The 260938-nt window shown below is 39.0% G+C and overlaps 2 protein-coding genes and 1 pseudogene across 3 annotated transcripts in view; 2 read left to right on the top strand and 1 right to left on the bottom strand.

Moving 5' to 3' along the window:
* The window catches only part of LOC127659559 (endonuclease 8-like 3), a 14229-nt gene extending 11139 nt beyond the window's left edge, over window positions 1–3090 (top strand). Inside the window, exons 8-10 of the mRNA XM_052149427.1 lie at window positions 1867–2254; window positions 2511–2670; window positions 2884–3090. Coding sequence (XP_052005387.1) covers window positions 1867–2254; window positions 2511–2670; window positions 2884–3066 — 731 coding nt within the window. The 3' untranslated portion in view covers window positions 3067–3090. The remainder of the gene's footprint in view (window positions 1–1866; window positions 2255–2510; window positions 2671–2883) is intronic.
* A 1807-nt stretch (window positions 3091–4897) lies between these two features.
* On the bottom strand, window positions 4898–9016 carry LOC127659566 (N(4)-(beta-N-acetylglucosaminyl)-L-asparaginase-like; annotated as a pseudogene).
* A 71045-nt stretch (window positions 9017–80061) lies between these two features.
* LOC127659702 (teneurin-3-like) lies at window positions 80062–251945 on the top strand. 2 transcript variants are annotated; one of them, XM_052149640.1, is made up of 29 exons: window positions 80062–80341; window positions 83972–84232; window positions 164485–164671; window positions 170180–170418; window positions 171648–171767; window positions 182603–182817; window positions 184250–184457; window positions 185120–185221; window positions 186145–186339; window positions 187411–187611; window positions 198032–198217; window positions 201964–201990; window positions 202390–202410; window positions 203299–203445; window positions 203602–203806; window positions 206807–206926; window positions 210812–211073; window positions 213498–213765; window positions 215088–215231; window positions 234503–234752; window positions 237189–237421; window positions 238576–238730; window positions 238991–239868; window positions 244335–244510; window positions 244659–244894; window positions 245485–245781; window positions 247892–249503; window positions 249630–249760; window positions 250307–251945. In XM_052149640.1, the coding sequence occupies exons 1-29, from the start codon at window positions 80062–80064 to the stop codon at window positions 251057–251059; spliced, it is 8109 nt and encodes a 2702-aa protein (XP_052005600.1). In that variant the 3' UTR covers window positions 251060–251945. The 2 variants fall into 2 exon arrangements, with proteins under 2 accessions (XP_052005600.1, XP_052005601.1); XM_052149641.1 differs by lacking the exons at window positions 201964–201990; window positions 202390–202410 and having other exon boundaries at window positions 80062–80161; window positions 80210–80341.
* The last annotated feature ends 8993 nt before the right edge of the window (window positions 251946–260938 follow it).

Genomic DNA, 260938 nt, shown 5'->3' with positions numbered 1-260938 from the left:
CAATTGGTCATGATCATCGTATATGAAACCCCGGCTAAAGTCGCATAATCTAATTATGAGATTAAGAGCGTCAAAGTAGTCACAGCCATAAAAATGACAAAAAAAGTAAATGTGTGTTAATTGCTGTAAATGATATATTATATCAAGGGATTTGAGATACAATACTAACATTTTCATTTATAACATGATAAATACAGAAATTAATGATTTTATTGACACTACGTTTTATAATTTTGCGCAAATAAAATACCGGACGTAGGCTTCCTAAACATTGATTCTGGGTCCGTCTCTGGGTTTATTTTGGCACAAAAACACCTGCTGATTCTTGTATCATTCAGTTCAGGAACCTCTTCTCTACTATTAAAAAGTGTAAATAGACCTTAATATCAATCTGCACGAACGGCAATCAGTTCAACACCTGTTAAGGCAAAAGAAACGCGACTTAAGCATAAAAAATAAAGCAAAAAAAATCTGATGCCTGTGGAGATTTTGTTCGTGTCATCGCCGATATTTGTTTTGTAGCTCAAAATTCTGATAATAATAATCAGCTTATTTTAAGGACATTTTAGGCCTGCTATGTGTCAAAATAATTCATTTTCTGGATGCTGATGCGTCGTGTTGATGAATGAACTATCTGATATGGCACCTATGAAGCGCGAGCAGGAACAGAAAATATCTGATTGCTTAAACGGCTTGTATGATATTAATCTCAGTGGAATTCCCCCAAATGATGATATAACCTGGCTTTTTTTGTATTTGAATACTAATTTTAGACTTTTTAATACCAAAATTGACACTTTTGTGAATAGAATTCCTGAGATTATCAAATATTTTCCATCTAGACTATTTTAGAGTATGTAGTTCTGTGTATACAAAGTCTGAGACTGATCTGTTAAAGGGATAGTTCACCCAAAAATGAAACACTGTTTCTTTCTACTGTTGAACACAAAAAAATATATTTTAAAGAATGTTTGTAACCAGACAGTTGACCGTAGCATTGATTTCCACAGTATTTTTGTTTCTTACTATGGCAGTCAATGGCTACCTTTAACTGTTTGATTATCAACATTCTTTAAAATATCTTTTATGTTCAATAGAAGCAAGAAACTCATACAAATTATGACAAAATTAAATTTTTGGGTCCCTTGAAGGTTTTTTTTTATTTTATTTTTTTATGTATTACACAGTAGCCCATTAAGAGAATTCGATTTTCTACCAAAATTGTATATATTAATGATATTTTCTACTGATATTTCATTTCAGTAAAGTTATACAAATCATTCCACTAAATTGACTTGGTAATTTTTGCTACAATCAAGCGCTTGTGGTACCCCCATTCGTTTAAATGTTTTTATGCTTTTTGGACATGTGCATCATAATAAATAGGCCTGTTTTTACGAAACTTTAAGAGTTTTCTCATTAACGTGTCATATATAACTGAAAATGGGGGAATCTCAGCTTTAATGTGGTATATGGCACACAGTCAGGATAATTATGCTTCAAATGTGTTGCCGTTTTAAATACAAGTTGGTTTTTGCATTGGAATTTCTCAAAAACATTATTTTGATGCACCCTAAATATGCATTTTGAACCGTCTTGATGAAGACAGAAACTCTGAAACATCTTGGATGGCCTGAGGGTGAGTAAATTATCAGCAAATTTTTATTTTTAGGCAAACTATTCCTATAACTCACCAAAGATTAGTGCCCCTACAAATTTGATCCATAAAAATCCATCGAGAATCGTTTTGGAATTGGATTGTTAGGTGCCTAAAGATTACCACCCATAGTGTGAAAATGGTCATTTTAACTGAACAGATGCCATCCATGCCTTACAATCTTTCCGCTTAATATTGCCTCTTCTCAGTACCTAAAGAGTCCACAAAGCTGGATTATTCACCTCGAGACCTGATCCGCTACCCCTGCAACACTTTTAGCAAACCCCTGCAGGAAATAAAGATGAATCGTAGGAGTGCATTTGGGACCACCACTCTAATCCTAACCAACCTCAGTGCAAAACCTGACTCTACTTTAAGTCCTGCCATTATCCAGACGAACACTCCAGAGACAGTGAGGGGTCTGAGCACGCACAGCAACTGGCAGCAGAAGAGTCCCAGTAATGGTTTGAGTGGGATGCAATTCAAAGGAAATGAGCCCTATAAGAGAAAATCTCCGGCAAACCACAGTCAGCCTAACAAGAGAATGAAAACCACGAATGGAGTGCTTTTTGGGGAAAGCATGCAGAACTCCCTAAGGTGAGTGAGTTTATTGGAGTTTAGGTTGCAATAATTCATATTTTTACGTAAATGCATATTGTGAATCTTGGACAATAACCAAATAATATCAGCTATTTTGATTTATCGTTAATGATCATAATGTCAGTGTTTAGGCATTAACAAGTTGAAGATGTGTAGTGAGGTTTGATTAGATGGCTAAATATCAATTAAATATGTTTTTTATTTATTTATTATTATATTTTTTTAAACATGCCTTATTTTGCAACTCTTGCAGGGACTCACAGAATAATGATGCATCCCTACCAGCAACCCCGTGCTGCAAAAGTCATTGCCGGCCATGCACCCTTAGGGTGGTCACTAAGGAAGGAGAAAACAAAGGCAGACAGTTCTATGCCTGCTCCTTGCCAAGAGAGACTCAGTGCAACTTCTTTAAGGTAAAGAATAAAAACTACTTGCTTTGATTACCAGTCAGTCTGCTGTATATAACATATTTTTTTGACTTTCCTATCTCCAAATAACCATTCTTCAAGTTGATGTCCTTTATGCAAATAATTCTGTATCAATTTGGATTCAGAAACAAATTCAAGTAAAACAATGAAACTAAAATTGCCACATTGTGGTCATTTCAACCTTGTTTCTTGCAACAGTGGGCAGACCTGAATTTTCCCATGTGTCATCATGGCAAACGGACTCTTATGAAGACCGTTCTAAAACTGGGACCGAATAACGGGCGCAACTTCTACACATGTCCAGTGAAAATGGGAAAGCAATGTAACTTTTTCCAATGGGTTGAGAATGGCCCTGGCATTTCAATTCTGCCTGGTTGCTGAATCTACAAGTTGTAAATATATTAAAGTACTTCTTGCTTTTTGTTTTTAAATGATAAAAATCATTTTAATTAAATAAATGTTTATATCTATATATAACAATATCCATCTTATCCTCTTGGTTCAACATTTAATGTACAGTGGTTGTGCAAACATTGTAAACATCTCAGCTAAATTTATAACAACATACTTATAAAAAAAAAAGATTATATAAAAACAATTTTACATAGTGAACCTTGATCAAAAGGCACATACCAATCAATAAGTATAATTTAGCAGAACATGAGGATGTAATTAAAAGTAGTCCACTTTCTGCTACTGAGATTGTGTTGTCTGTTGGTTAGACACCATGAAGGTGAACTGAGTGAACCCAGGGGCCTTGTTACAAGCAGCACCTTAGGATAAATCGAGGTTTTGAAACTAAAATTAAATGATTGCCCTATTTATATTCCGATCAAGCATATTACATTTTGAAAGAAACAAACACAGTCATTAGCATTCACTCACCATATCCACCAGTAATATTAGCACAAATAACTGCTCTAAAAACATTGGGGTAATACTTCTTGATTCTGGAGATGGCTGTTTTGTAGGTGACCGTGGGTTCAGTTCCAGATCTCATTAAATCAACAGCTACAAAACGTAAAAATAAAAAAATAAATAGACATGCAGGAGGAGCATTATTAATGTAAATCATGTAATCCATAGAGACTTCATTTGATTGATTACTACAGTGCTTTATCAAAGCAGTTTGTATCAGTTTTTGTTGATGCTAATAAAATAATCTTCACACCAGAAGGGTGATTACATACCTGCATCATGATATCTCCACCTGTTGCAGCAGCAATGAACTCATAAGTTCAAATACCCCATTATGGAAACCCATGGCAAATAACACTTCCGATTTCACCTACAAATGAATGTCAAGGCTATTGTTATTTTCATAACTTTAAAGGACTATTTTGGCAGAACACACCAGGAAGACTTGAGTGTTTGTAGGATAGTTCACAGTAGTTTAATCTCATTCACAATCTGGTCAAGTTCTCCTCTGGTGTCATTCTCAATGGATGTTATAGGCGAACAGAGTTATCAGGCATATATATCTAAGATGTAGTTTGTGCAGAACACTCACATATTGCACACCGCCCTGAGAGTGCTGAAAACAGCAGCACATCATGAGGCCCCGTGTGAGGATTGTGTGCGTCAACAGAGAAGTGAAGTGTCTTGTTTGCGTGCAGACTGTATATTTATTTATTTATTAAACAGCCTTTTGTGATTCACAAATCTATTGTATGTCTTTAAGAGACTTTGTATAAAATGCACAAGTCATATGAACTACTTTAATAGTGCTTTTGGGGAGGGGGGGTTTGATCTGATTAGGATCGGTGTTGTTGAACAGATATTTGATTAATTAAAAAAAATGGCAGTACAGTAGCAGTGTGTCCATACTCAAAACCTATTTCTGTCAGTATTAAACAACATTGAATGATATAATTTAATTTGGTTCTTCTGACACAACACCATTCTGACATGACTTTTTCGGCGGGAGGCCAGAGACCTATACTGAAGAGTTTTCAAACTCACCCAGGTATCTTATGTTTTGCTTCATTAGTTGATGTTGCGGCAGCCACCTGTACTTTCTCATCAATTACAACCATTTCTAATAAAAAATGAATAGTAACAATGGTAATGTAAGCTCATATGGCTTAATGAATCAAATCACATAGTGGTTTTCACATCCTGTATATTTATAATTTACAATACACAAGCACTCATAATAGGAATGTTACCAATTGTATCATGAACATGGGTACATTTTTCCTTTTTCTTGCTTTCACCTCCATAGTTTGTGTTTGCGCTTGTATGGTCCACAAGATTTGCAAGGGTCCGGAACAACATTCTGTAAAAAAACAAAAAAAAACATAATTGATCAAATTAGAAATGATGAACAGGAAAGGAAAACAAAGTTGTTATATTTATTACATGGCAAGGCTATTTCATAAAATTTTTTTATGTTGTTCCCTGATATGCTTTATTCACCTTAAAGGTTTGCAAAGCTGTTAAAAGCTTCTGATTGGGTATGAAAACACACACACACAAAAAAATCAGAGTATTGTTTCCTGTATTTCCACAGGGCTTTGATTGCCCCACTAGCAGAATGCTGGAATCAACCGTTGTATATTTCATAAAGCTCACAATGCATTATTCATTATTGCTTTGTTTCACTGTGTATTTTTTCATGACAGTGATTACATATCCAGAACTTCTCAGCAAAGTCTATATGAACTGAAATAAACATAACTCGGTTAGAATCCTGGACACATAGAATTCATAAGCACAAGAAATGTTTGTCCAAACCATTACACTGACTAAAGTAACTTTTCTCCCCCTATAAAAACATATTTCAAAGCTGTTTGGTACATTTGAAGTACATCAAAACCATTTATCTGCCACAGTTCCACTATTAAACCTATTTTTGAAGTTGCAAAAGTGTTTAAGAACTTTAAAGGTTACCCCTGTAGAGATTACATGGAAGTTGTTTTTTTTCCCCCGGAAACTAACTCGTTCCCTTTTTATAGTTGGGTTGACATAATGCATAGTCCTGCAACCATTGGGAAAATTGAATTTGTTAGTTGATAAGTCCTTTGATTCAAAACCTATGTTTTCTGCAAAGATTGTGGCTGTATGAAGACAAAAAAAAAGTAAATTTTTTAGTTGTGCTACACTTGATATCGCAAGTGAGGATTAGAACTGAATCACATATTAGAGATGATTTGAAATAAACATTGGATACAGTAAAAAGCACAAATGGAGTGTAGTGTGAGGCTTTGTCTTTTTGTCTTTTGTGCAGTGTCTTTTTTCATTGTAATGTAGCTATTTAAATAGCAAGGCAGCCTCGCACAAAGAAAAACAGACATTCTAGTCCTCTATAATTCCTTTTGCTTAAGAGAACAGAAGGAATTAATAGAACTGAACGGCACTGTAGATGGAATTACAATATGTGAAGTGATGTGCTCTAGATTTTAAACTAATATGAAATCTGTCTGAACAAGCCCATAGTGTCTACAGATATGTTGGAATGGATGGTTGAAGAGGAAAATACACACTGTGGTTTTATTAGGTATACATTTTAAAAACAGCCTGTATTCTTCATGTTGACTTTAATCATGGTGGAAGCAAACATTAAAAGGGATGCACTTGGTCAGCAACAATACCTATGTGGACTATGGCATTTAAATGTTGAAAAACAGTGCTGTTATTGGGGGGACCTAATCTGTGCCCAGAACATATTTCCCACACCATTACAAAGCAGAATGCATTATTTTAATGTGTTATGTAGTTTATGAAAAAGTCTGCATGTCGCAAGAGAAATCGAGGTCATTCAATATTTTTCCCAAACTCCTGCTGTAGCCTACAGTTGTGGTGAGTCTATTTCCATTGTAGCCGTATTTAGAGATGCTTTAAAAAAAAAAAAGCTTGAAGATGTATTCTCCTCTAACCTCCTTAAAAACTCTAGATTGTCATGCATGCCCCCTCCCCCTCTTTTACCTCTCCATAGTAAATGTACTGTATGCTTTCAACTACAATTGAACATTGACCATGGCGTTGCTGTGAGGTGCTGCTGCACGATTGGCTGATTAGGTATTTACATTAACAAGCAGGAATATAGAGGACACTGAATGCACAATTAAAAGTGACTCACCCAATATGAAGGTGTCCTCTGTATATTCCATAACTACACAGGCGACGCCCACAGCATTTCTAACCCTGCAAAGGTCTCCCACTTCCATTGTGTCTCTGAACATGGGATAAAAATAGGATTGTTATATTATATTGTTGGTCTTATAGAGAGTTCAGACCAAATTTTTTTACAATACAAAATAAGATTTAGATATATAAACATTTCCAAACATAAATTAATTATAATTGAAATCAGGTGAAACAGGTATTTACTGTTGCAAAAATGTCTATTTTGTTTCAGTCTCACCACAGAGAGTGTCCCAGTTCGGGCTGCAACTAGCGATTGTTTTGATAATCGGTTAATCTAACAATTATTAGAAAGATTATTCTGCAATTATTGCACCAATTAATCATTAGCTCTTAACTATTATTCTCTGCCTGTGTCTTGTTTTCCATTTAAAATTGTCTAAAAATCCTTAAAACAAAATACATTTACTTATAAGATATTTAGACTTGCTTTAAGAGAATTTAACTTAAATATAAGTGTATTTTGTATGTAAGTGTATTTTTTCACTTGGTTATATGTCTGCGAGTGCAGTAAAGACAAACCATACTTCTATTCAAGATCTATTCTCTAAAAGCAAGTCTAAATATCTTATATGCTCCTCCTCATGTGAATGGATTTTTAGATATTTAAAAAAAAATGTATATTAAATATTCTCAGATAACCATTTTTCTGCAGTATAGCTGTTTTAAATGAGTTTTAGATATTTATATTAGAAAACAAGCCAAATCAAAAAACATTTTGCTGCAGTGTGTAATGGGGCGAACACTACCCTCTGTCACCTTTCTGATCACTTCAGTCCATCTTTAACTCACAAAAATACGAACTCACTAATTAATAAATTTGCGTATTGCCAATTCTCTTCACGATAAGAAATGCACAGTGACATATATATTATGATTCAATAAAGCGCGAGCCATCACGTTATAAACTAGCTGCAGCAAACGCACCTGAGGGATGAGCGTCCCCGTCCCAGAGTGTGCATAAACCGGGTGCTGTTTCAATCTCCCCCTTAGAATGGGACATTCACGCAACTCATAGAAGAGGCGCTGACCGCACAGAGAAATGACAGTTTCCTTTAAAGAGCTCCGGCTCTGCTTATTCCACAACGAGAATGCTTCTGTATTAACTTATTTGGTATTTTTGCGTAAAAATTCCCTCATATGTTGCCATGTACAACACCTGAAGCTGTTTGGAAAGTTTAGAGTGCTTCTGGACTGTGAGCTGTGCGATTATTCCCTTCCTCAGTCAGTCATGTTCTGCAGTGCTGCTCTTCTGCTTCATCATTACAGTTTAATGTGATCTCATGTTATGTTAAAGTTATTGTATTGTTGCTGCATGATGCAAATTAAATGGAATGCAAATAAAAGTTTTGGTCATTAACATTTTTGCACATTGTGAATATTAACTAAGAGTGATACATATGTGTTGGGACTAGGGCTGAAACGATTAGTCAATGTTATCAACAACATCGACAAAAAAATGTCAAGAAACATTTTCGTTGTCGAATAGTCGTTTGATCTAATTTAATGATTTAATTAATAAATCATAAAAAAATATATATAATACTTATCAAAACAGTTCATAAAGATATGAGCATATGTGAAAATATGAATCAAAGTTTAATCTAATTTCTAACTACCCTGCTGTAACCTTAGGTAACACCAGCTAACCATCTTAGACTGGTTTTAGCTGTTTGTTTGTGTTCCAGCAGGAGTTATGTACATTAAATACCATAATATAATGCAGATATGTTTGTTATTGTTATTAATGAATATTCTGAATGTTAATAAGTCATGGATGTGGCTTGGAAGGAAGGCGGTACCCATTCATGATCACAGCGTCCAAGATGGTCTCTCTCCGTTCATCTGGACTGCCCCCAAACCCCACGCTAACATCACACTGCCCGCAGCCCCTCTCCACTGCATCCAGAACCAAACCTCCCTTCTGCAGCGCGCTCCAATCTACAGATAAACAATACCATCGTAGATTAAACTCTGCCTTTGAGGATCAACCAAGAAAACAATATAAAACACAGACGGGCAGGATCAGGTACGTTATGGGTGGTGCAGTGTCTGAAATAATGATAAGTGCTATTGCGATATCTGCTCTAGTTGCATCATTAATATTCAAATTATTTATCAATTAAGTAAAAGCAGCTTGATTTAGAGGTAGCAAACAAATGACTACAAATGCGACTTGAATCATAGCGAAATACTTACTATATTTCCTTCAGTGTGCAAAAATGTACGGTCATGTTCCTTAAGTCCCGTGCCTTTGATCGTCATAACCATGCACTTCTGTTTGTTTCTTGACTTCAGTTTATGTGGAGATATTTAAAGGGACCGCGTCGCCAGAATTTACAAGCATATGGTCTTGTGTTTTTGAGCGTACAGATACGAAAAAATTATTTAAAAAAATCCTTTTCTGAAAGCATGTATTGTTTTTGAAGCATTATTTAATACTTTATGAATATGTTTTACAGAAATATATTTCATATTATTTATTAAAACTTTATTTATTTTAAAGTATTTTCTTGAAAAAATAAGACTAACTAGAAAGACAAGTTAGATATCACCTTAGTATTGCTATATCAGTACTGCCTGAAAGGTAGTATGTAAGCTATCCTTCTAGCCTACTCTTATGAAATATTTCCTAGCACACTTATATATTTAAGGTTGCACTCGATATTTATTTATTTATTTTTATGAATAACTGAATCCATGAGTGAAAGTGTCTATTAACAGTTCGGTTTTGCGAATAATCGTATAGGTCTAGACCATTTTCATAGACTTATGATGCGTTTCTCACAAAAATTTTAGTTGTAGCAATTTTTTTTTTACATACTTTTTTCAAATATTGAGTGTAAATTTATAACATTATGCTTTGTGTTATATTACAATGGAATTAGTTTTAAAAAGTGAAAAGGTCTGTTTAGCTGGTCATGTAATTCTAACATGGCCGCCCTCTTGAGTGGACCCTCTCCATGTAGAATCAAACACTTCCTGTGAATAATCATGATTATACATTTCAAAATTAGTATAAATAAAAAAATGTAATGAGGAAAAAAATATGGTGTGCACCTTTAAACAAATGGTTTAAAATAGATTTTATTTTTAAATATGCTTTAGTTTGCTAAGTTAAAGAAAATCTTTAATTAATTCTGAAGAAAGTAGTTTTCTTTTACCACATATTAGCCATTTTGTTTAAAACCTATGAATTTTGTTATTACTATGAAGTTATTATGTTTTAAAAGTTCATATCCTGAATACTTAATATTTTTATGAATTTATAACATGTTAATGGAAATTTGTGATATGATTGAAATAAATATTAAAAACAAACGTTTTGCAATCAATAGTATTAATTTCTGAATCCTCAACTATAACAAAGCCAGAAACATTACACTCCAATTCAAGTGATGTATAATACTATATATATATATATATATATATATATATATATATATATATATATATTAAATAATAAATCCCAGTTTGATTGTCAAATAGCATTTAGTTACCTGGATAAATAAAACATAGTATTGTCTTTTGAATATCTTATACTACATCCTACAGTTTTACTTCAAAAGTACAAAAAAGGCATAATTTTTTGCCCTTCCCTCTTATATGCTAAACAAGAAAGAGCAGCAGTATGTACAGGCTGTGGCTAAGCGTTACTCTTACTATAAAATAGAAGAATAGCAAAGATATTGAATTTGCTGTTACATTATTTATAAAATGAATATACTGTTTATCCTATCTTATTCATGAATTTGCCCTCTTACAATAATTCCTGATAAAAGAGTCAATGAGCACCAGATGAGCGCACTGTAGCTTAGAGTACAGCTCTGCAAGTGCAATAGAAAGAGTTATTAAAACACCTAAGGTAGAGACAGATCTAACACTACTAACTAAAAGTGACATAACCAAAATCTCTAGAAATATTACATAACCAAACATCAAATTCTTTATGAAAATATTGCAGTCTCTGGTAAGCCTAAAGACAAGATCTGTGTAATAACAAACAGGCAATGCCCTAGACATGGTTATTTGAATATTTGGACTCTCAATTGAAACTTGAAACCTTTGTTTGGGATGTGTTTCTATACAGACTTGTGACTTTCATATTCTGAAAGGAGAGTACTTGCCAAACTTCAGCATGGAAATTGCTTGCATCCCATCTCTTTTATGACCAAAGAGTACATTCAGCAGGACACTGTTTGCACAACTACCTAAAATTAAGAATGGCATAGCCATTGCTTTGTACAGACTACATGGTATATGTGTATAAATGTAGTTATCACACCTTGAATGTAATATAAATGACCTGCACAAAGCTAAAAGGTGATTAAACATGGTGAAAAGCTAAATGAAATGTGACCAGTTAAAGCACCTAGAATACACATCATACATGTATATCCCTGACCCTTATACATGTATATAGTGTATTTTAAACTACAATCTTGATAATTAAAAAGTTCCTGTTATTAAGTGAAGGTAGAGAGATACCGTTGTTATCGCAATGCCAGAGAGGAGAGAGAGTACTTTGGATAACTAACATTGGATATAACGACTCGTTACCATATGTAACCAAACTTCAAGTCAAACAGATGCCAGAATGTATTGCTGTGCCAGACTTTGCAGCATAAATGAAGAATAATTTCATGGTGTTTTTTTTAGAGCACTTTAAAAGATGGGAATCGCTCAAAGAAAACAGATTGCATAAAGCTCCAGCTGAGGTGGAGTTAACTAACACAGTAATCATCTGATGCATGGTGGAAAACTGCAATGAAATTTCATGCAGTATGACTAATCTGCATTCAGAAATCTTAAATATTTATGAACGAAGGTTTGGAAGCTGAACTGCATTTACAAAAGAAGGCATATCTAAATAAGTCATTATTTTGGCCTAAAAAGGGAAGTTATCACTTCAAATATAACACCAATTGTGTATGCCTACAACAGTGCTAATTAAAAAAAAAATCATAGTCAGCATGAGGCATATACTGTACTTGTCTATTTTAAGGCCAGTAACCAATTAAATATATGCTTAAAAGTGGAATTTTGAAGATTAAGTTCACCAAATGTTACCTTATAGGAATACATTAGTATACTTCAGTTAAGAAATGCCAAATGATCTAACAAATTGTGACCTTTTTTTCAAGGAATTTTATTTTCTGTAAAATTGTGATCTTATATATATATATATATATATATATATATATATATATATATATATATATATATATATATATGTAAATAAATTTGCTTTGTTGTTGTCTTAAATAATGACAATAATAAATAAACTAATATAATCAATAATCAAATTTAGACCTCTGCATTTGCAGAAACTTGTTGGTTGCAATTTATTTTACAGTATGTGTACTTTCAGTATACTTGCAGTGTACTTATCCTAGAAAGTACTGAGTAATATTAGGTTACTACATGTTCTTAATATGGTTAAAGTTAGGGTTGGGTTTAGGGTTAGTACCTAATATTACTATGGTTGTTGTAATTATATACAATAGAACGTATATGTTGAACAGTACCGTAAAATGAAGTGCTACTGATTTGTCTTATGGGTTCCATATAAATGTTATATACTTTGTTTTAATTACTCAGAGAAAGATTTAGGGCTTTTAGAAATATTTATATTTGAAAGAGTCAGAATTATTTAGTAGGCAAAAGAATATTAACATTAGAATGTTTTTCAATCTGAAGTGACAAAACGTAAATGTAAACACAAACAAATTTATGACACAAAATCTAGCATAATGTGAGATTAAACATGATTTAAAGTAAAAAAAGCATGTATGTAAAGCCATTCTGACATCAATGTATACAGTGTCTTTATGCAATTTTCATCATGGCTGTCAGCACTGTATGCACTAAATTATGCAAATCCCATACATTTCACAGGAGACTCCTAAATTAGATTGTTATGTTACTCAGTATTATGTCAGTATTACATGGAGATCACAATAGTCTTGGGCCAGACATAACATAGCTTCCCCTTCTGTCACTCACTCGAAGTTGTGTCGATGTGGTGACACTAGGGCTCGCTCTTGGTAGCCCCAAACTCTTTGAGAAAAGGCCAATGAGAATTGCCGAGTGGAAATTGCATGCCACTCCCCCAGACATACATGTACAAAAGGAGCAAGGTCCTGGACATTTCAGCGGGTAGTACAGCGTTGTGGCAAGAGGGACACAACGTCTCGTTCCCTCCATCAGGGAACGGAGGTTACGAAAGTAACCGAGACGTTCCCCTTCTGTCGCTCACTTGACGTTGTGTCAATGTAGTGACACTAAGGGACCCTATACAAAACGGCACAACAGCTGAACTGTGTTACATGAACTGCCAGTGCAGGTGCAAGCAGGCTACTGGGTGAGTAAAAGCAGATGCACTCGGACTGTACGTAGCCTGCCCTCTCACCCCTCGTTCCCTCCATCAGGGAACGGATGTTATGACAGTAACCAAGACGATTTTTTCAGTGAATAATCCCTAAGCTAAAAAAGAAAGAGAGAAGACAAGACAAGACAATATGAGTTTTGCTTTTACTTAAGTATCAGCAAATAGTTGCAGTCTGCCTGCATCAGCTTTACAGTCATCCAGTGAAGAGCTGCTTCAGACCTACTTGGGCAGTCTTCCAGAGGCAATTTATATTTCATTGATGACTCTTAAGACAAGGAGTATCTTGCAACATATGTAGCCATCTCATCTGTGCCAGCTGTTCAGCCAGGGATTGTGATTTCAGATTTTAACAAGAATCCAACCCTGGAGCAGCTCCATATTTCAGCTGCATATCTGGGTTAATTCCTGCCCAGCCACCATCAATGTGGAATGATGGCATCTGGCAAAACTCAAGGTAACAGAATCATGGGTCTGAGTTTGCCAGCATGCATCCATTTCAGCTGCATAAGCAACAAAATAGGGGAAAAATAGGAGCGCTTGAATGATGCAGTTTATGGATTGATTGAATTTGAATGTCCACAACAGAAAAAGACTCTATCTTCTCTGAGAATATACCAGAGCAAAGAAAACAACTCAGAAGATGTCTACAAAGACATTTTTCTCTCTCTGAAAACCTTTTTACCTCGTATTCCTAAAATATTATACACATAAAATTGTATTTAATTGCAATACTCTATATCAAGACATTCAATTCCCAGAAGATCAAAAAACATTCTGTCGTGAAGATTTATTTTTTTATATATTCCAGTCACACAGCGTGTCAAGAAAGATAATTGTGTATTATTTTCTTCATTATTGTCACAATCTTTTCAATTCAGAAAGTTTAGAAGTCAACAGAACAGCTGTGTCAAATTATTCACGTGTTTTTTCATAAAGCACTTGACTACCAATAGTGTTGCAAAGAAATTCAAACATTTAATAATATGTAAAGATTTGGTTCATTAAAGTGGATGAACAGGGTCATTTTAGGCAATGGGTAACATTTTTAAAAATGCACACTGGATGTGACAATCCAAACATTTAAGTAGATCTGAAAAAAATAACTAAATCTGATAAGATAAGATTCAACTTTATTGTCATTGTGCAGAGTACAGGTAAAGAGCCAATGAAATGCAATTTTTCACATATCCCAACTAAGCTGGGGTCAGAGCGCAGGGTCATCCATGAAACAGCGCCCCTGGAGAAGATAGGGTCAAGGGCCTTGCTCAAGGGCCCAACAGTGGTATCTTGGCAGTGCTGGGGCTTGAACCCCCGACCTTTTGGTCAGTAAAACAGAGCCTTAACCGCTGAGCCACCACTGGCCCTCAAGAGCAATTATGATCATTCTGATTGCAAAATCAAGTAAAATAAATAAATAGAAAACATTAAAATCAATTCATTCTATTTCTCACGTCTAAATATGTCAAGAATGAATCAGTAAATAATCCAATAAAAATAATTAGATGCCTGTTATTTTCAGCTTAAAAGTATGTTAAAAATGAAGGTCATTAAAGTATTTAGTTTATTAGATTAAGATATCTGAAAAAAGTTACTGTACTTGGATCAAATGAAGCCTACGTTTACTTCACTAAGTTTACTTACCAACAATTTAGTGTGCTTTATATAGAAACACATCAGTTCATCATGCTTAGAGAGACAGAAAGAGACAAAACAGAATTTTGTTTGCTAGTTGTGACATGATGTTTAACTGTATTGCCAAACCATTTGAAATAATAATATTTGAAAATAATAATAATTGTACCAGTTGATGGTACTGTAGAGTCACAGTGGGACTCGAATATAATACATTTAATTGGTCTAATAAGTGCTTCAGTTATTGCACGAGGATTACATTACTTTTTAAGCAAGTTGTTAAAAATGTTTGAAATTGCAGTCCCTGGGAGTGTTATAGACGGTTTTGTTCATTGCTTCTCAGTATGGCTGGCAAACAGGATCAATTGTATTTGTAACCAATCCAATTCACTTGTGTTTATATATTTTGTAAAGTGTAATCTGTCTCAAACAGAAGAAAAAACAATAGCCTGTGGTGTTTGTGATCACACTTGAATGGTTGACTTATTCCCTGCTGCTTCACTCTCTTCCACCTTCTGTCTGCTCAGTGCAGATAAGGCTGGTGTTTTAAGGCCAGTAATATGCTATATCTGAGGTTAAGGTTAGATGTCACACAAAATATCCTCCAGGGGCTTTAAAATGCTATGGTATTCTTGTACTTCTCTTGTTCTCTTACTTAGAGCAGCAACTCACCATTAAAATGAGTTATGAGTGATAACAACTTTGATATGATCCATGGTATATTTGTGGTTTGTAATTAGATTTTCTCTTTTTATCCCCAAATGTAGACCAGTAATTGCCCACTTATTTGTTTATTTTGTTTTTAAAAAGCCTGTGGAAAAACTGTGTACAAGGTTTTCAAGGATTTGGAAAGCAATCAAAGCAAAAAAGATATGTTGGAGAATGAAATATGTTCGTCAAAATCACATAACAAAGATGTAGGGATATGTTGTCACTTTTTTCTCCAATGAATATTTCTTAGGGTAGGTTTATTTTTAAAAGTCAATTGCTGAATAGCCACATATCTTAATAAAAAAAAAAAAGAACAAACATTGACCTTTCCTGACAACTTGCCCCAAAAGCATAGCCCCAATTGCATAATTGCAATACCCCAACTCTGTTGGGGTATTACCCCAATACCTGTACTGTATATCTGTCATGCATTAATTAATTCCACTAATTAAGTAATCCAGGGAAGAAACTGAGATCTTTGGTCGAGTCTAACATCTAACATAATGGCCCCTCCATTACAAAGAAAGGCTAACCAGTTTATCCCATCACTTTAAAGTATTATGAGCATGTGAAATCATTAAACATCTATTATGTTATCCTTTTTTCTATCCTTTTTTTTTTTTCAATCTTTACTCTTTGTTTTTCCTCAGCCTTCATTGGCTAAATGAAGCATTACTGTCACCAGACCAAATCTTATCGTGAGTCACTCAAAATGCTGCACAGAATTAAAATGCACTGAGTGAAGTGCTGCCTTAAAACCAACAGGATTATATGCATCTGTGGCTGACTGGTAAGACTCCCATCCTCTCAGTCCTCTTGTGAATATTGCCAAGCTGGCATCTCTCAAGGCATTGATGCTGCAGTGTAATTTAATGCTTCTCCATCTCTACGAACAAGCCTCCTTTACTCACTCAAAATAGCAGTGTATTTCTGCACCCCACTGTGATATGAACACTGTTCAGCCATTATAGCTTAGAGGCAGAAATAAATGGCAAAATCACATGGGAAAGACACATGAGATGGTTAAGAGACATCTGGTGAGTGTTAATTTCTCATGAAAAGCTTTTCTTCATACCTTTAATTAGTAAAAGAAGACTCAGTTAATAATAGCTGATGGAGAAACCCAAAGGGTGACTGATATTAAAATGGTTCTTCTCAATGAGGATTCCTTTTTTCTTATTCTTTTTTCATTCAAGATTTCCCCTTTGGGCTTGTAGTCCAATATCACATCTTACAGTGAACCTTTCAAACTGTGGGAGGCTCAGTGAAGGTAGTCTTTGTGTAGCTGACAAGAATTTCAATCACAGAACAGCAGATTGCTGCATTGATCAATATTTCTTTTTTTTAAAGAAAAATCACCACTGAAGAATCTCTTAAATGGACATTCACAGTTGCATCAGAACTTTCCTATTTTCATTCTATTTGTCTTTTCTTTTCCCCCCAGATCCTTAAGGTCTAAACTCTTTGGACTGACATTTGTTGTCATTTGTGCACTAGTAAATTGGGTTAGTAGTTTTACCCCTAAATATAGAAGTATGGTTAAAATCATACACACAGAAAATGAAGAATCCATTTATATTAGTAGCCTACTGGACCTTTTCAAAGACTGTGTTGACATGTTTCCATGTTTTATAGAAGGGTGAATCTAGAAAACCTTTTTACTATTATTATTATTATTAAGTGTAAATATATAACATTATACTTATTATATTACCATGATATTAATAATAAAAAAGCCACTACTGGTGTGACAGAGTTTCTAATGCACCTGCTGACAGAGTGACAATATATTTGAAATCTTTCTATATTCTAATATCATAATCCACCGTTCTCTATTTTTTTCCTCTTTTGGAATGTTGTGGGAAAGTTATCTTGCAGTTGGAGCAAATGGGAATGCAAAAATAATTGTTGCTTTGGTCTCCTATTCACAGCTATTGAAGTTCTCTGCTGTAGGGGTTTACTGAAGTTTGCTTTCACATTCCACTGAAATGTGAAAAGATCAATTGAAACTGTTCTATTTTGCATGGAACTGGGCTGACTCATGCGGGCCAACTTGTTGAAATCACATGACCATGATCATGGATGAATACTAGTATGGAAGTCCATTTCAAGGCAAATCATCTTAGAAACGCTTCCGGGCAACTATCTAAAGCGGCATATAAGTACAGATCCTATATACTTGGGGAAAGACCAACATCTCCAAAATGGTTTGTCAAGTTTACGAGTAAATAACACATTTAAATCAGCAGTAAAATCTGACAACAATAGTATTATAACTAATGCTTTTTTAGCGCAGATCACACACAAAAAAAAAAAAAAACATTTTCAGGCTGGTACAGCTAATGCGCATGCACGTTCACAAATTAATTGACAGACGATGTCTGTATATAAAAGGTGATTGACTCTTACCTGTAAGGTGGAATATTCTTTTCTACACTGTCATATTGGGCGTTCCAATTTCTCCCATTAACTTTAATACTAGTGGTTAGTCTCAGGCTAAACAGTCTTTGATACTACTCATTTTACCTCTGTAATCTCCTTATTATCAGACATTTTTGCTCACAGAATAAATTACTAATGGTTGGCAGCTAATAGCACATTTCTACAATGGCATCTGTAACTCAACACTATTGCTTTTGCGTGATGCTGCATCTATGCTATCAGTATCCACCCTTTTCCTAAATGTGGAAGTATTTCATGAACAGAAGCCTGTTTTCGTTTTCTGTTCTTGTGTGTTACTCAAATTGGTGATGTTTAGTGCATTAAATTGCCCAATTAAATAACATGTGGCTCTATAGTGCCGATACTTTACTGAGTTGCGATGTCCATCTTTTGACAGTGCCTCACCTGATGACATGAAGCGAAGGCCCAAAGTTAGGTATGTTGATATCATTAACTGCTTTGAGTTGTTGTGACAGCCAACAACTGCTAACACTTAAAATGGTTGTTGTTCTCTATTTGGATCGCTTCTTTCTATTGTTTTTATATTGCTTCTTTTGAACCAGAAGACAGTCCAGCTGCAATCAGAATCATCATGGTGCCACCCAGTTGTCTTTCAGGAAAACTGTGAATGAGTCCAAGATGACTGCCATATTGGCCAGAAAACTTTTACAAGTGAAGTGTATAATTTTTATGTGAATAGTGTCACCAAACTAAATTGCAAAAATAATTACCACGAGCAGATAGTCCTGCCACAAATTCACACCATTGATTGAGCCAGAAGTTGACATCAAGCATTGTCTCAAGCACTATGATGGCGCCAAAGAGCCTCAGGGTTTACACTTACACAAAAAAAATCAATCAACTTACTTTGTATGGTTTACTTAAATTTGGCTCTGCATACTTTGTAGGAATTGAAGATTTAATTTTAAACTGGTGAGACACACACACACACACACACACACACACACACACACACACACACACACACACACAAATAAATAAATAGTCACAAACAATTTTCATCTTGCCTCACCCCCTTGCTCTCCTTAATTCTTTAATATTGGTAGCACGTTACTCAGGAGCGAATGACAGAATGAGTTTACACATCAGACTTCTTTTGTCTTTGACATGGTACCGATTCTCTGCGGATAAGGTTTCCATATAGTTGGAACAGCAGCGATTAGACTTGTAGCACGAACGCAGGTGAGATTTCTCAATTGTGCATGAGCAGCAGGGGGCCTGTGAAATCCACGCTGTTTTTGAGCACCACTGACTTTGACCATTTCTTGTCTGAAGCTATAATGTTAATCAAACTGTAACCCCAGCAAGGTGAATGGTAAAATGCAAAAACCCTTGTTCAAGTAGTCAGCACTGTTCAGAATACATAGTTCAACTCATGTTAGCTTTAAATTGTGGTGAAATCAAGCTAGAAACTGGATTAAGTGGGGAATAGCAGTAAAATGTTATCATTATGTTTGTGAAATTATATATGGAATCTTATTTGGTGTTATCTATTAACAGCACAGATATTCCCATTAGATGTGTGAAGATATCAGACACCCTGAAAAACAATGTCCTGCTGTGCAATAAATATGTTCCCTTTTCCCATCATATTCTGAAGGTGATTAATTAGCATTAGGCTGAGGCATGCATAATTTATGATGGACATGTTTAAACAAGGAAAAGCAATGTAGTTAGATTAGGGACAGGTCTTGTCCATCAATGAGCATTTGCGGTGTTAATATATTGTGTTATGTTATTTAAAAAATAAAAGATTAAATATGGCCAAATGCATAATTTTCTGTAGCAAATTTTTCATGATTCCCCAAAACCAAATCAAGTTAATCTGTTAAGAATGTTACAAAAACTTCAGACACCATCGGAATCCTGCTTGCTATAAAAATATTTTCATCTAGTTTCATTGTTACTACAGTAGCGCTATATTTTTAGCCTAGCCATGTGCATTCATGATCTTAATACCTCTGTAACAAGTTGCCTTATGCTTATGTAAATGGGTTGGCTTATGTTTCATTGCTATGTTCATAAAAAGCATTTGTTGTTTGATTCAGCATGCTGTTATTTTGTTCAGAGTAGCTAACATCTGTTCCATACTTCAGTAATGCCTAAAGGCTGTTTTGTGGTCTTCACTGTCAGATTATAACAGCCAGTCCTGAATTGTTCACAGATTTCCCTGCACTGTCTGTGGCTTTAAATATTCCAACTTTTGCATAGATTTTGGAACAGCTCTTTTTATCCAACCCTGCTACACAGATAGAACTCATACCAAAACATACAATGTTGCTTACTGGCAAAGCCATTCAGCATTGAATGATTGGGCTTATATGGCACTAATGTGTTTGGTTATTTGTCATTTAGCAGACACTTTTTATCCAAAGTGATTTGAGGTACACTTACCGCATGCAGTCTCTCTGGAGTAGCCTGTTGTTAAAGGATATACACAAGGCTATTCTCCATTTCAAGAATCATCCTGACCGCAGTTTGTGTCTGTAATCTTTCAGTTGCCTGCCCAGATCAGGTCCACTTCACAAAAGCCTCCCAGACCTCTACTCCTTTTAGTGCATATGATTTAGTAATGTTTAAAAACTACAACATCAGATCATTCTTTAGACACCATATTGGGATCCTTATGATTAGAGTGTTGTGTCTGAAGTCTTGCTAAATAGCTTTTACTTACGAGTCTATACAATTATGTGGGTTTATATAATTTTTGTCAGAGTAGGCAATTTAAGGTTATTTTCTCTATTTTTCACTTCCTGATAAATACAGGATTTTTTTTTTTTTTTTTTTTTTGCGATAGTACAATAAATTGAAGACTGAGGATGTGCATTAGATGTGTTATTTATGGGTTACTTATTTATTTGATCATTTCTGTGCTGCTAAAGATGATGGTGGGAAATGTAGTTTTGTCATACAAGCCTGTCACCTCATACATGTGATAAATGTGTAGTATTTTCAGTAGCTTTATCATTATTATTCATCAACAGTAAACAAACTTCAACAGTCACAGCGAAAAAATTTTTTTCAAAGTTCTCCATTGGTAATTACAGCATTGTGGTGGCATTAATGTATGAACACATTTATCATAAATACAGTCATTCCATGTTAACTTGAAGGCAGCATTAATTATATTAAATGTAGGCAACTAAAATTAAGACATTCATTGGTACATTTTATTTCCAAAACAGTAAACAATGTGTCTCTGTGACACTATGAAAATTCCTTTGTTTTGAAAGGCCCGCTTAGACCCTACTATATGACTATCTGATTGTTTGAACTATTGCAGATGAGGGGAGTATTCAGAAAGCTTTTTTGAAAACATTGTAATTTCTGTGACACTAGAGCCACAGAATGGAATTGCAAAAATGTACATTCTTTCGCTTTAAGTGATACGCAAATAGATAATGGATTCGATAAACAGACCCATATGTTAGTTGTCAAAACAAGGTTACAAAACACAAAAGAAAGCATCTGACATACAGTATCTATGCAGCTGTAGGGTAGAGATGTGACATTGTCCAGCATGCTAAAGCTAACAGCTCTTGAATGGCAGACCGCCATCATGTCCTTGTCACTGCATTTGTTAATAAGCCACAGATCTATTAGTTTTACCTCAGTCAGGTAATCATTACTAAACCAATTTATTTCCACGCTGGGGAAATTATTGGCAAGGAGAGAACATGGAAGGCAGAGATGACTCTGAATTCCACTTATGTAATGAAATGTGTGTGGAGTATTGATCCCTAAGGTTTATTTTCCAGGTGCCTAGCAGCAGTGACCTGCATTAAAGTAATAGGTATACAATTTGGCATTTATCTCCCTTCTTTTCCCTAGATGGATGCATTCATTGTCAAATAATATAAAATGATACCAATATAAATGCATTGAAAAACATAATTGAAAATCACGCCTTAAAATGTATTGTCTTTAGTACAAGGCAAAAGTGTTTTTGGCAAGGAACTCAAAACTCTATAAGATGATGAAGAAGAAAAACCTTGGAAGAAACTAGGCTCAGCTGGGGGAGCCAGTTCCTCCTGGCTATACAGCAAGACTAAAATGCCAAAATCAGTTACTGTAGCTATCTGTAATACAAGTCATGTGTTATTTGAGTAAACTGAGTAGATTTTTGGTGGGAAATGTTTGAAACTAAAAGATATTGTTTGAACTATAAGATTAAAGCTCAGTAATTCTCAGTAATTTTTTCCTCATTAAAAACGTTTAACTTCTTAAGACATGAACTGTAATTTTGCATTATTTGTAGGAAATCATGACCACTCACATTAAAATGAAGACTCAAGTCATATAACCTTCTGAAAGTTGTTTTATTCTACATGAAGAGGGTCCGCACATGGGGGCTGCCCTTTTAGAATCACATGACCAGCCGATTACTGCTGGCTTAATCTCAGTAACCATCCTGTTATTTGACACTTTCACTCATTGATTAAAGTAATCATGGCTGACTGTGAATACTAAATTTCTTCAATGGCATCTGAAACTAAAAACTATGGACTTTAAATAATACTGCATCCAAGCCTATGTGTCTGTGTAGTCCAAGATGACACAAAGACAAAAGTTACTGAGTGCACCTTTAATGAATGACAGAATGTGAAGGACAGTGAGTGAGAGTGAGCCCAACACCAAGTTAGGTCTTTTTTGGATCCCGAGTTAGCTGCCTTGTTTAAATTCTGTGTTCTAGAATACTACTCTTTCTGCAGTATGTAGTATGTATACTGCACACAGAAAACAATTCTGTATGTATATAATATAGGGATGTCATAAAATATTGAATAATGATTGGCATTTTATTTTATCAATATATTTTGAGGCATCAATATATTAAAATTAGCCAGTAATTACACACACAGAATGAGCTAATGTGGTGCAGCAGATGGCTTTTTACTTATTCAAGATTGAACAATGTGATGTTGATGAGTTTGCAGGTTAGTGTATGAAACTGGTGTGATGTTTATTATTCAATTTCTCTGTATGTAGCCTTGAATAGGTCTTTAATTCAAGATGTCAAACCACAATTTGACATTGATTAGGTGTCATGTATTCCCTGTTTTTGTCTTGCCTTATAATTCTTGTTTAGTTCCCAGTTCCTGTTGTTTTTTAGTTAGTTATTTTATAGTTTATTTTTATGATTGGTTTTCCCCTGATTGTTTCCCCAGGTGTTCGTCATTCCCTTGTTTGCCCTTGTACATTTAAGCCCTCTTTTCCCCTGGTTTCTTTGGCAGTCTTTGCATGTGTTTTTATGTTCTGTACTTGGGTCCCTGTGTTTTGTTCCTCGGTTTTGTTTCTTTATATTCTGAGTAGTTTATCTTTTGTTTCATTAAAGCTGCATTTATATCCTCATTACTCGCTTGCCTCATTACATTAGGCTATAAGAAATATATATATATATAACAACATATCATAGAATGATGGCTAGAGAAAATAATCTTTGTCATTTGATAATGATTTGGGTCGTATTTAATGGAAAACCATGCAAATTGCACTCTGTGGTACTGCAGAATTTTGATGCTGAGCTTTGGCTGAAAAATCCCAATATGTATCGATAATCATCTGGAAAATCTTCTGATTATCAATGTGTGGAAAAGGTATTGATCCCAAGCCTAATACAATACCTAGATGACCTACTGAGTACAACAGGGAAATCTCCACAATATATTTACCACATAGAATAATAATTTCCAAGTGACAAATGAACTAGAAGTAATTTCAGCTGTGATTTAAACATCTCTTTCTTGACTAATTTATTTTATTGGAATGCCAATAGGCCTTGTATATTTTACACAAAATTAAAAATGCAGAATAACCATTTTCATTTTGGAGATTACTTGCTGAATCAAATATGCAACATATTGAGGTCATGTGACATCACTTATAACGTTTGTTACTACTGCATACTGTTTCACATATTATGTAAAAAAAAAATTATATATATATGCAGAATAGAGTGTATACTGAACAGTATTTAGTAAGTAGTTAACTACTATTCCAATCCAAAAATAGCCTCTGAAAAGTGTTACTCAGTTATGCTGATTCTCATCTTTCTGAAATGTAAACAAAAGCTGCAGTACATTTTTCCCACCAACCAGTTCAGTTGTAACCCATGCAATTTCAATAATTGACTAAAGGCCTTAAGAAACAGAAATAAATTAAAGCAGCAGATACACTTTTTTGTTTTTTGATGTTGCCTCGCTCGAAGAGCAGAATCTTGACAATGCATCCAAGTGAGATAAAAGCCTAATTATTCACAAGAGAAGGAAAAGAACTGGTTTAATTGGGCTGAGAATGAATCTCTGCAGAGAGAATGTGTGTATTGTGATAGATGGAGTGTGTATCTCCTTAGACACTGCAGATGGAATTATAATGTTGGTGGGTGCCAACTATCATGACTCACCGTTGCTTGGTCACAAAAAAAAATGATGAAGGGAGAACTAAAAACAGAGAAAGATACAATCGTCCAGTTAATCATTATGGTTGTACTCTGCAGGGGGTCTTAACCGAGCCATGTCTAATGTTTCTCAACTTTCACCACACTGTAGACATCTCAATAATTTTAAATACACATTAAAATCATTGTTAGTACCTGTAGTCACTACAGAATCTATACCACATTCTTTACCCCTTTTATCGCTACCAATTTGTTTAATCATCACAGCTTACATAGCTGAAGATGTACAAGAAAAAATGAACTTTATTTGCAGGCAGATTCATATGTTGTTCAGCTTTAGGTGTTTCATAACTGCTTTTATTTCAGCTATCAACATGCATACATTTTTTTTTTTAATGGCAAATTGATGAACAAAATGTATCAAACAATCAGCAATACATGCATCACTTATCAGTTTACAATAGGCAATACAAAATTTAAAAAAGGGGTTGAAAAGCTATAGTGCCAAACTGATACAAACCAAAATGGTTCTTGCATTATTTAGAAGGGAAGAGATCTATTCTACCTTAAGTCTGCAGATATTACCTCCAGCACTTAAAAGCTGCAACGTACCATGCAGCCCTGACAACCGCACAGTGAGCCATTACAGCTCAGAGGAAAGTGCCATTGCCATGAGAGTATAATTTGGAGTCAATTAAATCAACTCCCCACTGTAAAGGTCCTCAGTATCGCTCTATCACAAGGCTCCAGAATGCCCCTGTCCTCACATCGCAAAGCAGATTTGGACATAATTATTTCCTTAATTGCAAACTTCTCTTTTGCCTCAGACTGAACGGCCATCTTGAGACTTTTTGAGCGACAGGGCTGTTAGTTTTCCATCGCTGGAAGATGATGGGGGATAATGGGTTTGTGTAGTAATAGAAGAGAAAGACTTCCCTCAGACTGACACGTACAAGTACACACATGTACACAAAGGCATCAGTCATCCACATGTAGCTGTTGTATTGGCAGCTTGTCTTGTATTTTCAAGATAGGAATCTATACTGTACGTTTTACGCTGTTACTGGACATGAGAGGCATATCCATTGCTCAATGTGTGTGCACTTTTAGGTGGTGGTGGTCTTTGGTTCAATATGCCATTTGTTTTCATTCCCTACTCAATTAAATGATAGTGCTTGTGGATTCCTCATACTTCATTTATCAAAATATTAGACATGGTGTAGAAGTCTAATTTATATATAATCAGAAAACAAATACCTAGGTTATGCTAGCTCCCTCTGTGCTTTGTTTCCCAAGTCTGATATACTATCCCAAGGCTTTATTAAGTATTGATCAAGCTCTGTTTAAAGAAGGATTACATGATCAGAGGAAAGGCAATGGATGGAGTCTGACATGTTATTTAATTAAACACATCAGGATTAATGATGTACCGTAGACAGGCGAATGTACTTGAAATTCTTTTGCTATTGATGATTATACTGTCTCTTTACTCTTGATGGTTCTCTTACTTAATTGAATGTTTAAGGAGTGCTGTAGTAATCAGCATAGATTTCCAGATGTTAACAGGTGTTTGTTTCTGTTTTTATGCAGTGGTGATTTACCGACTAAGCAAGGTATTTGGATAAAAATGTAGAGTTTTGGGTGAAACAGAATATTTGTCTCCAACCATCTCCATAAATATTTTTTTTTCGTGTTTTGTATCTCTTCCTCTTGCTTTTTCATGTGTTTGATCTTTTATTCATTCACTCGCTCACCCATTCATTCGTCCAGTTACTCATCTATGTATATATACACACATACGGCTGGATATAATCAATCATTTTGGAGATAATCACAGCACGCAATCCCCCTCTGCTTAAACATGAATAAATGTGGTATTAGGGACACAAGTGTCATTGGCTTGATGAATCACCAGAGGACTAACGATTATGGAGAACACTATTGACTGGTCATTCTTCTGCATGGCTTTCAGATTCATGCTTGGAGATCGTATCATAGACACAAGCATTCTCTACCTTTATTCCCGCAAGACAGTTTTTAAAGCTATTCTAATAAGCACCCTGGTTTGACATTACTTAACTACAAAATGTAACTAATAATAATAATAATAATTATTATTATTATTATTATTGTTTAGTTGGATTCTAGAGTGGTGGTTACACATCAAGTTTAGAACATTTAGATATACAGTAGATGTCTTTATACACACACTTAGCACTTTATAAGGAACACTATGGTCCTAATAAAGTACCTGATGTGGTCTTCTGCTGTTTTAGCCCATCTGCCTCAAGGTTCAATGTGTTGAGCATTCTGAGATGCTATTCTGCTGACTGCAATTGTACAGAGTGGTTATCTAAGTTACCATTGCCTTTCTGTCTCCATTGACCACTTTCATCAGCACAATTTTAGCACAATTATAAGTCAACTCTAGAGACTGTTGTGTGTGAAAATCCCAGGAGATCAGTATTTACAGAAATACTCAAACCAGCCCATCTGGCACAAACAGTCAAACCACGGTCGAAATCACCGAGATCACATTTTCCCACATTCTGATGGTTGATGTGAACATCAACTGAAGCTCCTTACCGTATCTGTATGATTTTATGCATTGCACTGCTGCCACATTATTGGCTGATTTGATAATCGCATGAATAATTAGGTGTACAGGTGTTCCTAATAAAGTGTGAAGTGAGTGTAGTTGATAGTATAGTGGCCTTAGATCTGCAAGTTAAGGGATAATTACCCATATTTGGACATTTTATAAACTTGATGTTTCATCTAATTAGAACGCACAGTTTCACAGTTAGCAAATTGAGCCTCAACAGTAAGTTGTTCATCAATTGCCAAGTTTTTGCAAACACTGTCACCTCAGAGGAAGCGATCTCTCTTGTTAACTACACTATATTTGGAATGTTTCTCCATGCCCTGGTGAGTTTTTGAAAGTCATCAAAAGACATCAGAGTTAATTAGGAAATACTGATTCTGTGAAAATCCACCTCAAGGTCAATCTAGAGTGTGTCATCATTTTAAAATTTTAATTGTTCACAGCTCTGGTGTATGGATTTTTTATATTGGCTATATACTGTAAAGTCTGTAGGAAAAGGGTGGAAGTTTCTCTGTCAGCTCCTCTTAAAAAGACAGTCCTTTAATCAAATAAATGAAGGTGAATTGTAGGCAATTTAAGAATTATTTTGGGAAGCTTTTGGCTTTTTGAACTCATGGTCATTCAGTAAAACCCTTTAAGTATCTTGTAAAACCATATAAATCACACATTATTACACAACTCTCTGGAATACTTTCTGATTCAGATTGGTCACAGCATTCAGTGGTCAAATACATCTGTATATATCTGGGCACACAGTGATTATTGTGAATAATGTTTCCTACTTACTGTATGTTATATGCAATAATTTAAACTCAAATCAGTATTTTATGTCTATTTATTTATTTATTTATGTGTTACGTAGTCATGTAATAAGCAGGATAATGAACAGTCAAGTGGTCATTATAGCGAAATATGCACCCACAGGTTCATCAAATCATTGAAGCAAGAGGTTGAATTCAGTATTTTTAGAGACTCCACAGCCTCTTTCTGATTGTAAATTTGCTTAAGGTAAAGTATCCCTTACTTTATTGGCAAAAACATTCAATATATTCAAAGAGTCAATATTTACAGTGTTGACCCTTGTTCTTCATAACCTCTGCAATTCACTCTGGCATGCTGGATATCAACTTCTGGGCCAAATCCTGACTGATGGCGATCCATTCTTGCCTTATTAGTGCTCGGAGTTGATCCCAATTTGTGGGCTTCTGCTTGTCCACTCGCCTTTTGAGGATTGACCACAGGTTCTCTATGGGATTAAGATCTGGGGAGTTGCCTGGACACGGATCCCAAATTTCAACGTAATGATCTCCGAGCCTCTTCATTATCTCTCTTGCCTGGTGACATGGTGCTCCATCATGCTGGAAAATGCACGGAACATCACCATATTGCTCCTGGATTCTTGGGAGAAGCCCAAAGGAGCTTTAGTTAATGATTAATGACTTAGTTAACCACATCTCAGTGATTTCAACCCTGTAATGATTGTTGGTGCCAGATGGGCTGGCTTGAGTATTTCTGTAACTGCTGATCTCCTGGGATTATCATAACAGTCTCTAGAGTTTAATCGTAATGGTGCCAAAAAAAACAAACATATGAGTTAATTAACAGAGGTTTGGGAGGAGCATGTTAATTTTAATCTGAAACATCACATCCTGTGAGCAGGAGTATATACGCTGCTGCTTACCTGCTTCCTGTGACAACTCTCCTGACATGAGAGTCTTTCCTGCATTCGGCCCTGCCCATTTCCCACGAACAGACCCAGGCAGATGGATCGTAGGATGCAACATTCGGCTCCACCAAAACAGCTCTTCCATAAAAACAGTCTCGATATTCAAAAGAAGCTACCACAGCAGCTCTTTTGGTTTTAGCAGTATTGATGGCTACCATATTAAGTGATGAAGCAGTTTATATCGTGAAGTTGCTGCCACAAACTGGCTGCTCCTGCACTTTAAAAATGTGAAACAGCTCTCTATGACTGTTCATATGTTCTCTTATCTAAATTTTCCACCCGGAAAGCAGCGCCAGCTGCCTCCGCGAACGGGCGCCGTTCCGGCTACATGGCATTAAAGTTTGTTTCTTTGCATTTTTCAATAGAATTTTAAAGCGAGAGAAACAAAGATGAACTGTTCATTCCAACCACCATTTCAACCCCCAGCATTTTTAATTCAGTATACAGGTGATGCCTGTCAGCCTCATTACCTCGCTGCAGCTTGTTTAGGGTGTGCTCTTACCAGCGATTGTTCGTCATCTTCTAAAATGAATGTTAAGATTGTTTTTCTCTCTCCAAAGTGCCCTTAGGAGCGTGATATATTTATTTCTGAACACAGGGGCATCATGCAACACAGAACTCTTTTCAATCGACCGATAATCTAATGACAACTTTTTTCAAACCAATGCAGACATTTTAACGCAAGCTGGCTGCCGCACAGCACACTGCATTTATACACGGCCTCTGTCCGAACAGACATGAGCTAAATTCCATGTCCCAAATCATTCATGAACATCCTGCAATGCGTCTCGCTTGTTCTCACCATGATTGACTATATTGTACAGCAGGGGGTAGACATATTCCTGAGGAGCGAATGGCCTCAAGTGTATCCTTCAGTAATAATTGCAAGTCAATTTCTTCTGCATATCGGCATGCAGTACAGAGCCAAAGCTCTTATTTCTCAGATAATTTTATGCTGTTTTTCACATTGTTTATTATGATGTACTGTATTTCCCAGCACATTTCTCCTGCATTTCTGTATGCAGTGCAGAGCTGCAACTCAATGCATTCCTAGATCATTTACACCTATTGCTATGCGATTCATTTCCTATGCAAGATGTATATTGTACTATAGGTGACAGTTATACTCCTAAGGAGCGAATGGCCTCAATTCAATTCTACATTGATGATTGCAAGTCCATGCATATCTGTATGCATTACAGAGCCAAAGCTCTTTTTTTTCTCAGATAATTTTATGCTGTTTTTCACATTGTTTATTAAGATGTACTGTATTCCCCAGCACATTCTTTCTAAATATGACTAAATTTCTCTTCTCTGGGAAAACAAAGTGCAGCCCACTATCCAGTGGCCATGAAGCTAACTTTTCACAGTTTGTTTCTTATTCCGCAGGAGTTTCACCAATATTACTTCCAGCAGGTCTCTGTGAGAGCCCATTTAAATTCCTGTCACTGGATTGTACAAAGGTTTACCTCTCGCTTTCTCGATCTAGGTGTCTTTCCAAGACTTCACCATTACCTACCGAGGAGCCAAAGACGGCAACCATTTTAGTTAAAGCATAACTGCAGTGCTTCTGCCTTTGGCTCAAAACATCCCTAAGCAACACAAATATGCCGTCCAGGTGCCGCAACTGCAGAACCTTTCAGGCTGTGCCACTAAATCTCCCACAACACAGCAATCATGTTTCCTGTTTCCTCTTATTAAAAGTCTAGGGGCATAGCTCAAAAATATACTATGCGCCACCCGCCATTCGAATGCAGTGTGTGCTCTCGTGTTTGGACGCAGTGTGAGCCTATGCAATTTGGCTACCGTTCTCCTGTTTGAATCGCAGGGTGGACCCTCCCATTGGAACACTATGCAGGCTTTCCCTTCTAATTGCAGTGTGGGCTCTCCCATCCGAAACGCAGTATGAGCTATTCTGATCGAGTGCAGTGGTGGTGCAGTAATCTTAAAAGCCTTTTAGCTTTTCCTGTTAACCTTGGCATTGGCATTTCCTTTGCTCATGGTCGAAATGAGCCCGACACACAATAAGGTGCGCCTAAATGTGATAAACCATGTGTGCCCTATTTGATACTGCAGCCCCAGTGCTCCACCGTATAATGGGCTGCAGCTTCCACTCAAGCTCGATACTGTTGCAGCATTGCCCACATACTCTCGATTATGCCACAGCGTCACCCCTAAAGCATGATACTGCCGCAACAGTGCCCTGCCATGACAAATGTAATATAGTTGTATTCTTAAAAAAATGTTTGCTTCCCTCAAAGCTGCATATAAACGTAATTGACACGTTATCCATAACTAACCTTTTGCTTCCCTTACAGACGTATATAAAGGTAAAATAATTATGTATTCCTAACTAACAATTTGATTCCATACAGGTAAGTACAAACAAACCTTTGCTTTCCTTACAGATGTTAATAAATTAAGTATTTTGTGCCCTACTCGATACCACAGCAACATTGCCCCACCCATACCAAATGTGTGCACATGGTTGTTAATAATTTCTCCACAGCCGCTTTCAATGTCTAAGTTCCATACATTCATAGAAATGCATCTACAGCAATGGAAAAGCAGCAGCACTCCCACAGGAGCTCCTTCACTATGCCCCCAATTCATTAATCCTCTGCCGTAGCATAAGTTTAAACTCCACTCCCACAGGAGCACCCCACCCCCTTTTTACTATTCCAACTCCTCTACTCCACTGCCACAGCACTGCCTTAACTCTGCTCCCGCGGGATGCCCACTTTACTCTACTGCCGCAGCAGTGGTTAAACTCCACACCCACAGGAGCACCCCCTCCTCATTTTTACTATTCCATCTCCTCTACTCCACTGCCACAGCAGTTCTCAAACTCTGCTCCTGCAGGAGATCCACTTACTCTACAGCCACAGCAGCATTTTAACATGCTTCCGCCGAGACCTTTTGTCTTCACTTCTCAGCTGCTGCAGCTAGCTTTACAGGAGATAGCGGTCATCACCTCCTCTTCTCAAAGCACCATATTTCCCTATTTATGGGTAGTCTATTGAGTGAGGCTACCTCTGCATACAAGCCCCCTTCGATTACTTGCTGAGCTTACCCGTTCGAATGCCGTGAGCTCTCTCTCTTTATAGAGCATTCTCCCATTTTAATTGCAGTGTGAGCCATCCCTTTCGAATGCAGAATGAGCCAACTCTCATTCTCACCTTCCCCATTCGTTGGCTTGCTGGGCTTACCTGTTCGACTGCCGTGAGCTCTCTCTCTCTCAATAAAATAGTCTCCCATTCGAATCGCAGTGTGAGCCTTCCCTTTCTAACACAGCGCTAGTCGACTCTCGTTCTCATTCTCCACGTTCGACTGCTTGCTGGGCTTACCCGTTCGAATGCTGTGAGCTCTCTCTCTCTCTCAATAGAATAGTCTCCCATTCGAATCACAGTGTGAGCCCTCCCTTTCGAACACAGCGTGAGCCAACTCTAGTTCTCATTTTCCCTGTTCGACTGCTTGCTGGGCTTACCCATTCGAATGCCGTGAGCTCCCTCTCACTCAATAGATTAGTCTCCTGTTCAGTTTGTAGTGTGAGACCTCCCTTTTCAAACACAGCATGAGCCAACTCTTGTTCTCACTTTCCCTATTCGATTGCTTTCTCGGATTACCCGTTTGAGTGCCGTGAGCTCTCTCCCTCTCTCTCTATAGAGCAGTCTCCCATTCGAATCGCAGTGTGAGCCCTCCCTAACGAATGCATCATGATCAGCTAGTGCTCACTTTCCCTGTTCGATTGCTTGCTGGGCTTACCCGTTTGAATGCCATGAGCTCTCTCTCTATGGAGCAGTCTCCTGTACAAGAACAATTCAGAAGCATCTGCCAAGTCAATTTACCAAATAGAATTATTGCTGGCTTGCTGTTCTAAATACTTCCTGCCATAGTCATAGTACCGTTCTTTCATCTTAACGCCTTTTTGGGGGTAATCAGGACTCAAGTCGAGTAACGAGCTCAGAGCCCTCCAGTATACAGACATCAAGCCAAATACCTTTACTGCTTCAACACAAAATTACATAAACAAACGAACTACTGAACCATTGAGCAACAGTTATGTAAATGCCTAGAAAATGAACAAAGTCAACTGAGAATGGCCAGAATGTTTTGAGTGGACAGAAAGGCTACGGTAACTCAGATAACCACTCTGTACAATTGTAGTGACCAGAATAGCATCTCAGAATGCACAACATGTCAAACCTTGAGGCAGATTGGCTACAACAGCAGAAGACCATGTCAGGCACTTTACTAGGACCATAGTGTTGAATGTACGTTTTCTAAAAGTCATTGAGCATCAGTTCTATCAAAAGAGAGCTATGTAATCAATTGAAAGTTTGTGTTGACATACCTCCAAATAAAAACATTTGCTGTACCATGTACTACCATCAGATTCCATATGTCCAAATCATTTGTTTTCAGCCAGACAGTAGTGCCCTCAACTAATCTAATAAATGACACTGTTACTCTTCCCCACTAGAGGGTACAGATGAGTCCATCAGTCATAAGGTGATGAATTAGCTGGAAAGAGAGACATTTACTTCCATACTAGAAATTGTTTGAGTATTCAGGCAGAACATGTCCAGAACCAGTTTGCTGCAGGTCTTTTGAAGAATTGGAATTTGATTGGAGTGACTTATCACTGTTTACATGGTTAATGTTATGCAGAGTGATAGTTTGTCCTGTGAAATTGACTTTCTTGTCTGGATCAGTAACTTTCCAGAGACAATTATGTCACTATGATGATGATGGAGATTATGATAATAATAATAATAATAATACAGGAAAAAACGAGGCTAAGGCCCCTTGGGATAAAAGGCAGTTTTGATTTTATTTTCTCCCAAAAACACTAAACAGTAACAAAAAAATGCATAGTACTTTCCAAAACACCTTTTTGTCACTGTACACTGAAAAATATTCCTGATCCATGAGATCATTGCATGCCATGTCTAAAATACAAATTTTAGGTAATTTTATCTAATATTCAATACTTTTTAAAAAGTTGAAAATGTATGTAGTTAATGAGAACGTCTCTGGTTACATGTGTAACCCTTGTTCCCTGAAAAAGGCGGAACGAGATGTTGCGCTGCTAAGCGCTACGGGGAACAGCTTTAGCTGTGAGCCGAGCTGAATAATGTGTGGAACACGTCAATGAACATTGACCGGAATTTATAGCCTCGGCTGATGTAATCATTAGATGCACCTGAGGCCAGGCTATAAATGGATACGTCACCAGGTGTCGTCAGATACTTCTTTTTGAAGAGCAGTCCTGGGACGTCCCAGTGCGGCAAAGCAGTGCAACATCTCGTTCCGCCTTTTTCAGGGAACAAGGTTTACACATGTAACCCGAGACGTTCCCTTCACAAAAGGCTTCACTACGATGTTGCGCTGCTAAGCGCTACGGGGAACGCAATACCCACGCCGCCGCACTTGGGGCTGTCCGGACCCCTACGGTTGTGCAGTGTACTCACAAAAACGTGAGAGGTCTCAGACATGAGCTTCAGATGTCGACTCAAGGGCATAAGAGCCTGGAGTAGCATAAACATCTAAACCATTCAATTTTGATGAATGTGTGCGGAGAGGACCAGCCTGCCGCATCACAAACTTGTTCAAGCATGAGCTGAGATGTCGACTCAAGGGCATAAGAGCCCGGAGTAGCAAAGCATCTAACCCATAAAGTTCGATGAATGTGTGCGAAGAGAACCCTGTCGCAACACAAACTTGTCATAAAAACTGATGAATGTGAGCGGAGAGGACCAGCCTGCCGCATCACAAACTTGTTCAGGTATGAGCTGAGATGTCGACTCAAGGGCATAAGAGCCCGGAGTGCAGAACATCCAAACTAAAAAAGTCCAATGAATGTGTGCGGAGAGGACAACCTGCCGCATCACACACTTGTTTAGGCATGGGCTGAGATGCCAACTCAAGGGCATAAGAGCCCGGAGTAGCAAAGCATCTAGCCCATAAAGTTCGATGAATGTGTGCGAAGAGAACCCTATCGCAACACAAACTTGTCATAAAAACTGATGAATGTGAGCGGAGAGGACAAGCCTGCCGCATCACAAACTTGTTCAGGCATGAGCTGAGATGTCAACTCAAGGGCATAAGAGCCCGGAGTAGCAAAGCATCTAGCCCATAAAGTTCGATGAATGTGTGCAGAGAGGACAACCTGCCGCATCACAAACTTGCTGCAGAGGGAGACCTCTAGCCAAGGTTTTAGAGGAGGAGAGCCCTCTGGTAGAGTGTGCCCTGAAACCTACTGGCGAAGCTTGACCGCGCGCCTCCTAGGCCCGGGCAATAATGAGGATGCCTCTTTGAGGGCACCCCGCCCACCAAGCCGTGGCAAACCGCAGTGGCCACATAGAACCTGGCAGTGGCGAGGCAAGTGCCCGCTGACAGTTCTTTCTACAGAAAATCCAGAGCTGAAACAAACTGGCAGTTAGCTGGTTCTGTAATAAGAACTTTAGTAGAAGGAAACGCATGCAGGCGCATTTGCGGTACTACGTTCAGCCCCTCCCAATGGGGGGGGGGGGGCTGGGCGACTCGGGGAGAAGTAGAGGAGACATTGCGCTATCAACAGAGGTGAAGAGGTCCTCTTCTGCCCTGTAAAATCTACCCAGATCAGTTCCAAGTGGAGGGAGCCCTAGCACTTGAAATGGTCTCGATAATCTCAAGAGAAAACCCTGTGAACCTCATTTGGTACCCTTAGGGGCCAGACATGAAAGGTTTCACAATTCGGGCCAAGGACGAGAAGGCCCTCCCTGTCCGGAATCGCCGTCGAGGAGAGGAATTAGCTCCGAGAAACATATCCTGTCCGGCCAGCGCGGTGCCATTAATAGGAGGCAAGACCCTTGCTGGTGAACATCGCCAAGACTCCCGGGAGCAGAGAAACCGGGGAAAGAAATACATACAGACGCATTCCGGGTCATGTATGTGCCTTAATGTCCAGACCCAAGGGGGCTGGGTGATTTTAGGGAGAAGTAGAGGAGACATTGCGCTATCCATAGAGGCGAAGAGGTCCTCTTCTGCTCTAAGATCTCACCCAAACTTGTTCCAAGTGGAAAAAGCCTGGCATTTAAAAAGGTCTCGATAACCTCAGGAGAAAGCCCTGTGTCCCTCAGTTGGTACCCTTAGGGGCCAAACATGAAAGATTCCACAATTCGGGGCAGGGATGAAATATTGCCCTGTGCCTGAGATAGAAGATCCTTCCTCTTCGGAATCACCCAAGGCGAGTCGTCGAGAGAAGAGATTAGCTCCGAGAACCAAGCCCTGTTCGGCCAGCGCGGCGCTATCAGTAAGAGGCAAAAACCCTTGCTGGCGAACTCTGGGCAGCTACTACCTTAGGGTGGAGTTCTTAACTCCCCCCGTTGGTATTTTCTGTCTGGACCGTAAATCTGCTCCCGTATACGGGCATCCAGGGATATAACTGACCTGAGTGACAGGAGCTTACCCTGGGCCCTAAGGAGAATCCGACGTGTCAGAAATACAGCTGACAAGAACGTGGGTCTCCTTGAAGATTTATGTAAGAGGCTACCGCTGCATTGTCCACCTGCACCAAGACATGGCAGCCTCAGGAGGAGGTATTTCAGGGCCAGAAATACAGCCATCAACCCGAGACAGTGACTGTGACAACCGAGCTGACGACCCTCCTATCCCCTTAAACTGGACGACCACTTAAGGCCGCTACCCCGCCCGTCAGGGAGGCGTCTGTCGTTAGCAGTCTGCGACAACAAGACACACCTAGAGTGGGACCCAAGGCAGAAAACCGGGGTCTGAACCACATAGAAAGGGAACGAAGCCTGAGGCGCGTAACCCTATTTAGCCCAGGGGTTTTGGCCCTTGGAAGAAATCCCCTGGCTTTTGGCCACAACAAAAACGGTCTCATGAGCAGAAGGTCCAGAGGGATCACCGTGGACGCGTTCGCCCTGAGACCTGGAAATCGTTGATACTGATAACAGTGCAACCTTGACCTAGCCTGACTTTGCTCAGGGTGATCTGAATGGACTCAATCCTAGCAGGAGACAGTTTTGCCCGCATTGTGATTGAACTCCATACGATGCCCCGATAGACAGTGTTCTGAGTGGGAGAGAGGACGCTTTTCTTGGCGTTGAGCCTCAACCCCAGAGAGCTAAGACGATGTCCCTGTACTGAACTGCCAGTTCCTGGAACTGCGCTAGGATCAGCCAGTCGTCTACGTAATTCAGAATGCAGATGCCCCGGAGTCGCAAGGAGCCAGCGCTACATCATGCATTGTGAATGTGCGGGTAAAAAGTGCTAGGCTGAGTGAAAGAACCTGACCCTGGAAGACTTCAGCCCCAGAAGTGAACCTCAGGAACTTTCCATGTTGTGGCAGAACTTCTAAATGAAGTATAGAAGTGCGTCATAAGATCGATGGTGACCAGCTAAACGAGTTGTAGGGCTTGAGACACGACCGCCTTGACAGGCATCATCTTGGACTTGAACACCCACGGGTAGTTCAAGCTTTAAGATCTAAGCCAGACGCCACCCCTCACCCTCCATGGGAAACGGGAAGTATTTAGTGTAATAACCTAACTCTCTCTCTGGAAGGGGAACACATACCATGGCCCCTTTAACCAGGAGATTGAGTTTTGTTTTTGTTTTTTTACAAAAAAAAGAATTCCGGTTTACGGTAGTGAGAACACGCCGTTGAAACACGGAAAAGCGGCGAGAGAATTAAATCCTGACGCCCTTATAAGACCCACAGAACAGAATATATCCGGCAGAAGTTTCCACGCTGCCAGGATCTCTGAGATGGGTATTATATTTTAACACTTCCTGTTGAGGGGTTGTCGGGTGTTTCGCGTCCTGAATAAAATGCAGGAACAGCGAAAACACCCAATTTTGACGGAAGCCTCTGCAACCCGAAACACCAAGAGGTGGCGGGAATGGAGGGGCTTTGAGGGGGTGGGGTGAAGTGAAGCACGCGCCCCGTCCTGAGGGGAGCTACCCCCTAATGTAGGCACAAGACCGTCAGGGTTTTCTCTTACTAGAATTTATAGTCCTGAGGTCTTGCTTCGGGGGCTGGCGAGGGCGGTGAGACTGTCCCCAATCCCTGGGAGGAGGAGCACGACTCGCCACGCTTTGCTTTTGAGCCTCCCTTCAGTCAGGACCGAGGTGGGTCTGAGGCTTGCTCGTCAAGCGCAGAACCCACACTCAGGTCGTCCAGGAGGTCAGCCTGGTACGCCTGAAAAACAGCATAGTGTGCAGAGCAGCACCAGCCTGACCTGCTGCTTGATAAGCCCTTCCCACTAAAGTGGAGGTTGTCCTACAAGGCTTTGAGGGAGAGAGGGCTTTAAGTGACGATGCCGAGCCCGGCGAGAGATAGCCCGCAAGCGTCTCTTCGACCGGGCGGCATCACTGAATACCCCCGTGCCTCAGCACCCATGATAGTCGAATAAAATGACGTCAAGGGTATGTGAACACGGGAAGAAAATATATATATATTTATATATATATTTATATATATATATATATATTTTTTTTTTTTTTTATTTATTATTTTTTTTTTAGGGGTTCTCCATGAGCTGAAAAATCTCTTCATGGATGTTATCAAAGAAAGGGAAGGGACCCATGAGGCGTTCCCTTTCTTAGACTGGAAGATAAAATCTATCCCCTAATTGGTGCGTTTGGGGGTCTGTTTTTCGCATGGCCAGTCCAATCTGGCAACCGCACGAGTAACAACATCGAGCAATTCCTCCGTAGATTTTTTATCGCGGACGGAAAGCTCGGAGGCGGAAGAGAATAGCGATCCACCTCATGATCCGAAGAAGCGCCGAACGCGCCGAGATCATGTGAAGGACCAGCTGGGTTTGGGGAGAGAGTGAGAGAAGGGATCAACCCGTCTCTTGCTCCTCAGCCAAATCCATGCACGAGCCCCACGAACGATCTTTTCGTGAGTGCTGACTCCCGAAGCAAGCGAGGCGCAGCACGACGCACTCTGCCTGTTAAAGCAAATCGCAGTGCTCGCGACCGCCCTGCTGCAACGCCAGAGCAGCGTGCTCTACCCCCAAACAAACAGCAAAAACTGATGTGTGCCGCCTTCAGCTATAGAGCGAGAAGAGGGGAACATGCACCGTTTGCTTTCAGTCATTCTCTCTCTTTTTTTTTTTTTTTTTTTAGAAATATATATATATATATATAATATTTTCTAAACAGAAGAGAAAAATAGAACAACATTTACTGCACACTGCCTAACAGAATCTATCTCCTAACAGAGGAAAGAAAGTTTTGACAGGGTGTGTGAAACACACAGAAACAGAATCGCTCTGAAAAAAGAGTTTCTGACGACACCTGGTGACGTATCCATTTATAGCCTGGCCTCAGGTGCATCTAATGATTACATCAGCCGAGGCTATAAATTCCGGTCAATGTTCATTGACGTGTTCCACACATTATTCAGCTGGGCTCACAGCTAAAGCTGTTCCCCGTAGCGCTTAGCAGCGCAACATCATAGTGAAGCTTTTTGTAAAGGGAACCCCTGAATTTATCATATTTATTTTTAGACTAAATACTTATTTGTAATTTTCGTTTATTTTATTCAAGGTTATGAAATCAAAAGATTTTAAATAACTGTCCAATAATTGAAAGGATTTTCAGAGAGAAAAAAAAAGCCCCACTGTTGCTGGGGCTAAAGGCCCGATCAAAACACATGTTTTTTCTTAAGTGGGGTGAATAGATTTGTTATGAAAGTTTTTCAAAGTGGGCTCACATTGACCTATCCAATTACAATGGAGATTCTTTTAGTTATATATTTTTCATATAAAATACTTGAAATGTTATGAAATGTCAAATGTGACTGAAATTATCTGTTAACCCTTTTCTGAAGTGGCTATATATATATATATATATATATATATATATATATATATATATATATATATATATATATATATATACACAGTATATATTTTTTGTACACCACATATATATATATATATACACAGTATATATTTTTTGTACACCACATATATATATATATATATATATATATATATATATATATATATATATATATATATATATACAGTTTATATTTTTGTACACCACATTCAGCTTTGTACACCAATGGTGGAAAGTTGTGTATATTGTATACACAGTCATTTTGCGCCAGCCCTACTCTGTAGATAACATATCACTTTTCTATTGTTGTCCTTCAGTCGCAGTATAAGGCAGGCTACAGATCAAACTGGCTTTCATTCAGATAATAGCACTTCCTGATGGGAATGGGTTGGATGTGCTGGTGTTTGGCATGAAGACTTGGATGCAAAGCTCTGGTGACTGAGAGATAACTCCATCTCAGCATGTGGTCTGAGGGTTGGGAAGCAGAAGGAAGGTAAGGACAGGAGAGGAGAGCCACTGCACTACCGCTCCCCTGCTGAGTCCAAACCTCTGGACTCAATCTCTTGATTCTGTTCTCGCTGGACTCCACGAGACACAGAGAAACAGTCAGATAGACATAAAAAGAGTGAAAGAAGATAAAGGGTAATTCGGAGAAAGAATGAGAAGATAAAAGTGAAGTTTGTAATGTAAAAGAAAAAAGCGGAAAATAATACGAGGGCAAAGGAGATGGAAGAATGAGTCAAAGAAAAAGACAGCCAGATGGGTGTGGGGGCGACTGAGGGGAAAACAAGAGACATAGAAGGAGAGTGAAAAACAGAGGAGGGCAAGAGAATGACAGACGCCTCAAGCTATCTTTCGATTGGGATTACGTAGCTTGGGCTTTTGTAATTAATGATCTTCATTCTGCAAACACAGCACTGTGAGAGCTGTCATTTCACAGCCGTCATATTGCGATTCATATGCAATGTGCTTTTTTCACTTCAGCTCGTTGATGAAAGCCAAAAGGCCCTCTAATGTCCTCTAAGCAGGGGCAACTACATGAAAAATGCCATGGCGGGCAAGAGTTTTGGGGAAAAGAAGTCATATAGCTACCGCACCATCTGCACTGCTAATTAATTAACGATAGCAAAATGTACTTTTCTTTCTTCAAAGGGATCCACTGTCAATCAACACAATTGCCATCAGGCAAGAGCAAATTAATGACAATGTTTTTTTTTTTTTTATGTGTGTACTTCAAAAAGTACCTTTTTACCAATCAGATCTTCACAAGGTGAAATTTTGCTTTGACATTCCTAACATACGCCTACCCAAAACATGACCACCTTGTTTTATACAGTATAGGCTTACTGAACTACATTGATATAACATTTGTTATGACTATTCAAAATACCACAATAAAATGCCATACCTCCGTCCAGAACAATGGGATTCTAATAGCTTGTTGAATGTTTTAGATCTTACTGGGGAATTCTTAAATAAAATATTGCACAATATCTTAAACATTTCCAAAACGCAATAAAAAGGCAATAATATGTTTATGTAACTTCATATTTTTCTTAATATTTATTTACGGCTATTTATGATATGTTTATTAGACTCTTGTTATTCTTGAAAAATGCACACTTATATTAACGCATGCTTGAAAAATTAAAGAGTTTTGTTTTTCATTTCTTGTCGCATTCAGCAATGCATCTGGCTAACCGGAGAGTCTTCGTGCATTTAATGACACTGCCTCACTAATATCGAGCGCATCCCGAGCAATTACCCCTCTCATCAGCACCGCAGCTCGCTCACACACACACACACACACACACACACACACACACACACACACACACACACACACACACACACACACACACACACACACACAGAGAGGAGTGGTCCAGTCCTTGGCTCCAACTATAGAATCGTTTTATACGGTGCTGGACTTGTACCTCTGTGTTCGACGGGTCCAGGTCGTTCCGTTATTTACGCAGAGTGAGGTCGTTGGCTGAGAACCCCCCAACCCCTTGCGCGGGAGCACTCGGTGTGTGTTTCTCCTGAGATGCGCGGGAAGGCGTGACTGCTGGAAATTGATCGTCCTAGCCGATATTTTACCTCACCTCACAGCTGCTCCCTTTTAATAAGTTTGGATACCTACACAGTAAAGTTGTGTGTTTCCTTCTACGACAATGGGGATCTAAACCGAATTTTACGAGGTAAGAAATCATGTCTGAAGGAATCGGGTCATGTTATTTGGATTAATGTTGCTGTACTTGTTAGTAAATGTAGTTGGTTGACGTTTAGATGTCATTTGCAGCGTGGGGGCATCATATTTAGTGGTAAGTCTATAAAAAAAGCTTGTGATAAATACTTACATCCTTCATGTAGCTAGTAATTTATTGAAGCGTTTGCAGCTGTAAATTGGCAATTTTGAATAACCAGTGCCTTCATTTACTTCAGTGACATTGACAACACTGTAACCAAACACAAATTCATGAAGCAACCTCCAGATAACCAATGTGAGGATAATAGTTTGTGCGTGGATTGAGGGCTTTTCTGTAGGCTACTTGTCATGCTCCAGATTGCCAACAAAAGTCACAGAATACAAACAGGTAGTTGAACATTTATATTCAGTGACAAAACGGAGCACACCGAATTCATTCAAATTCAGGTGACTAGAAATGATAGAACATGACAATTTGAATACGTTCCTGATGATTGTTTCCACACTATGTCGCCGTATACATTAACGTCAGTAGTTATACTCGTGTATAGAGCACCTCGCTGGGTCTCTCGAGTGAACCGACGCTGGACTTGCACGCGCTCAGGCTGTCAAAGAGTTTGCAGCTGTTGATCATGATGACGAGATCAACATTTCAATTACAGGCCTAGTCAGGAGACCAATTTAACAAGGCATCGTTTAAGTGCTCTCTTTAGCATGAGACGCACGGAGAACTGAAACATTGTTATCCTCAAGTCCAGATTTTACCGGTTTAGCCAATAATTTGCTCCCGCAGGCTCATTAAAAGACCAGTTGATAGGTGACTGGACCATTTATTTAAAAGTCCAATTAAACGTGGTAACAGTTACATTATTGTCTTAAGGCCTACTTCGTGTTGATGAGCATATCATTAATAAGACTCGTTTGTCATCAAGGCGCTCCTTGTACAAGACATTACTTGAGAAATCAATTCAACAATGCTTATAGTAATAGGTACTCATAGATACTGGTACACAATGCAGATTTAATTAAATGCAGGTACTTTAAATGTAAGTATAATGCAACAACTTGTATGCACACAATAAGTACATTGTATCAAATGCTTAAGTACATACAGTTATAAAGATATCTAATATAAAGTGGGTCCTTTTGTTTTGGAGGTGTATTCATAGCTTTTTGCATTCGTATTGATTCATTCTGCTGGACAATGTTATGACCAACTCAATGAAATATTGCTCTTAATCCTGTATTAGTTGTGTCACAGAAACTACATCTTTATCCTAAAATATCAGTACGTCTGCCATATGCTAAGGAGAAAAGCAGACTTAAAATAGATAAAAATGGCTACATTGTGATCAAACATAGCAGAATGAAAAAGCACAAGTTCTGGGTTTATTGTGACCGAAATAGGAACCAACAACACAGGCCTGCCATTTAGTTTTTTGTTTTGACAATCATGACCATTACACAGAAAACAGCATTGACTAGTTGATTCGTAGATTCATGTTACATAGATCTGTAGATAAATGTGAAAAAGACAATGCCAAATTGAAGCCCAACAAATTCTCAGCCAGTTTTTCATGTTGTTTTCAGATTTGTGGTACTTGTTGAAAATAGAGGTCATTGTGATCATACGACTCCTGATTGCATCATCCACTGATTAGGAAAAAAAAATGCACATTGCCGGATTGGAGGGTGAACACAGGAAAAAACAAAACAACAAAGATCATCAATGTCAGTTGCTTATTTAGAAGTTTTTGTCTGTCTCATGTATCACATATTCAGGCAGGAGGAGGTATTGTAGCCTTTAACCATAGCAATGGTTCAAAAAATTAAAAAACTAAAATAAAGCAAGGTCAAAGTTAAACCTCAGTGAATTAAAAAAGAAAAATTGCATTCATCAATGCATCATTCAATCACACAAACAGAAATCCGGTGTCCCTTTTATTCAGCATGCATCATTGAAAAGTGCAACCATCAAGTTAAAAAAACTTAGTGGTTTAATATGCTTCACCATTTTTTTGCCAGGGGTTGCAAAGGGGTGGCAAAAGTTGAGTAAGTGTGTGGGTTGTCTACTGAGGTGGAACTATGTGTCCTGCCAGACATGAGCGTAATGTTGTTATGGACTATGGAATGGTTAAAGGGTTAGTTCAACCAAAAATTTTAATTATCCCATAATTTACTTTCCTCAAGCCACCCTAGGTGTATATGACTTTCTTCTTTCAGCCAAATACAATCGGAGTTATATTAAAAAATATCCTAGCTCTATGATTCCTTAGATTTTGAAGCCCAAAGCAGCACATCCGTCCATCAAAAAAGTAATCCATATGGCTCCAGGTGGTTAATAAAGGCCTTCTGAAGCGAAGCTATGCGGAAGAAAAATATCCATATTTATAACTTTATAAACTATAATCACTGGTTTCTGGTAACGGCCGTCTACATGTTCACGAGAGAGTTGAGTTTCAGCATATGGCATAAGCTACATGACCTAAGTAGCGTAAACTCTGGTGATAAGTTACGAACGCGAAAGCACACGTTGTTTACAGCAAAGGAAAATGGCGAAAAGAAGTGAGTTGTTTTAGCTATACAGTAGATTTGTATTAGTCTTAAAATGGTGCATCCAGTCATTCCAATCGTCCATTCATGGCAGCAAACACTCTCAGCCTCTGTTGGCATTACCTTGCATTTCCTGCATGAGCACCACCACGTCTCCTGTACTCTCCGTCTGTTAGATTATTTTGTTTGTGCCGCTGCTGCAGCCTCCTCCATCTCTCAGAGTTCCTGGTTAGTGTACTCCGGTTCTAGCAAATAGGGCTGGGCAAAAAACTCAATTTCCTCTTCTCTTATATCGAAATCCTCCGACATTTTTCTTTAAAAATCCTCGTTGTTGTCTTCTAATTTGTGACCGGCGTTTTGTTTTGCTCTATCCTCTGCGCTTCCATGTTTGGTACTTCTCACCGTAGCTTACGTCATACACATAAAGTTATAAATATGGACATTTTTCTTACAAAAACGCATTGGTTTGCTTCAGAAGGCCTTTAATAACCCCCTGGGGCTGTATTGATTACTTTTATGATGGATAAAATGGATGTGCTTTTTTGGGCTTCAAAATCTAAGGTACCATATACTCTGATTATAAAGCTTGGAAGAGCCAGGATATTTTTTAATATAACTCCGATTGTGTTTTGCTGAAAGAAGAAAGTCATATACACCTAAGGTGGCTTGAGGGTGAGTAAATTATGGGATAATTTAATAAAAATTTCTGGGTGAACTATCCCTTTAAGCCGTAGCGCACTGTCTCTAGGAGGTGAGCCGGGTCCCAGTTGGGGTGGCAATTGGTTTGGCACTTCTAACCTTGACTACGTAATGCCAACAAACCCTAAAACCTTAAAATGATGATTTACAGCACAAATAATACGTGAGTTTTAACAGCAGAATTAATGTGTTCTTTTATAAAATTATAAGCTTCACATTTCTGCCTTTAAATCCTCCAGATATTGGCTCCATTCACTTCCATTGTACGTACCTCACTCTATAATCTCGATTTTTGCTCATTTTAAAGAAAAGGAGGGACAAGTCGAAATAATTTTTTGTGGTCATCAACAATATGCCACAAATGCTGTCGATTGAGTTTAACTTGTATTGAACCCGGAATATTTCTTTTTTTCATGTTACGGTCTTGCACCCTGAGGGACACATTCAGTTTTTTTCATTGCCATTTAACTGCGCAGTCTGTAGCGGTACATCTATAAATGAATGTTTTTTTTATGTCTGGTAGTTTGTAAAAATATTTTTCTTTGATTTTCTTGAACACTCCCGGTGAGGTCACTTTTTTAGTCCAGCACAGCGAGAGACAGAGTGAATAAGACACCACGTGTATGTGTGTGTGAAAGTAGTTTAGCCATCAGTGCCTATTTCAACAGTGCTAAGCAAACAGGCGTAGGTTAATGTACCCTGACAAACACACACTTCAAGCACGGCAGGCTCTGCATATCACATTTACACTCTATTTATTCTGCATAATCACAGTGGACAGACCTGATCTCTGTCAGCTTAACATTGTCCAGGTTATTGCAGCCTATAAAGGATTTATCTGATTTATTGTCTCTCCAAAAATGTTGTTCAATTAATTGTCAGTAAAGTGTATTTGATTTTTCTTTTTTAAATAGTGGTAGACTTGGAAACTGTCCTTGTTTGATATCCATCCATGCTGTTTACACGTGGTTGATCTCTTTACATACTTCGACCTACAAGCACACATAGTAAAGCTTTAACAAGTAAGCATAGGGTACATGCCAAGAGACAGGCACAAGTACATCTTGCTCAACATTTGCTAAATGCAAAACCGTTTTAACACTTAAGTGAATTAATGGCTAATCAGTGTAAAGGTACTGTAAAACAACTGGAGATGCCATACAAAGCACTGTTTGTTGGCAGTTACAGTTAGAGGATCCTACAGCTAAATTGACATCTGATTTCCCTCGTGGACTTCAGCATGTCAACAAGGATTTACACATATTGATTACTCTTTAAACTAGTGTCATTTAAAATTGGCTTGTCACTATGACAAATAAGTATTTCAAGATGTATATATATATACACACACACACACACACATACATGCAAATTCTCTAAGAAATTTACAGCAAGAGCAGAAGCTTTAATAATGTAATTAATGCTTTTGATGGATGTATAGATATTGTCCTTTTATAAACAAAGGTACTATACTATAGTCAAAATGATAATGCAGCAGACATGCTGTGCAGTTCGAGCTGAAAAGTAGTGTCTAATCTTTGTGTATTTTTGAGCACTTTCTTGAAATTTAGTCAATGAATCAAAATTTACCCTTGTTAATTAATTTGGTATATCAAATAAAATATATCATCTAAAAAGAATCAAGGGTATTTTCAATGTCAAACAATATTTTAATGTAATTTCAGTTCTCATATGAAAATGTGCTTATAGTACAGAATTGTGATGTATTCCTACAAAGCACCTCCATTTTTAAATGACGCTTTACATGATTTAGTGATATATTGCCATTAGAGTTTTATCTTTTACCTGTATGTCTTTTTATAGCATCTAAAAATGGCTTTTGTGTGCTTCTGGTCATGCATGTTGCAGTGTAAAGGTTAAGAACGTTATGAATTTGGTGTGGTTTGTGTGAAAGCAAATTTAACAAAGTGATTTTTTGTCTTGAGCTTTAGCAACCCGATCTCATAAAAAGTCATACTTAATTTACGAGGTGGCTATTTCATGTGATGTGGCATGGTTTTGTTTGCTTAAACTTGTACAATTTAATCACATGCAAATTCCCGGATGTCTAATGGAGAAGCGCAAGTTTTGTGCTCGAGGGGTTAAGGACATGCAAATTAATATTAAGCCCTTACCCAAACCCCTTATCTAAACTTAACCAATCAATAGAGTGTGTAAACATGATAGGAAGCTGTGGTGTGTGACAGAAGCAAGTAATTGTCATGTATTAGGTGTAAACGATGTCCAGCGACGTCTTTGGCTGTAGTGAAAGTCATGAAATTAAAACAAGTGCAGTCACACAATATCATACAAATTAGGTACATTTTTAAAAGTTATTGGAATCCTGACAATTATGCTGTTATAGTGTTTTGGCTTTATATGTCCAAAAGTCCATGACAGACTTTGCTGCCTACAAGTACACTTTTTTCCAACCCCCATAACATTAGTCCTAAATTAGCTCTCCTTCTCTTTCTCTCGCTCTCCATTCAACACCCCCCTTTCCAACCCAACCTTACACAGCTATCCATTTAGCTGTGGTGCTCTCTTGCCTGCCTTCTGCTTTGTTGGAGGCAGCCTATGATTTGCCACAGGCAGGAAGTGCGCTGACCAGGCAATGAAACTCGCCAGTATCTCTCTTCCAAACTGCCTCAGCTCTGGAACCAAGAGATTTACATTAATGTCCTACAGAGATGACAGTCAAAGAATAATGCCATATATGAGAACAGGAACAGATAGTGAGAGAGAAAAAAAATATAATGGGGGAGAGGGTATAATATGAGAAATGGGTTGAGAAATGTGTGACGATATGGCACTCATCAGGCAAGCAAGTAATATTCTATAATGGAAATGAATAGATTATTTTTAATTCAGTTGATTCAGATTTGTGGTGTTGTAATGTGTATGAGGTTTGTTTGCTGCTGAATACAAAAAAAAAACAACAACAACTGATTGGCAAGACCATTGGCTAACCCATTGTCATTTTTCGCACCTTCAACATTATTCAGGTGATACCACTTCAGAGGATTACTTTAAACAAACACTTGGATGGTAGTGATGCACCGATAAGGAATTTCTGGGCAATACAGATAAAGAATAATTCACAGCTCAGTTTTGCCAATAACGATAACCAATATTTATTTTAATTTAATTTAATTTGAATCTTTTTACTTGGAACTGCTAGTTCATTCACGAAAAGCCTCTCATTTGAAAAATAGATGTAATTTAAAACTTGGAATATCAGAGATTCTTAGCCACATGCAAATAAAATAACACATTTTTCCATAATTACATAATTGGTGCGATTTTATAATATTTAGATTTTCCTGGATATATATTTCCTGGATATATCGTGCATCCCTACTTATTTTAGCCTAGTTTAGGAAGTATCTAGAGGATACTGAATATATATGTGGTCTTCTCCTGTAGTAGCCCATCTGACTCAAGGTTCGACATGTTGTTCATTCTGAGGCGCTGTGACACCCGGTCCCTTATCAGGCTAATTAAGCCTCAGAGAGGGATAAAGGCCGATTGCAGACGGAGGTGCGAGGAGAGCAAGATCGTCACTGCATGACACACTTACGATTAAACGTGGAACATGCAAACCATAGGCACTCCTCAAATTGATGTGAAAGATCCACATTCCCATAAAAACAGCCACAGAAATCAAATTAAGATTCCTCTTCATTCACCTCTTTTATTGCCGTGTGTGTGTGTGTGTGTGTGTGTGTGTGCGCGCGTGCGTGCGTTTATCAGTGTACCATGAGAAATGTCTTGATAAAATAATCAAATTCATTGCAAAGGTGAATTTTATGTGTGAATTCCTTTCTTTTCTATGAGCAAGCAAATACAAACAAACACTAAGGAGCTGAAATCAATTTAAAAATATTTATTCAACACTGCTTTACCATCCACCTAAAACAATAAAATATTTGTCAGGTTTTCTGGATGACTCTTCCCCTAGAAACCATCATTAAGTACATAATATATCAAACAATTATTCAACACTTTTCTCTGTCTTAAACAATATAGTAAGTTTCTTGTAGTTTTTAACCAACAACAAGCCTTGTATAAATGCGCAATTTGCTAACCACATAGCTAAATCTCGAAAATAGAACAGAGAATGCCAAACATAAGCAAAGTAAAAGTGGGGGCACATTACTCAGTCTCCACTGAGTGACTTTCCGTAAATAAAGTTGCACCTGACTAGAAGTCACACCAGGTCAAATTCACGTTGTTGATAGAGAGAAACCCCCCCCACATAAGTCACGGTTTGAGCCGGCAGGCACTAGGATCCGGGAGTACCCGTCCGGCCTCCATTCACCGTTTCAGATGTCAAATGCACTGTGAAGATTACAGAACCTCAGTATCTACACATCGTATCACTGTGTTTCTGGACTTGTTTAAAAGTTTTTGCTTTTAGTAATCGTATGTAACTCATATTCTCGTATTTTTTTTATGTTTCATGAGAGAAATGTGACAAGTTAGCCACATCTCTTCATAAAGTAATGATGCTAACAAATTAATCAGACAATGCACTGGCAATTTAATGATATCCCTGCAGTTGTGGTCTTGACCTGTCTTGAAATAAAATCCTGAATCTACTTTGTCTGCAACCGAGACAAGACCGAATAAAAATGTGGTTGATTCCGAGACGAGACAGAGACCTTCAAAAAGTGGCCTCAAGACCGGTCTGTAGGCCAAGACCGATCCTGAGTACTACAACACTGCCTCTAAATTACATTCACTAAATTAGAGGATTTTTTAAAAAGTTTAATTCAGTAACAAATCCTATTTTTTTGAAGTGTTTTTGTCTTGTTTCCATTTAAACAAAACAAAAATCCTTAAAACAAGATACATTAAAACAAGATACATTTACTTGAGAAGCAACATATAAGATATTTAGACTTGCTTTAAGAGAATTTAACTTAAATATAAGTGTATTTTGTGTATTAGCGTGTTTTTTCATTTCTGCAAGTGCAGTGAAGACAAAATTGACTTATATTCAGGATCTATTCTCTAAAATCAATTCTAAATATCTTATATGCTGCTTCTCAGGTGAATGTATCTATTTTAAAGGATTTTTAGATATTTTTAAATAGAAATATTTTTTATATTATTATATCTCAGATTAAAATGTTCTTCTTCTGCAGTATAGCTGTTAAAGTAATTGTATGTTGTTTTAAACATTTTGGAATGTTTTTCCAAAACAAGCCAAAACGAATGAAAAATGTATGTTGTTGAAGTGTATTATGGGTTCGAAGTCTACCCCTCTCTCTGTAACGAGCAATAGCGAGACAGAGAGACCCAATAGTAGAGGAACAGTTCATTTTATTGACAATAAAGATTTATTGACTAATAATAAGTTCAGACTCGTTAGCTTAGTGAGGTGCAGCCACTGGACCGGGTTCAGGAGGGAGCGGCTCAGGGGCAGAGCCGTGGGCACTGGTCTCGGTTTGGGAAATGGCCTCCGTGGACGGTGGCCATGACAGGGGTACAGACTCCGCAGGTGTGAGCACTGGCAGCTGCAACTGGGGAATGCCTCTGTGGCCGTAAGCACATGTAGTGACAGGGAAACAGCTTCCATGGCTGTGAGCACTGGCAGTGACAGGGGAGCAGCCTCCAAGGCTGTGAGCACAGACAGTGACTGGGGAACAGCTTCCGTGTCTGTGAAGACCAACATGGACTGGGGAACAGCCCCTGTGGCTATGAGGACCAATATGAACTTGGGAATGTCTCCGTGGCCGTGAGCACAGGTAGTGACAGGGAAACAGCTTCTGTGGCTATGAGCACAGACAGGGACAGATCAACAGCCTCCATGGCTGTGGGCACAGACAGTGACTGGGGAACAACCTCCGTGATCAGGGGGACTGGCATTGACAGGGAAACGACCTCCGTGGTTGTGAGCACAGGCAGGGAAGGGCAAAAAACCTCCATGGTCGGGGGCACTAGCAGCGACAGGGAATAACCTCCGTGGTCGTGGGTATGGAAACGCAGATTCCACGTGCCAGCGGCACCTGAAACACATGAGTAAGAAAACCTCAACATGCTTGGAACAAAAACAAACAGGGAACAATGATGTCATGCACGGTGGTAACAACAACCGGACCTGAGCGCTCACACAAAGAACGTACACAGAACACGAGACAGATAGGCGCGACGATGCCGCAGTCCTCGTCAGACCAAACTGAACCTGACAAGGTGACAAGCCCGTGACACTCTAACCTTTTTGTTCACTTCAATCCAACTTTAACTTACAAAAAAAAACTCTCTCTTATTATTAATAAAGCTGCATATTGCCAATTGTCTTCACGATAAGAAATGCACAGTGATTCATATATAAAGACTTAAAAAGTCGCGAGCCATCACGTTATAATCTAGCTACAGCAAGCGTGCACGCTCGTGTGATGAGTGTCCCCACAACAGTGTGTGCATAAGCCGGGTACAGTTTCAGATACACTGGAACAAAAAGACACAATGCAGCAGCCAAAGACGCTTATCAGACATGTTATTATATATATATATATATAGTAATGTCATTGCCCCTCGAGTAATTATTCTGAGGACTTGAGCAGACAAAATGACCAAAATGCCTATCCCCAATACATATTCATATATATATTTTCACTATATATATATATATATATATATATATATATATATATATATATATATATATATATATATATTATTAGGGATGGGCACAAGTACTCGGGTACTCTAATGTGGCAGCAATGATTGATCATGAAAAGGATGATAGATGGTGATCATGCATGAAGTGACTTTTCACTTAATTCGAAATTCAGTGACAATTTCCTGACATCTTAACATACACGTGTCAAAGAGGGAGCTTATTTTAATTTATGAGATTGATTACATTGTGATTTTGAGGGGTACATTGATTGCCAGAGACGTCTCATAGCAACCAAACTGATACAACGCTGCACTGCTATCATTACGATAATCAAAAGAGAGTGTAATTAACTGTGTTGTGAACACCTGCCTCTGCAAAACATTTGCTAAACACGTTTTATTATCATTAAATGTAAGAACTTCGACTCGTTAATGGATATTATTTAATAAAACTGATTGTTTGTCACTGACTGTACACCTCCCTGCCCTGGGAGCTGACAAGTTTGCGTGATGTAACACATCTGCATCTCGATGAAATGGGAGTTGAAGGTATTCAGTTGAACTCTCTGACTTGAATCATCACAGGAACAACAATATGGAGCATTGCAGCTTTCCCACTGGAGTAGGGTTGCAGCGGTATATCGGTTTCACAGTATACCACAGTTTGAAAATTGACGGTTATCATACCATGTACATTTGCTTATCTACGGTATTGAGAAAAAAATGCAACAGGATGGAGAATCTCACATGCGTGTGCACATCTCCTTTCCTCCTTGTCTGCCTGTCAGACTCGTCAACTTGCGTCACACACACAAACATGCAGCAGAGAAAATGTCATAGAGAAGCAAGGCGAGGGGGTCTGACATGAGTGTGTGTGTGAGTTAACCAGTGTTTATCAACTGGTCTGTTCGGACTGGGTCGCGGAAAGCAGGGAAAGAACAATGCCATGGTTCTCCCATTGAAGATATTTTGGCGGCCGCAAAAGTGATCGACTACGTAGGACTGCCGAGGCAGATTTAATGATAATCTCGCAAACAGATAAAACTTCTCATCTGCACTTTCGTGAGTGTAACGAGCTCGCACTAATGATCTGCTCTTCTCACTGGCACGTGCGTTCATCAACTGGGCTTCCCTCAATATTACGGAGCGCCGACATCAAAACTGATGCGACCAATTTCAATTCTAGTGAGACTTTTCTAGTTTAAAGTGTTAAGGAGATTGACAATTCGAACCTCCCAACAGTAGCAAACCTGAAATGCCAAACAGCACTGAGGAGGAAAAGAGCAACACTGTGCTATGCGCCAAAAAAAGATTTTACGTGGGTAAACTCTTATAGTAAACTCAAAGCAACTGTTATATTTTGACAAAATGTTATAGTTTTATTTGAGATAATCTAAAGGTAGAATCTATTAGACCTCATTTTATATCAACAGTGGCAGTTGTAGTTAAAGTTTCAAGATGTGTTTCAGCTAATATTTATTTTTCATAAATACTGTAATTTATTATTATTATTACTATTATTTAAGTCTAGCTACACTGACTTAACCATGGTAATGAGGAGCCTTTCCTTCTGTGTAATATGTGCATAAATATTTAATATTAGGCAACAAACGGGATAAGATCGGGCTCATATAAGTAAATATGCTCTTAAATTTTTAAAAGGGGGAGCGAAACTTCCTGTAGGTTTTGACATCAACAACAAAAATAATGTCACTTGATGCATGTCCTTGTACTGAAAAACCATGAACAAAACTATACAACATAAAAGTAATTGCAACCCAGGATACATTAAATACAGGTTATGTTTAATCTATGGCAGGTCAACACTTGATTTCCAATGTAAAATCTGTCCTGAAGCAAAACCAGTTGAGAACCTCTGAGTTAAAGGTACAGACAGGAGCAGTCTGGCCTCACTGTCGCACACCTACAGTATATGTTAACTATTAATAATCATAGGACATTACTTTAAAAGCTCACACAGCTGATGTTATTTTTCATTTAGTAGTTCATTTAACATGCTATGCTAACATGTAAACTAACATGTTTAGTTATATAACATGTTATAGTATCATGCAATTTTTTATCATGTTTATAATTCTGTTTATTATAATTCTGTTAGCTTTCTTATTTTTTTCTGTTTATTTTATATTATGAGACTTTTTTACACATACTTCAATAAAATAAATGGTTTCAAGTTTCAATTATAATAAAGTGTTTGCTCAAAAATAAATAAGTAACCCTTTTCATAATAGTAATTGTGTAATACCGTGATACCATGATATTTTCTGAGACTGTTATCATACCGTGAAAATCTCATACCGTTGCAACCCTACACTGGAGCGAACACTTGGGGATACACACACAGACCAGGCGAGTGTTTTAAACAGCTAGACAGAGCACAGCTAAATGGAACAGAATGCAGAGACTTCAAAACTGAACTTCAACTTAATATGCATATTAAAAACACAATGGTTATATCCTCCTGTTAATCCAACCACAATTTGAAAATAAACGGCTCAGACAGTCACTAAAAAAACTTGTTTGTGCTTACAACGGTAACTACGGTAACCTGAAGGAAGAACAGGGAGACACACGTTTGCACATTCTTTCAATGAGTTGGGCAGTGAATCTTCACATAATGACAAAATATGATGCATTATATTTTGATTATGCAATATTTTATACATTTTATAACAGTTTATTTTAATAAAAGCCTATATTAATGAATAGACGATACACTGGAACAAAAAGACACAATGCAGCAGCCAAAGACGCTTATCAGACATGTTATTATATATACAGTAATGTCATTGCCCCTCGAGTACTCTACGAGTAATTAGTCTGAGAACTCAAGTAGAAAAAATGACCAAAACGCCCATACCCAATACATATTCGTACATATATTTTCACTTACAGAGATACTGGAACACACACACATACAAACAGTACTGTCATCTTGCTAGCAGGCAATGTCAGAGCCCTACGAGTCCTAGAGCTGCAGAACCATATCTGTAGATTTTTAGATCTTCAGAACTAAGAAAGTGAGGAAAAAAGCCCACGGCACTGCCATGTGAGACGTTTCAGCATAATGTTTTTTTTTAATAAGAGCTGTGATCTCTGTATTCTGATGAGTGTGCTATCATGACCTCTTCAAATGCTGACATGAGAAGAATTGTTAAACATTTGTTTGATCAATTCATGGTCCATGATGAAACACATTTTAATGACGGACCCCCCCCCCCCTTCATTTCGATTAAAGGGCAATAATTAAAACAGGAAATTAGAGATCTTCAAGATAGTTATTAATTTAAATCATCATTCAGGACATCATCTTGCAGTTCAGAACTGGCCTCACTCAACATTAAGGATTTTTTGTCTGCTGGCCCAGTTGGGCCAGTAATTCACATTTCTTTTACCCTGCCAATATTCTGCCAATCTAATATTTTATGTGTCAGAAGGAAGTACATTTATATTGTTCATTACATTTTTGAAAAAAAGTTACAAATAAATAATTAATAGTTTTAAATTTGCTACAATAGTGGAAAATTATGCTGTTATAATGTATTTTTTTTTTTATTTATTTTTAGCTTCAAAACAATGGAATATGGAGATTAGTTTATAATTTTCAATCCATTCTAACTGATTCTTAACTGAATAAAAAAATATATTTAATTACAATATTACAAATGATTCTCAGTTTCACCAGCTGCTCCAAAACCCTTACACTGGCCCCGGGCCAAGGAGCCATCCTTATGTTTGAGCCCTGACAGGGCAGATTGAGTCTAGCATGTTTAGTGAATTAGGATAGTGTTCAGTTTATTAAAATATTGGGTTTTTGCTCCAACAGTAATGATTTAAGATCACTCTTTGCACATCTTAGATGTTTTTTTTGTGAATTACATCTGACAAAACCGTAATTGCTCTGTCAAATCTAACCGGTATGCCTCTAACTCTGAATGATTCAAGTCCAAGAAGAGCACAGCCTTGAGGTCATGAATACTGAAAAAGAGGAACACAAGTTGATGTGTCTTCCTCCAGTCCTGTGCACATCTGTGTCTGCTGTGTCGCATCTCCACCGTGATGTGGGCTGGTGAAAACGTTGAACCTCAGACAATAGTGGCACTATCCCAGGGTGCAGCAGTGTAGCAGACACTGGCTAATGGAAGCATGCACTTGTTTCCCATCTGTATTTTTTTCTGTTGTCTCACAGCAAGCGTGCATCTGGAAGCTGGGCTGGGCTCAGGGAGAGCAATGCATGAATTATGCAAAGCTGTCAAAGCAAGCTATTGTTAGTGGTGGCGGCCACACTAAAGCTCAGAACAGGTTGGCTGGGGGGCAGCGATGAAGGCATGGGGTTCTGTATTTCTTCTGGTTTTTTGCACTTAGTATACTGGAGCGAACTTAAACAGCTGGTTGTGTATTATGGAGACAGATTAAAAAATTTGGACAGAAGTGTTAAAGAAAAAAATCCAGACAGAGGAGAGAGAGGAGAGGAGAGGAGAGGAGAGGAGAGGAGAGGAGAGGAGTGAAATGATGGAAGAGGAGGACACTGCTGCCATACATACAAATGATTTTGATTAGACTTGATTTGATTCAATTAAAGTCATATCATAATGAGATGCTAACATAGGAGAAATCAACTTTACTAAGACACCTAAGCACAACATGAGACGGTTAATCTGTTCTCTTCTTTAATATGAAGAATGGTGGGTGTTCAATTCATTCATTCTTTATCTAAATGTAGGGAATTCTAAAAATGTATGCTTGTTAAGTTTTATAAAATAATCAAGGGCATACATTAACAGTGCAGCTGCCGTAGATGTAAACAAGAGCTCTGTGCCTTCTGGAGTACAGAGATTTTACAGACTACCACAGGGGATTTATTATGCACACTGTATACAATAATGAGCAGGATAATTAACTTTCTATATGGTGAAACCATGCCATTATTGGCCACCAAGGTGCTTTCAAGAAATTGTACATTCAAGTTATTTTATTGGATGCCATTTGTCTGCAGCAACTCACTCCTAATAGTCAATTTATTTGGAAAGATATATGATTTGACCCAATCTTAGTTGCATCTGGTAAAAATATACAAATATAGTGCAAATATGTACAATATCAGCAGGGGATCAAATTCTTTTTCCCCTCACTGTAAATAAATAAAGTACAGATATAACTCTGTTGTTTGTTCCAATCTCTACATTTCTACCTAAATCAGATGTTAAGCCTGCGTGGACCTATGAGACACTATTTTATGTTAATGTCAATGCTACAAATTAAAATAAAATAAAAAATGTAGCAAAGATTATTTATGAGTTTATAAGTGTGGTTATAAATGTATATTGAGTACATCAGCTTTTGTACATCTCTCCTAAGTAATTTAGTGGAATTTTAATTTTTTCCACATGTAAGTATCTGCAGTAAATCAAACCCCAAAACACTAAAGCGACTGAAAAATTACAATTTAAAAACCTTTACGGCTAAAATAGTACACTCGTTTTAACAGAAGAATTAATACAAGTGCTTTTATAAAATTGTAAGCTTCACATTTTGTGTTTAAACTCTCCAAAAATGGCCCCATTCACTTCCATTGTAAGTGCCTCACTGTAACTTCTATTACATTTTTATTTTTTTCCCAATTCGGAATGTCCAATTCCCACTACTTAGTACAGGGGTGCCCACACTTTTTTGCATGATGATCTACTTTTAAATGGCCAACATATATATGTAATAATGTTCAATGTTGATATCATTCAGTTTTAACACTAAACCCAAAACAATAGATTACAATAGCCAGGGCATTTACCTTGTAGCGCAGCCACATAAGTATGGAATATATATATATATATATATATATATATAGCTGTTAAAAATCTACATTGTTCTTAGAAAACAGCCTTAATTAATATATGTTATTTTCCTGTGTTTATTGCCTAGTTAAGTGTTTTGAGTTCCCGTTTTACTCACGCGAGAGTTCTGTCGCGTAGCTCCAGGGAATTCCCCGTGACGTCACCCCAAATCAGCTGTATGATTTTCTTCCGTTTAAAAGGAGCCGGGAAAGCGGCGTTCAGGGGCAACACGTTGATGCTCAAGGGGATAAGCGATCGATCGCGCGAAAAACCTCCACCATAGGCTGTTACAGACTGTGAACGAGAAGACATTGTGGGATTATCTTTTTTGTTGATTTTTCACCCTTGGATTTCTTCACAGAACAGCGCTGCTTCACAACGAGCTCCCGGTTTCATAACATAACAACCGGTGAGGCCGATTCATCACACACATAAACAGGACATTGTACAGGACTCCTATAGTCAATTCATCCATTTTCATTCACCTTTAATAGTTATCTTTTTTCTTGCTTTCTTGTTTGTCTTTTGTACAGTTGTGTGTATATATATATTTCTGGATTCACTTTGATGTTTTTTTTTTTTCTACTTATTGTTAATACACCTTGGGTTTAAATCAAATTGTTGTCTTCCTAGCCTTCTTTTTTTTTATATATAAACTTCCCATCACCATACAAACTTAGGGTCAAGACCGTATTTTTTTTTGTGTATCATCTCCTATAATCTAGGCTGAGCGTTACATATTGGTGGCCCGTACGGGGACCCTTTATTGTTATTATTGTGTTTGTTTGGGGTGGGGTTTTTTCTTTCTTTCTCTCTCTCTCTCTTTTTTTTTTTACAATTTGCAAAATGGATGTGACAAATGTTGATTTGGTGGAAGTTCCTCAAGAGAATATTGATAACCCTGTGAAATCTGTAAATGTCCAAAAAGATACTGAACAGACAGAGGTGGATTTTACCAAAGGTCCATTTGTAACCAGGTGTAATCCGCCTGAGGAAATAACTTCAATGATTAGTTCATTATACATGTCTGACACTGAACAATCTGATGATGATGATGATGAAAGTAGCATACTGAATATAGGCATGGTACAATTGATGCATGCTGACTTGACTCAATGTAAAGGTAATTTATTGGCTCTAAATCAAAAATTACATACTTTGGAACAAGATTTCAAACAGTCAATGGACAGTACATTGAATAGGGAAGCAAGTTTTAGGCAAGCCGTGGACTCTTGCTTGGCAGGGTTGGAGGATTATTTCTTTAAGGCACTGGAAAAATTAGAAAAGGCTGTAACAGATTGTTTTCTGAGGAGAGATGCAAAATGGGAAAGTCAAATGAGAAAAATGAGGCTCACTAGCACTCCCACACTCTCCAGATTACAGGCCTACTCACCAGATTCCTCCCATTTTTCCACTGTCCGTCAACCACTGACCCCTGCTCTAGTATCTAGAAAGAAAATTCCCTCTCATAAATCGCTCAATGATACTTATGACATTCAACATCCTAAGTATGCTCACCACCCTAATGTGCTTACCTCCTCTGTAGTGGCAGGTGCATTCTCATTCTGTGCCCGACCTCCTATCCGCATCGAGTTCCCCTCTTTCGGAGACTCCTGTGAGACGCCGGAGGTGCTCAACTTCATCGAGCCATGTGAGAACTTCCTGGAGATCCGGCCCCTTCCCTGTGCTGAACTACTAGGAACCTTGAGTACGGTACTGAAGGGACCCACTCTGAGCTGGTGGAAGGCAGAGGAGGTCAAGGTAACGGATTGGAGATCCTTCAAAAGGGCATTCATGGCTGCTTTTCTTCCAGATGATTACCTCTCAGAAGTGGAGGAAAAGCTGAGGACGATGGTTCAGCAGCCACGACAACGCCTGAGGGACTTTGCATATGACTACCGGGCCTTATGTCTGAAATGGAAGCCTGAGATCTCTGAAGAGGAGCTAGTAAATCGTATACTGAACAACATCAACCCCAGAGTCGCCGGGTGTATGAGGGGAACAGTCAACTCTGTTGAATACCTGGTGAAAATCGGATCCATGGTGGAAAAAGGCTACATGGGAGCTAAAGACTACTGGCAGAAAGTGGGAACTCAGAGCAGCAAAGAAAAGACCAACAAGAAATCTGCTGAACGTACCTTCAACAAAAACCTGGCCGGAGTAACACTAGCTCAACCCCATCCAGTGTCATCTCTCCTTGTGGTGCCTGTAAGGGTAAATGGCAAAGAAGTGAAGGCAGTGTTAGACACGGGTAGCACTTACACTTTAATGCAAGAAAACCTGTGGAAACAGTTGAGAGGTGAGATTCCATCAGTTGTTACCTTCAGCCCACAGAGGTTCATTATGGCAGACGGAACAATTCACCAGTCCAGAGACCTGCAAAGGATTAGGTTTCAATGGCATGACCACGAATGCAGTATGGATACTTATATCCTAAAAGACACTCACCTCGCATTTCCTCTTATTGCTGGTCTGAATTTCCTGAGGGCCACGGGAGCAGTCCTGGAAGTGGGACGAGGCAGGTATGGGTTAAGATCTGACAAAGGATACACCTATTATCATTTCTTGCCATCACAGATTCCAACAGGTCCAGCCAACCCGTCTGGTCCAGTTCTTTCTCATATGGCTGCAAAGCTGAATTTATTATGCCTTACCCTCAACTGGTAGACTTCCCGAACTCATGTCCGTTTCCACCGAGATCACTGCGTGGGACTCTGACAATCAGGAGGAGTTAATGAAGTTGATCTCTGCCTGGCCACGCACCACTTCAAACACCTTGGGTAAGACATCAATAGTACAACACAAAATCACATTATCGGATGACATACTTCTCAAATCCTGAGCATACAGAGTTTCTCCTCTTAAGAAGCAGATCATTGAGGAGCAAGTAGATCAGATGCTGCGAGATGATATCATTGAACCATCCTTCTCGCCTTGGTCTTCACCTGTGGTCCTGGTCCCCAAACCTGATGGCTCTTATAGGTTCTGTGTGGATTATAGGAAGCTTAACAGCAAGACGGTACCAGACGCTTACCCAATGCCATTAATTCATGACATCCTTGAATCCCTGCAAGGAGCCTCCTGGTTTAGTTCCTTGGATCTGCAGTCTGGGTACTGGCAGGTGGAGATGGACGAACAGAGTAAAGAGAAGACTGCTTTTATCTCAACCAAGGGGCTATTTCAATTCAAGTCGATGCCGTATGGGCTCAGAAATGCCGCTGTTACCTTCCAACGGTTGATGGAGAGAGTACTGTCTGATCTGAGGGGGACAATTTGTTTTGTGTATATTGACGACATAATCTATTCCAAGTCACTAGAACATCACATTCAACATTTCAGCATGGTTCTACATAGACTTACCCAAGCCAACCTGACGCTGAACATGAAGAAATGCCACTTCTTCAAGCGTCAGCTCAAATTCCTCGGCCATATAGTCTCTGAGAGGGGAGTGGAGATTGACCGAGAGAAGACCAGGGCCGTTGCAGAGTTCCCCCCACCGCAAGATCTGAAAGCCTTGCAACAATTTCTGGGACTGGCAGGGTGGTATCATAAGTTTATTGCCCACTTCGCTGACATTGCTGCTCCATTGGACCACCTCAAAAAGAAAGGAGTTAAGTGGGAGTGGACGCCAGAGTGTCAATCTAGTATGGCTGCACTTAAACAAGCTTTACAAAACTCACCAGTGTTGATACAACCTGACATTAACCAACCCTTCCAGGTTCAGATGGACGCAAGTGAGGTAGGAATTGGGGCCATCCTCACTCAGCATTCAGAGGAGGGAGAAAAGGTGGTAGCATATGCATCACGGACCCTAACTGGAGCAGAGAAAAATTACAGCACTTCTGAAAAGGAATGTCTAGCAGTGGTTTGGGCTGTTGAAAAGTGGAGACATTACCTGGAGGGAAGAACCTTCGACGTCTTCACTGATCATGCGGCCCTTGCATGGGCGTTCAACTGCCCTAAAACCTCCTCACACCTTACCCGCTGGACACTCCGCCTGCAACAGTTCAACTTTCAGGTCCATCACAGGAAAGGTTGCCTCAATCAGGGACCTGACGCTTTGTCCCGTGTCCTGGAGGAACCTGTTGCTGATGATGCTCCTTGCCTGTCCATATCTTCACACAATGCGTCTACATTACCTCACTCTCTGGAAGAAATAATAAAAGCTCAAAGTTTGGATGATACCATCTCTCACCTGCAGTCTAACATGAACCCTCGAGCAGTCAAAGACCAACCCATCACCTTTGAAGACCTCCAAGGGGTGTGGTACCGCAAAGTTCCCATAAAAAACCAAGGAGTGAAATATCAACTGGTAGTACCACAATCCTTAACATCTGACTTCATGCATTACTATCATGATAATCCACTTGGAGGTCATCTCGGACGGTTGAAAACTCTGCTGAAGATCCTAGACGTGGCATGGTGGCCGTCCGTCCGGAAGGACGTCTGCCAATACATTAAAACCTGTGAGATATGCCAGAAATACAAGCCCAGCAATACCAAATCAACGGGATTGATGCAGAGCACATTGATCACAGAACCTGGACAGACATTAGGGGTGGACCTTATGGGACCTTTCCCCAACAGTAAAAAACAGAACACGTACCTCCTTGTCATTGTGGATTATTTCACTAAGTGGGTGGAAATGTTCCCTCTTCGAGACAGCAAGACCCAGAAAATAGTGAAAATACTTTGGGAGGAGATATTCACACGATGGGGGGTACCCAAATACCTGGTGTCCGATAGGGGCCCCCAATTCACTTCCAGCCTTCTGGGCGATCTGTGCAAAACATGGAGATGTGTTCAGAAACTCACCACGAGTTATCACCCACAGGGAAACCTAACAGAGAGGATCAACCGAACCATAAAAACCATGATTGCTGCCTATGTGGGTCAACAACATCAGACCTGGGACCAGTGGCTACCTGAATTCCGCTATGCCATTAACACCGCCCAGCAAGAAACCACAGGGAAGACCCCTACCGAAATCATGCTGGGTAGGCAAATTCTAGGACCACTGGAACGTCTTATCCACCGACCACCTTCACCTGATCAATCTGCATATTCCCTGGTGGAACGACAAGACAGTATGATGGCAGAAGTGAGAAACAGAATGAGGATGTGCCAAGCCAAACAAGCTAGGTATTATAATTACCGTAGAAAAAATGCGCAGTTTCAAACGGGTGACCTGGTATGGATTAAAACTCATCCTCTCTCTAGTTCCTCAAACAAGTTCTCTGCCAAGCTAGCGCCCAAGTGGGAGGGTCCAGCTGAAATAAAAGTAATACAGGGCCAACAAATTACACTGTGTGCTGGGGCAACCCTCCAAGAACCGATGTAGTAAATGTGGTTAACTTGAAGCGCTATTATGGATGCTCTCCTCCTATGCCGCTGGCTGGGGGGATTATGTAGCGCAGCCACATAAGTATGGAATATATATATATATATATTGCTGTTAAAAATCTACATTGTTCTTAGAAAACAGCCTTAATTAATATATGTTATTTTCCTGTGTTTATTGTCTAGTTAAGTGTTTTGAGTTCCCGTTTTACTCACGCGAGAGTTCTGTCGCATAGCTCCAGGGAATTCCCCGTGACGTCACTCCAAATCAGCTGTATGACTTTTTCTTCCGTTTAAAAGGAGCCGGGAAAGCGGCGTTCAGGGCCGACACGTTGATGCTCAAGGGGATAAGCGATCGATCGCACGAAAAACCTCCACCATAGGCTGTTACAGACTGTGAACGAGAAGACATTGTGGGATTATCTTTTTTGTTGATTTTTCACCCTTGAATTTCTTCACAGAACAGCGCTGCTTCACAACGAGCTCCCGGTTTCATAACATAACAACCGGTGAGGCCGATTCAACACACACATAAACAGGACATTGTACGGGACTCCTATAGTCAATTCATCCATTTTCATTCACCTTTAGTACTTATCTTTTTTCTTGCTTTCTTGTTTGTCTTTTGTACAGTTGTGTATATATATATTTCTGGATTCACTTTGATGTTTTTTTTCTTCTACTTATTGTTAATACACTTTGGGTTTAAATCGAATTGTTGTCTTCCTAGCCTTCTTTTTTTTTTATATAAACTTCCCATCACCATACAAACTTAGGGTCAAGACCGTATTTTTTTTGTGTATCATCTCCTATAATCTAGGCTGAGCGTTACAACCTTATTCTGATGACTTGCACTGAATGGAATCAGACAGTTTTGCATAATCCGTGCAGTAGCTGCTTGTGGCTAGTCTCAAACACTGCTAGCTTCGCAATTTCGCGCTATGTTCTCAGAAGGCCCGAATCTAGTTGTCATGGCAACTGAATAAACAAAAATCTCGTCTGGTCAAAATGTACTTGTCAAGTGCATGTCAGACAGAAACTAAAATAAGGAAAGACATTTATATATATATATATTTTTTTTTATAAAAATTTAACGAAAGCACATTTAAATTTTGTGCGATCTACCAGCATTGCCTTTGCGATCGACTGGTAGATCGCGATCGACGTATTGGGCACCCCTGACTTAGTAGGTCGTCGTGGAGATGCGATACACTGCCCTCAATCCGGGTGGCGGTGGACAAGTCTCAGTTGCCTCCGCTTCTGAGACATCAGTCCATGCATCTTATCACGTTGGTCGCTGTGCATGACACCACAGAGACTCGCAGCACAGGAGGCTCATGCTACTCTCCGCGATCCACGCACAACTTACCACGTTCCCCATTGAGAGTGAGAACCAATAATTGTGACCACTAGGAGGTTACTCTAAAGTCACTCAGCAGGCTCTGGACACTGATTTATTTCTACACTCATACTTCACTGCAGCATACACCTGAAGATGCACTGTAAAATCGAATTAGTTGACTTCGATTTTTCAAGGCAATCAATCCATTTACAAGGAAACATATTTACACACACTGAGCACTTTTTTAGGAACACCTGTTCATCTACTTATTCATGTGATTATCTAACCAGACAATCCTGTGGCATCAGTGCAATAAATAAAATCATGCAGATACAGTTCAGGAGCTTCAGTTAATTTTCACATCAACCATCAGACTGTTTGACATTTTTTTTATCTCAGTGATTTTTTGCAATGGCATGATTGTTGGTGCCAGACAGGCTGGTTTGAGTATTTCTGTAACTGCTGATCTCCTGGGATTTTTACGCACAACAGTCTCTTGAGTTTACTCCGAAAAAACAGAAAACATCCAGTAAGTGGCAGTTCTGTGGACAGAAACACCTTGTTGATGAGAGAAGTCAACAGAGAATGACCAGACTGATTGGAGCTGACAGAAAGGCTATGGTCATTTTGGTAACCACTATGCACAATTGTAGTGAGCAGAATAGCATCTCAGAATGCACAACACGTCAAAACTTGAGGCGGATGGGCTAAAACAGCAGAAGACCATGTCGGGCACATTATTATGACCATAGTGTTCCTAATAATGAGTGTGCATTAGCTGTATAGAAATCCACTCAAAGTTACTTTTACTAAGGATGAATGTGCACAATCTTCAGGTTGAAAGGCATGTTAAGTTATCCTATCTGCAAGCACTGAGCATGTGTTTTTACAACCAAACCATCTCCCTCTTGGCCTTCACTAACCAAGATACCAATCTATGTCTTACTGGATGAGCAACTTTGAAGCAAATTTATGTCCTCCAGAGAAGTAACTGGATACAGGAGGCATCTCAAAAACATGTTTTTCAGCATCATATTTCCATACCAATATAGTCTATTAAGCAAAAGAGTGTTGTAGAGCTGGAAGAATTAACTAATTGTCTGGCAATTTGCTTATTAATTAGGACACATTATTATATTATTTATTATGCAGTATTTCCTAATCAATTCTGATATTTCTTACATTGATCACTGATAAGCCCGAGATTACTACAATTTTAATAATAAATATTTTATGTTTTCTAAAATAACACTCTGATGTTTAGATTATAGATGTTGACATGATGTTATAGAAGTTCAGAGGAATAAATTAGATGAAGTAAAGAGTTTCATGGTAAAGAAGGAAAAACATTTTAATGAGATGTTTTCTTATGAAAGTGATTTTCAAGGTAATGAATACCTGAACATTTCCTATACAATAAAAATCATATAATAAGGCTAAACCACAGAGTGCCAATAAAATGTTGTACCACTTTAACACTCCAATTATCTGATAGCACAGCTGTTATAGTCGAAGAGTTAAAATAACAAACTAGTATGGATGTAGAATGGTTAATAAGTTGGAAGTGGGGATGAAGAAATGAGATGTGCTCTGAAGATATGAAGTTGAGCGCACAGCATCTGAAACATCTGGATGGTACTGAGCACTGGGCTTGTCAGCTGACACTGTTATGATGATCATTATTTATGGAGTATGAAGTCAAAGGTGGAATCTGATATCCACAGCTAGTCCCAATGAAATGTAATTACCGAACAAAGAGACTTGCTGTAGATGTGCACTTTCAACCGTCATACCCACTCTCTCACACCATCCACAGAATACCCAATGTGCTTTGGTAAGAAAAATGGGTCATGAAGGTTGCCACCAATTTATTTAACCATGGGTGACTACATTGGTTCAAAGTCATGATGCCTTATCCACCTGTACTCTCTGTTATTGTGAATCCATTAGGTGTGCACAAAATAACATTCAGCTTTCCAGAACAGGATAAACCCAGACACATCATTCAGAATAATTTGGACAGACATGTCCACGGTCGGTGCTACGTGGGGGCCTAGAGGGCCAGATCACTGTGCACCCCTATCCAAACTGTTATATTTTAACAAACTGTTATATATTTACATGAGTTTTATTCTGCTTAACAGACACAATATGTGAATCTATTACTGTGTAAAATGAATAAATCACAAAACTGTGAATCTATTACTGCACTGTAAAAAAGCCAACTTACAAAAAGTCCTCCCAATAAACATAAAACAGTAAATTGAACTTAGATATTTTGATTGGAAGTGTTCATGCATGATACTAAGTTCATTCAACAAATTAGTTCCTTGAATGTTAAAAACGTGCAATGTTTTGTTGATCTTACTATAAAATGAATAAATCACAAAACTAACTTAAAAACGTAAAAATGTAAACAAAATTAAATTATTTGCTTAGAGCAGTAGTGTATCCTGGCATAGGCAACATAGGCGGTTGCACATGGCGGCAGCACTGTAGCATATTCAGGACTGTATAGGTGTCCATTCTTTTATCCCCTCTCATTTAAAATGAATTGTGATCTTGTAAATAACTTTTCTGAGCTGCTCCATGTGCTTTATTTCACGTCTCACTTTAGCTGTTATCGTTTTGCATCACAGAACTAGTTAAAGCGGTTGGCCCACGGAAAAAGAGTCTTTACCTGCTGAAAGCCTAACATGGTGAAAGGGAAGTCATGTGATAAGTAGTAATGTTTCTGATTACTGTATACATTGTCAGTCCATCAGAGGAAGCAAGGGCGGCTGAGCCTCCACAAAATATTATTCAAAATGAATGTAACAACTAAAGTGATAAAACTAATAGCTGTTTTGGCTAATTTATGTACTAATGTGAATACCTCGGACACCTATATGGGTTGCAGATTTTCAGAAATTTAAGATATTTGGCATTCGATTATCTTCATGAATGAAAACAGATGAATCATTAATGTTATTGTAATTTAATAATAAACTAAGTGAAATAATACAAGACAGTTGTCAATGGTAACACTTTACAATAAGGTCTCATTTGTTAACATTAGTTAATGCATCAGATATCGTGAACTAACACATATTAATAAAAACTGTTAATTGTTTATGTTTGTTAATAAAAATGCAATTGTTCATTGTTAGTTCATAGTACATTATTTAATATATAATACAACTTTGATTTTAAAAATGTATTTGTATATGTTGATGAAAATAACTAAGATTGATAAATGCTGGAAAAGTATTTTTCATTGTTATGTCATGTTAACGAATGTTGTTAACAAGTAGTACATTTGTTAACAACTATGGTAAAGTGTTACCAAAGCAAACTTGTCAATGTCAATGTTGCCCTGGAGAACAGTTCCTTACTGTAGAAAGAAACGTGAAACAGCCACCGAAGTAATTATGTGCAAATAGCCTACTGTTTATGTTTGCATACTGAGTGACTCCAGCCAGGTCTCCTAAGTAACCAAATTGACCCGGTTGCTAGGGAGGGTAGAGTCATATGGGGTAACCTCCTCGGTCATGATTAGTGATTCTCGCTATCAATGGGGCACACGGTAAATTGTGCATGGATCTCTGAGAGTAGCATGAGCCTCCACGTGCTGTGAGTCTCCGCTGTGTCATGTAGGGTTGGGCGATGTCCCCTAAATTGGAAGTTGACGATGTTGACAGTAAAACATCGCGATGGACGATGATATCGTCATGTAATTTTCAAAAATTATATGAAAAATTATAATTTCGTTATTTTACTAACCCAACCCATCGTCGCCGCTTTATCAGTAGGTTGCACGACACATGAAGCATTTTTTTTTTTTAGCTTTCACTTAAGAAGAGTTGTGCACTTTTTATTTTAATATATCTCTTTACATAAATACTATTTTCCATTTAAAAACTATAATTTCGTTATTTTACTATCCCAACTGACTCATCCGCGCTTTCCAATAGGTTGCACGTAAGGGGGAAAAATATTTCTTCCACTTAAGAAGAGTTATTATTATATTATTATTATATTATTTTAATATATCTCTTTACATAGATATTTTTTTTCTACTGAAAAACTATAATTTCGTTATTTTACTAGCCCAACTAATTAGTACTCATCCGGGCTTTTTAATATATTGTGCCTAAGAAAAAAAAGTCGTCTTTGGGCAGCCTTCTTGCAAAGAGAGCAGCCACAGCCACGCTCACTGATGAGCAAAAGGTCGAGGCAGAAATGTCCATGTACCTGCAGGAAATGGCCATTGATGGGGAAGAGGACCCGCTGACTTGGTGGAAAACGAACGACAAAAGGTTTCCGTTCATGGCAAGATTAGCACGGAAATATCTGTGCATATGTGCTACCAGTACTCCATCAGAGCGGGTCTTCAGCACAGCGGGTAGTGTAGTTACTCCAATCCGCAGCTTATTAAAACCAGATAAAGTGAACATGTTGGTATTTCTGGCCAGAAACATTGAAATTTAAACATGGTCTATGGTGAAAGATATTAGACTTCTTTACGCATTTTTCGCCATCCGTTGCGGAGCTATTCGATTTTGAATATTATTTTTTAAACGTTCATTTGTGTAGTTCATATGACCACTTTACAATATTTCCATAACATAATTTATTTTGTAGCCTGTGCTGAAGTTAATTGTGCTGCTAATTATAAGTGAAATGTTAATGCCGAGTTTCGGTCTGAGTGTTGTTCCCGTTTTCTTGTTCTTTATTTGTTATTCTTCTATGTTTTAATAAATGTGTGTTATTCATATTCACCTTGTTTCTTTCATTTGATTTGACATTATGGATTTATGGCCAAGGAAATTTTTCTTTAAAAGTATTAACCAGACAAAAGTTATTTGACGTTCGCTGGTCTGGATTTATCTTAAACTGCCGCTTCAGTGTATACAAGAGCTATGTGACAATGAGCAAGATTTTCTGAGACACTACAACTACTAATAATTAATTAATAAAGGCTATTTTCTTGTAGCCTACAACATAAAATATTTTAATCTAAATGTACAGTGTAAGACATGTAAAAAAAAGACAAGAAGCTAACAATGTCCAGATCAATATTTGTGTAGCCTGCCTGACACGGTATTTTCACAGACTAACACGTCACATCTCTGGCATACTACAGTATTTATAATAGCATATATGCATTAGTTATATTCTCAATTTAATTTACAGAGCAATCCCTGCAAAGTTTTTAGGTTAACTATAGAAGAGACTAGGATTAGTGAGTCACACTAGCAAGACTCGCAAAAGGGGGCGTGGCATCACGATGGTGGCTCGACATCGTGATGTTGGTCAGCCATCACGATGGACGATGATATCGATCCATCGGCACAAACCTAGTGTCATGCACAGTGAACCACATGATAAGATGTGTGGATTGACTGTCTCAGAAGCGGAGGCAACTGAGATTTGTCCTCCACCACCTGGATTGAGGTGAGTAACTGCGCCACCATGAGGACCTACTAAGTAGTGGGAATTGAGCATTCCAAATTGGGAGAAAAGGGGATAAAAAAAAAAGAAATGCAAGTGTTGATATTTTCCTCTGAGGTATTTTCAGTTCAGTGTATTTAATACAATTAGTCTACTGTTCGCTCCGTGTGATCAAATTGCTTGGTTGTTTAACCAATAAAGTGTTGCACTTGATGTAATGGGAGTCCTGAAGAGCACACGAGTCGACACGTGAGTCAGAAGCATCATAGAAGAACTGCAAAATTATATGGTTGCTTCAACAAATGCATTTTTCATGTCACATTTGCTTTTTCTTACACTATTGGTTAATTTTAGGTTAAGGTTTAGGGTAGGGAGGTAAGTTTTTATTTATTTTTTATTTAAAACTTCATAGAGCGTAAACCAAAAAAAAATTGTCCCATTTTCCCAAAAGCATCGTAAGCCTAAATGGGTTGTAGACACAATCTTATGAATCATCTTAGAGTTACGGGCTGTTTCCCAAAAGCATCATAACTTTAGTACTTGAAAATCGTAGTAGATCTATAAGTGTCTGGAGTAAGCCTTGAGCTCTTAAGAGCGTCCTCAGGACATAGACTTGCAGACGACAGCAGGACAATCGCAAAATTACACGAAATATTTAATATTTAATTACATAATTTTAGGAAAAGGCATAAAATAGATTACATAAAATAGCACAAGAAAAATAATTATGATAAATTATTTACATGGATTTGTGTGCACTACAGAAGATTACGTTTTTATTAAAATAATTGTTGACATTTTCCATGATTTTATTAAAAGTGTCTAAACCATACTTGATCAATGCCTTGCCTCCACAGAATTAGTAATTCCTTTTCCAAGTTCTCAGGATACAAAGTCAGTTGGTCTAAATCCGAAGCTTTGCCTTTGACAGCGTACTGTCCAGTAATGGCCTTACAGCTGGGTGCCTTCCAGTGGCCCAAGCAGGTCATTAAGTATTTGGGAATTTTATTCCCAGCAAACTTGTCTGATTTAGTCAAGAGTTAATTTTGATCCCTAAATTAAAAGGTTTTCGAATGATGTGGACAGGTGGGCTTCATTACATTCGATGATTGGGAAGGTTAATGTTATTAAAATGAATTGTATTTCAAAATTCAACCTGTTTTAGTCTCTCCCTGTAGATGTCCCCCTCTCTTATTTCAAGCAATTTGATAGCATAGTGAAGCTCTTCATTTGGAATGGTAAGCATCCTAGGTTAAATTTCAATAAGTTATATAGGCCGATTGACAAAGGTGGGTTAGGCCTACCCAAGATTTTGTTTTATTATTATGCATTCAGTCTAAAACATTTGGCTCATTGGTCGCTACCACCTGAGAGAGCCCCACCCTGGTTTTGTATTGAAAAGGAAGTTCTTGCCCCTATTTTGCCACTGCAAATCCTTTGAATAAAACTAACTATAGAGGTTAATACACCCCGTTATTTCTCATTTACACTAAGTATGGACAAAGGTGTCCAGAGTATTTAATTCAGATATTTATTTAAATGTTGCAAAACTATGTTAATAATTCCCCTTTTTGTTGGTCAGATTTGATTGGGAGGGGGGTTAATACACTTGGTGACTTATATGAGAGAGGTGTTCTGAGATCCTTTGAAAATATGTTTAAATATATTGGGATCCCCAGATCTCAGTTTTTTAGGTATTTAGGTACCATTTTGTACCATTTTTGGGAATAGCATACACCCACCTAAAGCAGCAGAAACTCTGGGAGAGGTGATCACTGCTTTTGGATAATTCAGAGTCTTTGGGACGGAGTCTCGACCAGGGGTGTTTCTAGACATAAAGCTCAACTGGGGCACAGGCCCCCCATTACTCATATCACTTTTTTCTTTCTTTCTCGAAAAACCTGCTGCGTGCAAGAAGTGCAGGGCTCTACAGTGCGAGTATTTCACTCGCATTTGCCCCTAAAAATAGATATGTGCGAACTGGAAAAATTATTTACGAGCACAGTGTGCGATTTAAAGATTACAAATGTAAACCCCCCTTTAAAGATAATTGTTTAAAACTTACAAAACCCACATTCCACAAGCGGAGTTTTCTGTGATGATGCGGTCCAGTCAGAGAGAGAAAGGTGAACAATGGAAAAAAGTAGCGGTATAGGCGGCATCACATTTTATTTTAAGCGGAAAGAGATGAGGAGAAAGAGGAATTTGGCGAGGGGGATTTGCAAGGTTTAACTAACAAGTTTAACGGAGACAGCTAATGTTAGGGATGCTGAGAACAAAGCTACCCTGACCACAGCTGTCACTACAACGTCCACTGTAGCTGGTGGAGGGAGAACATATAGATTCAATGCAAATTGTCTCAAAATGTTCCCATGGCTAGAGTTCGAAAACTACGTCATGTTCTGCAAATATTGTAGAGGGCAGAAACAGGTGGGCAACTCGTCCTTCGTGTCAGGAAACCCTCATCTGAAATAGTGATGGGTCGTTTGCGAACGAGTCGGCTCTTATAGGTGAACGTTGGGAGCCGGCTCGCATATCAGAATCTATTTATAAAAATATTTAAAAAAATGAAGATATGAATTATCAAAAGATTTAAAAATAATGATTTAATAACTAATTAAATAATATAGGCTTCAATGCTCAAGCGCACACATTAGTTCTGACTGTCTGCTCAGACTAAAAGCCTCACCTGTTGTTCCTGTCAATCAGACACGCAGTGTCAACCAATGAACCAAAGATGCGTGAGGGAGGGCGGAGCCAACTTATGTCGTTCAGATTGTATTTGAATTGTTACATTTTATATGCACTTTGTTTATATACATTGAAAAGTTATACTTTAAATGCACACGTGAAATAACATCCTTCTTTTTTACATTTATTTCAATTTGTGGGATGCTGCAGTTTTGCAAATTATTTATTTTTCTTTGATATGGTGCATTATTCTATTATCAGTAGGCTACTGCCGCTACCTACATGCATACTACGCAGTTTGCGTAGGGCATCAACTCCCTAGGGGGGCAGCATCTTACCCTAGGATGGCACTAGAAAGTCCACTGGCTGCCTTTACTCGTTCGCTATACGTTATTCAAGGACCCGAAAGCAGTTGCGGAACACAGACAATCGCTTCACGCTCCTATCACGTGTAGGGCAACAATTTGGCCAGTGGTGGCCCTGTCTATTGTGCTGTTCAGACTGTATTAGTTTTGATTGGTTAGATTTATATGCACTTTGTTTATATACAATAAGTTATACTTTAAATGCAAATGTTTAATAGTATTATTTTTCACAACAAATCAATGCATTTTTAAATAAATTGTGGTTAAGATAGTGTAATTTCATTTAATAATTTAATTTGAATTGTTTTAACACCAATTATGAAAAGAGCCGGAATGCCAATTGCTAATCTGAAAAGAGATAGTGTAGCGAAACATCTCATGGCGGCATATCCAGTGCTATGGATGAGACTGGAGAAACCACCAAGCTCGGTGTCAGCAGCCTTGAGGAGGCAAGTGCTGCAGTCCGAGGAGGAGAAGAGGAAGCAGCTGAAAATAAAGATAAACATCGCACACTTCATTGTGAAAGAAGAAGAACCTTTCGTCAAATTTGGGCCGCTTATCAGACTCCACCACAAAAACTTGAGTTTACATTAATCCCACATACAACAATATGCGGAAATGATCAGTCAAATTGCTGACATAATGAGAGATCGCTGGCTGATCTCTAAGTATGCCAGACGGTCAACATACTAAAGCAGCTGGACAACTGATATACTTTGATTCTAGTAGGGATGGGTTCAATGTGTGATTTGGGAGGTATGTGCTGTTCCACAGATTTGTGTCCCTTAATACTCGCACACACACACTCATACACGCAGTATAATAATTTTATACTGAAGTATGTAATAAATTGTTTGTTAATACTGTATTTAATTTTCACTGTGCTCCTAAATTTCTTTGTGTGCTCCTACATTTTTTCATTTAGGAGCGCATGTACTCCTTGGGGAAAAAGGTTAGCGTAGAGCCCTGAAGTGTGCAATACAATGCATTATACAAACTTCCCTTGCTTAACCCACTATTCCTACACTGCAACAAGTACTGTAAACATGTAGTGATATTAATGATGTAATGTTTAATGTTTAATAATGTAGAGATATGTTTTATATCATAAAATATATACACTGTATTTGCAAATAACAAAACCAGAGAAAACTTTCTTGCACTTTTGCATTCTTCTATATTACAGCCGTGGCCAAAAGTATTGGCAGTGACATAAATTTTGTGTTTTGCAGTTTGCTGCTTCAGTATTTGTAAATAATTTTCTCACATGTTTCTATGGTATACTGGAAAACAATGATAAGCATTTCATATGTTTGAAAGGCTTTTATTTGCAAAAACATTCAATATGCAAATAGTCAATGTTTACAGTGTTGACCCTTGTTCTTCATAACCTCTGCAATTCGCTCTGGCATGATGGATATCAACTTCTGGGCCAAATCCAGACTGATGGCGATCCATTCTTGCCTTATTAGTGCTCTTGAGTTGATTCCAATTTGTGGGTTTCTGCTTGTCCACTCACCTTTTGAGGATTGACCACAGGTTCTCTATGGGATTAAGATCTGGGGAGTTGCCTGGCCACGGATCCCAAATTTCAATGTAATGATCTCCGAGCCTCTTCATTATCACTCTTGCCTTGTGACATGGTGCTACATCATGCTAGAAAATGCATGCATCATCACCAAATTGCTCCTGGATCGTTGGGAGAAGTTGCTCTTGCAGGATGTTTTGATGCCATTCTTTATTTATGGCAGTGTTTTTGGGCAGAATTGTGAGAGAGCCCACTCCCTCGGATGAAAAGCAACCCCACACATGGATGATCTCAGGATGCTTCACTGTTGGCACTGTTGGCACGGCACAGGACTCATGATATTGTTCACTTTTTCTTCTCCAGACTATCGATTTTTATAGATGTCCCAAACAGTCGGAAGGGGGCTTCATCAGAGAAAATAACTTTGCACCAGTCTTCTGCTGTCCAGTTCTTGTACTTCCTGCAGAATTTCAGTCTGTACTTGATGTTTTTCTTGGAGAGAAGTGGCTTCTTTGCTGCCCTTTTTGACACCAGGCCATGGTCCAAAAGTCTTTGCCTAAATGTGCGTGCAGATGCACTCACACAAACCTGATGCCAATATTGAGCAAGCTCTGCTCTGGTGGTGACACAATTCCGTAGCTGACTCCTCAGAAGAAGACTGTTCTGGCACTCTGTGACGTCTTGAAGCCTTCTTCACTGCAGTTGAACCTCTCTCCTTGAAGTTCTTGATGATCCGGTAAATGGTTCTTTCAGGTGCAATATTTCAGGCCAAAAAACTGTGAAATTGAAGTAAATTTTTTGTCCAATTAAGCTTTTTGCAATTATTTAAAATACATCTGATCACTCTGCACAGTAATCTAGAAACAATGTGAATCAACACCACAACAACTGAAGCAGAAACTTTGCGACACACAAAATGTTTAACACTGCCAATACTTTTGGCCACGGCTGTACACATTACACATCAGGAAAACCTCTGTCATGTAAGTCTATGGAATTGCACTATCCAACGTCAGGCAAAACAGCTTTAGACAAAGGTCTCAGAATGAGCAGAGTTGGTCGCTAGGCAGAGTTGGTAGTTAAACGGGGTTTGGTTGCTAGCTTGCATAACTAGCTGAGCTATCTCTAACTTTATAAATACAGAAGTGTCGTTTCTATAAATGAATAACTAGCAAGCTAACATAATTGTTGTAAGTTTAAACTGATGAAACTCATTAAGTTTACTTTCAACAACAACTCAAAACAAGCCAAAATATAGTCCTTTTAGTCGCTAGGTCATTAGCACACAGCAGCCATAGTTACAGCCAACTGTTGATGTATTGTCCTAAGCTAGTGCTGGCGAATTACATTATTAATTTCATATCCAAAAGATTGATTCATTGTTATCATACACAATCAAAGACAGTACTACATACCACAAAAATTTATTTATTTTCTCTGCAATTCCATAGACATGACAGAGGTTTTCCTGAGACTTGATGCTTTTTCATCTGATGTCTGAAACTTGACTCTGACGGCTGAGGATGTAGATTGTTTATCAAGTCTTACCTCCCTCAAACTCATGTCTCCTTTCTGCTTTCCTGTCCCTGCTTTGTCCAAAGAATTTTCAGAGGTTCATCTATAGGAGCCAATAATGTTTGAGTCAAAATAAGATCATCTGTATTATTTCGAAACTTACACTTTAATTTCATCATGTTTTCATAGCCTACCTCAATTCTGATTTGCGTGCCGACACCTGGGAAGGGTTGCACCAGTTCTCACGTAAGTTAGAACGTAAAGTTCACACTATGGGCTTACTAGTTAGTTTGGGCTTACAAGTCTGTGCTTAATTTGTTTGCACCACCTGTTCTTAAGGCAAGACTTAACTAGTAGGTCGTAAACTCTCCATAAAGTAATGCTTAGTCGCATAATGTGACATTTACCTGTATTAATCCAATAATCAGCCTTCAAATTTATACACAGAAGTTTTAAAAAGCCGTAAATTTCAGTTTTATCTTGCTACGGTTGATGTTCAAACCTTGTCTGCTCATGTAACTGTCAGCTATAATAAATTATATCCCCATTAAAATACAATACATAATAAAATTAGATTTAATAAATAGTATATTTGCCCTATGTAAATAACAATATATAGGAACTGTATTAAAAATAAATAAGGAGTGATAAATAAATGCTAATACAACAGGCTGGTAAAATAAACATTTATTAATTTTAATATCTTAAATATTTTGTATTTGTTGACACTTGACACCAGACAACGCACCCAGAAATCTGCACCGTTTGAATGGTTTCATGCTGAAGAGTACGATTTTTTTTTTTCTCTCTTGTAAATGTAAATGAGTGTAAATGCCAACATCATCATATATGTTGAAATAACCATCACGCAAAACATGAGCACATAGATGCCATTAAATGAGTCTGCTTTTTTATTCCAACCATTACTCCTGGTCGGATGCTTTCGTAAATATTTAGTTCATACGTTAAGTTTAATGGTGCAACGCTCAAATTGGTCAAAAACAACGTAAGTTGTGACTTAATGCCCAATTACACCACAACTAGGCTAAGTTGTAATGCGTATAGCTGGTGCAACTTTTCGGTTAAACTGTGTTGCTTTTACAAGCATTGATTGGGTGGGTTACTGCGTTGCATTTAGATAGATCCATTTCTTTTTTCCAGGATTATCAATATTAAATGAGTGCACTGACAAATAAAGTAGATTGTTAAAACTCAAACTTGAGATTTTACTGGGGCACAGCAGATTTATACTGGGGCACCTGTCCCAGTAAAAGGGGTCTAGTGATGCCCCAGGTCTCAACCACTCACAAGAGATTATGGAAGAAAGATTTAAATTTGGAATTGGAGGAGGGAGATTGGGATAATGTTTTGAAAAAACATAAAAACTGCATCTAGAGACGCAAGGGTACTCCTTATACAATTTAAGATTTTACATTGGTTCCATTGGACCGCCTCTAAATTGTATAGGCTTGGTCTTAAAGACACACCCACCCACATGCTGGCAATGCCAATCAGAGGATGAAGACATATCCCATGTCTTTTGTGGGTGTGTTAGGATCCAGGAGATTTGGTCAAAAGTTCAGAGTCTTATATGTGATGTGTATATATATATGTGTGTGTGTGTGTGTGTGTGTGTGTTTTTAAAAAAATCTTTTTATTGTTATGTGTGTCTATAATCATCTGTATATATTTTATGTGACCACAGGGGTGTTTGTTGGGGGTTGGGTATTGGGATGGGGTGATTGTGGGGTTTAAATGTTTGAATGATTCCATTTATTTATGTATTTTTTTCATGTTTTGCTCTTGTATATATGTTTTGTGGAATTAATAAAAAAATGTTAATTACAACAACAACAAAAAAAAGTGTGATGAATTTTTGCCCTGGGTTTTACAATTTGGCAGATCAATTTGATTAATATTGCAATAAGCATATTTTGTTGAGTATTTGATGGTCTACAGCAGAGCCCAGGGTCACTAACCACACTTTTGTGTGGTTGAACTTTCATTCTCACCTTTCTTCAGGTACAACAGATGGTCAGGGATCTGATTTAGTGAGGCTATGGGCATTAGATCATTGTAAGTGAGGTATAGTTATCTGCTGTCTCCTTGCCTGGTTGCCTCTTGCTATGGTTCCCACTGGTCCTTCTGCTTACTGCTGAGTCTTTGCTTTACAATATCCCATGGGTCAGTGCCCACCTAAGCATGATATAACCTGCCAGAGTGCTTCTGTGATCTATATTCCTGCTTCTCATTCCTTCACATTCTCATGTAAACACTTACAAGTGGATAACTGCTATATTTGCTAAAATCATGCTAACACAATTTTTTGATATTTTTGGTGTTCTTGATTCAAAAGATTAAATATTAAAAAAAAAAAAAAAAAAAAAAAAGGACAACACAAATGGAGAAATTTTGGAGCATTATCAAAAATAATAATATGATTGAAAAATAATTGAATTAATAAGCAATCTATGTAGATTTTGTCTATTTTGTTTTGGTAATTAAGCAGATTTTAATCTTGTATGTAGACTGGTTTAAAACCAGACCAGTATGTCTGAGCCTCCGTTGCCCCTAGCTAATCTAAATTCATCTGAGTGCAGGACTGTGTTACCTGAGGATAACTCAGTGGGTTCTGTTCAATACAGTGAAGGATAAATTTGTGTGTGTGCAGTTTGCCCACTCTGCCTTTACACAACATCACACTCATATGAAAGAATAAAATGACCAATGCTGTAAATAAAACTACATTTACTTTACCGACACATTGTCTGATAACATATAGCACCCTCTCTGTTTAAGACAGGAACATTTTGGTTCAAGCTCACCATTTTTTTTTTACCCCAATCATATCTCATTACTGTGGCCATATGAAGAAGTGCTAAGTTAGTCTTATTTCATTCTACATTGTTTTATCAGAATCAGAATCAGCTTTATTGCCAAGTATGCTTACACATACAAGGATTTTGTCTTGGTGACAGGAGCTTCCAGTGCAAACAATACTCAAAACAATACAAAAACAGCAGCAAGACATAGATAATAAAAAAAAAATATATAGGCTATATATAATTATACATACGCACATACACACAGACACACACCTTCATACATACACATACTTTAGTGCAAATCTAAAACAAATCCGTTATATAAAGTTCAAAAATACAGTATGTTATGTACAGTGCAAAAAAATGTTTTCCCCTTTGTATGTAATGGCAGAAGAGGATATGTTAGATAATATAAATAGACATTTATATAAATATCATCCTTATGGTTTCTCTTATCCCCTTTTATACTGTTTTAACTGACTGTGGGGGCTCTAGGCTGATGTGTTTTCTACTTGTTTCTGTGTGTTGACTGCTTCATGAGATAAAATGGAAGACACTTCAGAAGAAATCCAGGAATATCCTTAAAATCACACGCCACCAGTGAAACGCCAAACCAATCCCCCAGAGCTTCACTGAATGGTTTTTGGAAGAAACCTTCTAGGAAGCCTCCTGAACAAGGCTTACACATGTGTGTTGATCTTTTGACAAAGAAAATAATTATTGATTTTGAATTTCCATTTGTTGGAAAATGCAGATGTTTTATTCTATGCAGGATTGGGGTGAATCCCTTTTCAACATTGCCAATTAAGAAACGTATCGAGAGTTTACTCAAATTTGCTAAACTTAAAGTAATTTTAGTACGTTTAGAATCCTGAATGTGTTCTTCACATTCGCTTCTTAAATGTGAAATTATGCTGCTCTGATGTTGATCAAAACAAGAATCTGTAACTGTATGCTAAAAAGGTTAGAATTTGATTTAATTTTTATCAGTAATTGATTGAGGTTCATAGCCAAACAAGGTCCTGTGTTGAAGGAACAAGGTGTTTACAAACCTTCTGTGATTAATGATACGGATTAACAGTGTTGTTAGGAAAGATTAAAACTATTTGCTGTCTTATATACACTGCTATTGCCTAATTGTTCTTTTAACGCTAGACAGGGGCCTTGATGAACTAAGCAGGAGTGACATTTCTATAGAGCCTATTTTTCTATTCCTATTTTTTTCTTTGCCTCCCTCTCTCTCTCTCTCTCTCTCTCTCTCTCTCTCTCGCTCTCTCTCTTTCTCTTTCTCTCACTCTGTCTCTAAGCAGGTGGAGTGGAACTAAAAGTACCAAAAGAGGTGCAGAGAAAGACTGACAACTGGGAAAAAAAGAAAACGAGCATAGACAGAAGAGAGAGGAAGAACCAGAAGAGAGAAGCATAGAAGAGGAGGTACAAGCGAAACACATCATGAATGTAGCATGGAAGTGAAGGAGCGCCGGCCTTACTGCTCCCTCTCTCGAAGCAGGAGAGAACGAAGGAGATACGGAGAGAGGGAAGGAGACAGAGAGGAGGGGGAGGGCTACAGGGAGGGTCCCAGCAACAGTCGCAACACAGCCTCATCTTCAGTCCTTACCCAGAAGTCCTATAGCTCCAGTGAGACGCTGAAGGCCTTTGATCAGCACCCAGCCACCCAGGGGCTTTATGGGCATCGCATGCCAGACATGGTGCCAAGGGACTCAGAGGAATACAGAGCTCCAGGTAAGTGCTCTTTAAAATATGGAAAGCATATGGAAAGTGCACTCTAAAGTCCTTCTGGCTTTATTTTGTACTAAATGTAACTTTCAACTGTGATTTTACATACGATTGTGATTTTACATAGAACAAGAATGAAGTCTGATGAATAAATTATCAAACAAATAAATAAATATAAGTAACTACTATGGTAACTAAATTGACTTGCTGCTCTGAACTCAATAAACAAGTCCATGTAAAACATATATGCTCAAATAATGGATTTTATTGCCATTTGTATGAGCAAGCACAATTTAAGCCTATTGAGTTCTGTCAAGTAAGAGTAACTAAATTTCCTCATGAAAATCAATTAAGTTGTTCTTTCTACATTGTAAGCACTAACATACTTGTCTAGCATGGCATACTGTGGTTTATCATTATGCACTAATGTGAACGATGAAATGTAAAATTATTTGCGTGAAATATATGTTCAAATAAATAGTAGTATTGGCAATTGTATCAATATGCACAATTTAGAGTTCTGGACTAAGATTGATAACCAGAAATACTTTTTGTCTTCATTTTGAAAACCTAACAAACATATATATTTTTTGTAGATGTATGTATATGCTTAAACAAGGGATGTATCAGCACATTTTAAGACTCTGGAGTTTTACAGTTTTAAAGTAAGAGTAACTACATTTCCCCATGAAAATCAATCAAATAAATATATAATGTATCATTATAAATTGTAAATAAGTACTAACATACTAGGCTAATATGGCATACTGTGGTTTATCACCAAGCACGATCGTGACCTAACTTGACCTTGAGTTCTAACCCGAACATGAGCTAAATCTTCAGATTTACCTCAAACTCATTCTTAACCAGAAAATAAATCCAAATTCAGTGTCCTTGGAAAATAATGTCATTGTGTGTTTTTATGGTCAAGTAAATTTCAGAACAAAGAACATTAACAATGCAGTATATATTTGGATCGAATTCCACTCAATAAAATAAATAAAAACTGAAATGCTGTGTGTGTGTGTATACACACTTACAGTATATTTTAATTGCATTTAATCACAAAATGTCAAATAAACCTGGCACCTTCAAACAAATACTGCTAGACCTTTCTTCAGAACCAACTGCACGTTCCTTAGCCAATTTTGCAATTACTTTTAACTATGTGGTCTCAATATGAATTTTTGAGGGTGTTTGAAGTTCCCAAGCTCACATAGGTGTCCTAGTAGAATAACTACAGGTGTAGTTCATCACATTAACTATAGACATTTTCATCTATGTTTGAGAACCAGAAATCTTTTTGTCTTTAATTTTGAGCAAAACAATCTATTATTTTATCAAGTTTTTTTGCACAATTCTTTGCTTTAAAGATGTGTTTGTGCTATATTTATTCAAAATAAATGGCACTTGGTTTGATATTGCAAAGACATTCAAACATTTAAGTGTTCACATTCTTTTTGGGGCCACTACACCATATGTGGTGGCAATACTTTCTCTATGAAAAGTAATTATTAAAATAATAATAAAAAAAAAAAAAAATATATATATATATATATATATATATATATATATATATATATATATATATATATATATATATATATATATATATATATTTGAGCCATCATAGAGGTTTCATGCTAAATACATAAACAAGATAGACCGAATCTGTTAAAATTAAAATATTAAAATAGTGTTTTACTAATGAAATTATAATTAGTTTAAAATGTCTAGTAATTAGAACCTGTTATTTTAAAGGCATACTAAATCAAAGCATTTAAAATCAGAATACAACAGTTCTCATGCTCTTATTAGACAGCTGGATTCAGGTTGGGCATGTAGGTTACCTTTATTTTTAATTCATGTTTTATTTTCTTCACCAGTAGAAGCAATACTCAATTGCTGATTAATCATGAAGTTCTCAAACTATTTTATAAATATTTGATAGTTTACCATGATGATACTTTTTAAGTGGAAGGGTAGAATACTGCTCATTCAAATTTAATTTAATTAGAAATACACTTAGTTGGTTAATTGTGCTTTATAGTGCACTCCATAACCTCAGGCCTTTACACTTAGGGGGACGTCCTTAATGAGCAACCGTGTTTGTGCCTGATCGGCACAAAAGCAGACCGGAGGGAGGTTTGAGAGATCTTGCCTATTTTCCTGATACCAATGTTCCATCATATGAATTTAATAATAGCCTGCCTAAATCATGGCATTTTGCCATGCATTGGTCACAGATTGCAGTTTTACAAAATGTTTATTTTAGATAATGCCCTCATGTGGTTATTAATGTCAGAAATTGTTCTGAGTTATTTTTCTTCATGTATATCTTTTAGCACACTCATTAATTAAATTCCAGTTTATTCATTTTCATGTGGCACCTACAGTACTCTGTTGGCTTCTAGTCATAAAGCACTCAGCATAAGTTAGCATTTACAAGTATATGCTTTCAAAAGAAAGAAATAGAGGGGTTTGGAGTCTCAAGGTAAATTTCAATCTAAAGTGGAACAGTTTCTATTTTCTAAATCCTGATTTTTCTGTTGAAAGAGGTATAGCTAAAATATTCAGATTGAGCTGAACAGCAATGTGTGTGTGTGTGTGAGTGTATAAATTGAAAGGCCAAATAAGCCAAGGGAATTTAGTTAGGCAGATAAATTACAAATAATCCAAATGGTTAAATTAAATGCATGTATGAATTTAACATTTTAATAATTGGTCAGACTAGAGGTCTTTTTCTTTTAGAGTCATTTATTTAATTGTATTCATGGTGGCATAATTATGTTTCTGCAAAGCTTTTATATTTGTAAATAAAATTATATTATTTAAAAGTAAAATCTTGATTCAGTATTTGATTACAAGCTGAAAATGGACTCGCCACTTTTTTAAATTTTGAGATCTATCCATAATTATGTAATCAATATCTTGTATTATTATTTTGCCAAAATTGTCTGTAAGGTACTTTTTTGTTATTATTTTGTCATTGTATGACGCCTTGTTTCCTGAGAAAAGATGAACTGGTAAGGTACATTTTGTCCAAATGACATTATTATTTTAAAAGAAAGCCACTTTGAATTGAGTATTCACTATTGCCTTAACTAAATTTTATTTAATGAAAAGATACAAATTTTACAATACAACAGAAATGATTTTTGCCAAATGAGTTTTTAATAGTGCCTTCAGTTCATTTCTGTTTTTGAGTTTTCTTCTTTTATTTATTGTTGATTTATTTGTAATTGTTGTAAATTTTATTTGTATAGCGCTTTTCACAAAATAAATAAATACATGAAAGCAGCTTTACAGAAGGCTGGATTGTTCATTCAATCGTTGTATTATTAAGCTGACCAAAAAGCAAATCTAAAACTTAAAACATAAAAAATAGAAAAACATAGATATGCCCTGGTGTAAAACAAAACCTTTGCATTGGATAATGGAACTGCACTGGAACTTGTGTTTTTGATGGCAAACATTTTAATACAATATTATGCGATTCAAGAGCTTGAATACAAGACGGAGTTGAGAAAAAAAAAAAAAACTTGAGAGAAGTTAGAGATGTTGAAGAATATATTTTCTGCAAGTTTGCAGTTTTTTTTATTTATGTAGTCTCTGTATTCCCTTTGAATATTGCAGGCCAGAGTCTCTCACTAAGGCAGCTTGGAATATGTGGCCCTGCTCCTCGTTGTGGTCTGAGTTTCTGTGCTGAGACTGGACTGAGTCATCACACACAACTCAGCGGAGCAGACCATATCCAGAATGCAGGGGGCATTTCTCCAGACTGCGCTATGCTATGGGTTAAGTCACATGGACGGGACTCCCGGCTGTCCAGTCGGTCCAATTCTGCTTTAAAACTCACAGACACAGAGCAGGACAACAAATCAGACCAGGAGAATGGTGAGTCCACCAGATTTTTTTCTCTAAAATGTAATCTTACATTAATTGAAACTCAATAAAGATAAATGCTGGTGACGTAAGAGTTGGAAACCACAAAAATGGCAAAATACCCCTGAGTAAGTCACAGCAAAGTCACCACCAGTCATTCAAGGGCAAGGACATACAGAAATTAGATGGAGGTAACAATTGGTAGCCAATGACTAGTTGTGGTGACAATATTAATGGATCGGCTGTTTATGTTTGCAGCCTAAGGGGCACGGTGGGAGTTGTAGGCATTTCAGAAAAAATAACATAATTACCAGAAGCATATGAGCAAATGGTGTTGTGAGCTGCTAGACACTTCCTCTGGGCTGGTGTTGAATCGTAGATGGCTTTGTTAAAGTCACTCATATTCATGTGTGGTTCCACAGGGTATAGCCTGGCCCGTGAATAAACGCTACACTGTATGAAGAGGGGCCCACTGGTTTGAAGTTCAAATTGGGCTGTGTTGAAAACCCAAATTCTGTATGGACTAGGGAGTGCTTGGAAAAAGTAAATTGTCTATATATAAATATACATGCTTGTCGGAGCTCATACATCTGTATTTTAATTCGTTTTTTCTTTTCGAGGGGTGCATTATGATAGCTTTTTCCCCACGGTGGGCTGTGGTGAGGTTTATTTACTGTTGTTGTTGTTGTCTATATGTTTGGCTTTCAAAATATATATTTTTTTTTTACATTTTTAAGATACACTTTTTTATTCTTATTCACTTGTTATTTTAGAGTTATGCAGGATTAGTGAAAAAAATAAGGTTTTAAAATTAGTTTGCCATGCAGTGGTTATTTATTTCTGAAAGAATGGATATGTTTTACAGAAAATGTTACTTTTAAACTGAGAAAAGGAAAACAAAAATGTATGACTCCAATGTTACTGATTGTAGGCTTAATATTTTTAATGGAGGATCTATAGTGTCTCATATCAGCATTCGCTGCCTTGATCAAAGATATTCTGCATCTGAAAAGCACACTCTTGAAAAGCACATGCGCTGCACCATTGCTGAATTATGAGCACCTCAGTTGGGATTTCACATGTTAATTTAATATTCTTGTTGCAACATAACGCTTGCCAGCCACAGCCAGCTGTGTACTTTATAAACTGCAAAAGAGTCCCCACTAAATATACACACCAATACACACACTTACAGTGACGTTACCGCATAACAACACGTGTCAAACTCGCTAAATTTCACTTCAAAATCAGAATGAAACAGTGCTACAAGGATCAATTATCAACACGGCTTAATCACAGCAGCACGAGGGCAGAGAAGGTGCAGTAACTCTTGGACAGGTCTCAACCACACAGACTATTTTAAATGAGCTTGTGTAGCAGTGAGATGTGCGGCGAGCATCACAAAACCCATTTGAATGCGGTACAGAATTGTCTGTTGCAAAACTCTTAATATGACTCTGTGATGAAACTAGTTTATAACAAACAGCCCCCACATTCTAAACGTCACTGACAAAGAAAACATAAATTAGAAGGCTTGTCATTACACAGATAACAACACTTACAAAAATGTACCATGGATTTACTGTAGTTACACTAACTGTACTGTATTACCTATGGTGGTTGTGGCAGAAAAACTTTTAAAATGTATATAGACTGCTGTTTTTCATTACAGAAATGCCATAGTTCTTTATATAGAAAACATAGTTACTAACCATGGTAGTGAGGAGCTATGCATGATTTTCCAAGGTTACCATGAACTATTACAAATAGAGATCAACCGATATAGATTTTTATCCGATACGATAATGATTATTTGTATGTTTACATATCCGATAACTAATATGTAGAACCGATTAAAAAAATAAAAAATTATATTTAAAATTATTTTTTTATTTCATCTTTATTTTACAGTTCAACAGAGAAAACGTGCAAAAGTATACTTTCCTATTATCCACAAAGAACCGGATGGAAGCATTGCTCTTAGGTACCAGAACCACCAGGCTAGCCCAAACACTTTGGGATTCTTCTATTAACCCCATATCGAGCATAGCCTTTAATTCTTCACATACCACCTGTTTCTTGTGTTTGGGTAAGCGGTAGAGACAATTACATACCACTACCCTGGGGGTTGTCTCGACGTGGTGTTTTATGAGATCATTGTGGCCAGGGAGAGGCGAGAACACATCAGAGAAATTATTTTGCAACCTGGCAACCTCCATACGTTCCATTTCGCATTTACTCTGTGAAGGTCCCTCCTCTCAATTTTCTTTCATGATATCTAACATGGGAGAAAATCCCAGGAAGGCTTGCAGAACCTCTCGTACTGCAAATAACAGGGGTTCGAGCCACTTATCCCAATTCCGAGCATCTTCGTGCAATACTTAGGACTCGAATATTACCAATATTTTTTAAGATCTGATTGAATCGTTCAACCAAGCCATCCATTTGTAGGTGGTACACACTTGCCTAAATCAGTTTAATACCTAAGAAGTCGTACAGCTTGCATCGTGTATGCAACATAAAATTAGTGCCCTGATCAGTGAGGATTTCTTTCAGAATCCCCTCTTGGGAGATCGTTTTGTAGAGTGCCTCTGCAACATTACGTCGTGAGATGTTGCACAGCAGCTCTGCTTCTGGATATCGCATTGCATAATCCACCAGGACTAATGCAAAATGATGCCTGTATGCTGTCCACTCTAATGGCCCGGTGAGGTCCATGCCAATTAGTTTGAAAGGAACCTCCATTAACGGAAGGGGGCAAAATAGTGCTTTTGGAACGGCCGGCAGATTCACCAGCTGACATTTACTGCATGCCTAACCACCTCTGGTTCCCATGAATGCCCGGCCAATAGAAATGTGCCATGAGACAGCTTAGTGTTTTCCCCTGTCCCAAGTGACCTGCCTTCAGATTATGATGAGCTGCCTGGAATAAGTTTTCCCGTTGGCTCTTTGGTATTAGCAGTCTGAGATTTTAATTTGTCCAACTGTCCTGTGTCACTCTACACAACCAATCTTTTATAATTGAAAAATATGGATTTGTGAGCGTGATGCCCGGCTGAAGACGTTGACCATCAATCACTATCACTTAGTCAAATGTGTGCCTCGGGGTATCCCCTACTGGGAATTCCCTAAGGATGGGGGAGGATGACACCTCCCCTTCCTCAGCATCAGCATGAGGTGGAGCAGCTTCAGTTAGCCCAGGCCAGGCCTCCCCAGCCAGCACTTCACACACCCTAGACCTATTCACTTTCTTACAGGACTCATCTACACACAATCCCTTCAATAATGACCGAAAAGCTGCCCAATTAGTTCCAAAAATTAGTGGATGGCTGAGGCAAGGACTTCCCACCACCTCAATATTATTGTTTGTCCCCGGAACATTACTGTGACGTCAATACAGAATAATCATGAATATCCCATGCACACACCTCACCCTCAACTGATTATTTGCCTCCAATGCCCGGTTTGAACCAAGCATTGATGAATGGATGTTTGATTACAACCTAAATCCACCAAGGCTTGGTATTTACCCCCCATAATTCTCATGGGTATTTGGTACGTCCCTGCTTGTCGGAGGCAGTCTGTGGGATGTCGGGCATAAGGATCAAGGCCCCCACCTCCATTACCGGGCACTGATCTCAGACATGACCCAGCTCCCCGCAACTCCTGCAGACCGGCCCAAACTTCCCGCCCACATTTGTGGCAGCAGACACCTTTACCTGGGGTGAAGAGAGTGGTGAGACAGGGTTTGTTGGAGCAGGGAATGTTCCCTTGTTTCCGGGGAAATGGAACAGGATGGAAGGAAGGAGGGCGGAAGAGAGAACAGGGGAGGAGACATTAGTGGGAGAAGGGCATGGGGCGTGACAGATGGTCTTACGCCAGTTGAACCGCATCGTCCAGTGACACCAGTCTGTGTCCGTCCCATTGCAAGACTTTTCAAGCACTGTTCCAGCGGGCGCTTCAGAGCAACGGTTGTGTGCTTGAAGACCTCAAGGTATGCCTCCGGATCATATTCAGGTCACAAATTTATTGAGCAACATGTGGGTATGCGCTGCTGCCGGGGACATGGCAGCCGCCCCCTCCTCGGGTATTAACCAAATTGAGTACCTCGTAATGCTGTTGTTGCTCTCTCTGAAGATCCATGAGGGCCTGGTGTTGTCTCTGGTGGATGCTGGCGAGGGACAGGAACACTTCCAAGGTTCAATAAATGAGTAAGCGGGAGACGGCGATTCCAACTCGGGTATGTCACTCTTTATTCTCATTAAAAAAATGCATTTGCATAAGGCACAATGGTGAAGCTTCAAAATGGCAATAGCAAATACACAAATAGCTTCAGGTGTCTCCCCCAGTTACACACGCACACACAGTCTTTGTAGCTTCTGTTTCTCTCTCGGCCACAATGGACTGGGCACCTTTTATCTCTCCCGTCTCTCACTGCGAACATAGAAACAGCAATTACCAGCAATTCATCTCAGGTGAAAACTCTCACCACTTGCCCCATGAACATCTGTGTTCACGCAAAACATTTACTTGAACGAGATCTCATGGAGATAATTAATTTCCACTGATCTGTAATCACGTAGATAATGATTCATATCAAAATAAAGTTTAATTGTAAATATTAATAGAATTTAGAGAATTTTTAAGAAGTGGATCATGTTAAAAGCTGTGCTGGCATATGGTGGCCATTCTGGCATACGGCCAGTCATTCCATTGGAACATGAGCATCAACCTGGCAACTTTACAACATAGTGAGCAGATAAATTAAATTAAATATTAAATTAAACCTTCATATTTCCAACATGCTCTCATCCAAGGCCCATCGAGCTGATTAATGTGAATTAATGTTACGTCTTTGGGACTTGTCTTCACATGAGTTTGTCTCCCTTAGCATTTAAAACTACACACTAGGGCTGAACGATTATAGCAAAAATCATAGTTGTTGATTATTGCCCTTGATATTGTAATCGCGATTATTAATGTTGATTAAAAAACTAAATTACCGTGACGTCACAAAGTAAGCAACTGTGCGTTTCTTTAGAGTAGTAGATTTCAATGCTGGATAGCAGTTGCACTCCAGTTTCTTTTAAGCATCTTTTAAGCATTTTATTGTATTGTATTTTAGATTGCTTGCGCATTAGTATCAGCTGACTTTACTGATAGAATGGAGGATTAATCTAAGCGGCTCTGATTGGCCATTGCCATTTCATTGCTCAACGGACACGTTAGTGATTGGTTAGAATACACAACCACTGTAAAAACACATTGTAAATAGAAACCATTGTTGCAACAGTAGCAGACTTAAATTGAACGCTGTAATCGTCAGTTTTCACGATTACATAATCGTGGCAGCAGTAATCACATTTAGTTTTTCGATTAATTGTGCAGTCCTACTACGCACCAAGAATTTATGTAATCACACTAAGCATTTATGTAATCTCATTAGAGCATGAATGGCTATTACGTTTAGTAAAATGTATTCATTAAAGTATTACATTGCAAAAGCAAGTTACATTATCTATAGACAACCCCCAGCACCCCCCAGTTTCCTCTCACACGCACTGCTGCAATGGCCATCTTACGTGCAATTTTCATCGGTTGATCCCATATTACAAATACAACATCCAACTAAAGAAAAATGCTTCAATACCAGAAAAAAATATTGGAAAATCATATTATTGGTCGATGTATAATTACAAATATCATTGTTTAAACTATGGATACTATGGTGCATTTTCACAATTATGGACCAAGCTATCAGTTTTCCATCTATGTAAAAAATTTTCTCTTTTAATGATCTCTGATTTTAGGCAAATTTAAGTTGTTTTGTATGCCTTCGGAAATTCCAAGACATGGCTGTAGTTTAGTTAGTAGGAGCCTGGTGAAATAAATCTGTGAAGAAGACCCAACTTGGTCACACTGTAAGAATATTTCAATTTAGCCATATTAAAATTAGGTGTTCATTTTTTCCTCAGATTATATTGTTGTTAATATCATAATTTTCATCTGCGTCCCAATTTATAAATCAATGCTGCTCTGTCAAATGTGCATTTAAATGCACATTTCATGTAATATTATTTTCATGATTGGTACTGAAGCAGGTGCTGGTGCCACATTTTCATCAGGCCATTTGAGGGCACAAATAAACTGTGATGTGGCACAGGCTTTGAGTTTTACACCTCTGTTTTAATCTATTCTTCGCGTTGCTGGCTTGCAGACGTGCGCACAACAGCGCTGCTGAAAAAATCATAGGGGAAACACTGCTATGATATTCTTCCTTGTGGAGCTTTCTATTTGCACTGGGATTGGGGCTGGGACTGTGGTCCGTACGAGTCAAAATATAATGATGTAGCTGAGAGAGGGCTGTCTGCTTCACAGCACTCCATTAAGAGAATGAGGTCAAGTTCCTAGCACAGTCGTTCTCAAACTGTCTCTCCCCATCTTTCCCCGACTCTCTTCAGACTTCTATGCAAAAGCAAAAAATATGTTGAAGCTAGGCTATATATTAAAGCACTGACTCTGTACTCTATGTACTGTATAAAGTTTCCTCCTTGTACTGTATCCAGTTTCCTCCTAAGAGTAATTATTATATATAGTCACCATGGACGACTCTGGAGAGCAATGATTATTTATTAGCAGTGCTGGGTAGTAACAGATTACATGTAATCTGGATTACCTTTTTTATCAGATTTCCAAAATCTAGTACTTGTAATTATATTAAATTACATTTTAAAATACTCATAATCAAATTACAGTTCCCCTTCTGTCACTCACTTGACCCAAACACCTCAATCTTTGAGAAAAGGCCAATGAGAATTGCAGAGTGGAATTTTATACCCACACTACACGATTCAGGAACCTTGGACGCATAGCCCGGTCGGGGTCTCTGGATCACTTGAGAATCTACCGGACCGAACTCCAGGCAAGTGTCACTGAGAGAAAACGTTTGCAGGTCCCCAACCCTCTTGATGGATATTTGGATCGCACTCAGAGCTCTAGATGCTCTGAGCAGCTCTTTGTCTGTTTTGGTGGACAGGGGAAAGGTAACGCTGTCTCCAAACTGAGGCTTGCCCAGTTGATCATGAATGCCATCGCACTGACATACGAGACCAGGCCGTGCCTGCCCCTTTGGGAATACGAGCACACTGTACGAGAAGTCTGGCATCCTCATGGGCATTGGCCAGTGACACCTCTCTAGCAGCCATCTGCAGGGCGGCAGGCTGGGCAACACCCAATACATTCGAGACTTTTTATTGTCTAGGTTAAGCCGGTTTCGTCCCGTACTTTTTCAGGTACGAAGCGGTAAGTTTACGGTACAGCTAGCCGGGTATACTGCTCGCATACAGCGCCTTTCCCCTCCATGAGGTGAAGACGTTTACCTATTTCCCATGCAAGTTCACAAACCCCTTGGACCCTGGATATCTTCCTCCCTAGCCCTGTGGATCATTTGCAGCCAGACACACTACAGGTACTAATATGCCCTGTACTTGGATAGGTGCTCCTCAGGTGCCGACTACTCCGGTAACCCCCTGGGATGGATTTTCCATGTCTGCAGACCCGCACCTCCCTTTGGCAGAGCTCTCTATGCTCCAAGTCTCTGTGTTTGTAGAAACCCACAAGTCGTATTGCCACATGTTACCTCCCCTTCGGGCAGAATGTGGTCTCTGTGGGGTCTTTTCCCCCTGAAAGAATAGGAATGGAAAAGAACAAAATTTTTGTTAGATGGCCCCAGCGAATCTAATAGTCTATGGAGAGAAAACAGAGAGAAAAGGCCACTACATTGACACAACGTCTCCTTCCCTCCATCAGGGATTGGAGGTTACAACAGTAACAGAGACATTACTTATTTTCATGATTGCATGTTAATCCGGCAACGGCAGTAAAAATCTTTAACATTTTCACTCTAAATATCAGCAAATTGGGGACCTGCAAACGTATTCTCTCAGCGACACTTGCCTGGAGTTCGGTCCGTTAGATTCTCAAGTGATCCAGAGACCCCGACCGGGCTATGCGTCCAAGGTTCCCACGACCCCTTTGGGGGTCTGATGTTGCTGTCCAATTTGCTGATGTTCTGCAAATTCAGTAAGTCTTCGAGTGTTATCAAAAGAGATGGGGAGGGTTGTGGAATTGCACACATAGAACTGATACTAGACACTACTTGGGCTGAACGATTAGGTGACATTATCGACAATGTCAACAATAAAAAAAACAGTCAACAAAAGTTTGCGTTGACAAATAATCGTTTGATCTCATTTATTGTAATGAGATAAGGAACTCTGCAGCACTGCAGCTCGCGCCTGATTGATGAGAGAAAGAAAACCAAACTCACAGTCTATACGCTCTCCAAACATTCCGAACAGCCAAAAAGGTGATGTAGATTGCAAAGTATGAGGGAATTATAATGCAAAAATACAGAAGTATATACAGAAGCCGTGTCATCGTGAAATAAAGCAGAGCCAGATCTGGCATTCCGCTTAAGCAAAACTTGCATGTCAGAGTGTTTAAAAAGGTAACACCCCAGTGTTACAGTGCATCCTGAAAGTGTCCACAGCGCTTCTTTTTCCACATTTTGTTATGTTACAGCCTTATTCCAAAATGTATTAAATTAATTATTTTCCTCAAAAATTCTACAAACAATACCCCATAATGACAATGTGAAAGAAGTTTGTTTGAAATCTTTGCAAATTTATACAAAAAAAAAAAAAAAAAAAAAAAAAAGTATTCACAGCCTTTGACACTCAAAATGGAGCTCAGGTGCATCCTGTTTCCACTGATCATCCTTGAGATGTTTCTACAACTTGAATGGAGTCCACCTGTGGTAAATTCAGTTGATTGGACATGATTTGGAAAGGCACACACCTGTCTATATAATGTCCCATAGTTAACCGTGCATGTCAGAGCACAAACCAAGCCATGAAGTCCAAGGAATTGTCTGTAGACAACGCAGCGTGAGCTTAGATACTGCTGTGTCTTTGTTTTCATGGAGTTGTGGTTCAGCGACAGAGTTCCGGACGCCACCATTCAGCTAGACGGGTTCGCCTCGTTTCGAAAAATGCAGCTCTGAGCGGTAAGACTTGCAGTGGTGGCTTGTGTGTTTACATCAACACGGAATTGTGCAATAACTCTATGTTAGTCTCTAGTTACTGCTCATCGCTGGTGGAGCTTGTGACTGTTAGATGCAGACCTTTTTATTTACCACAGGAATTCACCACTGTTATTATAACCGGAGTTTACATTCCCCCCAGCGCTAACGCTAAGGAAGCGCTCTGCTCACAGCATCAGTGACCATCTACATCAGCAAGTGCATTGATGTCACCTTCTCAAAGACAATCACCACACGCTCCAACCGGAAGCTGTGGATGACTGCGGAGGTGCGTGCGCTGCTGAGGACCCGAGACTCCGCCTTCAGAGCAGGCGACAAGGCTGCCCTAAGAACAGCTAGGACCAAACTGTCCCAGGCCATCAGAGAGGCAAAGCGTGCACACGCCCAGAGAATCAACAGTCACTTCCAGGACAGCAGCGACATGCGCTGCATGTGGCAGGGCATCCAGGCCATCACCAACTACAGGACAACATCAGTTGCCTGTGACAAAGATGCCTCCCTTCCAGATGCACTGAACGACTTCTACGCTAGGTTTGAAGCACAGAACGACGTGGTGGCAAGGAAGACCACTCCACCTCCCAACAACCAGGTGCTCTGTCTTACCATGGCTGATGTGAGGAAAACTCTACGTAGAGTCAACCCATGGAAGGCTGCTGGACCAGACAACATTCCTGGCAGAGTGTTCAGAGGATGTGCTGACCAGCTGGCAGATGTTCTTACCGACATCTTCAACATCTCTCTGAGCAGCGCTGTCGTTCCAAAGTGCTTCAAGGCCACCACAATCGTCCCCATGCCAAAGATGTCTTCAGTGTCCTGGCTCAACAACTACTGTCCCGTCGCACACACACCCATCATCATGAAGTGCTTCGAGAGGCTCATCGTGAGGCACATTAAGACCCAGCTGCCCCCCTCACTAGACCCACTACAGTTTGTGTATCGTCCAAACCGTTCAACAGACGACGCCATCACCACCACCCTCCATCTGGCCCTCCCCCACCTAGATAAAAAGGACTCATAAGTTTGAATACTGTTCATAGACTTCAGCTCAGCATTCAACACAATAATTCCTCAGCATCTGATTGGAAAGCTGAACCTGCTGGGCCTGGACACCTCCCTCTGCAACTGGATCCTGGACTTCCTGACTGGGAGACCTCAGTCAGTCCACAGTGAAGCATAGTGGTGGCCCTCCATCTGGCCCTCACCCACCTAGATAAAAAGGACTCATACGTTTGAATGCTGTTCATAGACTTAAGCTCAGCAATCAACACAATAATTCCTCAGCACCTGATTGGAAAGCTGAACCTGCTGGGCCTGGACACCTTGCTCTGCAACTGGATCATGGACTTCCTAACTGGGAGATCAGTCAGTCCAGATCTGGAACAGAATCTCCACCACCACCACACTGAGAACTGGGGACCCCCAGGGCTGTGTGCTCAGTCCACTGCTGTTCACTCTGCTGACTCACGACTGTGCAGCAATGCACAGCACAAACCACATCATTAAGTTCACTGATGACACGACCGTGGTGGATCTCATCAGCAAGAATGACGAGTCAGCATACAGAGTGGAGGTGCAGTGGCTAACGGACTGGTGTAGAGCCAACAACCTGTCTCTGAATGTGGACAAAACTAAAGAGATGGTTGTTGACTTTAGGAGAGCACAGAGCGACCACTCTCCGCTGATCTCGATGAACTCCTCTGTGGAGATAGTCAAGAGCACCAAATTCCTTCACCTGGTGGAGAAACTGACCTGGTCCCTCAACACTAGCTCTATTACCAAGAAAGCCCAGCAGCATCTCTACTTTCTTCGTAGGCTGAGGAAAGCATCGCTGCCTGGTTTGGGACTTGCATCATTTTGGACCTCAAAGGCTTGCAGAGGATAGCGAGGACAGCTGAGAACATCATTGGGGTCTCTCTTCCCTCCATCAAAGACATTTACAAAAACACTGCATCCACATAACAATCAGGATTGTGGATGACCCCACACACTGTGTTTGTCCTATTTTGTCTTATGTAGCACCATGGTCCTGGAGGAATGTGGTATCATTTCACTGCGTACTGTACTAACTATATATGGTTGAATGACAATAAAAACCACTGAAATGGAAGAAGTTTGGAACCACCAGGACTCTTCCTAGAGCTGGCCGCCCGGCCAAACGGAGCGATCGGGGGAGAAGGGCCTTAGTCAGGGAGGTGACCAAGATCCTGATGGTCACTCTGACATAGCTCCTTTTTTTCTCTGTGTAGAGAGGAGAACCTTCCAGAAGAACAACCATCTCTGCAGCACTCCACCAATCAGGCCTGTATAGTAGATTGGCCAGACGGAAGCCACTCCTTAGTAAAAGGCACATGACAGCCCACTTGGAGTTTGCCAAAAGGCACCTGAAGGACTCTCAGATCATGAGAAACAATATTCTCTGGTCTGATGAAACAAAGATTGAACTCTTTGGCTTGAAAGGCAAGAGTCATGTCTGGAGGAAACCAGGTACGGCTCATCACCTGGCCAATCCCATCCCTACAGTGAAGCATAGTGGTGGCAGCATCATGCTGTTGGGATGTTTTTCAGCAGCAGGAACTTGGAGACTAGTCAGGATCGAGGAAAAGATGAATGCAGCAATGTCCAGAGACATACTTGATGAAAACCTGCTCCAGAGCGCTCTGGAACTCAGACTGGGGTGAAGGTTCATCTTCCAACAGGACAACGACCCTAAGCACACAGCCAAGATAACAAAGGAGTGGCTACGGGACAACTCTGAATGTCCTTGAGTGGCCCAGCCAAAGCCCAGACTTGAACCCGATTGAACATCTCTGGAGAGATCTGAAAATGGCTGTGCACTGACACTCCCTATCCAACCTGATGGAGCTTGAGAGGTTCTGCAAAGAAGAATGGGAGGAACTGCCTAAAAATAGGTGTGCCAAGCTTGTAGCATCATACACAAAAAGACTTGAGGTTGTAATTGGTGCCAAAGGTGCTTCAAAAAAGTATTGAGCAAAGGCTGTGAATACATGAACATGGTGTACATGTGTTTTCTTTTTAATTTTAATTTTTTATTTTTAATACAGGTGCAAAGATTTCAAACAAACTTCTTTCATGTTGTCATTATGGGGTATTGTTTGTAGAATTTTTATGAAAATAATGAATTTAATCAATTTTGGAATAAGGCTGTAACAACAAAATGTGCAAAACGTGAAGTGCTGTGAATACTTTCCGGATGCACTGTAAAATTTCTTTGCTGTAGATTTGTATTTGTACAAGTGTATTGTTCAAAATGATCATTTGTTGTGTGTATCATGCAGTGGCGGGCCTTGCATTAAAAGTCTAGGCCTTCAGTATGATTCATGCCATTAAGGAAACAGTTTCACAATGAATAAGACAGCCTGTGCCTTTGGCCATCATACATTGTTGCAGCTAACTAATAATACCTATTGACATTTTAAAAACTCGTAATACCTGGAAAAAAATCTATCTAATAATATTTGTGATTTAAATGTTGCTTGTAATAAATTTCATTTCATCAGGGTACACGGTTATGATGCGTTCCATTCAAGTTGGATTTAGGATATTCCTACTTGATATCTGCGACTATAAATGCATTCCATTCCCCGAAATTCTGAACTGCAATGCTTCTGTTAGCTTAGCAGGGGTTTGACTCTCATTTGAGATGTCTCCTAGCAACCCAACTGATAAACAATGCTGCAGCGCTAGCATTTGTGTTTCAGGTGTACGATTATCAAAAGAGATTATGTTTTATACACCGGTTTCTGCAGGTGTTTGTTAAACAAGCATTAATATCATGTAATGTGGAAACAAACTAATTTATTATGTAATATCGATAAAGTGAATGTGTATCACTTACTTTGTATGTCTCCCTGAGTGTCGACATGTTTGTGTGACATCATGTCCCCTGCATCTCGGCGAAATCGTTTAGTTGCAATTCTGACTTCAAGATGCATTCCATTGTACTTTACTTTGAAAATCCAACTTTCTGAGTTGAATGGAACGCAGCACTAATTTTCAAAACTTGATCTGACACTGAATTCCCTAGCAGCCTAATTTACACTTAGAAAACTCCTGATTTTGCTATAACAATGCAAAATGCACTTCTCAAGTCATCCTTTCCTGATTAATAAATTAAGCAATCTCCAGTTTTCCAGCAAACTCAGGTATGTGTGAAAACTTTGTCATTGCCAGGCCTACCTCGGGGTCTGCACCTTCCTCAGCGCTCCCCTCCTCATCACCCGATTTCTAATTCACCACACATGTACACAATTCACTCGCTTATCACTGCCTGCATAAATAACTCACCTTCACGCCACTTCACTGTCAAGTCTCGCTGTCAAGCCTCACACAAAGGACACTTGGTTTCACTAACTACAACTTGTGTGGCTTGAATTCCTGACAGTCATATAGCCTATATATTTCTGCTAAAGAAAATCACATGTAGATAACGCTACAGCATTGCTCCTAAATAAAGTTATTTACTGCAGTAAGGTTTTTTTTTTAAATTTGTGGCGCTTGAGCAGAGAGGCAGACGAGGAGATGCGGATCCAAATGCGGTTAAGACTCTATTAAATAAACAAGTAAACACAAAGGAACAACCCTCAATGGGGAAATAAAACATAAAACTGAAAACTAAACACGATGAACACAAACAGAGAACTCAGGCAGGGAACACAGACCAGGCTAACAACATACCTCCATTAACAAACAACGACTGACAGAGACTGAACAAACAGACAGGGTTTAAATACATAAATGTGGGAAAAAGGGGCCAATGAACAAACAGGACTCAAACAAGATAACAAGGAGTTTAACAGAAACCAAAGGCAAATTAACAAGGGCAGGTGAAAACAATGAACAGTGAACACGAGGGAAAACAAGACTGTGGAGCTACAAAAGGGACAAAAGTGAAAACTAAGGAGTACAAAAGTGACAAAAATGGTAAACAAAAAGGGCAACAGTGGAACAAGACTGTATACATAACAAAATTATTATTTGGAAATTATTTTGTATTTTATATTGTTTTTAAATAGTTTTGGACTGTTTTGGTTTGTGAACCGCACTTGGTCGGTGCAAGTTTATCCTGTAAACAATGATGTGATTCCTGCCTCCTCCTCCATGTGATGCGTGACCTTGCCAATGAGCTTACATCATCCCTCTCATGAGAGCGCGTCACAGAGATGTATGGAAGTGAACATTTGTAGTTAAAAAGTATATTAGTATTGCTTTGTTTCTAAAAATAATCAATCATTTGGGTTCAGAAGAACTTTATTTGTCGATTGGAGTCGTGTTGATTATTTTGATGCACCCTAAATATGCATTTTGGACTGTCAAAAAATGTTGTACGTTCACTTGAATTGTTTAAAAAAGGCCTTCAATTCTGTTTTGATAAAGATAGAAACTCTGGCCTGGTTGGAGAGTAAAATGGCCTGAGGGTGAGTAAATTATCAGAACATTTTCATTTTTGGGCGACCTATTCCTTTAAGTGTACGTTCAAGCAAGACCTTCCACAAACAAAAAAGATCTTCATCAAAACAATAGCAAGTATCTGCAAGGTTTTATTTCAGAGTTGGAAGAACTTTTTTCCCTTAAAGGTTCTTAAGCTAATTTGTATTCCTGTTGGGATGTTAGAACCCTCTATGGTCTGGCCAAGTAAGATATTGTGACAAAAGTCATCACTGTGAACAAAAGTTAAGAGAAGCTCTTCATTTGGCCAGGAAATAGCCTGGAAACCCAGCTGCCCTCTGCTTTTGTCTGGCTTGGTCGCTATTACTGGAGGATAAATGACCCCTATCAGGATCTACAGTGCCTCTGAAGCTTGCTTTCTTTCTTTCCTTCTTGTGTGGGTGTTTGCGTCTGTGTGTTCACATGAGAGGTTTGTATATAGGCAATATGTGTGTGTGTAGACAGTGCATAGTGAATAAGACATTTACTTATCAAACACATTTCTTTACCTTGCATTTGCACCAGAGGTTATTTAGTAGAGACAGGCCACTTCTATTCAAATTAATGGGAGAAATTAGAACGCCCAACTGCAGTCAATGGTCAGCGGATGTAGATGGGAAGTCCCGCCTTACAGGTAAAAGAGCCATTCACCTTTTAGATACAGACATTGCCTGCCAATCAACTTGAGAGAGAAAGCACATGTGCATTAGCTGTAAAAGCTTGGAAAATGGTCTTTTTAGCATAATCTGATGTAAAGAAGCTCCATTTATGATATCAGAGTTGTCAGATTTTACTGCTTATTTGAAATATGTTCTTTGATTGTAATCTTGACCAACTTTTTTGTCATGACCAGAAATAGCCTCCTGAGAAAATTCCAAACATGGCCTACAGTGGACTGACTTGCTAGAATGACTTTGGTTGATCCAGTGCAAGCCTCATTCTCTAGACATTTTAAATGGCCTGGATCGCCTGCTTGGGTTTTCATAATGATTTGTGATTCAGATGAACTTTTCATCCTGATCTTGAAGTTTTCATTCTGGCTAATAGAATTCGCACTTCCGAGGAAGATATTAGATGATTGCTCAACTGGAAGAAAATGCTGGATTTTCGTGAGGTTTGTGAATTACATCAGTTTAAACGAGATATCTGCATATTTGTAAGTGGTATATAATAGAAGTTTTATTGATATTTGCCTTTTATCATTAGAAAAGTTACAGGGAACTGTTGAGGAGATATTGTTCTAATACATGCTTCAGAGGAAGATTTTTATGCTCAAGTTGTGTGAGGTTGGTTTATTACATCTGTTTAAACAAGATGGGTGCATATTTGCAGAGGGTGTATGATATTAATTGTATTGATATTTGCCTTTTTATAATTAGACAAGACAGTTAAAAGTTACAGGGAACTGTTGAGCGAGCGAGAGAGAGAGAATGAAACAGGTGAGCACTTTAACATGAGCTCAAACACGTCGGCTCTGATATGTGGACCATTTAAATGAGACCGTGTTACACTATTATTGTAGTAACACGATGGCATGTAACAACAAAATTAACCATGACTGGTTGTTTACATGTCTTCACATGCAAGCAGGTGATTTTCGGCACTCTCAAGAAAACAAATCGACCAAACAAATTTTAAAAGTGTATTGGCACTAGTGTGTACATTCTTCCCTAAGGCCAAGGGAGATGCAGTCTCGGTTCTGAAAAATCATTACGAGGTCAGAGAGGAACCCTTTTCCCTGATGTGTTGTGTAGTCTGTGCTCCTCGTTTCCATTAAGTACAATATTGCAAAATGAGTTGCTCATGCACGTTATCTATATTAGCAATAGCAATTTAGACTGGTGAGAAATCCCTCTATGGAAATGCATAATTTTATCATAACAGACAACAATAAAATAAAAAAATAATAATAAAAAAACACTCCCAGAGTGGCAGACAGTGGCAGGTCTGGGAGCGTGTGCCCATTTAAGCCCTCCCTCACCCTTCAGGAGGACGCTTAACCAACCATCTGTCACGGCTGTGAACATTGCCCTGCCTCTCTTTATGACATCGAAGTGTTTTCTCCATTGATCATTGCAGACATCCAGGCCAGCTTGCTTTCCATATGCATTTCCACTTTTTCACAACAATGCCCAGAATGTGTAAGTGTACAGCCATCTGCGACAGCTTAGATCTTCAGTGAGTCTCTCTTGCAATGTAAAATAACGGGGTATGTTCTCGAAATGGCTAGCAAACCATTCAAGTGTAGTTTTCACAGTGTTTACAATTTTTCTGTGGGCATGCAGTTAGAACTTCAAACAGCAAGGCCGATGTGGCCTGTGTTTGATGCCTTCTCATTATTGCTTGTGGCGGGGAATGTGTAGGATTGTCTGCACTCAAAAAAATTATTCTTTAAACTTACTTAATTTAATTATGGACAGTGGTTCCACACAAGCAAATTGCTTTTTATTAACATTAATGGAATTTTTTGAATCTATGTAAACTCCTTGTGTTGGGACAACACAACTGAATGGGGAAGAATCTATGTGAAATATTAATGTTGAACTAACTCAATGGAATTGCTTCCCTGTAACTTAAATCGGTTAAGTTAAGTGAACATGCAGTAGTTTATTTAAAACTGTCCAAATAGGTTACATTCAACAAACACAAGGAGATTTGTTTCAAATAACTCATTTAAATTATGGACAGTGGTTCCATCCAATTAGTTCTTGTTACTTTAACTCAGTAGTATCTATTTAAAGTTACTCCTTTCAAAGCAGCATTTGTTTGTCTGTGATTGTTTTGTAGAGTCATAAAAAGACAAGATATGTAACAAATTATCAAACTGTATTTGTTCAACAGTTGCAATAAACAGTTTTTAACAGCCTGCTCAACCATACATTCAACTCTTTAAACTTGTGCAAATGTATTAACATCATCAAAAATTACTTTTACACATTGTTCAAAAAAATTCAAAAGACTTCTGCAAATTCAGTGTAAATTAAAATTCTATAAAACTTGGTAAAAAAATACAACTTTTTTCTTTTTTTTAACAAATTCACACAATACAATAATATAAAAAAATCCTCCATGCAACCAAAACGTCCAGATGGCAATGTGTCTAACGATACGTTTAACAATTATCAAATGACATATCACTGCTAAAATGTACTAGACATCTTTCACAGAAAATAACAGATGCACCAAGCACCAAATAGGCAGCTTGCAACTAAGTTCAACAATTTTGAACATTGAAAATACAACAAGTGTAACCTGCAATAGAAAATCAATATATTGCCCTTTTTTAACATTAAGGACTGTTCCTGGAATGCCAGAATGTTAGAGTCCTTACTCAAACACATCAGAGAAGAGCTTTGTCTTCAGTGTTTGGACTTTATTGGACAACTTGTTGCCATCTAGCTCCAGAATTATTTTTGGAAGGACTTCGAATGTGTACCTTAGTTCAGGAGGGTAGCTCAGGTTCAGTCCATAAATCAGTCCCAGCAACATGGCTGCTGCATATGGGACACTGGTAAGGTCCTGAAGAACCTTTTGACCCTCTAATACCACTCCAAGATGTGCTGGGCTGTCTTCCATGTCTGCACCTTCATGTCTTATGACATAAATTCCCATAACAGTCTTCTGGATCGCCTCCTCAGTGCTGGCAACGTCTGTATCCTAGAAGGGATATTAAAAAAAAAAAAAAGTACTCTTAAATTCCTGTGTATTAACTTTAACAAAACATTAAAGGGTTAGTTCACCCAAAAATGAAAATAATGTCATTAATGACTCACCCGAGAATACTTTTGTTCAAGAAGTAAACAAAAATAACGACTTTATTCCACTATTCATTTCCTTCTCTCTGGGCCTCGAGTGAGTTCACGTAGTGTAATAGCGTAGCGTGTCTGTGTTGTACGTCGCACGTAGGCTCACTATTGGCTGACGCTGGTCATGTGTGTGATGCGTGTGTACAACACAGACGCGCTACGCTATTACACTACGTGAACTCACTCGAGGCCCAGAGAGAAGGAAATGAATAGTGGAATAAAGTCGTTATTTTTGTTTACTTTTTGCGAACAAAAAGTATTCTCGTCGCTTGATAAACTTAAGATTGAGCCACTGTAGTCACATGGACTACTTTGATGATGTCTTTATTGCCTTTCTGGACATGGATAGTCTACCGTACATACATTTTCAATGGATGGACAGAAAGCTCTCGGACTAAATCTAAAATATCTTAAACTGTGTTCCGAAGATGAACGAGGTCTTACGGGCTTGGAACGACATGAGGGTGAGTCATTAATGACATAATTTCCATTTTTGGGTGAACTAACCCTTTAAAGGGGTGGTTCAGGATTTGACATCGGACCTCATTTTCAAGTGAGCCTGGTTGTTATTTATCAGTGGAGACAGTTTTAAAAAAAATTCATCCAGTCCTTACTTTTGGATAGTTCGCCGGTGCTAGGCTAGCATGAGTCAACGGTGCACGTTAGCCTGCCATTAAAAACAGTTTTACCCACTCCACAGTACACCAAAAGCAAATAAATTATAACGCCAGACTATCGATGTAAATGTCTGTTGAGAGAATAATGTTAGAAATCAAAGTACTCTTGCATCTCAATTATCGCATTACATTTACAATACACTTGCGTGATTGTTATGTGGACCGGCTCTCTCAGTTTCCTAGGTAACCAAATATAACTCCGCCGCTGCTGTAGACTGATAAATACAGGGAACAAATTATAACTAATGCAATGTGATGAAAGGGTAGTTTGATTTCTAACATTATTCTCTCAACAGACATTTACATCGATAGTCTGGCGTTATAATTTATTTGCTTTTGGTGTACTGTGGAGTGGGTAAAACTGTTTTTAATGGCAGGCTAACGTGCACCGCTGACTCGCGCTAGCCTAGCACCAGCGAACTATCCAAAAGTAAGGGCTGGATGAATTTTTTTGAAAACTGTCTCCACTGATGAATAACAACCAGGCTCACATGAAAATGAGGTCCGATGTCGAAAATCCTGAACCACCCCTTTAATCATCCTTGAAAATACAGCAACATTTTAAAAAGCACATACTCACCATATACTCCCAAACCAGACTGCTAGGGTCTTCGTTCAGGTATGCACAGAGAGATTTGATTATGCATGCTCTCCTCACTTCAATGTCATCAGTCTAAAGATGCAAATAACATTCATCTATTATTACTTTGCCTGATTATTTACTTATATTACTTTACCAGACAGTCATCTGGTCCCATTGACTTCCATAGTATAAAACATTTTTTATATGGAAGTCAATGGGACCAGATAACTGTTTGGTTACCGATATTCTTCTAAATATTTTCCTTTCTGTTCAGCAGAAGAAAGAAATTCATACAGGTTTGAAACAACATGAGGGTGATTATATGATGTCAGAACTTTCATTTTAAAGTGAACTATCCCTTTAAGGGTAATACAGGCAAGCAGTCAAGATGTACTTCTAACAAACATTAGCCACTTTTCCAACGTTGCCAAGCGTTATTAAACCGTATATGGTTATATAAACCATATCCATACCAGCTGGGCAGGATCGGCACAGAATGGAACAGTTAAACAAAGAGAATGGTTTGGTCCAATGGTGGAAAAGAAGCTGTTGAAAATGTCTTTCAATACGATGAACAAAATGTTATATGTAACATCTGTCAGTTTACAGTAATACTTTGTATTTATTGTATTTATCATGGTAATAAACCTTATCTTATTAAGTCTGTGGGTTGTTTTTATGCATGCTCATGAGCATAACCCCAAAAGTCAGTGGCCAGTGAGAGAATAATGTTTTAATAAAAGGTTTTGTTGAGTGCAGTTTTTCATACCCGTGTAGTGGGCACCAAGAGGTTTATAATTCTTTGTCCAAGGACTCCTCCTCGATTTGCAAACATTTTCATTAGTTTTCCGGAGTATCCATCCAGCTTGGCAAAGAATGTTGACACCAATGGGATTGTCGTAATTCTCTCAAATTCTGCACAAACCTACAAACACATGAAAATGAATTTGTTATACCCAATATAGTGGCCGAGGCATAAGCCATTGATCATCTGGAATCTGATATGGAACTGATAATTGTTTTCCTTAATTTAATTTAATAATTGATTTAATTTAAATAACATTCCAACTTTGTTTTTTCTCATTTATAGTCACTCTTTTCTACAGTGCATTGATTTACACTGTCTGCTCACAGCTCAATCAGTGCTTTAGCGTCATTCGTAAAACTTTAAATACTATCATTGTGCAAAGCCGTGGGTTGTAACAAAGTTTGCAAAATTATTACTACTTTTTATAAATCCTAAAAAGGAGCTTCACTTACCTTAGCCAAAACGTTGTTTTTTCAATCAGCAAAGTTGTGGCATTCCTTCATTTCACCAAATTTAGGCAGTGATGAACTGGAAAACCATAATGAAAAACATACTGTCATAAAAAAGAACATCAGAAAACATGTCAAAATATATCCGTCTACAGGCGAATGAGCTTCAGCCAATTTTACTGGGACTGTAGCTTAGATTAAAGCACTGGGATGTTTTGTTATTAGACATTCTAAAACGCTTAATGTGTTTAATGTACTAATACTAACCATACTACACTAATAAAGCATACTATGTACAGAAAAGCAAATTTACTCACAGGTTATAAATGCTTAAGCTGGCTAAATACTTAATACTGAGAATTTAATATTAAAAGATCAAATTCTGTAACGTTAAGTTACATACCTTATTAATAAACTACAGGCTGACGTTATAAACAGATTAACCCAGAATATGAACTAAACGCGTTGCATTCATATGCTGGGTTCATCTGTTTATCTGCACATTGTAAGGTTTATCATATATATATATATATTATTAGATTTGTATAATATCACTGTTAGCCACATTAAACATCTTAGAATGTCCCTCGTTAGTCATTTCATTACTTCGACTGAGACTGAAACCATTTTAAATTATTGTAAAATAATTTGTTCCACGAGCACACATACATATTAAGTATTACACGACAGAGAATCATGCGTTTTCCACAACCACAATTAAACTCGCATCTTTTTAATCGAATGCAATCATCAATAAATACCGTAATCAACACATTCAACACAATATTTGATAGTTAAACAATATTAAAAGCATCCCAGAACAGACTTAACGAAACACTAAAAGAAATTAAACACTTTGCATTCGGAATGACTTTATAATTAACTTTTCTTACCTGGATGATACTGACACCATGCACCTCGTTGTCACCTCGTTCGCGCGCGCCGTCTTCATCCAATATGTTGGAAATCGTCACATCCGTTTTTTTTTGAATCGCGAAATCAAACCACTTACGTTAGTTTAACGCTTGATAATTAAGTATAGTGGACCATTACACAACTTAAGTTACTTAAACGCAATACAAGAGTGTTTTGATGGGAAAATAAATATATGTGGGTTATTTTAACAAAAAACATTTGGGTAGAACGAACAGTGCCCCAAAACCATTTTTTTGAGTGTGGTCTATTCTGATGGTCTAAGTTAACACCCGTGAGAGGCCAGTGCAGAGTGACTGATTTACAGCATACAGACGAACCAGGTCATACAGAGTGCCAGTGCAGCTTTAGTTTCATTAGCAGCACAAGACTGATAGAGATAATTACTATGTGTCATATTGCCTCTTTATCTGCTCCGCTTTTTCTATTACAGTTTAGCAAGAGGACTTTGCCTTAAAGGTTGCAGTCTACAGCTATATATAATACAATTGATCGGCTTATAGTAGGATAAGCTTTTGATGGCCTAAAAAATGTCATGCTTGTGCAATTCTTCAAAAGGTCTTAAGTATATCCCACAGCACAGATGGAGGTTGTCTTTATCAGGGGTATAGGGTTTTTGGAAAGTGGTGCTCTCAATTAAAAATACAGTTGGACCTTTTTTTCATAATACAGAGTGCTGTATTTTATGATTAGGGGAAAAATATTCAAATAGCGTCATGAAAATGCCTTTTGCCTTTTTGTAATATTGAATAGTGATGTAATATAAAAGGAAAATAAATAAATACAATTAAATACAAATATATTATAAATCACAGGCAACAGAAAAATTAAGAAGTGCTTTGGTATTTACATCTGTATTGGTGCATTCAGGGTGCATCTTAAATGTACCGTTTGCTCAAGGACTTATCAGTGAGTTATAATGGAATATGATTTTCTGTACACTATAAAGGCTACAGTTTTATGGCCATGGCTTTAAAAAAAAAGGTCTTACCCATTCTGAGTGTACACAGTTAGTGGCAGGAATGTCATAAAATATCAATATATCGATTTTTGATTTGCATTTTATTTAAATATGTTTGAGGCATCGATATATTAAAATTAGCCAACATATAAATTAGAAGGCAAATTTTCTTGCTTTTCAATTTACTTAGTTGGCCTCTATTTAGCAGTCTGGCATAATAGCATTGATAGACCAAAAGAGGTGATACAACATTTACTGAAGCTGGTCGTGGTCACAATCTCTCTCACACACACACACACACACACACACACACACACACACACACACACACACACACACACACACACACACACACACACACACACACACACACAATGAGCTGATGTGGCGTAGCGGATGGCAGTCCAAAGTTACAGAGGTTTTTGTACTTCCTCAAAAATGAACAACGTGACATTGAGTTTGCAGGTTAGTGCATGATACTGCGATGTTTATTATAAAATTTCTCTGTATTTAGCCTTGAATAGGTCTTTCATTCAAGTTGCCAAACCACAAAATGACATATTTGTAACTGAAAATATATTTTGTAGGCTATACGAAAGATACATATACACAATATTTAATCCAACAATGTTTTTTATAAAAATGTAATTTAATGGAAAACTATGGCAGTTGTGCTCCATGGCACTTCAGAATTTGGCTGAATGATGATGACCTTCGTAGAAAATAATTATTTCGAATTTTCGAATGCGCTATGTCATACTACATACATGTCCGATGCCCCTTTAATTTACCCTGCTGCTCATGCTTTACCAAAGTTGTGTTGAGAATTTTTTTTGAAAAAATAAATACTATTGTGCAATGATCAGCCCAATTTATTTAAAAGAAAAAAAATCCAGATTTACTGTATATCGATAATCATCTGGAAGATTTTGCTGTTTTTATTTTAAACGACTTATTCGTACACGTGCTCCCGCCTTATCGTAAACAAAGACGATGTGCTGTGTGCTTTTGTGGGCTGGTTATGTAGTAATGATGACAGTTGATCATTTGCTTCACAAAACTTTAGAAAAGCTGGCCGGTATTGAGATTGGCTTCAAGTTTCCCCATTAAAAGACTCTGATATGAGCAGCATGGTGGAAAGGACACTTGACTTGTGACCTGTCTTAGGCCTTAGCCAATGGATCCTCATCCCGGATTTTAAAAATCAAGACAATTTTAAAACACACAATGAATTGACCTTAGAACGGTCCCTTAAATCTTCAAGGTTCACATCATTCAGAATGTAATTTGAGTTATTTGCAGCTAGCCACTTTTTATCCATCATTGTGAAACCATTACTGTTCATTATCTCGGTATGACATTGTTGGATAACAAACTAATGATACTGGTTTGATCTTCCTGCTCGAACCACAAACTATTCTGGATTCTTGCAAGCATATGTTTCTCAATGCCATTGGGGTGTTATTTGATTATGTGACTTTTAATGCCATCTGACTGGATATGGTTTCACACTTCACAAATTAGCCTTCAATTTAGGTTTCGCTGTATCAAAAGCGGTTTCATTTACCCAAACCTGATAAATGAAAATTCTGTAATTATTTACTCACCATAATGTCGCTCTAAACCTATCTGATATTTTTTCTTCTGTGGAACACAAAGGGACATTTTTCAAGTCTTCACAAGGTTTATTTGGTATATAATGAAAGTATATGTAAATAATTACTTTGGACTCTCAAGCTCCAGTATGTAACATTTTATATCAGCGAAAAACATATGCACATACAGTATATATGCGTTTTACATATATTGTGATATCACCTGAAAAAATATGTATAATTCAAATGGAACTAAATATGAATTTACGCTTGACTAAAAAAATTAAACAAAAAATAATGCTGAGATGGCACTTTGCCTCCTCATTTCAAAAGCTCACCACACACCCTGATTTGAAGCAGCATTAAGGTGAGTTAATATTTACATAATTTTCTTCTTTGGGTGAACTGTTCCTTTTAATTATTTCCAAATTACTTGACTATTTGAATCAAATAGCCTAAAGTTATACCTGGGTTAAATAGATATTAGATTAGATGCCTTTGGTTTCTTATCAAATTATGACAGTTTCATTCAGTGAAGCAACTTTGTTTAGAGACATAAAATGAATTATTTCCTCTCTTAAACTGTCTGGCAGCTGTACAGTTGTCTGGAAATTGTGAACCATATCTGCCAGGTCTTTGGCAATAATGATGGGCTCAGGCCCAACTTGGCAGTGCACACACAAGAAAACAACAAATCTCATTTTTTGTTATTGCTGTATTGAACAACATTCAGATTGACATGCTTTTGTTTTGCTGGGTAGCACACTATTCTGAAACACAAATCTTTTCAATACTCTACCATCATAATATAACAGATGATTCTGAACAAGTGCAACAAAATACTAACAGTCTGATAACAAGGCCACATATAAAAATCCACATTCATGCACATTTGCATCTGCTTTCATATTTGCTACTAAAGTGTCTTTAAATAATGTGCATATGTTGAAGCAAAATCCTTGATGAAACTTTAAGCGATTTAATGCCCATTGCAAAGAATATTCAAATAAATGCAACCTATATGGAGACTAGTTCTTTCAATTAGTCAAACTCCCTCTTAGACTTCGGGAAACGTTTGATGTGACTTGAATTGGTGATATTTCAGTGCATTTCTATGTTTTTATTGTGGAAGGCCTTGTTTGGAAAATATTAATAAAGCATTATATTGCTACATACTGTATTGTCAAATTTCAGCACTTTAAAAATCTGTGATTTATGGTGATTAACTACAAAACAAATTATGTGATTAATCGTGATTTAAAAATTTTAATCGACTAACAGCATTATTATTTATAATGGCCAATTATCTCCACTCATCTGAAATCTTGGATGATTTTTATCTTAGACAGCCGCATAATGTTACTGTCTACCTTTTGGAACTGCAATTGCATTGGGAGTGTGCATACACAATGCCTTTAAATGCTGTCTTGGTGGGCAGATAACTAGGTTTTAGAACAGTACATTTTTATTACAACCATTACACTGGTGAATGGACTTTCAGTTCTCCAGCATGCAGTTGCAGTTGTTGGCTCCACGTTTTTCCACAGTGTGCAATTTTACTCCGGCCTCACTGTTTGCACTCAGACATTTGATCACTTTTTGCATCATTTTAGAAACACAGTGAAGGAAAGTGTTTGTTGTTGTGAGATAGTTTCTTGTCTTTAAAACAAGAGAAAATAACTCTGTGGTGTTGCCATTTGGGACTTCATTAAATTTGCTTTATGGTAGATTTGAATTCCTCTCTCTGCTGTGTGACTCACTCAGTATGAAATGGCTGAATGATACTCACAAATGTAGCAGCAAACTACATTAATCTATCCCAGGAATCTATTACATAGAGAATGCAAAGGTAGCACAACAAAAATAAACAAACCAATGAAGCTCTGAAACTAACAGAAAAGCATGTATAAATACTCACAAATCATTATGTGGTGGTATGGAAAACCGACACACTGCCCAGTTGTTTACACCTGCCATTAATTAAGAGATGCAGTGGGGAGAGAGTTTAAAAAATGGTGGATTGGAATGAAATGGGCAAGATCATTCACACGAGAATGAGTGGAATGAAATGCAGGTGTAGGGGTAATTGCATAAAATGAAGGAGGTGGTGGAAACTTTACAGGAGTGTCTGGTCAAAATGCGCATGCACGGTCCAATTCAACTAAGGTCCGACGTCGTTGTTGTGAATGAGATCTCCAAGGATCACGTTGCAACATGGAGATGAAAGCAACGGATTGGAAGCTGCACTTCATTGCCAATAGCACTGGCATAGAAGTTGAGGAGAAGTGTGCAGTGTTAACCAGTTATTTTGCTCTACAGTTTCTCCTCCTAACCTCTGGAGTTTCCCCAAAGAACTCTCTACCCCCCTGCGATTTGCCTGCGGAGAACAATCTTCCGATCTTGTACACACACACACACTTTCATTAAGGGTCCAAGCACCGAAGGTGCAGGACTATTGTATTTTTTCCGATTTTCTTATTATTTTTAGGGGTTCAAGCCCGAAGGGCTGAAACCCTATTGTAATTGTAAGGATTTGTATTATTATTATTCTGCCCTAAAACTGACTGTGCAGACCAAACCGTAAGTCGTAGAGAGCTGAAATTGTGAGGGAAGGTAGTCCCCCAATGTACTACAGCGTATCAAGGTGGTGTTATTGTGATAATTTGTATGTTTTGGCCTATAACTCCTAAACTGTTTGTCGCACAAACAATTGGATTTCTTGGATCAAGACGAACAAAACTTTCGGTCATAATATTTTTTTTTGCTAATTTGCATAATTCGAAAAAACTACTTTTTCGAACTCCTAGGCCATATGTCCAATTCGCTCAAAAATCAATGTTTGTCTACTATGGACTCTCCTGACAAAAAGTTGTCAAAAGATTTTTGATTCATCATAGCGTTACAAAGATATAAGCCTACAAATTGGTCAGGCATTGTCCATTTTGTACATATTGACCAATATCTACCAAACAAAAAGGCTAAATTTTACAAAACTTGATACACATAGACAACTGGACATTCTGAGGATGTACACAAAGTCGAGAAATTTTGCCTATGGGGGCGCTGCAGCAAAAAATGCCAATATCTCCGCAACCGTGTAATCAATGAAGTTGAAAATTAGCATGCGTCTTGTAGGGGCCAAAGGCTAACATATCCTACGATATCAGTTGGATAAATAAAAAACATGGCCGCCTGCAGCCAATCAAGTTTCAGCAGCTTATAACATCAATTTTTTTTTTTAAAAAACACCTTTCCACGCAATATTTTTCTTAAAAATTTCATTTTACATGGGAAGAGACATATCATAGAGCACTGGAAAATTTCTAACAGCAAGAATTAGCCTTTCATCCATCTTTCTGTTACTGCAGGAGCTGAGAGAGAGAGAGAGAGAGAAGGATCACGTGAGCTCTCCCGTCTTCTCTCCTATTGGCTGTCGCTTCCGTTAGTCGCTCTTCATTTGAATAAAGTTGAACTTGTCTCAACTTTGTCGCGTCGCTGGACACGCCCACATCTAGCCGCCAATGGTCGCGACAGCTCGTGTCGGCGGAAGACGCTGTGCTCTCATTGAAAATGAATGGTATGGAGTCGCTGTCGTGCGCGATGTCGCTAGCAGTGTGTACGCACCTTAAGGCTTTCATAGGTGTATGAATGCATATAAACTTATTTGAAGAAACGTGGTACACTGACAATGTCTACTGACTTTTATAATATTAGTTTGCAAATAAATCTGTCAAAATGATTATAGATAATCAATTGTCACCTTAATTTTTGCATATCCTAAAAATATTGAAAACATATTTGTCAAGTTGCCAAACATAATTGACTGTCACATTGTTTTAGGTATATGTTTTCATATGTCTGGAATTATATTTGTGTGTTTATTTTGTGTTTATTTTTCCATTATCCCAGTTTCTGCCTCACGTCATTTCTAAATGGCTGCGTCTGAAAACTGTAAAATGTTGCTTTAAATCCAGCCCAAAATTGCCCTATAGGCATACTATGGCAACACTCTTGCCCATGAAAACAATTGTTTCCTATCATATCTCCCAATCAGAATGTCGTAGAGACAGGCAGGCTCATTTCACTCGGAATACCAATCAGTCTTTAAGTATCATCTTGGAAATGGCGTAGCCACACCCTAGCAACCATTTATGACACCCTAGCAAACACCCCTTAGACTTCCATTCAAAATGGTTCAGAAGGCCATCTTCAGAACAGAATTTTTTAGACACTTGGTGATTGGATATTTTGAGTCAGGTTAGTAATCAGCCAATAAGAATCTCTCTGATCACTGGCTAGCCATGCCCTACTAACCATTTCGAGAACCCTAGCAACCAGCCCTATTGACTACTTAGCAATGCCCTAGCAGCCATTTAGAGTACCCTATCAAGCAAACCTCATTGACTTCCATTAAAAAAGGCTGAGATTGGTAACTTTGGATCAGAATGTCCTAGAGAAATGACTGTTGGGTTGTTTAACTTGGGTGAGCAATCAGACTTCAGGTATCATCCTATAAACTACTTAGTCAAACCCTACCAACCATTTACAGCACTCTAGCAACAAAATCCCATTGACTTACATTTAAAATTACCGAGAGTGATATCTTTGGATCAGAATCTCCCAAAGAAATGACAGTTGGCTTGTTTTATTGGGTGAGCAATCAGACTTCATGTATCATCATAGAAACTACTTATGCCCTAGCAACCATTTAGAGCAACCTAGCTAGAGACTTTTGGTTTCATTAATTTGACTCGGGATCACATGTAACCTTTTGAGTATCACCTTGGTAACTGCCTAGCAAGCAGTTGGGGTTACCCTATCAACCAAGTAACAAATCGCATATCTCTGCACCAGAACATCGTAGACACTTTCGGTTACATTAATTTGTCTCAGGGTAGCAAGGAGCCTTTTGATTATCACCTTGGTAACTGGCTAGCAACCAGATGTGGTTACCCTAGCAACCAGGTACCATATCACACATTTCTTCACCAGAACATTGTAGAGATTTACGGTTTTGTTCATTTGTCTCAGGGTCTCAAGGAGCCTTTTGAGTATCCCCCATGGGAACTGCCTAGAAACCAGATGGGGTTACCTTAGCAACCAAGTAGCAAATCACATTATCTCTGCATTAGAACATAGTAGAGACTTCTGGCTTCGTTCATTTGACTCAGGGTAGTAAGGAGCCTTTTGATTATCACCTTGGTAACTGCCTAGCAACTCGATGGAATTACTCAAGCAACAAAGTAAAAATTCACATATCTCTGCACCAGAAAAACGTAGAGACGTTTGGTTTCGTTCATTTGACTCAGGGTAGTAAGGAGCCTTTTGAGTATTACCTTGTTAACTGCCTAGCATCCAGATTGGGTTATCCAAGCAACGAAGTAAAAATTCACATATCTCTGCACCAGAAAAACGTAGAGACTTTCGGTTTTGTTCATTTGACTCAGGGTAGCAAGGAGCCTTTTAAATATTACTTTGCTAACTGCCTAGTAACCAGATGGGTTTACACTAGCAACCAAGTAACAAATTTAGTTTAATCAGGATCTATTCTGTCATTTTGTATTATTTGTCATTCACTGGATCATTTCTGACAATTCAGAATATTTTGGTTATTTCGTCACATCTGCTTGGACCTCGATGATTTACGCTTGCGGCTATATTTAGTAATTTTATTTGTGATGTTTATGAATATGTATGGAGTTAATGTTGGAATTCCATTATTAATTTAAATGTAGTCTATGTTTTTGTGATGATAAGCCATTTTTATGTAAATTATTTTTCTATTAAACATTTAATATGAATAGAGAACCGAATGCAGACAGTATATACTTTTTTATTTGTAACCGGTGTTTTTTTTTTTGTTTTGTTTTTTTGTTAGAGCTATTCTTGGCAAATTAATTATTTTTGAAGGGTTAAACCTGTCTTGTGCCCGAATATCTTTAATTCAATTATTATTATTTAATTTAAGAATTAATTTAAATTGTGGGTGTGCCACCATTACAATTGATTGTCTAACATGTCAAACATCTTAAAAGCTTTCAAAGCCTCTGTGTTTTGGCCATAATGGAGCAGGTAAAAATAGGTCTTGAACAAGTTGTGAAGACATGAAACAACTGTAATTACAGAATATGGTGTAGTCCACCAGACACTTAGAGTAAAAGGAGCTCTTTGATTCTTGTGCACCACTTTTTAATTTAATCCACTTAATATGACAAAAGGATGTTGGCGCATAAACATTTAATCATGAAACATAAAAGCTGCTTTTTCAAAACAAACCAAATACCAATAGCCATATGTTAATCTTGGCCTCTGTGAGCATGTGAAAACTACTACATCAATACTACATTTACTTTTTGGAACTACAGCTCTTGTGGACATCATTTTACTTTGCCGTGGCTTCTATATCTTTTATTCCATATACTGTATAGCTTACATTTTGCCAAGACTTTGATCAAGTTTACATGCAGTTAAGAAAACTGCTTATTCCAAGTTTTTGCAGAAAGTGCCGTTCTGAAATGTCATGTAAAAATGCAGCCGTTTAAGGGTTTAAAGGCTGTTAAGAGAAAGGACTTCAACACACGGTTTCTGTCAGAGAACACAACATACATGTCTATGTTATCGCATAAGTGATCATATGTTTTTTAAGAGTATTTATTACAGTACTATTGCAGCACAATGCATCTGTCCCATTACTCAATGCACAACACTTCTGTGTCTTCATCAGCTTTCTCACATTAAACAGCATTATGGTGTACATGTAAATAAGATATTTTAATTTTATATCCATTTGATCTCTGCAGAAGTTATTAGTCCACCCCATGCGTAACATTAATGACAGCTATACTGTTAAACCAATGTGGTTTTAACTAGGGGTTCACCGATTGATGGCCTGCAGATTTAAGTTGGACAATCTTACTCTTAAATATGTGATCAGTAATCGGCCAATTGTGCCTAGATTCAGGGCCAATCTTTGTTTTAATTGTTGCACTCACAAAATCACACACTTCCACTCTAATGAATGAGCACTTGTTCAGCCCTCGAAGCATAACATAAAGCGGCCACTGGAAAGTCAATTATTGACAAATAACTACGCATTCACAAATGTATTATTTCAGACATGCTGTAGTTTAAATACATTTGCTGGTTTGTTTTAAAAATTGTTTTAATTACATTTTCAAGAGTCATTATGATAGTAATTCTGATTTGCTGTATAGTTAGACATGGAAAGTAGAAAGACGCAGCACACATATGTAAAAATGAATGCAAACAACACATAAAGATGCTAATTAAAATCTGAAAATACTTGATGTAACTTGATTCACGACAGGTTGTGTGATTATGCACACTTTTGGTTTCTTTTTCCAACATGCACTCTCTCCACTCCAGGTACTCTCAATCTCTCATCACTTATCCAAGTGCTATTATGTGAGAACCCCACTTTAAATCAGAGATATACTGTGTGTTTGTAACAATACAACTACTAGAATAATATAATAAGAGTTTATACTTCAATAACAGCACCGCAGATTTGATTTAAAACTAGAGATTTGTGTTTAAAAAAAAAAAAAGCTGTAGACATCATAAGAAATACTAATTATTTTTCACTGAAGTGGTTTTGGAGCTTGCAATGGATATTTCACCCTTATTTTTTAATGTATGTCTGCTGTGTGTGATTTTTGATGGTGAAAAGGTCTGGGTAACTGGTGTAACCCCTGTTTTCTGATGGAGGGAACGAGACATTGTGTCAATGACTGGGGCTCGATCTTTAGAGCCCCAGTCACCTTTGCTTAAAATAGAAAAGGCCAATGAGAATTGGAGAGTGGAATTTGCATGCCACTCTCCGCCCCGGACATACAGGTATAAATGAAGATGGCGTGCATCACTCATTCAGATTTATGTTGAGGAGCTGATGGAGAGTCCCGGCTATGTCAGCGGCTGTTTCAGCGCTGCGGCAGGGGGGACACAACGTCTCGTTCCCTCCATCAGGGAACAGGGGTTCTATCAGGAAGACTCGCAGACTTGAGTGAAATTAAAGATGACATTTATTTGATAAATATAAAACAGAAAAGTAATGTCTCTCTTTGGCTTTGTCTTGTGTCTGGTGGTCCGAAGTTGTAGTACTTGGAACCGTCATATCCTGCCGGAGATAGGAGGCAGGGGTGAGGAGCCTACCCCCAAAAGAGAGAGAATGTAGAATACTACCCCCTTTTTTTCTTTCTCCCTTCTCCTTGAGTTTGATTTTGTCCTTGTGCGTCGAGGGCCCCTGGTTGTGTAGAATATTTGCCAAAGACAAACAATGTTGAATGCGGCCCTAAGATAGGCCGGCGTTGCTGTGCAGTGTCTTTGTTGAAAGATAAACAACATTTGATTATGAAAACCCTCCGACGAGGGAAAAGTTGTTTGATGGTTATCTTTGCCGAAAGGTGAACAACACGCATAAAGCCATACGATTATGGTGACGTTGCGTGCAATCCCTTCGTTGAAGGAAAACATTATTTGATTTAGTTGTTTGATGGTTATCTTTGCATAGCTTGAGATTATGGAAGCCCTGGCGAGGGGGGTAGACATAGTTATGCGCCATCCTTGCGAACAGTGGGCGTGCTTGAATTGAATCGGATGTGCTGGGAGAGAACCACCTACCACCACCAGATATGAATGAGAACTTATGGCTGATTGAGAGTTGAGCTAGTTTGATGATTTGGGTTAGGTTGACATTTCAGGTACGATTGGGGAGACCACCGGTTGAGCATTGTGTATTCCAGTATACCGCTAAGGGTGCCATTAGAAGCTGGTCTGTGGAACTCTTACGAAAAGAGGGAGGGAGTCAGAGATTACATTGAAAAACCCAGGAATGTGTCTGGCTGGGATAATGAAGTTGCAGGAAGTAGTGTTGTCAAAAATACCGGTACCCCGGTACCAAGTCAGTACTCAAACAAAAAATAATTAACGATACTAGAATTTATGAAGGTAGCGGGGTACAGAGTACCGGGTCTACCAACGTAGAGGCGGGAACATTCGAACGCTCACAACAAGCAAAAGATTGTGACAAGCAAAGCTGCTGCTTCTGCGGAGCCTCAACTGAATCTTGTCGAAATGAAAAGTGGGGAAAAGCCAGGTAATTTGAGGCTGATGAAAAGGGAAACATCATAGATCAGCAAAAACCTAATTGTAAACGCTGCTTTCGCAATTTTCTGACTAAAGGAGGAAACATCATCAAACTTAATAAAGCACATGAAAGACAGACACCCGGATTTATTCAAGCAAATAAAGCAGGTGAGTTTAAATTTTCAGTTTATATTATGTAGATCCCAAAGTATTAATGAATAATAAAAAAAAAAAAAAAAAGTTAATTCAGAAGCACGTACCATTGTGGAATAAGCAGAGGCAGAGCTCTTTAAAGGAAACATCCCGGCGTTACATCTTAAATGCAGTCAAATTTAATGCGTTATAGCTTTATTAAAGTTCAAATAATTCAGAAGCAGATCATGTTAATAACTATAAACTCAGAAACTGGCATTTCTCTGTGTGGTCGGCGCCTCTTCAATGAGTTGCGCGAATGTCCCGATCTAAGGGGGAGAGATTGAAACTGCACCCGGCTGAGAGAGACTCTGCCTCGGGGACATCTTCCCTCAAGCACGGACGCTAAATGCAGCTAGATTAGAATTTATTTAATCATAATATCTATATATATGTCCATATGCATTTCTTATCATGTAGAAAATTGGCAATATGCAGCTTTATTAATAAGAGAGCACTTTGCACATTAGTTTTGAATTTTTTTTTTTCATTCTATTTTATGCTTGTTTATTTAGGTTTTGTTTTTTAGTACTTGGTAAAAAATTTTAATGAAAAGTTGCAAAAGTTGAAGCAAATCTTATATAAGTGTTCAAAAATACTTTAAGCATACAATGTTTAGTTTTGTTATAATTAAAAAATGATATATTTAAATTAAAGTGTTGCTCAATGGTATATTTTTATTCTTAGTTCTGCTGCTAATGTTTTGTAGACTTTGTTATTAAAAGAGTGTTGTTCAGAAACCTGTTTTTGTGTTTTGCTTTGGTACTGAAAATGGTATAGAGTACCGTGAAATTTCACTGGTATTGGTACCGACTACTGAAATTTTGGTACCGTGACAACACTAGCAGGAAGTGCTCTGCCATGTCAGACGTCTCATAAGGGACATGATGGTTCGAGGAGGACCAGCCTTTATTGATTATAGTGACGACTGCGGATTTGTCGCATAACTACGATGCGTTTGCATGTCTGAAGGGAACCCATATGACGCTGGCTGTGACGATGGGTGTGGAATAATAAAGGTAAAATAATAAAACTTCTCTTGTTGATGTAGCTTGCTGTGTCATCACAAAATGTAGCTGCAGCTGTTCTGGGAATGTATTTCCTATTTCTGTACTAAAAAATATATGTTACCCCATATAGTGTAAAGAACTATTTCATTGGAGGGTATAGTGGAATGTTGTTTTGCTGGACCATATAATGAAGTGCTAAGGATTTGATAGCTTGAGTCTCTGTGTCATTTTTTTTTCCCTCAGCTGAGCCACATCGAGATGGGGATTGCAGATTGAGAAAAATTTATTAAATACATTAAATGACGAAATTATCTAACAATGGGATTCATTTCAGAGAGAGTGGATGGAGCGTAGCAAGCTATATTGAAAAGTATATTTCTCGCCATTTCCCTGTGAACCATGATCCTAGAAAGTAACCCCTGTACCCTGAAGAGCTAGTGTGAGGAGGCGGGAAATGAAGGAGTGGCCTTGAGGAATGGTAAGCATGGCAAAATTTAGGTGGCCTGATAGGGACTGGAGATTGCGTTATGAGACCCAAACTGACCAGAGATCGACGTGCAAATAGACCTGATCCTTTCGTGTTTCTTTAGGCTTCTTTAGGCTTGTGTGTTTAGAGAATGGAGCGTGATGCCTAGAATTCGAGAGGAGTGGCCCGTTGTTTTTTTGTTTTATTTTATTTATTTATTTTTTCTTCCTCGAGCTGGAACAAATACGGTGAGAAGAATAATGTCTCGGCTTCATAAGAGTTTTGTTGTTGGCTGTAAAAGTGAACATAAGAGTCTTCATGTACTCCCGGCATCAGAGCCGCTCAAGATGCAGTGGACAGTTTTGTTTTTTAAGGAAATTTGCCCAAAACATACAAAAATGTGTGTATGTTTGTGCAAATCATTTTACACCAGACTGCTTTGTGAATGTGTGTCAATATAAATCGGGATCTTCAAAAATGTGATTCTCAAGCATGGATCAGTACCAACTGTTCGTGTCCCAACTTTACGTCCTGAAGATGCATGTATCACACTTTATAGTTTGTGAATATTTGCAAATCTCCTTTCCGAATGTGGTTGATAGCTGATTCCACGGCTAATGCGCTAAAGTTACCATTGTCTCTGACTGCATTCACGGAGAATGGATATACATGTATATTCATACATATGTGGTTTAAACTCCGGTATTTACGCTGTCAATCATATTGGTTCTGATTTGTTGTTGCTGTAGTGTCTGAAGCGGGAGCTGAAAAGGCACAGCCCTCTTCCGGAAAGGCGGCGGGGAGTGGCAGCTCATTTGCATTTAACGAGACATGCACAAAATCTGCGTGTTTTTGATTCCACCATAAAGAGACATTTATAACATGGTATAGTAAATGATCCGTGGGGTATTTTGAGCTGAAACTTCACAGACGCGTTCTGGAGACACCTGGGACTTGTAAAAATGGGCATAATAGGTGTCCTTTAACAGTAACAAGATTATATTAATGAGCTTGACTTGGCACAGGTTTTATCCAGTGATTGACAGACCTACTTACCTACTTCTAAAATGTAACGTCCCTGACCATGCGCATTAAATAGGAACGGCTCATATCGAAATGCTTTGATACTTAAAAGTAATGTAGTTGGGTTGATATGACTGTTAGACTCTGAGTGTTGAAATTTGGAACATAGATAAAGCCCCAAGTGCTTGAAGAACCCCATAGATTGAAACGTGGTCTGAACAACGATGAGTGAATGATTTTGAAGACATGCCATACAAATTTCTGCACTTTAATGATGCCTGAATGATAATAAAAATGTAAAAATGCCATGAGATAGGAATTACTCGCTTTATGACCTGATCATTATGCGATATGCCTTACGCTGGCAATTAAATAATCTGATGAATAAGTGGATGCGGTGCGGAGCCTACCGCTAGATGTCAGAGGCGCACCACAACAGTCGTGTTTGCGATGAGAATGTGGAATTACGTATAGAGTAAGAAAAACGCTGCGTTTTATGGATCTGCATTAATGCGCACTTGGAGGCGCTTGGGGAACATCACTCGAAACGTTGTACCGAACAAAATAAGGTATTTATTTCACCAAGGACCCTTTCACAAGGCTTTGGTGAAGGCTATATTAACCTGTTGATACGCATTTGTTCGCACTCTGGAGTGACGTCACTCTGCTTACATTTAATATATAATTTACCATCTTTATATCAAGTCAAGCCAAGACAATATTATTTGTATAACGCCTTTCACAACACACATTGTTTCAAAGCAGCTTTACAGAAGATCAGGCATTAACAGATGATAAAACTGTAATGTGTATAATGTCGATGAATCATCATTGTGTAATTATATAAAATACGATTGGAATATGTAATTAATGTTAACAAATGATACATCTTTTCAAAGGTCTAAGGGTTCAACATTGATATCCCATCTCTGTTGCATGATAGCAATCCTCCAGAAACAGCAATTTGTTTATTTGTGCCAGGAGTACAATTGAAAACATGCAATATCAAAACGTTATGAAAACAAGATCGCCAGATTAATCCAATTCGCCACGCTTGGGTCAATTGTCCATGACAAAGGTTCATTCTATAACATCCAATAGCACTATTGTCCATAAAAATTATAAATCTGAGAAATATTGATATGTTCTCCATTGTTTACATGAGATCTCACCTGAAAGAATTACCCTTCGTCATCGTTCTTCGACAAACTATGCTATCTGAGCAGCATTCATTTTGTCAAACTGTATAATATCTTATATATTAGAGTCTTATAAACAAAATGAGCCCATCTCCAAAGTCTATTTTAAAAAATGGGGCATAGTTTTAGTTTTATTCATAATAGCCAAGCAGTGCGGTCAGATTTTGTGTCGTCTTGAAATGCGGAGCCTTACTTTTACTCTGTACTCTTCCAGCGATTTTACACAGAAAAAAGCTCACAGGAGCCTTATTTTTTGTTAGATCATCTTCAACTTTGAAACATGACTTGTGGCTTTGAGAACATTGTATTTCTGGGCTGTCTTGGCACTTTTATTATTGTTTTATTTTTTATATATATATATATATATATATATATATAAAAACATGTTCTGCACAAAATATTTCCATTACTATAAACTTCATAGTTCTCTATCTTTAACAACATATATTAATTCTGAAACTTGGGAAATAAAGCCCAAAGTGTCTTCTTTCAAAAGATACTACTACTGCGTCCATACTCCAAAGGGTCCAGTAAATAAAACCATTTAAGTTCAGGTATGTCATTTTCATGGTTTGTGCTCAAAAAGGGGGCACACATCAACGGGTTAAACTGTGATGCCATGCTCCCTCGGAATGCCCACATAATGGGCTCGGTCTTTCCTAGTGAGTAGGGCATAGGGATGATAAATTGTATTGGAAAGCACCCATTACGTGATTTGGGTGAAGGCGACCAGCAAAATGGGGATATCTTACTGAATGGAGTAATGGGACTGTACGTGATGATATGCCTGAATAATTCCCTGATAGGGAACGCTCGGGCATGCAGCACAGTGAATGACATGTGAATGAACCTTAACCGAGTTGCCCTCATGAGATCGCGCAATTGCCTGCCATTACTATGAGAGTGAATGCGCTGTTGACATGAAATGCTGGCTTTTGATATTGATGTGGATGCGTTATGATGAACAGACAGCATTGCAACTTTATGATGAACAGGCAGCATGGCAACGGAAGGCCTAGACCCATGACTAAATCTGAATGCATTTGATGGATATGATATTAACTTTTTCTGATGAAAGCCAGCTGCTGCCTGAGCCGATGATTTTGACGGACTTGGCGTGGAGCGCGCTCCTTCCGCGCCAGGTCGTGCAATCCGATTGAGGATGCCGTGGCTCGATTGAGAGAGATCTCCTAAATGAATGAGATATGGATGAATATCCGGGTTTGCTGGTTGTTTACTCCGCATGGGCTTGATGTGGGCAGAATTTGAGATGAAGTGATGACGTCATTGGAAAGGGAAGGCAGGCTTCCAGAAATGTTCTCTGCACTGGTTCTCCTGTGGCCTGGAGAGGTTAAAACATGTCTATTTGCTGTGTTGGCACACTGAAACAGCAATGTGATAGATCGTGAGCAGACTTCTAAAGCAATGGCTTAAATGTGATTGGCTGGGAATTACCCAGCTAATGGTGCGATGATGTACAGCTGCTAGTCTTCCCGCTAGAACTACACTACGCTTATATTTACACCAGTAACCCGGATATTCTCTTTCTGTCACTCACTGGACGATGTGTCGATGTAGTGACACTAGGGGTTACTATAGCAAATGTCGGAGGTGCTGAACAGTGTCATGAGGTACGGAAGAGTGGACACGGGCAAGCTGCTGCATGCAACGCAGCAAGCGCTCGACCATGGCATGACCTTCCAGCGAGTTTAGGGAAGGCATATCCCCTGTCCCATTAAGGGGGGGGGGCTTACCCAATGAGGCTACAGTTGTGACCTTTCCTTATATCTGCTGTTAAGCAATTTCACACCGAGCACCTTTTAGAATATCGCTGGGAAGTTCTCTTCCCTCTCCAGGAGGGAGGGTACTACGGAGACCACATGCTACTGCAGCGGATGATATATGGAATGATACCACCGGGAGGACGCGATCTACAGAGAGGGTACACAGCAACAGAGCTCCAAAGCAGAGCTAGGCTCTGATGAGGGGAAACACAGGGTTCACCAGATGGGAAACCTGAACAGTGGAAATGTGTCACACGGGATTACCCAGAGGGGAATCACCACGTATGGAGCACTTAGCCCAAGTACACGGGCTCACCTGAAAATGGGCATACCACGAGTACTGGCCCTGGTGGCGTCACTCCTCCGCCGAGTTCATCAATGAATAGTGCTTAAGATTTAAAGAGGCGTTTGCTTAATAAGATTTGCACCAGTTCAGCTAGAGTGAGGAGACTGTTGTACTTGCGTTTGGTTGCTACTGTGAGTTTGCTGGAGTGAATCTCTGCGGCTCTGATTGGCTGGCGGTCAGTCGATGTTGAGTCCTCAGGGAAACCACTATGTAGTGAATGGATGGTTGGCTTTGCAGGGTGGAGCCTCGTATGCCGGTTGCCGGGTTACGCGTTGCTGCGCAAGAAGGTTTTCTCCATGTATCGATGAACTGCTGGAAGCAGGGACTTTGAGGAGTTATTCTTTGGCAAGGTTTAATGAAGGCTCAGACGGAAGAGTTGATGAATCTTGGAGTGAGCTCTTGGTGGTCGAATAGCGTGCAAGCAGGACAAGCAAACAAAAGTAAACAAGAGCAAGTGCAAAAGCAAAAGCAAAAGCAGCTTGGAATGATTGTCATTGGGTTTTAACCATGTCGATCTGGTCCATCCCCACGAGTGTTTTTCCCAATCAGATGTGTCTACGCCCTGTTCTCCTGTTCTTACATGTAATTTGCATAGTATCCACATGATCGCGTGCACCCAAACTTTTAAGTGTTTTAGTACGCACTTTAAGAAACCACTTTCATAGTGTACCAATGGTGCATCCTGCACAAGTCTACATTGCATCAAACTACTAGAAATCATTCATCCATACCATATCTGTTATTTTGGTATCAAAGAACATATACTTCCTATAATTGAGGTAGAAGTTTGTAAGAATAAAGCTGCTATAAAGATTTAAAACACAGAAAGAACACCACAGGTTATATAAAACATACATGATACATAAAATATATCTAAGGCAGATATTGGTGATTAATACAGCTTATTGGTAGCAATTTTGAGACCGATGTCTATTAAACAATTGAGAGGGGAATCCATGTGGTCTCTGCTGAGCTGTTTCTGGAATGTGCAGCTGGGAGAGGAGGTATCCCGGGGGAGCAAGGAGAATGTCACTTGTCTCCTGTCTATGTTGATTTCGGCCGTGAGACTGACTTTATGATCTCCATTCCTGATATGCCCACGTGGATTTATGCATTAAGGTCAAGAGGTGTTAACTGGCCATTTGGTCTTACAGAGTGTTGCGTTTGTGGAACAAAGAAGGGTCTTCGTTATTAGTCAGCGCTGACATTACAAACTGAAGTTTGTACTGGTATGGGAGAGACGGTCTCCTTCAGCAATTTGGGTGTGATGGATTCATTTTTATGAATCCATCACACCCAAGGCTCTCTAAAGGCTCTGTGGCGGATCTCTCTAAAGGCTCTGTGGCGGATCTCTCTCATTTTTGGAATGTGGTGTTCTGTTTATTTGATGTGCTTTGCTTACAAATAATCCTACAGTTGTAAAACCTTGCAAAGGTTTTGGGTGTAGCCCAACCCGCAGCTCTGCATATGTCTGCTAGAGAGGCCCCCCTTGCCAGTGCCCGGGAGGACGCAACACCTCTAATGGAGTGCACCCGAACTCCCAAAGGGCACAGCAGGTCTTGTGACTTGTAAAGCCAAGGAAATGGCATCCACAATCCAATAGGCCAGCCTCTGTTTGGAGACAGCTTCCCCCTCTGCTGAACTTAAAAGCAGACAAAGAGGTGCTCTGAGCAGTTCTGCATGTGGTCCAGATAGATGCGCAGGGCTTGAACTGGACATATCAACAACAAGGCCGGGTCTTCCTCCTCTGAAGGAAGCGCCTGCAGGTTCACCACCTGATCCCGAAAGGGAGTGCTGAGAACGTAACTGGGCCGGGGTCTCAAGATCACATGAGAGTGTGCCGGCACGAACTCCAGGCATTCATTGGTGACAGAGAGCGGGTGTAGACGCCTTCCTACGGGAATATTCTGGATAGATTTCAGTCTGGCTTTAGACAAGCTCATAGCACTCAATCTACATCACTGAAAAATACAAATGACACATATTTTTATCAGCCTTGACTCAGGGTCTTGTGCTCTTTTAGTTTTTCTTGATCTTAGCACAGCATTCGATACTATTGACCAAGACATTCTCATAGACCTGCTTGAGACTGTAGTTGGTATCCAGTGTTAGCCTTGAAGTGGTTTGCCTCTTATCTTAAAAACAGAACATTTTCTGTCAATCTAGGGCATTTTCCCTCAGCATCTGCATCTATAACTTGCCACGTCCCCCAAAGATATAGTTTGGGTCCTTTATTGTTCACTCTTTAAATGCTTCCTCTGGGTTCCTTGTTTCACAAATACTATATTGCATATCATTGTAATGCTGATGATTCCTAAAATTACCTCCCCGTCAGACTTGACAGCTCTTGGCAATCTCCTTAACTACATGCAAGACATTAAGCGTTGGATGGCAAATAACTCCTTTCAGTTGAATGAAGATTCAACATAAGTTATTATCCTAAGTTCTTGAGTTCCCTCTGCTGATCTCAGAATTCAGTTAGGTTACCTATCTAATAATATACACAATAGCATCAGAAATCTTGGAGTTGTTTTTGATTCCAATATGAGTTTGGAGAAGCAAATAAATGCTGTCTGGGGTCGACGGACGTGCCTGTGCATCCTGCTGGATTTTGTCATCATTAAAGTGGAAACAACTTAAAATACTCCGTCATTTTGGGGCAGACAGATAAATGTAAGACATCATTAGAGACTATAAAGGGTCTACTTTTATTTGTGTACACTCACAATAACAAAACCTTGTGCTTTTGTAAAATAAAGAAAATAAAAATGGTGAGCTTTCAGCAGTCTCTGTGTGCGTGAGCATATATCTGAAACACGTCACAAAAATTAACTGAAACTCTGCAAATACTTATCACACAAACATGAAACCTATGTCTAAAGAAAGCTTAAAATGTCTACGTTTAAATACAATTATTCCAATTTAAAACTAATATTCTTCTGCAATGTAATCTGTATGAAACAAAGTGATGTACAGTTTCACCTGGCTCAGCTAATTATCCCTAATGTGATCACACCCACGGGCAGAGGGCGCTATTCATACGGTAATGTAAACGCCCCTGACTGAGCCATAAAAAAGCATCAAGTTCATTAGCTTTTCTGCACATTTGGAAGATGGCATGATACACAGGTGAGGAAACCCCTGGATAGTAATGAAGAGTTAACATTTTCCTCTGAAGAAGAGCGGGACTCCGATGAACATTTGTATTTTGAAGAGAGACTTGATCCAGCCGAGGATACAATTTCAGACGAGTAAGTCATTGAGATTTCATTGGTTGACATGCTATTTTATATAAACATGTACACATTTTACTAGTGGGACTGTTTCCAGACTTGCCAGCCAGGATTCAGATTATTGACATTTGCAATATGTCTCCTAATAAGTAAGTTTTAGTTACATGTAAATGCTGTTTTGGCTAAAGCAGGTATTTAAATTGTATACTGTATAATATAAATATGATATGTAATATTATATGAATGTTTAGATTATATTTTAAATAGCATTTATGCTGCCTCCTTATCATCAACAAAGCATATTATAATGATTTCTGGAGGATCATGTGACACTGAAGACTGCAGTAATGATGCTGAAAATTCAACTTTGATTGCAAATTGCATTTTACAATATATTTAAATGGAAAACTGTTCTTTTAAATTGTAAAAAGAGTTCAGAATATCAATGTTGTTTCTGTATTTTGGATCAAATAAATCCAGTCTTGGTGAGCTGCACCCAAGCTCTGGAATAGTCTTCCAATCCACTTCCAATTCCAATCCGAACCCTCTAGAGCTTATTTTAAATCTAGCCTAAAGGCACATTTTTATTCCCTAGCCTTTAAACCTCCTGAGGGAGTTTATAGAGTTTCTAAGTAAATGGTTTGAGTCTTACTATTTTTATTTCTAATGTTTTGTCTATATGTGTGTGTAACGTAGTTCAATGGAAAGGAGGAGGCGAGAACCGGCTTGGCAATTTAAATTATATTTTAATTATAAACTTAAACAAAAGACAACAACACACACACGACGGACATGTCCGTAAATGATCTCTCCCGCACCATCCTCCGCAGTCGGCCTTTATCCCTCTCGGAGGCTTGATTAGCCTGATAATGTGTAGAATCACGACCTGGCCCTGCCCTCCGCCTTGCCACAGTGTGCTTTGTATATTTTTATTATAATATTTAGTTGTTTTCCTTCATCTTTCCTTTATATTGCTAGGATTTTTTTTCTAGTCTGAATCTTAATTCAGTGTGGGGACAGTTTATTTACATTTTATTGTCAAGTTGTTTTGTTCCACATGCCTGAAGTAATACAAGTTAAACAATATGAATATGAGTATGAGTGCAACAGTACCCTCTACTTCACAGTGGTGGGGGATAAAAATATAACTGCAGCACAGCAAAAAGGGCACTTAAAAAAAAAAACATTGATTGGATCGGTATCGGCCAATCTTGTGTAAAAAAAATCTCTGATCATATCTGCATAAAATTTTCTGATCCATGCACCATGAGTTTGATTTATTAATGTGCAACATAGTTACTATGGTTTTGGAAAACAGTCATGACTTAGTTAATTTCTCCAATGATGCATCGTACTATGATGGATAAGCAGTGAGTCATGTCATTGTATGCAAACACTCCCCTATTAGCAGATGCTGTAGGTTTTGAGACATTAGGAAACATCAGTTTTAGACAGTGTGCAGCCACAGCATCCAGATATTGTGAACAGATTGTGCGTATTTTGTCAGAATTTGCCTATGCTATGTTGCTCAACAGCCCAACAATCCTTTCTCTGAATTTTTTTTTAAGAAAACTAGCAGTTAGAATCAATAAAAATAAGAAAGAAACGCACGAATAATAATAAAAAAAAATATCTGGTAACTAAGCATCTGTGAAGCCATCATGACAGAACCATCATTCTCAATAAAAGTCTTGCTTTTCCACGAAGAGTCTATTTTCTACCCTTCAGTGCATCTGTAGATGTAGGTGCTGCTGTATTTTGGCCAGGTTCTTGCTGACAGCCCAGTGAATAATGTAGAAGGAAGAGGGAGCGCTGGGATGGAAAGTCAAGTCCTTGGACCCACCATAAAATATCACAGTCCAGTCTTCCTAGAGATGTGAATACAATTTTATCTCAGCTGGTAATACAGATCCAAGCTTTAAGAGCTGAGTGGGACAAACCATTATTCACTATCTTTTGCTCTATACTCTTAATGTCCTCTCCTTACACTTTCTACTTCTGCTGCACAATGTTATTATGACAATGTGGGAATATACTCATTTCATGCCCCCTTACTTAAATAAAATGTTCTGGAATTCAATATGACATAACACAGGTAAAACATGATCTGGCTTTGAGGCCATGCAAACAACCACTATACTTGTAAGTGTTTTTAGAAGTGATTATGGAGGCAAGTGTCTCTTAATTAAAAAAAAAAATATATATAGGAAAAATTTTATATTTTCTGGTAATCAACCTGGTTCCCTGAAAGGATGGAACGAGATGCTGTGTCAGTAGCTGACACTATGTGAAACTCCTCCCAGTAGTGACGATCTCCTAAGCCCTTTAGAATCATGCTAATATTTAGGCAGATGTGACTTGACGTTCCGCCCCTGATGCGTTCATCACTGCTGGCATATAAACCATCCAAAAAAGACTCTGCGGAGACCACATTCTGCCCAGGCTGAACGTCACATGGGTAGTCAAGCCACACATGGAAGTGGCGCGGTGGTAGGTCCTACCTAGTAAAGGAGGAGCTCTACAAACACAGCGACCGGGGGCAGAGAGACTGCCCAAGGGAGAAGCAGGTCCGCCAACAGGGGGACCGTACCATGGAAAATACATCACAGGGAGTTGCCTGAAAAGGAAAGTAGGCCTGTGGAGCCCTACCCCAGTACAGAGCACTTGAAGCTCGTAGTGGGTCTTGTCTCAAATTCCTCTGAATTTGCAGGACAGATGGCTAGGTAGGAGTCATCCAGGGAGCCTCGTTAGTGGGATGTCCTGGGATAAGATTACACGTGTTTGCCTCACTAGAAGGGAAAGGCGCTGAGTGCAAGTTGTTCTGCATTACCGAATTCTACCGGCTCGGACCTGATAAAACACGGGACGAGACCAAATCAACCCTGAGATTATAGAATCTCGCAAAGGTATTGGGTGTTGCCCAGCCCGCTGCTCTGCAGATGTCTGCTAGGGAGATGCCGTTGGCCAGTGCCCACGAGGAAGCCACACTTCTCGTCAAGTGTGATCGAACCCACAAGGGGGCGGGCACGGCCTGGGTCTGGTAGGCCAGGGAGATGGCGTCGACGACCGAGTGGGCTAACCTCTGTTTGGAGACAGCGTTCCTTTTCCACCTCCGTCAAAGCAGACAAAGAGCTGAACATCTAAAGCTCTGCGTGCGGTCCAAATAGATATGCAAAGCACGTACCGTACACAGCAACAAAAAGGCTGGATCAAAATAGTGACTACATTCACCTTCAAGTTGGAGGGGGACAGCCTCCCCTCCAACTTCTCTTGCAGGAATGAAAGAACTTACTGAACTGCGGATCTCTGTGGGTCTTTAGACCGGGAAGACCAGTTTGCGAACAAGCGCCACTTTAGGGCATAAAGCTGCCTGGTGGAGGGAGCTCTGACTTGGTTGATTGTGTCTACAACCGCCGGTGATAGGTCACTCATATCTTCTGTATCCCATCCAAGGGCCAGATGTGGAGGTTCCAGCGGTCTTGGCGGATGAAAGAAGGTCCTTCCTCAGTCGAATTTGCCAGGGAGGTGCTGTCGCGAGGAGTGTGAGACCAGTAAGGAGCCACTAAAGTGACTTGTTCCCCGTCCTCCCTGACCTTGCACAGCACAGAAGGCTCACTGGGGGAAATGCGTACTTGCGCAGTCCCCGAGGCCAGCTGTGTGCCAGCGCATCTGTCCCCAGAGGGGCCTCCATTAGGGAGTACCAGTGTGTGCAGTGGGAATTAACTTGGGAGTCAAAGAGATCTACCTGTGCCATGCCGATTCGGTCCCAAATCAGCTGGACTGCCTGGTGGTGGAGCCTCCATTCTCCGCTGAGCGAGACCTGTCGCGACAGCACGTCCGCTGCTGTGTTGAGATTGCCCAGTATATGGATGGCGTGCAGCTTCCTGAGTCCCTGCTGACTCCAAAGGAGGAGATGGTGGGTGAGTTTTGACATATGACGAGAGCGCACGCCGCCTTTGCAATTTATATACGGTACTGTCGTGGTGCTGTCTGAACAGATCAAGACGTGCTTGCCCCGAATCAGCGGGAGAAACCTCCGCAGGGCAAGGAATACAGCCAGCAACTCTTGACAGTTGATGTGCCAACGCAGCGGGTGCCCTCTCCAGGAGCCAGCGGCTGCATGCCCGTAGCACACGGCGCCCCAACCCAGTTGAAAGGCGTCTGTGGTGACCACGACACGTCTGGACACCTGCTGTAGGGGGACAGAGGTCCTGCAGAAAACAGAGGTCTGTCAAAGGGTTGAAAGTCTGATGGCAGGATGGGGTGATTTAACACAAAGTACGTGCCATGGCGCCATGCCAATCCCGGGACTCGAGTCTGAAGTCAGAGCTGAAGTGGTCTCATATGCATCAACCCGAGCGGCGCGATTGCGGCCGAGGATACCATATGCCCCAGGAGCCTCTGGAACTGTTTTAGAGGAACCGCTGTGCTGGGCTCAAAGAGAGTTAGGCACTTTAGCACCGACTGCGTGCGCTTGTTCGTGAGGCGCGTTGTCATTGAGACTGAGTCTAACTCCATGCCGAGAAAAAAGATGCTCTGAACCGGGGCAAGTTTGCTCTTTTCCCAGTTGACCTGAAGCCCTAGACGGCTGAGGTGCCTGAGCACCTGGTCCCTGTGAGAGCAGAGTAACTCTCGAGAATGTCATCTTCCAGAAGCGGGGAATGGGCTGCCTCTGCGACCTTGGTGAAAAAGCGAGGGGACAGGGACAGGCCAAAGGGGAGGACCTTGTACTGATATGCCTGGCCGTCGAACGAGAACCATAGGAAGGGTCGATGTCAAGACAAAATGGAGACGTGGAAGTACGCGTCCTTCAGGTCTACCGCTGTGAACCATTCTTGATGCCGAACGCAGGTTAGAATCTCTTAGGGTGCTGGCATTTTCGCCACGCATCGAAGTGGAGCAAATACAGCTGAAACGAGGCGGGAGCCTGGCAAATTAAATCACATAGCCTAGTCGGATGGTCCTGGCCAACCTGCACAACGGGTTGACAGCGAAAGTCATGTATCCAAGCTCTGTGTGAGGGGCACTAGGGGGAAGACCGTTTTTGACGTACCGAGTAGGGCTTTGCAGCAGGGGGGAGCAGGTAATAATGCATTGGGAGGCAAAAACGCATCCCGAGGCTGGGGTGCTGAGAAAAGACTCTTTCCTTGGTCTGCGCACCCGGAAAAGGGCAGGTTAGAGACTGAGGAGGAGGTCCTGTAAGGACGTCTTCGGAACTTATCAGCACTGGTCCGCCGAGAATGGACAGGCGCGGGTCCAGAGGCAAGGTAACTCCACCGGGGGACGGAGTGGTCTTGGTACCAACTCCGTAGCGAACATCTGACTGCCCGGGTTTTCGGTCCTAGAGGGGGTCCTGGAGATGGGGGGGCGTACACCGCCTGCGGGGCGCTTGACCCTGAGGCTCAGAGCTGGGCAAGGGTTGAGGTGGAGCTACCTGTTTTTTGGATGAAGCTGAAGGGAACGCCCTCGGTGGGCAGACGGGTGCGGGTTGCGCTGGGGCGGTGCCATGGCATGATGTGAGAGATTGCATCCGTCTGCCTCTTTACCGGCAAAAACTGCTGGGTGAAGTCGTCATGCTGGGAGATTGGGGCGTTGAGAAAGCGGCTGAGAGTGGTACCAATCGTCAAGCCGTGAATGCTGTTGGGAGGACGGAGGTTCCAGTCCAACCAAACACTAACAAACAACAGTTATACAAACAAACCTTTAGTAAAGTGTGGATGGAGTGAGTCCTGCATCAGACAGCTCTACCAGCTCCGGGTACCAAGGGAGGTAGGACCTAGGGCTGGGCGATAAAACGGTATCGATATTAATCACGATAAAGAAAATCCACGATAAGCTTTTGAGGAATTTTCTATATTTACTGCGGTCGCTAAAACACAAGCAGTTCGGCTTTCGCAGGCTGCGTTTCCACTGGGGCGGAAGAAATCCGCTCAAAGGCGCTCACAGCGCTAGGAGAGAGCTTGCTCGTCACTGCTGCCAATCCTACGATACACTTTGCGAGCATGACGCTCGGCTTTTCATTTGAAAATGCTCTCAGCTTCACTCACAATGCGCCAGTGGTAATGTAGGGTCAGACTGGATGAACTTGTTAATGCTAGCTGCCTTGCTAACAATTAGGCTACGTCAGACTCTATCTTGATTCTGCGGTGCGGATAGATTGATTCTATCCGCACCGCAAGAATTCATGACAACGTTGCACATTCTCATCGTCTCTAGTGAAGAGCGCGACAGAACAACAGTGATGTGGACAACAGCTCTGAAAACAAACCGAGTGCAAAGTGTGTTGAGTTTCATGTGTTCACAGTGAATCAAGGGCATGTGTTAAGCACTATCTGCAAATAGATTGGCGTGAATCTAAAGGGCTTTAGAGATCATCACTGACGCTGTGTGGACGTGACTGACTTGAAAGTGAACAGTGGTTCCACTGACAGTTTGCATGTAAAAAATATTCTAAGCATTCAAATTCTTTGATTATAAATATCTCTTGAGGTGCCGATTGTAATGTGTAGGATTTTAGTGAAATCAATTTAGGCATTAAGCCATGAGGTTGTGTGCCACAGGAAAAAATCTTCAGATATCCAGAGACCTCGGCAAAGCCTGCTGTCTGAAGAAAAGATATTGTCTCAGCAAGCTAGTGTAATGATTAGCCTCAATCAGGATATTGAACATAGGTCGATCAGGACAATGACAACTTGACAAGGGCTTAGAAGGCAACATGCAACTGCTGCATATCTCTGCACACTGTGATCGATCATACTGCGTAAAAGAGGAAAGAAATTCTTGAAAAGAAAACAACAATAGTTTTCACTTCTGTTGGCTAAATTAGCAATAAAAAAACGTAAGCTATGGTTTAAAAGTACGCTGTCTTGCTTGCTGCCTACACAGGTAGCTGATTTCTGGCACCATGCGTCATACAAATAGCACTACTTATGTAAAGTGCATGCAAGACTTGATTTCAATACAATATAGATGATGTGAGAGGAATGACACAATGATTCTTACAAGCATAAATTTACATGGCACACACAATTTTCGTAAAATAGATTTTAATAGTTTGTAAACATATTTTATCAACACTATCGATACTCATTGTTTTTTCAGTGTCTTGCACAGGAGTGGACATGTTTTAGATGACCCATAAAATGTAAAGTTAAACTTTAACTTCTAAAAATGCTCCTCTAGACACCTGCGTTCTGTTCCATTCCATTCTGCTACTACTAGCAACACAAGAACTCAAAACAGCTCCTTAGAATTTGGCTAAAACAAGAGCATAACTATGTTACCTACTTTTTGGAACATCCTTATGCACTATATTCCAAGTCTTTTGAAGCTATACAATAACATTGTGTGATGAGAATAATAAAATTTAAGTCATTATTTACTCATTTAAAAATGTCTTTAGAATACTAGTTAGAGACTTTTGCAAATGGGAATATAGAAATATAGTGCATGAGTCATATTGTTTGCTTTACTGATATGGTGCTTTTTGTTTTTTCAGATGGCCCATCAAATTACTATGTATGTAAAATTACTATGCACGTAAAAACACACCTCAAGATACCTGTATTCAGTTCCATTACATTGTGCTGCATCTAGACAGTGCAAGAACATATTCGTTCTGGACAGCCTCTTAGAATTTGGCTAAAACAAGAGCATAACTATGGTACTACTGTACCTTTTGGAACAGCCTTCGCATCAGGACTCAGGATTGTACCTATGATGTGGTAAAATGCTGCTTCTGGAGGCAGCCCATTAGGTTTTGGATTACAGCATTAGTCTTAGCAAGCCTGCAATTTTACCCCTGGGCAGATAACCCTGAGATTCATTATTTGTGGTAGAATAATGGTCTCAAAGTTCTGGATTAATCTTTGATTGAAGAAATGGAGTGTGCTTAGAATGCTCTCAGTGCCATTTTACCTATGAAATCGTTTATTGTAGCTGTGGACTACTCTCTAGCTTTGTTATCCCCTTCCACGTCTCAAGGAGAGATATTTGTAGTGTTGTCTTTTTTTCCTTGCCATGACCTGTTTATTAGAGTATGTAACATTCAATTTGAATGATAGAATTACTCCATGACCGTTGTTTTGCTTGTATTCACTTGCTAGGTTGAATTGGTTACCCTGAGAGAGCAAAAAATAAATAAATCACAGTATGTGTAATTAATTGCAATACCATTCTCATTTATTTTTGAACGTATCCATTTTTGCCACCAATGAAACTCTGTCCCAAAGCTACACTTTGTCTGTGAGTCTAACAGGTTGTGAATAATGAAATGTCTGATATCACTAAAACTCTCCAATGATGTCACCAGGACTCCAGTCACCGTTATTTGGTGAACTGTGTTGTAAAACAGGAAGTCACCTGGCAAATTCAGTTGCTCCACATTGGCATTAGGGCTGGGCGATATAAAAATATATATCTCAATATTTATGTATTTGAAATTTGAAATGCCTTATGAGTAGTTATTTAAATTGTAATTTCAACCAAACAGCCATTGTAGCTGCAGTAATATGCAAAAATGTTTTTCACTAAATTAACACAAGAAAGAATAATATTTAATCATTTTAATTTATGCACCAATACATTATTACTAATTAAGCAATATATACCTACATATGTTTTTAGTGAAGTGATATTTGTAAATGAACAGGGTGTACAAAAAGTGCAACATCACTCATTTTTTTTAAAACCCAATCAAGTTTGATTTATTAGTATTATGAGTATTTTAATTGTTTTATACACTAGTAATATATTTCTTTCATGTTCTCTGCACTTTCACATGGAGCCTATATTTTGGCAGAAAACTAATAAAAGACTTGCACCTTGACAATGTTATTTTTTGCAAATTTAGGGAAAAGCTGAAATCTAATTTTCTTTGATAATGTGTTGTGTTATTAGATTTGAATAAGTTGTAGCGGTTACAAATGTTTGGAATTGCGCAAATGTGAAAAAGTGTACCTGGAGCACTTTGTATCCACAGAACAACGTGTCACTGCTTCACACCAAAGCACACACAGACTATGTATTTTTAATGTATTTTTTTTTAAACATAATTTTTTAGATTAACTAGTCAAGGCACAAGGCCATATTATTATTTTTTTTAATATATAATATTACTATTATTATTATTATTATTAATTGTGCAGCCGGAAGTATCATAAAATTAGTCTAACACTCTGACATACGGTGCAGTAGCATCACGGGAGACACAAATTCGAGTATCTGTTCGAGGTCCTTTCCACATCCTGTTCTTTCATGTTGTTTCCTGTCACCCTCTTCACTATACTACTATATGTACTATCTAATAAATGTGAAAACAACATGAAACCCTGATTAATCTTCTCAGCAGTGTAGCAGTGGCCATCTTGTGTTATGTCAAGATGGACAGTTGGTGCTTTGGACTTAAATGGTAGCACCCATTCCCGAACCCCCCTTTTACCATTATGTCCAAATCCACTTATTTTGGTAAGTGTGGGAACCAGGTGCAATGTAAAAGGCCCCCTGGGTCGATTTTGACATGGCACACCGTAGGGGGTTTCGTCTCCTCCGCTTCCATTCTTGTCAACTGCTTACTATAATCCAGATTATTTTCGCACAGGAGCCCCTGCTGCTATCCATAATGTAGATCAGATTTCAACATGGCAGACTCAGTCACTGAAAGACTGATACAGCCGCACAGGTGCATAAGGCACTTGAAAAGGATCCCAAATCGACTCTTCTGTACTTCCCCTGCATTTAATGTAGATGTGCATTGCATTCCAGTACCGTGCTGTGTTGTTGTTTCTGAAGTTAATGCATGCATTACTTGGTTGTGCTTCTGACTGAGGCTCTATTCCTCACTGCCAAAACTAAACGCAAACCCTTCATCCTGACATCCATCCTGAAAGTTTTTGCATCTCAAAGCGCATGGCTCATATCTTGAGCTCTCTTCATTATGTGTGCATCTCTCAAAACAACTGCCTTCTTTAATAGCAGGCAGACATCTTGCAGATTTGATTATATGTGCCCTCAGAAAAGAGGCAAGGACAAACACGCTTAAAATATCAACACTGTTGGAGGGGATGGGGAGATGAAGAGATGCCTTTTTAAAGATTTAGTCCATTACAATTTGATTAAATGTTGTTCCAAACCCATATGGTGTTATTTTTTTCAGTGGAATACTAAATACAGCGTTTATTGTACTTTCTTTTTTTTTCTTTTTTTATGTATTATTTTAATTGTAATTGTTATATAATGTATTATTCTATTTCTGCCTTACCTGAAAATAGCCCTGATTTATAAAGCATTTTTAAGATGTTCCAAAAGTTTCAGAGCTATTTCCTTAAACCTTTTGTTTATGGAAACCTGAGCGTAAAAAAACAACATAGTAAAGTTGTCTGAAATTGTTAATGTTGCAAGTAAAATAGTAAGTAAGTAGGGCTGGGCAATAAAACGATATCGATATATATCACGATAAAGAAAATACACGATACGCTTTTGAGGAATTTTCTATATTTATTGCGTGTCGCTAAAACACAGGCTGCGTTTCCACTGGGGCGGACGAAATCCGCTCAAAGACGCACACAACGCTAGGAGAAAGCTTGCTCCACACCTCTGCCAATCCTATGATCCACCTTACGAGCGTGACGCTCGGCTTTCATAGGAATTAATTGAAAACGCTCCCAGCTTCGCTCACAACGCACCAGTGGTAATGTAGGGTCAGACTAGATGAACTTGCTAATTAATGCAAGCTGCCTTGCTTAAAATTAGGTTACATCGGACTTGGGATTGAGTCCATCTGCACCGCAAGACTTCATAACAACGGTTGCGCTTTCTCATCGTCTCTAGTGAAGAGCGCGACAGAACAACAGTGATGTGGACAACTGCTCTGATCTTTCTGCGCTGTAATCTTGAATATTGTTCTCTAGCACCAAACACGCATGATGTCTGTCCTGTCCTGCTCCGCACGCGTTACCTCTTTTCCCTGCATGTGTGTAGCCATGAAGCGCTGCATGAGTTAACGTGGTTTTAAAATGTATCTTTATTAATCAGCATGTTACGAGCCTTTAATAATAAACAAATCGATTTCTGTTCTAATTTTGTGAATGTCTAAAATTGCTAGTTGGTAGACTAGTCTCTCACTGTAATTAAAAATTTTTTTAAAATTTTTTAAAAAAGTTTTCTACATTTTCTCTCGGGACACCCCTGAACCCACATTCAGCATCATTCCACTGTCACAAGGGCTTCTATGCCCCATACTTGGGTATCTGAATCTAAAGAAATAAATATTTAATTTTAATGTAAAAATATTCCAACAAATACTGGACTGCTGTCACTATGCTTCATAACAAACAGATGATCTTTTAACATTCATTTTCAATTGATAAACTATTAAATTAATATTTAATATTTTAGTAAAAGATCCTGCAGATCCCACTGTTTTGGCTGTCTTTGGACCCCCTGTGCAGTTTTGTAGGGCCTATTTTGACTGTTTTGAATTTATTTTTTCTTCTTTTCTTCCGTCAACTTTGAAAAAAAAAAGAAAAGTGCAATGTGTAAATGTATATCGTGATAGATATCGAAAATATGAAAAAGATTATGGTGATAACAATATTGGCCATATCGCCCAGCCCTATAGGTAAGATACAGAGGCATCTAAATTATGTGTGTGTGTGTGTGTGTGTGTGTGTGTGTGTGTGTGTGTGTGTGTGTGTATATATATATATATATATATATATATATATATATATATATATATATATATATATATATATATATCCAGGGTTGGGAGGGTTACTTTTGAAATTTATTCCACTACAGATTACAATATACATGCTCTAAAATGTCATTTGTAACATTCTGTTAGATTACTCGAGGTCAGTAATGTATTCTAAATACTTTGGATTACTTCTTCAGCACTGGTATATTTTTCACTTGTTCTGACTATAAAAACTCTGCCAGTACAGTAAGACAAAATACATGTTAAAAATACATTATCTTAAAAACCTAAATATATTATGCAATGTTGTTTCTAGGTTTTTTAGATATTTGAACAGGAAAACAATACAAAAATGATAATCAAAAATAAAATGTTTGCCCTAATATCAAAGGCCTTACTAGAAAAAAATTATTCTGCTCCAAACCTACTTCTCTGTCTGCTCGTATGAATGTAGCACATCATAAAAAAAGTTTCACCGCTGTTCAAATGCACTTTGAATCGCATCGTTTATATGTATAAATGTTTTCAATCTGAAAGGACTAAATATTAAATGAAACAAATGAAAAGAAAATGCAATCTCTTCAGTAATCAAAATGCATTTAGAATGTAACTGTATTCTAATTACCAATGATTTAAATTGTAACTGTAGTGGAATACAGTTATTTATATATTGTATTTTAAATATGTAATCCTGTTACATGTATTCCGTTACTCCCCAACCCTGTATATATATCCAAAGTAATACAAAAAGCTTTGGTGATTATAGAGGATCTTACCCATCCTCTATACAGTCACTTTCAGGGGTTTTATTATCCTCAGTGAGGCATTTTAGGCAACTGCGATCAAGAATGTGTATCAGATGTCATTTGTGCCAAATGCTGTCAGACTATTAAATGTGTAAATATGTGTGTGGGTATTTGAATATGCCTGCAGAGGGTATACTGTTATTTGATCATATTTATGGGTTCAAGCCCGAAGGGCTAGAAACCCTATTGTTTTTGTCAGGATTTGTATTATTATTTTTCTGCCATAAAACTGATTGTACAGACCAAACCATAAGGAGACTTCAAACTTTCAGGGATGGTAGTACTCCGGCTGGCTAGCCATATGGAATCATAACTCTTGAACCTTAAGAGCTAGAAACAAAATTATTTTTCTTTTTATTCCTTTCATCATGACGCATCTTTTAAGCACCAGCCATTTTTGGCTCCACCCCCTCGTTTTCCTGCTATTGAAAACAATTTAAAAACTAACTCGTCCTAGGTCGTTCACCAGATCAGAACCAGTGCAGAAAGTCCCAATAAGAAAAGTTGTCAAAGGAATTTTGAAATTTTAAAATATCATCAAACGGTATGCAAAAACGTTCGTAATGGGTGTTGCCACTTCTACTAAAATGGTTCTAACTTTTGAATGGATTGAGATATTATCACCAAATTTGGTACACTTATATATGGGGGGCATTCTGTGGACACTCAAAAAATTGCATGCCTCTGCCTCTTGGTGTCACTATAATAATAAAAAAAATCTAAAAAGGGCTCTAACTATGGAACCGTTGGTCTGATCGACTTGAAATTTTGCATGCAGAGTCTTTGTTTAAGATGCCATCACACATCTGCTGTGGCGTTTAGGTTGCCCGGGATATGAGTGGCATGCAGTGACCTCAGTCGCTGCTGACTCCAAAGGAGGAGGTGGCGGGTGAGTTGTGACATGTGTGAACGCCGACCTGGCGATTTATTTACTGGCCAAATTATAGTCACCCGAGCTGTGTGACTGTCGCTAAGAATGCCATATGCCCCAGGAGCCTCTAAAATTATGTATGAACAAACTCAGACAGTTCAGCACCGACTGCGCATGCTCGCTCGTGAGGCACGCTGTCATTGAGACTGAGGCTAACTCCATGCCGAGAAAAGAGATGCTCTGAACCGGGGAGAGCTTGCTCTTCTCCCAGTTTTCGTGAAGCCCTAAACGGCTGAGGTGCCTGAGCACCAGGTCCCTGTGCGCACAGAGCAACTGTCGAGAGTGTGCTAAGATTATCCATTCATCGAGGCAGTTGAGTATGCGAATGCCCACTTCCCTTAACGGGGCAAGAACTGCCTCTGCGACTTTCGTGAAGATGTGAGGGGACATGGACAGAGTGAAGGGGAGGACCTTGTACTAATATGCCTGTCCGTCAAAAGTGAACCGTAGAAAGGGTCTGTGACGGGGTAATACTGATGTCTTGAAATACAGATCCTTTAGGTCTACCACCGCGAAGCAATCTTGATGTTTCTGCATCAGCATCTTGAACGGGAGTCTGTGCAAGGACCGGTTCAGAACTCACAGGTCCAAGATTGGCCACAACCCAACGCCTTTCTTGGGTACAATGGAGTAAGGGGCGTAGAAACCCTTCTCCATCTCGGCTGGAGGGACAGGCTCTATCACGTCCTTGCGCAGAAGGGTTGCGATCTCTGCACGCAGGGTGAAGGCTTTTTCGGCCTGCAGCGAGGTAAGGCGGTTGCTGCTGAAACTGGGTGGGCGCCTGGTGAACTGAATCGCGTAGCCGAGTCAGATAGACCTGGCCAACCACCGTGCTAGGTTGGAAAGTGTAAGCCTCTATACGCGTCCAAGCTCCGGCTAGGTCATGTCGGGGATCGCTTTTTTGTCCCGAGGTGGTTGTGGTGAGGAGAGGCTCAAAGCACTTACCTTGCTCTGCGTACCCGACTAAGTGACCAAGGGAGTGAGGAGCGTTGTCGATTCAGCAACAGATGGCTTTCCTGGACCACGAGGGTGTCCATCGCCTGTCCAAGTGCCCGGAGGGCGAGGTTGGTTGCCGAGCACAGTTCCTGCAGCACATCAGGACCAGGACTACCCAAGTGCAGATCTCTTAGCACTTTGGCTGGGTGGACTTGCAGGAGGGCGTGCTGGGCGGAGGCGGCCTGTCCAGCGGTGCTGTAGGCTTTGGTCGCCAGAGATGACGTCAACCTAGTGAAAGGTGCCCTCCACGACTTTGTCAGCTCATCAAGCACCTCCAGGAAGAAAGGAACCGGGGTGGGGGGAGCTGTGAGCGGGCCCCAAACCCAGGAACCAATTGTCTAGCCATGTGGGCTGGACAGAGGGTTCCATTCCAGCCTGACATTCGCAGTGACCCGGGCAAGCATAGTGGACAGCTCGGCATCTGCATCAGACTGGGCTTGCACAACCGTAGACGCTAGCTCAGTCGAGTCCTAAGCATTGTAGTCTGCCAAGACGCTCTCCGATGCTGCAGCAAAACTCATCCAGCTTGGGGGCTCAGAGACATCAGATGGGCCGTAAGGCAAGCCGGTCTCATCTCGGAACCGGACTGGGGCAAACAAGCGTGCTGGGGAACGGGTGGTCCGCGGGGATTTACCCTGCGAAACCGTGCCCGTTAAATTCCCAAAATCGCCTCCAGCATCAGCTGCACCAGCCCTATACTCGGGGGTAGAAGGTGTGACGTGGGGGTGGCTAGAGTGGCTTTCCCTCGGAAGGAGAGCCGCGACTGCAACGTTGCCATGGTCATATTCTCGCAGTGAGAACATGTGATCTCTGCCCAGACACGAGAGGCGGCGCCTGTAGCAGTAAGAAGTGGAGAGGTAACGATTGCATCCAGGAATGACACAAAGACGGAAGGGCATCTTGAAAAAGATGCATCTTTAAAAAGGTGTTCAACGTCCGTGTGTTTACTCTTTTAGAGAAATATATACTCTTTTAGAGGGCTGTCGAAGCGCTCAGGGGCGTAGTCTGCAGTGCACTGGCGTGCAGAAGAAGAGAAAAGCTGCTGAAATGCACCGTATTTCCACAGCTTATGCTCTTTAGAGGTGAGTGGAACAGCAATAGGTGTTACTCAGCTCACTGAAACACAACTGCTTGGCTCCGAAGAAAGAAATCTGTCTGAACAGATGCACAATTCCCTCCTTTTATACCCATATGTCTGGGGGAGGAGCATGACAATTCTGTTCGCCAATCCTCATTGGCCTTTTCTCAAAGATAAGAGATAACCGAGGCACTCGAGAGAGACCCCTAGTGTTACTACATTGACACAACATCGAGTGAGTGACAGAAGGGGAACACAGTATTCATACCATGTTGTAGATCTCCTCATTCTTAACAACTTTGCCTCAAGTACCATTGCTGTGAAACAGAACATTCATTAAATAATTGAGACTATTTTAAAAAACAAATTTTTTGAACTAATCCTGGGCTGTTCGCCCAATTGGAACCACATCAGTGCAGAAAGATTCAGCCGAGTCAGTATGAAAAGTTATCAAAGGAATTTTGAAATTTTTATTCATCATCAAACGGTACATTAAAACGTAGGTAGTGGGCTTTTTTTTTACTAAAATGGTTATAACTATTGAATGGAATAAGATATAGTAAAAAAACATAAAAATGACTCTATCTATGGAACCATTGGTCCGATCAACTTGTGCATGCAGTTTCTGTGTCCAAGGTGCCATCAAGGTCTATGATGACAGTTATATATCGTGAAAAACATGGCCAGCATCAACAAAATTAGTTCAGAAAGATTATCTTGAGTCCCATTATTAACAATTATCAAAAAAGTTTTAACTTTCAAATTCATCGTCGCAAAGCTACACCAAAACGTACGCAGCGTGCGTGGCCACTTTTACTTAAACGGTTATGGAATTAGGTATGTTCACAAATTTTGAGACACTTTTGTGTGGGATCATTCTGAGGACACAAGAAAAAATTTACCTGAAAGGCTTGAACACCATTTATCGCTGCTTGCAGCTATATTTGTTTATGTTGTTATGCTTTTTTGTGTGATGTGTCTGTTTATATTGTCTATGGTAAAGCCGAAGACAAATTTCCACATTGTGGATAATACAGTCACTGAACTGAACCTGACCCTTAAAATTAAATGAAAATTAAAACTAAAATTTTGTTGGCATAACCTAATGTAATCAGGTTGATTAAGTGATGTAATTTTTTTTTTTTTACTTGAATTAAACCTGTTGTTTTAGATGTTACCACCTTTTTGAGATTGACAGATGTGGTCACTATGAATTATTGTTGTATGAAAAAGATCTGCTTGAAGATTCTTAAAAAAATAAAATTATTTAGTTTTAATGTGGATCACATTAATTTAATAAAAAAAATTAATGTGATCCACATTAAAATAAAAGCATATTGATTTGGAACTACATTTGATTAAATAACTACAGAATTTTCAATTTTGGGAGAACTATCCCTTCAAGGTTTGTTCTATTGGAGATAGATTTATTGCATACAAAAAAAGATTCAAACGAGTATGTCTACAAAAGCCTGATGAAGATGTAAGATGCAGCATAGTCAACATCTGCCTTTTGTTGTTTGTCTATCTGAACACAATTCCGTTTCCTTAAATCGATGATGGTCGTAATGAGGTGTGTGTAGAAATGTGTGTGGTTGGCTGTCACAGTGGGCTTTCAAGAAAAGCCTGGCCTGGCTGAGAGAGTATCAGCACAGGCAAAGAGATCATGCCACCGGACCGTACCTCTGATCTGATGCTTATCCGCCTGACAGTTCGACCCCAATTCTTCTCCAGTACCACAACTCCAATTACAGACCTCCTTTAGGAGCACCGCATAGTCCCCTCGGCTTCACATATCGAGCAAAACAAAAAAAACTGCAGCAGTTTTATAACAACAACTATATTGTGTTTTTTGATTGATGCAGTAACTTTTTGGAACATCTTAAAAAATGCTTTATAAGTCTTGGCTATTTGTAATGTTGTGCTATGAGGGTTTTTCAGTGGTCTTCAGTGCAGTGATTAATGCTGTGTAGGTTTTCTCTTGGGGTTTGTGTGCTATGAAACATACAGTATGTCCGCTTTGTTTATTGTATTCCCAATTCATCTCTGGATTGTTACTATGGGGGAGTCATTAGTGAGGCATTTATCATATTAAAATGGCATCTATGTCTTAGATACATTGCACATGAGAGTGATAATGTCAGATCTTCTCTCTGGTGCTCAGTTCTTAATGTCAAAGAAAATAGCAACCTGTTCATCTTTGTGTTTGTCACAAGTGAATGTTGTTGCAAGACACACTCTTTGAAGCACTGGGCTTATCATCATTAAGTTATTTTTACTTTTGTTTTTCTTTCAATGCTCTGAGGGCACACCATTGCTCTGCAATCTCCTTTTGATATGTGAATGGTTGATTTTCTGTAATTATGCATTGTTAGTGAATTTTGTTTGGGGCCCGATGTAAACAGTAATTTTATTTGTCTTGCCTCTACTATTGATTATATTAAATAGTTTGAGATTTTTAGAGCACAAAATGAAAATGAAACACAAATAGTAAAGATGTTTAAATTTTGACTTAACATTTTTGCAGAACACAAATTTATATGATCTTTTTTTGTCACATATAACAAATTATTTTCCAAAAAAACGCTTCTTATTATTCAGCAAAAGATAATTATTAATTAAATAATAATGCAGATTGATTTCCAGTATATCTGCGCAACTAAATCGAAAGGAATATACACGTATTACTACAGTGATGTTTTAAAACAACTGAACAATATGTCCTCAGGAGCTTTAAAACTAGTTCAATTGAGCAGAATATTTTCTGTTAATATTTCTTTGTTGTTGTTTCACACAAGCAACTTTCCGTGTATAGATTATGCATAGCCAAGGACACACAAACTAGGATTTTTAATGCACAGATGCCATTAAAAATGAAATTCAATAGAGAACTAAACACACAGCCCAGTTTATTTTGGGAGAATTCCACACTAATTTTAAAAGGATGCTACATTATTTAAAGAAAATATTCCGGGTTCAATTCAAGTTAACCTCAATCGACAGCATTTGTGGCATAATGTTGATTACCAAAAATAAATACATTAAAAAAATGTCTTACAGAGTCTTTTCTTTAAAAAACAAAAGCAAAAAATTAGGTTAAAGTGAGGCACTTTAAAGTGAATGGGACCAATTATTGGAGGGTTTAAATGCAGAAATGTGAAGCTTATAAATGTATTAAAGCACTTGCGTTAATTCTTCACAGGGTCTGAATTTACTTTTTAGCCCACCAGAGGAAAATATTTACCAGCCAGTCACATTTCTTACTGGCCAATTAATTATTAATTTATTTATTTAATTAATTACACTTTATTACAGTGGATTTGACAGTTTGCATAAAGGGAACTGATTTTTTTTTCATTATTATTTATTAAGTATTTATTACCAGATAGTCCATTTAGAAGTCTGTTTCAGATTATTCACTTATTACAACAAAACTAAATTAGTATTTTAAACTACGTGCTGTCATATGAGTAACCAGTTTTAACTCTCTAGAATGAAGTACACATAACACAGTAGTTCTTTGGTTTATTTGGAGTGTGTCAATTAATTCATTCAACCCCAACTGATTCATAAGTCTTTTTGATTCTCTAAAAAGAGAATAGATTTACTGCTATCTAGGAAAACAAGTACCAATACTTCCTTTTTCAGTGCTCGCCGATACTGATACCGGTTTATTTATTTATTTTCATTTTTCTGAAATCCATGTCAACATTTTATTTCAATTTTATCATCAAAATGGTGTCTAAATAAATGAATGAATTACCATTTTAATAAAATAAAAATAGAATAATTAATTCTCAACATAATATTGTATTATTTTTTTCAAATGATTTTTTTATTCAGAACCTCAGAACACAATCCAAAATACAACATTGGAGTTATTTTTTGTCAAATAAATTGCTACATAATAGAGCATCATAAGTGAGAGATACTGCTGAAATATTATACAATTACTATTGAATTATTATTGTTATTAGAAGTAGTAGCAGTATTACAGTGAAAGCCATTTCCATTTCTGTTTGTGTTAACAGAATTTTTCACCTACAGAAAAGCCGGTCATTATGTTGTGACAAATTGATTATTACAGTATACTGAAAAAAAACTATTTAATTAAATATAAAGTCTGTATTAAGTTGTTTAGTGCTCTGCTCGCAGTAATCTGCTACAAACAGAACACATGAGTGTGAGCCAAGAAGCTCGTAAGAGCAGCCTGCATCAACACAACTCCGGCTCCACACATACAAGTACATGAGCGTGGCATACCTACAGCTAACTGAGACCTTCGATTAGCAGCGGGACTAGCTAATAAAAGCCATTCTATGTAAACAGCTGCAACCTTACTGACTGCAGGCATACAGAACCCCCTTGAGAACAAAACTGTAACATTATTTTACAACCTGAAACAAACTGATATAGAAAGACAAAAGTGCCTGCTAGAGTGGTGCATGACACCACGAAATTCACCAGCCAAATAGAAAATGTTCCCGCACTTGGTGGATGTTAATTTCTGACCCTGATTATTCAGTTAAAACTTGTGTATTATTTGTGCTGTAAAGTTGTTTAAATCGCGATTTTTAGGGTTTGTTGAGATTGTTGTCATGGCAACGAAGTTGTTAAATTGGCTATACATTTACACAGCAAAGGGTTGTAAGCATCAAACTGAAATCATGTTAACATGCATATTGTATTGTATTGATGTCGTGTGGCTTTACATTTGAAAAAGTGAGTATTTTAACCTTACAGTTTGGCCCCAATCATTTCTATTGTAAGTGCCTCATGGAACCCACATATTTGCTTTTTATAAAGAATAGGAGGGCCACAAATATCTAAGAGTAGACTGTGAAAGGGAAATGTGTACTGTAAAAATCCTGCTGTTAAATATTCATATTGTTTGCGGTCTGATACTTTGAGTTTATGGCCACATGTGTGCTTAACTGTCTCAATGAAAATTGTAGGCAATGAAATTATGATGGGGGTCAGTCAGTTTCAGCAGTTTGATGTATGATATTTACAGATATATTTCTGTGCATAAACAAACTCTGATCTCATAGGAACCTGATTACTCTGTGTCTTTGAAGTGTCTGTCACACCTTGTTATAGGGACATACCAAACAAACAGGCTGGTATATTTTTATGTATAAAAACCTCATACTCTGGGAACTGATAAGCAACGGAAATGCAGCATTGCAGGGCTATAGTGCCCTGCCTTGCCCCATAGGTCCAGGTATGGAAGACTATGATTTAACAAGGGGTCTGCATGAGGGCAGGTGTGGCAATGATGGATTTAAGTGCTTAGCAGAGCACAAGCAGCCGGGACAGAGAGTAATCGGTGTGTACAGAGCGCTGGTCAGAGTAAGCAGAACAGATATATCAAGCTGGAATGAGCAACAAAGTCGAGCAGGGTCACATGCATGCAAATCCACACATATTTACAGATGACAGAGGTCCCCATATTCAAGCACTAACACAAAGGTAACATGATCTTCCTGCCCCTAGTGTTATATAATGTTCTGCTGCCTGTGCAGGCTATTATTTGATTTATGACTTAGACCACAAGGTGAGGTGTGCAGCATTGTTTTTTTATGTTCCTTAGATATGATGACTACATATATGCACAGTGTGCACCTGTTTGCCCAATTATATTAATGAATTATTGCATGTTAGCATGATTTTTTTAAATAGGCATTTTTTTATTGTGGGGGTGTTCAAACATGCGATGTCTGCCTGAGCACTCAATGTGCCGTTAACGACTACACCATGACTCCCACGTTGTCTCTGACATTCTTTAGATTATATGTAACTGTGAATTATTTTGTGTTTTACTGACATAATGCTTGAGTAACATCAGAATCGATTGCACATTAACGCAGAGAAAGATAGAAGTCATCTCCTCTTAAAAGCCCATCATATTGCTTATGGTGTTTTCACTATGAAAGCACCAATGAGAAATAAGCATCCTTCAAAGCCAAAAAAAGAAATATCCCATAGTATAAATGAGGCTGCCAAGTCATAAAAAAAGCATCCTAGTTTAGCTTGAGAAATGTTATCTTGGGTTTTTTAAAGCATATACTTTATTCAATGTTTAAATACTTATTCCTGCCTAATGTTTATGTGAAGAGTCAACTAAAAGTAATCCATTCATAGGTTGAATTTCTAAAGAGTGTAAACACTGTGGCTCTAAGGTGCTTTCAGAACACTGCTCTTTTTGTTTTTGTGGTCTGATATACAGTAGCAACTATTGGCTCAGACAATGGTGTGAGTTTGTCCAAATATTGGAAGACAGTGAGTGGGGCAGAAGAGACAAAAAGGATGCTTGGTAAATCTGTTTGTAAACACTTCACCTTTAGCATGCATTCGTGGATCAATATTTATAACAAATGTATTTAGCTAGCTTTATGAACAGTAAATGAAAATGATGTAAGAAATATTTGACAACGTGGTATAAGCAGAATAATTGACTTCAGCCTGTTGAATTATTGAAAAATACGCTACACGTCGTGGCTGCATTACCACCTCAGGGTGTGCATTATTTTTTCAATAATTCAACAGGCTGAAGTCAATTATTCTGTCAAAACCACGGTTACCATACCTTAAGGCATACAAATCTCTAAAATGCTCTTTTGAGTGGAACGTCTTTCTTCTACCACATATTTAGCATCTTGCTTTGATACAGACTAAGCCTTCGTTGCTAGTTCGAAAACATCACTTTAGAACTTGCAAAAGATATATGCTACTTTACAGCATTGAAGTAACAAAGTAGTGCGTATATTTGTGTGTGTATGTGTGTGTGAGTGAGAGAAAGAGAAACTGAGAGAGATTGTGAGTGGAATTACCTGTATTTATTGCCTCTTTCTTCATCAATAATATTGCTTCAAATTGACAAGATGTAAATTGAAGGATACTTCTCAGCAGCAGCAGCATCGGGTGTCACCATTCTTGAATATAGCTTTTATGTTGCTAAACAACTGTTTACAACCCCATGTTGACATATATATGAGTATACCCATGTGTGAGAGTTTGTTTGATAGGAAATGTGTTCCACTATGGAGGCTGATTTGGGCAAAATAGATCGTACTTGCACCTGCACAAATTAAAAGTTATTTTGGATAATATAGAAACTGTTGTATTAATCAAGTCACTGGGGTGCTTTGGAACCAAGCAAGGCTCTGTTTGTTAGTTGCAAATTGAGTGTGTGTGTGTGTGTGTGTGTGTGTGTGTGTGCGTGTTTTTGTGATTCACGAGGACAATTTTGTAAGTTACAAATTAGTAATTACAAGGGTATTATGCTATAAATGTGATTTATGAGGACATTTCTAGTGTCCCCATAATTCAAATCGCTTAAAAATCATACTAAACAATGTTTTATTGAAAATGTAAAAATGCAGAAGGTTTTCTGTGAGGGTTAGGTTTAGGGGTTGTGTTAGGTTTAGAGGATAGAATCTATAGTTTGTACAGTATAAAAGTCATTATGTCTATGGAAAGTCCTCATAATGATAGGTAGACCAACATGTCTGTGTGTGTGTGTGTGTGTGTGAGAGCATGTGTGAGTGTGGATGAGACGAGCGCGAGAGAGAGAGAGAGAGAGAGAGAGAGAGCAAGCGATAGGGTGATTTTCAACTGAAATGTAAATACATTTAGGATATTAGAAACATTGTTTGTCATTCTTATTCAATGTACTTCAATAATGTCTTTGTTTTATTATGCTCTTTGAAATAACTGATAATATTAGCAAAGTGATATGGAACGTTATGCGGTCAAGAGCTGGAACTACTTTTGTTTACAGGAAAATAATTGCACACCTTAGAATATCTGTCATCCTTTCAAAATCAAGCATTCAGCAGACCCATGGTATAAGTTTCAATAGTTAAAACTCTCTCTCATTTTCTATCAGTGGGTCTTTTTGTAACAAACACCTCTTTACATAAAGAAAAAAATAAAGAAAAAAAAAATGTCTTGCTCTAGTTACTTAATCTGTTTAAAATAACATGGATAATTTAAGTGTTTTTGAGGTTGATACTTTTCTCGCTAAATGATTAGCCACTCAACATGATCAGGCTAATCTTGGACATGTCAGCCACTGCAGCAATTGAATGCTTGCTCACCCTGACCCATTTCCATTGAATTAATCCCACCCATATTTAAGGGGGGAAAAACACTCTTTGATCTTCTAATGAATGGGAAAATCATTCCGATATTTCTGTTCTGATATTGTCTGCTCACTGTAGTGAGTCTGTGAGCTCTCACCAAGGAATTCCTGGAATAGGCTCAAGTAGTTTTAATAATTAGACCTTGCTTTCAAAACCTCCGTCTCCTCCTCCGTCCTGCTCCCTCCTTTTACAGTCATCCATTACTCAGCCCTCAGAGCTGGCATTGGCCATTACTATGCTTGTTCACTTTGAACAGCAGCGTTTCGAAAAATGTCGGCTAGTCTGCTTTGATCCTGTTTTTTTTTTCCTTCCAAAATGATAGGAGCACCCTTCTACATATCTGCGCACATCTGCATGCTTGTGTGGTGCAGTGCTTGTGTGTTTTTTGTAGGGATTAGAGAGGGGGTTAAAAGCCAGCTCAGCAATAGAGAATTTTAGATTGGGCTGCTGTGGAGCTATTTCCAGCTTGCTCTGCTGGAGGATGACTAGAAGAAGCACTGGATTCATTATTCAGAAGGCAGCAGAGTAGTACACAGCAGAGCAGTCTGTCAGACCTTGATTATCTTTATGCGTTCCTCTGGCATCCGAGGAGAGCTCAATGTTTGAGTCTCTACCCTGAGGCATGAAACCAGCCTGGCTTAAAGCACGGTTATAGAGACTGTCTGAAGAGTTTTCAGGTAGTCCAAGGTTTGTAAAGAGCAAGAACATGGAATTCAGGCTTAGGTTATCAATGATGAAAGTGGTGTGTATTTTATATTTAAAAAAGAATCAAAGGCTGTGGCCACATTTAGCCATTGTTTAATAGCAGTGCAGCTTTTTTTATTTTTGGATGATGTGGTGTGAAAAACATGCATTTTTTTGCTTTTCTTACTGGTTAATGCAGATGTAATTTAGTAAATTTGATTATAAGCTCAATAATTAACACATTTTACTCTATTGATTCTATTTGTGACATTTACATTTCTGTGTAAGCAGGAATGTTAGGTGACTGAATGCATACCTAATGAAGCAGAGAGGATAATGAATTAGGTGCACATTGGAGTGCAAAAAGCTCCATCAATACTAACTCAATTTAAAGAGTCAGAGTCGGTGGAACTAAAAGGGCTAATGATGTTTAAGAAAGGACGAAACTGTTTCTTAAGGCCAGGTGGACTGCAGAATCTCCATTACTCCAAACCAGACACAAAAATTCACCTTAACATTCGGGTCATTCAATTTCCTATACTCCGCTCTTCAAAGTGGCCCAAGTGATTTGTTTTCAGTGTGTATTTAAGAAGACGCCTTAATCTTCCCCTGAGAGGTTTAGCATTTAAATTGGTTGATCCAAGCACATTTTACCACAGCTGTTTTTGAAGTATTATGCTGATGAAAAATCAAAGGTAACGTGTGCAAATGCGTGACCTTTCCCCAGTTGAATAGCACACACTGTCTGAGGAGCTTGTTTTTTGCTGACATCCATCTTTCTTTTTTACAGTTTTGTAACACTTGATCTGGTGTGATGAAACATTACAAATTATCTTGAATCAAAATTTACTTAACAGAACAGTTTCCGTGAGCTATTATCAACGGCTGATTTACACACATTCGTAATGATATTCATTTTTACGTGTTTTTGTGAGTGTTTTATGTGTGTTTTATGTTGTTAGATGTAGTTATTTCTAGTAACAATTTGCACTATAATGTTTTTTATTTGAATGCTACAGGCTTCATTGGAATGTTTATCATGTGGACCCTAAATCATCTTTGCTCTCTGTTCCCTACAGCAGTGTTTCCCAACCTTTTTTCTGCCACAGCACACATTTTACAACTAAAAAATTCTGCTATTTTGAAATACTGCTTTGCAAAAAAAATTAAATGAAACAAACAAGTCACATAGGTAGGCTACGCTGTGTGAGGTCACAGGTGGCAAGAGTGCTAAATGGGTAATGAAAAAACTACATATTTGCTTCTTTGTTCTTGCATTGATTTGTTCTTGCAATGCCACAATAAATTACCAGGATACAAACTCATGAGGGTCGAAAAAGTTGAGACATTTACTGGTCTACAAACATTTTTTCTGGGGATATTTTTTTTTAAAGAATAAGCTAAAAGCACCAATTTCAAAAATAGTTTCACACATTTGTTCAATTTTATTAACTGATTATTTCAGTGATTACTTCTGGAAATGTCACTATGTGGTGACAAATGAGCGTCTTATGTGCTATGAGTGATTCAGTGAATCATTTTGAGTCGTTCATGACCGAAATCTACCAAGAGACTTTATAGTGTTTAAGCATTAAAAGAACAAAGCAAGATCTATAGTCTTCTTTCAGTCTGAGCATTATATTTCCTCCAAAAAGACAACAATAATAGTCTAATAATAGTGAGTATTCAATAACGTCCTTACCTTCTCCTTTATTAAAACTTGCATGGCTACAAATCTACTGACTTCAGTATAAGAATTATAAACACAAAGCAGATCTACGGTATCATTTTCATACAGTAGCTTATTTAAACTGCTGAGCATGGCTTTTATCAGAAAAGACCACAATAATAGACAAATAATAATCATTTTGAGTTTCAATAATGTTCTTTCACCATTGTAAAGCACATTTCACATGAGTTGAGTCGAGGCGTCATCACTCCGTTCAACGCCAGAGTCAAGCGCCGCATTGCCCTCCACATGGCATGAGTTGCAGAAAGTGTCACAGAGGGGCAATTTTACGAGTTTGCAAAGTAAAAAAGTGGGAAGTGTGCACATTAAACATCGAAAACATGTATTTGGTAGAGAGAGAAAAGCGTGCAGGTTGCTTTGATAGCAGAAAGTAATAAAAATACTTGTTTAGGTCTAAGCCTTTTCTAGGTCAATAGCTGGAGTCTCTGATATTCGTAAACGATAAGGTAAAATTTCATTAAAATAAATTATGAAACAATCAATGTCTCCACAAATTTGGACAAATTTTAATATTTCTTGTTGCTTAGTACTCTCAAATACATTATTGGTGAAGCAAAAATGTGTGTGTGAAAGTCACTTCATAGACTTCAATGTATTCTGCAGCGCTGACATGAGTCATGTTAAAGACTAAATATCAGTCACTTTTACACATAAATCATTGCTCTTAACAATCAGAAAAGTGACAGATTATAGTTTAAAAACTGCAAATTTCTCCAAAAGGTGAGTTTGGATCTCTGAAATATTATTTTTTTCATGCATTTATTTATTTCGTGGAATTTGATCATTTTCTACGGCACATCTTTCAATCTTTCACGGCACATTAGTGTGCCACAACAAAGTGGTTGGGAAACACTGCCCTACAGTGTGTGTGTTTATATGCATAATCATACACTGATTATAGGGGTATGGTCATAAATGGTTTAAGCGTTAACCAATTGCCATACATAGATATTTGCATATTACACCAATTTCGTTCTGTATGTAAATACCATAGTTTTGTGCACATTCGTGTTTACATTTTGACATCAAATGCAGAAAATCACCCGATGATTTCAAATTTCATGTAAACATAGTTTTCTTGCATTTGAATTCTTAAATCCTAAGATCAGTTCAAGTAAAGCACCTGCACATGTGAGCTGTCGGGCCAGCTGTTGTCCAGTGCTTGATATACTTTAAACACATTTGCGTGGTGCAGTTGAAGCCTGTTTTTCATGTAAGTGTGGAGAAAACAGGGCCCAGATTCTAGGGGAGTTGGGGGAGGTACCACAGTCTATCCCATGCTATTTGCTTTCCAGACTTGGAATAGTACAGAGCTGATCATTTGATATCACTGCGCTTTCCCTTGATGATCACAAGGCTTTCCTTGATATCGTGGTGCAGACTTCTAAGCTTAAGACCTATTTAAATTGGAATAATTTCTAGTTTAAAGTGCTAACGAGGAAGTCAAACCTCTCAAACAGCTGGAAAGCCCAGACATTCATTCAGCACTGACGAGGGAAAAAGATAACACTCTGCATGTGCCAAAATAACGTTTTCTTTTTTTTAAATTACACATCATCATTCTTGGTTACATTTATCACAATTGTACAGTATTGACAGTAACTATGTAATTTTGACAGAAATGTTATAGTTCTAAATAATTTGTTATACATTTTTGCTACAAATGTGGCAGGATTTAGAAAAAGACTATTGACCTTGACCTAACCACAGTAATAATCAATCAGCCTAAATTGTTAATAGCCTGATGAAAGAAAAATTATGTGTGTTATGAGTGGGAAACAAACTATGCCCCAACTCAGTAAAGTCCTTTAGAAAAAAGTTGTTAATTAAATTAAATTTGAATTCACATAGTATCTTAAATAAAAAATTGTTGAATTAAAAAGGTAAGATTATGCAAATAGTACAATTATGCATGTAAACAATTAACATGTAACAAAAAAAAAAAAAAAATATATATATATATATATATATATATATATATATATATATATATATATATATATATATATATATATATATATATTCAATAAAATATCTGCAATGTATCATATATTATATTAAGACATTATATATATATATTGATGGAGTACATGGAATTTGTGCATTTTGTAAAAGCTAAAATGTGACCAAAATGATGAAATACTAATGATGTAATAAAAATAAAAGAAATAACATTTGTAAAATTAATAATTTAATAACGTACCAAGTTAAAAGGTCCCCTGTATAATGCACAGCATTAGCTGAGAGATAATTTCTTTAATTGGACAGCAAAATTGACTTTGCAACTGAAATATACCCATTTGAATCTAATCAAAATCGTAATCAAATCGCATCGAGAGCTTGTGAATCGGAATCGAATCAGATCATGAAATGTTTATCAATATCCAGCCCTAATTTAGATTTTGTGATTTAAGCCATGTCAGCTTCCATGGCTATTTTCTTGGTTAAAAACTAGTTAAAATACAATAAAATATAATTGTGTGTGTGTGTGTGTATATATATATGTATATATATATATATATATATATATATATATATATATATATATATATATATATATATTAGTTATCAATGTATTTTTTTTAGTACTCAGTACACACTCAGTAATGGATTAGTCAATTCATGATCATTTTCAATGATCATGAAAAACTAAAAAGAATGACTGATGCTCTTTTCAAATTCTAATGAATTATCATGGGAAGCAGTGTTGAAATGTGGTTATACAGTACAGTTTTGACAACAGTTTGCTGGAGGCCAGCTTTCAACCATGTTAAATTAGCTCATTAAATGTCTTCAGTGACTGTTCAATCAGATAAAGAAATAAATATATTTATAGATAATAGATAATAATACAACAATAATAATAATAATATAATAATTATTATAAATAATAATAACAGAAATAATAACTTTTTATAATAAAAATAAAAATAAAAATGTATTAGGATTTCAAGACACTTGCTTTTGAGGAAGATGATAAAAATTGATGATTGACAAGAGCTGAATGAAACCTTGGCTCTCAGCAGCAACACGGCAGATGTGGTGTGGATGTGATATGTCTTTACTGGAGTCTCGGTGAAGTTTTACACTGGTAACAGATTGCTGCAATTGCAACACAGGAGAAATTTCTCCTTTTAGCCCACATTTTTTCCTGGGAGATTATTTTGTGCAGTTTATTTAAAATGTTTTGGACAAAATAGTGACATTAATGTAGGCCAAGCTCTATCTCTTGTGCATATTCAGATCATCAAATTGAAGAAAAACACCAAGAGTTAATGAAATATTTCTCTGTTAGGTTTTAGTCCCAGGGAACACTTTCAACTCTGCGCCTGTGTGACATTGATTAAATGCTTGTGCTCTGCTTTAACGCTGGACTGTGAATGCCTCCTGAATAGCCTGTCATGGCAGGTAGACAAGTTTCACCATTATGGTAGATTTATAGTCTTAAACTGCCAACTCCTCCACAACTCTTATTCACATAGTGGGTGGGCCTGCCCCACTGCTACGTCTTGAATATAAGTTGAATTGAGAGCAAAGGAGTAAAAGGCATGAATGTCCATTTGCAATATTCTCTTTTAATGATTCCTTTTATCATAAGATTAATTCTCTTCTGATGTTTTTTATTTTTTAAATCACAACCTATTTGTTATATGGCAATTCAATTTACCAATGCCTCTCACCATAATGATGACATACTGAATCTAATTCAGCAAACCAGAGACATTTGAAACTGAAATCAATGTGAGTGTATCTTTCTTGTTTTAATTAAATATGGCTGTTATAAACTCACTGGCATATAATGTAGTATGTATAACCTTTTTCAGTTTGACTGAATAAATAAAAGAGGCTATAGAATCAAATTCATTCATTGTTTTTACACATTTCACCTTCATTGTTTTGATGTTTGTGAAGGATTTCGTATTGGCTCATAAAGAGATTGAGCTGGAAAAGAATTGTAAAATACAATTAAAGTCCACTGGTAACTGCTGTTTTATTCTATGCTCCAGATAATAATCCCAGTTGTGACATTTTCTCTCAAGTGATTGGACATGAGACAGACTGGCAAAGTCAATGGATGGAGGGCTAAACAAAGATGTCTAAATAAAGGGTGTAATGCAGAACAGTCAAGAATGGTACAAAAGTGTTATCTGTCTTTGAAAAAATGTGAATAAGGGCAACTGTTTATCAAGGCATTTTTTACTAAATTATACTGTGACCTGAGGAGACATTAACAAATATTTTGTAAACCATAATTTTTTATTGTCTTCAAATATGCCTTTATATGAACTTTTTTTATATGTATTTTTACTGAGATATATATTTTTTTTTATTTTTTTATTTTTTATTATTATTATTTATTTATTTATGATAAATGATGGATGTTCCTGTGAGAACAGCTAATTAAAGTACTCAAAGAGTTTTTACTGTAATGGGGATTATTGCTTCATTGTGATCTTCATTTAAGTCATTGTATAATATATATATATATATATATATATATATATATATATATATATATATATATATATATATATATATATATATTATTATATATATATTATTATTTGAGCTAAAATATACTTTTTCCTTTGTTCCACCCAACGAAAAGCATTTGATCAAAACTAATCAATTAACAAGTGTTGGATCACATATCAATAAATAGGCATAGAGTAGTTATGGTTCCAAAAGATCACACGGGATGTAAACTATATTTATGCCTGTCTGCCATTGATGCAATCATTAGTTTGTGTCTCAGTGTAGGTTAATCCAATATGTTCTTGTTTGTGTCCTCTCTAGCTCACAACCATGAGTAAGGAAAATGTAGATGACCCCTTAAGGAGTGTTTCACAGACAAACATTAGCAGTAGCATTAAGAGTGAAATGGGGATGTCGTTTCAGCCGCTGCATCTAATATTAATCAAAATGGCCCAGTGAAGCATCTTGTTAAATCTGAGAAGAACAACTTGACATTGATAAATTTCATGTTGGCACTATTCGACTTGCCCAGATTGCAAATCAAAACTTTATGAAAAACACATTTCTATCCTTAGCCGGTCCATCTTTGTGAAGGATTTGCAAGGGCCAGGGAATGTTATTTTAAAGTTATGCACAAACCTTCACAGAATAGAAATGTTACGTGAGGGAAATCTGTGTACAGCATGTGTTCGTCCAATCAAGAGGGACAGAATTATATTTTATTGCTTAGGGAGTTTGATTAAAAGAAGCTGATTGCCTCTGATCTCGATGGAAAGAAAGCCTGTTGAACGTTTTAACATTCTGCTCATGCTGTGTGTAATCATATGTTAGTATGTGGAGTCTAGCGGTGCTCAAATTGAATCAGAGCGGTGCCTCTTTATCTAGATTGAAGGAAATAATTTGTTACAATTTTCCATTAAATAGCATTCAAAAAGGTATGAGTTACTTTAAGGGCACATTTAATGCAAATTGTGGTGCCTCAAAAACTTCACTGTCTCTGAAGATTTCTGACTTTTTTACTTCCTACTCCTGTCTTGGGCTTTTGATGTAGTTGTGTATGCAAACAACATAAAATTGTAATGGGGTTATTTCGCTATATATGTGCTTGACACGACATCACCATCTTTACACCGTGTGACCTCTTTGTGTCAGGAGCACAGAGTAGTGTTTGTACCATGTTTCCTTTCTAGCACTTTATCTAATGCAGTGTTTCCCAACCACTGTGTTGTGGCACACTAATGTGCCGTGGAAAATGATAAAATTCCGCGAAATAAATAAATGCATGAAAAAAAAAATATTTCAGGGATCCAAACTCCTCACCTTTTGGAGAAATTTGTCGTTTTGAAACCATAATCCATCACTATTGTGATTGTCAAGAGCAATGATTTACGTGTAAAAGTGACTGATATTTAGCCTTTAACATGACTCGTTGCTTCACCAATGTTTTTGCCTCACCAATAATGTCTTTGAGAGTACTAAACAACAAGAAATATTTAAAAACGGTCCAAATTTGTGAACAGACATTGAATGTCTCATAATTTATTTTCATTTAATATTACCTTATCGTTTCCGAATATCAGAGACTCCATTTATTGACTCCAGTAAATTCACCTAGAAAAGGCTTGGACCTAAACATAAACGAGTCATTTTATTACTTTCTGCTATCAAAGCAACTTCAAGCTTTTTTTCTCTCTTCCAAATACATGTTTTCAGTGTTTAATGTGCACACCTCACACTTTTTTACTTGGCAAACTCGTAAAATCGCCCCTCTGTGACACTTTCTGCAACTCATGCCATGTGGAGGGCAATGTGGCACATGACTCTGGCGTTGAACGGAGTGATGACGCCTCGACTCAACTCATGTGAAATGTGCTTTACAATGGTGAAAGAACATTGTTGAAACTCAAAATGATTATTATTTGTCTATTATTGTGGTCTTTTCCGATAAAAGCCATGCTCAGCAGTTTAAATAAGCTACTGTATGAAAATGATACCGTAGATCTGCTTTGTGTTTATAATTCTTATACTGAAGTCAGTAGATTTGTAGCCATGCAAGTTTTAATAAAGGAGAAGGTAAGGACGTTATTGAATACTCACTATTATTAGACTATTATTGTTGTCTTTTTGGAGGAAATATAATGCTCAGACTGAAAGAAGACTATAGATCTTGCTTTGTTCTTTTAATGCTTAAACACTATAAAGTCTCTTGGTAGATTTCGGTCATGAACGACTCAAAATGATTCACTGAATCACTCATAGCACATAAGACGCTCATTTGTCACTAGGGTTGCAGCGGTATATCGGTTTCACAGTATACCACGGTTTGAAAATTTACGGTTATCATACCATGTACATTTGCTTATCTACGGTATTGAGAAAAAAATGCAACAGGATGGAGAATCTCACATGCGTGTGCACATCTCCTTTCCTCCTTGTCTGCCTGTCAGACTCGTCAACTTGCGTCACACACACAAACATGCAGCAGAGAAAATGTCATAGAGAAGCAAGGCGAGGGGGTCTGACATGAGTGTGTGTGTGAGTTAACCAGTGTTTATCAACTGGTCTATTCGGACTGGGTCGCGGACAGCAGGGAAAGAACAATGCCATGGTTCTCCCATTGAAGATATTTTGGCGACCGCACAAGTGATCGACTACGTAGGACTGCCGAGGCAGATTTAATGATAATCTCGCAAACAGATAAAACTTCTCATCTGCACTTTCGTGAGTGTAACGAGCTCGCACTAATGATCTGCTCTTCTCACTGGCACGTGCGTTCATCAACTGGGCTTCCCTCAATATTGCGGAGCGCCGACATCAAAACTGATGCGACCAATTTCAATTCTAGTGAGACTTTTCTAGTTTAAAGTGTTACGGAGATTGACAATTCGAACCTCCCAACAGTAGCAAACCTGAAATGCCAAACAGCACTGAGGAGGAAAAGAGCAACACTGTGCTATGCGCCAAAAAAAGATTTTACGTGGGTAAACTCTTATAGTAAACTCAAAGCAACTGTTATATTTTGACAAAATGTTATAGTTTTATTTGAGATAATCTAAAGGTAGAATCTATTAGACCTCATTTTATATCAACAGTGGCAGTTGTAGTTAAAGTTTCAAGATGTGTTTCAGCTAATATTTATTTTTCATAAATACTGTCATTTATTATTATTATTACTATTATTTAAGTCTAGCTACACTGACTTAACCATGGTAATGAGGAGCCTTTCCTTCTGTGTAATATGTGCATAAATATTTAATATTAGGCAACAAACGGGATAATAACGGGCTCATATAAGTAAATATAAGTCCATTTTTAAAAGGGGGAGAGAAACTTCCTGTAGATTTTGACATCAACAACAAAAATAATGTCACTTGATGCATGTCCTTGTACTGGAAAACCATGCAACATAAAAGTAATTGCAACCCAGGATACATTAAATGCAGGTTATGTTTAATCTATGGCAGGTCAACACTTGATTTCCAATGTAAAATCTGTCCTGAAGCAAAACCAGTTGAGAACCTCTGAGTTAAAGGTACAGACAGGAGCAGTCTGGCCTCACTGTCGCACACCTACAGTATATGTTAACTATTAATAATCATAGGACATTACTTTAAAAGCTCACACAGCTGATGTTATTTTTCATTTAGTAGTTCATTTAACATGCTATGCTAACATGTAAACTAACATGTTTAGTTATATAACATGTTATAGTATCATGCAATTTTTTATCATGTTTATAATTCTGTTTATTATAATTCTGTTTTTTTACACATACTTCAATAAATTAAATGGTTTCAAGTTTCAATTATAATAAAGTGTTTGCTCAAAAATAAATAGCCCTTCTGTTTTTACTGTTTTTCATAATAGTATTTGTGTAATACCGTGAAACAGTGATATTTTCTGAGACGGTTTTCCTACCGTGAAAATCTCATACATTTGCAACCCTAATTGGCACCACCTAGTGACATTTCAAATGTGTGAAACAGAAGCAAGCCTCACCAAAATACTCTTTATTTTGAAGCTAATTCTGCACAAATGTAAACTTGAATAAACTTAAATCACTAAAATAGCTGGAATTGGTGCTTTTAGCTTATTCTTTAAAAAATATATATCCCCTGAATAAATGTTCGTGGACCAGTGATGTCTTATCTTTTTCGACCCTCATGAGTTTGTATCCCAGTAATTTATTGTAGCATTGCAAGGACAAATCTAAAAATTAGAATTTAGCTTGCCACCTGTGACCTCACACAGCATAGCCTACCTATGTGACTTGTTTTTTATTAAAAAAAAATTGCATATCCATATTTCAAACATTACAAGTAAACAGGCTACTAGTATGGACAGAAAACATGGACAAGTTCTTGAAAAGGAAAAATATTGACGATGGTTAGCCTATGTGGGATAGTGGTGTGCCGTAGAATTTTTTTTTATTTGTGAAAAGTGTGCCGTGGCAGAGAAAAGGTTGGGAAACACTGATCGAAGGCACCTGTCACAGAGACCTATTTTAATCCTGCCATGAATGTTGTTTCTTTCCTCACTTCATCCTCTTCAATGTAACATAAAATCAGTTGGTCTTTCATAGTTCTTGAAAAGGATGTTGATGGTTCTGTGAGGTACATGACCACGCATGTGTGTGAACATTTGTTTTTACTTTTTTAAGGCTAAAGGGTAGAGATGCATCAATTGATTGGCCATTTGAAATATTGTCTTACACCTGTGAATGGAGATCAGCCAGTCATGCTTTATTTTAAGGATATTCAGGGACAAGAATTCTGAAGACGTTCCAGTGCCAGTTCTTTTAAAAAAAAAAAAAATCAAATGATCATGATAACTGTAATAACAGCACTGAAATATCTTCTGGCAAAAGCTGTGTTATTAGTGCAAGTATTAGTAATTTGCATTATTTAACCAAAACAATACACTAAAGAGAATAAACAAATTCATAATTTCTATAAATAAATAAATATATGTGTGGGGCATTTTGCAGCAGCATATTGCTTAATACTTATAAAAATAAAAATAAATTATGTGGTAAAAGGATCTTTTTGAAAAATATCAACCACAGTGTTCAAATTGTGGCTATTAGTACCAGCTTCACAAATAAATTGTGAAGTATATTAAAATAATATGATATATGACATTTTATGTGGGGGGGAAAAAACTGGCTTGTCGTTTTGTGATTGATGCATTTTAAGTTGTAATAATAGCTATTTAAGTGTGTTTTGATCACTGAAACATCCATTTTGACATTTAAATTATAGAATGTAAAAGAAAGAAAAAAAGAAATGCTCAACAAATAATTGAATAATTCTCTACATACATATAATTCCTGTTGGTATTTTTGCATGAGAATTAGACATTTATGCATGAGAATAAGGCAAATATTGATTTTTTTTGGTGTGGGCTGCCTCAGCAGAATGTTACTGTGACAGTCTGGTGTGTGACAGTATATGTTTGGACACCCGTAGTTAGACGGAAACAGACCTGTCAGCACGGCGGCAAGATGGGACAGTAAGATAATCACACAGTGTCATTTTGGGGGGCAATTACCCAGCTTGGAGTGAAATGAGAAAACCAGTTTTTTTTCCTGCTGTTCTAATGGAGGTTCCGGTCATTAGTTAAACGAGAGTCACTCTCTGGCTGTAATCAAACGTGAAGCGTTCAGTTTAAGAGCCCATTATAAAACATCTGCTCCCCGGCGATGGCCTGCGGAGACTTACGTTTGCTCAGTCGTAAAGTCTGCAACAACTATTGCTACTCGATTTCAAGTCTTTGTAAGTGGGAGTTTTAATGTTACCCTGTTACGATTCAGGTCATGTTCCCATTTCCTGGTCGTATATATGCCCTGTTTTTGACTGTAGGAGAAGGAATGGAGGAGCGGTTAGTGCATCAGTGAATTGGAACACCTGGTTTTGGCATATCCTACTCTCTATAAATAGCAGGTGTACGTCCATTTATTTGCACACAGACAAGCTATCGCTCCTCTTTTGTTTTATTTTGTTCCAATATATATAGAGGAACAATATTTACATTCGAAATGTATCTAAACGCATGTACGTACATAAATATTGTAGATATTTTGCCACCAACATTTCTTTTTAAATCAATTCTACGTATAGAAATAAACAAGTTTGTTCAATAAATTCCAATGCATAAAGGGATATTCAATTATAATAAAAGCTAAGATCAATCGACAACATTTGTGGAATATTGTGGAGTACCACAGAACATTATTTGGTCTTGCCCACCTTTTCTCTAGAATAAAAGCTACATTTTGGGTTCCAGTGAGGCACTTGCAAAGGAAGTGCAATGGGGCTAATTCGTAAATGTTCATATGCTCACTGTTTCAAACGTATAGCCACAAGACATAATCAGTATACATATTAACCTAATATTAGTGTAATAAAATTGCTTACCATGTCTGTGTAAAGTTATAGGCAATTTTACAACTTCTTTGCCATGATGATGTAAATGTCAACAAACCCTAAAACACTTAATTGACTATAAAATGACGAATTACAAATGTACACCTCAAATAATACATGAGTTTTAACAGAATACTTAATATAAGTGCTTTTATAAAATTATAAGCTTCACATTTTTGCCTTTAAACTGCAGAAATGGCCCCATTCACTTCCATTGTACGTAAGTGCCTCACAGTAACCTCAACTTTTATTTTTTATTTTTTTTTAAGAAAAGGACGGACGAGACTAAATTATTTTTTGTGGTAATCAACATTATGCCACAAATGCTGTTGATTGTCACTTAAACAAAATGGTTGTGTTTTTCACTGGAAAGTTTTGGAATGTGAGGATTGAAAAAGGGAGGCTTTGACAGCATTTATAGGAACAAATCCTCCAGTATAGAATCCCATTTTACCCAAACCAATCTGAAACAGGCACACAATCCGCCTGCCTTTTGTGTGAAGCAGAATGTTATAACAAGCTTCGCTAATACCTTTGCCTTTCCTCTTCTAATAGACCAACTTCCTAGACAACCAGGCCCGCCCCCTCTTTCACCTGCTCCACATCAGCACAAGCAGCATCCTTCAGTCACCTCTCTGAACCAATCACTGGCCAATCAGACGGCTGAGCTTCAAAGCACATCCGAATGTGTGCAGCTGCAAGAAAACTGGGTTCTGGGTGGCAACATAGGCTTGGAGAACAGGTACGTTTTTTTACACAGTCATTATATTTAGTGTTAATTGTTCCTTTTTTACATTTCACCAATGTTTACACATTTAGTTATCTTATAAGTTTTGAATAAAATATTCTGTATCATTATGCTGATCTGCATGATATGGTAAAAAAGTATCAAACTAAGACCTCTTTAAATTAACCAAACTGAGATCTCTATCATTGAGCTAAAAGTGAACTGCATGAAAAATAACCCAATTCTCACTGCATTCACATTAATTTAGCCCACTTTTCACACAAAGTTGTTTATTGGATTCCACGCTTATTATTTTATTATTATATCATATTTTGCCTTTATTATTATTATTATTATTATTATGTAAACATCATTATTAATATATTTCTGATGAAATTATTTCATGCACCAATTATTTTGGTAGAAAACTGAAGAAAGGCATTTGATTTTCAGTGTGTTTTTTCGACATTAGTTTCTGCTCCTCTGCAAATATGGTTAAATGCTGTTATTTCCTCCCTTTTTTTAACATAGTGCCATGTTACATCATATCAGTATGCATAATTATGTTATGTATAAATATTAAATATATACTTAATATTGTGATGTAGTTAGTTACAATTGAGTCAGTACTTTTCATGTTACAACATTTTCTGTTGAGTGGACATCAAGTATTTATGTTTTACTATTTATTATTTTACTAATTTATTATTTAAGTAAATTTTTAGCAAATATTGTGATAAAATCTACAGAGAGAAGGCTTTATGTAATGCACCTTGCTGTCACTATTGATATCTTGAAGTGCACTTCTCAAACTGAGGGCTGCTTACTCAGCACCTGCCCGACAGGGTGAATTTACTTATGTGTGACATGAGTATCATATCAGGCATAAATAAATACACAAGTTAGTCTTACCCTCTTCAGCTATACATTCTTCTCCATCAGATCTTAAAAGCATTTGTCTGTATAGACGTTCGTTTTTATTTTTTTTTATAATGTCACAATGCAAATGTTATTGTGATTTGTGCACACAGTCTGTTATTAATACCCTTTACAGTCTGTTATTATACTCATTTATTTTTAAATTATAATAGTGTTCTTGAATAAAAGGTTTGAAAGCCCATGCAAAACAGGTCTTCATGAAAGGATGACTTACTTTACAAAATTCTGCTTTTGTTCATAACAGACTCAGAATAAATAGTATTATAATGCACTGCATCATATATTTTTTAGACCCTTATGCAGATTCCTAAACACTAAAATCAGCACTTTCACTTCAAAAGGCTGAAAGGAAGAATCCCTATAGACTGGATCTTGCAGCGGCTGAATGTAAATGCAAAAGCATCAGAAATAGACTTAATTAACAGAAGTCACTGTGCACAAGACTTCATTTCTATTCTCTCTCTCTCAATCTATCTCTCTCTCTATTATTGTTTGCCAATAAAATAAGGTTTGTTAAATTAAATCTAAATCAATAATTCCATTAATATTACATTTTGGCCTACATTTAGTCTAAAGTGATGAAACATTAAAAATAATATGCTTAGTTTTTGCATAAAGGGGCCATATAAAGAAAAATATAATATTCCTTGATCTTTTGAAATAAAGAGCCCATTGTACTCTGAAAACATAATGTAAAGTTTCAGTGAATACATTAATACATAACTGCCCATATTTACATGTCAACGATGCATGTTTGGTTCAACTTTGGCCCGACCACTCTTGGTGAATTAAAATGGAGAATTATTCCTAAAAACAGGGGGAAAAAAGTGGGGAAGACTTAGTTCAGAAGGTGTCAGACTTTTACTGTAGGAGCCATTTATTATTATTTTTTGTATTGACTTGTATTTCTTTAGTTGTGTGCCCTCTGCAGGTGAGGTGAGGCCTTAAAAGCCCAGGTGTTGCTTGTTGAGAGGTGGCCTGCTGGGAGCACACGGTCTTTAGACATTCACCTTTGTTTGTTTAATTTGTTGTTTGGCAAACATTGCATTTTTCTTTCAATTCAATTTGTTGCTTCAAGAAATGAATAAACAGCATGGAATTCAACTTAAACCTGGTGGACAATGGATTATAAACAAAGGAAGAGTCTAAATCACTCAGCAGACCCAAGGAGTGACCAAATGGACAATTTTGTTTAAGGATGGTCACTACATGTACTATTACTATTTTTACTATTTCTGTCATATATTGACATAGCAGGATTACCATTACTAATCATGTCCATGAAACACATGTCTTCATTGTTATTGGTGAGTCTGGCCGATCTCGAATAAGCTGTGTCACAACTGCGCCAGCTGAGCCTGGCGGCTGGTCTCGCATCGCTCTTGTTGTACTTTGATGGTCTATGTATAGCACAAAGTGGGTTTTAAGTATAGAAATCTGTTGTAATCACTTCAAAGTCAGTTAAAAAACAAACTTATATATAGACATTTTTTAACTGTTTCTTTTTTTGACTTAATATAAAGTAGATTCCTCCCTGCAGTTACACTGTACACATTCATTACAAACAGAAGTGTTGCCAATGTAGTGTGTCAGGTTTTTTATCTTTTGTGGGGCACAGCTGTTGTGCTTCATTATGGAGAGGAATACAACAACAAAAGTAACAAAACAAAAGAATAATGAGGATGTGCTGCTTATGGATAAGAGAAAGAAGACATTTTGTAATCACATCAAGGGAAAATTTTTATTGCTTAGCTAGTTCTAAGCAGAACACACAGCCTTCTCCTGCTATTAATCAACCTAGTAGAATCCTTTTTATTAACTTCTCCCCCACCACCACCACCTCCATATTTCTCTCATTCCTTCATCTACCTTCCCCACACTATGCCAATCTCCTCTTCTCACTACTCTACCTTTCTCACACTTTTATCTCGAAAACTTTCCACTCCGCTGTCTGTCACAAAGACTCTGATCTTTACATGTCAACAGAAAGGGACTGTCCTAAAATGGCAGTGGCGCAGAAACCTCCAGGGAGCATCTTAAAATACAGCCACTCTGCCGAGTGCTGGAGAGGCACCTGCTGCTCCCAGACCCCTACTGAGGTGGCAGATGCTTCTGCTTCAAAGACGATGCTTGAGTCTTAGGAAGAGTTGAGAGTTTTTCGCTTATTTCTTTTCCTTCTACCCTGCAGGTCTTCATTAAACTTGCATATCATGTTTGTCCATGTATGCTCATGTGTTAGGAAGAGGCCTTCTCTTTTCGGTATCACCTGTCAAATAGTGTTGCTTTACACTTTTCATTTATAGACTCAATTGTAGTAACTCTTAAAGTCAAAAAGTAGTCCTTTGAAACCCCACTCTTTTAAGCCTAGCTAATGCGGTATTCATTATAAATCAGATTATGCCAGGAAAGGACTTTGATTCTTTTGTTTGCAATTTCTCTTTCTACCACCAAATCCTTGCCCATTCTTTTGCACCATAGCATTCCAGGCGTCAACCAGATGACAAGGAGAGGTGGGATGCTAACAGAGATTCTGATTGAACAAGAGCAGAAAGCTCTTTGGGGTGAAGTTACTTAGTTGTCCTAATGCAAACAACATTCTCACACACTATAAAAAGAGGCGATGAGGATTAGCTTAGTCATTTTCTCTGCCTGGCTTCACACTACTGCTAATCAATTATGGATTGTTTGGCCTCAAAACGGTACACTGTCAGTGTATTTGTTAATCGTTTGTGAAGGCTTTTAAATGTGCCTCATTCAGTGTGCAGTGTCCAGGAACCGATCTGAGCCCTTGTGAAAAGTGTGTGTGTGTGTGCTTAAAGTTGTGGCAGCAGCTCATAACCATGCAGTTATAAAGCAGAAGTTTTACAATAGAGCTTGTCTGAATGAAAAGTAGGCATCTTTAAACCAAGCTTGTATTGAAACTTTAGCAAAAGAACAAGAGTCTACGTCCTGCTAGACCATTGAAGTTCTATATAATGAGTAATGCTGTACGGAGCCTGGCAAGATTTAAAAGTTTCCTCATCTTACATTCACACAGGTAATAAATTGCTGCCACCTAAAGCTGTTGCCAGCCTAACAGCAAGGGCTGTTGAACCTGCATACACCCCCATAATCAAATCAGAATGAACTTCAAATTAATAACTATTAATGAATTATTAATTCCACTTAATAATTGATCTTAAAGTTAAATCATTATCCTTTAGATTTAAACATTGCCTATTAAAAAGAACTTCTCAGTTTACTTAATACATTACTTGTATACAACAGGATTTTCTGTAAAGCTGCTTTGAAACTGTGTGTTGTGAAAAGTGCTATACAAATTAAAATGACAACTTGACAGAGCAAATAACATTTTATGGCGAAGCTGCACTAAAATCTTCCAACATTGAAAAGTTTTACACATGCAGAAATTAAACTTTTACATGAGATGAATTCTGCAATCATATTAGTTGCCTAGAAAAAGCTGTTTAGACTGTTTTCATACTTGTTTCAGATACAGTTTATTATTTTGACTTAGTTTGTTTTTTCTTTGTATAATTTCACTGGAACATACAGTATAGTGAGCTGGGCAAAAATCAAATAAATTAATAAAAAACTTTAGAGAATTGGAGCGACTTTTGAGATCTACAGTTTGTGCATGAGAGAACATTGCCTCTGATGACAACTGTAGCGAATATGCAGTAAAAAATAAAAAACCACAAATTCCAGTGTCGAAACGCAATTCAGGGCACACAGTCCTTAGCCCCTCACTAGCAACTCTCCTGATCTGTGATGCATTATACAGTGTTCGTGAAGCTACTTTAAACTACTTTGAACAGCTTAAAGAAACTAAACTACAGTCAATCTACCCTTTTAAAAAAGTAGCAAGTTTCACTACAAGCTTATCCTATTTTAACAACTGTCAGATGATATTACAGAACAGTATATCTCTGGCATAAAATCAATGAAGATCTCAATTAGAGTGACAACATAAAATTATACATACATACAACAGGAATTAAAAAAAAAACCTTAAACATAAATACACTTGTACTAAATAATCCTTATTACACAGGTCTCTAGAATACTCTATTCTGATTGGTCAATGGCACATCTAGCGGTCTGATATATTTAAGTAAGAACGCACATCCGGGGATTAATACAATTCAGACCAGTTTTACAGGTATTGCGAATCATCTTTCCTACTTCTCTTATCACCCTGTGATCTCTACAAGTAAGCTAATAAAATTATTTCAATTATTTCGACCTTAATCCCATAGACTGATCATTTTTTTGTCAGTGGGCAACTGTACAAAATCAGCAAGGGATCAAATACTTTTTTCCTTCACTGTTACTGAGTCTAAAAGCAAAGCTGGAGCTGCAAAGTTTTCGTAGTGATTACAAATAGTTATATAGCAAACTCAAAAGCCTGACTTGAGTGTAATCAATGGGTCTGAGATTTTAATGACTTTCAGAAAAGTTTAAATGCAATGTAAAGTATTTTTTCACAGTTCTGTTCTGAAAAGTTTGCACATCAGTCTCGGTTATTGTTTTTTTTTTGTATTTAATTTCCCTTTTTACCATATCTCACTGCTCTTTCCCCAGGCACTTCCTGCTGAAGACTGGAACAGGCACCACTTCGCTCTTCACAACGCCTAATCCAGGTTACACCATGGCAACTGGGGCTGTCTACTCCCCACCTGCTCGCCCCTTAACCCGCAACACCCTTTCAAGAGGTGCATTCAAATTTAACAAGTCACCTAAACGGTGTTCGTGGAAATGCACAGCTCTCAGTGCTCTGGGAGTGGCCGCCCTGCTGTCAGTTCTTCTCTGCTACTGTATAGGTAACTGTGGCAAGTCAAATGTTTGTTTGTTTGTGTGTGCGTGTTTGTATGCTCTGGCTTATATGACCATGAGGTACACAGGTGCGGCCTGTTTTAGCCAGCTTGCCCCCATAAGAGGTTGTGAAATAGCTCATCAAATGAAGTTTTCCTACCTTGGCCTTCATCTGTGGCCAAAACACCTGGTGCTCTGCTCTAAATAGCCTCCCCATCCCACATAGCAAGTCACACATCCTCCGTACACACACACATACACTGGAGAAAGACATAATTTTAGTGATTAATAACTGCAGCCAAGCAAAAAACACCATGAACTTGTCTTATTGTCCGATGCACTCTATATGCAGTCTGTTTGTCCCACAAACTCTTTAAACTTCCATTTTTTTAAATGATCTTTGATTGCTTTAAATTTTTTCCACACTGTGAGTTATTTGCAGCAGTTGGAGGGTTCTCCTCCCCTGCTGAAGGCCTGTTAGAAACACTCATCCCCCCAAAGATCAAACTGAGAGGAAGAGAGTTGTGTGAAGCACTGCCTCCTCAGCAAGCTCCCTCACTGTGAACTTTGAAGGAGACTTTTCCCAAGCTGTTTTTACACACATTGAGTGGTAAAAAAAAATGATCTAGAAAATGTCTGCCTAGGATATAACAACAGTACATGATGAAGAGTGTGTCTTAAAGAGTGAAAGAAGGACAAAGGAAGAAAAATGGGAGACAACAAGAGAGTAGAGGGAATGAGAGAGAAATTCTGACATTATATAACGCAAAGAGCTTTTGATCTTCAAGCGTACTTTTGATTTTCACATTTTGCCCAGCTCTTTTTATTTTTTTTTTCATCACCCAGAATTCACCTCCGTAGCACTGCATCAGTTGAATCAATGCCAAATTCACAGTGAAATGTTTTTCAATGACAAGCTAAAGACTAGTCAGTAGTAAATGCAAAACAGTTTGCATCAAGGCCACATGCAGTGATAATTCAAAGGAGATGTCTTTAAACGGCAAAACAAGATATTTTGCACTGTTCAGTGTAGAATTCATTTAATTGGGGAGGGACCTTCAATTTTTAAACTTATTGTACTTATGTCCAACACATGTCAAAAATAGAGTGCAAATGATCTTCCAGTGCAATGGGGTTCAACAGCTTTTAAACTATATCATTTAGCAAATTTGAATGTCTTATTATGTGATATGTGCTTGGTGTTCCATTTCATGAACTTAATTGCCTTCTATTCCAGCCATGCATGTACTTGGCCTGAACTGGAAACTTAAGGATGCTGATAATCATGCCTTTGAAAATGGACGAGCCAAACCAGTGACGTTTCCGACCAACACTGTGACTGCCATTTCTCCAGATGGTAAAATTTCAAGGCAAAAATCTATGATGTTTAAGCCATACAAATGAGAGGACAGAAGTTTCACATTCCTATGAAATATTTTATATATGCTGCTGCAATCATTTCTTTTAAGCAAGAGTTCCATGTGTCTCTTTACCCTCACCACACATATCCATGGGCAGACCAATGTTTTTTCTCCTTTTTCTTTCTTTGTTTCTTTCTTTGCTTTTTCCTGCTTGCTTGCTTGCTAATAAACTCAGCATAAAAGATACGTCGCTTTTTCAGGTCACTGTATTTTGTAAAAATCCAAATAACTTTACAGATCTTTATTGTAAAGGGTTTAAAAAATGTTTTACATGCTTGTTCATTGAACCATAAACGATTAATGAACATGCACCTGTGGAATGGTCGTAAAGACACTAACAGCTTACAGACAGTAGGCAATTAATGTCACAGTTATAAAAACTTAGTACACTAAAGAGACCTTTCTACTGACTCTGAAAAACACCAAAAGAAACTCATCTGCGTGAATGTGCCTTAGGCATGCTGCATGGAGGCATGAGGACTGCAGATGTGGCCTGGACAATAAATTGCAATGTCCGTACTGTGAGACGCTTAAGACAGCACTACAGGGAGACAGGAAAAACAGCGGAAGGCCAGCTGATCGTCCTGGCAGTGGCAGACCATTTGTATCAACTCCTGCACAGGATCGGTACATCCAAATATCACACCTGCGGGACAGGTACAGACTGCCCGAGTTACACCAGGAATGCACAATCCCTCCATCAGTGCTCAGACTGTCCGCAATCGTCTGAGAGAGGCTGGACTGAGGGATTGTAGACCTGTTGTAAGGCAGGTCCTTACCGGACATCACCGGCAACAATGTGGCCTATGGGCACAAACCCACCTTCACTGGACCAGACAGGACTGGAAAAAGTGCTCTTTACTGGCGAGTCATGGTTTTGTATCACGGGGGGATGGTTGGACATTTATCATCGAAGGAATGAGCATTACATCGAGGCCTGTACTCTGGAGCGGGATCGACATGGAGGGTCTGTCATGGTCTAGGGCAGTGTCACAGCATCATCAAACTGAACTTGTTGTCATTGCAGGCAATCTCAATGCTGAAAATAAAAGCAGCTGAAAGTGTGAGGACGTTTCTTTTTTTGCTGAGTTTAGTAATAATAGTAATGCTAATAATAATAATAATTCTGATTGCATTTCATTATTTAATTGATAATATAATAAGTAGGAATCTTGAGAAGAATAGGGAAAAGCTCAAAAGTACATTTAGGGTGAAAATCTGCTAAATTGTCATGAAAATAATGTCTCAGTGGTACTAACCACAGACTTCATTTTCTCTATCCAAAATATCTTGTGATTTTGTGGTGAAATATGACCTGGAAATATTTCATTATATTCACCCTGATAGTATAGCAAAGGGGGGCATAACTTTGTTGACTACATACAGTAAATACTTTGGAATCACAACACAATGACACTGACCAGAAGACCAGTCTTAAAAAGTAAGTAAAATAGCATGTCAACAAATGTAAGTAAAACTAAATGACTTACTCATCCAAAATTGTATCCTCTGCTGGATCAAGTCACTCTACAAAATGCAAACTTCATCAGAGTTCCGCTCTTATTCTGAGGAAAAAGTCCCCCCCCACCTCACGGACCCCCTCGAGGACCCGTAAGGCTCCCAGGCGCTCCTGAGGCGATCGACCCAGGGACCAAGACGTTAGCTCCGGAGCAGGTAATCAGACTGCTCCGTCCCCCGGTGGAGAGCCGGGAGGAGAATCCTTTGTTGAATTTATTTAATTTGCCTCACCCCCTTCACGGGTCTGCGGTACCCACATTCTCAATAAAAGAGCTATTTCCTTTATCTCTGGGTCACCTGGCCCGCAAATTCCGTTCTCACGGCACTCTGCCGCCACACCTCAACAGCCCCACGACTGTTCCCCGGCCGGCCGGTGCGGACGAGTCCAGAGGACACCACTACAGGATGTCCTCCTCAATCAGGAACCCGCCACCTGCCGGGAGTGCGGAGCAAGGTAAGTGCTTTGAGTCTTTTCTCAGCACTGGAGCCTCGGGACGCATCCGCGCCTCCCGACGCCATACTACCTGCTCCGCCCCGCTGTGAAGCCCCGCCGGGTACATCAAAAATAATCACCCCCTTGGTGCCCCTAGCACAAAGCTTGGATGCGTGGCTCTCACTTCCCAACCCGTCACGCTGGCTGGCCCGGACCATCCGACTCTGTTACGCAATTCAGTTTGCCAGGCCCCCACTCCCTTCACGGGCGACGGCTTCTCTGCAGTACACGGCAAACATGCCAAATCCCTGCGTGCAGAAATCGCTACTCTTCTACTCAAAGACGCGATGGAGCCTGTCTGAGATGAAGGGTTTCTACAGCCCTTAATTCATCGTGCCCAAGAAAGGCAGCGGCTTACGACCGATCTTGGATTTGCGAGTTTTCAACCGGGCCTTGTACAAACTCCCGTTCAAAATGCTCACGCAAAAACGTATCCTAACTTGCGTCCTGCATTTAGATTGGTTTGCAGCGGTAGACCTGAAGGACGCGTACTTTCATGTCTCAATTCTGCCTTGACACCGACCCTTCCTACGGTTCGCGTTCAACGGCCAGGCGTAACAGTACAAAGTCCTACCCATCGGCATGTCTCTGTCCCCTCGTGTCTTCACGAAAGTCGCAGAGGCAGCTCTTGCCCCGCTCAGAGAACCCGGCATCCGCATACTCATTTACCTCGACGACTGGCTCATACTGGCCCACTCCCGAGAGTTACTATGCACTCACAGAGACCAGGTACTCAGGCACCTCATCCGCTTGGGGCTTCAGGTCAACCGAGAGAAGAGCAAACTCACCCCAGTTCAGAGTATCTCTTTTCTCGGCATGGAATTAGACTCAGTCTCGATGTTAGCACGACTCACCAACGAGCGTGCGCAGTCAGGCTCCTGGGGCATATGGCATCCTCTGCAGAGGTTGCGCTGCTGGGGATGATGCATATGAGACCGCTTCAGCACTGGCTTCAGACTCGAGTCCCGAGACGAGCATGGCGCCACGGCACACACCGGGTAAAAATCACCCCTGCCTACCACTAAACGTTCAAACCCTGGACAGACCTCTGCTTTTTACGGGCAGGAGTTCCCCTGTAGCAGGTGTCCCGGTCCTGGTCACGACCGACACCTCCAGATCGGGTTGGGGCACCATGTGCAATGGGCACGCAGCCGTTGGAAAGGGGCCCCGCTGCGCTGGCACATCAACCGCCTAGAGTTCCTGACTATATTTTTTTGCTTTTCTCTAACTAACGGGAAGTTTCTCCCGTTAGTTAGAGACAAACATGTCCTAGTCAGGTTAAGACAGCACCACCGCGGTAGCATACATAAATCACAAAGGCGGCGTATATTCCCGCCACATGTCGCAACTCGCCCATCGTCTCCTCTTTGGAGCCAGCCACGACTCAGGTCGCTGCATGCCACTCACATCCCCCACATGTCGCTACTCGCCCGTCATCTCCTCCTCTGGAGCCAGCCTCGACTCAGGTCGCTGCGTCCCACTCACATCCCCGCAACCTCATTGCGATGGCAGACGCGCTGTCACAACAACGTTGGCCCGGTGGAGAGCGGAGGCTTCACCCCCAGTTAGTTTGTAACACTCTCCAATATATTAAAGAGGAGTATCACACTAATATGGGATCTTACGTACCGTTTCTATTGATAGGTAATAGAGTGGAGAAAATAAATATAACCACACCGATGAAAAACCAATAAACCCAAGTGTATTTACAACACCAATAATATTTACAATAATAATCAAACAAGGTGTATATACATGTAAAGTGAAGTCCAAAGTGCACAGAGTTATATACAGTGTTCGGATCAGTCTCACCGGGTGTTTGTATCGTCTGTGAGCGTGATCAAGTGATGAGTGATGAATGACCAAATGTCCTCTGATAAAAGTAATCCTGGCATGCGAGCCAAATGAAATACTTCCAGGAGGAACGGCGTTTCAGCGCTCTCAGGTCAGTCACCAACGTATTCCAATTTATGAATGACCGGGTTTGAAGTGCATGAGCGTACTCGCAAATGAGCACCGAACACCGGCATAGCGGTTCTTTAAATAGACAATTACAGTTAGTTCCTGTTTACGTGGCAGGAAAACACGTAACCTGAATTCACGCGAAGATCTCGCGTGAACAGAGATCGGGGAATAACACACAACAGCTGAGGGGAATCACAGATAACAGGAGAAAGCAATATAACAATTAAGAATAAATGACGTATTTAAAGTCATAGACCTTAATATAAAACCTCCCCTTATGTGGCCACGCTACATAGATCCCCCCCCCCAGCCTTCGGCATAGGAGGAGATCGTCCGTACCAGCGTTTCAAGTTAACCACATTTATAATGTCTGTTTTACATGGGTCTCCCCAGCGAACGGTGTAATTTATTGGCCCCATTTTTTTTATTATTTCAGCTGGTCCCTCCCATTTGGGCGCTAGCTTAGCAGAGTATTTATTGGAGGCAGACGAGAGAGGGTGAGTTTTAACCCAGACTAGATCACCCGGCTGAAACTGCGCATCTTTCCGTCGGGCATTGTAGTATCTAGCTTGTCTAGATTGTTGCACTCCTACTCGAAGCTTTACCTCCTCTGCCATGATGTTCTGTCTTTCAATTAGGTTATATGAGGTTTGGTCAGGTGTGGGGTTTTTGAAGATTAACCTCTCCAGTGGACCGTGTAGCTGTCTGCCCATCATTAATTCAGCAGGTGCTTTACCTGTAGTTTCCTGATGTGCGGTGTTGATGGCAAACCTTAATTCAGGCAACCACTGGTCCCATCTATCATGATGTTGTCCCACATATGACGCAATCATTGTTTTTAACGTCCTGTTAATTCTCTCCGTCAGGTTTGTCTGAGGGTGATAACTGGTTGTGAGTTTCTGAATACTTCCCCAGGATTTGCAGAGCTCAGCAAGCACATTGGAGGTGAATTGGGCCCCCCTGTCCGATATGAGATATTTTGGGACCCCCCAACGGGTGAAGATTTCTTCCCTTAGAATTTTTACGATCTTAGGGGTCTTACTGTCTCGAAGGGGGAACATCTCTACCCATTTGGTGTAATAATCCACAAACACCAGTAAGTAAGCGTTTCGTTTCTTACTGGTCGGGAAAGGTCCCATGAAATCCATCCCCCAAGTGTGACCTGGTTCCGCCACTTGTGTGTGCTGTAAGAAACCGCTGGGTTTTGTATTGTCATGTTTGTATTTTTGACAAGTTTCACATCCTTTTACATACTCCCAGACATCCTTACGGACAGTTGGCCACCACGCCACCTCCAAGAGCCTCAGTAAGGTTTTCAGCCGTCCCAGATGTCCTCCCAGCGGGTTATCGTGTACATAGTGCAAGAAACCAGGAATTAATGCCTGAGGAACAACCAGTTGGAATTTATTTCCATTGTTCTTTACAGGAACCCGGCGATATAGCACCCCCTGGTGGACCTCAAAGGTAATTTGGTTTTCCTGAACCTTTCTGGTTTTTTGGGCCAGTTGGAGGAGAGACACCGTATTGTCATGACTTTGTGCTTGTGAGATTTCCTGTAACGTGTGGGGTATGTCAGAGGCACATTTTGGTTTTATTATGGCTAGACAGGGCACACCTTCACTTTCAGGAGCTTCACAGACTCGTGACAAGGCATCTGGTCCCAGGTTCAGACATCCTCTTCGGTGATGTACTTGGAAGATGAATTGCTGTAACCTAAGAGTCCACCGGGTCAGCCGAGAGGAGGTTTTAGGGCTATTGAAGGCCCACGTTAAGGCAGCATGGTCACTGTAAACGTCGAACTGTCTTCCTTCCAGGTAATGTCTCCATTTTTCCACCGCCCAGACTACAGCTAGACACTCTTTTTCTGCCGTTGAATAATTCAGTTCAGGTCCACGCAATGTTCGTGATGCGTATGCTATTACCCTTTCCCCCTCAGGAGTTTGCTGGGTAAGGATGGCTCCTAAGGCCACATCACTGGCGTCTGTATGAACCTGGAAAGGTTGATTGAGGTCAGGCTGCATCAATACAGGGGGGTTTTGTAATAGCTGTTTAATCGTCTCCAGGCTGGTCTGGCACTCAGGCGTCCAATCCCACTTAACTCCTTTCTTTTTAGGTTGTTTAATGGAGCTGTGATGTCGGCGAAATGGGGAATGAACTTGTGATACCACCCGGCTAATCCCAAGAAGCGTTGGAGGGCTTTAATGTCTTTGGGAGGAGGATATTCAGCTACCGCACGGGTCTTTTCAGGGTCGACCTCCACCCCTTTCTCTGAGACTATATGTCCAAGAAACTTCAGCTGCTTCTTAAAGAAGTGACACTTCTTCATGTTCAGTGTAAGTGAAGCTTGGTGTAGTCGTTGCAGGATGGTGTTCAGGTGTTGGACATGTTCTGATAAAGACCTTGAATAGATTATGATGTCATCAATATAGACAAAGCAAAACTTCCCTCTCAACTCTGCTAGGACCTTCTCCATAAGCCTCTGGAAGGTGGCAGCGGCATTCCGTAATCCATATGGCATGGAGCAGAATTGGAATAGTCCTTGGGAGGTGATGAAGGCTGTTTTGGCTTTGCTACTTTCCTCCATTTCAACCTGCCAGTACCCTGACTGCAAATCCAATGTGCTGAACCAGGAGGCGCCTTCCATGGATTCCAAGATGTCGTGGATAATTGGCATTGGATAAGCGTCAGGGATGGTTTTACTATTCAGCCTCCTATAGTCCACACAGAACCTGTAGGAACCATCGGGTTTAGGGACCAGGACTACAGGTGATGACCAAGGAGAGAAAGAAGGCTCGATGATATGGTCTCGTAGCATTTGTTCTACTTGTGCATCAATAATCTTCCTCTTGAATGGAGAGACCCTATAAGCTCTGGATCTCATGGGCATTTCATCGGAGAGTGTAATTTTGTGCTGTTCCACAGATGTTTTTCCCAGGACTTGAGAGGTGGTATGAGGCCAATTCTCCATCAGCTTTCTCAATTCGTCCTGATTGTCAGAGTCCCAGCTGGGAACAACTTGTGTAGGTAAGACATGTGTGGCTGAATTCCAGGTTGGAGGTAAGGCATAATAGAGACTCACCGCTATGTTTTCACCCATTAGTCGTGAAGACAGTAGAGGATTTAGAAGTGCAGTTAGAAATGGATGATAAACATATCCTTTGCCCATTTTTAGACCATATCTCCAGTGTCCCACGTCCACTATGGCTTCAGCGGTCCTCAGGAAATCCAGACCAGCTATAAGGGGAAAGGCCAGGTGAGCATCCTTCATTATATAAGTGTCCAACCTGCATACCTTGTCATGCCACTCATAACAGACTGATCTCTTGTTAATCGCCTGGTGCATCTTTCCATCAGCCATAATGAACCGTTGAAGAGGGGCTGAAGGGTCAGATTTAGCTTCCCCTCCTAACTGTCTCCAGAGGCTCTCCTGCATAAGGGTGTATGTGCTCCCTGTATCCAGTACCGCCTTCACCTCTTGTCCTTTTATCGTCACAGGCACTATTAGAAGAGATGTCATAGGGTGGGGTTGAGCAATGGATACTCCTGCTAGATTTTTAGCAGTATGGCGTTCAGGTGGTCTTTTATTTGTGGTTTCTTTGCTGTTCAATTTACCCACTTTCTGCCAGTAATCTTTTGCTCCCATCCAGTCCTTCTCCACCATGGATCCCACCTTCACCAGCTGTTCCACTGTTTTCACCGTGCCTCTCAGACAGCCCGCAACCCTTGGGTTGATGTTATTGAGAATACGGCTCACCATCTCCTCTTCAGTGATAGCTGGCTTCCATTTGAGGCAGAGGGCTCGGTAATCATAGGCGAAATCTCTCAAACGCTGATTGGGTTGCTGCACCAGTGATCTTAACCTGTCCTCCACTTCAGTGAGGTAATCATCTGGAAGAAAGGCAGACATGAAAGCATCTTTGAAGGATTGCCAATCTGTTACCTTGTTTTTTTCTGCCTTCCACCAGCTTAAAGCGGGTCCTTTGAGCACTGTACTCAGGGTGCCAACGAGCTCCACACTAGGTAGTGGTCTAATGGCCAGATAATTTTCGACCTGTTCGACGAAATGGAGTATGTTTCGCTAGACTCACCGAAGGAAGGAAATTCCAGGCGGATAGGGGTTTCCCACAGAAAGATGACATGCTGGGCATACATGAAGGGTGAGCCAGGTTCGATCTTTGTGCTCCAGCAGTGACGTCATAGGTAGCGTTGCCTCTATTTACAGGAGGGACTTTACGTCTGGTAGCTGGTACGGGAGTATTCAAGACATTAGCTGTAGATGGGGAAGGAGCAGGGTAAAAAGGCTGTACTTGAGATCGAGATGGGGTACTGGTAAATCTTATTTTTTTCATTTGATTTTCCCATCTTGCATCTCTCCGCAGGAAACAATCCACCACCGCTCTCTCCAACTTCTCTATAGACCTCTGGAAGTGATCTCCTAAGTCTGCTAAGCCAGCGTCCACTGACTCCCGGAAACTAGTTTCCCTATTAAGGGAACTCTCTACAGACTGTTGTAATTCCTGTTCATTATGTTGTATTTTTGCATTTAGAGCCAATAAATCCACCTTAAGTTTATCGATCTCCATCTGCATTGTCTGTACAACATTTATATTAATCATTTCTTTTTCATCATCATCATCATCATCATCATCATCAGAATTATATAAAGAACTCAACACAGATGCTATTTCATCTGTAGGGTTCCGTCTGGTAACAAACGGGCCCGCAGTGAAATCAGCATCCTTAGTTTCATCAGAGCTACCCCTGAACTCATGCACGTCAGTCTCAATTTCATCATTATTTACATTCATTACTCCACCATTTGCTTGTGTCATTTCAGCCATATTTATGAACACAATTAACACTATCAATAAATAGAAACAGCACGTCCCCGTATGGGCCACCACTATGTAACACTCTCCAATATATTAAAGAGGAGTATCACACTAATATGGGATCTTACGTACCGTTTCTATTGATAGGTAATAGAGTGGAGAAAATAAATATAACCACACCGATGAAAAACCAATAAACCCAAGTGTATTTACAATACCAATAATATTTACAATAATAATCAAACAAGGTGTATATACATGTAAAGTGAAGTCCAAAGTGCACAGAGTTATATACAGTGTTCGGATCAGTCTCACCGGGTGTTTGTATCGTCTGTGAGCGTGATCAAGTGATGAGTGATGAATGACCAAATGTCCTCTGATAAAAGTAATCCTGGCATGCGAGCCAAATGAAATACTTCCAGGAGGAACGGCGTTTCAGCGCTCTCAGGTCAGTCACCAACGTATTCCAATTTATGAATGACCGGGTTTGAAGTGCATGAGCGTACTCGCAAATGAGCACCGAACACCGGCATAGCGGTTCTTTAAATAGACAATTACAGTTAGTTCCTGTTTACGTGGCAGGAAAACACGTAACCTGAATTCACGCGAAGATCTCGCGTGAACAGAGATCGGGGAATAACACACAACAGCTGAGGGGAATCACAGATAACAGGAGAAAGCAATATAACAATTAAGAATAAATGACGTATTTAAAGTCATAGACCTTAATATAAAACCTCCCCTTATGTGGCCACGCTACAAGTTCAGCTGATATGGGAACGGTTCGGCAAGGCCCAGGTAGACCTGTTTGCTTCCCAAGAGACCTCCCCTCAGGGCAGACGCTCTGGCACACAGCTGGCCCTCGGGGCTGTGCAAGTACGCATTTCCCCCAGTGAGCCTTCATGCACAGGTGCTGTGCAAGTTCAGGGAGGACGAGGAGCAAGTCACCCTAGTGGCTCCTTACTGGCCCACCCAGGCCTGGTTCTCGGACCTCGTACTCCTCGCAACAGCCCCTTCCTGAAAAATTCCCCTGAGGAAGGACCTTCTTTCTCTGGCACCCGCATCCAGACCTCTGGAAACTCCACGTCTGGCCCCTGGATGGAACGCAGGTAGCTCACCCAGCACTATAGTGTTGTATGAGACAGGCTCTACAGTACGGCCATCATTGTAAAAGGCCAGGTGCCACACACCAGTGTTCAGGTACTGAATAAAGCCTGCCTGTTGAACGCTGAATGTGCCGCAGTGTCCACCTGCCGTCGTAGACACTGCGACGCCTGCCTGGAGTTCGGTCCGGCAGACACCCATGTGATCCTAAGACCGCGACCGGGCTATGTGCCCAAGATTCTTTCCACGCCGTTTCAGAGACCAGGTGGTGAACCTGCAAGCGCTGCCCCAGAAGGAGGCAGACCCAGCCCCTTCGTTGCTGTGTCCGGTACGTGCTTTGCATACCTACTTGGACCGCACGCAGAGCTTTAGATGTTCTAAGCAGCTCTTTGTCTGCTTTGGCGGACAGCGGAAAGGGAGCGCTGTCTCCAAACAGACGCTCGCCCACTGGGTGGTGGATGCCATTTCATTGGCCTACCACACCCGCACCCATATTCGGCGCTCAAGAGAAACCCCTAGTGTCGCTTCTTCGACACAATGTCTCGTTCCCTCCATCAGGGAATGGAGGTTACATCCGTAACCTAGACGTTTCCTCACCTGTGTATCGTGGCATCTTCCAAATACGCAGAAAAGTGAATGAACGTGATGTTTTTAAGGCACAGTCAGGGACAATACATAGCAGTAATTATGCCACCCATCAATGAGTACCTTAAATTACCATAAATCTAGCTACATTTTTCAAAAAGTTGTATTATTAATCGTATTATAAATGGCATCGTTTTCTAGGTATGTGGGCCTATTGAAATATTAATTTTATATTTTGTTGATGATATGTGTATTGATTTGTGTCTTCTTACAGGAAGGGTTGGTGTGGTGCTGCAGTATAACTCCACACTGGACACAGGACAAGTGGAGTTGGGTCAGCAGGTTGCACAGACCATTCCACCAGCAGTATTCTGGAGGTCCAGACTTCTCATTGAAAAACCCTACTTCCTCAAGTTTAACATTTCCATTCAGAAAAATGCTCTGATTGGAGTCTATGGTAGGAGGGGACTCCCACCCTTGCACACACAGGTAATAACTAGTTTTTGAACATTGTTTTGAAGAGACATGTAGGACTCCTGAATAAGATATAAGAGTGGTGGTACTGGTCCCACCATCTGTAAATACTGGTGACATCAGAACCTAATTTGGTTGCACCAATTGTGTCCTTTTATATTTAAATTTAAAGAGCAGAATCTAATAAAAATAGTCTATATTGTATTGCACAATTACCAATCATATTACAGATTTTGGCCCACAGAAATGCACATTTAATAGGAAAGCATTACTTTTGAGTAGGGGTGATATTGAGTAAGAGTTAGGATTTTTTTAAATAACTGATTACATCTACATAATAAAAAATGAACACCTTATTTGTAAATGGCTAAATAAGAATATTCTTACACCGAGACTGAGTTGGGACTTATTAAAAGATTTCCTTTTATCAGGCACTCCATAATTGAAGGACAGTCATCTCTTGGATTTTTTTGAAGGCTAACATGGCTATAGAGCATTAGTAAGGAACATATTTAATTCAGGAGTAGTGAATAATCAAAATGAGTTGTGCAATTGTACAACCTCTAACCAAAAATAGACACACAGGCAGAAATATCCTATCATTTAGTCGTATTCTGTAGCCCTGGACACATGCACTGATCTATTAGACTGTTCAGTCTTCTTTGCCTATTCAAATTTAAACAAAGACTAAAATTCGTAATTTAATGGTATTAATAACAAAGTCAAAGGATTCATTTTTAATCTTCCAACAGGATTAAATGGCTTTATTCTTTGGCTTTTATTAAACAACAGGCAAAGCTGTTGTCTGGCAAGTATTGACAGAAGCTTTTCAATATAAAATGAGAGATGCATCAGCCCTTAAAGGTTGTACATGAGAAAGAACAAATCCTACTTTAATCATAGAAAACAAACTGTGCTTGAACAGAAATACATCTTCTCTCTGTCTCTAGTGATTGGCTTGGTGTTAAACAGTCACAGCTGTCAATAAAAGCTGCTTCTTTTGTAAGTGCTGAGAAAACTGCCCGACTTATTTTCGATGTTCAATCAATGTGTCCCCAAAGCCATCACAATAAACTAAAGCAAGCTTATTGAGTGCTAGCTCCAATTTGCTATGTGTCTCTTTATTGCTTTTTGTACCTGCCCAGTTGAAAATCAATTGCAGAAACTTTCATTTAGATACTTGAGTTTATGTAGTAGGCATATCTACTGTAAGTAGTATGGAGAGTTCCCTGTAATGTCAAATACAGCAAAAATATTTTTCCAATCTCTTAAAACAGATATCTTCTGATGATATTTTGGGACCAGACAGGGTAATGTCAATTTAAATGTCAAAATGTCTGGATATTAAATTTGCACTATTTTCATAATATCCATACTTGTCTTGTTGTTATGTTTGCTTTTTGGCAACAGCTGAAAAAACAGTTAAATGTAATTGTTTTTGTTTCAGTATGACTTTGTGGAGCTTTTGGACGGCAGTAGACTCATCTCAAGAGAGCGCGTTCAGTTGGATCCTGAGCTCAGGGATAGACTGGAGATTCCATTCAGCGTTCAACAGGCAGGCTTTATTCAGTACCTGAACACTGGTGTGTGGCACCTGGCCTTTTACAATGATGGCCGTACTGTAGAGCCTGTCTCATACAACACTATAGTGCTGGGTGAGCTAACACATAGAATACAACCATATGAATGAATATTTGTCTTTGCTCATGCACTGCAGAGAGTAGCTGGTTAGTTTGGTTTTACGTTTATTACTGCACAAAAATGGAAAATGCAATTTTAACTCAACATGTGATGCCTGACAGAAAAACTGGACCACTTTAACAAGCCTGCATAGGTGTCTTCTGATGTCCTTTTTATATTTCTGTCTTGCACCCAAGTGCCTTAGTGCATCGGTGATAATGAGGCATGCAGAAGCATGCCCTGAGTTGTTGGCTAATCAATACGTTTGATGCTGCTGCTATCTCTTTCTGTCAGGCCAGGGAATATAGAGGTCAAAAGACTAAATCTCTGAGCTTTGAGCTGCTCTGCTCATCTGTTTTCATCTTCACATATGAATTTATTTTGGTGTGGTATATGGGGGATTCATTTTATTTACAGCAAAGGAAAGCACTAGCTCTTTTAATTATTTATTAATTAATTTGTTAAGTGAGAATTCAGGAAAGACAGCAAACAAAGAGACCCCAATCAATTCTGGATATAAAGGCACTCTGGTAGTGATTATTTCCATACTTATGTATTGCCCAAAATATCAACACAAAATGCAGTTAAAATGTTATAAATAGAATGCAATTTTTGTTGTTTGATCTTTTTTGTGCAGAGTCTATGATGGAATGCCCACACAATTGCTATGGCAATGGAGAATGCATCTCAGGCATTTGTAATTGCTTCCCAGGATTTCTCGGGCCGTATTGTTCAAGAGGTGTGTGGTTTCTTTTTATTTACTTATTTATTTGGTGTTTTTGCTACCAAGGTGAATCTCACTAAACGTATTCATATTGCATATTTCACCCCAAAAAGAAATACATTGGAAATTCTGTTTTTGGAAATTGTCCAATGACAATTAAGCAAATAACCCTCACTCTTAAAGGTGGAGTAAGCAACTGTTGATTTTATTAACTCATCAGCCAAGCAAACACATCCCTCCCTTCAGTGCTCCTTCAGAAGCTCCCCCTCCAATTCATTCACGTGCATTGCAAAGGCAACGACACTAACAACTGGGCTAGCTAACCAAAAGACAATTAACCGCAAACGCCACCTGTTGCTGGTTGGCTGTAATAGTGTTGTGTGGATCAGTCTGATCCACTTTGTTTATTTTCCCATTTACAGAGCTAGGGCTGTGTACAAACACCATTTTTTTTTCAGCGCACACACAGAATGGACAGCTAGCGGACCGTGAAGAGATATTCGTGGAATTTGACAACAGGTGTATTGGGTTAAAATGGATTATGCCACATTTATTTCTCATTACCATAATGCAAAAAAGCTATTAAATTACTTTAATGGGGGAAACAATGATTCAATAAAAATATTATGTTGGAACAGGTTGATTTTAATTACTGTATTACAGTAATGAGAATCTAATGAGAATAACCATTGAGAACAATGAGAATTAACAATAAAAAAAATTAAAACCATGAAAAAATCTGGACGCATAACGGTAATGAGAACTGGAGGGTACTTTATTGTCACAATGTAAAAAAATAAAAAAAGTCATGGTCTTACAGTAGGCTTTATTAACTTTATACATTTGATTTTGGGGTGAAATGTAACCTGGACATGTTTTCGTGAGATTCCTTATGTTTGCCTTCATTTATCTATCTAGCTTTACTTTCTTTCTGTTAGCTTCGTGCCCAGTTCTATGCAGTGGCAATGGTCAGTACAATGGGGGGATCTGCCAGTGCTATAGCGGATGGAAGGGCATTGAATGTGACTTGCCAAGTGGTCAGTGTGTGGACGTCCAGTGCGGGGGTCACGGCCTGTGTGTTTCGGGCTTCTGCATGTGTAACCCAGGCTACAAAGGCGACAACTGTGACCAAGGTAACTGGACAGGTTTCAGTAGTTATGTAGAGAGAGACCATTGCACATCTTCCTCATTGTAGTAGAGGAGAGCACTTTTTCAACACCACAAGCAGCTAATTACATGGATGAGTGTACTGACTTAAAGGCTGGTTTTTGTTTTGATAAATTACTCACACCATTTAGCAGCTTCCATTGACTGAAATGGACTCTACATATGGAATCATGACAAGGCAGCACACAAAATATGTCAAGTCTTTTCATTCTATTTGTCCTGTTCTTTCTGGGTCAATACAATTGAGTGTATTGATCCACATTCAATAGACTTGGAAATTAACTCTTTAGATGTCTATGTTTGGGTCATTTGACCAATGTTATATATGTCATTGAATTGCATGAGTAACTCACCTTGAGGTTGACAAGAGAGAGACACTTGGTGAGAGACACAAACAAAAAGATATCTTAAAGGAAAAGTGGTGTTGTTTAAAAACATTTTAGTGGCAAATGCATAAACGTTTTTATTTAACTTTTTCAAATGTTATAGTTATTATAAAGGTGCTTTAAATAATAGAGATAATTTGAAAAAACAAGTGCCTAGGTTACAGAATTATTTAATGTGTGCATGGGAACTGTCTAAAAATGACTGTATATTCCAAATATGAACAGACTCTATGAGAAATTGGAAATGTGGTTGTGGTTGAACACCTACTGACTAGATCAAGTGCCAAATACTACAAAATTACAATAATAATAAAAAAAAAGAAATGCACATCGTGAGTTTAATTTGGCTGTATTGCATGTCTGGGGTACAATTTAGAAAACACTCACATATATAAAGGGTCAATGTGCAGGGATGCATTACTTAAACCTGAACATTAGAAGAAAAAAGAAACGGACATTACACCAAAAGTAAGGGGGAAGCCAAAGGATACCTTCAACCTACAATGCCTTTTGCCAACTGTTTAACATTTGTATACACCATCATATAGGAATATACCATATGACATTTAGCTAAATTAAAAAAATAATTTGCAAAGCTTTGCAAGACTTCATGGCAGACTGGCTATTGTAAATGCAAAGTATTCTCCACAGTGGACTGTGTGATCCCTTCATGTTCGGGACATGGCTCCTGTCTTCATGGTCAGTGCCACTGTACCTCAGGCTGGACCGGAGCTAACTGTGAGACGCAGCTCTCCATGTGTCCAGAACACTGCTCTGGTCACGGTACATTCCAGAGTGAGACCAGAACCTGCATCTGTGACGTGAACTGGACCGGTCCTGACTGCTCAACAGGTAAAAGTGACTCCTGCTAATACCGCTGATTTAATGAGATTAGTCATGTTGTGATTGAGATTAGAAGATGTTATTCGTTTTTAAGTGTATTTTTTTTTTTACAACTTGTATTTAATACTACACAAATGTATTTATTATTATATGAAAACTGTACTGGAGATTACTCTTAAACTTAGAGACTCATAATATAATGTTTAATTATTTGACCACAAACTTAAATTCCTGTAAAATGAAAACGTCACAGGAAATGGTTGTACAGCTTCACTCAAAAAGCTGTCCAAAGTTAGTGCTAATAGGGGCACACATTACTTGGTTCACTCTGCATATAAATCCGTTTTTTTTTTTTTTATCAGATTTTTAGAACTGACTGCCTGAACTGTAATATTGCAAGTGATTAAACAATTTGTTCAGAAAGTGAACTAAATGTCTGGTATTTTTAATAAGGTTTTTTTATGCATCAGCATAAATTTTGCCCCTCTAGTGTCAATTCATTATATCTCACCACATTGCTATAAGGGATAGTTCACCCAAACGTAATATTCTCTCATCATTTAATCACCTTCATGACATTCCAGATTTGAGTGACTTTCTTTCTTCTGGAAAAAAAAAAAAAGATTTATAGAAGAATATTTCAGCTAGGTGGTCCAGGTGAATGGACCAGATCTTTAAGCAAAAAAAAAAAAAAAGAAATTACATAAAGGCTACATAAATGTAAGCTGTGAGACTTCAGTGGTTGTAGTCATACCTTCAGACGTGATTTGAGAAGTTTGGGTGAGAAACAGATCAATATTTAAATCCTTTTTATTGTAAATCTCCATTATTACTTTCACATTTTGAAAGTGATAGTGAAATTGAAGATTTATGGTAAAACAGGAATTAAATATTTTTACAGAGCTGAAATATTCTTCTAAAAATATTTTTTTTTTTGTTCTGCAGAAGAAATGCATACACCTCTGGGATGGCATGAGGGTGAGTAAATCATGAGAGAATTCTCATTTTTTTAGTGAACTATTCGTTTAAGATGAACCACATGAAGCGCGATGGCAAATTCATGCATTTGCTGTTTCCGAAACTTCTCAATTGTTCACTGATTTAACATGCATTACATAGTTAATGCCACATGCCAACTTTAGACACTATTGCACTTATGTCTTTATATAGCCAAACTAAGAAAACTACTTAAAATCTGATCTGATCTTTCAGACTGAAATGCATTTCCAAAATTTAGAATCAGATTTTAAACCACATAAGGATGTGGTTTGGGTCATGCTTATAAAAATCAGTTCCCCTTCTGTTACTCACTCGATGTTGTGTCGAATGAAGTGACACAAGGGGTCTCCCTTGGGAGCCTCACGTACCTCTGAACTTGAGAAAAGGCCAATGAGAAATTGGCAGACAGAATTTGCATGCCCCGCCCCTGACATACGGTATAAAGGGAAGCGGGATTGTGTCTGTTAGTCAGATTTTTTTCATCGGAGCCAAGCGGTTGTGCAGCAGCAAGCTGAGTCTCACTACTGTTCCACTCACCTTTGTTGGCAATAAGCACTGCTGTTGGATCCTACGGCGCATTTCCAGAGACGTTCTCTCTCTCCGCACGCTGTGCAGTCCCACTCCCTAGCGCTTCGACAGCATTTCTGTCTAAAAGAGTGTTTCCTCCTAAAAGAGTTTTATTTCTCTAAAAGAGTTTATTTTCACTCACGAAAGAGCAATACACAGGAGGCATTGAACGTCCTTTTCAGGATGCGTCTTTTTAAAGATCTCTTTGTCATCTAGCTTTCACTGGCAAGAAACCTGGTGTTACTGTGGATTTAAGCCAAGATCCAGCTGTGGGACCGAGGTATCCTCAGAATTTAAGGTGCAATCTAAAAGTGGGTCGAAGATTTTAACACAACTTGACGTTGGACATTCCAAGATTGTACAAGAAAACAGGCAGTACATACGAGCAGTAGTTGAGTCACTACGGTTTACAGCTTGTTAAACGATTGGTCAGCGAGGGCACAGAGAAAACAAGCAATTCACCAGCAGAGGTAATTTCCTTGAACTGTTAAACCTGCTTGGAAAGTTTCACAGTACTGTGTCAAAACAAGTTAGCTAGTGGGCCTGGCAATGCTAAATAGGTGCACCATGACATTCAGAAAGAATTCATTGACATTATGGCTAGCATGATAAGGGGGCAAGTAAGCGACGAGGTTAAGCTGGGAGAGCACTTTGCTTTAATGGTTAACGAAACCAAAGACATAAGCAAGAAAGAGCAGATATCTGTTGTATTGCATTACCTAAAAATGTACAACATTCATGAAGAATTCCTGGACTTTATTCCGGCAGATGGTTTAGATGCACAATCTTTACTCGAGTCAGTTAAACAGACGTTGGCTGAGTGTAACATAGACAAAAATGTATGCCATGCCCAGTGCTACAACGGGGCATCAGTTATGTCTAGGTGCAACAATGGTGTCCAGGAAAGATTTCACCAAGTGCCACACGGGGCTTTACATCCATTGCTTTGCACACAGACAAAACTTGGTTTTAGTTGACTGTGTGCATAATGTGAAACCAGTCGCAGAATGTTTTTCAGTAGTGCAGATACTCTACAACTGTTTTCCCAGGTCTGTTATTCACAAACTGTTTGTCGAGAAGCAGCAAGAACTTGAGCCTACCAAACTGATAGTGGAACTGAAAAGATCATCAGACACATGATGGGCCTGACAATATTCTACACTGTGGGCAATAAAAAGAGCTCTCCCTGATATTTCAGCAACAGCAGATGTGAGCGACCAGTCAAATGCTCATAGGCTCATAGGGTGACTGAAGAAAAATCACTGAGTGGATTGATCGATGGACAGTTTGTTCTGCACGTCACTATGCTGGAAAGCATATTCAGCCTCACAAAAACTATATCCGATCATCTACAGGCCACAGATTTGGAGCTGGCATCTGCCACCAATCTGGTCTGTTCAGCTGTCGATACCCTCAATGAGAAATGCAACGTTGAAATGTGGAATGCAATCTGGGAGTGTGTCCGTGACCAGTGTGCTTCGGTGGGCATTGAAATGCAGCGACCACAGGTGAGGAGAAAAGCACAGCCTCGCCACCTCCAGGAGTTTGTGGTGAACAGCCAAACAGTGTCAATAGAGCGATTGGAAACTTCAGACGACTATCGTAGCCACTGTTTTTCCCAGTAATCGACCGATTGGTTAGTGAATTGAACAGACATTTTTTGTCTGAAAGCTGTCACATTCTGAGAGGAGCAACAGCCCTCAACCTCAAGCACAAAACATTCATGGACAAAGATCGCCTTTTGCCAATGGCTAAACACTATGGGGTAATGGAGGAAAACCTCTCTGCAGAACTTCACCAGGCAAAGCAACTTATTGAAAGGAAAAACAAAATGGGGATCTCGTGAACCGCACCCATGACATGCTGGTGCTATTAAGACCACACAAGGATGCGTTTGTTGATTTATGTAAACTTGTGTGCATCTCCATGACACTGCCTATCACAGGATTTACTTTCCAGCCCTCCACCGGAGGATGGAGTAGTCTGAGTACCAGCTCCGTAGCGGATATCTCTCTCCCTGGGTCGTCCATCTCAGGGGCGTTTATGAGCCATCTGGATCCTCATGCCAGGCCGTGAGGCGGGGGGCACATTCTTCCTGAGGGGGGGCTCTACGCTGGGCCGAGAACTGGGCTCAGGCTGTGGCGGAGAAATCTGGGCTTTCTCTGCCGCAGGAGATGCCCTTGACGAGCAGACATGGTACGGGATTTTGAGCCGCGGCTGGGGCAAGATGTGTTGTATGTCCTCCATCTGTTTCTTCTCCATGAGAACTGGTGGGCAGAGTCCTCAACGGTGTCGCTGAATTGGCTGATCTGGGAGATGGGCGCGTTGAGAAAGCAAACATTGTCGGCATCCCTCATCTTGACCAGATATAGCCACGGTTGGATCTCCTGGACCACCAAGTTGGACATCGACTGGTTTACTTGCAGGAGGGCCATGGCATGCAGGGCGGAGGCGGCCTGTCCAGCAGCACTCTAGGTTTTGATCGCCAGAGACAACGTAGTCCTACAGGTCTTGGAGTGGAGCGCCAGACGATCCTGCCAGGTGTTGGCGTTTTGTGGGCACAGGTGCACCGCAACCGCCTTATCCACCTGAGGGACCTCCGTGTACCCGTGGCCTGCCCCACTGTTGAGGGTAGTGAGAGCGGATGAACTGGGAAGTCAGTTTTGGGCAGCAAAAGGTGCCCTCCATGACCTCGTCAATTTGTAGTGCACTTTTGGGAAGAAAGGGACCAGGATGGGCAAGACCGTGAGCGGCGCCCCGAACCCAGCAACCGATATTCTAGCCGCGAGGGCTCCAACCGGACACCTGCGTCGGCCTCAGACTGGGTGGGCAGAGCCCAAGGTGGCAGCCCAGTCAAGTCATTGCGTCCGACATCAACAGTGCACTCTCCAATGCAGCAATCGAGAACTTATCCTGCTCACGAGCCCGAAAGAGACGTTAAGCTGGCCATGAGGCGAGCTGGTCTCATCTCGGAACTCAACGGGGGCAAACGAGTGTGCTGGGGAGTGGGAGGTCTGCTGGGAATTACCCTACTATACCGCACCCATTGAACTCCCAAAATCGCCTCCAGCGCCAGCCAGGCCGTCCCCGTACCAAATAGGTTGAAGGCGCAGCATGGAGGGCGGCCGGAGTGGCTTTCACCCGGAAGAAAGAAAACTGTGACCACAACGTTGCCATGGTCACGTTCTTGCAATGAGAACACAAACCATTCACAAACGTTGCCACAGTATGATCACAGCCCAGACACCTGAGGCAGCACCTGTGGCCATCGGAGGCGGAGAGATAACAACCGCATCCAGGAATCACACAAAGACGGAAAGTCATCTTTAAAGAGAAGCGTCTTTAAGAAGACGTTCATGTCAATGTGCTGCTCTAATAGAGGAAAATATACTCTGCAGAAATATATACTCTTTTAGTAGCACCGTCGAAGCGCCCAGGGGTGTAATCTGCACTAATTCTGCAGAAGGAGAGAAAGCCGCTGGAATGCGCCATATATCCAACAGCATACGCATCTTTCAGAGGTGAGTGGAACAGCTCACTGATACACAACCACTAGGCTCAAAGAAAAAAATCTGAATGAGAGTGGATATTCCAGCTCCTTTTATACCATATATCCAGGGGAGTGGCATGCAAATTCTACTCGCCAATTCTCTTTGACCTTTTCTCAAAGATCTGAGGTGTTTTGTGGCTCTCAAGAGTGACCCCTAGTGTCACTACATCGACACAATGTCGAGTGAGTCTTGAAGGGGAACTTATATCCAGGGGAGTGGCATGCAAATTCTACTCGCCAATTCTCTTTGGCCTTTTCTCAAAGATCTGAGGTGTTTTGTGGCTCTCAAGAGTGACCCCTAGTGTCACTACATCGACACAATGTCGAGTGAGTCTTGAAGGGGAACTTCAGTTTTTGGCAATTTCAAGCATTGCATAGCCTTTGTTCCTTAAAGCAATTATTGACTGACAATTTCTAGAGAAAGTAGTTTCTTTTTCTGCCATTTTTGACCTAATATTGATCTTAAGACATTCCAGTCTATTGCATACTGTGGCAACTCCAAAACAAACACAAAGACAATGTTAAGCTTCATTTAACGAACAAAATAGCTTTCAGCTACTTTTAAAATAATGGCAAGTGATTTTCTAGTACCATATTTGCAATTTAGCACAATTACTCAAGGATAAGGTGTTGGAGTGATGGCTGCTGGAAATTGGGCTTGTCTAGATTTGATAAAAAATTACATTTTTCAAATAGTGATGGTGCTGTTTTTTACATCAGTAATGTCCTGACTATTCTTTGTGATCAGTTGAATGCCACTTTGGTGAATAAACGTACCAATTTCCTTCTGAAACATCTAAATCTGTACATTATTCCAAACTTTTGGCAGCTAGTGTATATGATGTCAGCATTTTCTGTGGCAACGATGCTCCTGTATGTAACACACTAATCTACATTCACTTACTTTCCCTTGGTGATGCCTGTAAGTAATTAGTGTCCTGAAAAAGAATGTTGTGGGAATTATTCCATGAAATAATGGGAATTTGTGAATTTTAAATTTGAAGAGAACAATAAATGTGCCACTGCAGTTATCAAGAAGTGTTATGCTAAAACAAATAGCACCACAAATCCAATTTTTATGTGCTTGATATCCCAGACTGTCTGATCTGCAATAAAATATATTATTTTCAAATGTGAACTAAGTTGAAATGAATACTTATATAGGTTTAACTAGTCTCAGCCTCAGACAGCACGATCGTGGACCGCCTACAGTCCGTGCTCTAACCTAATTAATCTAACCAAAAATTTTTATTCAATTTTTATTCAATTTTTTTTTTTTTGTTTTTTTTTTTTTTTTACTTTTCATTAGCAATCAATCTTGTATATAATATATCAATATGCCATTTTACAAAAATATTCAATTTAAACATGATATTTAAACTTTACGCTTTTACTAAATGCAAATAAAAATAATAATAATAATTCTAAAGCCACTAAGCCATTACATTTTACTTCCTCTTCCATAGTGTTTGTGACCTTAGAGTAGGGCCACTTTTGCAATAGCTGCAGCTCTGGCCATGAGAGCAATGGGAGTCCACTTGCTTGCACATTTGGGGTTTTGTCTCTTCATTACCTCCACTGTTCCACTTCAATTAAATACACTTTAATTAACGGGTATTTGGCGTAGATCGACCCGCCTCCCGTTGGAACCTGGAAGTGCTAAAAACAGATAAACACCTTGCTGCTAATGAAAAATTGATTACATCGATTGGTGTGGAAAAAGAAGGCTGTTTAACAAAAACAAAATTGACTGATTCAGCCACCCCTTCAACCTTTTAGAGAAATTTAATATTCTAGAGAGTCAACACAAACTCAGGCCTTCAAATTCTTGAAATTGAAGGGGGAAAAAAACCCTCATCTTGAGAGGGATGGCAAATGGTCTCCTGTGTACAAACATCAGAGGGACTTACTTATGTTTCTCTCAATTTTAGTTGTTATCTGTTATTTATTTGTTAGGAGGACTCTTTTTTTTCCTCTAAAAGTTGCCTGAAACTAAATGGCTTAATGGAAGACCATTATGAACTTGCCTGAAAGGTTGCCTTAGGCAGCAGAGAAGTTTGAAAAAGTCAATGGAGTAATTTCTCTGCAGTGATAAATTGACTCCAGCATGGACTTTTACATTTAAAATTGCCCTAGGCTGTGTTATTTCCTAGGGTTTTAAGGAGTCGTTGAGGTGATAGTTGTAAGGACATAATGATTAGTTGAAATGAAGGTGGATGGTGGCAAGCCAGTTCTAAGATTCCCTTATTATCAGGCATTAGGCATGCTTAGATCGTCCTACTGTATGCTTTGATGTCTATTTGCAGCATGCAACGTGAAACCAGAAGTGCTATATAGCTAGATCTCTAACACAGAGCACACAGTACCTGATTTATAATGTATGCAAAGAATACATACTGAAAGTGAAAATTCCTTTGAAACACAGAAGCAATGGGTGTTTGACGCATGCTGATAATAACAGTAATATGTGAAATACGAACACTTTGTATCTTTACATGCAGATTAGTGTCTGACTGGAAACAGACATGCTGATGTACAGTAACTTACATGTTAATTCATTTAGATTAATGGTTTGCAGACCACTGGGATATTTTAAGTTGAAGGTAAATTAAATGTATAATATAAACTGAGTAATGAATTTGTTTAGCACCATCTATGGAATCAAGTCTTCCTATTTTAAGATGTCTCTCTAGAATAACAGAGTGCCCAGTTTTTGCTGACCTGCAGAATATGGTCAAACCTTATGATGTAATTATTTATTAAATACCCCCCATAACAAGATTTGGCAAGCAGCCATATTTATATAGCTATTAAAATGTAAACCTCCCATGCTGAAACTGAATGGTTTCCTGTGAATTTTGTTGGCAGCACATTCTGGAAGAGGAAATAGCTTACTACATTATATAAAGCTATTTATACGTGACACCTTGCAGATCGTTTTTTATTTATAGACACTAATTTTTATAGACACTAAATTTAATAATACACAGAAATAAAATTTTGTTAAAAATGGCTCTTGCCCTTGAAAATCTTGTGTGAATCTGTATGCCTGACTTGTGAATATTAGCAGAAAATGTTAGCAATTACAGATTGCAGGATGACAAGTTCAGAGCCATTGTGCATTGGCTTTAGCACAAAACTATCAAAGGATTATTGACATTTTTATACCCCCAACATTCAAACACAATCTATCAGTGAGAATTAGAGTGCCAAAGCTGCAGTCATTCATAGTGATTATAATTCAGCACTGTGCTGTTGTGTCTATTTCTATTGCCAAAATAAGCAAAAACTTTCAGGTAAAACAAAACGTCTAGGTTACTTTTGTAACCCCCATTCCCTGATGGAGGGAACAAGATGTTGTGTCGATTGTAGTGACACTAGGGGTCTCTCTTGAGAGCCTCGGTTGCCTCTGAACTTGAGAAAAGGCCAATGAAAAATTGGTGAACAGAATTTGCATGCCCCTCCCCCGGACATAGGGTATAAAGGAGGGCACAATTCGGCTGTCCATTCAGGTTTTGCACTGAGGAGCCAAGAATAAGGTTCAGCCATTACAGCGGTTGGTACAGTGTTGTGGCAAGAGGGACACAACGTCTCCTTCCCTCCATCAGGGAACGGGGGTTACAACAGTAACCTAGACAAGGGTCCCTATCCAATAACGCCACGACACTGAACCGTGTTACGTGAACTGCTGATGCAGGTGCAAGCAAGCTGTTGAGTGCCAAAGGAGCAGACCGCATCAGGCTGCATGTAAACTTCCCCAACGCCCCATAAGACATCATATACATTTTAGGTTCCCATCATCCCTGAGGGGGGAACAAGCAACGTGACAAGCATGGGAGTGGGCCGCGCCTTTTATACAACACTCGTTTTAGTATTGCGCTGTCGAAGCACCCATGGGCAAACTGCACTGCCGTTCAGAGAATGAGAAAGCTGCTGAAGTGCGCCATAGATCCAACAGCAGTAACCACTCAGAGGTAGAGGAACAGGTGTGTGACTCACTGCATACACATCCATTGGCCCTGAAGAAAATTTCTGAATGAAACAGATGCATTTCCCTGCCTTTTATACCTGTATGTCTGGGGGCGGGGCATGCACATTATGTCTGCCAACTTCTCATTGACCTTTTTTCATAGATCAGAGGTATATTCGGCGCTCAAGAATGATCCCTAGTGTCGCTTCTTTGACACAACGTTGAAGTGAGCGACAGACAGGGAACTAAATATACTTACATTAAAAATCTATTCTCTAAAAGCAAGTCTGAATATCTTATATACTGCTTCTCAGATGAATGCATCTTTTTTTAAAGGTCAAGATCAATAAACAACCTTTTTTAAAGGATTTTTAGATATAAAAAAAAAAACATATATTTTTAATGTTATATTCAACATTCTCAGATAACAATTGTATCTTCTGCAATATAGTTCCTAAAGTAAATGTACATTGTTTTAAATGAGTTTTAGATATTTATTATTGGAAAACAAGCCAGATGCAGTTTCAATCTCTCCTATTAGACCGGGACATTCTCGCAACTCATAGAAGAGGCGCTGACCTCACAGAGAAATGCCAGTTTCGGAGTTTGTAGTTAATTACATGACCTGCTTCCGTATTATTTAAACTTTAATAAAGCTATAACTCATTAAATTTGCATTTAAGATGTAACACCGGGATGTTTCCTTTTTTAAATAGCTCCGACTCCACTTATTCCGCAACGAGAGTGCTTCTGTATTTACTTGTTTGGTATTTTTGTATAATTCCCTTATACTTTGTGATCTACATCAGCTGAAGCTGTTTGGAAAATTTAGAGTGCACCTGGACTGTGATCTGTGTAATCTTCCTCTCATCAGTCTTGTGCGAACTGCAGTGCTGCTCTTGCATGACAGAGTTTAATGTGATGTAATATTACGTTAAATGAGATCAAACGACTATTCGACAATTACAATTTTTGTCGACAATTTTTTATTGCCAATGTTGTCGATAACGTTGACTAAATGTTTCAGCCCTAATCATAAACAGACAGGCGAGGATGAACAATATCGCCTCGTTATAATTCTGTGATAAGTTGTCTGTCATTTTTAATACTGCATTAGTACGTAACATAACAATTGTTCACGCTTAACCAAAAGTTCAGCCCACATCACCCGCAAAGCGTCATGGGACTCAGGAATATTGTGGATAGCTCTGTGGCTTTATACTTGAGAGTCCATCAATGAAGGCTGCATTTTTATAGTTGTTTTATAAGATGTATTTTTATGACTAGCACTGCTACACAGTTGTCTGTCATGACTCATGAAAATCAGTGCCTTTTTGTCCCAGAAATGTGTGCAAAAGATTGCAGTCCTCATGGCATTTGTGTTGGAGGTGTGTGTCGGTGTCCAGACGGCTGGTCGGGGGCAGGATGCGAACAGGAGAACTGTCAGCCTCACTGTGGGGAGCACAGCGTGTGTCACAAGGGGAAGTGTGAGTGTCATCAAGGTTGGACAGGAGAAAACTGCAATATCGGTGAGTTTGCCATGTTATGAACTTTGTATTTTATTAAAGGGATAGTTCACCCAAAAATAAAAATTCTCTCATAATTTACTCACCTTAATGCCATCCCAGATGTGTATGACTTATTTCTTCTGCTGAACACAAATGAAAAGTTTTAGAAGAACATTTCAGCTCTGTAGGTCCTCACAATGCAAGTGAATAGTGACCAAAAGTTTTAAGCTCCAAAAATACATAAAGGCAGCCATAACCCATAATACTCCAGTGGTTTAATCTATATCTTTAGAAGCGATATGATAGGTGTGGGGGAGAAACAGATCAATATTTAAATAATTTTTTACTATCAATCTTCACTTTCACATTCTTGTTTTGTTTTTGGCATTTCATATTCTTCATGCATATTGCTACCTACTTGGCAGGGAGGAGAATTTATAGTGAAAGAGGACTTAAATATTGATCTGTTTCTCACCCACCCCTATACTATCATGTCTGTAACAATTGGAGCTGTATAAATTACTTTTATGCTGCCTTAACATACTTTTTGGACCTTTGAATTTCTGGCAAAAATTTACTTGCATTGTAAGAAATATTATCTGAAATATTCTTCTAAAAATCCTCATTTGTGTTTAGCAGAAGAAATAAAATAATACGTGGTAATATGTGGGATGGCATGAGGGTGAGAAAACTGAATTAAAATATTTGGGTTAACTATCTCTTTTAGTCTATAAAAAAGTGTAATATTGAAAAGTGTCCCACAGAGTTCCCACTGTTATGGAAAACACTTTTATTTCATACTTGTTTTTATTTAAAATTTAAAAAATCCTTATTCAGTTATCATCAACAACTGGAAAATGTCATGGTTACTGTAGTAACCTCCATTACCCGATGGAAAGAATGAGACGTTGTGTTGATTGTAGTGAAACAAGGGGTCTCTTCTTAGAGCCTCGCGTACCTCTGAACTTGAGAAAAGGCCAATGTCAAATTGGCAGACAAAATTTGCATGGTCCGTCCCCAGACATACAGGTATAAAGGGGAGCGGCGAGCATCTGTCAGACAGGTTTTTGCACTGAGGAGTCGAGAATAAGGTTACAGCGCATTACAGTGGTAGGGATAGTGACGTGGCAAGGGGAACACAACCTCTCGTTCCTTCCATCGGGGAACGAAGGTTACAACAGTAACCATGACGTTCCCCTCCTGTCACTCACTCAACGTTGTGTCGATTGTAGTGACACAAGGGGTCCAGGGTTTCTGCGGGGCATTAAAAAGCATTAAAAGTTATTTTTATGACAGTTTGGTGATTGCCTCCGGCTAATGCAAAATTGACGTAACGCCGGATGTTTGGACAGCGGCAGGCTGGGACCTGGAGGAGTTCGAACAGAGAACGTATATTTAGTAAAGTCGCAAATAAATGGGTGAGTGCAAATTCCAGCAAAAGTGGCTAGAAGACAAAGAATTTAGGACATGGTTGCTTTCATGGTTGGTTGTCAACATGGAGTATTTAAATCTCATATGCAGTCCAATAGCCACAAATCGGCTGTAAAAGGCAGACAGCAATTAACTATCTCAAGTTACTTCGCCATGACTGACAAAGTAACATCTTCAGCAACTACTACTTCTACTACTACTACCACCACAACTGCTGCTGTAGTGACCACCGCTTCCTGCGGAGCCACTACCGAAGGAAAATCGATCGTCCTTTGAGCAGAAAGCGATGCTGCAGGCAGAGGTGCAGTACCACTCATACGCATCAAATGAAGGTGATTCTGAGTTGTTACAGGGAATGTTTAAGAGTTTTTCCTTCACTATCCAGACTGATAGAATTTGTGGTTATAGCTGAAGGAGGTTACGTGTATTCGATGGCGGTACAATTTACACAAACAGAAAGATAATGGCTTTTTTTCCAGTCATGGCCTGATATTTCAGTATGCCTATAGCATTCAATATCTAGTTGATTGGTACTAAGTTAAATTAAATTTGACATATCTGCAAATACATTTTTATATTTTAAGCTGTCTCCTGAGAATTCAGTTCAGAGTGATAGTTTATTTAAATTATGTAGATTGTCCCAAATGTCTAAGATTATCATCATTGCATCATTGTCAAATTGAATGGTTACAATTGGGACGTGGGCTTTTTAAAATGTATCGTTTGTGTGTGTGTGTGTATGCATATATATATATATATACACACACACACACACACATATATATATATATATATATATATATATATATATATATATATATATATATATATATATGTATATATATACGTGGTTAGTCGTGGGTCATGTATGGCATTAAAAATCTTAAAAATGGCATTAAAAAAGGCATTAAAAAGCATTAAAATTGATTTGATGATACCTGCAGAAACCCTGGGGTCCCACTTCAAAAGCCATGCACTAACCCGTGTTACGTGACTGCTGAGCCAGGTGCAAGCAAGCTGTTGCATGCTAGAAGCAGCTGGGTCGGCTGCACGTAACCCTCCCAAACGCCCCTAATAAAAGGTGTCATATACCGCTCACTGGCTAACCTGGCAAAGAAGGTGCACTGGATCAACTTGGTGAAGGACGCAAGGTGCAAGCTTTTCCGTAATACCGAGTTCTGCTGGCTCGGACCTGACAAAACACAGGATGAGACCGACTCAACCCTGAGGTTGTAGAACCTAGCAAAGGTGTTGGTTGTTGCCCATCCCACTGCACTGCAGTTGTCTGCTAAGGAGGTGCCATGGGCCAGTGCCCACGAGGATGCCACACTTCTCGTAGAGTGTGCTTGAACACGCAAGTTGGGGGTCATGGCCTGGGTGTGATAGGCTAGGGAAATAGCATCAACAACCCAATGAGCTAACCTCTGCTTGGAGACGGCGTTCCCTTTCCGCCATCCACCAAAGCAGACAAAGAGCTGCTTAAAGCATCTAAAGCTGCGTGCGGTCCACATAGATACGCAAAGCACGTACCGGACACAGCAACGAAGAGGGTGGTTCTGCCTCCTTCTGGAGCAGTGCTTGCAGGTTCACGACCTGGTCCCTGAAAGGGGTCGTAGAAACCTTGGGCATGTAGCCCGGTCGCAGTCTTAGGATGACGTGAGCATCTGCCGGACCGAACTCCAGGCAAGTGTCGCTGACAGAGAACGCTTGCAGGTCCCCAACCCTCTTGATGGAAGCAAGCGCGATCAGGAGGGCCGTCTTCAAGGAGAGGGCTTTGAGCTTGACTGAATCAAGAAGCTCAAAGGGAGGTCTCTGAAGGCCTGAGAGGACCACTGAGAGATCCCAGGAGGGGAACAGGTTTGGCCGGGAAGTTTTCAACCTCCAGGTGCCTCTAAGGAACCCACTGCCTTTTTGGGTACGATGAAGTAAGTGCTGTAGAAATCCTTCTTCATATGACATTGGCCTTTTCTCAAGTTCAGAGGTACGCAAGGCTCTCAGAAGAGACCCCTTGTGTCACTACAATCGACACAATTTCGAGTGAGTGACGGAATGGGAACGGGAAAGGGAAAATTCCTCAGTCAAAACGTGTGATCTTTGGCCATATTGTTCATAAGGATCTTGAGACAGAATCAAATAATACATTAATATAGTATATTTTCAAATGTCATAAACTCTGCCAATCTTCTAACAATTTGCAAACTTTGAATATGTACATTTATTACATACAGAGTTAGAATTATACAAATCTTAATTAATAGAGATGTTATGACATGGAATTTGAATGGCTTCTCTCTTTTTTTTTCCTGTTCTCTCTTTCATTCTTTTCATTACTCTAGCTCACTTCATGGACAGTAAAATCAAAGGTACAGTGCTTTCATTCATCAGTCAAGTTATGCTTATTTGATGTGTGGAATAAACATTTTATTTTTCGTTTAATTTATAGTTCTCATGAATTTCCTTTTAGTTATGTTTTCCTTAAATTTTTTTCCTTGATTTTGAAATGACAAAAAAAAGAAGAAAAAAAAAGAAGATGAAAATCTAAAGCATTCCTGCCTTTCTCTAATCGAGCTCTTGAACAATACAATGCAAATATCATAAAATGCCATATTTACTTAGGAGAGAGTAAGCCGCCACATATTAGAATGTGTAACAAGCAAAGGCTGCCTGGGCTGTCTATAGAATTGACTGACACTAAATCACTGCATTCTGCAGTATAACACCACCATGTTTAATTCTTTCCCCTGAATGTCTCTTCATGATAGCAGACTGGATAGGATATAGAGGTAAAGGTCATGCTGCCCTGACGAGAGCATGTGGCTCTGACCCCTCTGTCTCTCAAGCATGACTTTCATTATGTCTATGTACCATGTATTAATGTGTCCCTCTGTGTGTTTAGTTTCTGGTTTCCTGATTTCTTTTTTCAACTGTAGGCAGGCAGACACGCACGCACGCACGCACGCACACACACACACACACACACACACACACACACACACACACACACACACACACACACTCATCAGTCAGTTCATGCACATATACATATTCATATTACTGTCCCAAATCCCCATTGTTGTACATCTCACTGTCTCTTAATGTAATATTTAGCAGCTGCTAAGCTTCTTTAGCTTAGCATTTCCCCCTGTAATTTCCTTTGACTTCACACATTCTGTGACAAAGGATATGACTTCAGTACTGAGCACTTCAGTATACTGTCTGATGAACTTACTCTGCACTTGTGCTGTTAAACTCAGCATACTGTTAATTCGCATGGACAAATACATGTAATGTGATATTATTTTTCAAAATATCTTTAAGGATTGCAATAAAGACTAACTTTTAAACTGCTCATATACATAATAAATATTTGTAACTTTATGAAAATCATGTTGCCTAGCTATGCCATTAATATTGATCAGAATTTATATATCAAGTCCCTCAAAATGAAAATAACAAAACACAAAGATTATTGTTTCATGTGAAATTACAGTTGTCCCTGAGTCCTGTCCAATGTCTTTAAAATGTCAAGTTCCAAAAAAAAATTCTGACTGGGAAAGAAACATTCACCATGTTCTCCCCTTTATGTTTAAAAAGTTAGCGTTCTCAACCCCTTGACACATCCAAGGCTGCTGATTGTTCTCTATGTGTAACTGATTAATTTGTCCTGGTAGATAGTTGTCCAGGGCTGTGCAACAACAATGGCAGGTGCATTCTGGACCAGAACGGATGGTATTGCCTCTGCCAGTCGGGATGGAGAGGGGTGGGGTGTGATGTCGCTATGGAAACTCTTTGCTCAGACGGCAAGGACAATGAGGGAGGTGAGAAAATGCTGGGAACTTTAGAGCTGAATGTTTTTGTTAACAATTGGACACTGTTTCCACGCTCTTTCTAAAATCATCTGCATAACATAAAAACATCCAAATAAAATGTAGTCTATCTTGAAGTTTCACTGAAGTGTCCTGCTGCTCTTGTAGATGGCTTGGTAGACTGTATGGATCCAGACTGTTGCATTCACAGCACCTGTCAGGGTCAGACATACTGCCGCGGGGCTCCAGATCCCAGCACAATGCAACACCAGAGCTCACCTACTGCAGACGCTCTGGGCTTCTATCAGCGTGTCAGCTTCCTGGTGACTCCAGGGGGTACACATACCCTACCAGGGGAAAACACTTTTAAAAGGTAAGAAGCTTTAAAACTGCAAAAATGGTCAGCTGGGCTTGGATTTTGACAAATTGTGAGGAAGGATCCAAATGCAGAAAGAAAAGTTTAAGGGCATTTATTGCAAATAAACAAAAACTCACAAGAGACAGAAAAGACTAATCAGAACAAAGATCAACAAAAGATAAACAAGGACAGGACTAACTGAGGTTCAGGAGCCAAGTGGGGAACAGACTTGACTTCACAAACTCTTAAACATCACAAACAATCTGGCAGAGATATGAGGAAAGAGTGCACAATATATAGAAGGAACACACATGAGGTACAGGTGAAACTAATAAATATAACAAGGACTAAACAAGAGAGAGTGATGAGGGACCAGGAGATGAAGTCAGGAACGCATATGTTAAGATAAACACAAAGCCATGTGCAAACATACAAGACCAAACAGACATGAGTGCACAAGGCGATGAAGAATCAAACACAGCCATGTGCTCTCACATCACACAAGACATGCGTACAAACATAACCAATGGGCAGAGGAGACAGTTATGATCCCACCACAAAAAGAATAATCTAAGTCTAAAGTTGCAGGATCCCCCCTCCAAGGAACGGCTACCAGGTATTCGACCAACAAGACAAATCAAAACAAAAAAGACCAAACATTAGGATGGGAGGGTGGGGGTAACAGGTGGATGGCACAAAACAAAGAAGAAAAACATAAGTCCAAGCAAGGAGGCAGGACCGGAAGAACAGAACTAGGCGGAGCCGGTGGGATAGACCAGGGCGGAGCCGGCAGAACAGCCCAAGGCGGAGCCAGCAGGACAGACCAGGGAGGAGCCAGCATGACTGGCCGGCAGATGCCCAGGAGACCACAGACAATTTTGGCAGACTGCCTAGAGAAAGAGACATGGGCAGTGATGGCGTCAAGATAATAGGGATTGAATCGGCAGTCAGCGGGGAAGGGACTGACACAGGAGAGAGCTTAAGAGAAGGAGTGAGATCAGGAAACCAGAGACTCCATTAGAAGAGCAAGGTCAGGTGGCACCAGGACAGAAGCGAGGTCAGGTGGGTGCTGGTTACTGGGCTGAGCAACAGACTGCTGGCTGGTGTTTGATGGGTGCTGGCCACTGGACTGAGCAAAAGGCTGGTTGACAACCGATGGGGACTGGACAGGACAGTCGATGATCACAGGGAACAGAATAGGCTCGTCAACAGCCACAGGGAACCGGACAGGCTCTTCGACAGTCACGGGGAACCGGACTGGCTCGCCGAAAGCCTTGGGGAACCAGACAGACTCGTCTACAGCCTCAGGGAACTGGACAGACTCTATGACCATGGGGAACTGGGCAGGCTGTGCGATGGCCTCTCTAGTTGGGAGCACTACAAGTGACAGGGAAACTGCCTCTGTGGCCAGGAGCGCTGGGACTGGGAATCAGCCGGCTCCTCTGCCTCCTGGCGGTCAGCAGCAGGCCCCACCACCTCCTGGCGGTCAGCAGCCCGCTTCCTCCTTTCTCTGTGGCGTGAAGCCCAGGAAAAGCCAGAGAGATGACAGCGCACTGACTGAGAGGGGTCTTGGGATTTGGCATTCCTCTTCTGCAGCATAAGCTCAACCTCTGCAAGCCAGCAGAGGTGGTCCACCAAGTCCCAATAGGACCATTTAAATATCTCCACCATGTCCAAGCCCAACAAAAAGAGGTGTTTGAGGACAGCATGTGCAAAAAAGCCATGTGCAAACATACAAGACCAAACAGACACGAGTGCACATGGCGATGAAGAATCAAACACAGCTGTGTGCACCCACAACACACAAGACGTGTACTAACATAACAATGGGCAGAGGAGACTGTCCTGCCACAACAAAATTAAACTAAGACTAAAGTAGCAGGATCATGACAGTTACAAGATATTTTATAATGTTTTATAATGCCATAAAAAGGGCTAATTTAGCTGCATTAGGAAACTCAAGTTACTTAGACATTATTTCACCAATAAATTATATAAGTCATTTCATGCCAAGCTTCTCAATGAGTTCAAGACACATGGCTTGTTTTCCTCATAATGTCTCTATTTCATGTTTTATTTATAATCAATGATACAATGTATTAAAATGTATAGCTTATGCGTAGAAGTCCTTCAGGCTATGCAAGACATTGTGATTCCATTTGATGTGTTTCCAACACTTCCAACAATCTTTTTGCGGGTTTTTGTAACGTTTTGGGGTCTGAGATCTAACAGCATGGGAAAATAGAGCAAGCCTCTCACATTCATACAGAATAAACATTAGGGTTCTTCCATTTATGATTAGAATTCAGCACTTCTGGTTACCCTTTTGAAGACTTCATGTTGTCCTCTATGATTTCTTCTGCCTTTATATTGCAGATAAAAAAAGAAAAAAAAGAAAAACGTATGAGCTGTACATAAAGCTAAGAAAGCAGGCACTTTTGGAAATTATGTTTCAATTTGGACTCTTGAGTGAATATGGTCTATACCCTTCAATGTTTTTTAGGCAAAGGTAACAATATGAGCACTGCTGCTTGTCCACACTTTCTTAGAGTAAGACAAGTTAAAAAAGATTTGCTGGAATTTCCTGGTATTGGGTTGATGAAGTTTTGATTACACCTTGATGATAAAACATCTCATCCCGCCCATCTGCCCTGGGGCTCGTTTTGTTCACACGTTTCGAAATTATCGAGCAATTAGTCCAAAGACGTGAGATTGCTGGTCAGCCACTAAGCGGTGCTTGGGGAAATAATTTGCGCAGTAATTATGCCTGTTAAGACTATCAAAACAGCAGAGCAAGGAACGGTCTGGTATGTCTGGGGTCACATTGATCAGACTATGAAGAATGATAAAACCTGGACGTTTTATATATGTAATCTTCATGCAAGGCTGCTGATTTTATTTAAAAAAATTTAACAAGCAGCCTGCTGACCTTGAAAATCATTGAATCAATCAATGAACAGCTGTTTAAGTTACATGTTTTTAATGAGTTTTTTTCTGTTTGTGTTCATTTAACAGATTTGTGTCAGTAGTGCGAGGACAGGTGGTGACCAGTGATGGCACTCCACTGATTGGGGTGAATGTCTCTCTTCTGCACTATCCCCAACAGGGTTATACCATTACCAGACAGGACGGCATGTACGTAAAAATATGTTTTACACAGTAAAGCACAAGCTTATCCTACACTATAATATGTATGCACACATAAATATGCTAATATATATCCCTAAGATAGTCAGTGATAACCATTTTGCATAGTTTTATGCAAATGTACTCCATATACACGTAACAGACATCATGTATATTTAACTGCTTGCCACCCACACACACACACAACGTCTCGCCCCATCCCCTTGTCAATGATACTGTCTCTCGCAGGCAGCAAATAACAACTTGACCTAAGAATGTCCTTTTCAGGTCTAAAATAGGTTAAATTTTGGATGTGACATCTTAATATCACAGGGGGTGACACACATAAAAAGATGACAATCGCATGCAAATGTCACTTTGATCCCCCAAGTCTAGTTACACAACATTAAAGCATTCAGCATCACTAAGAGTTTATCTTTCATATCTGAGCCTATTCTGTGGCCGATAGAACTTATTATACCTTCATAATAATCAATTTGGTTATTATCTAACATTATCAGCTATCACAAAGATTGGCAGCTAATAGAAGTCAACTACTCTAGGGCCATACATTTGTGAGAGTTTGTATTCATGTGTGGCGACCACATGCCTTTTACAAATATCTACCCCTCCACTAACATTCTGCCTAACATCTTTTGTGTAAGAAAAAATTCATATGGGTTTAAAACAACATCAGACAGAATTAAAATGTGTAGATTCTACAGTATCTAGGGGCGGCTGTGGCTCAGTTGGTAGAGCGGGTCGGCTGCCAATCGCAGGGTTTGATTCCCCGCCCACATGGCTCCACATGCCGAAGTGTCCTTGGGCAAGACACTGAACCCCAAGTTGCTCCCAATGGCAGGCTAGCGCCTTGCATGGCAGCTCTGCCGCCATTTGGTGTATGAGTGTGAATGTGTGTGTGAATGGGTGAATGGGACACAGTGTAAAGCTCTTTGGTAACCTCTAAGGTTAACAAAAAGCGCTATATAAGTGCAGACTATTTACCATTTATATTCTCTTCACTAGAAGAGAAAAAATTAAATAATACCCAAGAGATGGTAATATGTCCCTAAAGAAGGAAGGCCTATGTTAAGGATTATATGATATTTCCAGATCCCTCCTAAAAACCTGTATACAGTGCACACAGGGGAGTGGGCTTCATATAATCATGCTTGTTCAGTGCTGGTGTCTGCGCTTGGTTAGTGAGCGTGTCCAAGGGGAGACAAAGCAAAGAAGAAACAGCTTCAAAGGCTGATGGTCTGGAACGGTGGCACAGCCATGCCCAGATTGAAAAAGGGACAAGAGCAGTTTGAAAATTTCAAGGAAGCAGTGCTGCAAAGATGTGTATGCATGTAGATGCTTGAGTGTGATTCAGTATCAGTGTGAAGGTTAGGTTGGGCTCTGTGGAAATGTGTGTGCAAGTACCCATGCGGGTAGGGGAATCAGCAGCTCATATAGAGCACGACTTCAAAGAGATGCCCCTTCATTTCCAAATCTGCACCTACCTCAACACTATGCCATGCTAATTAAAACAGGTCCTGCACTAACTGCTGCTTCCGAATCTCTCCTCCAAATCCCACTAATGTAAAAATATCTACCCCTCCACTCATCAACTAATAGAACATCTAAGTGTGCTAGCAAACTACTGATAAAAGTGATTGAAGTGCATTCCCGCCCTATTATTCAGCTCTGTTATTTTAATGTGCTGTGTTTATTTCAGCACATGAATCGCCTACATCTTTGCGGAGAATATGGAACATGGAAGACATTACTAACTAAGTGCTGTGATGAAGCAAACAAAGCATGTAATTTGGAGAGGACCCGTGCTGTTGTCAGTATGATAACAGGAAATTATGAATCACAACTAGCCTTCATATGCCCTCTGCTCTCTAACATACAATGCTGAGTTTTTGGCACAGACTATATTTAATGCTTATACAACTTGTGAATTAGGCTGAAAGCAAATAGAAATTTAGTTTTTTGCAAGAGTGTTTGGAATGTTAAGGCTGACTGACGAAGGGCATTCACAAAGAACCTGTTTTTGTGTCCATCTCTGCTGTTTTTAATGTTATTTTTATGTAGACATCTTTACTACGTCTATTTTTTTCAGCATGAGCACCGTGTTTTTTAGACACTATATCAAGTTTAAAAACACGTCGCAAGACACCTGCATTCTGTTCTATTTGTTGCACTACATCTAGATGTTTTAACGCAAGAACGCATTCGGCCTGAACAACCACTTACATTGATATGACAAAAACTTGGCAAAAATCATATTGTTCAAATATAGTTTTGCATTACTTGGCTTTGATAAATGTCTTATTTCTTTATTTGTTTGGCCGAATGCTAGACGACAGCAGCGTGAGCACAGACACTCAAGTGCGCGCTCAGGAAATCTGCTTCTCACAGGTGCTGCACGTTTATCAGCGTCTAATTTCCGAAACGCTTCCAAACACAAAGATAAGGTGCCGTTTATCCTGGCTGTGTACAAAGCTGATGGTTTAAATTCATATAAGCAGCAGAATTCATGCAACAGTATGGATGACTTTAAATGTATAAGTCCTGCATGCATTTAATGATAAAGAGAAAGGTTCCTTAATACCCTAAATATGTGCATGGGTGACCTTTTGTTTTTTATAGTTTACAAATGGTTATTGTGTTATTTGTCTGGAGTTGCGACTCGGGAATAAAGAAAATGTATTGCCATGGATGCGTCAAACACAATTTCAGAAAGAAGGGATTAAAGTGCACAGTGAGCTATTAGCCTAAATAGCACAATACATAGATTTTCAAATGATAAAATCACATTAAAGTTGAACAAAAATAATCTCTGTCACTGCCTGCAACATATTCTTAATAAACGGAAAATGCGTAATTCTGCCTGGGCAGGTTCACTTTCCATGAGGGAGTGAACGCTATGGATTATAGGACTTCTTCGGGATGCTTTGATTTTTAAATAATTCAGCATTTAACTTGTGTAATTAATGTATGCACACCAGAGCAAAAGAGGGGAAAACGTTGGCTCACCTTTTATCAAGCGCTGAAACTTTGCCAGGTGAAAAACAATCTGGAATCATATTAAGTCCTCTTTGCAACCTGAACTTCATCAGAATGTCGATTTGTGACACCAGCGCTGAATAAGCTTGATGCAGAGCAACAAATAGTGAAACAGAACACAGGTGTTTCGAGATGCGTTAATAAATATTGACATTATTTTTAAGTTAACAGTGTCTAAAAAAAATGAGATTGTCCTGCACAACAAATTGTTAAACAGAACGTAGGTGTCTTGAAATGCGTTTATACATATTAAAGTTCTTTTAAATGTTACAGTGAGTTGTGGCACAACGATCAAAGATGTCCATCCAGTGCATGTTTACATGGCCTCGATGCACGTGTGAACTTGCCCTATAGCTTAATTGAAAAACTGACCTGAACCTGGCCCAAAACCTGTAGGTTTGTCGGGTACCGTCTGAGTCAGATCGAGTTGAAGACTTCTAAACACGTGCAGAATAACCAAATAGTGATTTTGGTATTTGAATATGAAGCAAATCTCTATTAATGCAGGATTTTGGATCAGTTCATAATTAAAAGTACATATAATTGGCCATGTAAGACATTGCTCCAAATGTTCCTTCCGTCATTTTGAAAAATCCAACCAAATCCATGGTGTACCGGCACATGGGCCTCTCAGTTCTTAATCTCTCCTTGATTATAGTATTCTTTAAATGGCATAGAAATACCACTCATTATCATTGTACATACATCATTACATCTGTTACCATCACTTTACCATGGTACCGACAAATTAATTTTTTCTTAGGCAAAGTTCAATGAATCTGTCAGATACAAACAAGCTCTGTGATAATTTAATATGATGTTTTTACTCACCTGTAGGTTTGATTTATTGGTCAATGGTGGCGCTGCATTGACGTTAAGTTTCGTGCGTGCTCCTTACCCTGCTGTATATCGCACAGTATGGTTGTCATGCAGAGTGTTCTATGTGATGGACACATTGGTGATGAGGAAAGAAGAAAGAGACACACCAGCCTGTGAAGTCAGTAGCCTTGACAGACCCTCACCCCGAATCACAGCATCACCACATTCCAGCTTTTACCGTTCCAGTCCTGAGGCCAGCCCCATCATCCCTGAAACACAGGTGAGTCATACTGCATCACATCTAAGAGTAAAATAAGTCTCGGCACATTATTCCTGAAAATTGAAATAAATTTGAAAAAGTGCTCTACTCCCATCTGAGCTGTATGAGTGGATGACACTGCAACATATAAGAGAGCTCTGTGATTTTATTCACATACTGTACAGTCAGGAATTCCAGACATTGTTAATACCATGCAGCTTTTGCTTCTGAATTCATTATTTCAATGGCATACTATATCTTGTTGCTGTGGCAGAACAAGAACCATACTTAACCATTCATGCTTGTAACAAAAGTCAATTAAGTCTATAAGTGGAAATCAGCAGGGATCATCTGGAATTTAAATAGAGAATTTTTGTGTAAATGCATTAAATTATTTCGTAAGACGTTGATATGGTGTTGCTTGCAAATTGAGGATGTTAGTAAGCTTTTTACCTAAAAGTAAATAAATAGAAAACTTTAAACTCTGGCCCATTTCCACCTGGTTTTACAATGCATCTCGAGTGATCCAATCACATGTGGTCAGGTGAAACACGTTGCTGTTTACACCTAGAAACTTAAATGCATCTCCTGTGACCATTTGTGTTCGGATTTAGAGGGGAAGGTCTCTGATTCATGAGGACATACATCAATCACTTTGTCAGCGTGTTACTACATGATAATAAAGTGCTACAAAATAACTAAAGACAAAGAAAGTGTGAAACAAAATGGCGCACTGTTTCTCCCAGATCTGGTTGAAAGCACAAATGCAAAATTTTGAGCAGAATTATCCATTATTTTAGTGGATTACCTGCATTAAAGGAGCTTCAGATGTTCGTGCTTGTCATCTGTGTTGATATCAGACACCTTAAAGAAGATCTGTGAAGCTCTCGTGATTGTGTATGTATCCGCTTTTTAAGATTTTCAGATTGAACGGTTATATCCTTTTAAAGCTGCTCATATATGGCAGAGTTTAAACTTGTTTTAGAGCAGCAATTGATTGACAGGTAGGGGGTGGCACTTCACTGCTGTCTGGGCTGCATACAGGACCTCAAATGCTATGTGGTCACATCCATTTTTGACCACATTTGTATGTGTTTTTTGTAGGGATGCACCGATCCGATACCTGGATCGGTATCGGCTCCGATACTTAAGCTTTTAGACGGAACAGGTATTGATCCGACGAGCCCAATCCAAATCCGATATTGTGTATTAGTCATGTTCGTTACTGTCATGCTCCAAAAATGACATAAAAAAACCTTTAAAACACCATCAGCGCAACTCCAGCGTGTTATTGAATGGCGCCACTCTGTTTACACACACACACTCATGGCTATTTTTAGCCTTCACAGCGTTGCGCAATATTTGAGCGCTACTCACGAACAACATCTCAGATGTAGATGCTCAATAGTTCGGTTCACTTATAATATGCATTTAGAGTGGCACCAGAGGTGCATTTAACCAGAATTAAGAAGCGAATTAAACTACTGTGAACTTGCCTACAAACACACACATACAGGACCTGGAGAGTTTGGATGGAATGTCAAATTAAAAGTGTGAGGGTTTAAAAATTGCACGATTTAAATATTGTTGTATATAAAATTTAAATTAAAAGTCAATAATAATAATATAAATAACTATTATTATTATTATTGTCATCAGTAGTATTTGTTTACGATTTATAACAATATTTAAATTGAATGGGTTCCAAAAATTAACTGTGTGAATGAAAAGTGGACTGTTATCTCACAACTAAATTGAACAAAAAAAGTGATCTGAATCCTTTAAGTCCAGATGGAAGTTGAAACATGGGGGGGTTAAAGGCAAAAATAAAGCACTGGTTTCGTTTCTGCCGATGACTTGTACTGGAATTACTGTTAATTTTGCTGCTACATTATCCAGTATGCTAGTTAATAATAAAGTGTTTCTTAATAAGCTATATATTTATATTGAAATATTGTGTAGTTAGAGGTTTGTATTTCTTTACATATTAAAGAGCACACCCAATTAGTTCCACACAATAATGTAAAGATATTGTAAACTGATTATGCAAAAAAACAACACTGATATCGGATCGGTATTGGCCAGTACTGCGATTTCCGATATCGGAATCGGATCGGAAGTGAAAAAGTGGTATCGGTGCATCCCTCGTTTTTTGTGATCTGATTAAAAAATGGTTTAGACCTGTATTTAGGGCTGACTACATGTGATCGAATCACCTGAAACACATCTTAATACCAGGTGGAAACGGGGCCTCTTACACTCAATCTTACAGAGCCCCTTAGAGGACAGGGCAGGATTTTCTTTCAAAATTATCAATTCTCATGTGTTGCCAGATATTGGTTAATGCTGTGATGAAAGTTTTTCCATCTAAAGTTTACACCCCAAACAGGGGCATTTACATTAAAGGGGATTAAATTTCTCTCATGCAAATCCTTTTAACCACAGGTTCTTCATGAGCAGACAGCCATTCCTGGAAGTGACTTAGATTTGATTTACTTGAGTTCACGTGCCTCAGCCTACAAACCGGTTCTGAAGGTCATCATGACCCAGTCCAGTGTGCCCTTCGGCTTGTCTAGGGTCCATCTCATGGTGGCTGTGGAGGGCAAAATGTTTAATAAGCAGTTCCCGGCTTCACCCCATCTCTCCTACAGTTTTATCTGGGACAAGACTGATGCTTACAGCCAGAAAGTCTACGGACTAGCAGAGGCTGTGGGTAAGTGGTTGAACAGTGAAAGGAAACTGAGATCTATATAAAGCCCTCTGTGTATAAATATATTATTAACTTGAACTGATTTAAACCAAGAGACAATTCATCTTTTTCCAACCAGATAATTCGTAACACTGGCGAGATTATTTTTTTCACGACCAATTTATAGTAAAAGCCAAACTGATTACACCAAGAAGACTTATTTTATCATTATGATCATACAGGCTAGAAGGTGAAGTGAATATCCTAGAACTTGTTTTTAAAGTGATTTAGGACATATCATTTTGGTTTATTTTAATACCTGCATAAAATATACAGTATGATTTAGACTTAAAAATAAAATACTAGTGCTGTCAGTCGATTACAAATATTAATCCTGATTGATCGCGTAATGTTCCTTAGTTGATTGCAATTAATAACAGATTTTGAAAGTGCTGAAATTTGAATTTAAATATAATTATTTTCCTGTAAAAATAAATTTATTTCCTTCTTAGGAAAGAAAACAAACAATATGTTTCAATATAATGCTTTATCAATATTTTACAAACAAAGCGTTCCACAGCATAAACATAGAAATGCACAAAAATAGTACCAATTCAAGTAACATTAAACCTTTTACCAAAGTTTAAGTGGGAGTTTGCCCAGTAAAGAGAAGTAGTCCCTACATACAGTGGGAAAGCAACCAGATTGAGCCTTATTAACATGGGAGTACCACTGCATGAAAACTTTAAATTCTCACACGTGAGACATGTTCACAAAATCACTACCAGGAGGCGCAAAGGGACACTTTTGTCACCTTTGTTTTGTAGTTTGAAGAAAGTGAGTTATTATGATTAAATTGTTAATATTACAATTTGTGTTGTATTTTTTTACATTTTGAGGTTTAGAAGGCATTCTAACAATGCAAAATTAATGCCAGCATTAAAGTTACAACGTCGAGTTTGAGTGACAGAAGGGTAACCTGCAAATTAACCCCAAACGCTCTCAAAAGTCCAACAACCCATTTGGAATATGTTGCTATGACTGGACTGTTTGAAAGTATTCAGTTTGCTAAAGTACATCTTCCCTAATGATGCTGACATAATTACTGCACCGGTTTTACTTTTATATAAACAGAATAGACTGATTGTGCTGTTTTTCAAAGCCACATAAACTAGTAAATATATAAAATAGTCACATATAGAATACAAATTTTAAAATGCTTGTCATAAATCTCAGTGTCTTTTAGGGAGATGATTTTCAATTATCAGTAGATTCACTTTAAGGTAGGTGGAAGATTTTTTTTGGATAATAGATAACGTTTGCCATGCTTTTTTCCTATGATGTAGTATCTGTGGGCTTTGAGTATGAATCATGCCTGAATTTGATCCTATGGGAAAAGCGGACAGCTACACTGCAGGGATATGAGCTGGAGGCCTCCAGCATGGGTGGCTGGACCCTGGATAAGCATCACATCCTGGATGTGCCAAACGGTGAGAATTGCTTATTATTATTGCTTTTGAGATGGTTCCAATGGGATATGTCCCCTTGCCAACTCAGGGGTCAGTGCCTCTACCTAGAATCATCACCATAAATATTAATCTTAATGTGAAATAATGGTTCATTGCCTCATTTGAACATAATAAAGCAGAGTTTGAAAGAGCTAATCACTCACAGCAATGACAGATTAAATTGGAATCATTAACACCGCATGCCAAGTCAGAGCTATGCTCTCCAACATTATTGGGGACATGATATGGCTGAATGAACTTAAGCCATGTTTTAGGCAAAGAATGCATACTTATTGCTTAATTTAATAAAAGTGCCATTAAAGCACAACTGCGAGTATGGAAATGTGGCATTATTCCACAAGACATTTACTGTTCCTTTGTCTTCATAATGAAACTGGGTGACAAGGAATCATATTATGTCAACATAAATCTTGACTTTTATATACTGTACATAGTGCCATCTTTTTATTCTTTGTAAAAGAAGGTGATGTGCACAGTTTGAAGTAGATCTAGCAGTCAGACTGCACATTTTGGGAGTGAAGTCAGTCTGCTGCACATCATAATGTCCTAAAAGACTACACAAGATTAGACTAACACTATTCAGGTGCAGTTGTTTCAGGTTATTACTCTAGAATTAGTTAATGTGACAACATCAGATTTTTCAGACATTCACCTTTCCTGAACCAATGCTTTATAAATTTAAGCCTGTTTTTGCTTGCTGGCTAAATGCCAGTTGGCCTTAGGATTTTCACACCCTTTAATCTGCCGACCTGCCGAACAAATGGTCATGGCCGTCTGCTCAGCCTTTATTTTTGCACCTCTAGACAGTTTATCTTGTCTAAGCACCATTCCTACCCAATTTGAGTTTAAATTCTCATTTTACACCTAGAGTGCCAGATTGGATTAAAATAATTTTGATTTTGGCATTGTATCATGTAATAGTTGATACAAATTATCATCCGTTAATAGTGCATTTAATTGTTTTGCCAAACCTTAATAAGATGCAGAATGTGCATATCATTTTACTTTCAATGTAAATCTTTCTATATTACCATTATGTAGAAAAGAACATTATATTTTGATGATTGTATGCTGATTAGATTGTTTTTAGCTACTAAAGTTCATAAACTTTGAGTTGATTAACTGTATTGTTTTTATTTTATTTATTTATTTGCTGTTTTTGTTAACTAAATATGTAAAAAAAATAAAAATAATTCACAGACACAGTGGAAGGCAGTGGAATAAAAAGGCCTTGGAACTGCACATTCTGATTGAGAGCACTGAGGCATAGAGCATCCGTCCTAGAGCTTTCAGCTCAGTTAAATACGAATCCACAACATGATAATCTGTTCTTAACAGATTAAAAAAATCATAACTCTAACTAGTTAGAAGTAGGTTTGTGGTTATTTGCATTTTATACAGGGTGATGCAGTATATATCTACGTGCTGTTAATCTTCTTGAGCGTTGTCTTTTACTCTGAAAAGAATGGCTCTTAAAAGAGCTGACTATATAAATCTGACTCCCCCTGGTTAATCGGAGTTATATAAATTAGATGAAAGCATTTAATGCTACCTTTCCCTCCTTTTAAAGTTAGTGCATTTCTGTACATCAGAGGACATGCCCAGGAAGTTAAGGAGATGGGGAAAAATTTTGTCCTGGAGAACATCACAAATGTAATAAATTTTCTGAAGGGAGATCTTCATTGACAATCCCATTTGTCTCGCTGCATGATAATGCAGAGGCAAACATATGTGCTCACAGTTTGTGGCTTAAACATCTGATCACAATGCAAACTCTGTATGTGAGCATATAGGATTCTGTGTCTGGGCATTTAGAGTATGTATGTTTCTGTATGTGAGCATATGTTGCTGTGTTACTTCCCAGTGCTGAGCTTTTATTTGTCCTTTTAATAACCAATCTTTTGTTGATTTTTATTATTTATCATACCCTTTTACATTGGTGTCTATCTAAAAAAAAAATGTCTGAGAGAAATTGTTCCAATAGGGCAGAGTGTTTTGTCTGAAGCATATTTAGGAATGTCAAAGAACACCTGGATGACTGGACATTCAGCTTGTTTGCTTGACATTTTCTAAACAGCTTTATTTATCACACTGCTATTTAATCAGCATATTTGCTTTGTGAATAATCAATAAGCATAAGCATTGCATTAATGTAGTTGACATCGAATGCTGTTTTCATTTTTGTCATAGACATTGACATATACTTCAGAATGGCTAGTTTCAGGTTAATCAGGCCTGTGTAATTACATATTGTAAGCACTGAGTAAAACTTATTAGCATGTACTGTACTTTAAATGTAATTATTTTGTGACGCTGCTTGTAATTATTTGCACAAGGTCCTCAAAGTGCTTGAATTAACTTTTAGAAATATAAGTACTGGAATACCTGGAAATGTTTTGTTGAAAGTGTCATGAAATGCTCATGCTTTTTTTACAGTTTCATTATCTTCCCTAAGGTCCACTGATAAAGTTAGTAACAAAATAATTCACTAAAACAGTCATAATTTTGTAATATGTGATAATTTTCCACCCTGTCTGTGACCATTTTTCTGAAAAGCTCGATTTTTGCCTCAGATTCTCCTTAAAACTTCAATGTAAACAACCTCTGTTATGATTGGCTAACAGTGTGTAGCCCCTCAAATTCAGCCATTTTTGAAACTCAATCGGAAGAGAATAAACAAGCACCAAAACATTTCACAGTTTTCACATAACGCACAACCAACACAATGCATCCAAATATATTACACTATTCATCTCAGTGTCCTTTGCAGCACGTAACTTCAACAGTAAACAAACAGGCGTCCCGTTCCATTTTGCGCTGCCTCTTTCTGCCAAATTCCCTGAATTTTATGTCAAGGGAAATAAGTGAAGTGGTGGAGCAACAAAGAAAACTGACAGGCCTTATGGAGGAGATCAGGCAACTAAAAACTATTATCCAACAGAAGGATGAACATATTGACGTCTTGGAACAAAGGGTGGATGTCTTGGAACAATATTCCAGAGCTGATGATCTTGTAATCACCGGTCTAGAGACTAGGCATCAAAGTTATGCCCGGGCTACAGGCCTATCTGGTTATCAACAAGGTGAGGATGCTCCATCTGAGGAGCTGGAAACCCTGGAGCAACAAGTGGTGCGCTTCATGAAGAGTAAAATCATTCCTCTGGATAAACAGCAAATTTCAGCATGTTACATTCTTCCAAGTAAGGACAAAAAAAAATAAACCTAAAATAATTGTCAAGATTGCAAGCAGAAGGCACAAGGTGGAAATCCTGAAGGAAGCTAAGAAACTTAAAGGCACCGGAGTGTATATAAATGAGCACTTGACAAAAAAAAATGCAGAAATTGCATGGATCAGCCGCACCCTGAAAAAGGAAAACAAAATTCAATCAACCTGGACCAGGAATGGAAAAGTTTTCTTCCGGACGAATGGACCTCCAGACCAAGTTAAGGTGATGATGGTGAGAAAAATGAAGGACTTGGATTTGTACAAATGACAATAGTGAGTACGTTTTTTTTTTTTTTCGGCTTGATTATTGGATCTTTTAGAAATAACTCATGACTCTTTCATATAAGACTGAAGTCTTTGCGACAAGTGTTGATGATATAGAACGTGATACATATGATTTTGAAAATAATGTGGATCCAGAGACTAATTTGTTTAATAATATTAGGAATTCTTGTCAGTATTACACTGAAGAACAATTTGAGGAGGTACAAATAGAACAGGCATTTTCTTTTATTCATTTCAATTGTAGAAGTTTATCGAAACATTTTTCTGAAATCAAACATTTCTTGGAGACACTTAAAGGAAGATTTAAGTTAATTGCTTTATCTGAAACATGGATAAAGAAAGACAAGGAGGTTAATCTGACCTTAAAGGATTATGATTTATATGTTACCAACAGAGCTAATAGGACTGGAGGGGGAGTGGCCCTCTATAATGAATTGAAATGTAGACCAGTTAAATGCATGACAACAGCCATTAATGATATAATGGAAAGTGTGGCTGTAGAAATAGAATTAGAACAAAATAAGAATATTGTTGTTGCATGTGTATATAGAAAACCAGGATCAAAAATGGAAATCTTTTTTAGATAAATTAGAAGAAATGATTCACGGTTTAAATAACAAACGAAATATTGTAATTTGTGGAGATTATAATATTGATCTTCTAAAGGTAGATTCACATATACAAAACTCAGATTTTGTTGAGACAATATATAAAAACGGGTTGTATCCATTAATAACGAAGCCTAGCAGAATAACCACAACTAGTGCAACTTTAATAGATAATATATTTACAAATGTTTTGGATAATCATATTATTAGTGGGTTGGTAATAAATGATATAAGCGACCATCTGCCTATATTTGCAATAATTGACTATAAGTTGCCTAAAAAAACAGTATACCATCAAATATATAAAAGAAAAAGGAGTGCTGATCATATTAATAAGTTTAGGAATGATTTAATTAATCAAGAGTGGAAAGAGGTGTACACAGATGATGTGAATAATGCCTATAATTCTTTTCTTAAATGTTATCTCACATTGTATAATAAGCATTGTCCTGAGATCCTATGCAGATCTAAACAAAGGCAAAATAGTAAACCTTGGATAACAAACGGATTAAAAAATGCCTCTAAAAAGAAAAATAGACTTTATAAGGAGTTTATCAAATCAAGAACAGAAAATGCAGAAAAACGTTATAAGAAATACAAAAATAAGTTGACTGATATATTGAGACAATCAAAAAAGGACTATTATAATCGAATGTTACATGAAAATAAAAATAATTTAAAGGCTACATGGAATATTCTGAATAAGGTAATTGGGAATAAGACTGGACGAACGGAACTACCTAAATATTTTGAAAAGGATAATAGGGTAATAGATAAAAAAGATGAAATGGTCCATGAACTAAATCAATTCTTTGTAAATGTAGGATCTAGCTTAGCAAACGAAATACCAATATCTAATGATCAGTTAGGGGGAGTCTGGAAAAGGGAAAATAGGATCATGCAGTCAATGTATCTAGGTGAGGTGACTGAAAATGAAATATTATCTGTGGTTCAGAAGCTAAAAAATAAGACCTCAACGGATAGTAATGGTATTGACATGAAAATAATAAAAAACACAATTGATTGCATTATTAAACCATTACATTATATAATTAATTACTCTTTTACAGAAAGAGTTTTTCCAGATAGTATGAAAATAGCTAAGGTAATACCTTGTTTTAAAACTGGAGATAAACATAATTTTAATAACTATAGACCAGTATCTCTCCTATCTCAATTTTCCAAAGTGCTTGAAAAACTCTTTGCTAATAAATTAGATAACTTTATTGAAAAACATGAATTATTAAATGAAAATCAGTACGGATTTAGGTCAAACAGGTCTACAGGCTTGGCTATCGCGAAAATTATTGAAGACATAACAACCGCAATAGACAGAAATAAATACACAATAGGAGTGTTCATTGATTTGAAGAAGGCATTTGACACTATAGATCATCAAATTCTTATTTCTAAATTATATACGTATGGAATTAGAGGAGTTGTACTGGATTGGTTAACCAGCTATTTACAACAACGACAACAATATGTTGAGTTTGATGGTCATAGGTCAGAATGTATGAATATTGAATGTGGACTTCCACAAGGCTCAATTTTAGGACCCAAACTTTTTATTTTATATATAAATGAGATTTGTGAGGTTTCAAAAAATTACACTACGTATTATTTGCAGATGATACAAATATATACAGTTCAGGGAATGACTTGAAAACGTTAGCTAATAATATTGAAGATGAAATGGTTAAACTAAAATTATGGTTTGATGTAAATAAATTATCTTTAAATTTGAATAAGACGAAGTTTATGATATTCAACAATAAAAGAAAAGAGGAAGTCAGCTTATCTGTAAATAATGTCAATATTGAGAAGGTGTCTGAAATTAGATTTTTAGGAGTCACCTTAGATGAAAAATTGACGTGGAAAAGTCATATATTGCATGTTAAAAATAAGATGGCAAAAAGCCTTTTTATTTTGAATAAGGTTAAATACAGCTTACCGTATACTACAATGAAAATGTTATATTGTTCAATGATTTTGCCTTATTTAAACTATTGTGTAGAAATATGGGGAAATACATATCATAGTAACATTATGCCTTTATTTATTTTACAAAAAGAGCCATTCACATTATTTTCAAAGCAGGATATAGAGATCACACAAATCCACTCTTTATTAGGTCAGGTTTGTTAAAACTTAAAGACATTGTAGAATTACAAACTTTATTAGTGATGTTTAAAGCTAGAAGCAAAGCTCTTCCACATGACTTACAAAAGTTATTTGTTATTACTTCGGAAGATGGAAATCACAGACGGCGTATGACTTTAAACATCTAATAGCACGAACAAACCTGAAACAAATGTGTTTGTCTGTTGCTGGGGTAAAAGCATGGAATCTTCTAAGGAAAGACTTAAAAAGTTGTAAAAATATTTTGGAATTTAAAAAGAGTTATAAAAAGAAACAACTTGAATTATATCAAATTGAATTTTGAATTGGACTGTATGTGGTCAATGTATAAAAGTTTAAATAAATATCAGATATGTTGGAGATTGGGTGATGGTGGAGGGAACAGTGCTAATGATATCTATTATGTATGTTAATACATTTTTGGTGATGGTGGAGGGAACAATGATAATGCCATCTACTATTGATGTCTATAAAGGGGGCAGATAAATATAAGAATATTATTCTTCCATCTGCTCCTTTCTGATCATGGAAATGTAAAGGAAATTTCAAATGAATTGTATTTGATTGGTATAAATAATGCATTTTCATGAAAAGAATAAAAAAAGAGAACGAAAAAAAGAGAAAGGCATATATAGTTCTCAATTTAGATGAGGTCATGTAAAATACTTAGCTTGCAACTAGTCAGTGCTTTATTACGACCTTATTACACAATAATTGCTGTAATATAAGAATTCTTGAAACAGTAACAAACAAATGAATTATGCATAAATGTTTATCCACTTCATTAGATATATAAATATATAAATTATTTATTAACTATGAATTTATGCCTTCTTAATGTTGTAATTTACCACTGGTTTGCATAAACTAAACTACATTGGTTATGTATGGTTAACAAGTTCTTTACTAAGCATTCATTCTAGTCAGGCATAGCGTGGAAACAGAGCAACTCTTCTCTCGTTAATTAATGTGTGCTCATCCAAAAAGCATGTCTGTCAGATTGCTGGATCACCAATAATAAATAGTTTGCTAAAGTGAATATAAATGAAATAAATAAATAAATAGCCTATTAATGTATTATCAATTTAAGAACAATAATCAATAAATTATCAATTACCTATATGCTAATGCTTTACAAATACTTTATACTAAGTCGTATTTAGTTTTAATGTTAAACTAAACAAATTGCTAATCAACATCAGCAGGATACTCTTCCTAATGCCTTTCAAATGAAGTTACCAGCCAACTCCGACTGTGCTCAAAATATTACCAACGCATTCGGTGCTTTCATGGCCCTGAATATGTACCCCTTTTCAGTGGATGAAAACAACTGATTCAAAAATTTGCTCCATGTGCTGGAACCAAGATACATAGTGCCAAGCCGACCGCATTTCACCCAAAACGTGTTGCCTAAACTTTATGACGAAGTAAACGTTAAACTACAGGAGTTGAATAATTGCAAATTCATTGTATTGACTACAGATGGGTGGACGTCCCGTGCAACAGAAAGCTACATGACCATTACCGTGCACTGTATTACGGATAATTGGGTAATTTCAAATCCTGTTCCCCAGACTCACGCGGTCTACGAAAGTTACACTAGTTAACATTTGTCAGAGATCCTACAAAGAGTTATATCGGAATGGAGAATTGGCAGACCAAATGCTAGTATCCCTGTGACAACGGACAATGCCAAGAACATTGTGAATGTGGTTGAAGCTGCCGGACTTTCACCCCATATTTGATGCTTTGTGCATACTCTAAATCTGGCTTCACTGAAGGAAATGAGTGTTAACCAGATGTCCCAATGTCACTTTTTTCCATCGAATCAGCAGCCGTGTTAAAGACAAAACAAGAAATGCTCCAGCTTCCTTCACATAAGCTAATGCAAGATGTACTGACCAGGTGGAACTCAAGCTACGACATGCTTGAGCGCTACCTAGAACAGCATTCTGCTGTTTTCTCTGCACTTACCGATAGGAGTGTTCCGAGGTACATCAAGGACATTGTTACTTTGTCATTAAAGTGAAAGTAGCTGAGGATATGGTTTGGGCTCTCAAACCACTCAAAATGGTGACAACTATCATAAGCACTGTCCAGTTGCCAACAGTTTCAATGATAATGCCACTGAAACACACAATCTTGGCGTCCATGCGGCACAATGATTCAACAGTTGTGAAAGATGTCAAAACTGCCATTGCATCTGACTTCAAAGAGAGGATACCCTGATACTGACACAACACTAACTCAGTTCCTTCATGTGAGCACTGCAATAGACCCACGTTTCAAAACTCTGCCTTTTCTGGATGAGACCACCAGCGGCATGATCTTCAGTAGCCTGATTGACAGTATTCTGGAAGACTGTACTCCACAGGTATTTGTTAAATAGTTTCAGTCTAAACTGAATTTATTTAAATAAAATGCTGTAAAAAGCACAGTGCAATCAGTTTTATTTTAATTACATTTCAGCAATTAACTATAGCCTGATGATAAAAGCTTTAACCATCAGAAATGTTTGTCTATTTTAGGTAGTTTTATTTATGTTTTTGTTTTTTGTTTTTCCATGTTTGGATACTTCAGTGTAATAATATCTGACATCACTTTGCAATTGTGTTTGTCTTTGATCAGCCCAGGCCTCCAGAGAGGAGACAGAGGAGCAATCAGAGGTGGCATCCAGCAAAAGTGACTGTCCTCCAACAAAAAGAGCACCAATCACCAATGAAAAACACAACTGTTTGGAAACTTGTTTCCAGCGGAACAGGCAACACCACCACCACCCAAGCCCTTGTCTCAAGTAGTGGAGGAGGAGGTGCAGCATTACAAGGCAGTGCAGAGACTCCCAGTGGAGTCAAATCCATGTATGTGGTGGAAGGACAATGAGAACCAGTTTAGCTGAGCCAGTTCATCCATTTAGCCAAGTTGGCTAAAGTTTACCTTGGAGTCCCAGCCACATCTGTCCACAGTAAGAGTGTTTTCTCCACTGCAGGGGACATTGTCACAGCACAGATAGCAAGCCTCTTACCAGACACTGTGGACATGATAAGAAAAACTTTAAACTTACTTGAATTATGTTTACACAGAAATGTTTTTATTATTTAGTTTTGTTTCATTCTGAAGAGTACTGTTCACATAGAGCATTCACATTTACTTTGTTTCATGGGTTACAGCACAGACAGCCTGCCTGTTACCTCAGAGTGTGGAAGAGAATTTAAAATCATTTTTATTTAGCGCTATTTATTCATTTTCCTTACATTGGTAGCGCGCACACGCCCAGAGAATCCACAGTCACTTCCAGGACAGCGGCGACACACGGCACATGTGGCAGGGCATCCAAGCCATCACCAACTACAGAACAACATCAGTTGCCTTTGACAAAGATGCCTCCCTTCCAGATGCGCTGAACGACTTCTACGCTCGTTTTGAGGGGCAGAACGACGTGGTGGCGAGGATGACCACCCCTCCTCCCAACGACCAGGTGCTCTGTCATACCACGGCTGATGTGAGGAAAACTCTATGTAGAGTCAACCCACGGAAGGCTGCTGGACCAGACAACATTCCTGGCAGAGTGCTCAGAGGATGTGCAGACCAGCTGGCAGATGTTCTTCAACATCTCTCTGAGCAGCACCATCATTCCAACATGCTTCAAGGCCACCAACATCGTCACCATGCCAGAGAAGTCTTCAGTGTCCTGCCTCAACGACTACTGTCCCATCGCACTCACACCCATCATCAGGAAGTGCTTCGAGAGGCTCGTCATGAGGCACATTAAGACTCAGCTGCCTCCCTCACTAGACCCACTGCAGTTTGGTTTGGACGATACGCATTCAACAGACAATGCCATTGCCACCACCCTCCATCTGGCCCTCACCCACCTAGACAAAAAGGACTCATACGTTTGAATGCTGTTCATAGACTTCAGCTCAGCATTCAACACAATAATTCATCAGCACCTGATTGGAAAGCTGAACCTACTGGGCCTGGACACCTCCCTGTGCAACTGGATCCTGGACTTCCTGACTGGGAGACCTCAGTCAGTCCGGATCGGGAACAACATCTCCACCACCACCACACTGAGCACTGGGGCCCCCCAGAGCTGTGTACTCAGTCCACTGCTGTTCACTCTGCTGACTCACAACTGTGCAGCAATGCACAGCTCGAACCACATCATCATGTTCGCCGAAGACAGGACCATGGTGGCTTTCATCAGCAAGAATGACGAGTCAGCATACAAGAGGAGGTGCAGTGGCTAACGGACTGTGTAGAGCCAACAACCTGTCTCTGAATGTGGACAAAACAAAATAGATGGATGTTGACTTTAGCAGAGCACAGAGTGACCACTCTCCAATGAACATCAATGGCTCCTCTGTGGAGATCGTCAAGAGCACCAAATTCCTTGGTGTTCACCTGGTGGAGAACCTCACCTGGTCCCTCAACACAAGCTCTATCACCAAGAAAGCCCAGCAGTGTCTCTACTTTCTTCGAAGGCTGAGGAAAGCACATCTCCCACCCCCCATACTCACTACATTCTATAGGGGGACTATTGAGAGCATCCTGAGCAGCTGCATCACTGCCTGGTTTGGGACTTGCACCGTTTCGGCCCGCAAAGCCCTGCAGAGGATAGTGAGGACAGCTGAGAAGATTATCGGGGTCTCTCTTCCCTCCATCAAATACATTTACACAAAGCACTGCATCCGCAAAGCAACCAGCATTGTGGATGACCCCACACACCCCTCACACAAACTCTTCTCCCTCCTGCCTTCTGGCAAAAGGTACCGAAGCATTCAGGCATTCACGGCCAGACTGTGTAACCGCTTCTTCCCCCAAGCCATCAGACTCCTCAATACTCAGAGACTGGACTGACAAACACACACACACACACACACACGTGTACACTATTCAACTTTTGCACATGTCCAGAGTTGCACTTTAATTCATTGTCACTTTATACCTGGCTGCTACCTCAATAACTGCTATGTCCATCGAACACTATTTCATATATGTTTACATTTGGCATTTTTAGAAACTGTCATCTTTTTGCACTACTGCGTACTGGTCGGCACTGCACTGTCTCTCACTGTGCCTATTGTCCTGTTCCTTTTAGTAATTTACTGTACTGTCCTGTACTTTTTTGCACACGTTTGCACGTGTACTTTATGTAGAAATATTATTTAGACTGTGTTGTCTCATGTGATTCTGTGTTTGTCCTATTTTGTTTTATGTAGCACCATGGTCCTGGAGGAAAGTTGTCTCGTTTCGCTGTGTACTGTACTAATTGTATATGGTTGAACGACAATAAAAACCAGTTGACTTGACTTATGTGAACAGTTAATCTTGTTATTTAGTGTTCAAGTCAATCTAGGTAATTATCTTCTAGTGTTCCAAATTGTTGAAACTATTGGTGATTTAATAAAGATTTTTTTTTTTTCATATTTCTTTTTTTGTACATTTTGACATTTTACATATTATACATATTACCCCCCCTGCTCGTTACAGCACTAATATATGTGTGTGTGTGTGCGTGTGTGTGTGTGTGTGTGTGTGTGTGTCTGTGTGTGTGTGTGTGTGTGTGTGTGTGTGTGTGTGTGTGTGTGTGTGTGTGTGTGTGTGTGTGTGTGTGTGTGTGTATTTATCACTTTGTGGGGACCAAATGTCCCCATAAGGATAGTAAAACCCAAAATGTTTGACCTTGTGGGGACATTTTGTCGGTCCCCATGAGGAAAACGGCTTATAAATCATACTAAATTATGTTTTTTTTTTTTTAATTGTAAAAATGCAGAACGTTTTCTGTGAGGTTTAGGGGTTGGGTTAGGGGATAGAATATATAGTTTGTACAGTATAAAAACCATTATGTCTATGGAAAGTCCCCATAAAACATGGAAACACAACGTGTGTGTGTGTGTGTGTGTGTGTGTACACACACATGTAGCAGCTCTGTTTCACTTTAGGAAATGATTGCACTTTTCTTACTTTGCAGGGTTTGTTTTAATATCCTAACCCAGTATTCATTTATCATGTCAGTGTCTGCACAACTGCAAATCTTAGTACTTAGTTGAAGTGGGTTTCCTGTTCTTGTATTTGAACAGCAGTTCATAGGCAATGTGCATTGTGTATAATGAGATTAAAGCAACGCAATGCAGCAATTTCACAGTTTGAGCTAGTGAGAAATGTCATTGGTTTGTCTCATCATCAAGGTCAATGACTTTGTTGAGTCACACTTAAAAGCAGCCACCCAAGCCAATTTATATTATCAATGGAACGTTGTAGAGCTCTGAATGAAAAAAAGAGGCTTATATTGGGCTAGACATTCTCAAGATCCCCTCTGACCATGTCTTCATTCCTGTCCTACTCTCAATCAATTAATCTATGGCAGGGCCCAATCAAGCAGGAACAAATTGCTATGCATCCTGCTTTGATGCACATGGGAAGAAATTAGCCATCATTCATGTGCAGTTCAGAATAACAGAGGGTTTGTGTTCATTTAAGCACTGTTTGAATAAACAGCTGATATCAGCCAGTGACAGGATACAACATTTGCAGCTAAATTGACAGTTATCTCACAATCAAGGAATGCCCAATGAGGCTTGGCAGCAGATACAGATACACTTGATTCATCTCCCCAGCTTGCCACTGCACTTGATAAGTGACAGTCTATTATCCATTCCCTGATCTTCAATGATCTGAGTAGACCAACCCTTCCTTAACAGACCTTATACCACAACTATTTCTATTTTCTGAAATAACTTTTAATGTTTCAATATATTTCCCCATAATTAGCCTCACATATCTGTAGTGCAAAACACAAACAATTTATTTTAGCTTCACATTGCACATTTACATTTTCTGAAGAAGCAGTAAATGCGATCCGAAGTAAAAGATGGTTAGATTTAAAGTATTTAACCATTTTAAAATGTTTTATAAGCTCGTTTTCTGTAAGTGAACTAAGCATTGGACAAATAGTTCTGATAGTTTATAGTCTTGAAAAAGTGCAGAACATTCTGAGAATGACATTCAGCGGACTGTTTTCGTCTACAGAACAGGGTATATACAAAGGCATATATAGGTCTAATATAGGTTTTTTTTTATTTATTTATTTAATTATTTTTTTTATTTAATGCTTTTTTCATTTGTAAATAGTTTTAATTTTTTATGCTTTTTTTGTTTGGTAATTTTTTTTATTTAATAGAATTTTGCCGGCATTTTTTCAAAAGTAAAACTAAATAATATTTTAATAGAATTGGGTTGTGTATGTTCCAAAAAAAAAAGAAAAAAGCACTGATTCTTTTCTCCTAGTATTGTGCATTTATATTTTATTTAAAACATCTTTTTGCACAGAAATTATATGTTTTATGTTTTGCTAATTCCGTGACTTCCGTCAATTTATTTTTGAATGGTGTGGAAAATAAACTTTAATAAATAAATGGATTGATACTCGCAAATAGTGGCGATTCATTTGTTCAATGTGCACAAGATATTGTGTTATCATTCCTGGAAGTGTCATGTTTCCAGATCAGATCTATATGCCGTAAAGATTAATCCATTATCACGTACAATAAATTAGCTTTCAATACTGTCATCATGATTAATACAGGGTAACGATTGGGGCAAACTCATGTGACACATATTTTTAGCAATAATGTGCGTTTCCATCAGCTTTATTTTGATGCGTTAAAACTTTTTCCGCAAAAAATCCTTGGATGGAAACGTAGTTGTTCTACTCACTAGAGCATTTTAGGGACAAAATAAATGTTTTGAGATAAAACCCTGAACGATGTTTTTAACGGGTGGTAACCATGGTATAAGCGGAATAATTGACTCCAGCCCAAAATAATGCACATCTAAGGTACAACGGTCACTCCACTATGCGTCGTGAACGCATTACAACCTTGGCTGTTCATTATTTTGAAACAATTCAACGGTCCATTGTCAATTATTCTTTACTACTTTAACTTTGTTGTGTTTATGGCACCAAACAAAATGAAATTTCAGATGTACAAGAAGAGCTGGAGCCTTGAAAAATATTTCAAAAGAACAGATTCAGAGTCCTATATTTTTGGTGAAACAGCTGCTGAGCCAATTAAAAAGCAAAGGCGATAATGTGTTGCCACTGAGGAAGCTTGTTACTGAGCTAGAGAGGTGGTGCCCAGCCAATAACATCACAGTTCAGTGCAGGGCTATTGATGTGATTAATAGGCCAAAGCAAGTGTTAGAAGTCTAACATGTTGCACAGTATGAATAATTTAGGGACCTGGGCATGGCACTTCCCTTTGAAGTTCCTCTTTGAAGCCAACCCAAAAAAGAAACAAGTTAAATTTTCACAGGACTAAAATATTTATCTGTAATGACCCAAGCTCTTAGCACAGTCTTGGACTGAAAGTGGTGTTAAAAGTGATTGAAACAATTAAAGGTTTTAGGATGGGAGCTGAGATCTATGGGAAACATAAAGAATACAGTGGTGTAGACAGCCACCTCTCAGGTGAACAGAATGTCTCACTTGCCAAAAGAGAACTGCTTTTGTGTGGCACAAGCTTTTCTGTCTCTCGTAGCATATGTTAAACAACAGAAAGAAATTGTCTAAAACAGTGAGAAATACTAAATGCATTAATGTGCTGAAATAATGGCTATGCAAAAAATAGTATTGACTGTAGTGTTAATGTTTGGTAATTTAAGATAAGGTCTGAAATAGCAGGTTCTTAATGTCATCTAATGGAACATAATGGATAACATGGGCCAAAAACAAAACCAAAAAGGTGCCGTACTGGTTAAAACTGGACTACTGAAGAAGAAATACTCAATTTATTTTAAAAGTTGAAGTATTCATCCATATTAATGACAATGTTCATTATGGTAGCTCTGATGCCTTTAGCAAATTAATTCTTTTTTGAGCTTTCACATAAAAGTGCTACTTCAATGTCTACATTAATAGAGTTCCTAGCGAAAGTTTAGAAAGATCACAGCATTAAGTCCCAATAAGTGATGTCCAGGGTTTAAAACTTTTATCTTGAGTTGAGTTTTATACTCAGGCTGTTCATTACAGAAAGCAAGAAAAAACATTTTTCCCCACATCCATTTTATAGGTTACATGAGCATGCCAACTTGTAAAATCAGAAATGAAATATATTTTGTTTTGTGGCTTTGATATATATATATATATATACTTGTCATTGTGTTGGTGTTAATGAATTATGATTAATTCACTTATTGGAGTGAAATTATTCTCATGGATTTTTTTAAATAATATCACTCATGTTTAAGTACAGCTTTGACTTTTGAAACAGGGATGAGATTATTTATCAAATTATACCACAGTCAAGTCATCTTTGAACACAGACAAACTTCATTACTATTCTAAACATAAATCTAATCTAACACATATATACATAAGACAGGTTGGTGAAAAGTGACAGAATGTGAAATATCTGATCAGTACAGTGAAAATAAACTTTACGGAGTCTGTTGACAATACCTTAGGAACCTTTTATCCTTATTTGAGTCTACATCGATTTGCAATCGGATTCCACAAATTAATTAATTAATACACCAGCACTTTGAGCACAAAAGTGGAGATGTACTTGCATGTCTTTATGGTGTTTCCTTGCGTTCTTTGTGTTGCTTGGTTCTTGGCACTTGGTCGAAAGTTCATTCCGTCAATGTGTTGACCTCTGTATGATCGAATGTATTGTCTGTCTGAATGATGATTTTGGTTTTGAAGCAAGGCCTTCTCATTCCTTCTCGGGACGTCGAGTCCCGAGCTTCCGTTGGCCTCACATGGGCACGTGAAGGCAGAAGAGTTGAGAGCCGAAGAGTATAAAGAGGATGAAGAGATGAGACGCAAGAGCAAAAGAGAGCTTGTTCTTCCTGTTTGGAAATATTTGAACTGAAATTGGCCGCATCCCCAAAGGTGTTCTGCGCCAATCTAAAGTGACTTTTCAGAGTCACATGGTCAACTGGGCTGTCTTTTCTCACAGTCGATTTATGGTCCTTTGTTAGAGATTCTCACAATTTTCCCGCTCAAAAATAGTGAATATTTTCCCACTCAAAAATAGTGCATACTTTATATCTTGCAAATGGTATAAGAGACCTTATATTCGTTGTCCTCAGCTTTCTCTATGTGTCCAAACAAATGCTTGCATATTAAACATGATGTTTTTTCATGGATGTTATACGTGTAGGTGACAAAACATGAAAATCTCTGGTTACAAAATCATATTGGTTTTACACATCATTGCATTTTATCAAGTTAAGCCTTATAGTTACCATTCTTAATAGAATGAGATGAATCATACAAAATTAAAGATTATAGTTATAAATTATAGGTGATTGCACATCGCTACAGACATTTTAAAGAGGTCCATCAGTCTATAATCCTTAATTTGTCAGGTACAAACGTTATCACAGTTCAAAGCGATTTTCAGAATTTCCTTCAAGGCTAGATTAAGATGAAATGTCTTAGAGTTGTTCAAATCTGATGGTCCTTGTAACCTTACAAAAGAGAAATCTGCTTTAACTCTGTGTGGAAGATCAGGAGATGAGGTTGCGGAGGGGCCTTTCTGATCAATGAGTATGCCTGGGCCATTTGATTTATGACGGTGAAGAATTCCAGGACTGCAAAGGTTGAAAACTCTAGATTCAAGTCTTACCTACTATTATATTTCAATTATTCTGCATGTATAATACTACAATGTAAACAAGCAAGCATTTACGTACTAAATGTAACATTCTTTCATGAATATTATACATGTAAGTAACAAAACATGAAAATTCCTGATTACAAATCATACTGGTTAATTCACTGGTTTTACAACATGGATAAAACATTAAACGTTATGAGAAACCTGATTGTCAGTGTATATTATCAGGTTAAGTCTTATGAATAGTTATCATTCTTAGTAGAATGAGGTGAATAATACAAGATTAACGATTATACTTATTGATTTGTCAGTTATAAAAGTGATCACAGGTCATAGAGTCATTTTCAGGATAATCTATCAAGGCTAGGTTTTGTATACATTTTATAGGGTTAAATCACAAGTACTGGGAATTTGTGTGAAGTGTTCATTCATTCCCTTTTAGCTGCTGTGTCAAAATTGGCTTTTTCTTTGCAATTCTTCCCATAAGGCCTGCACCTCTGAGTCTTACTGTTGTACATGAAACTGGTGTTGAGTGGGTAGAATTAATTGAAGCTGTCAGCTGAGGACATGTGAGGTGTCTGTTTCTGAAACTAGAGACTCTGATGTACTTATCCTCTTGTTTAGTTGTACATCTGGGCCTTCCACATCTCTTTATTTCCCTGTTAGAGACAGTTGCCCGTTGTCTTTGAAGACTGTAGTGTATACCTTTGTATGAAATATTCAGTCTTTTGGCAATTTCAAGCATTGCATAGACTTCATTCTTCAAAACAATGATTGACTGACAGGTTTCTAGAGAGTTTTCTTTTTTGCCATTTTGATCTAATATTGACATTAAGGAATGCCAGTCTATTGCATACTGTGGCAACTCAAAAACAAAAGTCTTAGTCACATAAGATGCTTCACAAAAACATTTGTCTTGAGATGGTTATTTATATTTTAGGCTTTAGTGTATCAATAGGAAATATACATGTTAGACTCCCAAAATTTAATTTGCAAATAGAATAGAAGAACAGGAAGCTCTGCAACAGATGGCATGGTCCCCACAGAGCCTCCCACTGTCAGTCTGGGATTCCAAGAAGAGACAAAAGCAATTGAAACAGCCAAAATAGATATAAGAACTATAAGCTTGGAACATCCTATCTGCCAACAACTAAGAAAAACTGTATCCAGGTGTACTTAGGAGAATTGGTGTTATAATATTGATTTAGCTTTTTTTATGTTTACTGGACTTTGTATGATTTTAATTGATAAATGAAAACTATTTATGGCATTGTTTTTGAAGACATCCTCACTATACATTTTTCCCAAGTGCCTAAAACTTTTGCACTGTACTGTGTGTGTGTGTGTGTGTGTGTGTGTGTGTGTGTGTGTGTATATGAGAGAGAGAGCGAGAGAGAGAGAGTATTTCTTTAACTGCTGATCTCCTGGGATTTTTATGCACAACAGTCTCTAGATTACTCAGAATGGTGTCAAAAACAAAAATCATCCAGTGAGCGGCATTTCTGTAGAAGGAAACACTTTGCTGATGAGAGAGTTCAATGGAGAATGGCCAGACCAGTTCGAGCTGACAGAAAGGCTATCTCAGAAAACCACTCTGTACAGTTGTAGTGAGCAGAATAGCATCTCAGAATGCACACGAAAAAAATACAGTGTTCCTAATAAAGTGCTCAGCGAGTGTGTATATGCAGTACTGTATATACACTACCGGTTAAAAGTTTTGAAACACTTGGCTTAAATGTTTCTCATGATCTTAAATTTTTTTTAACTGAAGGCATATGCTTAAATGCTTGAAATTCGTTATGTAGACAAAAATATAATTGTGCCACTATATTAATTTATTTAATTACAAAACTACAAGTTTTTGAAATTTTAATAAAGAAAAGCAGCCAATAAGTGCCCAACATAGATGGGAACTCCTTCAATACTGTTATTGAAAAAGCATCCCAGGGTGAAACCTCAAGAAGATGGTTGAGAAAATGTTAAGAGTACATGTCTGCAAATTCTAGGCAAAGGGTGATTACTTTGAAGATGCTAAATTATAACAGTTTTGATTTATTTGGGATTTTGTTTAGTCACAACATAATTCCCATAGATCCATTTATATTATGCCATAGTTTTGATGACTTCAATATTATTCTATAATGTGAAAAAAATAAAATAATAATATATATATATATATATATATATATATATATATATATATATATATATATATATATATATATTATAAAGAATGAGTAAGTGTTTCAAAACTTTTCACCGGTTGTGTGTGTGTGTGTGTGTGTGTGTGTGTGTGTGTGTGTGTGTGTGTTTAAATATACTGTTTTTATTATTCTATTTCAGGGATCCTGTATAAAGGAAGTGGTGAGAATGTGTTTCTCTCCCAGCTTCCTTCCATCATCAGCACCATTATGGGGAATGGCAGACGCAGGAGCATCTCCTGCCCAAGCTGTAATGGCCAGGCAGAGGGAAACAAACTGCTGGCACCAGTGGCTCTTGCATGGGGTATTGACGGCAGCCTGTACGTTGGTGACTTCAATTTCATCAGGCGCATCTATCCGTCAGGCAATGTCAGCAGTGTCATGGAACTCAGGTGAGTGAGTAGAACTGGATGGATGATTTGAACATAAACATCACAGATACACAAAAAGCTTGCAGAATACCTAAGGAGAGATTTTGAAGTCAAAATGCATAGGATGCTGATAGGTAGCATCAGAGATCATCTCTCTGCAAAGCACTAGACATGTCACGGTCAGATTTAGAAATATGTGACTGGAACATGACCTCCAGTTAAGCGTGATTTGTTTCACTTAGGATCTGAATCACTTTTCTATATCCTTTTTCAAATCTACTTATTCCTTGGCATTTCTTTAAATTTTTCATGCTTGGAATTTCACACAGGAATTTAGAAAAGACAAGTGTAACTCTACAATATCAGGAAGATAAGACCCTTCCTCTCTGTACATGCCACACAACTGCTCGTTCAGTCACTTGTCATAACTAGACTGGACTACTGTAACGCTCTCATTGCAGGCCTTCCTGCATGTGCTATTAGACCTCTCCAAATGATCGAGAATGCAGCAGCACGTCTGGTCTTTAATGAACCTAAGCGAGCACGTTACACCACTCTTTGTCTTACGGTTCATGCACGTAACTAAATTCAAGGCCCTGATGCTGGCATACAAAACGGTCACTGGGTCTGCTCCAGCATACCTAAAAACATTTATGCAGAGCTACGTTCCCACCAGAAGCTTGCGGTCAGCTAAGGAACGTCGCCTTGTCGAACCAAAACAAAAAGGCACCAAAACACTTTCCCGGACTTTCAGTTTCATCATACCACGTTGGTGGAATGACCTTCCCAAATCAATCCGTGAAGCTAACTCACTCTTTATCTTCAAAAAACGGCTAAAAACACATCTTTTCCAAAAGCACTTAACCGGTCACTAAAAAATATATATATATAAAAAAATAAAAAAACTTTTATTTACAATTTACATTTATTTACTTGTTGCACTTAAATCTGTTTTGTATACTATTCTGATGATAGTGAAACTTTGTAGTATGGCACTTTTCGTACCACTGTCTCCTTAAGATGATTCGCTTATGTTTTCCTCTTTTGTAAGTCGTTTTGGATAAAAGCGTCTGCCAAATGAATAAATGTAAATGTAACTCTATCTTTCAATACAAATGTTCTCAGACAGAGTGTCTGAGATTCATTTTAGTGCCTCAGTGTGGTTGTTGTTGAGAATAAATAGTTGCCAGTGGGTAAACGGCACTAAGAATTGTGGTCTGATCCAAGAGGTTTGGGTATAAACTACATAGATAGAGAGTAGTGTGAAGTAAATGGAATAATTGTATTTGCCTAAACTTGCCTCACTATATTTGTTTTATCTCCCTTTTCAAACCAACCAAAGAAATAAGGATTTCAGGCATAGGTAAGTGACATTATAATAATCATATAATGATTAAGCTGAAGTGGTTTTTGAGAGCCATGCATGTATCCAAGTTTCATCCAATTAATCCAACATTGCAACTTTTTAGATCAACAAGATTCACTCACAGGCGTATCCATGACCCTTTAGGACATATGTTTAACTTCAATATTTTCTAATGGAATTTGATTTTCTAAAGCGTATGCACAAAAAACAGAGGTATTAACCCCAGAAGATTCCAAGACACATAATTTGGCTAATGCTTGAATACCACCTTTTTATAACCATCCAGAAAGATTTACTCAAGCCTTCCAAGCACTCTCTAGAATATGATGCCATGGCTGACACACAGGGCCTTCAGCTGAAAGAAGAACCGCTGTTTTACATTTTCACATTTGGATTTTACACAGGCCAGTGCCTTTCACCAAACTGTCCAGGATATCGACTGAATAGAGCACACGGAGTTTGTGAGAATACCCTTAAAATTGCTTTTGATAAGAAGTGAAAAGATTTATCTGATCCTAGAGGAGAAGGTCACAGAATTGCACACTGTAGTCATGCACAAATTCCCGACTCTTGGTCATTTAGCCACTAATAGATGTCTGGAGGGGCCGCACTAACTCATTCAGAAATGATCAGACTGATTGGGAGACGGAATTAATGAATGCAAATAAGCATAGCATTATGAAAAGCCAGTTGTTGACAGTCATTAAGATATGCATATAATCGCCACATCACAGAGAACCTTCTCCCGCAAGGGTCCGGAAATTATTGAAATGATCTGAGAGTCTTGAAGTCGTCATCACCGCCCCCACAAATACGTTCCAGTCACATCACATTTACTTCCCTATCACACATTCTTTTTTCCTTCTTCCCATCTGTCATGAGCTCACACTCTTTTGATAGATGTGAAAAAACGTGCTGCGATTCTGAACGTCTTTAATGATATTAATATTCTAATCAGTCTCTCATTTCATCTGCTATCTACAATTGCAATGTCAAACCAATCATTTATGAGTCGCATCAATGGATTCTGACAGCAGACTAATGTCTTCTCTCATAACACCTACTGTACTGTTCATATGTGTTTACCCAAGTAACAATCCTGCTCACCGGTATTACCTGACCACGGATCCAGTGACCGGGAAGCTGTACGTGTCAGACACCAACTCCAGACGCATCTACAGCCCGCGGGCACTCGCTGGCAGCTCGGAGCCCCTGCAGACCTCGGAGGTGGTTGTGGGTACTGGAGATCATTGCCTGCCTTTTGATGAAGCTCAGTGTGGAGATAGAGGGCCAGCCACAGAGGCTCTTCTAACAGGACCCAAAGGTGTGAAAGCAATAGCTAATAGTCTCAGCCTAAAATACCAGGAAGGATTATTAATAGTAAGTGTAAATTGATAATCATAGTAGTGATTGATTTGCTTTTTGAGTAACAGTGTTTTTTTCAGTGGTGGTTTAAACTTGGCAACATCTGAAGTTCTTAAAATGAATTGAAATGAATGTCTGAGGCAAAGATTGGAATTTGATTGACATGAAAGATCATCCCAAAGCACTGGAAGCTTTTAACACTATATTTTGTGCTGAAGCTTTGGATTGGTGCTTCAACGGGGGAAATGTAAACTGACAGCCTCAGGATAGGAACTAAATAATTTGACTGAGCCAGACACAATAGATTGATGAAGCTGCTTTGAACGATTCATGGCTTCACAGAAATAAATTATGAAGTGTCACTCTTGTCTGGAGAACATAGACAGCATATTTCAGCATATATACTCAGAAGAGTTCAAAAGAGTTGTTTTCATTGTTTTTGAATAATCTATACTGTCATTTACACATGAATACACTCACACTGGATGATGGATACATGTGTGTAGGTATCATATACTGTAATGTAATATGTTATGGACCTACATGTAATGCGTTCAATTTATGAGATGTTTTTACACTGTGCAGAGACTTACAATCAGGCAATCATAACTAGAAATAGTGGAAGGCACTGGTGCATACCTGCATATTCCTTGGGTTGGACAGAACAGTAACCATAACCATCAGTTTACTTTACCGTCTGTTCCTCAGAAACACAAGTCTACCACTTAGCTACACACACATTTACCAAGCAGCAGTTACTATAGCAACCCACACTCCCAACATTTGGGATTTTAAAGTGGGTTTGTTGCTTTCCCACATGCTTTTGTCAAATACCCTGAGAAGACATACAGACCAACAGAGACACAGAGATTGAGCAATGACAGAAAGGCTTGAGGGAGGGAGAGATGTTCTAATACATCCTATTCCACTTTTTCCTTAAGAAATAATTCAGCAGTGGGAAGCAAGATGTGAATAATTGAGGGCGAAGCTTTCTGCAGTGACCTGAATAATGGGAAGCCAAACACGACACATGTACCCGCTGCCTTGATCAGGCAAGCAAAGAGGACAGCTGTGTGACCTGCACATTTCGTTCTTTCCCTCTCGTCTCTCCAGGGATCGCCGTTGACAAGAATGGACTGATCTACTTTGTGGATGGGACTGTGATCCGGAAGGTGGATCAGAACGGCAACATCTCAACACTACTGGGGTCTAATGACCTTGCGTCTGCTCGACCTTTGAGTTGTGACTCAGTAATGGACCTCCATCAGGTGACGAGTGAAAAATACTCAAATGCTTATGTAATATATAACTGACCAATTCAATTAAATAAATGAGTTGTGGTGTATGTACTTGTTTTAGCTGATGTTTGTTTATACTTAATCCAATGCAATTTAGGAGATAACACTATATACAATGGAGTGTTAAATCTTATCCAAGACACAGCTGTGTATCTCACAATGAAACAGCTGCTTGTTTAACTTTGCATTATTGCTCTGCATTGTATGCTTTCTTATTTATCTGTCTTTAGGTGTCATTAGAATGGCCGACAGACCTGGCTGTCAGTCCGATGGATAACTCTTTGTTTGTGCTGGATGGCAGCGTGGTTTTGCGGATCACTGAGGAGGGGCAGGTCAGCGTGGCAGCGGGCAGACCCCTGCACTGCCCCATGCCTTCTACAGACATCTCTGTGACAGAAACACAGCGAGCCACGCATATCCATCTGGAATCCCCCAGCGCCATTACTGTCTCCTTCAATGGTGTGTTGCACATCGCAGAGACAGACGAGAGGAAGATGAGCCGCATACGTAGCGTAGCAGCAGATGGTGAGATCATTCACCTGGCAGGGGCGCCTTCAGACTGTGACTGCAAAACCGATGTCAACTGTGATTGTTACTTAACAGGAGATGGCTTCGCTAAAGATGCTCGTCTGAATGTGCCATCCTCTCTTGTAGCAGCTCCGGATGGAACCCTGTACGTCGCTGACCTGGGAAATATTCGAATTCGCATGATTGGAAAAAACAGGCCGGCACTTAACAGCATGGGCTTGTATGAAGTGGCCTCATCCGCTGAGCATGAAGTGTACATGTTTGACAGTAATGGAACACACCAGCATACGGCAAACTTGATCACTGGAGACTTCAAATATAACTTCAGCTATAGCAATGGGGATTTGACCACAGTGGCTGACAGTCATGGGAACACACTACGAATTCGCAGAGATGCCAGTGGACTCCCCGTCCGCATCGTTGCACCTGACAACCAGGTTATTTGGCTAACTGTAGGCTCAAGTGGTGGGCTGAAGACCCTTGGCACACAGGGGCATGAACAGGTGCTGCTAACTTACCATGGCAATAGTGGTCTCCTGGCAACCAAGAGCATTGCCAATGGATGGACTACATTCTATGAGTAAGTATGTTTAAGGCCATATACATCCGTTTTCAGTTTCCCAATTATTTCCCAAAGTATGTGGTAATGGAGAGCATTTTGTAAATGTCTAAAATTCAGTTCTAATGGGAATAAATGAAGTGGAAACATAGGGAAAATAATGCATACGTAGGTCCATACGTAGATCCATATATATATATATATTTAAGTTTATTTTACAAAAGAAGGAAAAAAAACAGTTGGACTGTCTCATGTACTAATACAAAGAAAGAAAGTAGTAAAAATACAATAGAGGAAATCAAGAAAAATGTTTAAAGTTTAACAAGAATTGACAAATATTAAGATTCTTCCAAACAATCCAGTAGAAGCCCCTATGTGATTTTAAATAGTTTTTGTAAACTAGAATAACTAAAATGCAGCTCTTCCATTTAAATCATATAGAGCATCTTATTAAATCTCTTCAAAGGAGCTTGTGAAGACTTCTATTTATTACCTTTTTGGCTGCAATCATGCACACCATTAGAGCCTGCTGATGGGTGTAGTGAAAAGTACCTGCCATGGCAGAGATTTCCAAAATTGACAAATTGGTATCAGGTTGCATGTCTAATGTATGCTTTTTATATAAATATTCAAACATGTTTGACCAAAAGTCATGCAGAGTAGGACAAAACTAAAAGAAAAACAAGTGCTAGTGTCCGCTCTGCTGCCTTGCTCTTGTCACATTTCGGTGGCACTGAGGTAAACATTTTAATTAATTTAGTTTTAGGGCAATGAAGCCAGTGTATGACTTTAATTTAAACTAATTTATACCTAGAATTTATGGAACAACTCTTTATTTGTGACAAGCCCTCTTCCCAGATCTCATCAGACACTTCATGATTCAGCTCTTTGGACGAAGCTGCATTAAGGTGACAAGTGTTCACAGATGTTGTAAAAGCACAAACAAAGTGAGACACCAAGTGCCTAGTTTCTGAATTAGAAGAACAAATGTAACTAGATAAAGTTTGTCAAGGCAAACTTTGATGTTGGCTTGAGAATCCTATCCTGAAAGTTTGAAGTAGTTGTGAAAGCTTGAATTCGAAGGTTTTAAATTTGAAGTAGTTACAAGATTTAGTAGTTTTAAAAGTTCAAAGTTTAAAGATTATAAGACCATTCAGTCTATCATATAGATAGATATGTTCTTGTTCAGAGATATGTAATTTGTTATTTGGTTGCTAGGGTAACCCCATCTGGTTGCTAGGAAGTTACCAAGGTGCTACTCAAAAGGCTTCTTGCTACCCTGAGTTAATTGAAATAAACTGGTTGCTAGGGTAACCCCATCTGGTTACCATTTTACCCCAGCCGCGATGCCATTTGAGAAATACATTGAATGGCCTTGATTTAATCAACCTGAAAAAAAATCCTTTCAAATAATATTTACAAATAGTTTTAAATGATAACAACACAAAATATTGTATAATAGATGGACCTTTTAGTGTTTTTGGTGTGTGAGCACGAAACGGAATGCATGCATTCATAATAATGAATGATTCTGTGATATTTATGCTTTGATTGAGATGTTTGCTTTAAAAAAATAACTTTTTATCTGACTTAACATAATTACCACTCACTTGCAAGAGTAAAGCTTGGAGAGAGGATTTTAGCACTGACATGGCTTCTGCTCTAATCCAAAAATGACAAATATCAGGTAAAATGTCATTCAGAATGCCCCTCTGCCAGTGAGTGATAGCCCTGACATTTGCTGTCTAGTAAAACTGTTTGAATACTTGGAGACCTAGGCCTCCACACTCTGTGGGTTTCTGTAGATTGATTTTTGCTATGTACAGTATAAGACAGAACAAGGTGTCTTGAAATTCAAAACAAATGAAAGAATAATGTAATCAAGTTACTTAAAAAAGGCTGCAGGCAAATTAATGGGAAGATTTTTTTAGAGATTCAAAAACCTTGGGAGTGTAACCATCTTATTTTGCATTAACACAGACAATTGTGACAAATGAAGTAGTCTCCAGCTCTCAATGGTTGGTTTACATTTATCAATCATTTCTAAGAAATTTCATTTAATCAAATGTTCAGGGTTTCCTGGAATGTTAAGTCCAAGATATGTGAAATAATTTTTCACTTCATTAAGTGGCATGCTGTTCAAAACAACTGCAATTTAGATTCTCTGGAATGGCAGAAATTCCCTTTTACTGCAGTTAATTGTGCATCCTGAAAGTCTACTAAATTAATAAATGTAATCCAATAATTAAAACAACAGGACAGTGATACTTAGACACAAATCATCTGTATATAAATTTACAAGACTTTCAGTGCTGCCTAATTAAATCTCAGGGTGGGATCTGATCCCTATTGCCTATGGCTTTAGTGCAGTGTCAGAAAGAAGGATTCAAAGACTGTTAGCTTGTCACACTCCATTGTGTAAATCAAAGGCACCAGATCTGTCACCATTAGTCAATATTTAAGATGTTAGACACAAAGGATTTTGACCCATTTAATAAAGCTTTTGATGTTTCAAGCATGAATGGTCATTCTATCTGGTCAGAAATGTTTGGGCATCTAATTAGATAACAGCTGCGAAGTTGTCAGCAACCACCAGTCAGTTTATAAGATGTTAAGAAGCAGACAGACACTGCAGAATGAAAACTTTTATAAAAAAAAAAAAAAAGTTTTATCAGGATGAATAATACTGTTGAAATACTGTATGTTGTGCTCACCTGGAAGCCAAAGTTTGGTTAAAACTTTTTGATTGAAGTTTAGGAGCGCTATGGGGCTATAACTCACTGGTCAACATAAATTTTCCTGTTTTAACAATACACAGATATGTGCCTCAGACAAGGAGTCATGGAGTCTCTTCTTTTTACACAAATCTTTCACCATTTTCAGCAAAAGGGGAACTTATGGATCAAATTGCCCAGTTTTGATTTTACCTTCTGAATCGCTTGGTTTTTGAAGTTTAAGCAGAAGGCTCCCCATTTCCCTACTAACAATGGAATTGTGTTTATACTACAAATTTAGGATTTTGTTAGAGTCAATATTTTTCTGTCAGGTGTTTTCTTCCCCATAATCAAGTGAAAGAATGAAACATTTGCAGCAGTTTGGGTGTGAGACGCTAAAATACGGGTATGGGTTTCATGCGGAACACAATTTTGTTCCCTTAAATATGGGACGATTCTGTAGTGTACAGGGTTGGCAACCCATTTCTTGAAGACTCAAACAATATGACCTCATATAACTGCATTAAATGTATCCCAAAGAGCTTAATCTGAGACCTCACATTGTCATTAATCTGAAGAAACTCATCTATGTTTGGGATAAATTATTGCTTAAATATAGATTGTGTATGATTTGTGAACATGAGACTAGAATTATAATCTTAGAATAGAATAGTAATCCGCTGAAAGCTTTCCAAATATCCACAATTACCAAATACTGTATCTACTATATTTCTAGACTTGATGAGAGTGTTAAATGTTTTTACTGAGACATTAGTGGGCAGTGGTTTTGAGGAAAGTCCATCCATAAAAGGGTCTTCGTGTAACAGTTACACTTCCATCACATTCGTAGCACTGGCATCTGAAATTATAAAAAAAGACTTTGTGAAAACAATCTGGGTCATCGAAATTGGGGCCATGCATTAAGCATAGTTATGGAGAGAGAGTTAATATGTCGTTATAATATATCTGCCCTGTGGATCTGCAGCCATAGAAGCAAGTCTATATATATATATATATATATATATATATATATAGTGCTGTGCAAAAGGTTTCAGCACTTGTGAAAAATGTTGCATAGTGAGGGTGTCTTCAAAAATAATGACATGTATCATTTTCATTTATCACTTAATGTCATACAAAGTCCAGTAAACATAAAACAAGCTACATCAATATTTGGCGTGACCAAAACAGCACCAATTGTCCTAGGTACACCTGGATACAGTTTTTCTTAGGATGTTCCAAGCTTCTTGGAGAATTCGCCACAGTTCTTCTATTTATTTTGTCTATCTAGACAGATAGCTTCTGTCTCTTTATGTAATCTGAGACTGACATAATGTTCAGTGGGGGGCTTTGTGGGGGCCATTACATGTTACACACCGTTGCAGGGCTCCCTGTTCTTCTATTCTATCTTTTTGCTAAATACATTTTTGGGAGTATAACATTTATATTTCCTATTGACACACTAAATCTGAAGATATAAATAACCATCTTAAGACAAATGCATTTGTGTAACATCTTGTGTGCCTGAGACTTTAGCACAGTAATGTGTATATATAGATAGATATATATAGACAGACAGACAGACAGACAGATACCGATCAGCCACAAAATTAAAACCACTGGCCTAACATTGTGTAGGTCCCCCTCGTGCCACCAAAACAGCACCAACCTATTCTATTCTTCTCACACCACAATTGTACAGAGCGGTTATCTGAGTTACCGTAGGTATTGTCATTTCGAACCAGCTTTTTAACTTCCCTCTGACTCCTACAGCTATGACACAGAAGGACGAGTGACCAACGTAACTTTTCCTACCGGAGTGGTGACCAGTCTGGCCTATGACATGGAGACTGTCTCGGCAGTAGAAAGAGACATTTTTGAACGAGATGAAGCTGCAACCATCACTACAAACCAGTCAGCAATTCAAAGTGTACTCACGCTGCAACAAGGTAACTTTGTACATCCAAGAAAACAAACAAATAAAATAGATACACTTGCATTCTCATAAAGTATGCCAAGTAATTCAATATGAAGAAATATCACATTGATATAGGACACACTTCTTGTATAATATATGCTGTAAGTTTTATTTTGCAGACCAGCTGAAGAATAAATATGTGATAGGTTATGACCAGTCATTGCGGATTCTGTACGCCAATGGAATGATCACTCACTACCAGACTGAGCCACACATTCTTTCTGATGCATCCTCCCCTATACTGGCACGTAGAAACATGACCCTACCCGACGACAGTGGGCAAAACTTGGTTGAGTGGCGCTTTCGTAAAGAGCAGACACGGACGAAGGTTACAGTGTTTGGACGCAAGCTACGAGTATGTACTGAAAACCAATTATTAAGGAGAGAGAAAATGTTTTCTAATTTTATTATATAGATAATAAAAGCCTGTGATTGACTCTTATGCTTGTAGGAAGAAATCACAGACCAGTTGTTCATTGTGAAATTACATCTTGAACTTGCTGCTTTAGCCTGAATTAGCCTTATTCTAACACAGAGCACTTGACATCTATGTTGAGGTTAAACTAACCTTAGTCATAAGAGACAGTTACAAAAAGCTTGCAATACTTTATATATAGAAGTGAATGATTGCAGTGTCTTGTATAATGAATTTGGCACGTAGATAGCCCCCAGGAAGACAAAAAAAGGAAAATGACAGTTTAACAGTGGTAAAACAAGCCTGTTTTAAAATTAATGTTGACTAAATTTGAAGATTATTTAATAGTGAGCTTGTGCCATAGTGTCTTGGTTTATGATGTTTTTAGTGAGCTATTAATCAAAATAGACTTATTTCCACACAAAGAATATAAAACCTTTTGGCATCAACCAAGGCTCTGGCAGATAGTTAGTTTTATGCCATTTTCCTGTTGCCAAACCAATTGTGTTTTTTTCTCTACCTGCTCAAAGGTAAATGGGCGGAACATTTTGTCTGTTGATTACGACCGAGCGCTGAGGATTGAAAAGATCTATGATGATCACCGTAAATTCCTGCTGAAGATTGGTTATGACACAGCAGGTCAGCCCACTCTCTGGATGCCAAGTAGCAAGTTGCTACCTGTCAATCTTACTCACAATAACAATGGGCAGTTGAGTGCCATACACTGGGGCTCTGTCTCAGACAGGGTAGAGTATGATGGACAAGGCCGCTTGCTGTTCAGAACATTCCCTGATGGAAAGACTTGGAGCTACACTTACCTGGAGAAGGTAATGGCCAGATTGTATTTAGTGATGTATGTAATAAACTTTAGACGTCAAGAAATAATCAAGCATTTGCTTTAAACCTGTGTAAGACATTTTTTTTACTCGACCAAAAAAGTTAGAGCTACATAATGTAACTTTTGGCCCTCTAGCAGTTGAAGCATAAAGCTGCAAGTTACTTGCGGAGGAACACTTTACGTCTGTTGTGATTAGGCACTGCTCTTCTGGTGGATGAATCTCATGGTTTAGGTCTTGGAGATTAAATGCAGAGCGGAGTAATTACGAGCTATTTACATGTTTGTATTATGTTATTCACTTAAAAATGTATAACCAATATATTGCTTAATTTGATGAAGATAAACAACACTCTTAGTTATATTTTAATCTGAGTATTAAACTGTTTTATGTTTGTATTGTACTTCACATATATGAAGAGCTGAAAATGGCTGATATGAGCCCAATTAAAAACACTCTATTTTTCATACTAAAATAGTATGTCTGTGCACTGCAAACAATAAAAGACTGTAATATAAAAATGCAAAACGAGGATTTAATAATGATGAAATACTTTATTGAACATGAAAATAATATGCAGAAATTTTCAATATAAAAATTACAATAATACATTTTGTATTGTTTATTTGGAAGTAAAGTTACAACAGAAAGATGTTACATGCTAAACAAATTAATAAACATTTGTCTACTGTGCTATGAAATTGGTACATTACAGACATCTTGAGATGAGCATAAATTCATGGTGAACCACTTTGTACTTACAGTATAGTGGCTTTTTAGATCTGTTTAAACATCTGCTAAAAGGATAAAATGTCAGTACACTGATTTATTGCTCCAAAAAAACCTTATTCACATTCAAAACAAAATGTATAAATACACTGCGATCGGTACACATGAGAAATGTTTGATTCATTAAAGCATGACAAACAAAATCAGCTGTAACAACCCTACCAGAAAACATTTCCAAGCAGTATAGCAGGAAAATAACTGCCGGCAAACCAAACAGTAAAAAACAGTTAAATTCATTAAGAGAGTGATTTCCCTCCACTGAAAACCTAAAACGACTCCTGACTCCTAAAACCACGACTGGACTGACTAAACCGCTGTTGCTCTCGCTTCCCGCTTCCCGCTTCTCACGACACGACCAGAGCTTCTTTCAACTGAAATAAAACTAAAAACATATACTCTTTATTGTAGGCTTACTGTAGTGAATCGGGGTAAGACAAGGGCATGGTTTTGAATGAGGATTTTTTTTTTTCAATGGTAATATTCTTTCTTGAATTCCATCTTAATATGATGATTCAAGTAAAACTGATTGTTTTTTATTTTGTTTGGTGACACTACTGGTATAGACATTGACTCTTCGATGAATGAGAGATTGCCGTGAATGGTGCGTTTATTTTTTTGTTAGTTTTTTGGCTAAATATTCTTATAATTAGCTTTAGTTTACCTTGGAACAAATGTAGGTTTCCTCTGATTTTATTCCTGTTCATTTGGGAATGAAGAATGACACAGTTTAATCCATAATATGCTCTTCTCTATATTTATTTAAACATTTTAAAGAAAGAAACACACTGTATGTATCCTCTCTGGGAAACTTGTGTCACTATATAAGTGACCCAGCAACATCGTGTTTTAAATTTTTTGGATCCTTTTGATAAAATCCCACTCAAACACACATTACTCCCGCAGACTCTCATTGGAAAATAGCGTGTCAAGAGTAATGGCATCTTAGCAACAGTTGCTTAGACAAGATTGGTCAGAAATGCTTTTAAGGTGGGGCATAGCGAAGGGTCAATTACACACTTTATACACCGCCTCAAAAAGTAAATAAATATGTTTTGTGAAACAAAAATTAGATTAATTGCTATTGAATATTGTAATCAACAGCCCTACTAATAAATAATGCATCGTAAATTAGTACCATGGTGCCATAAAAAGAGTGTGTATTGAAAAATATAATTTGAGACATTTTTAACCTCTTATACTGTACATTCATTGAAAGCTAGTATGAGTAATCAGTTAGGGTGAGAACTGACAAAGAATTAGCTAATTGCAATTCATCCTGATTTGTCTAAGTAATGTTTTCTCCCTGTTCTAGTCCACTGTCCTAATACTCGCCAGTCAGCGACAGTACGTCTTTGAATATGACCCTCAGGGAGGCCTTTCTGCAGTCACCATGCCCAGTGTAGCACGCTATGCTATGGAGACCATACGCTCAGTGTCTTACTACCGTAATCTTTACCATATGCCTGAAAGCAATGCCTCTGTTGCTGTGGACTACAGTGAGGATGGGAGACTCCTCAGATTCGCACAGTTGGGCACTGGTCGGAGAGTCCTATATCGATACCGCTGGCACAACAAACTCTCTGAGGTTCTATATGACAGCACACGTGTTACCTTCACCTATGATGAGACTGCAGGTGTGCTGAAAACCGTCAATCTGCAGAGTGAAGGTTTTATTTGCACCATTAGATACAGGCAGCTTGGCCCATTAATAGACCGGCAGATCTACCGTTTCAGCGAGGATGGGATGGTAAACGCTCGCTTTGACTATGCTTACGATAGTAGTCTACGTGTGGCAAGTATTCAAGGGGTTATCAATGAGACACCTCTGCCCATTGACCTCTATCAGTATGATGACATCTCAGGGAAGGTGGAGCAGTTTGGCAAGTTTGGCGTCATCTATTATGACATCAATCAGATTATCTCCACCTCTGTCATGACTTACACCAAACACTTTGACGGTCATGGCCGTGTCCGAGAGATTCAGTATGAGCTCTTCCGCACTCTGCTGTTCTGGCTCACAATCCAATATGATGACATGGGCCGAGTCACTAAGAGGGAGATGAAGATTGGCCCTTTTGCTAATGCCACAAAGTACAGCTATGAATATGACGTGGATGGTCAACTCCAGACTGTATACCTCAATGAGAAAATGACATGGCGCTATAGCTACGACTTAAATGGGAACATACACCTACTGAGTCCAGCAAATAGTGTGCGGATCATGCCTCTACGTTATGACCTACGAGACCGTATAACTCGTCTTGGGGACCTTCAGTATGAATTGGACGAGGATGGCTTTCTCCGCCAGAGAGGACCTGAGATCTTCCAATACAACTCTAATGGTCATCTAGAACGCGTCTACAGCAAGTTCAGTGGATGGAGCGTCCAGTACCATTACGATGGATTGGGAAGAAGAGTCTCCACAAAGTCCAACACGGGACAGCACTTACAATATTTCTATGCTGATCTGAGCTACCCAAGCAGGATAACACATGTATACAACCATTCAAGCTCACAGATTACATCTTTATATTATGACCTGCAAGGACACTTGTTTGCAATGGAAATAAGCAGTGGAACAGAGTACTTCATAGCCTGTGATAATATAGGGACACCACTGGCTGTCTTTGGCAGTGATGGTATCCTCCTCAAGCAGGTTCATTATACGGCCTTTGGTGAGGTTTACTCAGACTCCAATTCTGATATCCAGTTGGTGATTGGGTTTCATGGAGGACTATATGACCCTATCACAAAACTGCTTCATTTTGGAGCACGGGATTATGACATCATGTCGGGTCGCTGGACTGCACCTGATTTCATGTTGTGGGAGAAAATCGGCAAGGACCCGGGCCCTTTCAATCTATACATGTTCCGAAACAACAACCCGATAAGTAAAGTACAGAACGTTAGAGACTACTTAACAGGTACACCATGGATTCACAGCATCAACTATATCAGCATCTTAAAATATGTTTTGCAAGTAATATATCTGCCAAACATTGGTCAAAAATGTTATTGATTTTTAAATGTATCACTGATATTTGTGACAGATGTGAACAGTTGGCTGGTTACGTTTGGGTTCCATCTCCATAACAGCATTCCTGGTTTCCCAGTGCCCATTTCTGAGATGACCCAAACATCATATGAGCTGACCAAAAGCCAAGTGTGGGATGATTTGGCAGTAAGTTTTTTATTTTATTTATTTATATATATACCTTCAAATAATGGTACCAGGTTAACGGGTCAATGACTTGATTCACATTTTTTGTCCAGATCTATTACATTATTTAAAATTACATTACAAATACAATTCACACAAAACAATTACTCTAATACACCTCTTCTATAATGAACATGTTTTCAATTACTGAGTTCAAAGTATGAACGTGGTATGCACATGGAGGATATTTTGATGAGAACTTAAGAAGTTCTGAAAAAAACATTCATGTTATGTGCTCAGTTGAATGCCACTTTGGTGAAAAAATTAACCAATTTCTTTCCAGAAGAATAAAATCTGTACATTATTCCAAACTTTTGTTCGCCAGTGTGTATGTATGCATGTTTGTATGTATATATATATATATATATATATGTATAGTTATATATTTTTTGTTGTAATTTGAATCGGTAATCTATATGTTTCTGTATAAATATATATTTTTCTGTTTATCCATTTATTTGGAGCTACATGTTGCTTCAACATTGACTTGATCCTCTTCTTTTGCAGACCAGCTTTGCAGTCCAGCAACACGTCATCCGGCAATCTGAAGCGTTTTTAAAATTTGGAAGTCTGCCACAAGTTCAGTTTGGCCATACAATGAAGTCTGAAAAACCCTGGCTGTGGTTTGCTTCTAGTAATTCATTGATATGTCGTGGGATCATGTTTGCCCTCTACAAGGGCATTGTGGTAACTCGTGCACTAAGCCTGGCGAATGAGGATTGCGTCAAGGTTGCCAACATCCTCAATGGCGCCTTTTACTTGAAAGACTTGCACTTTATTGTTGATGGCAGAGATACACACTACTTTGTTAAAATAAGTTCTCCTGAAGCAGACCTGGCTGTTCTGCGGCTCACTAGCGGATGGAAAGAACTTGAGAATGCAGTGAATGTAACAGTGTCACAGTCCACATCTGTGCTAGGTGGCCGTACCCGGCGTTTTGCAGATGTGGAGTTTCAGCGGGGGGCTCTCACCCTGCATGTGCGCTATGGTTCATCCCTGGATGAGGAACGAGTGCGCGTTTTAGAGCTGGCGAGACAGAGGGCACTATCTAGCTTATGGGCACGTGAGCAGCAGCGAGTACGAAATGGAGAGGAAGGATCCCGACTATGGACCGAGGGAGAGAAGAGGCAGCTTCTCAGTGGTGGACGAGTGCAGGGCTATGATGGATACTACGTGCTGTCAGTAGATCAGTATCCTGAGCTAGCTGACAGTGTAAACAACATGCAGTTCCTTAGACAAAATGAGATCGGCAAGAGGTAGTGAATGCACCATGCTTAGAAACAACCACTCTTCACTGCTGTTTTTAATAGAATAATATGTTAAGTGGACATTCTGTGGTTTAAGACAGATTTATGAAATGTCAAGACTACTCCTAGTCTAACAAAAGTAGTACAACATAGAGGAGGAAAAAAATTATTAAAGCAACGCTGTGCGTTGTGAAACATTATTGTGTTTTCTCAGAACCTAGTAAAGGCCTTAACGAGGTTACTGTTGTGGAGCACAATGAAATTATGAACTTGGTGTCAGTGACAGGCCGGATTCATAGAGCTGTTGATATCTTTATTTATCTATTTATTAATGGTTCATTTTTACAAGCACTATTCAAATGTTTCCCTAAAGAGATATCATACCTTTTGAAAAATGAAAATGTTTACATATGCATATCACTGTACCACTGCAAAAAATAACACACTATGGCAGGAGGTTTATTGTAGCCAGCTCTAAACTTTACACTGTAATAATTTTATATTTATTCAGATTTGTCTCTTTATCGTGTATGTGTCAAGAGCATAATAACTGATGGCAATCATGCAATTCGAAATGTCAACTCCCCTAAAATATGATTTTATATTTGTTTTATACGATTTATTTTGTTATTTATTTTCGAGTTTGTCTGATTATACTTTAGTCACAAAAACATTGCTTGTATACATGACATGTGCCATCCATCTTGGTGCATCATACAGCAACTGAATAAACTGTACATATTATGAATAAAATGGCAACACAGCACAGCAAATATGTAAATGTCTGTATTTATGTAAATCAGTGTTATCTGGGTATTTTTTTAATTAAAAGCAATTATTTGCTCATTTGTTTACAGGTTCCAAGGGAAATATTTATGAAAATTGTTTGTACTTAAGAAAATAAAAGCTAAAACTACTCTTTGTTTAAGTTGTTGTTGTTTTAGCACAGATTAAACTAGAATCGGTTACACAATGAACTTGATACAATATGGCCCAGTTTCATGGAAGACTCAAGTCTAGGTCCAGCCTAAACAATTGTGACTAACGTATGTGAACCACTTTTGTGCAAAAGAGGTTCTATGTCTGTTGAACTAATAATTACAGGCAGTTTGAAATTAGATGTGAGGTTATGTGAAATTATTATTGGTAATCTCTAAATATTAAAACATTTAAGATTGCTTTCTTTGTAAAATATGATTAATGTTTGATGAAAGTAAGAAAAGTTGTGAGCACAGATCACACTGGCTGAATCAATGAAAACCCGACATCCTTTATAACGTGATTCAACAATATTGTAGTCTGCACTGTTTAAAAATGTAGCACCACGTAAGTGCTTGACCACATGTATATACGATTTGGTAACTGCAGTGTGTAATTGCTGCTAAAATAGGAGATTGTAAAAATTATGTTTTCTCTTTCAGATTGCCTGTTAGGATGTAAAGAAACATACAGAACCAAAAGCAATGCATCGCACATTTTGACACTATAGTGCCCTCTCGTGGATAGCATTTTTGAACCAGTGAGTCAAAATATTTAGAGTTGCACCAAAACATAATAAATGTAATCTGTCAGACTTGTAATGTTGATGTTAAGGCAAAGTATGGAAGTGTTTAGATGTGTAATCCACAGTATAGAGTTTATTTAGACAGGTCAGAAATGCTCTCCTGAATTGTGATCTGCTTATTTACAGTTGAAAATCACTATACAGATATAATTGAAAAATGAAAAAATGTAATATTTATGAATGTATGTAATCTACAGATATATGGGTATACTTCTAGGTTTATGGGAATGTGTGATATCAAGAGCACACAGTCGGAACATTTTGTTCACAAGTTGATGAGTTCACAGTTCATTAACATAAAAAAATAAAAGCCTAAAAACTGCACTTTAGGCTACTGGAAATAAATGTTACAGCTCCTAAAAAATCAACCATTTCAGCTATAAAATGTAGGCAGAATTATCTGTACCTTTGCACCTATAAAAAGACAACCAATGTTTATCTAGAAAGGCATCTAGGGTTGGCCTTCTATTTTTCTAAATACTTCACATTATGTTGGTTTACTTGCCACATCACCCACATTCTGCCACAGTTTACAAGCATCCTGTACTGCTCTGTAATCTTTCACCAATAACACATTTACATTAACTATAAACAGCAGAACCAAAAAATTAATAAATTTAGTTGAGTTTTTGGTTTGAATCTAGCAGACATTTCAACGGCAACATTTTCCTGAACTACATTTCTTAACTAAATGTATTTAATTTCACTTCAAAATTCACCACAGCTGAAGTTATAAATGATCATTTATTTGTAGACATCTGACATGGCTGTTTACATTTACACCAGCAAAGATCCTGCTGCTCTTATTTTTATCAATTCTATCAAAGAGGGTAAAGTGAAGAAAAATATTGCATAATATGGGTGTACTTTTTGGAGTAGGGTGTTACGTAAAACGCTTGGACTGGAGCTTTCTACAGATCACATGGTTATAAAATATTTTTTAATGGGCAGAAAGAGACACTAAACAAAATCCATGGTCTAACCATTTGATGGAACCTGAGATGGAGACACATGTTGTGGAATGCATAATGATATCTGATGAAATAATAATAGTAATTATAACAATTATGGTGCAAATAAAAACTGTTCAAATGACATGTTGGACTTGTAGGCAATTTACATAATTTACTTTGCACTCTGATGCTTGAGAGCGAGATGAGCTCTTTTATGCAAGGCAAATGTCTGGCTATGCCACCAACAACACTGTGTTGTTTCAGTGCAGTGAATGTTAATGATATGCAAATGCACAAAAAAAGGAGGAAAAACCTTGTTTCACCCATATTAGCCATAGCCTCTGTTTTCTGGTTTAATCTATGATGCACCATGCAGTTCTGCCCCATCTTCTGATTAATACTGCCCTCAACATTAATGCTCAATCAAGTTCAAGCAAACATCATTTCTAACAAGAATTTTTCCATTTCGCATTCGTTTAATTCAGTTCGATGTGCCTTAGTATATTGCCAGCTCATTGTACTACAAGCTCACACTCCCTTCTACAATAAAGCTGGTTTATAAAGTTCACCTGATTCTGTACAGTGTTGCAACCAATAGCCTTATTTTTGTTTTGCTTGTGTTTCAGATAACAGGTTTGATGGACTAGCCAACTCTTTTCTATAAATGTCAATATCAGCAGACTCTGGTGCCCTAGCAAATGTTGCCAAGGACAGAAGACACACAAATACACAAAGTCTTTGTCTCAGATTTATTACAGGATCCCACATTATTTTCCCAAACCCTTTAACCTTTCACCTTTCACAATCATGACATCAATTATGTTTAAACCAACATTTCAAACCATAAATAAAGCATCCATATTTGCACAGAACAGTTTGAATATTTCAGATTGTGTCTGTCTTGTCGAAGTGACTACCAGCACAGCCTAAACATATTGTAGAAGAGTCCACTAAGGCTTGACACTAAGAACATTGATGTCAAATGAGAATCATGCTGATTGTCTATATTTTTCAACATTGCTTTCCCATCCATTGCACAGATAATTTGCCTTCTTCACAACCCAAAATCTATCAGAGAAACAAAACAGACAGGCTGTTATTTGTCAAAAGACTGTTTAATTGTTGACTGTTCTGTGCAAGCATCACAATTACTTTTGCTCATGTACACTGATGTGCCAAAACATTATGACCACTCACAGGTGAAGCGAATAACATTGATCATCTCCTAACAAGGCCACATGTCAAACTACGAGTAGATAAGATGGTTAGCAAACAATATGTTCTCGTAGACAATGTATTGAATTCAGGAGGAATGGGCAGGAGTAAAGACCTGAGTGACATTGACAAGTGCCAAATAGTAATGGCCTGACGACTGGTTCAGAGCATCTCTGAAATGAGGGTGGGGTGCTCCCAGGTCAGCAGTGGTGAGTACCTACCGACAGTGGTCCGAAGAGTGACAAACCATAAACTGGCGACAGGGTGTTGGGCAACCAATTCTCGTTGATGCGCGAGGGCAAGGAAGGCTATCCCGTCTAATCCAAACCGACAGAGGGTTTACTGTGGCAGAAAAGTCACAGATAATATTAAGTCAAGTCAAGTCAAGTGGTTTTTATTGTCGTTTCAACCATATACAGTTAGTACAGTACACAGCAAAACGAGACAAAGTTCCTCCAGGACCATGGTGCTACATGAAAACAACAAAGGACCAACATAGGACCACATGAGACTACACAACGAAATAAAATACCTATATAAACTACCTATATTACCTATATAAAGTGCACGTGCAAACATGTGCAAAAAGTACAGGACAGTACAACAAATTACTGACAATGAACAGGACAATAGACAGTGCAGCGCCGACCAGTACTCAGTAGTGCAAAAAGATGACAGTTTCTAAAAATGTAAACATAACATACTATGAGATAATGTTCTATGCACATAGCAGTTATTGAGGTAGCAGACAGTTATAAAGTGACAGTAATTAAAGTGCAACTCAGGACATGTGTGTGTCAAACCAGTCTCTGAGTATTGAGGAGTCTGATGGCTTGGGGAAGAAGCTGTTACACAGTCTGGCCGTGAGGGCCCGAATGCTTCGGTACCTCTTGCCAGACGGGAGGAGGGTAAAGAGTTTGTGTGAGGGGTGTGTGGGGTCAGTCCACAATGCTGGTTGCTTTGTGGATACAGTGTTTTTTGTAAATGTCTTTGATGGAGGGAAGAGAGACCCCAATGATCTTCTCAGCTGTCCTCACTATCCTCTGCAGGGCTTTGCGGTCCGAAACGGTGCAAGTCCCAAACCAGGCAGTGATGCAGCTGCTCAGGATGCTCTCAATAGTCCCTCTATAGAATGTAGTGAGGATGGGGGTTGGGAGATGTGCTTTCCTCAGCCTTCGAAGAAAGTAGAGACGCTGCTGGGCTTTCTTGGTGATAGAGCTGGTGTTGAGGGACCAGGTGAGGTTCTCCGCCAAGTGAACACCAAGGAATTTGGTGCTTTTGACGATCTCCACAGAGGAGCCGTCGATGTTCAGCGGAGTGTGTTCACCTTGTGCTCTCCTAAAGTCAACAACCATCTCTTTTGTTTTGTCGACATTCAGGGACAGGTTGTTGGCTCTACACCAGTTCGTCAGCCGCTGCACCTCCTCTCTGTATGCTGACTCGTTGTTCTTGCTGATGAGACCCACCACGGTCGTGTCATCGGCGAACTTGATGATGTGATTCGAGCTGTACATTGCTGCACAGTCGTGAGTCAGCAGAGTGAACAGCAGTGGACTGAGCACACAGCCCTGGGGGGCCCCAGTGCTCAGTGTGGTGGTGATGGAGATGCTGTTCCCGATCTGGATTGACTGAGGTCTCCCAGTCAGGAAGTCCAGGATCCAGTTGCAGAGGGAGGTGTCCAGGCCCAGCAGGTTCAGCTTTCCAATCAGGTGCTGGGGAATGATTGTGTTGAATGCTGAGCTGAAATCTATGAACAGCATTCGAACGTATGAGTCCTTATTGTCTAGGTGGGTGAGGGCCAGATGGAGGGTTGTGGTGATGGCATCGTCCGTTGAGCGGTTTGAGCGATCACGCAAACTGCAGTGGGTCTAGTGAGGGGGCAGCTGGGTCTTAATCTGCCTCATGACGAGCCTCTCGAAGCACTTCATGATGATGGGTGTAAGTGCGACGGGACGGTAGTCGTTGAGGCAGGACACTGAAGACTTCTTTGGCATGGGGATGATGGTGGTGGCCTTGAAGCACGTTGGAACAATGGCGCTGCTCAAAGAGATGTTGAAGATGTCGGTAAGAACATCTGCTAGCTGGTCTGCACATCCTCTGAGCACTCTGCCAGGAATGTTGTCTGGTCCAGCAGCCTTCCATGGGTTGACTCTACATAGAGTTTTCCTCACATCTGCCGTGGTAAGACAGAGCACCTGGTCGTTGGGAGGAGGGTGGACTTCCTCGCCATCACGTCGTTCTGCACTTCAAACCGGCGTAGAAGTCGTTCAGCGCATCTGGAAGGGAGGCATCTTTGTCACAGGCAACTGATGTTGTCCTGTAGTTGGTGATGGCCTGGATGCCCTGCCACATGCGCCGCGTGTCACCGCTGTCCTGGAAGTGACTGTGGATTCTCTGGGCGTGTGCACGCTTTGCCTCTCTGATTGCCCGTGACAGTTTGGCCCTAGCTGTTCTTAGGGCTGCCTTATCGCCTGCTCTGAAGGCAGAGTCTCGGGACCTCAGCAGCGTGCGCACCTCCGCAGTCATCCACGGCTTCTGGTTGGAGCGTGTGGTGATGGTCTTGGAGAAAGTGACATCATCAATGCACTTGCTGATGTAGCTGGTCACTGATGCTGTGTATTCCTCCAAGTTGGTAGAATCGCCATATGTTGCAGCCTCCCTGAACATGTGCCAGTCAGTACACTCAAAACAGTCCTGAAGAGCAGAGATGGCTCCTGCTGGCCAGGTTTTCACCTGCTTCTGAAGCGGTTTTGTGCGTCTGACGAGCCGGTCTGTATGCTGGAATTAACATAACAGAGATGTGGTCTGAGTAGCCGAGGTGGGGCGGGGCTCCGCCCGGTGCAGCGCCTGGGATGTTTGTGTAAACAAGATCAAGCGTTCAGCCCCTCTCATTGCAAAGTCCACATACTGATGGAATTTAGGGAGCACTGTCTTGAGATTTGCATGGTTGAAATCTCCGGCGACAATAAACAGTCCGTCGGGGTGAGCGTTCTGCAGTTCGCTCATAGCCCCATACAGTTCACAGAGCGCTTCCTTAGCGTTAGCGCTGGGGGTAATGTAAACTCCGGTTATGCAAACAGTGGTGAATTCCCGTGGTAGATAAAAAGGTCTGCATCTAACAGTCACAAGCTCCAACAGCGATGAACAGTAACTAGAGACTAGCATAGAGTTCTTGCACCATTCCGTGTTGATGTAAACACACAAGCCACCACCGCGAGTCTTACCGCAGAGAGCTGTATTTCTGTCGGCACGAAACAAGGTGAGCCCGTCTAGCTGAATGGCGGCATCCGGAACTCTGTCGCTGAGCCACGTCTCCGTGAAAACAAAGACGCAGCAGTCTCTAAACTCACGCTGCGTAGCCTGCTGGAGTCGGATATAGTCCAGTTTATTGTCCAGGGAGTAAACATTTGAGAGCAGGATAGACAGGAGAGCCGGCCGGCTAGGGTTTGTTTTTAGCCTAGCATGGACCCCCGCCCTCTTTCCGCGCTTCCGCTTTCTCGCACACCACTTACGACGTCCTCTCCCCCGGCCACCGGCATCAGGTGACGCCGAGGGCTGGAGGCCTGGTCTCCGCAGCAAGCCGAGTACGCGTAGCGCCTCCTGCAGGTCATCATGCAGCTTGGTTTTTGTATGAGTCTTATATTTCAGTAGTGTCTGGCGATGGTAGACACGAACACCGGTTGCTCCGATGTCCAGGTGTTGCAAAAGTCGGTCTTTTTTAACAAAAATAGCACCATTGTGGATCCGGAGTGGCCGCTGCGTGCTACCGCGCCGCCATCTTGGATCTTGGATCCATCTTGGATCTTGGATCTAATCATGGTTACTGTAAGAATATGTCACAATACAGTGCAATCGCACCCTGCTGTGTTTGGGGTTGTGTAGACGCAGACCAGTCAGAGTCCTCATGATGACCCAACAGCACATCAGGCAGGAAGTCTTTATGTTTTGGCTCATCGGTGTATTAGGGATTTGAACAAACCCTCTAAACTTAAGTATCAGCCTCAGAATTTCCTAGAAACCACATAGCAACCACAATAAAATCACTCAGACACCTTAAAAAATGCATAACAGCACCCTAAAAACCATCCCTCATCACCCTAGCTTCTTTGCACGAGTATTGACTTTTGCACAGGCAAGCACCATAGTTCCCCGTCTGTCGCTCACTTTGACATTGTGTCGAAGAAGCGACACTAGGGGTCTCTCTTGTGCGCCGAATATGCCTCTGATCTATGAAAAAAGGCCAATGAGAAGTTGGCAGATAGTATTTGCATACCCTGCCCCCGGACATACGGGTATAAAGGCGAGGAAATACTATGAGTTCATTCAGAAATTTTCTTCGGAGCCGATGGTCATGTATGCAGTCAGCTGCGAGTTACACACCCATTCCTGTTCCTCTGACGCTGCCTGCTGTTGGATTCTACGGCGCATTACAAGCGGCTTTCTCCTTCTCTGCACAGCAGTGCAGTTGCCCCTGGGCACATCGACAGCGCAGTTAAAAGAGTTATTTTCTCTAAAAGAGCAAATACACAGCTGGCGTTGAACGTTCTTTTCAGGACTGTGTGATGATCACCACCACCTGCCGCCAGACATTCATACCCTGGACAGACCTCTGCTTTTTACGGGCAGGAGTACCCTTGCAGCAGGTGTCCCGACGCGTCTTGGTCACGACCGACGCCTCCAGTTCGGGTTGGGGTGCCGTGTGCAACAGGCACGCAGCTGCGGGCTGTTGGGAAGGGGTCCCGCTGCGCTGGCATATCAACTGCTTAGAGTTGCTGACTGTTTTCTTTGCCCTGAGGAAATTTCTCAGACTAGTTCGGGACAAACATGTCCTAGTCAGGTCAGCCAGCACTGCGGTGGTAGCGTCCATAAATCGCCACGGAGGCGTACGCTCCCACCACATGTCACGAACTCGCCCGTCGTCGTCTCCTTTGAAGCCAGCAGCGACTCAGGTCACATCCCCGGCAACCTCAATGTGATAGCAGACGCGCTGTCACGACAATGCTTGCCCAGTGGAGAGTGGAGGCTTCACCCCCAGTAGGTCCAGCTGATTTGGGAACGGTTCGGCAAGGCCCAGGTAGACCTGTTTGCCTCCCGAGAAACCTCCCACTGCCCGCTCTGGTATGCCCGTGCAGAGGCTCCCCTCGGGGCAGACGCACTAGCACACAGCTGGCCCAAGGGCTGCACAAGTACGTATTTTCCCCAGTGAGCCTTCTTGCACAGGTGCTGTGCATGGTCAGGGAGGACGAGGAGCAAGTCACCCTAGTGGTTCCATACTGGCCCACTCGGACTTAGTTCTCGGACCTTACGCTTCTCACGACAGCCCCTCCCTGGCGAATTCCCCTGAGGAAGGACCTTCTGGAACCTCCACGTCTGGCCCTTGGATGGGACGTGGAAAATCTAGCCGGTCTACGACCTGCTGTCGTAGACACAATTAACCAAGCCATAGCCCCTTCAACCAGGCACCTTTACGCCCTAAAGAGGCGCCTGTTCGCGAATTGGTGTTCTTCCCGGGCTGAAGACCCACAGAGGTGCGCAGTTAGGTCAGTGCTTTTATTTTTACAGGAGAGGTTGGAGGGGAGGCTGTCCCCTTCCACCCTTTAGGTGTATGTCGCCACCATCGCGGCTCACCACAATGCAGTAGACGGCAAGTCTCTGGGTAAGCACGACTTAATTATCAGGTTCCTAAAAGGCGCCCGGAGCTCTAGACGTTCTGAGCAGCTCTTTGTCTGCTTCAGGGGACAGCGGAAAGGGAACTCTGTCTCCAAACAGAGGCTCGCCCACTGGGTTGTCGATGCCATTTCATTGGCTTATCACACCCAGGCCATGCCATGCCCCCCCCCTTGCGGGTTCGAGCACACTCAACCAGAAATGTTGCGTCCTCGTGGGCCCTGGCCAGGGGCACCTCCCTGGCAGACATTTGTAGAGCAGCGGGTTGGGCAACACCCAATACCTTCGTGAGATTTTACAATCTCCGGGTTGAGTCAGTATCGTCCCGTGTTCTCTCAGGTCCAAGCACGTAGATCTCGGTAACACGCTGACGAATGGGTGAATCGCTTGCGCCCTTTCCCTCAGCTGAGGTAAAACCGTGCTCCTGTTTCTCCCAGGAGACCCCATCTCGGATCCCTGGATGATTCCTCCCTAGCCCTTGTGGGTCCGCAGT

Source organism: Xyrauchen texanus, chromosome 19 (genome assembly GCF_025860055.1).
Source record: "Xyrauchen texanus isolate HMW12.3.18 chromosome 19, RBS_HiC_50CHRs, whole genome shotgun sequence".
NCBI lineage: Eukaryota > Metazoa > Chordata > Actinopteri > Cypriniformes > Catostomidae > Xyrauchen > Xyrauchen texanus.
Note: the sequence above shows the minus strand (reverse complement) of the source record. Positions and strands in the feature narration are given on the sequence as shown.

Bases quoted from the DNA above. Each gene is read 5' to 3' on its own strand.
- LOC127659702 (XM_052149640.1), top strand. From the start codon at position 80,062: ATGGAAGTGAAGGAGCGCCGGCCTTACTGCTCCCTCTCTCGAAGCAGG. The intron at 80,342-83,971 runs GTAAGTGCTCTT...TGAATATTGCAG, and splicing joins AGAGGAATACAGAGCTCCAG to GCCAGAGTCTCTCACTAAGG. The intron at 84,233-164,484 runs GTGAGTCCACCA...CTCTTCTAATAG, and splicing joins CAAATCAGACCAGGAGAATG to ACCAACTTCCTAGACAACCA.